Source organism: Haliotis asinina, chromosome 9, assembly GCF_037392515.1.
Source record: "Haliotis asinina isolate JCU_RB_2024 chromosome 9, JCU_Hal_asi_v2, whole genome shotgun sequence".
Taxonomy (NCBI): domain Eukaryota; kingdom Metazoa; phylum Mollusca; class Gastropoda; order Lepetellida; family Haliotidae; genus Haliotis; species Haliotis asinina.
The window spans coordinates 60,394,604-60,640,582 of record NC_090288.1 but is presented as its reverse complement, the minus strand read 5'-3'; the positions used below and the strand labels follow the sequence as shown (position 1 = coordinate 60,640,582).

Below are 245,979 nucleotides of genomic sequence, written 5' to 3'. Positions count from 1 at the left end.
TTAGTGTATTCAGTAATATCACTATTTCCTGGATGCACACATGCACTACAGCAATCAATGACGTAGGTTTCAAACCCGAGGGTAAATTATGTCCAGATCTGTGTTTCCAGAAATAATATAACGGAGTAAGTTCAAAATATAGTTGGGTTTTGTTTTTTTATTTAGCTTTTGGGAGGCTGTATTTTATTTTCTTGTGTTTGGTTTTTATTGGTTTTTTTGTTTTTGTTTTGTTGTATTTTGGGTTTTTGGTTTTTTTTATTTGTTTGTTTTGTTTTGTTGTTTGTTTTCCGCTGTTGTTATGTTTGTGTGAATGAGTTTGTGCAAATGTCGGGTTTCAGTGGGACAGTAATGCAGAGGAAGAGATTCATGGTATACTGAGGGAAACAAATAAGGGAACATAACTTCATGGCAGAGTTCCTCCCACAGAGCTATCCTGTGGTGATGAAAAAGGGGAAATATGAAAGAATGCTTGTATTTCCCTGTGCTCCTATATTTTCTTCTCACGGTATATATGGAACATACGATCTGTACAACATTCTACAAATCCACGTGTACCATTTTTTCACAAGATGATGTAATTGCCATCACGTGTCGGAATCAGTGCGCTGCACAACATGAGCAAGTGTGCACAGTTATTACTGAATTGTGTATGGTTACAATACATATTTTAGATGTATATAACGATGCACTAATAGACTGCTCATTACAATGAACTAGACAAATTCTTGGTATAAACTGAGTACACGAGAAAGAACCAAATAGTAATAATTGCAAGAACAGTTCACATAACAAATACCCAGGCGCCCTTTGTCAACCCTTGTCACATCAAATAATTCGTGTCAAGGTAGTATGTCATCTTCTTCATAGCCTTAATAGCAGTATACCCGGGCATAGATCTCAAGAAGGCCCACCCGCAGAAACATTGTAAATGCACAAACAGCTATTATGTTTTTCGTCGCCATTGTCCGTGGCTGTGTTAATGTCCTCTGTTAAAATTCAAACCAGCCATGAATTCCGTTCCACCGTAACGTTTTTTTCAAAAGGCATCATAAAAAGCTTCCTCCATCTTATAAAACATAAATGCTTTTCACCGACAGTATTTAGAGCATGACAGTCCTGAAGATTATATCACTAAACATAAAGTCACACAGATTGGCGCCGGTTATTATTCTGGAGACGACAATACTTGAGGCACTGAGATAAAAGTGTGTCCGTTACTACATCACAAGTTAAAGCAGTACAATCTTTTACAGATATAGTAAAAGTTTCACTTCTATTTAAACCAAAGACTTGTAAACTAGGGAGACAGTGGATAATATCAGGGGAGCTCAAGCTGGTTCAGACAAGGAACTAGACAAGCCATTATTTGTAAATGTTTCAAGAGCATTTGAGCATTTGATTCAACACAACGAAAAAACGTTGGCTTGGGTTTAACACCCACAGCTACAGTGGTAAAATATGAAGAAACCTTTATGCAATATGTATAATATATTAACAGCCATTCATTCTTTATAATAATTCATGCCAAAGTAAGTCAAATTCTATCATGTGGTGCTGAAATCTGGGGAATAGCAAAATTTGAAAAAGAAAATCAAAATAAAATTCTCTGAGTTAAAATTTACCCTATTAACCCGGTGATTTATGATCACTTAGATGTGTGTTCAATGCAAGCATTAAAATTATTTACTGACTAAAACTGTTGATTATGTCTTCAAATCGCCTACTCAAGAAGTGTATACTAAGCTGTTGTTAAATGATAAAAGTGGACAAACGGGGCAACTAACGTAAAAAACACTTTCTATATTCTATTAGTTTCGGAATTATATGGAATGCACAAAATGTCGAATCACCTACATTATTCATTCAATCCTTAACGACAAGAAGGTATGTACATTCAAACACGGTGTGAGAGGATATCCTTATCAAATAAAAGCACGCATTTTTCATTGTTTAGAAATGCCATAGTCATTTATTTATATCTATTCTTTGTTAATATACAAACAGTTTAGAACAGCATAGGCACGACGCCACTGTAATTCTCATGATTTCTTGATTGAAGCAGATATATGCATGTTAAAAGAGAAAATAGATTGTGTACATTTTGCAACTGACACCAAATAAACGATGAATTACTTTTCATCCTAACATGTCCGGTTGCGAAGCAAAGATATTGGAAGATATCACTATGTCCATCCTAACATGACCGGTTGCGAAGCAAAGATATTGGAAGATATCACTATGTCCATCCAAGTCTGGTCAAATGCTCCTCACTGTTAAGTAGTAAAACTCCAGTCGTTCTCCAAAACATGCCAAAGGTCATCGACTGTGCCATGATTACCCGACCTAAATACCTCTCAAATGTAGCACAACTTTATGTACTGTCGGCCTGTGTTCCCTTCACTGCTGACAAAAATGATTGTACTGTATATTTACATGGTTCAACGCACACAGTGATCTTATACTTATGGTTGTGAGGTTAATGACAACAGTTCTAAATTACCAGAATAGAATGTAAATCAAAGAGCAACAGAAAGCACGCACCTGGTTATTCTTTCCCCCAGATGATGTAAATATTTTTATAGGTGTTTAGATTTTGACCTAAAAGTCAAAAGCATGTCCTTATGTTTCCGTTAAACCTGCTATATAACTATGACATTCGCGTCATCAAAATTGTCAGTACAAACCATAAGCAGACGATACCTTATCAACGTGGTCGTTCGTTCCAGGTATTTTATGCACGATTCTGACAACATCGGTTCATACTCTTTTAAATATCTCAACATAAACTTTATGAAAGAAAGACATGTATGATGTTAATCAATAGATGAGACACATTCAACACACATACAAAAGCACAAGACATCTTTGTGATGACCCTTTGAACCTATCGGCAGCACAGGGTTAGCGCGATCCGTCGTCATACGTGGCTGAGCGATCTAATTGCTAATTTCATGATAGTAGAGCAACAGTTAACCATCGTTAAACATCATGATATATCTGTATGACAACACATCTCTAGTAGTTAAAAAGGTGTTTCAGTTCCTTTGAACTCGTCACAACGCATCCCTTGTGCACGTGAAGCATACAACCCACACCTTTCCCACAATTCAGTTTCTCTGACATGCCATTTATGGGTATGAAAGCAGATAAATTTGTAATTGTCTCCATTAATGAGTGATGAAATGGCGAGGAGAAGACTTTCTGAAACACAAAGGTGGCAAATTGTCGGTATGCATGCAACAGACATGTCCTTCAAAGCTACTGAACGACAACTGGACTACAGTCACTCGGTCATCAGCCGACTTGTCCGAAAACATCAGATGACATTAGATGCGAGGGATCGTCCAAAGCATGGACAACCCATGAAGACAACGCCCCGTGATGATCGCAGCCTAGCACGTCTGGTGAGGCGAGAACCCCCTACCATAAGTTCGGTTTTGGAACGCCTGTGGTTACCCTACAGACGTTTATCCGAACCGTCAGAAATCGCCTTAGGGCACTTGGTATGAGGTCCAGAAGAGTCATCAAACTTCCTGCGCTGTCTGATGTCCATAAGTGAGTCTGGAGTGGTGTATGATCCATCGGCAGTGGAACTTGAGGACATGGAGCAGGGTCCACTGATCAGATGAGAGCAGGTTCCTCCTCCACGTTACAGGTCGAATGAGAGTGCTTACATGCCCAGGAATATCCATCCTACTGTTTCTTATGGTGGAGGATCGGTTATGGTCTGGGGTTGTCTTTCACACGACTGTAAACTGCAGTTGGTGACTGTCCGAGGAAATCTTAATGGTCAGCGGCACATCCGGGATATTCTCCATCCAGTTGTCGTGCATCACTTTGGCAACCACCCGTTGGCTATTCACCCGATATTCATGGACAACAATCCCCTCTACAGAATCTTGCACAGCTGGAAGCTGCTTTGCATGAAGAATGGCGGCAATTGCCACTTGATCTTATCAGACCGTTTACCAGTAGCACGAGGAGGAGGATTCAAGCTGACATCCAAACATGTGAGGAATACACACGATGCTGATGCCAGACCCATCAGATGTTAACATGAGACATTCCTTGTGCATAATTTCTCGTAATAGTCAACCATTGACAATACTACGACCATGCTTGTTCAGTGACTATTTTCATCAAAAATCAATTGTGACCAAATCACACTGGGTACTCTATAAAAACAATACGAATTTCTCTTTCTGGCTTACTTTGGACACAAATTTCCTGGTTCTACAATCGAAAGCAGGAGACCAAATTGTGTATGCAGCCCATAAACGCTTCGTGTCATCGTGCGTCATCATGCATTCGGTTGCTACCACACTTGATAATAATTGAACCTGTCACATTCCATGTTGTTCATGGCGTGAATAGATCACCATACGCGGTTAAAATCTACTAAACACAAATGTCCCATGCTTCTTTGACACAAAAAATAATGCAGAGATGTTTTACTGTCGCCTCGCCGAACAGCACTCAGAGTAAAACTGAACATGTTTTATGGTTCAACTTCTTTATTACACAAGGTTACAACGTTTCGAGACAGTTCCTAGTCTCTTCTTCAGGTGAGGTGAGACTGAAGAAGAGACTAGGAACTGTCTCAAAACGTTGTGACCTTGTATAATAAAGAAGTTGAACCATAAAGCATTTTTAGCTTGACAACTGATAAAGCACAGAGTATTTTTAAAATGAAACATACAACTTTATGGATTACTTCTCGTTTATTTCGTTGAGCAGTGTATAGATTGTTACATCGTTTTCAAGTCGCTAAAGCTTGATAACGATGTAAGAATCTACACCAAAACGTAATAAACAAGAAGTTGTAATCCATAAAGCTGTACCTTTCATTTTTGACTCACCAACTTCTAGAATGTCCAAAGTACTATAATTACTTGTGACCGCCGACGAGATTTGATGAACTGCTTCATATAACTTGTGGCATGCTGTAATGTTGTCCACTGTAGTGTTGTCCACTGTGTGCCGGAAAGAAGGCTGCATAAAACATTTAATATTTCTCAGGCACATTTTTTTCCAAAAGTGACGAGCGCGGTAAGAAAAGTTGATAGAGAAGAAAGTGACGCGGGAGGAAAACATTTTTTTTACTCTCAGTAACACAGCTTGGGAAGTTTAGCAGGTGTTAATGAGTTATAGATTCAGTCACACTTGTTCTTACAGACACTCATTCATATAGTGACAAATTGAAGACTGGGAAGCGGCCATGTCAAAATTACTTTTCATTTTAATGGCAGTATTAAATGGTTACGCGCACAACATTTCACTTTTATTATTTAGCATAAGCTCAGCAGGCCATTAAACAGTCAGGAGGCCGGATGCCCATCACATGCCATTTGTTTAAAAATATCCATGGTATTCCTTGTCTGATCGTAACCATATATCCCAGCAGTGTAGTTCTTTTCGGATGCTTGGATGGTATACTTACTGATCCAATTTGATCCTATTTCTGTGTTTTTAACCTCGATATTTAATCATGTTACATGAAAATATGATGTCTACAGGCACGTAGCAAGCCATTTGTTTCAGTACGGAAGATTGCAAAGCTTTATATTTAGGTAGTTTTGAGTGTTGGTTGAGCTGTGATAGCAAATAGCATACGTAAATTTTGGTAGCTATGGTAGCTACAATGGTTTATTATTTATGATAATAAAACACACAGTTGATTTATTTGAATTCGTAAACAAAAAACCGATGACCTTGGCTTTGGTAGAGAAATCTGAATATTGTCTTACGTAAAAAAAAACTTATTTCACTTATTTACCAAAGTACACAGCAAATGCCTGTGTGTATTCCTTATGTAACGAAATTCCGTTGGTATCCTCAAAACAGTTTCGGCCCATAAGTGTTTTCAGGCTGCATGCGACACAGAGATTACATCCTCCTTGCTGTAACTCGCGTTTGATGGTGTAAACCTACACGTGTTATTTGTCATCATTCTCTTGATGGTCAATTCATGAATTTATAACAGGTATAATTAGTAGCAACACCACTTCGGTTACTCAACAAAGGTTCCCATTTGGCATTTCTCCTGTCTGGAGTAAATACTCAACATTATAAATTAAGGTCTGTAATGGCAAATTTATTGTATGTTATGTAATATGTGCATGTAAGTGATGCAAGAGGGTTTATCACCTGAGTTACAAAAACAAACATCGATCAAAGGATTAACCGATAACACACTGATTGATTAATTACTTTTGTTCTTCTAGAGGATTTGTCAAAAGGCAGTGTGTGTAGATAACTACACCCTGTCGTAAAGTGTGAGTGCAAAAAACAACATCCTCCCTTCAAAGAATTAACCACCCTTGCGTTGATTGATTGATTGCTCAATATTGGTCAACTAAATTACTTAGAATAGTGGACATCATACAATTAGTTGCCAGGTGTGCTATCTTGGGAGACCAATGAGAGGTTTATCTAGTTTTCACCAACGAAAGACGTGAAACGATGTGTTACTTTTTCGCAAATGAGACAGTTGTAAGACACGCGACACAGAGCAGGATTATTTACCAGCTGCAGATGAATGGAATACGATTTCTTTTACGTGGATATTGATGGATACATTCCTGAACAAGGTAGTAGCCTGACATCGTTGCTATAAAATTAGTCTGTTTTACGTTCATTATTTGCATTTTGTATTAATTTATTTGTTGTAGCATTCAGCAGAATCTGTATGACAGAAAACACACACTAGATCGCGTATGAGTGAGTGAGTGAGTGAGTGAGTTTAGTTTTACGTCGCACTTAGCAATATTCCAGCTATATGGCGACGGTCTGTAAATAATCGAGTCTGGACCAGACAATCCAGTGATCAACAACATGAGCATCGATCTGCGCAATGGGGAACCGATGACATGTGTCAACCAAGTCAGCTAGTCTGACCACCCGATCCCGTTAGTCGCCTCTTACGACAAGCATAGTCACCTTTTATGGCAAGCATGGGTTGCTGAAGGCCTATTCTACCCCGGGACCTTCACGGGTCAGATCGCGTATGTGTGTGAAATAGGATCCACATTGGCAATCTATACAATGTATAAATATTGCTGTTATGTTAGAAATTTACTATGAATATAAGCAAATCGTGTGTTCTTTTATTAATTTTCAGAATCATACAAATATGACAATAAACTAATTAGGGTTATGAGACAAAATATAGAGACGTACATTGGCTTCGTTATTTTTCCGTCCTAATAGTTTTTTACCATTTCTACCACTGGCAGATGATTAACCTTCAAAGTGTTTCATTTGTTTTCATAATACATTTGTAATGAAGTACAATTGACTTCACCTCAGTTGATCTGTCTATAATTAAACTATCAATTGCGCTTACGGACTGCGCAGCAGAGGTCACGAACCAGTCACGAATTCTGGGATATCATCCGGGTACTCACGGGAGAAAAACAATAACAATAGTTTACACCAGTCCACGGAAAATGCTCCGCATCAGTGCCCCTTTAATTACAGACAGATCAACTGAGTAATTAATCAATCAGTGTGTTATCGGTTAATCCTTTGATCGATGTTTGTTTTTGTAACTCAGGTGATAAACCCTCTTGCATCACTTACATGCACATATTACATAACATACAATACATTTGCCATTACAGACCTTAATTTATAATGTTGAGTATTTACTCCAGACAGGAGAAATGCCAAATGGGAACCTTTGTTGAGTAACCGAAGTGGTGTTGCTACTAATTATACCTGTTATAAATTCATGAATTGACCATCAAGAGAATGATGACAAATAACACGTGTAGGTTTACACCATCAAACGCGAGTTACAGCAAGGAGGATGTAATCTCTGTGTCGCATGCAGCCTGAAAACACTTATGGCCCGAAACTGTTTTGAGGATACCAACGGAATTTCGTTACATAAGGAATACACACAGGCATTTGCTGTGTACTTGGGTAAATAGGCGAAATAAGGGTTTTTTACGAAAGAAAATTTTCAGATTTCTCTACCAAAGGCAAAGTCATCGTTTTTTGTTTACGAATTCAAATAAATCAACTGTGTGTTTTTATTATCATAAATAATAAACCATTGTAGCTACCATAGCTACCAAAATTTTCGTAAGATATTTGCTATCACAGCTGAACCAACACTCAGAATTACCTAAATATAAAGCTTTGCAATCTTCCGTACTGAAACAAATGGCTACGTGCCTGTAGACATCATATTTTCATGTAACATGATTAAATATGAGGTTAAAAACACTGAAATAGGATCAAGTAAGTATACCATCCAAGCATCCGAAAAGAACTACACTGCTGGGATATTTGGTTACGATCAGACAAGGAATACCATGGATATTTTTAAACAAATGGCATATGATGGGCATCCGGCCTCCCGACTGTTTAGGTGAAGAAATTCTGCTAATATGGACAGGAGCCCAGTTCCTTTGTCCGTCACGGTCGAAGGAGCGGGCGCTGACCAATTTGCGGTTTGATTTCGTAATTAGACCGTTGACGAGAAACATTATTCGCTCCGCATCAGTGCCCCTTTAAACTATCAATTGCGCTTACGGACTGCGCAGCAGAGGTCACGAACCAGTCACGAATTGTGGGATATCATCCGGGTACTCACGGGAGAAAAACAATAACAATAGTTTACACCAGTCCACGGAAAATGCTCCGCATCAGTGCCCCTTTAAAGATGCTTTTGAGTAGTGCTAAAGATGTTCAACGAAAATGTTTTACAGTAACATATTTTTGTTTCTAGTTCTCTCAGCAAAATAGCCAAGCTGTCAAGTTTCACAAGCATGGTTGACTGAGACTGAGTCGTACATCACTAAGACTATTCGTCTCCTATCAAGCAGGAGAATCGTGTTGAATCAGCTTGCTTTCTCCTTCTGTCTTCTACTTCACTCTACTTCATGTCTTCTAAACAAAACACTCCACATCAAGGTTGGTATGGAAACCATTTATTCCAACAATATCTACAATACAAACAATATAATACTGTCTACATGCATGAACAACTCCAGATAATGCTGCTATCTATTTCCACTGAACAAATCCAGTTAATATAAAAATGTTGTGTACTAATTTACATTTGCTGCACCTGTAATACAGCTCCAGTGGTAACACTGTAACACTTACAGCGTATTACACAGTACATGACGACACTCTGGTGTATATGTAACTATAATGACTAGCACTGAATGCAGGTTAACGCTCATCTACTGCATGTATTTCCATACTGTTAGAACTAAACTGGTGCTAACAGACTTGGCTATAGCTGTAGCAGGACCATCATTTTTCAGAAATCTTATGCATAATAAGTTGACACCTAGGGACATAAAGAGTCCTACCTCATTTTTCCGGACAGCTACTGGGGAATAAGCCAGTATGGGCATTACCTGGTTTGACAGAACTTGAATTAAATATTGAAAATGAACAATTAAACAGCTGTTACTGTTACAAATAGGGACAGCTGTAGAAATCTCTTTTTGATATTCTGATGTACACCACTACTGAGTTCTCCATGGCTTTCAAAACTCATTATTTACTCACAACAGAGAATGAAAATCCATTCAGTGAAGTCATCCTTCAACAAAGTCATGTTAAAGCTGAGATTCCTGCAAACAATAACAGCAATGCTAAATACTGGATTAGAAGGGAGAGATTCTGCCACAAGTGTTTGTTGTAAAGAGCTTGTAAAATATTTAATGGGGTGTGTGTAATGTTTGTGGTGGGTGTGTGTGTCTGTGTGTGAGTGGGGGGTTGTGGAGGAGCAGCAGGGCTCGTGGGGTTGGTTCACGATGGATCATTCACATTGCACACGCCTCTGTACAAAAATCATCATCACTCCCACTGGGCATAAATTATGATGGTGCCTAAGCAGCATCTTGTTGAAACAATTAGCATTACAGCATGTCTTACAGTATTCAGATTCAGATCTGTCAATACATATCACACAGTGTAACCATGGCGACAGTGTCTATTGTTCTTTTTTGATAATGCCTGTCCACAGACAACATAAAACACACTTACAGAATTTTCGTACCTAACATCTGGGATGATGCCAGCCCGCCATTTCATGGCAGGGCCTAGATTTTCTAAGCCCTCTGAGCGCTAAGATAATCATAAGCTAAAGTTTATGTCCAATACATACAACTATCTTAGCGCTAAGAGAGCATAGAAAATCTGGCACATTTCTCTAATACTGCAAAATGTTGGCAATCAACATTGATCGTTTCCTGCCAATGAACCACTAGTGTCACTGCAGAATTTTGTAATCTTTGAGGTAGTAAATAGTGGTACCTCCCAGCAGGTATCAGGTAAACACTGCAAGGCCTCCAAACAGATATCAGGTAAACACCACTGGGCCTCCAAACAGATGTCAGGTAAACACCACCAGGCCTCCAAACAGATATCAGGTAAACACCAACACATATGAGGTAAACAGTGTTAGGCCTCCAAACAGATATCAAGTCACCACCATGTAAAAGTTACTGGAAGCACAATACAAGAGTGAGTGAGTTTAGTTTCACTCCAGCAAAATAATGGTGGGGAAATCAGGGATAGGCACATTACAGCGTGTCCTTCCCATCACATAAGAAACTTTACAGTAGCTAGCATTGCAGGGCACAACTTCCATATATGGGAAAGTGTTACTGGTTGTTGCCTAGCAGCAGTATGAACATGGCCACAACTAATTGAAACGCAAAGTTATTGTTCATACACATGGATATATAAAAAATATATAGATGTATATTGACATACAGGTAACTTGACAATATTTCAAAACACTCCAAAATATGAATATACCGTGTAATAGCAGCACTGTATTAGTAAACTAAAAGTGACTGGAAAATTTACATTATTAACATATACTGAACAGCAAAAATGGGTTTTTTTGCCGAGTTTTTAAATAGAAGATGTTTACTTTTATGAGATTTTATTTTTCGAAACGTGCATTTCTTTTGCTGTTCAGCATAGTAAGGGTAACAAAAGTCACAGTAATGCACTGGCCCTCTCAGTCTAATCATCAGTCCATTAAAACTGTAGTATAAATGTATCCAAACACCAGTGAAACTTATATAGCTAAGCCACATAAATATCGCTTATCTGTTCTCGTACCCATGCACTTCCACATTGAAATACAAGATCATGTAATATAATCCCACGAAATGAACATTGTAGGTCATGAAATGCTGCTTGATATACACTACAAACAATGACAATGAATATAGTTAGTGCACAGATATCTGCATACACATCCAGCATATTCTCTCTCAACACTTCACAGAACACAATTAAACCCATTCATGCTCCTATCATTTTGGAGAATCAGTGTATTCCAATCAAACTGTGCATCATAAAATTACATCAATATCCAAATTTGAACATGTCATCCGAGACCCATACAATTTTGAGTTGATCAATAATAATTATTAAAATATGTTTTTTTAATTAGTTAATACATGTAAATAAAAATATACACCTTCAGGGAGAGGTGCACTACTGTCATTTTGGAAGTAAACATTTCCATATATGGAAATTTAAGCATCAATGTTTCCAGACACTAGTGCTACTCACCTGAAGACATATCATAACAATAACACAACTATCAAGCAAAGTATCCAGCACTTGTATGATTTATCACATGTACATACCTTTTCTTCCACCCAATGAAGCATCCCCACATGCAGCTTGCACCCCAATTCCCATTAAAACCCCCAGGGTACTGCATATAGCATATTCACTGTTCATCACCTGTGTGATGTGAAAAATATCAATTATCTGAACACTGATTGACTAATTATTATTGGAATTATAGCATCGACCTAAAATAAAATAGCATCAAGATTATGATAGGCCGAGGCAGTCTCTCAATCAAAATGGGGCATTCATCAATTTCTGCCAATCAGCAGGCTGTACACACCTGTATTTCCTGGGCCAAACAATGCTTCCAAGGTGATATGCTTCGAATTATGCTATTCACACTGACTATATCTATTACATATTGCTGTGATTTGATGTGTACCTTTAACAAAATCATAACTGTGAAGACAAAAAATTTCAGGTGGGTCAAGGAATACATTAGGCCTCACGATCAGCTAAATGTCAGCACCATCCTTCATGAAACCTAGGTCTGCGCGAAGGTGAGAATTGCACGAATTTCCACACTTTCGCACATGTGCAAAATCTTTACCAATTAGATGACAACAAACAGCAGTTTAAGACACTGTTGTAGAAACGGGCAGATCTTATAAGTATAAAATTGATTTTCCTTAACATTCTTAGTCAATACTGGACACTCAGTCGGTATGCCATAAAGGTGAAATGAGACAGGCGAGAAAGATGTGACACAATGTAAACAAATCTGTGCCAGAGGCAATGTTGATGTATCTATTTTTGGATACTCAAACTATCTGCAACATTGACATATCAATTATAAGATTAAACACTTATTAATTGCACAATTTACTATGGAAATATATAAGGATCAACATATCAATTAAAGTAAAGCTTTAAGTTTGGCCCATCCTTAAATTTTTCCGAGTTGTAAATATTTCGAAGTAGGAAGGTTAGAGAATGTAATAACTTGGTCACACCAATCACACATGTCACTACACACTAATGGAAATATATTCTTTGATGGAAAAAAGGCACAAATCTAGGGTTTGTATTTCTATCTTTAGGAAGTATGATATTGTTATCAACTACATCAACAGAAAACTGCAGCCAGGTTAGAGCATGAGTTCCACAATCACCTCGTCATGTGACATGCCATTACAGCTTGTTCAGACCGACCTGATCAAGGGAATACTAATGCATTGCGTGATGTCACACCTGATTGTGTCTATCATTGTGAAGGGGTGCACCTTTGCCATTTGATTGTCCAAACAGCTGAGGCAAGGTCGCTGTTTGACATCTCAGTGTCAAGTATTGATCAGCAATGTCCTAACTTTCTTTAAACTAAGAGCTACAGATTGTCCAATGTTTCTGGTCTGAGCTTCTTGACAGCAAGCAGCAGCAGCAGCAGTGTTTCCAGTGATAAGTGAACTGGGTGTGATAGCGACAGTGAATTAGATTGGGAAAGTAACTAAGGTGTTTAAATTGTAAAGTTAGTAAACCCAAATAGTCAGCATATGACAGCATAAACAATTCCATTACAACACCAACTGCATGAATGCAACATTAATAACATTCTCTCCTCCCCTATTTAATGAAGTTAACTCGATGTGCCGTTTGTGCCAACTGACCTCCCACGTCATGCATATGTAGAGTAGCTCAGGTCAAGTTGAACAAGCTGTAACTTGTGAAGATACAGCATAAAAAATATATCCGATGTCTGCCTTGTACTTTCTCCACTAACCTCAGCATGACACTTCTACATTTGTCAGAATGTCTGATATGGGGTGTATCAAGTGTTTCTTCCTCCTGGCAGATACTGGTGTCCTTAATACATATTACAGTAGACTGATCTTCTCCGTGCATCGAATACCCTCTTGGTTCAGGCGTGACATAATGGGCTGGTAGACATTCCTCGACAATGGAATGACGATGCCCTTCTCCTGAATCTCACCTGGAAAATAGTGCAGGACTCATATATATATATGTTTCTTGTGTGGCACCATGTCAATCAGTTCTCCCATAACAGTGCAACCACCTCACTAGCTGTACAGCATTGGATTATCGTGGTGACAATGCTCTTTGATGTTGTTCCCACCTTGCCCTCCCTCATTTACTCATAATGCATGACTGCATGGTACTGCCTTTCCATGATCACTCGCTCACTCAAACAAGTTCTGTTCAATCTTCACTTTCCTGGGTCACTCAATCGACCAGTAACCCTCCCCTCACCCACCCACCAGCACACCAATCACGCACATACCCGCCACCTGATGCCTGACAGTAAAGCACTGACCATCCAGCATCACTCACTCACTCACTCGCTCGATGCCTGACAGTAAAGCAATGATCATACAGCATCAGTCACTCACTCACTCAATGCCTGACTGTATAGCACTGACCTTCCAGCATCACTCACTCGCCCCCCCTCTCTCTCTCTCTCTTTCTCTCTCTCTCTCACTCACTCAATGCCTGACAGTGTAGCACTGACCTTGCAGGATCACTCGCCTGCTCACGCATTCACTCACTCACTCGATGCCTGACAGTGTAGCACTGACCTTCCAGGATCATCTTGGCGGCAATGCCTGAGGGCAGCCCGACAGTCTTGGCCATAGCAGAGTACCCTTCTTGGTCTCCGTACACTACCAGGTTGAGCTGCCGCTGTTCCAGAGATCCGTCTGGCCATGAGATGCCAATATCATGACGCATCAGCAGCAGGTCACGCTCCATGGGGCCTGGTGGGCACAACGTCACAATGACATAAACAGCAGCATATTGTTGTCACGGGATGCTTAGGAATTTCCAACAAGGTATTTTGTGGGTTTAGAATGAATATTTCATACAAAATGTAAACATGAAAAGACATACATTAGACATGCAAAGTTCTGGTACAGAAAAATCTTCCCTAAGTTATATGTCGTTTACTACACATAAAATTCACATGCATTGTGTCCACTGTTTCCACTCTTACTCATGTACGTGCTGAAAGTTGGCAGCGTGAAATGACTACAACCCTCTTACTCATGTTCGTGCTGAAAGTTGGCAGGGTGAAATGACTACAACCCTCTTACTCATGTACGTGCTGAAAGTCGGCAGGGTGAAATGACTACAACCCTCTTACTCATGTACGTGCTGAAAGTTGGCAGGGTGAAATGACTACAACCCATCTTACCATATGCCAGCCTCCAGGCCAGGTAGGAAATAAAAGTGCTTGTGGGTTTTTCATGACTACAAACTATCTTACCGCAGACTAGCCTCAGGGCCAGGTAAGAGCTCAATGTGTCTGTGTTTGGGGCTTACCAAGACTACAACAAGTCTTACCATAGGCCAGCCTCCAGGCCAGGTTAGGTAGATTGTAACTGGTCACGATCTTACGATCCAATCCAAGCTTAGATCGAGACTCTTTTGTGCAAGAGATAGAGGCTCGATTTTTAGCAATAATAACACACAATCTTATTTGCTTATTTAAAAACACTCTAAAGAGTTTTACAGGTAAAATACTATATGGTCATTATAGAGGTGGTATACAATAGGTGATGCTAAAAGACAAAATATTAAAAGCATGGTACAACACGTAAAAGAAGGGGTAAAATTGTACACAGTGATAAAACCAATTATACATTATATGGAATAAGCAGCTTCAAAAAGAAGCGTCTTAAGAGCTTTCTTAAAATGTCCAGTGGGGATGAATTCCGTTGGCTGACTGGTAGACTGTTCCTGTGATTAGCTGAAATTCTGTCAGGACATCTGTTGCCTTATGTTACTGTAGGTGTCTTTGGTTGACAGAGACGAGATTCAAATTCTGATCTGAGTGACCTGACACTGTGATATGGCACAAGAGGTTTTGTCCCTTATCTCATGAATAGTCAAACAGTTAATGGAAGTAGTTTGGGAACCAAGAGTAAAGGTGAAAAAAAGCCTCAAGCAAAATATTAGGGGGGTGAGCACCTCCTTGTTCAGGGGCAGGGGCTGGGGCTAGGTATCAGGCATAATATGTATATCAGTTAGTGGTATTGAACCCTACCCCTCCACCCACCCCCACCAAATAAATGTTGTGGGCATTCCTTGACTACAACAAGTCTTACCATAGGCCAGCCTCCTCGCCAGGTAGGAGCTGAAAGTATCCATAGGGTTGCCCTTCTTCTCTATAGTCTCATCCCCAAGGAGGCCAAGTCTGAAACAGAAATGAAGACAACCTATCTGATGGTGTATCAAGTCTGTTTACACTGAATCACACTATTCATGCTCAAACACAAGCCAAAATTGATTCCACACACTGTGGTCTTTAATATTTGCTTTACTTGCATGGTCTGTAGTGTTTCAGCATTGCTGACAATTCCCATAGCACATTTTATGTGCCACAAGCATTAATCTGATAAACTCATTCCTTTTATCCTAGGTATGAAACTCCCCAAAATTTCAGCTTGACCACAAAGCTAGTTAGATGTAAAACTTGACAGCCTTGACTAAAACTTGCCTCCCCACAAAGTATCTTAACATACAACATGTCCAGATTTCAACGCAACCATCGGACAGGTGAATTTGAGAATCTGGCAGTCTGTGTTGAAAGAAACATGTCCCAGGCCAAAATATGTCCAACGCTGCTTTATCCAGACATGGCGAACATACACATTCAGGTATTGTTGAGGCCACCTTACCTGATGATAGTGTCCAGCATGTGATCATTACGCCCCAACTTCTCGTACACCAGGTCCTTCAAACTGTCCCCAAATATGTCATGTGACTTGCCGAACATGTTGCTGATGAATCCCTTCTGCAAAAACGCAAACATACATTTTGTAAAGTAAATCAAGAATATGCATGTCTCTGACAACAACCATAAGCTGTTGTCTGTTTACATCATGGACAGTTTCAAACATACGACCAATGCTTCATCAAAATTCTAGTTACAGTAATTATCTTAATGACCATTAGGCACGACCCATATGACCTACCTGAGATATTGTCACCCATAACTTTCTACTATCATAAAGTCGTTTATGACCTATCCCCGACCTACCCAATTACCCTGAAGTTATAGGACACCTATGAGCTATTCATGTGATATGACCCCGTATGACCTTATCATGTAGTATGCCCTGTGATACTCATGTGGTATGACCACCTTTATGACCTATTCATGTAATATGACTCTTTCTGACCTCTCCACATAACATGACCCTAATAACCAATCCAAATAACATTATCCTTTATGACCTATCCATTTAATATGATCCCCTATGACCTATCCATGTAAAACGACCCCTTATGACATCATGACATCATGCTCTGAGACTTATCTATCATATATGACCCCTATTATCCATCCCTGTATTATGATCTTACATGACCTACCCATGTGATATGACACCTTATGACATCATGTGACATCACCCCTATTACGATTCATGTGATATGAGCCCATATGATCTATCCATGAGACATGAGCCCGTATGACCTACCCAAGTGATATCTGGTCCACCTGGGTGAAGTGAAGGATGAGGCTCCAGGTCCATCAGCCCCAGCTGCATCAAGCCCTTTATGGCCGTGCTGTACCCCTGCAGTCAACAGAATCCAGAGTTGAATCCACTGTGTACACAGCTGACACAGGACATGCATATGCTACCTTATCATGTTCATCAGGGTCTGCCACCTGCATAGACAGGTCTTACATAAAACAATTTACATATTATCACTCGGCACAGTGCCTTCACCATGTATAAACCCTGTCATCATCATCCCACCATACTGAAACGATGTTATAGGCCATTTCCTCATATCATCAGATGGTGCTCCTGAGGACAAATGCATCAGTTTTGCTATTCTGATGGTAACCCCAAGATCATTTTGCCTCAGGCATGATGGTGCCCCTTAGCTGAATTAGCCTCATATTTACCTCATATCTGATGGTGCCTCTGAGCACAGTTTCTGCAGATTCAATGCCATATTTCTCAATGTAGGCAGTTGAGTCTCTGTTGGGAAACCCCTCCAAGTTGAAACCAGGCATGAATTTGAGAGGCTCTACAGCATCCAGTAAGCCCCCACCCGGGGTGACCTCCACCATCTGCATCAGACAACACATGGGTCATCTTCCCTCAGAAACAGCTACTTTACATTACATTAACTTCTAAATTTAAAATATAGTATTTCTAAATACACTATCTGATATGTCTGTACAAAAAGCTTTAATTCGTTTGTCAATTATTAAAAAACAGACTTTTACACATTGGTGAATCTTAATGGAATTATATTTTTTTTCAGGAAGACATTTTTACGTGTAATTTTCAAAAGGATTTCTGAAGGAGGAAGTGATCAGACCCCTTCAGTTTGATGTTTACTCAGACCAAGGCATAAATGTATTTACCTGTTTGTTTTTCAGGTATTTTGCACCTGCGAGACAGTTCATCAAAACACCTCGTGGGAACCAACTACAACAGTGAAGCAGTTTTCAATGAAGAGGGCTAATTGTTGCCTATAGTTAAGTTGAACTCATCAGTCAGGCATTCAAATTCGGTACTGGGAGCTAATACACCCAAGAAGGTCTGTGGCAAGTACTGACAGCTGTCAGTCTTATTGTGGAGGTGGTGACACTGGCTCGGGTGCCTGCTATAATGCAACAATCCAATAGAGCCACTGTGTCTGCAGCCCCACAGAGCCAATAGTGTCAGCAGCCCCATACGGCCAATAGTGTCAGCAGCCCCATACAGCCAGTAGTGTCTGTAGCCCCACAGAGCCAATAGTGTCAGCAGCCTCATACAGCCAATAGTGTCTGCAGCCCCATACAGCCAATATTGTCTGCAGCCCCATACAGCCAATAGTGTCTGCAGCTCCATACAGCCAATAGTGTCAGCAGTCTCATACAGTCAGTAGTGTCAGCAGTCCCATACAGCCAATAGTGTCAGCACCCTCATACAGCCAATAGTGTCTGCAGCCCCATACAGCAAATAGTATCAGCAGTCCCATACAGCCAATAGTGTCTGCAGCCCCATACAGCCAATAGTATCAGCAGTCCCATACAGCCAATAGTGTCTGCAGCCCCATACAGCCAATAGTATCAGCAGTCCCATACAGCCAATAGTGTCTGCAGCCCCATACAGCCAATAGTGTCTGCAGTCCCATACAGCCAATAGTGTCAGCAGTCCCATACAGCCAATAGTGTCTGCAGCCCCATACAGCAAATAGTATCAGCAGTCCCATACAGCCAATAGTGTCTGCAGCCCCATACAGCCAATAGTATCAGCAGTCCCATACAGCCAATAGTGTCTGCAGCCCCATACAGCAAATAGTGTCTGCAGTCCCATACAGCCAATAGTGTCAGCAGTCCCATACAGCCAATAGTGTCAGCAGTCCCATACAGCCAATAGTGTCAAGAGCCCTATACAGCCAATAGTGTCAGCAGTCCCATACCGCCAATAGTGTCAAGAGCCCCATACAGCCAATAGTGTCAGCAGTCCCATACAGCCAATAGTGTCAGCAGAACAAATATGCCATGGTCACATTGCATCAGCAGTCCCATGGAGGTCATAGTCAAATAGTTTCAAGTGGCTCATAGAGGCCATGGTCACATAGTGTCAACAGGCTCATAGAGGCCATGATCCCATTGTGTCAGTGGGCTAATAGAGCCATGGTCCATAGTGTCAGCGGGCCTATGGAGGCCATGGTCCCATAGTGTCAGCGGGCCTATAGAGGCCATGGTCCCATATTGTCAGCGGGCCTATAGAGGCCATAATCCTATAGTGTCAGCAGTCCCACAGAGGCCATGGTCCCATAGAGTCTGCAGTGCCATAGAGGCCATGGTCCCATAGTGTCAGCAGGCCCATTGAGGCCATGGTCCCATAGTGTCAGCAGGCCCATAGAGGCCATGGTCCCTTAGTGTCAGTGAGCCTATAGAGGCCATGGTCCCATATTGTCAGCAGTCCCATAAAGGACATAGTCCCATAGAGGCCATAATCACATAATGTCACCATGACTTGTTGAATGTTGAAAATGTTGAAATGCCAACATTCACACCCTTATGTACCATAAAAACAGTGAACAAATCATCAAAACTGAACATGTAGGCCAAAACAGAACAAAAATCAACAAAATAGGAAAACAACTTCCAAAATGGCAAAATATCATCTAAAACCGAAACAATGGGACCAAACATGGGCCCAAATAGTGCAGAATTGCGAGGCTGGCACTGTGAGGTATGAACATGGGTTTTAGAGATTACCACAGTAGGGGTTGATGTGCTACATCCACCATCAAGTTTTCAAGACTTATAGTGATGAAAAACATCTTTCCTTGTCACCATCTTTGATGACTTTTATGTTGTTTCGGGATTCTATTACTGCCGTTTTTGGATGCTATGATTGCCGCTTTGTATGCTCTGCAACTGTTCTCGTGCGCTGTTGTAGCTGATATGCAAGGTTTGTTTCCATTTCAGATGATTAGTTTTCCATTACCGAGCATCGGTTTTAGAGGATATTGCTGCTGTTTTATGTTTATTTTCCTATTTGGGGGATTTTTGTTCTGTTTTGATGCATATGAGTTTAGTTTTGATGATAAAATAAACACAACAAATATAATGCCTCTTGCCTTACCTTCTTGAAAAACTGGAGTCAGTTCACTAAATATACAGGTTATTTCAAATAGTTACCTTCACCTTCATAATTTGCATCAGTGTTCTCAAAATTGACTCAAATTATTTTCCTGGTGTTTCACTTATTTCTTCCAAAACATGCAAGACACTTGTGATGAAAAACAACACTTTCTATCTGATACTTACCTGAACTTGTAATGAAGGGGTGTGTCTGAATATTCAGGAGCAGGTAATCCCCCACACCAGGACACATAGGAAGTGACCTGTATAACAGTAATTAGTGATGCACTCAACACAACCATCTGATGCCAAACTCTAAGTCACATTTCAATAATTCACCCATAAAGCCAGTTGAAAGAGTTTCCATAATATTTGTTTTAAAACTGCAGTTAAATGTTGCATACAAAGTACATTCACACAGGGAAAGTGTCAGTCTAACACATGCTGAAACGTGAACTGTTTCATGTGGGGACAGTAGATCCCATGACACAGTCAAAAAGTTATGGTATTGCTTAAACTAGGAAATAACTTTCAAGGATGTCAGACTGACAGAAATATCACTAGTCCCATCTGCATGACTGTGACATCCTTATTATGACAGGCTCTAATCTGAAAGAAAATATACCACTATTCTTCATGTTATGTTCACCTCAGAGCCATCATACAATGCAACAGAGCTACCAAGAAAGCAACAGCTACCAAGAGAGCAGCCCAGTCAGCTGTTTGCTTTCTAAGAAGCTGATATTTCACAAAATGCCCACGATTAAAGAAGTCACCCTTAAAAGTTACATAATAATATTTCAATTTCTGAGAAAGTTTACAATTTCTTTTCAGAAATCAGTCATTTGTAACTTAAAGCTGACTTGGCACTACATTGCATTATCCATGTGGGATTTTTGCTTGGTAGATAATTTGTGCAGTGTTCGCATTCCACATTTCAGTTAAATCTCTTTGACCAGTATTTGTGGTCTGTATTTAAATACCTCAGCAATTTTGTACTCTATGACCAATATTTGTGGTCTGTATTTACTGTGAAATCACGAAACTTTGCAATCATGATCTTTGCAAAAATTGCAAATGATTTGAGCTCACAAAAATATGACACAATTTAATATTCACCAGTTCGTATAATCAACAAACATTCAAGACAGTACATCAATTAAACAATGATACCTTGATGGAACACTGATTACTAGTACTGACATGTCAAACACATGTTACTTGATCACAGGTTATTCAGTCAAGTGCATGTGACAGGTGCCAACCACACAACACACATTCTGTTTTATTAGAAACCGTTTAATAAGCCAACACCATCCAACAGTTGTGGATAGGCTGCATTGCACTTATGAGACCAACAGCAATTAAAATAATCCCTTTGAACTGTTTTAGGCTAATCTGGCCCATGCAGTGTGTGTTGTTTTTAGGAAAACACCCTTGGCTGCTTATGCACAGTCATACTCTACTGAGTACAAGATTAGCAATAACCTTTAATATGTGATTGGATTTACAGGAGGTAAATAAGGCAATCTATTTTTGAGAATTAGGCAAGTCACAAAAATATCATTATACAAAAACATGTGTTGGGTGGTAAAAATATTGTGATGCAAAAATTTCGTGAGTTACAGTATATATATTCTTGACAAATATTCATGGCATGGATATCTAGGACCAATATTTGCAGTCTGTATTTATATTCATTATTGACCAATATTCATGGTCAAAATATATCTCTAGGACCAATATTTGTAGTCCGTGTTTAGATTCATTACTTACCAATATTCATGGTGAAAAAATATATTTCCAGGACCAATATTTGTAGTCTGTATTCATATTCATTATTGATCAATATTCATGGTAAAAATATATCTCTAGGACCAATATTTGTGGTCTTTATTTTTATACCTATGAAACCATGATCCAGAGTAGAGAGGGTTCTGACAATGACGGAAAGAATGGTCAACGACAACCAACAATTTAATATTTTCACTGAATGGAGGGTGATGAGGGGCGTGTACCTGTACGAAAGAGAATGACTCAGCGAGGGACAGGTACACACTAAATGATAATCACGTCTAACAAGATTTGCAAAAAACATTAATATCTAGTGATGGTATGTCAATATAGACATAGCTATTTAACAGTATGCTACTGTAGCAGGGCGTGGAGTCATCCGACAGTTGATATCGATACCTTGGATATCGGACCTATATTTGAAGTCTGTATTCATATATATTTTTGACCAGTATTCCTGGTCTCTATTTATGTCTGTAGGAACAATACGTGTGGTCTGTATATATCTCTAGGATCAATATTGGTGGTCTATGTATCTCGAGGACCAATATTTATGTTTTGTATAAAACCAAAATGTCTACTTGGTCCTATTCAACATTATCCTCCATTCACAGTTAACTATTTAGAATGGTTTCCAATTTCATTTATAAGACACTGACCTTCACTTCCCCATATAAGGGGATGTCAATAAGTTTTGAGCCTTGCATAGAAAAACACAAAATATTGGTATGAACCACATTTATTTTTCAACATAGTCCCTTTGTGAGTCAAGACACTTGTTCCATCTTTTCTGCCAGACGCTGATGCCATCTCTGTAGAAGGCACCATTTTGGTCCTCAAACCAAGCCTCAGTAGCAGCAATAAGCTCATTATCATCCTGAAATCTACGACCAAGCAAGTGTTTCTTGAGATTTGGGAACAGATGGTAATCACTTGGTGCCAGGTCTGGAGAGTAGGGGGAATGCGGCAAGATTTCATACCTGCATTCCTGGACAGCAGCGGCTGCAACACGTGTGTGCTGGAACATTGGAGAATTGTCTTGATGTAGAAGAATACCACGTCTGATCTTGCCCCGGTGCTTCTCCTTGATTGACTGTCGCACTTGCTTTAACAAGTTAGCGTAATATTCCAATTCATTGTTCTTCCTTTTGGTAAGTAATCTATGTGGATGACGCCCTTGCTATCCCAGAAGACTGTCGCCATTACCTTCTGCACTGATCTGGAGGCTTTGAACTTTTTGGTCCTAGGAGAAGTGACATGTTTCCATTCCATGGATTCTTGTTTGCTCTCAAGATCAAAGTGATGGATCCAGGTTTCATCACAGGTTACTAGCCAAAAATGAAAATCTTCTGGTTTCTTGTTGTATCTGGTTAGCATGGAGTCATTTATGGTGACCCTTGTTTGCTTCATTTCATCTGTAAGCATTCTTGGCACCCATCTTGCGCACACCTTAGACATGACGAGATGCTCATGAAGAATTGTCTTGATGGATCCGTGTGAAATGCCTGTGGTCTCCTCTAACTCGTGGAGTGTGATTCGACGATTTTCCAGCACAAGTCTAAGCACTCTGTCAATGTTTTCCTCACTAGTGCTTGTTGTTGGGCGACCTGGACAGGGGTCATCTTCAAGACTCTCTCTACCATGCTTAAATTCATTGACCCATCGTTTGATGGTAGCAGATGAAGGGGAAGACTTCCCATAAACTGCTGAAAGCCTTTCTTCAATGTTCTTCGCCGAGTTTCCTTCAAGAACTAAAAACTTAATTACTGCTCTATACTCAATTTTATTCATTTTCACTGACGGGAGGGGGGGTCTCTTTCTGTCAATGTGTTCAAAAGCTGTTCAATAACTTCTGAGAGTAGGATACCAAAACTTATATATCACATCAGCAACACCCCAAGGTTCAATGTCGTACCATAGGCTGTGACACCTGGGTATGAAAAATGCTCAAAGCTCAAAACTTATTGACATCCCCTCATATATAGTTTTCCCCATTTCTATACCGGAATTAATTTAGTTCCTCACCTGATTCCAAGAGAAGGTATAGTTCCCCTTTATTGGTACATTTTCATTGGTATTCTTGGCCCCATTCATCAAAGCGATTATAGTGCCACCATGGTTGGAACTCCTATACTTTAACATTGACTTACAACAGTCATAGCGATGTGATTGCGTTCAGGAACAGGGCCTAGGAGCACAGAAACGGGTGACATCGAAATGACAGACATGCTATGAACTTATGTTAGTTTTCAGTCCTGCTGAGCTACAACTGGCACACTAAAGTGAGCTTCCACATGTCCTACCTTCCCGCCATCTTTCCGGACCTCATCGAAGCACTGCATGGCCATCATGTGATCAATGCCAGGGTCAACACCCACCTCGTTCATGATGGTCACTCCGGCATCCACAGCACTGAAACACGTGGGACTTGTGTGTCAGTACATGCTGCTGTAGCTGTCAATGAACAACCACATTCCAACTGTTGTAACCATCAACACCAAGTTATTCTCAATCTTGTGGCAAGGGGAATAAAGAGGACTCTTGACCTTCCAAGGTATCATTTCTCGGTCCCATTACATCAATACATATCCATGTTAGAACTACATGTACTGTTGATTGACATCCATCTGTTGAACATCTATCTCGTATTTCCCAACTACCTAGGTAATATTCTAAATAAACTATATAAAATGTATCAACATTCTTTGATCCATTATAAACAGGATTTAACATCACCATTTTTGATAATTTGTATTAGTCCCTCCGTCAACTTCTAACTTCCACCGAAATTATCTAAGATTCCACTCAGGAATAATACTGTGTTATTTTTGTGAGTGATGTACCTCTGGTGGAGCTGCTGCATGGCTGGAGAGACATAGCTGGCCGTCACCATGTTCCGTCGGTGGTCAATACACAGCCTGGCAATGTCTGGGTGGAGCTCATAGGGCAACAAGCTGAAATTGTCACTCAAATACTCAAATACGACCAAATTTTTATCCCAACCACATATAACTAAACATCTGGATCACAACACTGAACTGTGACACTGCACACGGAGCCATTTGATGAGAATCACACCTTGTTTCTCCATCCGAAGAGTACCATTCATGCTTAGTCCAACACTGAAGGACCTGTCACTCTCATGCCGATAGGCATGGTCAGAGACCATTTGATATTTTTTGTTTGTTTGTTTGTTCAACGCCACACTTAACATCATTAAAGATACATGGTGGCAGTCTGCAAATAATAAAAACTGTACCAGATAATCCAGTGATCAGCATGAGCATGAAGTTGGGATATGATGACATGTGTCAACCCTGTCAGTAAGACTGACCACCCAATCCCGTTAGTTGCTTCTACAACCAGCATGGGTTGCAGCACTTCTAACCCAGATACTTACTAGTCACATACTATCTGATTTCAACATGACCACATGACGTGAACAAACCAAACAAGCAATGCAGCTGATGGCAATACCATGTCCACATGTACATTTCTGCCCCTGATGACTCTACCACGTCTACATTTACGTTTCTACACCTGATGACTATACCACGTCTACATTTATATTTCTGCACCTGAGGACTATACCACATCTACCTATATATTTCTGCACCTGAGGACTATACCACGTCTACCTTTATGTTTCTGCCCCTGATGACGATACCATGTCCACATTTACATTTCTGCACCTGATGACTATGCCATGTCCACATTTACGTTTCTGCACCTGATGCTTTCATTGTGTTGACACACATGATGGCCCTGTATTTGCACCCGATGACACCACACTGTTTCTGTACCTGAAAACCATGTGACAGGTTTATGTTTACACACCTGACAATCACATCATGTTCGGGTATGAGGCGCTCCAGCTCCTCATGACTCCGCTGTACGTCCATCAACATACAATCTGCCACCGGACACTTCTGACTGATGATGTCGAGCTCCTCACTGAACTGGGATGCCACAGTGACATGTGTGGAGCTGTCACGTGACAGGTACTCTACAGCCGGACCAGCAACATATCCTGCACCAAGGACCAGTACCCGCTTCTCAATGCCATTGGAGGTTCGCTGGGCCTTGTGACCTGCCCTGGACACCACAGACAGCAATCAATAGAGCCTTAACAACTGAGACAGAACTACTAACATACAGTCAAACCAAATTCAGAAAAATTTAAATCCACATAGCACTTCAGTCTGTACACATTAAATTTATTCCTGCTCTAACTTCAGTAATGAGGGACTGCGCATTATTGAAAATCTGTCATAAATATGAACCCTTGTAAGCAGCAGGGCTTACAGCGGTAAGTGAATTTGAAATAGTCCTGTGTTTGGCTTATGCTTCCTTATTCACACAGCACATGTCTCCTTATTCCAATATTACATGTTTCAATATTCTTACATTACTATCATAAAGCTAAATAAAAAAAAGTGAAATGTTTCTTGGGCATCGGCATCACTTGTTTTTTGTGTGTGTAAAAATTTCTTATTGACATTTTAAAAAACTTTTTTGACTTGGCTGTGTCCTGAACATCCATTTGTCCACTATAAGAACAAGTGACTGTAAGAATGAGTGTGGTTGAATCTACAACTCATTAACACCTGCTAAACTTCCCCAGCTGTACTTCTGAGAGAAAAAGACAAAAATGTGTCCTCCCTCAGCAATATTTTTTCTATCAAAGATTAAAAACAAACTCCTACCGCCCTTATCACTTTTGAAAAAAATTGTGCCCGAGAAACATTCAATTTTTTTATGCAGCCTAACACACCAAAAGCAGATCATTGGTCACACAGAGCAACACAGCCATGACGCAGCCACGCTACGCCATATTGAATGAAGACAACATGATGCACACTTCACAGACACAAGCAGGTTTTACTGGATCATTTACTGCACATATTTACTCATAAAAATAACATCTGCTCATCAATCAGTCAGTGAAAAATTGTCTGATGTCACAGAAATATTTGACTTGTATAAAGAATATACTTGACTTAAAGTGAAGGGGCACCTGCTTCTTTCATGTTACTAGAGTTAATCTTTCATGGCATGACAGGTTAGGTATTTGCAATAAGAACTTCTTTCCTGCCCCTAGATCTACCCAGAGAGACAAATATGGGATACACTGAACATTTTCTGCCCCTAGATCTCCCACGGGAGAAAATCACGGGACAAAGGTATCTTTTCAGCATCAAGATGTATACAGGAAGACAAACCTAGGATGTAGGGGACATTTTCTGCCCCAAGATTTCCCTAGGGAGACAAACATAGGATATAGGGGACCTTTTCTGCATAACATCTCTACAGAGAGACAAACATGGGGTACTGAGGACCTCTTATTTCCCACAATGTCCCAAGGGAATCAACGAGGATATAGGGAACCTCTTGTGCCCCACGACCTCCCCAGGGAGACAGCATGGATATAGGGGACCTTTTGTGCCTCATGACCCCCTAGTAGTATAGGGAATAGGGGTTTTGGCTCACTTTCAAGAAATGTCTCTACAAAGCCTTATTTACTAAATAAGGCTTTGGTTGGGACCTTAGATCTTGCTACTATTACCCCTACTACAAAAAGGTTGGGTGTCTATGAAACAGTTTACCGTGTATTGGTTGGAGGTAACACTGTGCCATACGGTACGATCAATAATTCTTCTCTTACAAACCCCCTACCCGGCCCACCCCTCAAGTAGTACAAGTTAGGTTCGTCGGCTTTCATATCCACTTTATCTATGTTGTAAGTTTTGACTGACCATATAGGATCGGTGGCTCGCTTACGGCTATCACCCTCGTGTTCCCCCTACTACTTAACGTCTGTGCCTATGTCACGTTTATATCGATGAAACAGTTTAACGTGAACCGCCTACGATCTCTTTGGTGTTCATAATAAAGACTTGCTGGGCTTTTTGTATCCCCTGTTCTATGTACTTTTTTTTCTCGTCCTCGCTGATAGCAGACTTACGAGACTTGGACCGAATATCTTGTTTCATTCCGTTATATTTTTTGAGTTTAGATAGGATTGAACGAAACTCCTCTTCTGAGATCTTACTGTCAGAGAGTGCCGTGGAAATTCGCTCACTCACTGTGTTCAGCTTTGCTTCGGCCAGAACCCTGATCTCGTCGTGTTTCAATGCCTTACGATTAAGTCTGCGTGATACTAACTTAAGCGCCAACCCTGCCAACTCTGCCACCCCAGCTGTTATTTCAATACCTAGCACTATAGGTGCAGCCACGATGGTAGCTAACAACCCAACGCCTGCCGCCCCTAGTCCCATGCTGGTTGCCATAAGGGTAGTGTCAGCCCCGTCCACGATATTGAAAGCTCTATTGTACTTTTTACATAGTGCTTTCCGCGTGTCACGGTCTTGTTCTAGTTGACGTTTCACATCACATAACTGCCTCAAGCGGAACCCATCTACGGTTTCCAGCGTCTTCGCTACTTCCTCTACGACTGGGTACAGACCCATCCTATAATATATATTTTGAAAGATATTTTAATTGGGTTTCAGTTAATACTCTATTAATGTATTTGAAGTCTACAAGATCTAGACTACTACTCAGGGCAATAGGTGAGAGGTCAATAGACTTTCCTGTTGTAATAAAAACCCCACTGAGGCTTATTAAGCGGTTTATAGGACCCGTGGGGGTATCCTGTTGTATAACAATACGACAATATTGGTCTAGGTGTTCTTTATACCAGTGTATTGACACCCCGGGTAAAATTTGGTGTACTCTTGAGGTGTTTTCATTGTCTAAAACCCAAAAGAAGACTTCTATGATGAGTGTGAAAGGGGAGTATATATCAAGAGTTATGTTTAAAGAATACTTGATAAATACTAATTTATTTTTTACAACAGACCTTAACCTATTTTTTTCGGTATTAGTAGTTCCTATGAAAACCCCTTCCGGAATGAAATCCCCGACCCAGATACCGTTGTTCCTAATCTTAGAGACAAACATATTTTCGTCTATTATGATATAAGGTGAGGCGAGTGTTAAGTTGATCAGCCATTTGGGCTCTTTTAAATCTGATAACGACACCAGTCTGTACACGTTGTCTTTGAATTGCAGGATGTATAATTCATCTTCCTCACCAGGCTGATCGAATCCCTCCGTATCTCCTAGGTCGTTAAGCGTAGTGTTGGGACGATGATTGGCCATTATTATACTATTACGATATAATTTCCAACTGGTTTTTTGATAATAATTCAGGGGTTAACTTCATACCCATGAAGTGTATGTTGTCAGGCAGGAAGATCTTGGTTAGTGATATCTTGTTTTCCACGATCACGTTGACCCCCTCCATACTGGTGTCGGCTCCAACACCCACCCGCACGTAAACGTTGCAAACTTGATACTGGTGTCGTTTCACCCACCCGAGTTTGATCCCCTTCACGATCTCGACATCATTCACCGATGGTTCCCCTAGGTAGACATTGATGATCAGTGTTGCGTTTGCCGGTAGACTCTCTAGTATCTTGACCACGCCTTCGAATTCAGACACCAACTGCAATGTCACGTTTTGTATGGCCGGTTTACTCGATAGCATGTGGGCTGCCATAGTGTTGACTGGGCTGACGACTACGCTACGTCTCTGAGTTGGGACATAAGCCACGAGCAGGGTTCCATTGTTCACGACTTTGTTTAGGTGGTTGTCTTTGTTATCCGTAAACACGTAAGGGGAGACGAGTCTAATATTGAGAAACCAGTCGTCGTTATCGGGTAACAACACCCACTTGTCATCTTCGGTGAAGACGAGCATATATGGTTTGTTTTGGACGACGGTAGTGCTCTCAACATCGTCTAAGTCGAACAGTTTACCACCGAACGATGGGTATATTATCCAATTATTATCACCGGTGTTGACAAGGGCGTACTTAGTGTTGACTGTTGCTCTTGTGGTATCTATCATATCACTTAGGGTTCCACCGGAGGGGATTTCAACGCGTTTGTAAATGTTGTTTTTCAGTTGCAAGGCGTACGATTTACCATCTACTCCGGGAGCGTCGAAACCGCGCGTGTCTCCGAGGTCGGAGATCCCGATATTGACGCATTTTTTCACTCCGGGCCCTTGTGCGCTGGTCATTTTACATGAAGCGTTAAGCTGAGGTATCCTATATTTACAGGATTATGATTTATATCTAACACCGATATTGTCAGCTCAGGTATGTTGCCCTGGGTTAATCTCTTATACTGCCGTGGTGAAAACGACTCGGTTCTACCGTCGTTGTATTTCTCAGTTTTAACCGGCACTGCTCTCAGTATAGTGGAAGGGTGACCTCCTTGAATGTTGTACGTTGTGCTCACCTGACCGAGATGAATGTACAGCTCTCGGTACGGTACTAGGTCGGGTAACTTCGTACCTGTGACGGTTGTTGTTGGTTTTATCTCGTCAGGAGACATACCGAGTATCCTCGCTAATGGTCGGCCGAGCCTCAAGGAGGTTCTTCCGTTGTTGATTAACACCACTGTGCCGTTTGAGTCGTTCATCTTGAGTTCGGCTCCCAGGGGTTTGAAGACCTCGTCGTTTAGAGAGCACACGCTGTAGTAGCCGTCAGTTATCTGACTGCGAGTTCCACTGACGAACAGCTTATTGTTGCTGGCGTTGATGTTAGTCCATTGCGGTAGGTAGGTGATATCGCAGAGTGCGACTTCGAGTTGACCTGACGTGTTATCGATCGCGTGCGTCAGCTGAACGGCCTCACCGCTCGTTATTCCTGGAAGTGTTATGTACATATTATAATATATGAATTATATATTATAATATGAATTTAGCACACTTGAAAATCGTGGTGAATGCAGATGGTACGGGGTTTAAAACAACCTTTATTAATATCTTTGAAAACTATATCGTGTCCGTTAATAACGCGTAGGCGGTGGTAAACTGGAATCAAAACCCAATGCAGTTTTGGCAGAACCAACTCAACTTTGCTGTGTGGTGTGCGACGACAGGGTCGGGTGTGACACCAGACTACGGTATAGATGAACTGAGTAAGGCGGTTATTTTGTTTCATATTTATTATCAAACGAGACGAATATTGAAGGAAATAAGTGCTCCTCTTCCCCAAGATAAAGCGTGGAGTATGACGAATAACCCCTATGATAGACGCGCTTATGAACGTATTTGTGGGGAGTTTGAGATTCCAACGAATAAAGACTTTTGCCTTCCTGGTGTGAACCATGGTCTCGGTATAGTTCTCGTGTACTTCTACAGGTCCGGAACATATCAGGCCGGTTCTAAAGATGGTTCATACAACCCAAACCGTCATACATTTACAGGTCCCACAACGAATGAAAAGATCCATGTCAGCTGTATAAAACAAACCAATCCTGATGCAGCCACAGCCTGGACTAAAATGATTTCAAAAACATTGAAAGAATTCACTCGTGCTGGTACAATACGCTTGAACGACTCGATTCGAACGTACGTGTGGGCGCTGTTGGGTGCGCAGTCTATGACGCGTTCCAACATCCTCGGTAAGGGAACTGCTTACGACGCTCAGAAACAGTTCGTTTCCAACGTTGAGGATGCTATCAATTCTCCAGTTGATCTCCCGAGGGCCATCGACCGTTACCAAAACGTGTTAGAATACGCCAGATCGAAAGTCAATTACGTATTCGGCGTGGGGTTGTACATGGCTCCGAGTGATATGCAACTGAGAATAAAAAAAGTGGTGGGTTATAACAACAAAATAGTCATAGCCACGGCGGACCAAAAGTTGGGTATCAACCCCGATATTAACACCCCCTATATCCCACACATCCCACCACGTGAAAAGGGTATAGTGGCACCACCTCCGGAGCCTAAAATTCAACCAACACCACACCCCCATATTCATGTGGGGGTACCCCCCTATCAGCAGCATATTGATAATAAAACAGCCCTAGTGGTTGGTGGGGTAACTTTGGGACTTATTTGGTTAAAGATTTCTTAGCCGCTACGTACACCAGACCCGCCACGGCGACGATGGCTGCCCACAGGTTTTGACTGAGCCACATGGCAGTTTTAGACAGAGCGCTCAACAACCACGAGACGATGCTACCCAGGATGCCGGGAAGGGCTTCGGCGGCTTTACCAGCCAGTTTAGCTAGGCCTTCCCCGAGTTTTTTTATCCAGTCTTTAACACCACCGCCTGTGGGAGTGGGAGTTCCCCCGCCGGCAGGTGTGGGGGTTCCCCCTGTCAGTGACACCACCAGGGTTGATATGATGAAACCCAATGCAGTTAGAATGCTGACGATGGTGATCCCTTGCTCCCGGAACAATATCCGAATCCTGTTGGCTAAAGTTGTATCCTCATTCAGTATTCTATCGATTGTTTCCCGAATACGACTGATCTGGGATCGAAGCTGTTCACGATTCGAGGAAGCGGATTCCAATCGTGTACGTCTCTCGTCTTCTAAATCGCGTAGTCGTTCATTGATACGACGCTTCATATCATCGTTTTCAGTTTCGTTGAGTTTGGTTTTTTCCCTAGCGATGTGCTCGTCGATTTTGTTCAGTTTCCCCATGTTGTTCACGAGTTCTCCACGCACGCGTTTCACGGCTTCGTCTAAGCCGCGCAGTTCCCTTACCGGAAAGTCAAACCCCGGTAACGGTTTGTCCCAGTAGGTGCTCAACAGTTTTTCTATGCTGTCCGAGGCTTCTGTAGCACGCTGTGGTGTCATTTCATCTCTAATGGTGAGGTGGGATCTGGTAGCTTGTAGATCTTCTTTAACGGCCTTAGGTATTGCACCACCGTAATCATTCATGTTTAGATTTTTACGGATAAATTCGACACCATGGCGGCTGGCTAGAGTTGACAAGGCCAGTGGTTTTTTATTGCTCTTGTTAAAGAGGTCAACCCCTGGGTCAGACTTAAGGCGTAGAACACCCTTTGTATCAATAAAAAAATTCTTATGGTATCGACCCTGTGGTTCAACGTAGTTTTTATCTCTTCTTAAACTTTCGTAATAATCATTTACCGTTGTTTCCAAGAGTTCTTGGTTCAATGGTGAACTAGTAAATGAGGTCTCCTGCTCATCATCGAATGCCTGGGCACTAGCGCCCGGCATCTCCGTCATATCTATGTCTTCATCCATTAGTATTAAAAATATATTTCTTTTATATAACAATGTACGGCAGAAAATTAGATCCTTTCAGAAGATTGAGAGAGCCATTAGGGGCCAGAGCCGTGCGACAGTCGGTGACCATCACCAACAATCCCAGCAAGATAGACCAAAATCAAACTCTGCTGGTTAGATTTCCAAACCTTGGTGAGAATGACCTCATTGTACCAGGCACTGTTCGACTGGCGTTCAATATCACGTTGATCTCCGACAACGACAAACGCGAGCTAGTGCGTAACGTGGGTCGAGCTATCATCAAGAAAACGACCGTCAAGATCAGCGGTAACGAGGTGCTGAGCATCGACGACAGCGACGTGTTTCACTGCTACAAGGATCTCTGGAAAAGCGAGGGAGAACGAGTCAATGATGTGTACCAGGGTATCAGCAAATCAACCCGGGCGCGCATAGGGTATGTCTTCACGCAAGACCAGCAAGACAAGCTATCGGACGGTGAAAAGGCCATCGCTCGAGCATACGGGAATCGATTCTGCGTGCCGCTCGACTTCGAGTTGCTCACGGGACACGCGCCATTTTACCAGGCCGCGCTGGGTGATAGGCTCGAATACGAGCTCACGTTTAACGACTATAGCAAAGTAGTGCGTACGCCAAACGGTTATGAGGCCAGTTATGCCATAGACAACATCTCTCTGGAGTTCGACATGGTCACTAGCCCGGAGCTGGCCAGGCAGGTTCGAAGCCAGTACTCTGGGAAGATGGCTATCCTGTACGATCGCGTACTGAGGCATAGATCAGTCGTGCGAGATAAGAGCGACACTGTGTGGAATATCAACCTGAACGTGCCGGCGCGATCGATGAAAGGTATCCTGGTCGTCCCCGTGGAGGATTACGATCCATTCTGGAGGGACAGCGAGAAGTTTTTCAACCCCGAGATTGAAAAGGTGGAAGTGACCATCGAGGGCGTGCCCAACCAGCTGTTCAGTCATGGTATGAGACCACACCAGCAGTGGGATGAGATAAAAAAGCTACCAGTGGGGGACTACATAACAAAGGACCTGGACCTCGGCTCCGTGCAGATCGGTGAATACCTGACCACCAAGTACGCCCTATGGTTGGACATGCGATCCACGGATGATGATAAACTGCACGGTAGCGGGCGCCGTATAGATAACGGCAGCGAAGGGATAACCATCCAGATTACTAAGAAGGCTCAAACCGCTGGTAAGTTGAAATTATATCTGTACGTTATTATGGACGCGCAACTTAATATAGACAATGGGAGATTCGTGCAAGCCATCTACTGATGGGGGGTACCCCCACACCCCCCAGGGGTACCCACAACTGCCCACTGACCCACACTGCGCCATAGTGTGCGGGCAGACTGGCTGTGGGAAGACCGTTTTCGTGTTGGATATGTTGGAGGGTTACTACAAGGATGTGTTCGATAACATCGTTATCATGTGCCCTACTCTGAGCATGAATAAAACGTACGCGCGACCTTGGGTGATGACGGACCCGGACGTACACAAAATCGACCCTGGAACACGCCTGCAGGACTGGTTGAAAGCTCTTCACGAGAAATTTAAAGGGGAACCGACGCTGTTCATACTGGACGACTGCAGTGCTAATCGCGAGATAACAAAAAAGAGAGACATGCTATCGTACCTGGCCTTCTCCGGCAGGCATGCAAATCACAGCGTTCAACTCGGTGTTGAAAGACCTCAGGGAGCAGACGCGATGGGTGGCCTTATTTCACTGCAAGGACAGGGATTCGTTCGAGGAGTGTTTGAGAGAGAACGATGTGATGAGTAAATTAGAACGGGAACGGGTGAAGAAACAGCTCGCTGAAACTAAACACGCTAAGCTCGTTCTAAAAACTGACCAACCAGTAGCATATGTAGTATGCTAAAGCTAAGCAAAGCTAAGCAAAGCTAAGCAAAGCTAAGCAAAGCTAAGCATATAGCTATGATATTTGAAGTATTTGTTGTGTGCAACTTAACCTTCATTTCTCTGTGTTTTGTCTGCATCGGGTATTATATAGTTAAAACTAAATCTTACTTGTTATATTATAAGATGGAGTGTGAGGAATTGCTCGAACAGTTGGGGGTATCCCCCACACCGCCGGCAGGCCCCACTGATGACAAGCGAGAGAAACTGGTGGCGTTGGCTGTTGGCGGCAAAGCCAAACATTACTTTGGAGACTACACTCCGGATAAAATTCACAAAATGTCAGCCGAAGAAATCGATAAGCTGTACGCTAGATACGAGTCCCGGCTCGGAGCAGAAATGACAAAGACAATAGGATCGGCTATGACCCAGATATACACCGGTATTGTGTCACATTTCCTTCCCATTCCACCAGAGCGCCGACTTTACCTGTGGGAGGACCTCGAGAAAGACCCTTTTATCGAACACGCCGTGAGCTCTATCAGCTGCGGGATGTACCACAAATATGGTATGTTGTTGGCTCCAGTGACGGCGGCGATTATCACGGCAAAACATTGTCAATTTGAGAGAAAGAATAATAATAATAGTATAGATGGATGCTGCACAGGAAACCCCAGTGGAGGTACCCCCAACAGTGGAGGAGACCCCACCCCCAACAGTGATGGAGGAGACCCCTGCAGTGGGGGTACCCCCAACAGTAACCAGGCAGAAGAATCCTAAGAGAGTAGCTGCCGGTAAAAAACGGTGGTGTAACCAACATAAAGTGACCAACCCAACCCGACTGTTGTTGGCTGTAGGCGTAACTGCTGCCTTGGCTATCTCGTGGTTATATCGTGGGGGTGTGGGGGGTACCCCCACTGAGGGAAACCCTCACCATGAGGTGGTAACCCCCAACAGTGGGGGTGTGGGGGGTACCCCCACCGTCGACCCGCATATCATGTTATAATTTTAATATTTTATATCATATACATAATGTCTGAGGGGAAAACGTTCGTCAACGACGCATACCACGCCACAGTGGTCGCCAGTCTAGCCGTAGGGTACGCTCGGTTGACTAAAATGGTGCTTAAACAACCAACTATCAAGCTAGATTTCAACCTGCAGGATATGGGTATGCTCATAATGAACCTTGGTATGGCGATGGCCACAAAAGACATCCTAGTAAAACAAGGAATAATACCTGATAATATAATGAAATAAATATAGGGATGGCCACGATAGCTATGATGGTCGGTGGGGCGTTAGTGAATGCCCTGGCATTTTCCGGGAGTAATTTCCTCTTCTCGAAACTACGAGATGATCACGCGGCTGAAATACAGGAAGAAAGGAAGCGGCACGATCTCGCTACTGAGAAATTACAAAGAGCACAGGACGAGTACGTTAAAAAACGCCTCCAGAGGATCGATTTTATTAACGAACAACTCAAGCGTGAAAACCATGCCATTAAAACATTCTACAATGTCGATGAAGCAATGAAAGAATACTATCTACTAACTGGTAAACAATTGGAACCGCTCAATAAACCCACACTCGCTCAGTACTACACACCATCCAAGGGACAAATGAATCGTGAACTGGGCTTCATAGTGTTGGGTATAGCAGCTACTGCGTTGGTTGCGAAGCAATTAAATTAAAATACCTATATAAGTAAACATGAGACCCGCTCCATACCGATGCGAATACATACTTATGGGGAAGACCGAGGCCTGTGGTAGGAAATGCAGGAATCAGGGGTTCTGTTGTTTCCATATGGGAAGTCCTAACTACACGTGTTCTGTGTGTGGTATCGGGGTTAAAGGACACTACTGTCTATGTAAAGCTCACGGAGCGAACGTAGTCAGACATCAACTCATCTACGAGAATAAAAAAGGCTACATAAAAGAACGTAGGCGACTGCTCAAGATAGACTCCAGTGCTTGAAAGGGTTATCTCCCTTTACTGTGAAGCAATTAGACATTGGTTCTCTTAGGTGTAAACACAATGTCTACTGTACGCGGGCTAAAGCAGGTCGCAAAACAGAGAGGTGTGATCGGGTATTCTCGAATGCGGAAGTCAGCATTGTTGAGATTACTAGGTTTAGAAGCCCCTCCTACGGTAACACAATTAAAAGCTCAAGCAAAACAGCTTGGATACACGGGTTATTCAAACCTGGGGAGAGCCGGGTTAACCGCATTGTTATCACATGCCCCCGTAGCAAAACCTCCCACTGTAAAACAACTGAAAGCCGAGGCACACGATTTGGGTTTAGGCGGGTATTCCCGTATGAGAAAACCACAGCTTGTAGAATTATTACGACAGAATAGAGCTATTGACCTACAGTTCGTGCGCACTGAGCGCGCTGTAGGCAACTATTTGAGAGGTTGGCGCATGCATGTTGATAGAAACATAGACATTACAGATATCAAGCCTCTGATAGCTGATAAGGTCAACCAGGAACTAAATAACCTAGGAAGTATCAAGTTTCAGATCACCGTGAAAATGTCGCTCGATAAGCAGGTTGGGAGTACCACTGAATATGTTCAGCCTTACTTCCGAGGTCAACAAGAGGTCGCCACACATACAGAGACCATTGATACATCAATCGATACCAGTTTTCAGCAGATACGAGAATACCTAGAACGCTGCACACACTTGGGGTCCGGGTGGGTTGTAGATAAAATCGATAATGTCTATCTAGACATAGCTAACTACGTGCCGTTCAGAGGCGGATCATACCTAGCCTTGCCTCCCTACTATAGGAATAAACATGCCATAGTAAACGTTAAGAATAGAGGAAACGATTGCCTGAGGTTAGCTATCAGGTCAGCCTTATTTCCAGCTGGCGCTAATTCAGATAGGCTTTCTAGCTATCCCCAAGATGATGGGCTCAATTGGGATGGTATAGATGAACCCACCCCCATATCCCAGATCACTAAAGTAGAAAAACAGAATAATCTGGCTATAAATGTTTTTGGGCACGAAGGTAACACAACAATAGTACACAGGGTCAGCCCGGTGAAGGATCGCCAAGTTATCAATATATTCATGATCCAGCGAGGTGACAAGTATCACTACACATGGATAAAACACTTTAGCAGGCTGTTGTATGACCAATCAGCATACAAAGGAAAGACCCACTTCTGTGAACGATGTCTACATGGCTTCACCCGAGCTGATTTATTAGAATCCCACCGGGATGATTGTCAAGGTGTGGGGCAGACGGCCATACGAGTCGACATGCCTAAGGAAGGTGATAATATCCTAAAATTCTGTAACCACAAGAACCAAATGTCTGTGCCTTATATCATATACGCCGACTTCGAAGCCTTAGTTGTGGGTGGGGATTCCCCCAGTGGTGCCGCCGGCGAGGCTCCCATCACCCACAAGACACAAGAGCATAAAGCCTGTTCGTTTGGATACATTGTCGTCCGTTGTGACGGGGAAACGAAAGCTCCGGTAGTATATAGGGGGCCTGACGCGGCTGAAAGGTTTCTAAAGTGTTTGCAGGAGGAAGAAAAAATTATTAGGAATGCATTGTATAAAATCGCTCCCATGCGTCTGACCCGAGTCGACAGGCTAGCCCACGCTAGTAGCACTAACTGTCACGTGTGTGAATCACCACTTAACGGTGATTCGGTGAGAGATCACTGTCACATAACTGGTAAGTATAGAGGCGCCGCTCACAACGAGTGCAACCTCAAGCTTAAAATCAACCCTAAGACAATAAACATCCCCGTTGTCTTTCACAACTTGAGAGGGTACGACTCACACTTGATCATGCAGGCCATCGCGAAAATCGATGGTAATATAACGTGCATCCCCAACAACATGGAGAGATACATCTCCTTCAGCTTAAACGGACTTAGGTTCATTGACTCGTTTCAGTTCCTCCTGTCGTCACTCGACAGTCTGGTCAAGGCCAACAATACCTTCCCTATCACCGATCGATACACAGACGCCGAGACTAGACCCCTGCTTATGAGGAAGGGTGTGTACCCCTATGAGTACATGGATAGTTGGGCCAAGTTCACCGAGACCAGACTACCCCCTATTGACTGCTTTTATAGCAAGCTGAAAGAGGCGTCCGTCTCACGAGATGATTACTCGCACGCGACTAACGTATGGAATAAACTGGGTTGTAAGAACCTGGGTGATTATCACGACCTGTACTTGAGGACAGATGTACTGCTGTTAGCCGACGTGTTTGAGACGTTTAGGCGGACATGTTTCAAGCAGTATAAACTCGACCCCGCATGGTATTACACCAGCCCAGGTCTGTCGTGGGACGCCTTGCTTAAAAAGACCGGAGTTAATTTAGAATTGCTCACAGATTACGACATGCACCTATTCATTGAGAAAGGCTTGCGAGGTGGGATTTCCATGGCATCCAAACGATACGCGAAAGCAAATAATCAATACGTGAAAGGTTACGATCCTAACAAACCAACCAATCACATTCTCTACCTCGACGCAAACAACCTGTACGGCTGGGCCATGAGCCAGTATCTACCTACAGGGGGATTCGAATGGGTACCCCACGTTGATGTTATGGGGGTTGCACCAAATTCGAACAAAGGGTATATCCTCGAGGTTGACTTAGAGTATCCCAAGGAATTACACACATCACACAACAGCTACCCCCTGGCCCCCGAACGTATGAGGGTTAACCCAGACTGGATGTCTGAGTACCAACATAACTTGTCAGGTGGTCGTGTGACAGACGTTGAAAAACTCGTGCCTAACTTAATGAATAAGACCAAGTACATCGTTCACTATCGCAACCTACAGCTGTACCTGTCGTTGGGTATGAGGCTGACCAAAATACATAGGGTGCTCATGTTCGACCAGAGCCCATGGATGGAGCCCTACATCAGAATGAACACAGACCTACGAAAAAAAGCCACCAGTGATTTTGAGAAAAATCTCTACAAGCTCATGAACAACTCGGTGTTTGGTAAGACTATGGAGAACCTGAGGAAACGCGTGACCGTGAAGCTGGTTCGGTCGAGTGAGGAAGACAAGCTCAGGAGATTGATAGCCAGTCCGGCATTCAACCGTAGTAAGATATTCACAGACAACTTGGTTGCCCTACACATGAAGAAAAGCCACATAAAATTCAACCGGCCTGTTTACGTGGGGATGAGCATCCTCGATTTATCCAAACACCTGATGTACGACTTTTACTACAACGAGCTCAAGAAACAGTACGGTGACAGGTGTGAAGTGCTGTACACTGACACGGATTCCCTGCTGATGGAGATTCGAACCGAGGACGTGTACGAGGACATGAAAAAACACCTCGATTTATACGACACCAGCGACTACCCTAAGACCCATGCCATACACAGTACAGTAAATAAAAAGGTCCTAGGTAAGATGAAGGACGAGTGTGCTGGCACGCCCATAGCCGAGTACATAGGTTTGAGACCTAAGATGTACTCCATACTGAAAGCCGACAATAGTGAGATCCAGAAGGCTAAGGGGGTTAAGAAGTATGTGGTGAAACAACACATCAAACACGCCAGATTCAAGGAAGCCCTGTTCAAGACCCGTACCTTTAGGCATAAAATGAACACACTTAGAAGTGATGGACATAAGATATACGGACTGACTATAAACAAGACGTCCCTGTCGCCTATGGACACGAAACGTTGGATAGCTATTGATGGGATAAACACATACGCGTATGGACATGAAAAAATTTGAGGCTATTTACTACAGCCCGCGTGGGTACTGGAAAGGAGCTAGCGCAGTAGATAAGCTAGCTAAAATAGCGCGAGTACCCCCGGAGGAAGCCAAAGCGTGGCTTGAAAAACAAGCCCTGTGGCAGATCTATTTGCCGGCACCACGCTACGTGCCTAGAAGGAGGTTCGGTATTAACATACCTAATAGCGTTCACCAGGCAGACCTACTGTTCCTACCCCACGACAAGAGGTACAAGTATGCCTTAACCGTAGTGGACGTAGCCAGTCGTTACAAGGAAGCCGAACCCTTGACCACGAAAGATTCGGCCCAGGTAGCCAGAGGATTCGAACGCATATACAAACGCAGCCCGCTGACGTGGCCAACAGAGCTGCAAGTTGACCCCGGACGGGAGTTCATGGGTGCCGTGTCACAACTGCTAGCCAAACACGATACAAAGGTCAGGCGTGGCACGGCCGGAGCCCATCGCAGCCAAGCCATAGTTGAGAGATTTAATAGGACTTTGGCTGAGCGCTTGTTCGGCCATCAGTATGCTAGGGAGATGGTCACCCCTGGAAAACGATCGACTGAATGGGTCACGAGGTTACCCAAGGTGGTGTCGGCAATCAACCATGAAGTCACCCGTCTCACCGGTAAGAAACCGGCAGACGCTATCAAACTAAAATCAATAGTTGCAGAGTCGGCCGCTCCGCCGCGTGGGAAGGAGAAACAGATACCAGATAGGGCCCTAGTGAGGTATCTATACCAGCCGGGGGAACACGAGGGTGATAGCCGTAAGCGGGCCACCGATCCTATATGGTCAGTCAAAACTTACAACATAGATAAAGTGGATATGAAAGCCGACGAACCTAACTTATACTACTTGAGGGATGGGCCGGGTAGGGGATTTGTAAGAGAAGAATTATTGATCGTACCGTACGGCACAGTGTTACCTCCAACCAATACACGGTAAACTGTTTCATAGACACCCAACCTTTTTGTAGTAGGGGTAATAGTAGCAAGATCTAAGGTCCCAACCAAAGCCTTATTTAGTAAATAAGGCTTTGTAGAGACATTTCTTGAAAGTGAGCCAAAACCCCTATTCCCTATACTACTCCCCCTTAAGGAGGCAACATGGATACAGGGGACCTTTTGTGCCTCACGACGTCCCCAGGGAGACATGGATATAGGGGACCATTTGTGCCTTGTAACCTCCCCAGGGGAGACAACATGGATACAGGGGACCTTTTGTGCCTCACGACGTCCCCAGGGAGACATGGATATAGGGGACCATTTGTGCCTTGTAACCTCCCCAGGGGAGACAACATGGATACAGGGAGCCTTTTGGCTTTTTTCACCCCACAACCTCCAAAAGGACACGAACATGGATAGAGGAGACCTGTCCTGCCCACAAAGTACACAGAGAGACATAGAATATGGAGGAACTGACGCACAGTCTCTACCGGAAGACAAGAAAACAACTGTCATTTGAGAGACCATTTAAGTATTCACCATTTTTGAGTGGGTGAGTTTAATTTCATGCCACACTCAGCAATATTCCAGCTATATGGCAGCAGTCTGTAAATATTCAAGTCTGGACCAGACATTCCAGTGATCAACAGCATGAGCATCGATCTGCACAACTGGGAACCAATGGCACGTGTAAACCAAGTCAGCGAGCCTGACCACCCGATCCTGCTAGTCGCCTCTCACAACAAGAGTCACCTTTTATGGCAAGAATGGGTTGCTGAAGGTCTATTGTACCCCGGATCTTCACGTGCGTGTCAAGAGGCCTGATAGGGTAGAGATGTTTAGCTATAGACATAGACCTGTTCTACCCTAGATCTTCACAGGCTTCCACCATGTTTGATGAAGACACTGTCTACACCAGCAAAACAATACTTGTATCAAATGTGTCTGAGTTAAGAAATGAAATACATATCACATACATCTTAGGTTTTTAAAAGGAAAAACTGTGTCAGCTTTAGTAGAATACATACAGGCACTGTAAATGGCACGTTAGCACTCGTTCAAATAATGAGACAGTAGTTACTAGTGTAGTAGAACTGAATGGCAACATAACCAAATGAAACAAGTAACAGATCTAGATATAAGGCGTAGGAAATATTACAGCCAGAACAAACTACATACAGGCAATAGTATAACTACTTGGTCAGCCAATCTAAATCTGGACCAGTCATGATTAAGGAGAATTGAAGAACCTTGTTTTCTCTGTCTATAGTCTGTTAAAAATCCAACTTAAACAGAGTAAAAAAATTGGAAATTTTAACTATCAATTGTATATTTATATACTTATCCTATCTCACCTTATGCATCTCTCTTCCTCACTTGACCATGTGTGGAAACGTGCTGTCAGCTAAGTTGAATCAAATCTTCCTGGCCTCTGCCCCCGCCATAAATACCTGTCAATCATCTTGCTCGTGCAGCTGATCACATGATGTTTTGGACTTGTTATATTCATCTTGGAGCTACCCATAATCTGTGAAGTGTGACAGGTTGGGTGGGCATCCATCGCGTGAGATAGTATAAGTATATTAATATACAATTTATAGCTAAAATTTCCAAATTTTTAAATTTATCCTATCTCACGTAATGCATTATCCCACAGTTGGCAGGAGGGCCGCAGATTACCTTCTGACACACTCCACACGCAAGGATGCATTCCACAAGGAGGCCAGGAGAAGCACTAACTCCCAATATGCTTCTCCATACTTGTGATGGGTTGCTTCAATAAACTCCTTGGCTTACACGGCACAAAGGCTCTAGGGAGTGGGCGGCCCGAATTAATGTGGTTTTCTGCTGCTTTTGTTAGAGCAAAAAGGATGCAGTTCGGCAAGTAGGCCTCGATCACGATTTATTAGGTGATCCCAGTGATCTGGCATGTCACTGCTTCAGTACTACCCCTCCAGACACCCGTCTGAAGGGCCGTGAAAGAAGGAGTAGCCCGGTTGCTCAACTATTTTAACGTTCGGTACCAATCTCCCCAACTTACCAAAGGTGAGAAAGGACTTAGGAGCGGAACGCTTTGAAAACTGTTGGGTAATCGGAAATTTAATGCTTTACTGACGTAATTGCTCAGAGATTAAAGGTCAGTAAGCGGAGTGACAATCATCTCTGCCTGCAATCAAAAGACTGGCCGTTCAGTCTATCTAACCATAAATATGACAGTACAATAAGCCCTTGTTCCCTAGGTGAGAATGATCTCGCCCTTATGAAAAAATACATACAATATGGATAACATCGATATCTTTGTTATGTACATAGCAAACCCAAACACGAGGAATTGCTTCATCTGCGTAGACGGGTCAACGACACCTGCTGCGCCAAGACCAAAGGACCAAACTGATGGAGACCCTCCACATCCGTGACTGATGTATCCCGAAGGTAGTGAACTGCAAACACGGTATCAGTCTTCCAGCTTGAAGCTAACAATTCTTGTGGAGCACCATGGTGGAAGTGAGCGCCCGCGTCTCATGAGGCCTTGCCGATAACAGTGGGGGAAGATTCACAAAGCTATAAGCCTGTAGTATCATGGACCTCAACCAAAAGGCTACGGTTGTACGAGACACTTCTGCAAACCAAGGAACACTCTAGCATGTCGAGACCTCTCAAAGCGTACCCACCAGGTCGAAGAATTGTTGCGGTCACCGTAGAAGTTGAGGCGACCCTGTTGATCCCATCCGATTGATGTGCCACATGACCGGTCCGTTGTTCCGTGGTTGTTCCTGCCAATGACTGATGGGCAAGATTACTACCCTGAGCTCTAATACATTGATGTGACAGGTGCGGTCTGCGAGAGACCACTGTCCTGCCACTTGCTGATCAAGAAGGTGAGCTCCCTACCCATGTAGAGGCGAATCCACGTACAGGTGGTGCGACGGAACAAACAGCTCTAATCAAAACTGCACTACAAACATTCAACTCTTGCATCCACCACAGTAGATGAGAGTGAAGCTCCATGGGTAGCATGATCAATGCAGACAGAATGCCCCTCCTGATATGTGGAGCTAGAAACACTTGCAAGTTGAAGCTGACCTCTGAGGGTTAAAGCCTGAGCTGACCACAGCAGACCCAAGAGTTCCTGCCACTGGTAGAGCGTCCTGGGTTGAGCTAACGAAAAGGGAATGAAGCGTTGCATTTTACCGAATTGCTCCCTCGGAACAGTTTGTTGACCTCTGTGTCAAACACTGCCCCGATGAACTGAAGGCATCGAGTAGGAATCAGTTCCGACTCCTGCCCATTCACTAACCAGCCTAACTGGTGAAGTAGCTGCATTGTGAACTCCATGTGATGCAGGAGAAGAGCAGAATTGGCCTGAGCTTGATGTACGTCGATTTACGCTTCGAACACTATCCCCTTGCAATGCAGAAAGCTGGTGATTGGCTTCGTGACCCGTGTTAATAGCCATGGGGCCGAAGAAATTCCAAACGGGAGCATCCGCGACTGATAGTGGGCGCCCTCAAAAACAAACTGAAGAAACTTGTGATGAGCTGGGAAGATCGGGATGTGCAGATACGCATCCTGCAGATCGAGACTGATCATGTAATCCCACGGTTTGATGATTCGCATCGTGGAATTGAGTGTTAGACCAAATCGCACTATAGAGTTTGTGAGTCAATGGACACAGTGGACGCAGTGAAGGTTGTGGTTGTGATAAAACCACCATACGTGGTGGCGACGAGGATTCGTCCATGTCCCGGGAGGACTCCAATTTATTAGGACAAAACAAGCTCCATCTGCTAATTTCAAAGATGACCGTCTAGCAACTAATTTGTGTTGTTCTTTCCTCGGCTTTGTAGGAGCAGATTGCCCATCTTCTGCTCGCCAACGATCTCTATCAGACAACTGACTACTAGGTACCTGCCGATACAAAGAAAAACAATACAAGTCGTCACATGATCAGCTGAGATGGCTGCCCGAGCAAGATGATTGACAGGCAGAGGTCGGGTGGTCAGAGGCCAGGAAGATTTGATTCAACTTAGCTGACAGCACGTTTCCACACATGGTCGAAGTGAGGAAGAGAGATGCGTAACGTGAGATTGGATAAGTTTCAAAAATACCATTTCTCAATCTCATTTGTATATTTCTCCCAACCAACAGCATTCTTGAGATTTTACCATAGTGAAAAAAATCCTAAAGTTTCTTGTCATATTTTGATTATATTTTGCATATGATGAATAAGCCAAGAAACAAAAAGGCACAAGAACACAAAACAAACTATAAGGCTATAAGGGCATAAAAAAGTTATATATGACAAAGCTGGAGAATTTTGTTAACATTTAATAGCTTATTGTATAGATGTTTACACTCTGGAATTAGCCATGTCTGACCTAGGTCTGACTGTAATATGCTTTCTATGTAGATTTGTATCATTCTAAGTGTCTTATGTACATATGTCACATGTATCATTTACTTTATGATGCCCTTTAAATAACAGTGAACGTGTCTTACCTCCTCTGGTCTCTAAAAACAACATGAAAACTAAGTGGTCAGACACACAGAACCTTGATGAACATGTGAACAAGAGACGAGTGAGGGAGTGAGTGAGTGAGTGATTGAGTCAGTGAGTCAGTGAGTCAGTGAGTCAGTGAGTGCTCTCAGCAATACTCCCCAGGCTTTACACACTGTACCCATGTGGGGAATCAAACCCAATGTAACAGGTTTGAGCATACTCCTTCGGCATGACAAGTGAGAGCTTTAACCACTAGGCTACCCTACTGCCCCAAACAGGAGAGGAGAAAGAGAAAGTGAGTGAGTGAGTGAGTGAGTGAGTGAGTGAGTGAGTGAGTGAGTGAGTGAGTGAGTGAGTGTGAGAGTGAGTTATAGGTAGGATACAGGTAATGGTAAGGGCAGACACTGGTGCGGCGGAATGGGATAATTAAAGATAACAGTCTGTAACCAAAGTCTTGAGTCATAGGGAACTATCGGTTCTGAGGTTGCATGAGCTCCTAGAGGTGTATTTGGAGGAGAAGGATAATTAGGTACATCAACGTCATATATTAGAATCTATACTCCCAGAACATGAACACTGCAAAAACAAACAAACAGAAGTCTGTAGAAGGGGGATCGCCTTATCTTTGAGATACAATTACACGAAAATATTTTTCAGGTCATGAGTGCCCTGTCAGGACAAGCTTACACGCTGGCAGTACACCAGCCTGGTGGTTTACGATGACTACAGCTACTTACTATAAAAGATCAATAACATATATATACAGTTATCAATATTTCAAAATATTTTGCTCCTAGTCATTAAGTACCTACCTATTTACACGCAATAAATCGACAAAGAAAGACCATAACTGCAAGATGTCTGGTGTGAGTTGGCCACAACCCATCGTAGGGGGGGAATTGGGGATGGTGGTGTGCTTATTTACAAAACATACCATTTTGACACTGATCTTAAGGGTCAAGCGGGCTGGATTATCTACATTAATATATGGTAAGAAAATGCCACCCACCTCACCAGATTCTCAAGTGATTCCTCATGAACCAACGTGTCATATTCAAGCAATGACTTCTATTTGCGTTCATTTCATTTCTTGACTCCCTACATCTTCTATCAGGACATACAAGAACCAGATGAATACATAAACAAAACAATAAACAATCCAACATAGCTCTGATATGAAACATGATCAACCTGCAGATACAACTGTTGGTGTGAAAGTGGTATGTGAGGCACATGTGACAATTTTCATGACCACTTACTTAGCCTGTTTTCGGAGGACATCTATGTACTCATAATTTGGTGCAAGAGATCCATTGGAAGCTATCACTGCCTGAAAAAAACACAAGACAGCACAAGACATGCATTCTGATTATTTTGTGACAAATAAAACAAATGTTTTAAACACTACTGAATCAGAAGTCATTTTGACACACTGATAATTTACTCAGTTGAACATCATCATGACTGACCTCTGTGCTTAACAGAGGACACAAGGAATGTGAGTCACATATCGGGCAATGTGGGAATCAAACACAAGTCTTTAGAGATAACACTACAACCACTGTACTGCCAAAAGGTGAAAATAACAGGAATGATAAGAATGTTCCACTTGACTTTCAGGCTGCTTTCAGCAATAATCCAGCAATGTCACAGCAGGACACTCAAGAAATGGGCTGGGGAATCAAACCCCAGCCTTCAGTGTCACAAGAAAAACCTGTAACAACTCGTCTTTCCCAACATCCCTTCCATATTACCTTCCTATGCCATATTTCAGCTACATCACATTAGCCTTTAAACATCCTGGTCTTGTCAACCATAGATTACAGTAAGAAGACATCCGATGTTACACAGGTCTTAAGTTTAACCCCCAACCTTATACAACTACTGTATACAGTGAATAATGCATCCCATAAGTTTGCAACAGTTTTGTTGTATCCTGTAATCAAATCCTTTCACCAAACTTACATTTTTAACCACTGGAGAACAGTCATATTCATGGAAGGAATGTTTGGCATCAGACTTCAGCTGCAAAATGAAACATTAAAAGAAAGGTCAAAGGTTTATGCACCTCAGAATCACAAGCAAACCAGTAGAAAGCCAAATACAACATTACGAAATATGCGTGAAGAATAGATTTTCAAAATATACTCTAACTTCCAGAGTTCAGCCCCCATACAGCCACGTTGTTTACACCTTTCACCAGTCAAGCAATTCACATCTGTGGATGAGGCCACATTGTATGTGCCTGATTAAGTGGAACTCTTTCATGTTTGAGAAATGCTGTGTTTTCACTTAACATGTCCACCATTGTCAGATGACCTTGGGTTAGAACTGTATTGTGTAGGCAGCCAGACAGGCAGGCATGCACACATGTTACTTTTGTAGTTAATGACACTTACTAAACATAACTATGCATAAAGTCCTTGACATCAACACCTATTTGTCTAATCAATGTGGTTGAATCTACGCCAGTGAGAAGCTCACCATATCTTTAACATACGGCAGTAACAAGCTCCCAAAGAAGTCTGTGGCCTCGCGTGGAATCTGGGCAGGCATGTTGTCAATTGAGCAGATCAGGACACCATCACCAGCAAAACTAGAATACCAGACCATTTATATACACTCCATTACTGATGATTCAGAACTAAAGTCAGCAAACACTGAATTCAATCAAAAGGTCTTTTGACAAGAAAGGTGTAAAGAACTACAGCTATTCAGCTTCAGAGGCATGGTAACTGATGACATCATAATGATCAAGAGTGGTAACTGATGACGTCACAATGGTCAAGAATGGTAACCGATGACATCACAATGGTCAAGAATGGCAACTAATGACATCACAATGGTCAAGAATGTTGTCCATTGTTGCACACGTTATGCCACATGAGTTTAGGTGGTAACTTTAGGTGGTAAGGTTTATACAATGCCACTAGATTCTCATCATATAACCCCAGTACAACATATCTACCTCTCTGTCTCCATGTTCTGTTCAGCATCGTACAAACAGAACGGAGAATCGATGGTTGTGCACTCCTTCATGAACTCGATAGAGCCGCCAGGGTCAGCAGAGATATCACAGATGGCCACAAGCCGATGGGGGAGCTGAGGACATCCTGCACTGGACGCAATCCAAGGAGATTCCTGAGGTCGTAGAAGCACCTTGGCATCTGGGATGGACAGTAGACGAGGAGCATTCGGTGCCCAGTAGATGCCATTGATGATACAGGAAGCATATGGTGCCACCTAGTGGGGACAGGGGTGGGTGAGTTTCATGTTTTTTAGACGATGTTAACTTGGTGCATTGAAACCGAACCCTTTCATAACCTTTTTTCAAGTTCTATGATAGTTGGAAGTCAAAGCTAAAGATTCTTGCAGAATAATAACATAAATCAAATTAAAAAAATAAATACAATTTATTAGTTAATAAAAATAAACTGAACCAAATTTAACAGAATAAATGCAAGACTCCCTCTCACACCTAGTAATCTATTTAATCTAAAAGAAGAACCCTAACTATAATTATTCCTACAAACTAAAACCTACTATAATCCTACCATTTCCCCCAACCCTCAAATCAATCTCCTTACCTTTAAGGAAGGGAGGAAGACCACGACTTGCTATATGGTCAGGATATATTGAAGCAAGTCACTTCTTAGAGTGTTACAGACTATACCCTTGGCCCTAATTCTTGAGACATTCTTACCCCTAAGAATTCTTAACTTTGATTGTAGTCAATGAGTTAAGAATGGGCTTAAGAAGTTTGTAGGGCTACGAACGTTTTGAGAATAGCTAGCCTGTGCACTAACCTATAGCCTTGGTCAAATAGCTACCTTAACAACCCACTGGCCCGCAATGAAAGATCAACCAAACTGTTCATACCTTATGACTGAAGGCTGAAGCATATCTTTCAGGGTGCTCCTCAAATTCATCCGCACTGAACGCTCCCCCATCCTTTCGGACGTAATGATCATCTCGGCTCACAACACATGCGTACACCTTGTTGGTGGCTGGAACAACAGTGAGTTAGTGAGTGAGTGAGTGAGTGAGTGAGTGAGTGAGTGAGTGTGAGTGAGTGAGTGAGTGAGTGAGTGAGTGAGTGAGTGAGTGAGTGAGTGAGTGAGTGAGTGAGTGAGTGAGTGAAACAAATACAAATTTCAAATTGTTCAATGCAAAAGGTATTAATATATAAATCAACAGCTGATGATTGTTCTTCTTCAGACATTAAGAGATTTGAGCATATTGGTGTATAGTGGCTATTTGTCTACAACCAGTATGACCTAGCAGCTTGTGATTCATTGGTTTCATTTACTATCATTATTAAAGTTCTGCATTCACAATATGATGCTAACATTGTGCCTGCATCTGTATTTATATGGTAGTATGTTAGAGATCTGTAAATATTAGACAAGAATGCCTTCTATCATATATTTGTTAACTGCAGTCTGGATGATTTTATTTGGCTGAATTTTGAGGGGTGTTCTTGCAATAATATACACACATTGGTTTGCCATGTTGCTTCCTCTGTGCAAGAAAGTAAGAAACTTGAAAATGGAATGTGCATGTGTTCATTCACAGTACCAACATTGTGCCTACATATTTGTACCTTGTATCAATATGTGAGAGATGCAGATGTTACACAAGAATGCCTTTCCTCCTGTTTACTCATAACGGCAGACCTTTGTTACTGCGCTTGTTGAGGATAGTTTCTTGAAACCATGAATCTAACTTCCAGGTCTCCTTTGTGATATGACAATGTTTTCAGCCACTGTATATACAGAATCTAACCCAAGTGTCCACTGATATCAAATATATCAACACGAGTTGATGAAGTAACAAATAGACGAGGCTTATCAAGGATACTTTTACCTTTATCAATGAGTGTTGATAGAACTAATATCAGTAGACACAAGGTTGAGATTCTATTTATCATCCAAAATCATTCTTCATTAGTTTTCAATGAAAAATGCACATCTCTGAAGACAGTACTACCATTATACTTACAGTGCAGCAATGTCATAGCACTGTATAGCACTGTCAAGTCATTGTACAAAATCTACTGTCAAAATTATCTCCAAGGAGATATTATCTGACCTTGCACATCCTATATCTCCTGTGGAACACAGTTTTGGATGATAAATACAGCATGTACACATGACCAGTGTGCTAGCATTTTGTATAAAGGGCCTTTGGCCTAGAACTGCTGAAAATATATCAGTCTGTATCTGACTGAATGCATGCACACACATCCATGTGCGCCATCAGGTCACAGCATCATCAGCCTGATCTCTGTGTATGGAAGAGAGACAGACAGTTCTCATGAAGAACATGGGATTCTGGGATATGTAGAATTTTCTGACACCCCATATCTGTGCTCACTGTATGAATTCCCTATACTGACCTCCATGCCTGGCCACCTTGGGAAGATACTGTGGTTCAATGTATTCGTGTGGGAGCTCCTGAAACACTTCCTGAGCACCCTGAAACAGCACAGACTCTTCCTACAACTCTGATGCTTGAATAAGTATTGGTTTGTGCCAGTTTCAGCACTTGTTAGTCTGTGTTTGTTGAGCAAATATTTACTGTTTCTGCTAAACAATATTCCAGCATTTATAAGGCAATCTGATAAAATGTACACCAGCATATTTTGCTGGATACCTGTTCTAACCCTGAATGCCCAGAGCGAGACCAGCATGTTTTCCTGGGACCTATGCCAGCTATGAATGCCATCAAATTCCAGTTAACAATGGCAGTATATACCATTAATGCGTTTGACAGATGATACCTATATGGACAATAAAACCCAGGCCTTCGGTGTGACTAGTGAACACTAGGCTAACGCCTACCTGTAAATACCTTTGGTACTACTACTACTAAGTGTTGATGGTAAACAAACCATCTTCATTAACAATAGCAAAATTATCCCTATCTCTACCACAAGATTAAAGCGTTACCTTAGAGACATTCCCGGAACCTGTAAACACAAATGTGAGTGTACCAAGAGACTTGGGCAGTCTGTCAAGTGCAATCTCGTAGCCCGCATCTCGCACAGCCTGACGGGCCATCTCAGTGTTCCTGTAGTTGTGGCTGGGCCCAATGTGCTACACAGACAAAATACACTTGAAAAAAATGTCATGTGGGTTAGATGGGTGTTTAAATGGCCTTTTTTTATATTCTTTAAAACAGGAATCCCATTGTCTTGCTACTAACATTGTCATGAATGGATTGTGACATGTCCCAGAGCAATGTTGCCAACTGGAATCCCACCTACCATGAATGGAGTGTGATGTCCCAGAGCCAGTAGCCGTAACCCCATCCCGTGCAGTACATTGATCATGCCTGCCACGCCTGCATACTTCCCAAAGGCCACCACACGTTGACCATTCTCATCCACCATCTTCTCATAGTCGATCAGGCGAATATTCTGCAATCACAGTTAACAGGGTTCATTACAAGTTAAACCAACAGCATCACCATACAAACCAATACATATTGGGACAGGGTAACAACTCAGAAGAAATCATGTGATCCACATACTCTAGAACTAAGTCCTGCAAGTTGATGACATCTCCTCCGAAAAATCTCTCATGTGTTATGTATCATGAGCACCTACCTTCTCCAGAATGGCATCAAGCAGTGACATGTTTGCCTCCTGGGCTTTGATGGTGTGGGAGAAAAAGGCGTATGTCTTCTCTGGCATGAGGAGGTCAATGGGAACCTGCTTCACGCCAATGACCAGGGATGCCTCACTCAGGTCTTCTTGGATGACGGCACCCCTGTTAGCATACTCCTGTCAACACACACCATGTCAACCAATGTATATACACTGACTCTAAAGTGAAAGGAGAATATATTGGGCTGATCAAAGAAGCAGTAGAAAGAATCTCAACATGGGTGGCCCAGTCATAGCTCAGGCACTGAGTTGTGCAGTGCAGAGTTGTGGTTCTTGGGCACAGAAAACTCATGACTATAGGCTCGCCCTAATTTCGTTCCATGGTATGACAGCACCACAGCTCATGGACTCCATCAAAGTGGCAAAGGTCTGGGACTTGCATCACATCAGGAATTCCTCCCATATGAAAATGGCACACCATAATATGACTTGATTACTACTCAAAGCTTCTTTAAGCACACATCACTGACCAAAGTTTATCAAAAGAAAATGTGTGAGTCTGGGATGACTAAACCTGATTAATAATTCAACACATTCTCAATACTGCAAAGGCATGTTAATTTAAATCAGCACTATACGATTCCAAAACCTATACATAAGCAATCCTAATGCAGTTTCCACTGACCGTTTGAGGTCAGAGCAAGCACTTCTTTTCCATGTTCTCAAGGATTAAGAACATTATGAGCTGGGATTCCCTGGGGAGTCAGTATACTTGGTCTAAAACAGCTTTGAATGGTATTCAGGCAATACACAGGTGATGTGGGTCCTGTATGTTTACCACTCAAAGTGAATCCGACAAGTACTGACTGGGCTTCTGGAGCCTGCTGTGAAAATTGGACAGTCGGGTTCAAATCCAAGATCCCTCCTTGCATTTCAGTGAGCGGTGACTATCATTCACCAAGATATCACATGACCTCCTTACCTGCATGCTGTATGCTCTTCTGTTTGATGGCTGAACGATGACTTTGATCCCATCCTTGACAAGTTTGGCCACATGGCTAGGTGACAACGGTGCTCTTCTCTCCCAAACATTTATGGTCTCACGTCGAATGGCTACAACCCTCCGTTCATCTCCCATGTGTCTCCTACTGGAGTACACACATCCACCTACACGCTTGAACATATGGCGACATGCCTGGTGGCGGTAGCACACATGGTGCAGCATGGTCAATTCCGACCTTGAATGTCACGTGACTGATCTCCAAACGTTTGTGTGAAGCTGTCTTGGTGCAAGTTGTCTCTCCCCTGAGGATGACCAAGGTGCCGAAAGTTCAGTTAAGTTTGTCCACAGAAGTTTTTTTAGCTCTCACTTGTTGTGAATATGATTATAACGTATAATGGACACAACAATGCTTGTGTTCTGAAAATAAGATACATCTTTTAAGTATGTGAAACATACTATTTCTGAAGTTACACTAAAATTAATCGCAAAAAGATATCTTCTGAGAACAAGCATTATATTCTGTTTCCTGCTTACAACTACAGTCAGCAATTTTCCAGCTATAAAACAGTGGCATCAGCGAAAAATCTACACCTGGGTGATATTATATAATATGAATCACAAATTGGAACAATTACATGACACAAACCAGTCACTAATCTTAACATCTGCGATGTCTTGCTAGGGGCAGTAATTGAAGCATTTGTTCATCATGCCCAAGACTAAGGTTTGATTCCCCTCATGGGTACAATGTGTGAAGACCATTTCTGGTGTCCCCCTTCGTGATATTGCTTGAACGTTGCTAAAAGCAGGTTAAAACTAAACTCACTCTAGGGTGAGTATGGTTTTGGGGCTTCCCGAAATATCACCAAGGTGGACACATCGTTATAACGTCAGCAATATCACCTAGGTGGACAACTGAATGAAACTGCAGCAACATCACCAAAGTGGACATCTGGTCATTATGCCAGCAATATCACTGAGGTGGATATGTGGTTATAACACCAGCCATATCACCAAGGTGGACACATGAATATAACACCAGCATTGTCACAGAGAACACCTGAATAAAACACCAGCAACATCACTGAGGTAGACACCTGGCTATAATGCCAGCAATATCACCAAGGTGGACACCTGGATAAAACACCAGCAATATCACAGAGATGGACACCTGGTTATGACACCAGCCATATCACAAAGGAGGACACCTGGTTATAACACCATCCACATCACCAAGGTGAACACCTGTATAACACCAGGAATATCACCAAGGTGGACACTTGGTTATAATACCATCCGCATCAGCAAGGTGAACACCTGAATATAACACCAGCAATATCACCAAGGTGGACACCTGATTAAAACACCAGCAATATCCCTAGATGGACACCCAGTTATTATGCCAGCAATATCACCAAGGTGGACACCTGAATAAAACACCATCTCTATCACCAAGGTGGACACCTGAATAAAACACCAGGCACATCGCCAAGGTGAACACATGGTTATAACACCAGCCATATCACCAAGCTGTACATCTGGTTATAACACCAGCTATATCACTGAGGTGAACAGCTGAATATAACACCAGCAATATCCCTGATGTGGACACATGAATGAAACACCATCTCTAACACCAAGGTGGACACCTGAATAAAACCCAAGCAAATCTCTGAGGTGGACACCTGAATATGACACCATCAAATCTCTGAGGTGGACACCTGAATGAAACATCAGCAATATCACTGAGGTGAACACCTGAATATAACCCCATCAAAATCTCTGAGGTGGACACCTGAATGAAACACCAGCAATGTCACCGAGGTGGACACCTGTATATAACCCTAGCAATATCTCTGAGGTGGACACCTGAATGAAACATCAGCAATATCACTGAGGTTGACACCTGAATATCACCCCATCAAAATCTCTGAGGTGGACATTTGAATAAAACACCAGCAATGTCACCGAGGTGGACACCTTGATACACCCTCAGCAATATCTCTGAGGTTGACACATGAATAAAATACCAGCAATATCACCATGGTGGACACCTGAATATAACATTATTTGAGGTGGACACCTGGTTATAACACAAGCAAAATCTCTGAGGTGGACACCTGAATGAAACACTAGCAATATCACTGAGGTGGACACCTGAATGAAACACCAGCAATATCACTGAGGTGGACACCTGAATGAAACACCAGCAATATCACTGAGGTGGACACCTGAATGAAACACCAGCAATATCACTGAGGTGGACACCTGAATGAAACACTAGCAATATCACTGAGGTGGACACCTGAATGAAACACTAGCAAAATCTCTGAGGTGGACACCTGAATGAAACACTAGCAATATCACTGAGGTGGACACCTGAATGAAACACCAGCAATATCACTGAGGTGGACACCTGAATGAAACACCATCAAATCTCTGAGGTGGACACCTGAATATAACACCAACTCAGTCATTGGAATCATTGACATATAGTATACCCTGGTTCCCATGCCACTGTTTGTCTAGGTGAAAACCAGGGAGGCGCTATAACCAGGTGTCCACCTCGGTGATACTGCTGGCATTACAACCAGGTGTCCAAGGACTGCCCCAGGGTAAACTTTTCAGTGCATGAACAATTATGTTGTTATGCATGAATTTGTGAGGAAGCCTTGCCTTGATGAACATAATGAAGTGCATGAGAAATTTACTGCTACAGTGGTTGAAATTACACAAAGCAGCTAGATAAGTAATAGAGGCTGACTATTTGTGAACAGACTTGTAGCTTGGCTTTAATATTACCACAGTGTTCTCATTACTTAACACAGCTATCATACCATGTGCTTCCATATTGAGAAAAAGTATTTTCTTGCTCAATGAATATAGAACCCATACTAACATCACATTTTGTATACTGACCTTATGTAAATAATCTCAGTTCCTAGGTGCTGATACATCATTAATTAATCATTACATAAATATACATACATCACTATATCATGACAGTGTGTGATCTAAAACAAAGATCGACAAATCAACAACCTTCATTTGACCCCCCAAGTTGAAAATTTGGAAAGGTTGTAAAGTATCTAAGAGTTAAATAATGGAATTTTTAGTTTCTATCAAAATTGTATGCCTTCACAGACAAGGGAGTTAGTCTATACATGATCATGTTACTATATTATCGTTAGCAACATACGAATTGAATCATTAATTACATAAATACTCAATTAAAGTAATCTGTGCTAAATGCATACATCATTTGTCTGCCATGTGAAAAAACAGTTAGACCATGAGGAATATCACGTGATTCACGACTGCGTTTTTCTGCACTAAGGCGAGGTAGGGGTGGGGGAGGTCTTTAGTGCGAGTGGCGGTGATAGCGAAAGAGAGATTATCAACTGACATGAGATGCTGCAGGTAGACAAATCGTTGTCACGGGGGAGATAATGTGTTTTATTCTCGCTGACATCAATTCATCATTTCGCAAAGAAATAGATAACAACCATATTTGTTGGAACCACGTATCCAAGTGTCAAGGTCGTTGGAAATATTCGCGTGAGGTTATTTACTGAATAAAAGCTCAGACATGCTTCTAATTGTAAATGCAACAGGTAACATATAAACTATGTCATATACTTTATGTAACACTATTTACGTGCAACTACAAACCTTTCCTGTCAAATGCGAGAAAACATGAGGCGACGTAAGTCGGTCAAAGTGGCAAACAAACTTCCACGAGGCAACATGAGTTTGTTGTGTCTTGTCACGTGACCATGTTTTTCAGCCAATCAGGTGGCTTGAAACGACACACACCTCTTCGCTGAGGCGCGGTTGTTTTCCGAGCCGTCAAACTGACCAAAAGCAGATAATTATCCCCTTTTAAGTACTATTTTTCACAATTTACGCATGAATAAATTTCAGTAAATTATAGAGAGCTTCCAGTTTTCATATTTCATAATATTTAGATACAAATATTGCAAGGGAAACTTAGCTCGATTTACATGGGCGGATCCTTGAATTTCTAAAGGGAGGAGGGCAGATGGAGGGTGGTGGGTGGGGGTCGAACCCTCTGACCCCCTCCCACCCCCAACACACACCACCACCACCACCACCCATTGGATCCACTCATGGCTTACCTGAAAATGCAGGTGTACCATACAAATGAAATATCAAAACGAAACTGAAGTTTTATGTCTTGCGTAGTGAAGGCTGCATCCATATGAATATTGCAAACTGTTGCCATGTAACAGTCGAATGGAAATTTACATGAAAACCACAGCTTTCAAACTCAAAGACATACAGTCAGTTTGAACCATAGGCGGCTGTGACTCTGAGAAGTGATTTTGAAAAAGGTAGGCAATTAATGTGTGCTGTATTTTCATTTCGAAATACAATGTACTCTCTCTCTCTTTCCTTGATATGGTTTACGTGATCCTTACGGTGGTTCCACCCTCACTTGTGACTGAACCACCAACGAATTGTTTAATAACCCGTTTAACAACTCGTGAAATGAACTTGACGCCTGAAACGAATCGCTCTGCATTGCACTGAATTGATCCTTGGCAGGTTTAAGGTAGTGGATCGTGGTCATTTGGTTTCCTCTTTTTCCAATTTCCCAAAACATATAAAGTGGAAAAAATATCTGTTAGACTTTGTCCGTTTTCTCCATGTCAACGGTAGTAACTCTACAGAGGGGCCATGCTAGCTCTTACTGTGTATTTTGTGCTTTGTTTACAACAGAATTTTAATATGATCACTAAACTAGAAAGGTCTGCTAACAATTACACCAGTAAGCCAGGAACGGTGTGTCGTATTTATTATATAGCCATGACAGTAGTACAGGGACATTGTTTCCATGACATCTCCTCGTTCAACACAAAAACATCCAAATACACTACTGACGTTTGTAGAGCCGTACTGACGTTTGTAGAGCCGTACTGACGTTTGTAGAGCCGTACTGACGTTTGTAGAGCCGTACTGACGTTTGTAGAGCCGTACTGACGTCCGTTACGCACATCACGTATACACAGGTCAAAATGGCTTACATGATAGACGTGAAGGGACATATTTCGAAAGTTGTTGATTAACCTGAGGTGACTATAAGTATTAGTCATCATTATTCAGATAGGTGTAACAAAACGATATATATAAACGGGAAATCTGGGTATAATTCGATATATAAGTCCATGATTTAATGGGAACTGCTTCTTACCTGAACAGTTCAAGATTTCAATTGTGTGGGCTTACAATAAACTTATATCTACATGCATATACTATTGCATGACTTAACAAAGGCAATGGTCCAATCCGATAGCACACTGGCTCACCTTGTTTTAATTTCTTGCCACCATTGTCTGAAAGAAAAGTCAGTGAGCAGTGTTTTACACTGCTTTTAGCAAAAATCCAGCAACATCATGGCGGGACACTGGATATACGCCCGTGGAAACGCTGTCCACACGAAATGTGGAATTCAGTGCCCCAGAGGTACGTGGCACAACCTTAAGGGTAAGCTGTTCCTAACGTTTTCATTATTTTGCCAGAATATCAGGTTTTGCCATTTGACAGACGGGTCTAGAAATTTACAGATCTTTCTGCCATAGCTTAATTGACGCCCTGTACATTTATTGCCACTGTGCGTTTTGCGAGGGCACCCTCCTGAGTGTCCAAACAAGATCGCGGAAAATGATCATTTGAACACGAAATATGACATCTTGATCAGTAGTTTCAGTTGTCAGTTCTTAGATATATTTTAGATGTTCATTCGCAGGGAAAGCTTTATTGCGTCAGTAGTTCTTCAATTATCGTCGAAAAATCAAACTCATAAACTGTACATTTTATATGGAGTTGGTCACATTGAGCAAATTAACGTTGTGATGTTAGTGTCCAGGGAGTTGACAGTGTGTAGTTTTAACCACACCACACCGCACCGCAGAAGTAAGATGCAATTACCATAGAAATAGGCAGCAGTATGTAAAACATATTTCATGAAGACTTTCACGTGAAATAAAAACAAGTGATAATAATTGATCGGAATACTATGGGTTTTTTTTGTATAAACTAATGATAAACTTGATCATGTGCAATCGGTTCATTTAGACATATTTATTGGGATTTGAGTCAGTATAAATAATACAACTAAAAGGTGAATGTGTATATTTATAACAGATAAGATGGAAACAGTACCGTAACATCAGTACCATCCAGTTGGCGTTGCATGAAAATTATACCTTTGTTTGACTAGTTCAGCCTGTCTTTACCAGAAACTGTTATTCAAACTACGTAGACGCCTGTCGTGGTGGTTTTTATGTGCCATTATGGTGTGCGTGTGCGTGTGCGTGTGCATGTGCGTGTGCGTATGCGTGTGCGTGTGCATGTGCGTGTGCATGTGCATGTGCGAGCGCGCGTCCTAGCTCTACATAAAAATTATAATGAACGAATCACACCGTGGAAGTAAGACCAAATGCATCAAACATGTCTCCGAGACTGCTCCAGGGACCAGTTGCAACCCAAACACAAGAGACTAAGATCTTGTCTGCCATATGTTGGTTTGTTGGTTAATGTTGTGATGGCATGCACTGAGTATGATTCCAACTATATGGTCTGTAAATAATATAGTCTGCACCGGAGACTCCAGTGATGAACAGCATGAGCATCGATCTGTGCAGTTGGGATGACATATGTCAACCGAGTCAGTGAGATTGACTGTCCATAATCACCTCTTACAACAAGCATGGGTTGCTGAAGATCAAATTCTAATCCGGATTTTCACGGGACCCCATTGTGCACTGCTAGTATCCCTGCCTTATTTATGTATAAGTTTCACATTTGCATTTCATTGTATATATTCCTGATTATAATTGGCCTCATGAAATAAAATCCATTCTACTGAAACATGTCATGGAACGTCGAACAAAAGTAGATGAACCATTTGAAACGAATTATCTGTTTTAACTTACACGGCGCATACCAACATAGAAGAAGAACACAGCAAATGTAAAATACTTACATGTTTCCAACAAATTGGATGAATGAAGATGAATACATCACAGAAAACACCTGAAGACACATAATCGCTGGTTTTCGCGTAGGAGGCATCAAAATATGGCTAGTCATTTCAAGACCTATATGAAGACGGTACCGATATCATCTGTATGAATTGAACTGAAGATATCTTGAAATTAAGAAAACGCATAAAGAATTATAAAATATAATCCATGATATTACGTGATGAGCGAGTGCTTTCAGTTTAACGCCGCTTTTAGCAATGTATCATCAGTATCACGGTGGGGGACACTGTATGTGTACTCACGTGGGGAATCGAACCCGAACTTTGGCGTGACGAGAAACCGATTTAACCATTAGGAAACCTCATCGCCCCATTATGAAATGAATCAAGTGCTAATTAATAAAATATGTTTTATCAACGACTTAATAAAGCATATCTTGAATGGAATTGTTGATATGTTTTCAGATTAAATACATCAGGATATGATTTAACGATATAAACAAATTCCTGATTTCAATTATATCAGTAATGCAATGCATACAGCGTTATTTATATTTTGAATGGGTGATAGCATTGCAAAGGACAACTCTTCAGTTGAATTTCTCGTTATGTGCATGGTTTCCGAATCAGTATGTGCTACAACAACCCGTAGAACGTTCTGCGGAGTGCCATCCCTTCTTCACACAGCTGTACACCCGGTCTACACGCTCATGTCAACGGAAAGATGGTGCCACTAGTGTTCTTTCTTCTGCCGGACAAGACAAGACAACCTGAAATATTTTATAAACACATATGTATGGATAAAATGAACATGAAAATCTTAAGGTTGTCGCCTTCCTCTAGGAGTAGGGTTCTTGTATTGACTCTCGAACCCATTGTTGCAATTGTCCACCCTTTCGCACGATGTCGAAAAAGAAAAACGGCTCATGTTTATGCATGCCCCTAAAAGTCGCCTACCCAACACCAACAACCTTGCCATTCTCAAGCACCCGTTACTCTGAAAGTGGTACATATGTCGTTAAACCAGTTAAAGATGTCAGTAATATCTAGGTAATCGTGAGAATGGCTTGTCATTAACATAGTCCACATCTAAAGTTAAAAAATACTATCCCTGACAACCAACTATTGCTGTGCTGTAGTATTATAATCTTGCATTACAACAATGTAAGTAGCGATGTCGAAAGAGTTATACTGCAATAAGGCTGTCCTACATAAAGTACCTGAATATGTCTTCATTGTAAACCACCAAATGTCATTCAAACAGAGCATTCGATTTTGTTTGTGTAATAAATTATCATAATCATGCTTCCCTTTTGGATATATTGCTTTTAATTATTTTTCTTCAAGATATAAACTAGTAGCTGATTGAGTGAGTGAGTTTAGTTTTACGCCGCACTCGGCAATATTCCAGCCATATGGCGGCGGTCTGGAAATAATCGAGTCTGGACCAGACAATCCAGTGACCAACAACATGAGCATGGATCTGCGCAGTTGGGAACCGATGACATGTGTCAACCAACTCAGCAAGCCTGACCACTCGATCCCGTTAGTCGCCTCTTCCGACAAGCATAGTCGCCTCTTATGACATCAAAATATAAACTGAACATTTGTATATGGTATATTATTCACTAGGGGAATGTATAACAGGATATCGTATCCATAGTTTCTCAACACACCACAAACATGTACATTGTACAACATTCCATATACTCGTATGTATGAAAATTTGTGAATTGTAAATGGTGTTGCCTTTAAGTAAAACATTACAATCCAGGTGAAATGACCTCTTATCTATTTTATCATAGTTCGACAGTTAAATCTACTCTCTCCAAATCCAACAATGATAGATCGTCTCTATAACGGACATAAAAATAATAATGAAATAAAATTATGTCCAATAACTTGACATTATTCACTAGGAGGATGTATAGCAGGATGTCGTCTCCATGCCACTATTTTCTCTACACACATGTACAAACATGTACATTGTACAACAGTTGTCCTTGCAGGAGTGGCATCAGTTCCCTCCACGAATAATGTCTGTCCCTGGCAATAACATTGAAAATCTTTCATGATCACATGTAACCTGCGAAACGAGGTAGACCCCATGACCCGCGGGCCAAGACCCATTTGCGATGGACCAGTCACCGGGAACCACAGGATGTCGAGTCATTGCGAGGATTCAAGATTTTTCTGTGTGTAAAATATAGAAAACTTGAGATGACCCCCACCGACTTCACAGCACAATACATCTAGACAAGGCCGGACGCTTCCCACCTTCCTGCTTACTGTACCATCGCATGCAATCAATTAAAACTTCATCTAAACATAATCGACGCCTACCATCTCTTTACTGTTATTTCTGAAAGTCGATTGGAAGCCGATTTTGACTCTCAAGTAAACAATCTTGATACAAACGGCGGACGATAGCAAGCGTCGACCAATAAGAGGGCTTGCTTTTACCACACCCACTTTGTGTGGCCTTATCGTCCTTGCTATTAGCGGTACGTAGATTTAGAACTTGCACGCGTGGCCTCCCTTAGTAAACACCGATAACAATGACGTAGAACTCATGCACATGTATTGAGTTGGATTCATTGCACAGCTCAAGAAGAATGCCTCCTACTTCAACCAAAAAGCCATTTGCTCAACCAATACCTGATCCCGTAATCGAGGTAACTATTCCACTCTGTAAAGTTGTGAGTTCTTTTAATCTGACAAAGAACACGTAACAAACTTGATCATTCGGCAAATCATTTTTTATGTTTACAAAAGCACCAAAGACGAATTACCGTTCTTTCATGTGCGTTTTAGGGCCTGTACAGAAGATACAAAGCATGACAGGTGCATGATGTAACAGCAAACATATACGAGAAATATGAACTATGGAATATCCATGTGATTGTTAATAACTGGGTGTTGTTTTGACCTTAGCCGATTCAGCCAGCTACAGTGGTGATTATTCACCCTGGCTCCTACAACCTGCGACTCGGCCGTGCGTCGGACCCATACCCAATTACAATTCCCCACTGCGTTGCTCGCAGGAAGAAGGTACAGAGCCCAAGAGTTCCAGAGTCTTGGCTGATGCGCCCAGAATGTAACGTAAGGAAAACAAGTCTTTATTACAGGGTTCATTTGATTGTTAAACACTGTGTTGACTATATTGCCGTTCATAGTATTTGGTCAGTAACTTTTCAGTCAGAAATGATTGCATTACTTTCCATGTTTTTTGCACACATGAAGTCTGTTTTTGTTTCATTACCAAGATTATCTTAATCAGAGGAAATGTACAAACAACAAATCAAACGAGTTAAGTAACCAAGCATATATTTGTCATGTTGCTTGTTATCAGTGTTAAAGGTTTTTAAGCTTCTGATAAATGTTTGATGCAGTTTGTCAGTTCACATTGTACAGGTGGAGGTTCATATATGATATGTGATGCATGTAATCAATTGCTGTTGTTCAGCATCCAGAAGCAAACCATCTCATGAAAACTGGTTTGAAAAATGCAGAGGAGGCTCTTCTTACCAAACCGAACTCAATGGGCGGCTACAGACAAACTACTTCAAACAAACAGGTATATGACTCATTCTGCAGTATTTTGTGAGAGACAGTTCTTTCATAATTTAAATGATACAATGCATATTTGTTAATTGTATTTTTATAGTAAAGGGAAATGTAAAAGAACAATCACCAATTAATACACTCAAGTTGGTATCTTAAGTTAAAGTATACACAGTCAATGACTCGACATGCATTCAAGACAGTCTACCTTTAACTCCTTAAGCCCGAGAGCCACTTCACTGCTCAACACCTGGAATGCCATGCTGATTGCCTGGCTTTCTGTGGCAAGACTAATTAGGGCTCTATTCAGGCCTGATATCCCTGGCAGGTTTAAGAGAATATAGGAAACTGTCTCGTCACACGAGCAATTCCTGATTGTGTAATTGTTTAATTGTGTTGTAAAGATATATGTTGAAAGAAAGCAGGTGAGAATACATATCATATGTGTAATGTTTCATGAAATTTTATTGCACTTTCTCTTGTAGACCTTTGGTGGCGTGTACATATATATTTTCTTGACATATGTATGTATTCTTTATATGTAAGACATGAGACATACTTAAACAAACTCTCATATTGTGTGAGGTTAAATTGTACAAAACATCTATGTTAAGAATGTACTTACATGCTTAATATTCTTCTATGAAAGAAGCATTTTCTCTGATACATTGCTAGTATACTGAATATTTTAGGGAAAGGAGTAATACACTAATCTGTGACTTACATGAAGCAGATTCACAGTTTGTCACTTTGGTTCATCTAGATTTAACGCAGAAAACATACATTATCATACGAACATGCATGTATACACATTGTATAATACTATTCCTTGCTATAATACTATATATATAAGACAAAGGGTCATAGCATGGGGCGTCATCAAAGTTACCAAATAAAACGTTTTGCATCTCATCTTTTCAATATAGTGGCTGATTTGTTATCTATAACCAATCATATCATGAGATACCTGTCACAGAGGAAATGACAGGTGATGGGGCGTGGGCGTGGGCGTGGAGCACATTTGGTCACTAAACAGCTTGGATACAGATTGATTATTTGCTAGATCGTTGACCAATTGATATGCTGGATTTCAGCTTTATCAACTCTATCTGTCATGAAAAAGTTTGTGTATTGTGAACATACATAATTGCGAGGATGCATGATATTTACACACAGGACTAACAAGCTCTTTGGCGAGTTTATTTTTCCTTAAAGCGCTCAAATCGCTACAATCCGATTATTATTACCGGGGATAGCCCAATCCAACGATTGAGTAGATATAGTATTTAGTGCACACTAGTAGTAGTACATCAAACATAATGGCTTGCTGAACATTTAAATATAATCTGCACATTGGTACGAATGAATATCCTAATTGAAATATGTGTATTATAGAATTCAAAAAGTGACACGATACTGATTTATTATATTGTATACACTTGCAGTTGAATCCCCCAAATATTTATGAAGATGGGCATGCTTACATTTATTTTGAATGCAAACGAGGCCCAGAAGATTGATAATGGTTGTGACTCTTTAAAACAGGTTGTCCAATGATATAACAGCATATTAGTTTGTTTTTCTCTTGTCACGGGACAAACCTTTCAACAAGGGTGAAACTGGACATGCATTCTGCCACAGGCTGTTCAAATATCTCATTCCTGTTGTCTGATTGATTATACGCATGAGTATCAATTCCGTAATTGATGTATTATCCTGCTTTTATTGACGATGCATCAGCAGAGACTTGATACACATGATAATTACACTGGATCAGATAATTACAGAGATCAAATACAAACACAATGCTTATGTAAACTGCATTGAAAGATCACAATTCATATCAACATGAAACTTTTAACAGCTTGAACAAAATTTGTATGGTTTATGTGTAATTTATATATTATGAGTTGATACAAGAGTTATCACTTCATATCCAATTATGTAACACCATCAACTTTAGAATTATGAAAAATCAATAGTCGCAACTGAATTAAGTCTAAATTAGTAACTTGGTTTATTTCAAATCTATACGAACATGGGTGTAATACAGTATTGCTATTTACGTCTATGATTCATTATATAAGCTATTACAACGTAAAATTCAAAGTATTCTACTCTGAATGCTTTGTATGTCCTCGTCATTTTGCATCTTGTTTTATATTTATTAGGTATTATTTGCATTTAGAAGCAGGTGGTGTAACCTTGTCAATCAATGTGCACAAATAGTATTTTAGTATTTACTTCCAGTGACGAGTAACAAATGCTTACCTCCTGTAACAACATCTCATATCCCCTTTCTCGCAGACATGTGTTCATTTACCTGTACAAGCGTATGACATTTCTAGCAATTGTTATCAAAACACTTCAATACTTCTTCTGATTAACACAAAAGGTAACCTCTCTCGTAAGGAAAGCTAATCTTTGATCACTACTACTAAATTGATAGAAATAATTGGTACAGTACAAATTTAACACGTAAAACACACATGTGAGTCTCTCGCTGAATGAGAGGTACTTTCTGCTGACATACATGTGAGAAGTTGATTAATTTGCTGCACATATGTGTCTCTCAGCCTTAATGAGTTAATTCAATCACTGTGCCAAGTCAAGTCAGATGCAGACCCAACAAGTGAGAATCAAGCATCCCAATAACTTATCACGTCTGTTATTTTCCTTCCTTATGTGCCAAAACGGTTATTTTACTGAAGTATTTTTTGCCTTTTTCAGCATTTTGCTTACAACCAGTCATCAAAAGGAGAGAGGACTGATGTTATTTGCCCTCTAAAATGGACACAGACTGATAAGAAACCTGCCTGTATAATTGGAGAAGAGGTTTGTAGCCTTTTCATCCGGAGAGGGTTTAGTGTTCTAGCATTGTCTCAGCAGGCACACATTATAGGAGGAAAGTGGAACCTGTTTCTTATAGTGACACATGTCAGTAACTTACCTCAGACCTTCAGAAACATACAGAGCCTGAAACTGAGTTTGAATTATCCGAGCTATCTTGTGTCTATACACTAGCAGTTGTTAATATAATTATAAACATGGCCATATTTAAAATTTCAATTGTGCCATCAGTTTTAGGTATATCATTATAAATTTGATGGACGGCAATCTTGTCATATGAGTTATTTCATGTAATGCTTTCTTTATGTTTCTAATTATTATGCCATCTTTGATCTCTAGATGTAGTGCTTTTATTGAACACATGCATTTATTACATCTCAGATACTACTGGCTGAATGGAGCTGAAATTCTGTTTGAATGATCCTGAGCCTGGTGTCTGTAAACAACGATCAGAGAATTCTAATACATTTTAGAGCATAACCATGATTACTACCATTGCTTTTGCCGCCAAAAGGCATGTTACAGAGTCTTATGGATGCAGCAGCAATTGTTATGCCCATGCTTAGTGATAGTGTTCAACAAGAATGTTCAATATGGCCTTTCTTGTAGGCATTGTATGTGCACCCATCAGACAACTACACCCTACACTGGCCGATGCGGCGTGGACGTCTAAACCTCCATGGGGGACCATGTGGATCTCTCTCATCAGTCATGGCTGACCTAGAGGTCATCTGGAGCAAGGCTTTGGAAACATATCTCAGCATACCAATTAAGGATCTTAAGGTATGTGATATCCTTAGGCAGTACAAGTTTAATACATCTGGTGTATTTGGGGTGTATACGTTATGAGTGAAGGTGCAAATAATTCCCCCCACAATATCTATCATCATATGTTATGCATGTGGTTCAAGCAGGCTTAAGCCAAATTATTTGATGACTACTATTAAATCCTGTGTTCGAGACAAATGTTTCTACAGTCAGGCGGCGTTAGTCTGGACCCGACAATCCGATTCCCGCGATATCCGAACAGTAGCTGGCTGTAACCAATCTTGTTTACTATATAAACTCATTACCTGTTGATTCATTAATCCGATGCTTCAGTCTCCGTATCCGAACGTTAATTAGCGGTGACAGATTGGCAAATTACACATGGTTTTGCTTCATTAATCCGGCGGTACATCAAAAAGGTTCGGATAATAGTCTTACCTCGTGCGCGCCTGTGATTAGCGCTGGTCTTCATCGGCTGACTTCAGTTGTAATTGTTAACTGAGGTGACACTTCTGAGTTGAGCATGTCATTAGTTTGTGATTTTAATCAGTTAATAGGTTTCACTTTTGTTTAGTTTGAGTAGTACCTGTCATGTTCTCTTGCTGTATAAAATACTGATCGAGTCAGAATGAGATCAGCTGCACTTGACACCTGTCAGTCACAATGGCAAGTCCCGCCCCTAAGCATAAACGATGTGAAATTACTGCCGCACAAAAAAGAGAAATATCTTTGTAGATACAAAGAGAAAAATCCTAAAGCCAGTTTTGATCTGATTAGTAAGCATTTTGGCCAAGAATTCGGACACTTAATCGGCAAGAGCACAATTTCGGACATTTGGCGTAATAAGGAGAAGTGGCTAAACATTGGGGAAGATTCGGCTTCTTTGATTAGGGCAAGAAATGCGAAACATAAAAAGTTAGAGGAGGCTCTTTTTGTTTGGACCAATGAAATGACCAGTAAGACCGCCTCGGTCAGTGATGATATTCTGTTAGAAAAGGCTAAGGATTTTGGAAACAAAATGGACATTCATGATTTTGGCTATTCATGCGGATGGCTTTACCGCTTCAAATCATGTTACTCAATTTCGAAACAAGTTTATCAAGGGGAAGCAGACTGTTATTGAAGATTTCTTTCAACACAAGTGAGTGATTGGTATGTGTAATACTATAAATAATCTATTCAGACATTGCATTGATTGATTGTTATGTTAATATTCAAGTTGTTATGTCTACAAACTGTAATAAAGTCATTTGATACATGTATACGTTCGTATGTTCTTGTCTCAGTATGACAAAGGGAAGTAACTCTCCTGAAGAGGTGTTTGCTTCAGTAGTCCGTACTTTTCACTATCGGAACGTTTTTGATGAAAAACAGAAGTTTTCGGATTAACGTGGTTTGACTGTATTCTCCTTATCCATGTTGACGTGCTCAGTATCAAGTGGGAAATCATTGTTATTGGAGGTGGAATAAAGTGCTAGTTACCTGAGGACTATTTGTATTGTTGCAGCACTACAAGGCCATAATGCTGATCCCAGATGTATACATACACAAACATGTCAAGGCCCTCATGAACCTGCTCCTAGACACCCTCGGCTTCGGTGCAGCCTTCATTCATCAGGTCAGCACAGCTTCAGATTGATGACTTAGGTCACAGATCATAAAGCGTATTTAATACCTGTGATAATGGGGGTGGGCAGGAATTTATTAATGGATCAGCATTGCTCAGAACACCTTACAGTGGACAGTAATGTTGGTTCCCATGTGTTTTGTTTGTGTCAGGCAACAGTCTACCAAAACGAACCTCCAAAATCAGTTACATTTGGAGTTGAATTTGGAACAAAATAATTTAATATGAATTTTTATCTCCTTGTTTGTGAAATACTTTCTAAATTTTCCTGTAATTGAATTCATGTCAAGTTAATTTAGCTTTTGAGGCTAAAATATATATGAATTTGGCTGTTTAATAATGCTCAGATGAACCGATGATCCTTTTAAATATTGTGTTCATATTGACCAGGAAACCATGATGTAGACGGTGCCTTACTAACTTTTGTATTTCAAAGTGATAACTGATTCTTGGTGTAACTGCCTCATCAAAGCAGTGGATCCATGGTGTAGTGTTACTGTGTTTTCAGGAGTCGGTGTGTGCAACGTATGGGACGGGTGTGCCGTGTGCGTGTGTTGTTGATGTTGGGGATCAGAAGACCAGCATATCATGCGTGGAAGATGGCATATCACACAAACCTAGCAGGTACACACACTTGAAGGATGTCTTGATTTATAGTCAGTATTCAATGTTCCAGTGGAAAGGTTCAACAAAATGCTGGGTATGTTGTATCCCATGGTCCAAGGGAGATAACTCAAGATATCATTTCACATAACCCACACAACCGATATCCTGTTCATGTGGAGCGATGTATCTGTCTTCAGACTAACAATGGAGTATGGGGGTTCAGATGTGACGCGGTGTTTTCGCTGGATGCTGCGGAAGAGTGGTGTGCCTCTGCCGGAGATTGATCTGTCCTTACCGACTGATATCCTCCTCATGCAGGAGCTGAAGGAATCGTTCTGTCACATGGATGTGGTGAGTTCTGCAGACCAACTTTCAAAATGTTTTAGTGTATTACAGGTATAGCAGTACAGCCTCCACCAATACAGTACATTGATCTATTTATTCATTTACATTACCTGGCAATTGGTGGTTACAACATCCTGGACTTGCCTCATGACTCAGAGAGTGGTTATCAGGATAGGTGCGTATATGACTGGCTTGTCAATCCAACACTCAGTTGATTACATGCATCAGTGGTTAAAAAGCAACAGTCACTGAAAATACCTCACTTACTCACAATACCTCACCTACTCACTCACTATACCTCACCCACTTACTCACAATACCTCACCTACTCACTCAAAATACCTCACCCACTCACTCACAATACCTCACTTTCTCACAATACCTCACCCACTTGTACACTCTCTTAGTTATTTACTCCACTGTTCTTCCATGTTATATTCAGTATTATTAACCAGTTTCCACCCAGACCCACCCATATTCAGAATTATTAACCAGTCTCCACCCAGACCCACCCATATTCAGTATTATGAACCAGTCTCCACCCTGACCCACCCACTCACTCAGTCGCTTTCTCCAGGACAGATCTGGCATCGTGAACCAGTTCCTACAGATCCGGCAGCCCCAGAAGCCAATAATCAAGTACAATCTGCGTCTGGCTGACGAGTTGCTCCTGTCCCCACTTGGAATGCTCTACCCCGACATGTTTGCTGTGCAGGGGCAACAGCTGGTCCGGGTTCAGACCCGGTTCGATGGTGACCCAGTTGACCCACATGATGAGAGCTACCTACGACAAACACAGCGAGCCCAGCGTGACCTGGTAAGCCCTAAACATTTTCCAAGGTGAAGGGTGAAAGGTGGTATTGGAATCCCAAGTGGAAACTAAACAGCAGTCTGTACCTGCAGTTTCGTACCTTGATCTGGGCTTGAGCTTTGCTGGAATGGTAAATCTATCATAATCCACAATCTTGTAACAAATTTGGCATCCAGTACATGAGCAACATGGCAGCTGATGTGAAGATGTTAGTTAACTGCAGAGTATGTCAACATGGCAGCTGATGTGAAGGTGTTAGTTAACTGCAGAGTATGTCAACATGGCATAAATATGTTCTTGTTTCCCATTCTTGACAGTTTGAAAGACTGACATTGTTGACGAGAGTTGATTCAGTTTGCAAGGACTGCTAACAGCTACTATCATGGTGGGAATATTAGAGCCTGCAGCATAAGAATCGTTCATTTATCATCCAAATTGGCTTCATTGGAAGATATTGCTTAGCTTAGATGACATGTAATACCACCAATGAATTGCTTGAGACCATTGTGATATCATCAGTGACATCACAATCACATGACTTATATGATGTACTGAACTACAAGACCATCCTGTAGGCCAAGATGGGTTCAAAGAAGGAGAACCAGGAGTCTCGTGATGTGACGGAGAGCAATCAAATGGAGGACACCCAGCTCAGTCACTCTCAGATGGACGATGACTCCAACGACGCTCCAGAGACATTGGCACTGACCGAAACAAAGGCTGGACGTCGCCAGGATTTGGAAGAGGAGGAGGAGGAGGACACTGAACCTGTGGCTCAGCTGATGGGGGTTGACGAGGCTATACTTCACTGCATAGAGCAATGTGGTGAGACTGGTGTTGCATCCTTTCTAATTTATGCTTGGATTTTATCCTGTCTTTCATCTGTCCATTGTGTTTCTCGTAATACAATTGAAATCGGTAAATCTTCCCCTTTGTGTGTATCACTTCAGAGATTTTATCAGATTAACTTTTGTCCTATGAAAGCATCAGGTGTTCTTTCATTTCTTTTGAGAAGTGCATGTTCACAGTCAGCAGTAGTTTCCTGGCTCACCATGATTTGTCACTGATACATTCCCAGCCTGAAATATGCCGTGATAAAATATATGCTCCCTTACAGGAAGTGAGGATCTGAAGCGCAAGATGTACAGCTGTATTGTTGTTGTTGGTGGAGGACTGGCATTGTTTGAAGGGGCACAGTCATGGCTTCAGCACCGTGTGTGGCTGCAGATGCCCAACCATCAACGTCTCATGATGGAGAATATGGATGTTCTCACAAGACCAAAGGTAGGCATCTCACCTGTTCTTAAGTGCATCCTACATAGATCCAGCTAAAATACAAATGTGGGAATTAATATGATATATTGTTTGTATAATTAAATATGCCTAAAAATCATGGGGTAGTGTATGATTTGAATTCATGCACCTAGTTTGTCTCGTGTAAAAACCCAATCCTCTAATATTTAGCATCAGCAGTGAATGTAAATAGATAGTTTAATAGTGCTCGATAAATGCATTTCATGTGACTTGCTACCAGGACAACGACCCCCGTGTGACATGCTGGAAGGGGGCGGCAGTCATGGCATGTCTGGACACAACGCAGGAACTGTGGATTCGTCCCAAGGAATGGCAGCAGTACAGCTGCAGACTGCTTCGAGAACGGGCTCCGTTCATCTGGTGATCACAACCTGCTGGTTCAGTGTTCCAAGAACGTACGTTTGTCGACAATGAAAAAATGGACAGTCATGTTCCAAGGTCTCTTCTCCAGTTATTGTTTGTCATCAGTGGGAGTGGTTATGATGAGTGACAGTCAGGTGTCTTACTCAGAAAGTATGCAGCCACACATTGGATGAACGACTGGTGACATGAGCCAACATATTTTCTGCACCAGCAACAAGCAGACTTGAGAGAAAACAGGGAATATTTGTTTGTTTTTCTCTACGTTGTTAAATTTTTCATTCATTGCATATTGATTCATGTCATTTACAAATAAATGTGATGTATTTTGCACTAGATTCGGTCTGTGTGTTGTTCTGGAAACCACATGGGGATTGAGGGTAAGACTAAGCCCTGTCAACTCATGCTGGTTTGGGATTGGGTGTTTATACTGGTGCTTGCTGGCTTTTCGTTCTCAAATTCCATCTCAGGATTGTTCCAGTCTAAGTAAACTTAGTCTCAGTACTTTTCATTACTCCACTACTGAGTGTAACAAAAGCTAGTAGAAGGTTGCATCAGGTATCCTTTTAGACTGACCAATCAGAACACAGCTTACCAAATCATGAAACATTCGCACATATTTTTTGAACTTTTACCTAGGAAAGGTTTGTGCCCAATGATTCCGAATAGGATCGCTACTGGGTGATGCACATGGATCACGCTACAATACTGTCAACAGTGAGTAAACAATTGCTGTAAATAGCATTTTTGTCAATATTCAAGGATGTCAGCTTGCAGGATATATTAGCTAATGGTAAACACATGTCATCAGAAAGCCCTAAGCATATGTACTACAGGTCAAATACCTGGGTTTTGTGTGGATTTTCCTTTATGGTCCCTGACTAGCAAGGATATAGTCGACACCTTGTCTGTCTGTCCGTCCATAATCATTTTGTTTCTGGAGCATAACTCAGAAACCATTGAATATTTTTAGACCAAACTTGATAGATATAGTAATCTCAGCCTATGGTTGTGCCTTTTGCTGTTTACAGATTTTTGGCATTTATATTTTTTGTGTGTTTTTCTATGGAACATTTTGGTGTTAGTCTTATGGTGGGGTGGGCTTCGTTTCCAGAGCAGAACTCAAAAACCGTTCAATATTTTTCTGCAAAACTTGGTAGATATATCAGTCAGAAGCTGAAGTGGTGCCTTTTGGTATTTACAGGATTTTGTGATTTATTATCTTCTTGGTTTCCATGGAAATGTTTCAGACATAGTCTCAAAAGTGAGAGGTGTGTTTGGTGTCTGGAGCAGATCTCAAAAACTGTTCAATATTTTTCTGCAAAACTTGGTAGATATGTCAATGTGAACCTATAGTGGTGCCTTTTGGTATTTACAGGATTTTTGTGATTTATTATTTCCTCAGTTTCCATGGAAATGTTTCAGACATAAGTCTGAAAAGTGAGAGGTGTGTTTTGTTTCCAGAGCATAACTCAAAAACTTCTTAATATCTGTCCGTAAAATTTTCTGGATATGTGTGGCAGACCCCAAAGTGGCGCCTTTTGGTTTTTAAAGGTTTTTGTGAAGTACCATTTTCTTGGTTTCCATGGAAACGTTTCATACTTAGTCTCAAAATGGAAGGGTGGGCTTTGTTCCCAGAGCACAACTCGAAAACCATTTCACATCTTTCATCAGATCTTGGCAGATATATGAAATTTGTGACTTTGCTGGTTACAGATATATGGCATATTCCATGGAAGCAATTCAAACAGTCTAAAAAAAGCAATGAGTAACTCTTAGATTATTTGTCCTTTCAAATATGTGGGGGCCGGGGGGATATGTCATCTTCTGATGACTCTTGTTTATATCCCGCCAAACCCTAAGCAGTAACTGTTGTCTGATTGGTTAAATCCGTTCAGCCTTCTCGCGTTTGACTGGACTATAATAGGTCACTCTATGGTTACATGATGCAACCTCCTACTAGGTTTTGTTAGACTCAGTAATGGAGTGTAACGAAAAGTACTGAGACCAAGTTTGCTAAGACTGAGGATTGCCCAATCGTACCAACCTTCAGGAGGGTTCGATACCAATTCATGCTTCAGGTAAGAGCTAACACTTGGATGGGGTGGCAGCAAGGCTTTTGGGCAGTGATGCAGTTCACTGCACCATGACAGCCTTAAAACCCTATTCTCACAATTGACAGGTCTAGATTTGGTCATGTACAGGCTTTTCAGATATAGGTAGAAAACTATTGACAGCTCTGTAAACAACCAAAGGTGTAACCCTGATCGGGACCTTCTCAAACACCCATGGATTTTCCACAGACTGCAATGATTTGATGCCCAGCCAGAGGTAACATAACAAACTCATTCAGATTTACTTGAGGTGATTAAGTGAGGCTTAGTACCGCTTCTATCAATATCACTGCAGGGTGGCGGGTATTTAATTTGATTTGATTAAAAATCTAGTGCTTCTTCAGCACACTCTAACACAAAGAAGCTATACTAGTTCATTACTTTTCTTAAATCAACCCCTAAAACAATGTTTCAACTACATGTAAAACCATATCGACCACAGTTTCCACCAATCAACTTGACAGAAGAAAGTGCTTTATCACTCACACATATACATGGACACAGTGTAATGAAGGTACACAAGCATTTATTTACAATATTTACATGGTTCACAACATCAAGTTTATTTCTTCACTCCTTTCTTCTTTTTCTTGCTGACCTGTTTCTTTTTAAGCCGCTTGATAGCACGCTGATTCATCCAGGCAGGGTAGCTGCCATGTTCATCCTTCAAAGTTGTTGGGTTGAACTTTCTCTGTGGTTTGTCTACATCCATTTCATCATCACCTGTAACAAGGGACTATAGGTCTTATTTATCATCAAAATATGAAATAATCATCAGCATCAAAGGAAATACTGGGGAATATTTAACAAACAACAAAAAAAATCATTAACATCATACATATAAAAACTACATACCATCAGATTTAGACTTGCCTTTCATGATGTCACCAGCCTTTTTAACTGTGAAATAAAAATAGAACTGATTATCTTTTCTTATTATTATTGGATATTTATATAGCGCATAAATCATGCAACTAGAACTAGAATTTTTCCCTTGATCAATGGGTTTCAGCATCAACTCCCAGGGGCATATAACTCTTGCTGCCACTTGGCGCACCAAGTTTATTGAGGCTCTCTCATCCTAACGAGGTACCCATTCAGGGCTGGATGGACAAGGACACATAGTCACAGTGCTTTGTCCAAGTTTACTGCATGTTGCTGTACCCGCAACTAGGTGTTTGCACATATTCATGTGGCCACTATCTGGACATATATCAACAAATTTGTGGGTTCTTTTAAGTGCACAGGGTTGTGTACTGTCTACTAGGGGTCTGTGAAAATGCTGAAAGAGTCTGCATACAAAGTTCACTCCAAAGCTTTTACATCTGATTAAAGGTGGGCTAAATCCCAACGCCTCAATCTCAGTGGATCACTACTAGTCTGGTGTTTTATCCAGCATGCCGGCAACATCATGCTCCCATACTTTGCAGACAAAGATGTTAAATTAATTTTTCTCTATTTCCTTCTTGTTGCAGCATGCAGTACATAATACGTGTTCTGGATTAGGCCTCTAGAGGAGACTTCATTCCCGGTATCCTATGCTTGTCATTCTAGTTACATGGTCTAACACCAACAGGGGAAGATAATTCATGTGTGCTAATTGTTTGTGAAATATGACACAATTCAGGAGTGGGGAGGGAACAGAATGTGGTGTCAATGGCAGTGTGTGACAATGAGTGAGTATGTTCTCATGCCATTTTTAGCAATATTCCCACAATACCATGACAGGGGACACTAGAAATGGGATTTACACACTTTACTGACGTCGGAATCACACCCAGGCATTCAGCTTTACATACAAATGATCGTTCAAACCACTAGGCTACCCCACCACCCCATGTGACAATAAAATGCATCACATTATGTCAAGGGAAATACTGAGTTTTATTAGTCTCAAGTAGAGACGTGATGAGATAATGCATTTTTCTAGCTGGATGTTTTTGATAAATCAAAAGAAAACCATATGCATTGACACCAGCTTATAGACTGACCTCAATGGATTTATCATAACTTATGGCTACAGGGGTTATGGTGATTTTTATTTTGAGAAGTATGTACAATATGAATTACTCCCACTCCATTGCGCAAGTGCATGTACAAAGTTAAGTGCATAGCGAATTTATCTCTCGCTCTCTCTCTCTCACACACACACACACATACACACACTAATCAAACCTAATTAACACACAGTGAGTCTGCTTATCACAATCAACATGTTTCTTTTGCAACAAGTAGATTATTTACTTGTTTGTGTACACAAACAAGATTAGACTACTGCTTATGGCCTCATACTCCAGGCAGGCATACTGTTTCAAGCTCTGCAAACCTATTCGCAGCATAGCTGTTGAAACCACTTTTTCCCCAAATGCTGGGGGAAAATTGGTGAATCGTTTGAACACTGATTTCATGGGCGTTTTTCCCACTGCATTCTTTTTTCAACTTTATAGGTTGCACTGGCATTTTGGGTGATTTGTTTTGGCAAGTGCATACCAAAAGGTATCAGAATCTGCATAGTTGTGTTTTACAATGCATGTGACATTTAAGCAAAGTCAAGGGGTTGGCATAACCCTAATGAAATACAGTTAAATGTTTCAGATGTTCCTTGACTCAAATAGGGACAAATCAATCCAAATTTGCAACATACCAACCACGTATTACTAACCTTCATACAGTTCTTTAAGTTCATCAGTCTGCTGTTTGGCAAGGTTAGAGATCCGTTTGAGACGATCAGTCTCCTTCACTGCATACTTCTCTCGCTTGATGTTGCGCATCTTGCGCTTCCATTTGCTACGTAAACTCTTCGCCATCTAAAATCAGTAGACATTACAGCTGGAGAATGGAACAATCACATGAATTTATGCTTATAGTGAGCAGCCCAGTGGATTTCAGTGTAAGAATTAGTTAAAAAGAAGACTAATTGAAAAACCAATATTGCCAACAATTAGAGACTGATTATCAGCGAGTGATTTCACTTTTACGGCGCTTTCAGCAATACTCCAGTGATGACACCAGAAACAGGCTTCACACACTATGCCCTTGTACATTACAACTGCCCAGAAATGTGCACTACATATACCATAACGTGCCAGGTGATATTTCCTCATATATCACAAAAATAATATAATATGGTATAATATAAGATGGCATATTTTTAGTAACAGTTATCATTGAGAAAACAACCTATGTTTTTTAAGCGTCTGAAAATGCATTACTGAACACTTGTGATGTGACTTGATTGCAAACAAATGAAAACTGGATCTAAACAAAACACTGCACCACATTTGTGTGTGGACGGAATCATCATTTCACAGAACTTTCAAGTTCTGGATTCAATCAAAGTTATCCTTAATAACCCACGTTCACATTACAAATACTTCATTTGTATTATCTTAAAATGATGCATACGACAGTCTGTAACACAGTGTTCGATACTGTGCGCAATGCTAGATGATGTCGAGGGGGATATGTTGACACACCAATGATAATGTTTAGGCGATAGTGATCGAAATGTGAACCATCGCTGACAAAATATTACAGGAATTAATAATTATACATCATGTACACATAAAAAGTGGATGTTTGGTTATAACGTCGCTGCTACAATCAAAACTTTCAGTCGGAAATACTACAATACGTACGTTCTCAAAACCTGGAGAAAAAACGTTTCAACACCACTTGCAAAACCACACGTGTTGAGTCTGCCGAACTAAGGTCCCAGAATGTACACAATCAATGATGACGTCACAGCAACATCTGAAACTGGGCTCCGTCTTTATTAATGCGGCAAAGAGGAACAGATAGGGAGTGAGTGAGTTTAGTTTTACGCCGCACTCAGCAATATTCCAGCTATATGGCGGTGGTCTGTAAATAATCGAGTCTGGACCAGACAATCCAGTGATCAACAACATGCAAAATTGAGAACCAATGACATGTGTCAACCAAGTCAGCAAGCCTGACCACCCGATCCCGTCAGTCGCCTCTTACGACAAGCTTAATCACCATTTTATGGCAAGCATGGGTTACTGAAGGCATATTCTAGCCCGGGACCTTCACAGGTCGAAGAGCAGATAAATAGGTGGAAGTCTGAACAGCAAAATCGAAACGCGTTTACAAGAACAGTTGCACCGAAGGACGTATTCGATTTTTTTATTAGTGGCGATTATTGGACCAGTGTTAACCGATGTACTTGTTAAAATGCATAATCTCTCGAAACCGTTACCCTGGGAATGGATTTAGGCGTACAGTTTAATAGCACATGCAAGGCTAAAATTTGACTTCCGAGATTTAAAAAAGCAAAACAATTTTCGTCTTACGCACGTAGCTTAATTTCTTTTAAATATGCTGAAATCGAGCAGTTGGAAACTGTTCAGATAATTTAGGAACATCACCATGATCATTGTCTGTTGTGTACATCAATATATCTGTATATTATTCCCAAACTATGTGTTGACAAATGTTTACGCCCAAAGTGCACATTGATGAACCTGCTTTTTGTTATGACTCTTAGTGAGTAGTAAAAGGTTATGCACTCGGACCAGCGGACTGACCTTACCTAATGAGCAACATCAGGGTCATTTTATAAAATCGCTTGGCGATTTATGTGTGTGTGTCTGTCTGTCTGTCTGTGTGTCTGTCTGTGCGTGCGTGTTGTTTTCGTTCATTCCTAAATGACCCATTCTACCAAGTATCCACCATAAGTGTTTTTTTAATTACTCCTTGTTATAGAGCGTTATCGCCTGGGTTTAGCGTGTTCATGATCAGTGCCGCATGTATCAACAGAATCGATCTCGAGTCTTTTCCGTTTCTGGGGTCGCCGCGACTTCTGGGAACCCTTGGCAGAGTGCCAACCAGGTGTGTGACATAAGAGCGGAACGTCAACATGGCGCAGGAGGTATGTTTTCATAAAATTCTACTGAACTTGCCCCATGAATCTCATTTTACTGTACACCACTGCACAACTAGGATGTCAAATGTGTGATATAACCATGCAGCGGTCATCAGGTGTGTTAGGTTGGGCATATGATGTCTAGTATGAAACTTTGTAAAACGAAAGTAGCCAGGAATACCCACACTCCTGTTGGTTTTATTGTATAGTCTTCGTTTATTTACAGAAATAACACCCTCATGCACTTAGTGCTTACAAAATATGCATACTTTAGATCGTGCTGCTCTAAGCGGGGATTTCTGGTGTTTCCCGCCGTAATGCTAACAGCGGCGTCAAACCATACTCACTCACTCGTCTATGTCGGTGTGAGACAGCAGTGGGTGAATGGGGAACCAGTTTATGTTTATTGCGTAAACATGTTTTGTATTTATATAATATACTTCATTTATAATAATAGTGATAGCACACGCCATCCATTTTCGATACAGTTTTAACGGCACAAGCATCCTTTCCTATCGTGCACGCGCAAGCAAGCACACACATTTGTGTTACACGATCAGTTCAAGCCGGAATTAACATCCAACTGTAAGTCGAGAATGTCAAGACTGGCGGAATATTTTTTCTGACAGTACAAAACCTGTCTCTTTTGTTCGTGAATATGAAGGTACTTAATAACACTTCTGCTATTCCGTTTATTGTAAACATGACATTGAAACTGCTCTATTTTATCAGAAGGCGTTTACTTTGTTCGCAGACGCCGAGATTTCCGAAGATGAGTTTGCGAAAATGGCACAAGGATCAGCCCGACTACGGTGAGCTTCTTTGACAGTCTAACGTCACCGTCAATAAGTGTTGAACGTGATCATGATGTTGATTAAAATATTTTAGCAACATTTTCACACTTCGTTTTAAAGGATGTACGTTAGATCAGTCATCCCTAATTAAAGATCTTGGACATGAAGCTATTTTACAGGGCTGTTGACATCAGCCAGTGTTTTATATACATGTATCTTCCTTTCCTGCATGAACTGGTTTCCTTCCAATATGTGCTGGTGCATTGCAGCATAAATCTTGATGATTACGTAATGCCATTTAGAAACCGGCCAAATGTAACGTGTTATTTATCGGATTACGATTTCCGATGAAAGTACAAATTCTAGTACTTTTTCAATTGAGTCCCACCCGGGATTCGAACTCACACCCTCAGAGTCAGGCAGCTAATCGCTGGCTTAGAACGTCAACACAAGGTACCTAACTTAAATCGACCTCACTGAGTCGGGCTATATTTTATGTATCCTTCTCTTTTGTGATAGTTTACTGCATTAAACTTTTAATATATTTCTTTTATATACAACATGTGCTATATATATTTAGTGTGTCATAGGACAGTGTTGGTCGGACATTTTTATGAAGTGTGTGACACTATAATAAGATATCTTTCTTCTTCTTCTTTTGGAAATATGGTAGTGTTGTTTTTAATCAACTAACCTTGAGTCATTAAGGCAGCATGGTCGATTCTTTGTAGGTTACAGTACTGTCATGAGGTATAGCGTAAACCCAAACATGAGTTTACTTCACAGGTAACCACTCACACAGAGAATCTCCTAAAGGTCCCACCTACCAGGATATCAAGGTGAGATAGGGTAATCCTTCAACTAAACCAAAGGTAGCAGACTATATTTGCTTTTTCCTAAGTAAATAATTGGATGACTTATATCGTTATATTTGACATGCAGATGCAGAATATGCCCCGGGATGCACACGCACGCACACACACACACATGGCAACAGCAGTCCCTTTCTGATATCAAGGAAACACGTGTTTGATGTATTTTGTCTTATGTTGGTTTTACTACTGTGACAGGAGAAGTTACAGGGTCGAATAAAGTATCACAAGGAGAGAGCAAAAGAATGGAAGGAGGAACATGATTGCCTGGAGAAGGAACGCAACAGACAGAGAAGAAAATTACGTTCAAACCTTACACCCAGGGTATCGGAAACGCCCCGGGGGAAACACTCGTCTATCGAACAAAGAAATATCAGAGTATGTAAAATGTTCTTACTGGTCATCACCATCTTTCAGTACATCAATATCTCTATAGGGCAGGCAGGGTAGCCTCCTGGTTAAAGTGTTCGCCCGTCACGCCGAAGAACTGGGTTCGAATCCCCAGATGGTAACAATATCTGACGCCCATTTCCAGTGTTCCACGCCGCAATATAGCTGGAATATTGCTAAAAGCGACAAAAATAAATCAGGCTCAATCACTTTATTACTTTAGCTGAAACACAGCGTAATCGTTATGAGGTTATCTTCAGTACATTGTTATCGTAGAAAACGTCATTATCATCATCGTTCCATTGTTTGGATCTAATATTCACAATGCCAGAATACAATCATAATCACCATGGAGCATTCTTTGTTGCTGCATCACCATTGTTATCATTGTTACATCATTATCGCCTGACTATTCTTATTATCACTACAACGTTCACCATCCTCATCAGTATTGCTGCATCAGCAATGATGTGAGAAAATGACCGCTACAATCATCCTCGTCATTTCTGTCTCATAATCGTAAGAGACGACTAACGGGATCGGGTGGTCATGTTCGCTGACTTGGTTGACATATTCTCATCGGTTCCCAGTTGCGCAGATCGATGCTCATGTTGTTGATCACTGGACTGTCTGGTCCAGACTCGATTATTTACAGACCGCTGCCATATAGCTGGAATATTGCTGAGTGCGGCGTAAAACTGAACTCAATCACTCTGTCTCATAATGAATATTACATTTACTCCATTTCAGAACGAAGTTCTCACTTTTAACATTCCAGTTCATTGGTATAACGACTGTAGCGTTTTATTGAAGGTACACAAGCCCTCCAGGAACGTCCTTTGTCCTCCGTTTTACGATGACTACAAAGTCACTGGAGACGGTGTGCCGGGAACCAGGTGGACCTTGGTCAGATATTACGAAAGTCGGCGGTAGTCAGGCGCAACAAACATTACCTGTGCGTCTACCGAGGGAATATTACATGAGTATTGCAAACTGTAAACCAAAAGTCACTGTGTTCTGTAATCTGGTTGGTTGAAAAACATGATCAAATGGTATTAGATTCCCGTGAACTGCAAGACTATTCACTGCGTATTGACACGTAGAAACCTCGCAAACAATTGACGCCGTCGGTTCCAAATGCATTCCCGGGCTTCAAATACTCAATAACACTCGGAAATTGGCCAAAACATAATGCTTATCTCCTAACTATCACCAGGAAACGAAGCTACATTTTCGTAACAACGGTCACGGCCGGGGAAAGGGAAGTCTGGGTCACACCTCAATTTAGGTGTCGCTTTCGCCGGAACGGTCAACCTGCAGTGAAGGCTGAATTTAACCATCCCGGGACTTACAATACATAAGAAAAACAATGAAATGTGACCCGTCATCTGATGTTTTCATAGCAATTTCTTTGCGGGGCACTTTTGAGCACTTTTGGTTTGGATTGTGGAGAACAAATCCTGAAACGAGGCCTTATCTTCATAGACGCATATTTATGTGCAGCTATTAAATTTCCGAGACGTTTGATGGGATTCGAACCACATACCTTCTCATCTAAAGTCGAATGCCTTGTCCGCAAGACCACCGATCTTATCCATGTCAGCAACCTGACACGCAAAGGATATCATCTGTAGGATGACTCACTCCCCGCTGCATTTGTGATGTCGGCTTTCTTCAGAATATAGCCATTGTCTTGAAACAGTTAAATGTTTAAGTTTAGATGCATCAAAAGAAATAAAATAAACCGAATTAGACTGAGAAATAATCATTTACTCATGACACAGAGAGAGAGTGTTGTATAAAAATAACAACGTTTACTGGTTCATTCACACATTCACAGGTACATGTCGCGCAATAACAGAAAGAGAGAAATGTCAGATGTGAAGAAAGACCCGGAACGGGAGGTGTGGAGTGGTGGTAGAAACATGTCCATGTGACATCCATGGATGTTTACAGTGGAGACATTTCAAACAGCCTGTTTCCTACACTCCAGCAAGTTGATCTTTACACATTACACTTTGAAACACTTAGAGGTAAACGATTTTGTCGACGGTTATAGACTTTTCATCATGAATTACTTTTTTACGCAGTCCCAAATCTGATAATAGAGGATTCGTTACCAAGGGGATTTGTACCCACAAAAATAGCCGACTCGTACCTAAATTATAGGTGAGATGTAGCGGAAAAGGGGTTGAATGCACTTGCGTGTATGTTGTGTGTACTAGTCGGATCTATATAAATTAATGCTAACAGTGTTAGGAAACAGAGATACACAACAGTGGGTAGGACAAAATCCACACGGGCAAAGTATCATACGGCTAAATAATTACACACCGCTGACAAAATCCCAATTCCAGTTTGAAAAATGATATACAATTTACTTTGACATACGTGTTTAAATTTCTGTCATATACATGTATAAAAAAGCGGTGTTGATGAAAAGCACTAAAACATGATTCCGTCTCATTACACTATACATCGTGAGTACACAGTGTCATCTAGAAAATAGTCAAGTGTAACATATGTTATATTTGAGATTACACTTTCTCAGTATTGTACAAATTCTAGTTTTCTTATTCTGAGTTGAGTCTCATCCAGCATCATGCATCATCTTGTATATTTTCTTGGTATATGCTAGAACACCATCTTCTTTCGCACAGCTTAATTGATGCATGACCGTACGACCATGGGATCCAATGACAACAATATGTCCGTGGACTTACGTCATTCTAATGCATTTTTTCTTGAAATTCCCATCTAATACTGCTCTTATTCCTAATCATCTCAGTGAAAAATATTCATCCAAAGCCGTTTTAACTCCTCCCTAGTTGCCCTTCAGTACTTTCATTTTGGAATCCACATAAAAATATTACCGTGTATCAATGCACGAAGACTTTTAGATTATCCCTGATCAATGCAGCCACAAGCCTCACAAAAACATGCTAATCGACTTAACTCGATGGACACGCTAAATATATAAAAGTGGTGAAAAAGCAGTAACATAAAAATGAAATTTCTCCCATGTTGGTCATTTTGGTGTGGGAAGAAATTTTGTCATGGGATTTTCTCCGGATGCCATCTTGACCGTCCCCCGTACAACACAGGTACCCGACTCAGAGACAAGTATACTAAACTCGAGGACCACCACACTCTTGTCTCCCTTTGCCGAGCAATATGCATTGTAATTAGCATCTTACATGTGTCTTGAAGTCACGTGATTGAGGATGACCCACGGGCCAGCTGTCCGGTCCAACGCAGTATCCAGGTGTATCTGTGTCTCTGTCTCTATCTGTATCTGTATCTGTATCAGTGGCGTTCTCACAAGAATGGAATGATTAAGCACTCATACATGCCTGTGTCGGAAATATGTTTTCCTTATAGTCTGTGTACTCGCAGAATTAGGACGGCAACGTGTCCCTTTTGTGACCAAGTGGGATGGTTCTCTCTTTCTCTCTCTCAGCGCTCACACCCACACTCTTTGTCTCAAATTCTCACGCCAACAAGTCTTTATAGTTTTATCCCCAAACACTAGCCCGTGTGTCTAAAATGAATCTCCCCATTACTGTAAGTATTTAGGGAAAGATCACCCTGTCACACTTTTAGAAGAAAAAGAATCTAGCAATATATTTCAATAATAACTTTTCAGGTTGAAATGGTCAGTTTAAGAGTGAAATATTTTTAGCATTAGTCACAACCAAAGGCCACAACTAAAACACGTCTGCAGTTTCAGTTATTCAAGTGAGAGTTCAATAATCGTGAATTTACATAGCACGTAGAAGCTTAAAACACATGAATATATAATATATTGTTTGAAAGGGTGTCGTCTGGAGCTAACAAATATTTTTATTAGCGTGATCTCAAACACGAAATATATGAGAGTAACCTCCCTTTGGCACAATTTTTTACCGAACTGTTGTCCTTCCCGACAGTGTAAACAAACCCGTCCTGAAAGCACCATATCTTGTGTTATAGTTCACAAAGCGAAATAGTAACCTCCGTCAGTTCATCAAAATGTCAACAAAAGATTCATGGAAGGTTGTCAATAGTTGTCATTCATTTATGTTTGGTTTTGCTGCCGTTTGTGAGCTACATTATCGTTATTCAATTGTATAGCAGTTTGTACAATATTAGCTGCAGCTATTTTCAATTCATGCCTCGTGTAATGTTGTACTTCAAGTGTGTGTGTAACCTTATAAATACAGTAGTATTCATATGATAATGAATAGATGCATTTAGAAGTCTGCCGCGAGACGAAGTCATGAATAATTCATACAAATATTAAATCTCTCTACAATGTTAATCTGTTATGCAGGAAGAAAAGTTTAAATATTTTTTGTTTCAATTGTTATGGTAAACTGATTTTATTTTTTTTAGGCTTTGACTAAAATTATTTGCAGAACACTTTTGTATTTGTATTGTGGTTCTAATTACTTCCTGAATCATGGTTGCATGAAAATATACCTATGTTTTGAGCTTTGAGCCATGTTTTCAAGGAGATCAGATCCCAGCTTCTGTAGTTCGATATATACAGGTTTTGTGTGTTTGTTGTGTTGTGTATAGCTTTACATCTGACAACCAAAGAGGGTGTCAAATAAAGTGTATGTACACTGCTCAACCACTGCTTGGAACATCAGCAAAACTTTATGTGATAAAAATATTTTTAATAGTTGTTGTCACACATTGATAAATGATAAAAATGAGATCACAAATCTTGTTCCTTTACTTTGTCCTTCATGGATATCCATTTTTTAGGGTTGTTTTTTCAAATGTTTTGTCTTCACATCCTCTGGGTTAATGAAGATAAATATTGAGATACTGAAATTAAATATACACAAGTGAAATGACAACTTGATCTGATACTCTTCTGTGTTTCACCGTGTATGTGGATATGACACATTTTGACCATAAACTCCATGCAGGGTCTTTGAAGAGATTCTATACTGTGTTAGAGTTTACCCACTATTATTTGTTCCTCCTCATCACATGCACATATCACACTGACAGCTCATGTCCCAAGCAGTGTTTGGGTAGTGAACATTTTGTCAGATGTATCAATAGCTATGTGTTATATAGCATAGTTTTGATTTTTCAGACTTTTCAAGATCAATTCCAGAAACTCTCTGAAACAAATAAATCTATTCAAAATAGCTTGAAAAGACTTGGGTCTTCCAAGAAAGAGAAAGATTCTGCCCAGGTGAAGGAAAATCTTTCAAAACAGCTGGAAGAAGCCACCAAGCTACTGGAGAATGTGAGTTAGGCAGACTGAGTGTGTCAGTTAGGCAACAGAATCACTTCAGTGTTATCAACATTCCGTTGTATAGAATATTGAAGGAATAAGTCACATTTATACTCACAGTGAGTCAGCTTTTAATATTTATGTTTTGTGTTGTATGTTATCATCATCATTCATAACTTTTCAGTGGCTTGAGCTAAATATATTGGATAATATTCTTGTTGCAGGAGGGATTTTGTTAATCTATTTCATAGAGAGTGCATTGTTTACATGAGATATGTTGCTATTCTTGTCACAACTTCAGGAAAGAGTGTATGAATAACAGTAACATTGTTGTCACAGCTCCAGGAAAAGGTGGGACAGACACACCGAGACCTGACCTCACCCAGTACAAATGTCACAGAAGAAAAGACCCCAAGAGAAAAGGTGGGACAGACACACAAAGACCTGACCTCACCCAGTACAAATGTCAATAAAGAAAAGACCCCAAGACAAAAGTAAGATTGATAAATTTATTTGGTTACTAAAATTAGTTCCAGCAGATTGTTATAATAAAAACCGAACCTAAGTCTGACCAGATATGCAACATACCAACTAGGAAACTGTTCCATTAGCTGGACATTATCAAGAGACCATTCACCTAGCAGATAATATTTGTGATGACCACAGAGGCAGGCTGAACCCAGAAGAGTCGGAAATGGCATATGAGTTAAAAGCACAGATGATGAAGAATATTGAGGCTGAGAACTCCAAGCTGCGAGCAGAGATCACTTTACATGAAAAGATTGTAGAGGTGAAGCATCTACACAACCAGAACCAGAAGCTACAGGAAGAGTCCAACCTCTCCCACACCAACATGGTTAAGCTCCTGCACAGGTTCCAGAAGAAGGCTAAGGAAAGTAAGTGCCAAGTGTCATTAGTCACATTGACGATGTGAGTCTGTATACTCCTCTTGTATGGGTAGATGTTCATGATGCTGGGTACTAGCTCTTCTGTATACCCCTCTTGTCTGGGTAGATGTTCATGATGCTGGGTACTAGTTCTTCTGTATACTCCTCTTGTATGGGCAGATGTTCATGATGCTGGGTACTAGCTCTTCTGTATACCCCTCTTGTATGGGCAGATGTTCATGATGCTGGGTACTAGCTCTTCTGTATACCCCTCTTGTATGGACAGATGTTCATGATGCTGGCTACTAGCTCTTCTGTATACCCTTCTTGTATGGGCAGATGTTCATGATGCTGGGTACTAGTTCTTCTGTATACCCCTCTTGTATGGACAGATGTTCATGATGCTGGGTACTAGCTCTTCTGTATACCCCTCTTGTATGGGTAGATGTTCATGATGCTGGGTACTAGCTCTTCTGTATACCCCTCTTGTATGGGCAGATGTTCATGATGCTGGGTACTAGCTCTTCTGTATACCCCTCTTGTATGGACAGATGTTCATGATGCTGGGTACTAGCTCTTCTGTATACCCCTCTTGTATGGGTAGATGTTCATGATACTGGGTACTAGCTCTTCTGTATACCCCTCTTGTATGGGTAGATGTTCATGATGCTGGGTACTAGCTCTTCTGTATACCCCTCTTGTATGGGTAGATGTTCATGATGCTGGGTACTAGCTCTTCTGTATACCCCTCTTGTATGGGTAGATGTTCATGATACTGGGTACTAGCTCTTCTGTATACCCCTCTTGTATGGGTAGATGTTCATGATGCTGGGTACTAGCTCTTCTGTATACCCCTCTTGTATGGGTAGATGTTCATGATGCTGGGTACTAGCTCTTCTGTATACCCCTCTTGTATGGGTAGATGTTCATGATGCTGGGTACTAGCTCTTCTGTATACCCCTCTTGTATGGGCAGATGTTCATGATGCTGGGTACCAGCTCTTCTGTATACCCCTCTTGTATGGGTAGATGTTCATGATGCTGGGTACCAGCTCTTCTGTATACCCCTCTTGTATGGGCAGATGTTCATGATGCTGGGTACTAGCTCTTCTGTATACCCCTCTTGTATGGGCAGATGTTAATCATGTTGGGTACTAGCTCTTCTGTATACCCCTCTTGTATGGGCAGATGTTAATCATGTTGGGTACTAGCTCTTCTGTATACCCCTCTTGTATGGGCAGATGTTAATCATGTTGGGTACTAGTTCTTCTGTATACCCCTCTTGTATGGGCAGATGTTCATGATGCTGGCTACTAGCTCTTCTGTATACCCCTCTTGTATGGACAGATGTTGATGATGCTGGGTACTAGCTCTTCTGTATACCCCTCTTGTATGGGCAGATGTTAATCATGTTGGGTACTAGCTCTTCTGTATACCCCTCTTGTATGGACAGATGTTCATGATGCTGGGTACTAGCTCTTCTGTATACCCCTCTTGTATGGACAGATGTTGATGATGCTGGGTACTAGCTCTTCTGTATACCCCTCTTGTATGGACAGATGTTCATGATGCTGGGTACTAGCTCTTCTGTATACCCCTCTTGTATGGGCAGATGTTCATGATGCTGGGTACTAGCTCTTCTGTATACCCCTCTTGTATGGGCAGATGTTAATCATGTTGGGTACTAGCTCTTCTGTATACCCCTCTTGTATGGGCAGATGTTAATCATGCTGGGTACTAGCTCTTCTGTATACCCCTCTTGTATGGGCAGATGTTAATCATGTTGGGTACTAGTTCTTCTGTATACCCCTCTTGTATGGGCAGATGTTCATGATGCTGGCTACTAGCTCTTCTGTATACCCCTCTTGTATGGACAGATGTTAATCATGTTGGGTACTAGTTCTTCTGTATACCCCTCTTGTATGGGCAGATGTTCATGATGCTGGCTACTAGCTCTTCTGTATACCCCTCTTGTATGGACAGATGTTGATGATGCTGGCTACTAGCTCTTCTGTATACCCCTCTTGTATGGACAGATGTTGATGATGCTGGGTACTAGCTCTTCTGTATACCCCTCTTGTATGGGCAGATGTTCATGATGCTGGCTACTAGCTCTTCTGTATACCCCTCTTGTATGGACAGATGTTCATGATGCTGGCTACTAGCTCTTCTGTATACCCCTCTTGTATGGACAGATGTTGATGATGCTGGGTACTAGTTCTTCTGTATACTCCTCTTGTATGGACAGATGTTCATGATGCTGGGTACTAGCTCTTCTGTATACCCCTCTTGTATGGGCAGATGTTCATGATGCTGGGTACTAGCTCTTCTGTATACCCCTCTTGTATGGGCAGATGTTCATGATGCTGGGTACTAGCTCTTCTGTATACCCCTCTTGTATGGGCAGATGTTCATGATGCTGGCTACTAGCTCTTCTGTATACTCCTCTTGTATGGACAGATGTTCATGATGCTGGGTACTAGCTCTTCTGTATACCCCTCTTGTATGGGTAGATGTTCATGATGCTGGGTACTAGCTCTTCTGTATACCCCTCTTGTATGGACAGATGTTCATGATGCTGGGTACTAACTCTTCTGTATACCCCTCTTGTATGGGCAGATGTTCATGATGCTGGGTACTAGCTCTTCTGTATACCCCTCTTGTATGGGCAGATGTTCATGATGCTGGGTACTAGCTCTTCCGTATACTCCTCTTGTATGGGTAGATGTTCATGATGCTGGGTACTAGCTCTTCCGTATACTCCTCTTGTATGGGTAGATGTTCATGATGCTGGGTACTAGCTCTTCTGTATACTCCTCTTGTATGGGTAGATGTTCATGATGCTGGGTACTAGCTCTTCTGTATACCCCTCTTGTATGGGCAGATGTTCATGATGCTGGGTACTAGCTCTTCTGTATACCCCTCTTGTATGGGCAGATGTTCATGATGCTGGGTACTAGCTCTTCTGTATACCCCTCTTGTATGGGCAGATGTTCATGATGCTGGGTACTAGTTCTTCTGTATACTCCTCTTGTATGGACAGATGTTCATGATGCTGGGTACTAGTTCTTCTGTATACTCCTCTTGTATGGGCAGATGTTCATGATGCTGGGTACTAGCTCTTCCGTATACTCCTCTTGTATGGGCAGATGTTCATGATGCTGGGTACTAGCTCTTCTGTATACTCCTCTTGTATGGGCAGATGTTCATGATGCTGGGTACTAGCTCTTCTGTATACTCCTCTTGTATGGGCAGATGTTCATGATGCTGGGTACTAGCTCTTCTGTATACCCCTCTTGTATGGACAGATGTTCATGATGCTGGGTACTAACTCTTCTGTATACTCCTCTTGTATGGGCAGATGTTCATGATGCTGGGTACTAGTTCTTCTGTATACTCCTCTTGTATGGGCAGATGTTCATGATGCTGGGTACTAGCTCTTCTGTATACCCCTCTTGTATGGACAGATGTTGATGATGCTGGGTACTAGCTCTTCTGTATACCCCTCTTGTATGGACAGATGTTCATGATGCTGGGTACTAGTTCTTCTGTATACTCCTCTTGTATGGACAGATGTTCATGATGCTGGGTACTAACTCTTCTGTATACTCCTCTTGTATGGACAGATGTTCATGATGCTGGGTACTAGTTCTTCTGTATACTCCTCTTGTATGGGCAGATGTTCATGATGCTGGGTACTAGCTCTTCTGTATACCCCTCTTGTATGGACAGATGTTGATGATGCTGGGTACTAGCTCTTCTGTATACGCCTCTTGTATGGACAGATGTTCATGATGCTGGGTACTAGTTCTTCTGTATACCCCTCTTGTATGGACAGATGTTCATGATGCTGGGTACTAACTCTTCTGTATACCCCTCTTGTATGGACAGATGTTCATGATGCTGGGTACTAACTCTTCTGTATACTCCTCTTGTATGGACAGATGTTCATGATGCTGGGTACTAACTCTTCTGTATACTCCTCTTGTATGGACAGATGTTCATGATGCTGGGTACTAGCTCTTCTGTATACCCCTCTTGTATGGACAGATGTTCATGATGCTGGGTACTAACTCTTCTGTATACCCCTCTTGTATGGACAGATGTTCATGATGCTGGGTACTAACTCTTCTGTATACTCCTCTTGTATGGACAGATGTTCATGATGCTGGGTACTAGTTCTTCTGTATACTCCTCTTGTATGGGCAGATGTTCATGATGCTGGGTACTAGCTCTTCTGTATACCCCTCTTGTATGGGCAGATGTTGATGATGCTGGGTACTAGCTCTTCTGTATACCCCTCTTGTATGGGTAGATGTTCATGATGCTGGGTACTAGCTCTTCTGTATACTCCTCTTGTATGGACAGGTGTTCATGATGTTGGGTACTAGCTCTTCTGTATACCCTTCTTGTATGGACAGATGTTCATGATGCTGGGTACTAGCTCTTCTGTATACCCCTCTTGTATGGGCAGATGTTCATGATGCTGGGTACTAGCTCTTCTGTATACCCCTCTTGTATGGGCAGATGTTCATGATGCTGGGTACTAGCTCTTCTGTATACTCCTCTTGTATGGACAGATGTTCATGATGCTGGGTACTAGCTCTTCTGTATACTCCTCTTGTATGGACAGATGTTCATGATGCTGGGTACTAGTTCTTCTGTATACTCCTCTTGTATGGGCAGATGTTCATGATGCTGGGTACTAGCTCTTCTGTATACCCCTCTTGTATGGGCAGATGTTCATGATGCTGGGTACTAGCTCTTCTGTATACTCCTCTTGTATGGACAGATGTTCATGATGCTGGGTACTAGTTCTTCTGTATACTCCTCTTGTATGGGCAGATGTTCATGATGCTGGGTACTAGCTCTTCTGTATACCCCTCTTGTATGGGTAGATGTTCAAGATGCTGGGTACTAGCTCTTCTGTATACCCCTCTTGTATGGACAGATGTTCATGATGCTGGGTACTAGCTCTTCTGTATACTCCTCTTGTATGGACAGATGTTGATGATGCTGGGTACTAGCTCTTCTGTATACCCCTCTTGTATGGGCAGATGTTCATGATGCTGGGTACTAGCTCTTCTGTATACCCCTCTTGTATGGACAGATGTTCATGATGCTGGGTACTAGCTCTTCTGTATACTCCTCTTGTATGGACAGATGTTCATGATGCTGGGTACTAGCTCTTCTGTATACCCCTCTTGTATGGGCAGATGTTAATCATGTTGGGTACTAGCTCTTCTGTATACCCCTCTTGTATGGGCAGATGTTAATCATGTTGGGTACTAGCTCTTCTGTATACCCCTCTTGTATGGGCAGATGTTAATCATGTTGGGTACTAGTTCTTCTGTATACCCCTCTTGTATGGGCAGATGTTCATGATGCTGGGTACTAGCTCTTCTGTATACTCCTCTTGTATGGACAGATGTTCATGATGCTGGGTACTAGTTCTTCTGTATACCCCTCTTGTATGGGCAGATGTTCATGATGCTGGGTACTAGCTCTTCTGTATACTCCTCTTGTATGGACAGATGTTCATGATGCTGGGTACTAGTTCTTCTGTATACTCCTCTTGTATGGGCAGATGTTCATGATGCTGGGTACTAGCTCTTCTGTATACCCCTCTTGTATGGGCAGATGTTCATGATGCTGGGTACTAGCTCTTCTGTATACTCCTCTTGTATGGACAGATGTTCATGATGCTGGGTACTAGTTCTTCTGTATACTCCTCTTGTATGGGCAGATGTTCATGATGCTGGGTACTAGCTCTTCTGTATACCCCTCTTGTATGGGTAGATGTTCAAGATGCTGGGTACTAGCTCTTCTGTATACCCCTCTTGTATGGACAGATGTTCATGATGCTGGGTACTAGCTCTTCTGTATACTCCTCTTGTATGGACAGATGTTGATGATGCTGGGTACTAGCTCTTCTGTATACCCCTCTTGTATGGACAGATGTTGATGATGCTGGGTACTAGCTCTTCTGTATACCCCTCTTGTATGGACAGATGTTCATGATGCTGGGTACTAGCTCTTCTGTATACCCCTCTTGTATGGGCAGATGTTCATGATGCTGGCTACTAGCTCTTCTGTATACTCCTCTTGTATGGACAGATGTTCATGATGCTGGGTACTAGCTCTTCTGTATACCCCTCTTGTATGGGTAGATGTTCATGATGCTGGGTACTAGCTCTTCTGTATACCCCTCTTGTATGGACAGATGTTCATGATGCTGGGTACTAACTCTTCTGTATACCCCTCTTGTATGGACAGATGTTCATGATGCTGGGTACTAGCTCTTCTGTATACCCCTCTTGTATGGGCAGATGTTAATCATGTTGGGTACTAGCTCTTCTGTATACCCCTCTTGTATGGGCAGATGTTAATCATGCTGGGTACTAGCTCTTCTGTATACCCCTCTTGTATGGGCAGATGTTAATCATGTTGGGTACTAGTTCTTCTGTATACCCCTCTTGTATGGGCAGATGTTCATGATGCTGGGTACTAGCTCTTCTGTATACCCCTCTTGTATGGGTAGATGTTCATGATGCTGGGTACTAGCTCTTCTGTATACCCCTCTTGTATGGGCAGATGTTCATGATGCTGGCTACTAGCTCTTCTGTATACTCCTCTTGTATGGACAGATGTTCATGATGCTGGGTACTAGCTCTTCTGTATACCCCTCTTGTATGGGTAGATGTTCATGATGCTGGGTACTAGCTCTTCTGTATACCCCTCTTGTATGGACAGATGTTCATGATGCTGGGTACTAGCTCTTCTGTATACCCCTCTTGTATGGGCAGATGTTCATGATGCTGGGTACTAGCTCTTCTGTATACCCCTCTTGTATGGGCAGATGTTCATGATGCTGGGTACTAACTCTTCTGTATACCCCTCTTGTATGGGCAGATGTTCATGATGCTGGGTACTAACTCTTCTGTATACCCCTCTTGTATGGGTAGATGTTCATGATGCTGGGTACTAGCTCTTCTGTATACCCCTCTTGTATGGGCAGATGTTCAAGATGCTGGGTACTAGCTCTTCTGTATACCCCTCTTGTATGGACAGGTGTTCATGATGCTGGGTACTAGTTCTTCTGTATACCCCTCTTGTATGGGCAGATGTTCATGATGCTGGGTACTAGCTCTTCTGTATACCCCTCTTGTATGGGCAGATGTTCATGATGCTGGGTACTAGCTCTTCTGTATACTCCTCTTGTATGGACAGGTGTTCATGATGCTGGGTACTAGCTCTTCTGTATACCCCTCTTGTATGGGTAGATGTTCATGATGCTGGGTACTAGCTCTTCTGTATACCCCTCTTGTATGGACAGATGTTCATGATGCTGGGTACTAGCTCTTCTGTATACCCCTCTTGTATGGACAGGTGTTCATGATGCTGGGTACTAGCTCTTCTGTATACCCCTCTTGTATGGACAGGTGTTCATGATGCTGGGTACTAGCTCTTCTGTATACCCCTCTTGTATGGACAGGTGTTCATGATGCTGGGTACTAGTTCTTCTGTATACCCCTCTTGTATGGGTAGATGTTCATGATGCTGGGTACTAGCCCTTCTGTTGTATCAGTAGATGTTTATTAGGTGTATGTGTAACATTTTAGCTGACCAGAAGATGAAGGTGTTTGAGGAAGAGCTGGCCAAGGCCAACAGACTGGCATTCCGTTACAAGGACCTGTATGACCAAGAGCGGCAGAGGAGAGGAGGGAAGGGACTATCCCCACGACCAGATGACCATGACGAGGACACAGACAGAATCACCATGCCAGCTATATCTGGACGCATTAAGTTATCCAACTCTTCCACTCTGCTGGGGAACAATATGAGAGTCAATGATGTCATCCGGAAAAATGAGGTTGTCTCAGTTTTTATTTTTTATTTTATTTGCAACAGTAAAAGAAACCTATTGTTTCCTTTCTCTGAAAGAAGGGACAGTAAGGGGAGCCTTTTGGTGAAAGCATTTGTCATGCCGAATGTTATTCCTGTGAAAGAGCTGTATCCTGATAACATTTTACTGTCACTGTCTCTGCATTTAAGGCTTATACCAGTTCTCCCAACAAATAGGATTGAGACTGACTTACTTGGTACACCTTACCCTAATTGCATGGATCTGTGCTCATTATTGTCACTGGATTGTCTGGTTCAGCATTGATTATCTACTTAAGTTTTACTTGAAATATCCTGAAAAAATATTCAGTTTGATAATCTTTTTCAGTGTTTGGTGGATGAAAATGAATCTCTAAAGAAGGAAATTGTCAAGCTTCGGCAAGACAATGCTATTCTCTTGAAGAAAACCAAACATGCAATGGCTGACAGAGACAGTATACTAGTAAGTGAATTCACGGTTTCACTGATAAAAATACTGACTGCATAATGATGGTTTCATTGATGAATAACCAGTTGCATAATGCTGGTTTCATTGATGAATTACTGACTGCATAATGCTGGTTTCATTGATGAATTACTGACTGCATAATGCTGGTTTCATTGATGAATGACTGACTGCATTATGCTGGTTTCATTGATGAATGACTGACTGTATGATGCTGGTTTCATTGATGAATAACCAGTTGCATAATGCTGGTTTCATTGATGAATGACTGACTGTATAATGCTGGTTTCATTGATGAATGACTGACTGCATGATGATGGTTTCACTGATGAGAGACTGACTGCATGATGATGGTTTCACTGATGAGAGACTGACTGCATGATGATGGTTTCACTGATGAGAGACTGACTGCATGATGATGGTTTCACTGATGAGAGACTGACTGTATGATGATGGTTTCACTGATGAGAGACTGACTGCATGATGCTGGTTCTATGTCCCCTTTGGACACCCCAGGCCCACAATAGCCCATGCCTGTCAGAACAGAAGACTTAGTGGCGCAAATGGACAGTGTTACTTAGTTTAGTGTCCCCAGATGATGTAGATTGTGTATATAATCTGGATCAAACTTCATCATTTGATTGTTACTGCTGGGAGCTGTATCACTGCTGTGTGCAGCTTGGAACCAATGGAAACACAAGTATGAGTCCAGATCATCTGTTTGTTGCAGCATGAGCTGGAAACATGTCGCATGTCACGAGAAGATGTCATCAAACGGCTCCAGAAAGAAAAGTCTCAGGTAATATGCAGTCTTCTAAGGGTGAGACTTGGGTAACACTGCTGTCATTGAAGGGATGAGACTTGGGTAATACTGCAGTCATTGAAGGGGTGAGACTCCCGTAAAGCTGCTGTCATTGAAGGGGTGAGACTTGGGTAATACTGCTGTCATTGAAGGGGTGACACTCGCGTAAAGCTGCTGTCATTGAAGGGGTGAGACTTGGGTAATACTGCTGTCATTGAAGGGGTGAGACTCGCGTAAAGCTGCTGTCATTGAAGGGGTGAGACTTGGGTAATACTGCTGTCATTGAAGGGGTGAGACTTGGGTAATACTGCTGTCATTGAAGGGGTGAGACTCGCGTAAAGCTGCTGTCATTGAAGGGGTGAGACTCTGGTAATACTGCTGTCATTGAAGGGATGAGAGTCAGGTAATACTGCTGTCACTGAAGGGTGAGACTCTGGTAATACTTCTGTCATTGAAGGGGTGAGACCTTGGTAATACTGCTGTCATTGAAGGGGGTGAGACTCGGGTAATACTGCTGTCACTGTAGGGGTGAGACTTGGGTAATACTGCTGTCATTGAAGGTTGAGACTTTGGTAATACTGATATCATTGGAGGGGTGAAACTCGGGTAATACTGTTGTCATTGAAGGGTGAGACTCAGGTAATACTGCTGTGATTGAAAGGGTGAGACTTAGGTAATACTTAGGTAATATCATTGAACAGTGATCGTAGTAGGTTTTGCAAGGGTGTGTGCAGAAATAATGTTATAAATTTATAGTCCAAATCTTTTGCACATGAAAGTTTCAGTACAATCCTGAATCGTGTAAAAATGTTTTGTTTGTTGATATGTTGTGGTTTTAAGGTACTTCTTAAAATAATGTAGATCAGAATCTATGCATCCAAATCACATGTGCAAAATATTTTTTGCGTGGTTTCATTATTTTTTGTGTGAAAAATGCATGTTCCAGCATTAAAGCAAATACTGATGAGGGTGAAGTCTCAAGTAATACTCTCCAGTGTTATGGGAAAGCACATCCCCAAACACTGCCTAGAATGTTTAGAAATCGATAATCAGTAAATATTGTAGAAATAACTTTGAGCAACAATGGAAAAATGTACTCTCAAAACCCAAGATTTTAACTGACATGTGAGTGGTGACATACCTGTTTTTATTCATGAATTACTAACAAAAACAGCATTCTTAACATATTTTAGAAGCAACTCATGAATAAAGACATGTAATATTCAGATGTCATTATACCCCCGCTATGAAGTAACAGGGGTATATGGCGTTCATTCCTTCCGTTGTCCATCCTTCCATCCTGAAACTTTGTCCAGATATCTCATGACGTTTACATGCTATGTTCACCAAACTTCACACACGTTATTCATTACCCATAGATGTGCCTTTAGCTGTTTTAAAGTTTTTCAGAATTTTGTCTGTCACTGTTTCCATGGAAACACAACTTAGTGCCAAATGTGTTTGTCCGTTTTGTTCAGAGCATATCTCTTAAAGTTTATATCGCTAGGTTGATGTGCCTTTTGCTGTTGCGAGTTTCTTTTTTCAGAATTTGTATTGTTGTTATTTCCATGGAAACATGACATGGTGCAAAACGTGTTTGACGGTTACCTGGCTACAGCATATCACTGACACTATACATGCTTGGTTCAACAAACTTAATTCACAATTAAATCATGACCCACAGAAATGGCATGTGCTACTTATTTGCAAAATGCGTGATCATTCAAAGTTTTTATGATCTTTCCCTAAGTCATATGTACCAGTATGTGGTTTATACTCTGTATCTGAATTAGTTCTTTCCTCGATGTTATCAACATGTGATTTATTTTCTTTGTCTTCATGGGTTATGGCTTTGTTCATGTCATAATAAAGTACAAATATAGTTCTAAGTATTCTAAGTGGGTAATGACTTTGTTTCATATATGCAAACAAAGGTGTACATGGCAAAACTATTTCCATGTCCCAAAGTGGGAAGAAGGGTTATGTTTGCTTATAATGCTTACTTCTACACCTGTATTGATAATCGTTAATATTTCTTCCCATCAATAATATTTCCAAATGTCAGTATTTTAACCAGCCCTGATAGTCAAGCACTCACTCACACCATTACTGTTTTCCTCTTCAGAATCAGGTCCTAGCACGGGCTGCAGCTCGGAGAGCCCAGGAATTTGTGTTTGAGAAACGCCAGCAACACGACCTTGAGGAGAGCTTACGTTGGAGAGTGGTATACAATGATAGGGTAGCCATGTTTGGATGGATTAAAGCTTTGCTGTGCCCTCATAGTCAGACAGACCAAACAGACTTAATATTTATGTGATATGAAATATATAACTTAATATGAAATGTCCACAATATGCTGCATGCATGTTATGATGGTTTGAGGATTTTTTTCAGTAGACACATCACACAAGTATTACATCTGGAAAATAGTACACAGGAAAATAGTAGGTCAGCAGTGTGGTTTGACTCCATTTTTTAAATATGAATCAGCTTACCAGATATGATTTTATATGTGTGCTGGGTGTCATGTTTATAAACCCCCTCAGTAGACCCTGATTCTCATTCCTGAAGGGGAGATGATAGTCTCCTGAAATGGAAGGAACAGAAGCCAAGTGGAGCTCTATGTGCCCTTCACCAAATGTTTTTAAGTAGAGCCCAGTCCATCTTATTGCATAAGCTCAACTAACAATACTGAAATAATTCACAGTGTTATCTGTTGGACTGAAGTTAATCTACACTACTCAAATCATGGGGCAGTAATATTTTGGAGCTATGTCTTCAAATATTTATACTTTAATTAGCATCTATGCAATGTAGCTGTGTGTTGTGGCCATTTCTCCCATTTGATATAAATCTGCTTAGTAGGCCTAATAGTAGAGCTTCCTAGATACCTCATGACGAGCTAGCGTAGTTATTACACTGATTACATCATCTCTGCTTGATGTATGAATGACACAGTTTTGAATCAGTTGAAGGATTTGCATGAATGAAGTGCTGACTCCTCTCCGAACACTGGCATATTGCCTGTTACCTCAGACTGGAAGCATGAATATAGCAAATATGTCAGATCTTCTTTCTTTAAAACTTTCATCTGTTCATGAACTTGGCCTGAGTACTCCACTTACTAGAAGCTACACACCTGTAAACTTTTATCTATGGATGAGTCCCAAGTACATCAAATGTATCAGATACTACCTCCCTTGCAACTTTGTACAAATGAGCAATCCCATGTGTGTCTCTCAGTATAACCATGGCTCTACTATAAACTATAGCCGTCAAATTCTCTTGATACTTTAATGTCTTGACTATATCATGTACTTCAGATAATGCTTTCCATGAAACCTTCATTCATCCTTGATCAAGACCTTGACTACATGTGTTTTTCAGTTTGTGTTAAAACTTTCATCCATCCATGATACTCCTTCCTCATTTGTTTGTACTGTGACCTAATAAGTCTTTGACTGAGACTGTGACGTCTCTGAAATGCGTTCATGTCTTTTCTCCATGTTCTGAGAATGTTCTCAGAATCAAATGTTATATTTTTGAAGCCATAATTTGAGTAGTAAGTGTGTATTTTTTCATAAAACATTTTAAATTGATTTGGAATTGCTTAGACTTCAATAGTTTTGTAAAAATGGACTTTCGAATTTCAAAATTTGTAAACATATTGTATTCTATTTGTACTTTTGATCATCTGTTTCATGACGAGAATAGGATGTTAGTAGTGACAGAAAGATTGTCATGTTTTTGTGCAATTGATATAACTGATATTAACTTTTATCAACTGCAGTCTGGACCTATCAGTGCCTATGCTGCAGTACCCAGGACGTACTCACATGCTGTGCCGAAAAATGTGGACCAACCACGAGGAATGCTACCTGTTCAAGACTATGCAACAGCTAATCAAAATTCAGCTTACTGATGGACACCATGCAGACATTATCAACCAGTTGATTAGAAACATATCACATGATTAGTTTGACATATTCATCGAACAATAATTGACAGTTTGTCAGTCTTAATTTTCTTTTCAGATTTGCTTTTCTAAGTTAAATGGGTTTATATCTGACTACTGTTTTTGGATGGACAACTGTGTTATAAATTTTGGCCTAAACCTTTATGTGTCGTGTTAATTGCTGTGTATTAGGTGACTTTTATGTGTTGTGATTCATATGTAGGAAAACTGCATTTGATGAAACATTTCAAATTATGTTCTTTTAAGTAAAATCATTACCATTTTATGAACATTTCCTGATTATTTACCAGTATTAATCACATATGATTACAGTCAGTATTAATTAAAGACAATGATCATAAATGAATTTAATTAAAGTGTTTAAGATCAAACATGTTGAATAATTTTATTCATTATTTAAGCATTTACAATTGAGGTGAACTGATCTGGTCAAATGATGCGTCTACAAATGAAAACAAATTTTCTCGCCCTTGACCACTCCTCATGCTAGTGTCACAGAACGGAGTTATTCGTCCCGCCCAGTTTCAGCATCAACCTTACAGAGTAGGAGAGGGTGTCACAAGACATATTGTGTGTTTTGATTGGAGTGTTGTGTGGATGTGATGAGAATTAAAGTATATTTATTAAAGCTAGAACAAATTTAACATCCAATATATGTAGTCTCTTGTTAATTATGTCCAATAGTGACCACCGAAGTGAAATTGTCTCTAGTGCCTGTCTACTCGTTTAATAAACACAGATCCAGTCAAACTGGAGACAGCAACTGTGTCGGAATAGGTTGGGACCATTAACAGGCTGCAGAGAGCATAGTCCTTCTACAGTGTTGTTTTACAGATATACTGAAAGGGAACTGAACTGGGACCTCTGACTTGCTGTGGCAGCAGGTTTGTGGCTAGGGTGACAAGTATGTTGCATACAATTTATGATACTTCAGATAGATGAATTAAAGTACACGTACTTCGGCATACACTGAGTGATGAATAGTGCAAAGTTTTTTGTGTGCAAACAATCAACTGTAGTTATTAGTATGACATACTAATATCTTGTTATCAGGAGGCCTTTCAGTTACACTCAATCATGTCCTCCTCACATAGTGAGTGACAGTGAAACTTGGTTTATTAGACCTCTCATCATATTTCTCAAGGTTGTTCTAATCATTCTTATTTGATACTTATGAAAAAAAAACAATCATAATTAATGATTAATTATATTTAATATTTACATATTTATATGGAAAAAATCCAGCGCATTAAGCATTTACAAGCTGCATGGATATGTGTGCTATATTAATATCCAGATATAATTCGCAGGGACAGTTGAAGACAACATAAAAACAGATAAAGAAAAATTGGATCCTGGTTAACGTGTATAAACAATATAATTATGTACACAAACATATTTGCTCTGTCAACTGTAACACAATCTGTACTAGACAAAATGAAAAAAAATATCCAGAAATAATAAAAGTAAAATTATTGTACTAGATGCCTGTATTCTGTTACGAACAGAAATATAAAGGCAATCCTCAAAATATGAATGCCTGTGGTGTGTATTTGATAAAGGGCAGCATGTGATACTGGACATACCACAGTTTACTATCATGATCATTTTGTTGAATCTCAGTTACATACACTACTCAAAATAAGTTAAAGATTTTTTGTGCATTTAACTATAATCAATAGTCAGTGTGGCATGGCTTAACTGGTTTGCTATTGTTAGAACAAGTCCGATTTACTAAACTCATGACAAGACATATTTTTTTAAAATTTAGAGGGTGGTGGTTCAGAGTCATATTTGGTATATGGCAAGTACATATCATCACCAGGACAGTCATCTCATATTTGATATATGACAAGTATATGTCATTACCAGGACAGTCATCTCATATTTGATATATGACAAGTATATATCATCACCAGGACAGTTATCTCATATTTGATATATGGCAAGTATATATCATCACCAGGACAGTTATCTCATATTTGATATATGGCAAGTATATATCATCACCAGGACAGTTATCTCATATTTGATATATGGCAAGTACATATCATCACCAGGACAGTCATCTCATATTGTTTATGGAGTTGTTTTATTAGGTTTGGCTTTAACTAGGGCTTTTGCTATTACTGCTGTGTAAGATATCAGTGGCATATAAGTGGAATCCTTACTACAAGATGTTATTTATTTGCCAGTTGTTTTATGTTTGTGTATCTTAGACAATATTTATGTTATCAGTATTAAATAACAGAAGAATTTACTGTCTCAGTCAGACTTGTGCAGAATGTCCGGTCTTTTGCTGGATGATGTTGGCTATTGTTTGTATTTTGTGGCAGAAGTAATTGTTGATCTTTTCCCAAAGATTACCGCCATCTTCCGAAATACAACATGCTCGTCTCCCCTTGGATTCTGCAGCAAACAAGCAGGTTTTGTGTGTATAAATTTTTCTTCCACATTTTTCTCATGGTCTTTCATGAAAATTTTATCTGTTTATTTGGGATGTGTCATATATCTCAAGTATATAGACATTATACCAGTACTTGTTTTGTGAAGCCAAAGATAGTTATGAGTGGACACATTCCTATAATCATCTAGTCTGTGTATTTTAGAAACTACATCAGCAGTGTCGTTTTACAAAAGTAGCATCTGATACCACCATCACTGTTAAATTCATTAAGCTGTTTGGATTTATTTTACGACTGTATCACAATTTGATGATACCCCAACTTTACCATCATTATTTTATAGAACATGCTTCCTAATTGTTTTTTAAATTTGTTCATGACCACTTCCTGTCTTTTCCTATAAATGGCCAGTCCCTAATTTTATATATATTTTTCTATATTATATTACTAAACAGGACTCTGATTTAGTCATGAAAAGAGGTTTGTGTTCTGCATGAAGCCTTTTGCATGCTGTGGTATGTGCTAATCTGTTTGACAAGTTCTTTGTTTGAACTTCATGAACAGAGCTTCATGTAAAATCCAACGATAGTTTTGTTCAACATTTCAAACAACACTGTCAAGTGGTGGTTTTACCAGTGATGGAGGGTGGTTGTGCAAGACTGTGAAGTATTAACAGTCATAAATACCATATACTCAGAATGAATACTGGTAGCACATTTAACACCACAACATATTTCCTAGTCTTTTTGTTGTTTACCTGTATATTAACTTTGTTTACATAGAGAATCATTTACAGCAAGCTGTGATCGGCATTTCAAGTGATTTGAGCAATTTATCATAGAAATGCCTTCATTTCAACTATCTCAAAGCCAACATTACTTCATTACAGCCCTCTAAAGGCTAACAGTGGACTGCTGCTATCTATTGTTATGTGATTTCATGTTATAAACTTGTGATCCCTGTCTCATGTTTGCTATTTTTAAATGAATTACCTTTTTAATGAATTACCTTGATTCACTTCTGCTGTGTCCTGTTGTGTTCTTTAGCTTTAAATTTCCAGCCATTGTGGCCTGACAAATGTTATCTTTATATTTCACATTATATATCATGAGCCTAGCAAGATTGTATACGTTGACAGACAGTAGTTGTAGTACAAGTGCTGTGTTGCACAAGTGTATGTTTTCAAACACAGGTCTACCCCATCCTTGATAATCTCCACCATACCCTGGCTTCATCTATGGCTTGGCCTGAAAAGTTTATAACCTCCCTTTACTGGCTCAGCATTCTCATAGCAGTCAGTGAGCTTAGCTGCTGTCACAACCGAGCTTGCCAGAGTCAACAAAGATTGCAGGCTGAGAAGGTTTGTTTGCAATGCGACTCAGATTTGGGGGAAATCATCATCCATACAAATTGTCAATTCCAAACCTTAAAAAAAAAATATATGAGGAACTCCTTCCACATTTTCAGAGTTCCCCTGCATGATTTGTGTTGCCATAAGAGCAGCCATAGATGTGTCCAGGGTAAAGTGGAGATTTATGAGAATGTAGACCCTGGAGATCTCGAGGATGAGTCTAACCCTACTTGATCTTTATCAGTTGAAGCAAACCTCATAATTGACAAAATACATTATTGTCATCATTGATCCTTGATCAGGATTAGCAGACTGAGCAGTTTTGTTGAGTATCTTTGGCATATGTTTTTGTTGATACTGCTGTTTTAACTACAATTGTTTGTGTGTAATATGGACAACACTTAGACGTATGCCAGTGACCTTTGTTCCAGGAAATTACCTATTGCAGAATAACATATGTTTATAATGTTTCTTTCAACGATTAGTTTTTGTTTTTCTGAGTGCATATTGCACTGTTTGTATGACTTGCCAAATTTTATAGACATTTATTTATTAAATCACAGAAGTACAAAATATTGTATTGTATTTTGTGTTGTTTTAAGTTCCATGTGGTGTACCATTGCAAAGTGGCCAGACAAATAATTGTTATTGAATACGGAAGACTATTACCATGGTATCAAATTTTGTCAACCATAGCCCGAAGTTTAAGTTGTTGCTTTGATAATCAGACATAGATTTTATTAAATCCATGCAAAATCTCACAGTGCGCATACCCATGGTACAGAAAACACACACACACCGATATAAGTATAGGCCAACTATGTTTGGGGACATGAAAGATTGAATCAGGTGATCAGCTGAGGTGACCTTAAATCAGTTTGTAATGGAATTCTGTAATAACAGAGTGATGGAGTGAATGAGTGAGTTTGGTTTTTCACCGTTATATCAATATTCCAGCAATATTACTGCAGGGGACACCAGACATGGGCTTCATATATTGTACCCATGTCAGGAAACAAACCCAGTTCCACAGAGTGGCAAGCAAATGTTTTAACCACTAGTCTAACCATTTCTTATTAGAAATGAAATTGGTGATGCAAGAAATGCTGTTCATAATGAATATCTTGAGAGCATGAAACAGAACATGTGAAATCTTGCCGAGAAAAGGAGAGGTGAGTTTGGTTTAATGCTACATTGAGCAGTATTTCAGTATGAAATCAATACAGACTGAAGCAGTTTTTCTTTTGGTAACATGAAACCAAAATCAAGCAGATAGTTCACAGGTAATGGGTGAATAACTCAAAAGCATGTGATCAGATCTGGTGCTTCCTGTATTTTGCACTGCACATTTATCAAGGGAAGTCAATTACTCAACTATCAATAGTCACGTATACTATCAAGTCATGCATCGATAGTGTTTGGTTTCAACCATTGATTAACTGCTATCAGAGACTCAACAACTGCAATCCAATGATAGTTTGAAGCATCTTTACAGGCCTAGTAGTTTGGTTGTGGTTAATGTGAGAAGAAAACCTGCGAGTGATGCAGGGCTCAGTGTGGTGTAAGGGAGACAACTCTGGACTCAGAACACAGGAACATGCAGTGTGATCAGAGAGGGATGGGCCTCAGTCTAGGGATCGTGATTTACAAAGGTTTCTCCACAGTGGAGGCCATTCTTAGTAGAGAGGCAGCAGTTGTCTCAGAACTAGGAACAAGACAAAACAGTTTAAATAGTTTAATATTAAACATTCTGCCAGCCACTTTCACACAATGAGGTAAACATCCATACACAACAAACTGTCATGATATCAGAGTTTGATATGCTTCCTATATACATATACTGTCAGCATATCAAACAACTGATATCAGTATATACAATATATAAATACCTTGTACAGACCTCTTTCATGAATCGTTGCTATAACATCATCATCAAACATCTATACCTAATGAACATAGCATTTAACAAATCTAAAACACCGGAAAACAAATAGTTTTGAAAAATCAAATATGCATATTTATCTAAAAGTTGACTGCTAAACAGAATTTAACAAACTTACATGGCATTCTCTGTCTGATACTTTCACTAAATGGTAAAGAAAGAATTTTTATTCCAATTTCTTTGACAGTAACCACAATAAAGTAAATAGATAGGTTTTCCTGCCATTTCTAAAACCCAACGACATACAAAGTAACTTCACTTTAATTTTGTATCACTGCAGAGTGCCACTCTCCTCTAGCCTTTACACACATATACATGGTGTCTTGAGTCCTTACAGCTACACCAATTTATTTTCCATGTGTTACATTGCTTCTTATTGGTCTAATACAACAATAAGGCAGTGAGTGAAGCAGTACACCAGCTGACCTTCATGTCACATTGTTAGATCATGTCCATACAACAATATTTAGGAAGCTTCATGTATGTTTACTTATGCAACAAAGGCACTTTAAGTGAAAAATTCACAATATACATCAAACTCAAGTTTGAAAGTGTGAACATTCCAACAAATCACCACCAACACTAATTTCAGTTGTCAAACTGTTGTCGAGAAATAGGGTCGGTCTCTATTCTCACCAACTTTCCCATAATAACGTTTGGTGTTGTCAAATTTGTGTTGTTCAGAAACAACCAATCGCAGTCAACAAAATTGTCGTGACCACACTGATTGGTTTGACAACATATGCTTGACGTGTGAAAACGCAATTATGACAACTTTTAAAATTTTCACATGTTGTCAAAGTTTGTCGTGTGAAGGTCACTTTATATTACACAAAGCATTATGTGCTGCAAAAACTTTCTCTTTCTAAATACAGCTATGAGTCATTTGCTATGATAATTGGTGTTTGTGATAATAATCACTTAATTTATAATGTGAATCATACCAGTAACGAAAAATGATGATGCCAAAGTTGTTATCACAATTGTTTGACTATAATATGATACACCATAGAATCAAGTAAGCCATGTCATCTATCAAGATTATCGTGCCAGATTTTACAGGAATTGATCTGATACAGTATTATTTTCCATCTGTCTGTTGCCATGGCAATGATAGTTTGTTTCAGTCAGAGTCGGAGGCATGGCCTTTACTCTTGTCAAAGTCATCAAGATCTTGCATCAATTTGCCTACATCCTCTTCCTGTTCTTCATCATCACTCATCTTGAACACTGTCTGTTCTCGTCTCCGCGACTGAGATGATACATGGTTCCGAGAGATTTCCTCTTTCTGAAAGTATGTTGAGAAATGTTTTTCAGTAACATCCATTCATTACTTTTGTTCAAAGCTGGGTTTGGTCACATATGGGATAAAATAATAAACAATGTCTTTATTTTCTAAACATATTTCTGAAAGTCAAATACAGTTTAATTGGCATACAAACTAAAATAGCAATCAGTAGTCACTAATAGGTCAAAGGTTTTCTTTTCAAATCATTTTTCCATTGATTAAGTACCATGGCAGTTGGCCTGCTTGAGTATGAAACAAAGACTTATATTTTCATCTAAGGATGAAATTACATGTACAGACATACAACATATAACAATACTAAGACCTTTTAGCATTTATGATAATTGATATCAACAATTCAGTGTTAAATGTACAATCAGTTATCCACAAGACCTCCCTTTCGGTCTCTGCTTTGTAAAACAGATAAAAGTTTGGTCATAAACACAACAATCATGGACTCCAAGCACACTGACATTTCCATTTGGGAAAAGTCAAAGTTGTAAGTATGCCACAACTCATAAATTAGAATCTCTTAATGCTGTCCAATCAGCAGTCACATAAGCCCTGGGCTGTTGACTGTCAGACAATACACAATCTGAGGACCCATTTGCAACAGATGGGCACTGCTGCAGATCACATTTTCTGATAAAATGATGCAGCATTTCGCTTTTCGTCACCTGTATTGTTCCCTGGATGTTAGGAGAAGGATATGTGTCTGTTTTCTATAGAATGCACACTACTTCCATTGTGAGATTCAGTTTAACATCTGCCAAGTTATTTGGTTTAGCAATTTTTCACCTTCATCCTCTCTTTCCGCCTGCGACTGAGTGTCTCACGGTCTTCATCACGTGCTGAAGCCAGACGCCTTAAACGCTCATACTCCTCAATGTTCTCCATGGTTCGTGCTTGGTTGAGAAAGTCTTGTACAACTGTTCAAGAAATATACATGTTTGTCAGTTTCTTTAAACGGATAAGTGTTGCTAAGTAAAACAAATACTAACATTCTTTCCTGTCTAATTCCATTCATTCAAACACTGCTGCAATCACTTATGTAGAGATTAATGCTTGAACAAGTAAATGCACCATTCCATTCATCTTCACCTCAGACTTTTAATCTCTCATTACCATGGTACCTGGTTACATAGCATAACATGCAAAATAAAGCTTAGGGATATCTATACCAGTGAAAACTGAAATGGGGTAACCAAGTATTATGCACAATGTACATATATGTATATACATGTATGTGCCATATACGTATATGCATACAGAGATCCTGTTCTAGCACTGAGGTATCAACATTTCATTGTGTTCTTTTGTTATAAATATTAAATCATAAATTTAAATCAAACACACATTTGAGGCTGCTAAACAATTGCAATTTTTGGGAGGTCCACGTACAAGCTATTTCTCATTCTATACTAATATATACAGATACAACTCTCAGACTGCACATGCATGGCTGGTATAAAATGTCTGCAATAAGATTTCCACACTGTCTCCGACTTAATCCTACGCTTGCATAACACAGAATCACTGCACATTATCAAACTTCCAACCACAGATCATGTCAGAAGGTGATATTTGAAGATGAAACAAGAAACTCACCTAATGGTTGCATGTGTGCCCTGTGTCCTCGGTTTACTCCTACAACAAAATCACATACATGTGAAACAGGAGTCAACAGAATAGCGATGAAGCAATACTTGATCTTATCTGTCATTGTAGAACCAGATAATGAGGGTATGTTTACCCACAGGATATTTGTTACGTATTGTTTGTTACAGACATGAAAGAATGATGTACTCTTTAAATCTGATAAAATATGTGAAACTAAGGACAACCAGTTTCAGTAGTCTACATTGTTTCAAATATCTTGACAAATGTAGAGTTTTTCAAATCTTACAAATCTAGTACTGTCCTTGTATTTACACAAACTGATCGGAAACTGGTTGGATTTCTAAGAGGTAGGAAATTAGGTTTCTTTTGGTACATTGATTATTTTTTGGATTTCTTAAATTTCCCGTTTCAACTGGTAACGATGGCCAAATGGGTCCGAGAAATGGTTATCAATCAGCCAATGGCTGATTAATTGCCAGCATACAAGTCATTGTCACGAAACATCAAAAAATAATATCTTGCCTTGATACGCTGACGGTGCCTTCTTCAAGCGTTGTTTGATGTCACTTGACACTAATCGGGACTCCATAGGCGGTAACAATTGCAGAGACTGCCAAAATGTTTTAGCATATGCTATATCTTCTGGCAATGAATTAGAAAAAGTCACTCTTTCCTCGCCTTTCGTACAGTCGACAAGTTTCAACGCCATGTTTGTTGTCATAAACAACCAGTTAAGGGAGGTAACTTGGTTGTATGGCATGATTTCACGTAACTTGCACGCCACTAAAAAAAACGTAAAAGCACACTACCCTGCTTATATTATGTACATGTATATCTATTTCATACTATGATCAATCCATAGAGGTAAAAATGTCTAAGTTATTCAAAATTAAATGTCACATTTCACTTATCAGTTTTAATGACTGACATCTATAAGTATAAATGTTAGCATATGAACAGTATTTTGACAACAGTAGTTCTTTTTCCAGTTCCATCAAACAACATAAGTTTCCAGTTAATTTTATTTTTGTTGACTTCCGCAATTTGTATTATGCCAGGTAAAATGTTGTAGCATTATGAACAATCCATGTAAAATACGATTTTTGCGACTCTTTATTGCATAAGTGTTACAAAATGTACTGTGCAGTGAAGGACCTCTTTGATGTGCTGAGATAAGTGTACGTTTGACTGAGGTTGGAAAAAACACCTGAAATGAGCTCCACATATTGTACCCATGTTAGATAAATAATTGTTTTGTCATAAAAAATCTGTTCCTTTTCACTTGTGGATATACACAGAATGTGGCCCTCAAATGTTTGTACATAAACTGTTTTCTTGGATAATTCTCTTAACTTCACCAATAGCACCATCTTTATTTACTATTCATTACATCTGTATGACCTCCCATATACAAAGTTAAGCATCATGCATGTGCAAATCAGTCTACACAGTAGCTCCACACTTTTGACAGAAACAAACTGTCAGTGACATTTTGAATATATTTCATCAATGTTAACATGTGTTTATACATCCAATAGGTACCAACATTAATCACTTTTAGCAGTATCATCACATAACAGATCAGTGAATACAAAATACTCTTTGCTGGTTCAGCTTAATCTAATGCACTTTAGAATTATTGGGCATCTGGAAAACTTTGTTGTTTGGGCTTTGACTGATCGTGCATGATGCTGACTTCAAGTGAGTGTGTTTAGTATTTCGCTACTTTTAGCAATCATCACGCAAAGTTGGGGATACTCAGTGGGGATACTCACTGATTTTGACCCATGTGCAGTTTCTTGTGGGATGGAATATGGCAGAAGTACACTTCTAGTATGACAAATAGTAAACAAATTACAATTATACATATATGTTATAACATTTTATTCTGACAAACACACTTGCTCACAGATAATGTTAATAATGTTCACAAGACTCAGCATTCAGGAAACAGAAGATTAAACCCGAGTCATCATGGAGCTTTTCATTGGCTGCAATGTCTTCACTTTGCAAGCACAAAAACCAACAGGGTCAGATGCTGATGCCATGTTTTGTATGTTATTCTATGTATACAGACATAAGAGTCTTAGTGTCTACGGTTACAAGGGCCACTGCCACTGATTCTTTGGTGCTTCCCCAACCAAAGGCTCCCATGCTTTCCACTGTAGCATCTTTCTTGATAACATGAGTTCTCTCTCTGCCTGAAAACAGACACAAAACACATAAACAATGATATCCTTGCACCTTGAACACCAAAGCTGTTTGTCATTTCGTATATTCAGAAAGTAACCAATTGAAATAAATACAATATACCATGATATTATGTTCTGGTCACCTTCATATAGCAGATGTAGGTAGAATATATTAGAATTGCCTTCATCCCAATACTTCACAGTCTCCAGCTAACAAATCCAGATCACATTCTATATTCTCTAATGTATAATGCACTGTTGCTTGTAACAATCCAATAATCCAAACTTTTGCAGAATGTCCTGTGCAAGCCCAGAGATATCATGCTAGTTTGACAAGAATGCTCCACTTAAATACAGTATATGACCACAGATTCAACAGTGCTTGTATTATCCTTTTAGAGCCAGGTTCAAGTTAGGGCAATCATAATTACAATATGTTAATGTCCTTCAGTATGATGTGGTTTGATATTGAAACACCACAATTCTGCTCTCTGTGCAGACACAAATCTGCTGATAATTAACTTCCAGTTGCATTAGATAACTGCACATCTTACAAATTTGCCATGGAGTGATGCACACCCCTTTAGCAACCACTAGTATTCATGTAGAGTGAGATCCATCACCTTGGCTATATATATATAATATACAACATTACTCTGCAAGAACCAATACCTGTAAAATAAGCTCTTCTACTTGTCCACCATTTATCTTTTGCTCCAGCTTGGCAACATCAGTCTCCTGCAATGAATGTTTCATCAATATCAACAAAGTGCAGTCAACAAACACTCACCAAAGTGATCTTTAGACCTCATCAACATAACCAAATTGCAGTTGAGAAACTCTCATAAATAAAATTTAAGACCTAACTAGACAATAACTTCAGCTTGTTGTTTAACACCAAGCAGAACAAACGTCCAGCCAAATAATGATGGCCTGTAAATGATCCCTGAACATGAGTAACATGTCACCCTCCATGTAGGTGCCTAGTTTACAAGACATGCCATTTGACTATGGCAAATGTCACCCTCCATGTAAGTGCCTAGTTTACATATCATGCCACTGGAATATGGCAAATGTCACCCTCCTCGTAGGTGCCTAGTTTACATGACATGCCACTGGAGTATGACAAATGTCACCCTTCATGTAGGTGTCTGTTCACATGACATGCATAGGATATTGGAGACCTATTCTAAACTGGAATTCCCACACTACTGGAGCCACTGAGTATGATCAACATGGGTCAGAGGCTTATTTATTTGACTTTCATACTAAGAAAATTATTGCACAAAATCATATGAATGTCCCATCTCCACATAATATCCAAAACATATCTGGCAAATCACGTATCATTACTTACAGTCTGCACAATATGCATCCTGTCGTTGACAATCTGTTCTGTATATTTACGGTAGCCAGCATTTGGGGGCATCTTCTGTAAAGTCCTCAGTGTCTTTTCATACAACACTTTCAATGACTGCAACAAAGTTCATCACATCTTACTTTTCCAAATCCTTGCTTGCATCTTATCTTCATTTCACTGATACGTACCCTTCACTGCTTGCTACCAAACATTTAAATTCAGTTTAAAACGACATGATACTAAATACATTAACAATGAATTCAAAATTTCATGTTTCATGGGGTAACAACTTCTCACAACTCTGTAACTACGCAGTGAACGTTAGTATTGTTATACTCAAAACTAAACTCCCACCTTAATAAAACTAAGAAAATATCTGTTTCAGCTAGACACTCAGTCCAGTTAAGTAAAATAGATTATCTAAAATACAATGCAGTCTAAGTAAACTTAGTATTTCGTTACGCTCCACCACTGAGTCTAACAAAACCTAGTAGAAGGTCGCGTCAGGTAACTTTTGAGCGACTTATAACTATCCAATCAAACACGAGACGGTTAAATAGATTTAACCAGTCAAACAATGGCTACTATTTAGGGATCAGAGGGACTTTCAAAATATTCAGGTTACCGACACAGATCTCTCCACAATAAAAAAAACGTATATAACACAATTATTCACTTATTTGGCCAGCAGTATATACAATTCGGGGTTTCTGTTGACATGGTTACCATTAGCCAGTATTTCCGCAAGATGACAACCTTGAATGTTGTCAAAAACACTATTTTCAGCGACTGTTTACTCACCATTGTCATGGTTGTAATGCGCACTGTGTGCATCACCTGGAAGCGAGTGTATGCTAAATAGCATTCGGAATCGTTCGGGTACGAACCTTTTCGAGATAAAAAGTTCAAAAGGTATGTGTGAATGTCCACTTTCGCGATTTGGTAAGCTGTGTTCTAATTGGTCAATCTCAAAGGTTACCTGACACAACCTCCCATAAGGTTTCGTTAGACTCAGTAGTGGAGTGTAACGAAAAGCACTGAGGATCAGTCTGCTTAGACTGAAATACAATGTATACTGAAGGGCAACTGGTCAACAAGGATGAATGCAAACCTATCCTGTAGTTAATGAAGTCTCTATAAATGGTTCAACTTCAAGCTCACAAGCAACAGAAATTCAGTACCAGGTTAGAGATTAACAAGATGGAGTGCAATGAAACTTTGGTGGCATGTTGCCTACAGGATGTGCATAGTATAAAATGGAGCTACAACCATGATAACAATGTAAAAAAATCTTGCCTGACTTACAACATGACGATGCATTTTTCATAAACATGCCAGACTGCCAAAGTCTCCAGTTTACTGAACTGCTTATAAAGCTGTTACCTAGTTACACTAACGAGAGTACATATTTTCTCTTAATTGTTTGGTAGGTTTGTGTACACATTAACATGTTTCTGACCAATTATAAACAAATAACCTTGGACTTTCACACGTCAGTCTACGTTTACGATGCAAATTCAATAAAAAGTCCATCAGGTAATATATCTTTGTAACTCACCTGGTGTGGATGTCTGGCTACTGCCAGGCCTGTCAGTCCGGTCGTCTGCAACATAAAATAATTACGTAAAACTAACTGAAATATTATTGATGATAGTTGTTAGATTGGACAGATCAGCTAGGCTGAATACTGACTGATCATAAAGTTGCTTTTGCAAATTCTGGATATATGATTGAAAAGGCTGTGAAGTACAGTTACTTTATGTAAGAAATTCATAGACAGGTGACAAAACAGGTCTCTGGGCATAACATATCATCCATCTTGTAAAACAGACTGTTGGAATGTCACTTCATATTCTACTACAAGTTAAAGGGGCACTGATGCAGAGCAGTTTCCGTGGACTGGTGTAAACTTTTGTTATTGTTTTTCTCCCGTGAGTACCTGGATGATATCCCAGAATTCGTGACTGGTTCGTGACCTCTGCTGCGCAGTCCGTAAGCGCAATTGATAGTTTCATTATAGACAGATCAACTTAGGTGAAGTCATTTTTACTTCATTACAAATGTATTATGAAAACAAATGAAACACTTTGAAGGTTAATCATCTGCCAATGGTAGAAATGGTAAAAAACTATTAGGACGGAAAAATAACGAAGCCAATGTACGTCTCTATATTTTGTCTCATAACCCTAATTAGTTTATTGTCATATTTGTATGATTTTGAAAATTAATAAAAGAACACGCAATCTGCTTATATTCATAGTAAATTTCTAACATAACAGCAACATTTATACATTGTATAGATTGCCAATGTGGATCCTATTTCACACACATAATTGTATGATGTCCAATATTCTAAGTAAGTTAGTTAACCAATAATGAGCAATCAATCAATCAACGCAAGGGTGGTTAATTCTTTGAAGGGAGGATGTTGTTTTTGCACTCACACTTTACGGCAGGGTGTAGTCATCTACACACACTGCCTTTTGACAAATCCGCTAGAAGATAAAAGTAATTAATCAATCAGTGTGTTATCAGTTAATCCTTTGATCGATGTTTGTTTTTGTAACTCAGCTGATAAACCCTCATGCATCACTTACATGCACATATTACATAACATACAATACATTTGCCATTACAGACCTTAATTTATAATGTTGAGTATTTACTCCAGACAGGAGAAATGCCAAATGGGAACCTTTGTTGAGTAACCGAAGTGGTGTTACTACTAATTATACCTGTTATAAATTCATTAATTGACCATCCAGAGAATGATGACAAATAACACGTGTAGGTTTACACCATCAAACGCGAGTTACAGCAAGGAAGATGTAATCTCTGTGTCGCATGCAGCCTGAAAACACTTATGGCCCGAAACTGTTTTGAGGATACCAACGGAATTTCGTTACATAAGGAATACACACAGGCATTTGCTGTGTACTTGGGTAAATAGGTGAAATAAGGGGTTTTTTACGTAAGAAAATTTTCAGATTTCTCTACCAAAGGCAGAGTCATCGTTTTTTGTTTACGAATTCAAATAAATCAACTGTCGGTTTTAATATCATAAATAATAAACCATTGTAGCTACCATAGCTACCAAAATTTACGTATGATATTTGCTATCACAGCTGAACCAACACTCAAAACTACCTAAATATAAAGCTTTGCAATCTTCCGTACTGAAACAAATGGCTTGCTACGTGCCTGTAGACATCATATTTTCATGTAACATGATTAAATATCAAGGTTAAAAACACAGAAATAGGATCAAATTGGATCAGTAACTATACCATCCAAGCATCTGAAAAGAACTACACTGCTGGGATATTTGGTTACGATCAGACAAGGAATACCATGGATATTTTTAAACAAATGGCATATGATGGGCATCCGGCCTCCTGACTGTTTAGGTGAAGACATTCTGCTAATATGGACAGGAGCCCAGTTCCTTTGTCCGTCACGGTCGAAGGAGCGGGCGCTGACCAATTTGCGGTTTGGTTTCGTAATTAGACCGTTGGCGAGAAACATTATTCGCTCCGCATCAGTGCCCCTTTAAAGAGCACAAGATGGTGCTTGTTATAGACGACTGACGTACATAATGTGAACAAGAGAGAAACTATGTTTTATGTAAGTAGTCATGCTGTATGAATACTGGCATATACGGACATGTTCAAAATCAATGTTAGAAAAACTCCATGTGCATGTGAGTGTGTTGTGCAAAAGATGCCTGCTACTGTTCTGGTGGAAGATATTGCCAAATACACTTAGCTCACAATCTGATCTAGAAGTTTTATATTTAGAGCATGGGTTTATGTGCGCCATGTCACTGAACCAATATCATTCCTTACCGATTCTGTCTAGACTAGATCAAAACCTAACATGACTGCTAAATGATAATTTTGCCACTGAATTTAGCCTTCTGTTCACTCATCGAGTCTAAGGCAGTCATTACTGACACCGTCAAGGACATTTCGTACCCCTCAGTTATCTCGCTGAATGCTAATCAGTTCAGCAGGTAAACCTAGGCTAGACACCCTCCAATAAGTTAGCAAAACATTTTGACACAGCGTGTTGTATTTGTTGAGTAGTGTGCAGTAGTCTGGGGATTGTTTCCTCACCAGCTTCGTAACTCCAGCCATGTCGGAAGTGTATGTCTGCGATGACTGATTCGGTCTGAAGTCAGCGCGTAATCTGATTGGACCAAATGTCTTTTTTGACTAGTTCTACTTTTTGAATACATTGCGCGTAGAGAAGCACTCGTCGTAAAAAACACACAAAATGGTTCATTTTGAAGAAGTTTCTAAACCGGCATACCACTCTGTCCAAACAAAATTCTACACTTTAAACTCTATTCAACTATACACAACACAAAATAATTCTTACCGCAGATACCCAAATTACACTACCAGAGTTGCCATAAATCCGCGGGCTATTATAAGACTTTTTAACATATCTGTACTCAGGCATTTTCATTTCTTTTAACCAACATTTTACTATTCTTTTTGTATATCGCCACCAGAAGAAGTCAGAAGTAGAAGTAAAGCCTAATGCTATTTTGACGGAGGGTTTAACCGTTTCTTTTATTATATCAGGATAAGAATGTCATGATCATCAGCAATGCCTAATGGATAAAATTTTATGATATCGGGGAACACCTGATCACTGAAACAATCTGATGATTCAATATTTTTTGCTAATTGATCAATATATAACGAGAATATAATAAAAAACTAATACTTCCTTGTGTCAGACCACTTTAACAACCCAACGATTCTGAGTGGTTGCCATTACTTCTAACTTAATATGCTGCTAGATAATGTAAGCAACATCTGGGAAAGTATTTCTAGACCAGGAAGGAAGAATTCTGGTAATAGATGATGCTTGTCCTTTTCGACAGGAATGTAGAAAAGAAAGTTACTAGATAAACAGTCACGGGAAATAGTCACGGAAAAAAGTCACAACAATAATTCAGGGCTCCAGATAAGACGCGTATTTACTTATTTTACTCAATAACAATCACATTTACTAAATTAATTAGAAATCTGGGGGTACAAAAAAGCACAAGAAACACTAAAAACACAATAGGTCTACAATATCTTGCGTACATTACTCAATTACCTGAATTGGTTTGCATATGATTCGTCATGAAGCCCAAACTCACAACAGCATTAGCTAATGGTAGGCGATGCCTATACATACATGTACTATTGTAGTCGTAGCCACTGTCCAGGAAGTCACATGACTTCCATGTTGAGTATTTAGAAATGGCTGTCAAATGTTTGGCAATGCGACAATTACTAAAAACGTTTTGTCTGTTGAGATGCATTTATATTTATAGATTTAGAAGAGTTAGGTACCCAATAAGGATAAGAAATTCTGTGTAAAAGTACACAATTCTCTTAAATGGTGGGAGTATACAAAATTAATAAGAGTTACTCCTCAAAAAATGCAATTACTCATACATAAACGGAAATGGGAGTAAATACCCAACTGCTTGAAAAAGTATCTGGAACTCTGAATAAAAGTTGTAAAATTACCAACAATGTTGTTTAACTCTTTCTGAATTATATCAGTTACTTATTATATTACCTTGATTATGCTTTGTGAATATGGTAGTTTCTGGGTATCTTCTGAAACAGAATCAGAAGACATGAGACTTGGCTTCTGATCCAGAGGGAATTTTAGAGCAAAGATATTTTGTCAATAGAGTGATCTTTCAAATATCTTCAAATAAGACCACAATTGGTTTTCTATGCTGGATGTTATTACGAGCAACAAACATGTTTGGAAATATATTGAACCACAAAAGAAACGTCGCTTTTCACAACCAAATGCAAACTTTAGTTCTTACAAAATGGTGTTATTAAGCTTGTATGGTTTTGTCAATCCAGATTGATAATTATAAGCAAAATCAGTGTATTCTGTGATGAAAAAGCGTATGAACCAAACTCACCTTAAAAGGCAGATGTGGTAATGAAAGGTTCCGTATGACATTCGTGAAAATAAGAATGCACGTGCATGTAGTGACAACCCTACCAATAAAAGCGAGTCCCAAACTCGCCTAAAATCTCTTTTCTTTTGACACAATTGGTATAGCACGAATTACGAGAGACCAGAGGAACCAAGTTCTTGGGCGATTGTAAGTTGGCCAGGCTTCCAATCATTATAATGTTCATGTTGGGACAATCTACCGACTGCAGGAGGGGTATCAGGTCACTTACAGAATTCAAAACTGCCCAAGCAGTGGGCGACAATGTCAAGACCGACAGATTGTGCGTTACCATCTGCAGGGTCTTTTCCCTCGAACGACGGAAAGAGCACGTCAGACCGCTGGGAATCACAACAGACCCATCAGTACGGTTACAGTATGTCGACGTTTGCGCGGAAGACGCGGAAGACGCGGAAGACGTTGCGCTGTTGCCACAGACCATATCGCAGTCCTATCCTCACCGCTCATCACCGCTCATCACCGCCCAAACAGGTTGCAACGGGCAAATCAGCACCGAAATGGAGAACTGTGCTTTTGTCACATGAAAGACGATGTCGTGATTCGACAGTCGATGGCAGAGTGAGAGAATGGTGAAGGCATGGGAACTGTTTTCCAATGATTGTACTGCTGAAAGAAACTCGCTGGGTGATCCAAGCATCATGGTGTGTGGTACAAACGGTCTGAAGCAGATAGCAGGCACCGTGGTGTTCCAGAATCTCTGTCTTGGATGAGGACACGACTTGAGAGCTGCTCGTTATAGTGAGCAAGTCATAAACCAAGCGATGTACCACATTTTGGACGTTAGAGAAATCACACCTTCCAGCCAGACATCACTCGTGTCCACAGTCAGAGTAACATCGGACTCCCTAATACATCGTGGCATCCAAACCCTGCAATAGCCTGAACTCAGTCTTGATTTGAGTCCAGTAGATCACATTTGGGACGAGATTCAAAACAGACTGAATGACCTCCACCCAAGGTCGACCACTGCTGATCAGGCATTTCACAAAGTATAGACTCAACTGCCTGTGAGCTTCATCAACCGGCTATTTCATTCCATTCCGGACGATACAACGCTTTCATCGATGCCCATAGAGACCACACACTATTAATACCGATTTTGAGATATCTTAATGGCACCACTTTTGGTGATTCTGGTTGTGTGAACTTTAAATGTGATCCCCGAAAATGTGTTAAGTATAATTGTCAAGTTTGAACTCAATCCTCCGTTTTGAGTGTTAATTAGAGTGAATTAAAGTGTGTGTTTCAAGAAAGCGCAATTGTTTCGAGATTTCTTTTGTGGTTCATATGTCATGAATTTAATAAAATCGGTTATTGTGATTGTTGTTTCTGTGACGTTTTTTTTTCAGCAATAATTGTGACTTTCTTTAAGAGCACCTTCGCCAACGCCTGGTGTCATTAACGATATCCAATAATCATGTTGAATCTTTCCCCTTAAGTTTACATAATGCAATGAAGTACGTTTTCAGTATTGAGTCACTGAACATACATGCTTACCCAAAAAAAAAAACCTCTTCAGTGCTTAGCAGAGATCATAAGAAAAACATTCCGGACAAATACACATTCGTAAACAGCAGTTCTTAAGTAGAAGTCTAAGCATGCGAGGCGTCATTTTCAGATAAATTACAACTGTGTGAGAGATGGTTTATTGTGGGTGGAGAACGTTGTATAGTTAACCATTCCACCCGTAAATCACACTGTAAAGTTAAGATGGCAGGTGTTATCTGGTCAGGTGGTGTGGGAGAGGATGCCAATAAAAGGGACAGGTGACATCCTTCGTTTATGATTATATTAGGTGGACGTTCACTTCCACAGTCACACTGATTCTCTTTACGAATTGTGACATTTTTCGAAATTCCAAAATATATCTGATATTGCTAATGTCAAAATAAGAAAAATGTCAAAGAACAAAGTGGCTGACTCGTGGTACGGAAATCAGGTTGGGGTGTTTCAGCGGGAGTTGGACAAACGTTGCAGACATGGTGCGCAGCTCCTGACGCTGCCCCAGGTGTGTGAAGTCCTGGAGGCGGGAGGTTTCAGGGGATCTGAGCAGGACCTATTGGTAAGCTGGTATTCAGATTTTAAAAAATTATGACTGTTATATCTCGCCTTTTGTAGGAGGGAAGTAGTCTTAAAAGTTAGTTTTTATAGTGAAACTAGTGTGGACATCTTGTTATAAGACCCAGAATCAGAGGATCATGGCAGCAAAAAGGGACACCACTCTGTGAGAAGGGTTTCGTAAGGCCGTGAGTAAGGAATGGATGGATCAGGTGTGTGGTTCCAGAGTTATACGATTTACTTACTCTGTTGGGTTGAGTGGTTGAATGGGTGAGCAATTTTAGTTTTACGCCGCTTTTGGCAATTGTCCAGCAACATCACAGCGGGGGACACTCGAAATGAGCTTCACACATTGTACCCATGTGGGTGAATCTTCTGCGTGACGAGCGAAGGCTTTTACCATTAGGCTACCCAACCTCCAATACTGCGTAGGGAATAGAGGAGACCTCTGGGAAGACATTGAAGCAATGGAACTCTGGACCTGTACATTGTATGGAGATTTTCAATGTCGGAACCACTGGTATGACTAAGGGCTAGTTTCAGTTTAAGAGTAATTACCGACCTTGTTCACGACCCTCTCTCAATTTGCCTAATCATGAATGCTAAATACACACTGCACAGAAAGGCGTCATAGTTCACTTATTTCCAAGGAAGTCTTCAGATGGTCGTCTCGTCTTACCGGTAATACGGTAATACGACCACGAAAGGGAGTTTAGACGTTTTATGATGGAAACACGACCTTCACCAATACTAAGTCAGCTTGTAAAACCCTTGACCAAGCACACTAGACAATCCAGTGATCAACAGTATGAGCATTGAACTGCGCAACTGGGAACCGATGACGTGTCAATCAAGTCTGCGAGCCTTACCACCGTTTGTCGCCTCTTACGACAATCATAAGTTATTCTGAAGACTGGAGAATTACTGAAGACCTGGACCTTTACGGGTAGGAAAAAACCCGAATTGATGCAGGTTATATTATTGACATTTATCTTTAGACACTTAGAACCATAGTCAAGGCAACAGATTCGGCAACAGTTCGAACCTCACAGGTTTCTAGTCAGCCTGCACAGCAAATTACTGTGCCCTAGACGGCTGAAACAAGAGAATGAGTGCTTCAAAACAATTTATTGTCGGTGTATAATGTTCGTTACTATGTTCAATAGCATAGTTTACAACCTAAACATCCCAACCCTGGTCACAGTCATCACGTGATACAGGATTTAGTAAACCTATACAATATGTATGCTATGTTTCAGGTTAGATATTGTCATTATCAGATCGTCTAGATGAATATTTTTTAAAAAATTGAAATATTATTGATTAAAACAAACATTGATGAAATAAAGGATCTGTTGCTACATTGTCAAAACTCTTAACACAGGCGATACCATCTTTGTTAATCAAGGCTACAGCCTACTAATCACGGATGCAATCAACAATAGCAAGCGTTGTTTTTGCGGGTCTGCGGGAAAGGATACATATGCTGGTGTCAGCAGACTGGAGCTCAGCCAGTAACATGGAGTCGCTCCAGAGGGCAATGGACATACCTATATAGTGTGGACAGCGGAGGAGTTAAAGTACAAACTGAAAATATGGGGGAAAAACAAACAAAATATAGATGAGTCAAGAAGAAAGGAAAGACAGAGATAGGGAGAAAGGAAAGGAAAGAAAGAAAGACAGGGAGACTGACACAAGTGATGACCATGCTGAAGCAGTACATAACTGCATCATGGATGATAGACGGCCTTCCACATCCTGGATAACTATTACAGTACCTCTCGTGAATGGAATCAAAATATTCAGGATTCAGCAGGACACGGTAGGAAGCTGGGTCATAGTTGTGTCATCTCTAATATGTATGTTGTTCAGTGTGTTGAAACAGCCTTGAGTCCTCGTCCTAACACTAGAGAGTCTGCACCGCGGTCTCAAGTGGCGAACTTCTTTGTGCAGGGTGTTGGTCCTCAGATGCATGTGGAACCCCTTCTCTGGTTCAATCCCAGTATTATCCTGATCATGATTCGTGGTTTACAGGCACCATAACCACGTCCGAAGGTTTACCGGAAGTGACGAAAGATTACAGGCAACACAACCTTGCTCATTTAACTAATACAAAACGCGCTGATTCGAGCGAAAAGTTGTTCTAAACCGTGTTAAATGAAAAAAAACGCCAACAACAAAGAATACCTGTATTCCTTTGGAGGAGAGTGAAAAAACAGAGGTGAAAATTGGGTAAACAGATGACTGAGAATCTGTGACGACACCAGGTGTTCGCGAAGTGTCAGCTGGACTATTGCCGTTGCACACCGTAACTGTGCTGTATTATTCAAGCAGAACCTTGACGGATAATTGACTTGACTCATAACACCTCTCCACTGGAACTTCTCTGGGAAGCTGATTGCTTGTACAAACGTGGATTCCTGCTGTAGAAGAGAATTCTGTGATATAGTGCAATTTGCCTGATGTAACCCTAACCAAACTTGTATTAAGCAGTCGTCAAATATGAAGTTCCCACATCTGCGCCAGTTTTCTAATCCATGATTCAGACATGTTGTCTATGTCCAAAACGACCCGCTATATAGCTGAAACAAACACGTAAATGCGGTATTCAGCGTATACCCATTTGATAAATTAAAAGACATTGTGCTTTTGTGATTCATGTAACGCTATGAGTGACTGTTTGTAATTGAATAGGATGTCCTGGGAGACATCGAGGTTGACAGAGATGGACTTGTGTCTCGTGACACTCTACTGGCGTCCATCTGGAGCATCCCGTCCATCATCATGCAGTAAGTACTCACACAGTTTGTGAAATAGCCACTGGACCGCTAACCCGTGACTAGTAAAATTCCAGTCGGGCAAGTAAATCTCTACAGTCACTGGCCCGACTGGCTAGTGAATTTTCATTGAGTCATTTTGTAAATATATCACCCTCTCCGCTTGTTAAGTGAGAATACACTTTTGAATCATCCAAGGCTATGGTCTAATGAAAGTGTTCACCATATTAGCAGCTTGGTGATGAAACCTGATATACATTCAAATGTCAGAATAGTGAATTGTTCTGATGCTAACTTTTAGACATAACTATATCCCGACTGAAGTATCTACCAACCATCATACAGGGAGTACACACGCAGTGAAGTTTGCAACGAAAACGAAACAGACGCAACAGTCCCTTGTTCCATTTCCATTATGTATGCATATAAATATAACCGATGATGTAGAAAACGTAGTGAAAGATACCTTATCTTGCACATACCCAGGACTCTGTAATACTCTATACTCCATCTCCACAGACATGGAATGTTGTTCATGGTATTAGTCACGGGTTTGTGGGGTCCAGACTCAATTATTTACAGTCTTGTAGCTTGAATGTTGTGGCGTAACAAACAGATATGGATACAAACAAACCGAGGGTCACGATGTCGATTTGACAGTCAAAAAGTGCGTGTGACTCGTTGATTGCAGACAAATGGCGCTGCGACGTGACTTCTGGGCGCTGGACAGCAACCACAATGGCCGCGTATCGCGTGAGGAGATAATGAACGCCACCAAGCCTGCCTGCTCGGTGGACCTGACCGCCGGAAGTATCTCCTCCCTACTGATCGCCTGCGCCAGGGCCAACAAGAGAGAACTGGACTATGAGGAGTTCCTTTCAACGTTCGACATCAAGTTGACGTCACAGGTCAGTATTGCTCTGTGTTTAACGGACTAGATTAACCAAGGGCATTCACCTTCAATAATAACGAAGTCCTTAAGTTGACGATGGCAGCAAAATGCTAATTAGTTACTTTGTTGTACGTTTATCGTCAACATACCCGAGTTTGACCCCAAAACGTAAACCACGAGACATTACATGTGAATATGTGGCTGTAATAAATGTGACCTAAAACATGAACTCATTCACCCACCCCAAGAAGACATTAAAATGTGATGTTGTTGGCCCTCCATATTAAGTGGATAAAACAAAAAGTGGTCTACTGTACACACAGTACTCTATACGAGTAGAGTTTTCGTGTGTTGCCTCTGTGGGCGAACATAAGGACACTGAATTTAGCCCGGATTAGCATCACCAGCCACCTACACGTGCATGCAAGTTAAGGTCAAGACGTGTTCTTAAACGCTGTGATGTGTCAGTACTACCTTGTCATCAGAAGAGTGACTGAGTGAGTTTGGTTTTACACTGCACTCAGCAATATTCCAGAGGTCTGGAAATAATCGAGTCTGGACCACACAATCCAGTGATCAACAGCGTTAGCATCGATCTGCACAACTGGGAACCGATGACATGTGTCAACCAAGTCTGCGATCCTGACCTCCCGATCCCGTTAGTCGCTTCTTACGACAAGCATGTTGCCTTTTATTGCAAGCATGGATGGCTGAAGTGTGATCACAAGAAGTGATCAAAATATGCATACTTTTATCACTGATGTACTTTGAGTCGGTACCATGAAGATCGGATAGACTTTGTCTTCGGCAAGCCACGAATGCTTTTCCTGATTGCCGACTAATGGGATCGGGTGGTCAGACTCGTTGACTTAGTCATCTTATCCCAGTTGCCTCAGATTGATGCTCTTGCACTAACTGGATTGCCTGTCCAGACTCGATTATCTACCGTCATACAGCTGAAACATTGTTGAGCGTGACGTCAACCAGTGCTAACACTAAACAAAGAGAATTGTACTGAATGAAAGTCGGTATGGTTAATGCTAATCCTCATGTAAACAACACCGTATGCAAATAACGACACTCACTACTTTTGGTTTCAAGCACTTCTGGATTCATGTGACCAAAGGTACCTTCGGAGATTTGTGTAATCGGTTTTTGTAACAAAATCTTATTGCCCACTGCCGTGATTGTGCTTGAAGTTTGATGAAATGCCTCGTCCTCAGGCGTTGGAGAGAGTCTTCCTGCAACTGGACGCAGATGGGAGTGGGTATCTGACCAGGGACGAAATCTTCACAGCCATGAGGAAGCACCGGGAATTACGCCTGAAGCTAGGCAGACTGGTGGAGCTCCTGATCGCTTGCTACCAGGACGACATGGAGAGGGTTAACTACAGAGACTTTATAAGAGCTTATACCTACAGGAAGTAGTTCTTGTGCGGCAGAGAGGGGATAAATGCTATGACGTTATCAAGACTTATACCGCTAGGGAGAAACTTCTGGGAGGACAGGAAGAGTTTGCTACATGGACTTTTCAAGGCTTATGCCTAAAGGAAGAGGTTTCTAAAAACTGTGGGTAAACGTTAGGTACGATATCAAGACTGAAGAGGTACTCATATCCATAACAGTAGCTTGGAATGTGTTGTGAGTATTGCAGTACAGTGTAGGCATACAATGTTTATAAGATGTTCACGTACAGAATTTTTTAATGATCATTTAATTGACCATTTGGGAAAGATGTGTTAGAAAAGTTATACATTATAATGAGTGGGGTTATTAAATTTCTTGTCAGTGAAGCAGTTTTTGTTTGCTCGTATATGCCATCTAACAAACACACATATATGTGAACACACACAGCAGCGCATGTCCATGAGCTGATTCCTCTAGGATCAGGACAAGTGGACATCAGTTACTGACTGCAAAACTAACTCTGAACAGAACCTCGTCGGGAATTTCTTTGGGTGTCTTGTCAGTTTTCATGTCAGAAAAAATAATACATGACACTCTTCAAAATGTCCATTTGCAAATATCGATGAAGGCTAAATTAAATAATTAAGTTATCTTGCGCGCCTGAGTCTTAGATCGGCTTGATTCACTCTCTAAGGTAGCAGCCAGTGGTGATATGGATTGCAGTTAACATGGTCTATCTGCCTGACAATATGGAACACAATTCCCTCAGTCCATCTGCCAAATGATATGGATTAGAATTCCCTCAGTCCATCTTCCAGATGATATGGATTAGAATTCCCTCAGCCCATCTGTCAAATGATATGGATTAGAATTCCCTCGGTACATCCGCCAGATATGAATTAGAATTGCCTCAGTCCATCTGTTACATGTGGATCATAATTCCCTTAGTCCATCTGCCAGATGATATAGATTAGAATTCCCTTAGTCAATCTGCTAGATGTGGATCATAATTCCCTTAGTCCATCTGCCAGATGATATTGATTAGAATCCCCTCAGTCCATCTGCTAGATGTGGATCACAATTCCCATAGTCCATCTGCCAGATGATATGGATTAGAATTCCCTCAGACCATCTGTTTGATGTGGATCAGAATTCCCTTAGTCCATCTGCCAAATGATATTGATTAGAATTCCCTCAGACCATCTGCTAGATGTGGATCAGAATTCTCTAAGTCGATCTGCCAGATGTGGATCATAATTCCCTTAGTCCATCTGCCAAATGATAATGATTAGAATCCCCTCAGTCCATCAGCTTGGTCAAACCTGTAACATGCATTTTGTTATCACTCTGGGCCCTAATTCTCAAATCTCACAGTCCTACGAATCCTAACCTTTGATTGTAACCAGTGTGTTAAGAACAGGCTTAAAAGTTTGTAGGGCTACAAATTTTTTGAAAATAGCTAGCCAGGTGTGTTTGGGGATATTTACTACAAGCACACGTGTGATATCCTTGTTAATCAAATATTTCAGTATCTGAGAGTTCAAGTCCGTTTCCAGAAAATATTAGCTTAGCACTTGTCCATCTTTGCAATGACTGAGCTGCCAACTCACAGTGGCAACACCATGTTTGTTTGTAACCTACCTCCGTGAACTTTCATATTTGCATTTGTATCCATATATGATATTTTTTTATACTGTTTTCACCAGTCAACCACATAGTACCTAGAAATCAAGGGGATATAAGTTGAATTCAAAGGATGTCACCAAATGATCCACAGAGCAGAAACTATCCACTGAAAAGAAAACAAAATGCTGGGTTTTTTTTCTAAGATCCCATTTTTTTTATTTTCTGGGTTCCGACCTGAGGTACATTAATGATGACAATGATACAATGACTCTGATTCACGGAGACGTCACACTTCTGTGATGCAAAACAAAAATTATTGGTCCATTTCTAGTCTGGATGAGTTGACATGAGTAGTATGAGCACAAACAGAAGCAGACAATGAGCGCAGGAACTCAAGCACAAATCAAACACAATGATAATGAGAAATTATGCTTAATGGCACGTGACAATAAGTTAGCCTATGTGACGACAAGCTAATAACCTCAATTTCATATAATATCCATGGTGAGGGGCCAGACAGTGAGAGCCAGTCTGTCCAAACTCTGGATAGCCATAATGAAATCTCGGTGTGGCTGAAGGTGCTGACTAGACATATTATGGGATGCGTGATCATTCATACTACAAATAAACATTTTGGCACCAACATGGCATCAATTTAGTGAGATTATTGGAGGTCTGCATATGAGAATATGAAATTATATAAACTTTCATTCAAAATAACAAAAAGTGTGGCATTTCGCCTTTTTAAATCAAAGGAAAGATGGATAGGAAGCTTAACAAATCACAACCTGGTTCTTCACTTTCACTATGGGCCTATCACATTCAAAACACTGTACCCCTGAGAAGTCCAAAAAGTCTGATTGTCTTCCAAAACATCTAACATTCACTTATTCCTCTAGCCAATGACATGTCAACGGCGTTTGGTCTCTGATAAACTCAGGATGTAAAAGAAATGATTTCTCAAGCTATGAAGAAATATAGTAATGAGACATAAGAAAACATAACTATAGAATGGTAATTTACAAAAACAACCAAAATATTTTTGAACTTTGCAGAACCTCACAAATGAAACAATCAGTTTTGTTTCACCATGCGGTGCCAAAATAGTCCTAGCTAACATGTATTTATGCAAATGAGGTATATTAGGATGGAATCCCTTGACAAACCACTCTTATTTCATACATCTATGACGCTTCAATCTAACCCTTCACCTGCTCTTAGTTGTGTATCAAGTAATTGAACATACAATCATACATTAAAGCCATTTCAATTCATTTGGATACTACATCGTAACAAGTCTGTAAAAGTATAAATAACATGGAAAATTTCTCCTAGACAAGCCAACCCAAGCTCTTAACGTCAGGGGAGTAATAGAGAATAAATGGCAATATTAACATACAAAAAATGCTGTTATTAACATATATTCTTCAGAGTACAAGAGCAGGGGGAAATAGTTCATGTTAATGTTATTGGTTGTTATTATCATTGGCCAAGGCCTCATAACAGGACATTTTGGCTAAAAATATAAAATATAAAAAAACTTGTCATAGATTATGGCACATTTTAGACATCTTGTAATGATTGCCTTGAAAAATACATTACTATTTTTGCAATGAATGATATTTGGCACATACTGAACAGTAAATGTATTTACAACAGTATGACATGGTATTTTTCATGGACTACAAGGTACACTGTACTGAAAGGGGCAGTCACCGACAAATTTAAGGTACTTCAGCTTAAAGGCATAAGGTAAACCCTTCATATAAAGTGTAAGAAATAGCACATACAGCATTAATACGGAGTAATAAGGGTAGATCAAATGGATGTGGTTGTGTTTATACCATTCCTAAACATTCTTTTGTAGGTGATGGGGATGAAGTCCTTAACAAAAGTAGGAAAACCATGTAATTCATGGTCATAAACCAATAATGCCCCAAAATGCACCACTTCTGTTCCAAAATTCATCTGTTGACTACTGTGTTTGGGATATAACTGCAATATTGTATATCTGGGTATAAGATCTCCTAGTGCTGCTATGTTTGTTAATGAATGCCCCTTCCAGCTGGCATTGTGTTAAAGTGGATGTCACTGAGGTAGAAACAGGACATGTGTACAAAGTGATAAAATAAATTATTCTGAAATGCCCTTAATGAAACTGCTAACATGGCTTACAGATCAGCTGTAGAAATTCTCATAGAGACAAACTCTCCCTTAAGTTACACAAACCTGGGGTCACACTGCTCTTACCTATATTGCAGCATTATCATACGGGAAGGGAAAAGGGGAACAGGATATTACTTCATATATCATATACTTGACGGGAATTAAGTGTTGTTCATACCAGTTGGATTTTCCTAGAACAATACACTGATATTTCAGAGGAACTAGGGAAATTACTTGATACACAAGTTCTATTTCGGTACTTGCATGCTCTCTTATCGTATAGTATTCAGTGATCAGACAAACATGCACCAGAAAAATATGAAACAGATCTATTTTCCATAAGTACTTTCTTTAAATATGTTTTGTACAGGTATTCCTAATATGTAAAGATTTATGTTTTCACACGATCTTAGTGACTCTTTATTTAACACAAATGCAGGCACATTCATCTGATCAGTGAATGTTTGGAAGCTGCAAAGTCTGAAATGACATAAAAACTGAAAACAATTTTTTTCACAAAACACTCTACAAGTTACTCAATTAGAACTGAACAAAACATGTATTTTAACATTTCTTATTTCTACCCCATCAATTTAAGCAATCTTGCTGTTTAAGGATTGAGGGAGTAATAATTCTCAATTTTGTTTTCTATGCTGCATATTGTCCTATATAAAAAAAGGTGTATCTTGCAGTATAAGGTTTTTCCTCATAGTTTTGACCCTGACATTTTGAACAGCCTCCTTGATTATTCAAAGTAACAACATACCAAGAACTGTGGTAGTGATTGCAACAAGTCATCACAAGATATAAAAACTATTACTCCAAACAGAATACCTGAAACTTTTTGACACACTGTACTGAATTCATGTACCTCTGTTTGATGTAACCTGTGTATCTATCAAGAATATACTGATATTTTTTACCCTATATTATAAAGAATGAACTGATATTAACACTATATCATCAAGAATATACTAATACTAACCCCATGTCATTCCTTGCCTGTGTTATAAGATGACAGCAGGATTCTGTTGAGAACTACTTTTATCCCATAAAAACACAAAATCACATATCAATTCCATCAACAATTATGCAGTATTCACCCACATTATTATGATCAACTGGAGAAAAACACAATCCATACAGAGCAAACCATTAAAAAAAGAATTTATAGCCAAAGTATGAACAAAATCACCAAACTGTTTATGAAGTGTTTCACTTTTCAGATATCTACTTTGCAGCAACCATTATAAATGAATATGAACACATAACAAGCCATTGTAAAATGTTAGACCCCGGGACTACTTTCAACATGGCTGACAAACAGCTCCAGAATGCACTGAGGCAGGAAGTGAGACAAACAAATTAGACATAAATGAAGCAATGGTATTAGCACTATACACTGACTGTGGTTGGGCTAGGCAACACGTGTAATGGTGGCTGATATGTACATCTCTACAAATGCACCATCTCTCATGGTCACAAAGGTACAACATGATCTTGGTTCAAAAATATCTCTACACAGATACACATGTACACTCTAAAGTAAGTTACATATTACCCTCATGCTGATAGGTCCAAACTGATAACATCCCTAAAAAGTCAACAATTTCAGAATGCACATCAGAGGTGCGATAATTTGTGTATCACATGCCCATATGAGACATGGACATCACATTGGTAACAATGTGTAACAGTGGAATAGGCAATATGTAACTAACTGTGACCTTCTGTACAGTAATATTACCACTGTACGGCACTTAAAACATCTATACAACTTAGTTTCTTTTTGGTCCAGCATGACGAATAAACCTAAACAACGGCATTGGAATTGTGAAACAGGAAACCCTCAGTAGATGTCAAACAAACATAATCAAACCAAACAAAAACATGCCTAAAGTGGCTTATTGTTTATATTGTGAAGTAAACACAAAATGATATACATTATAACACCGGCACTTGACTGAACCCATGAGATTCTGGGATAAAAGAAACTGTTAATGGGACAATATGCACTCAAAATGTACACAAACAGTTCAACATAAGTGGGCAAAAGATTTGATGGAAGCAGATCCACGTTAGTAGGTAAAACAAACAAAATCCAGGCAAAACACGTCCCTGTAGCAGCGACAGTAATCGTAAAAAACACACTTGTTTCATAATCTACAAAAAGATTTTAATCTTACAAGAGATGAAACACAGTTAAATATTTACTACACAGGAATTATTTTCTGTTATGATGTTACTAAGGTGCTAGTATGTTTCCACTGACTTTTGGCACAAAATGTCCTCTATGAGAACAAAATAAGTCCAAAATATTTGTAATATTTTTCGGCACGTCACAATTCAACTTTGTATTCAAATGATGTGACCTAGAACCAAAGTGTTGTTACCATGACAACTCTAAAGCAACTCCTAAAAGCACTGACAAAAACGGTACGATAAGTTGACACATAAAAACATAGTACCCCAAAGCTCCTTGTGTTTCTAGACTAAACAAAATAATCAACATTAATTACAAAAAACTACACTTAGGATTATGCACTTTTGATTCCTGATAAGAGTGAATTACCACAACGCTTGGAACATGTCAACAAATTCAGGAAGACATCTTTGATTTACGAATGTATTGTCCTATAAAAGTCTGGTTGAGTTATGACAAAACAACCATCAACATTGCTTTTCTCAGTAACATGAACTAGGCTAATTTATATAATAAATCTTTCACAGTTGTCATTCGTCATCAAGAACAATTTTAACCAACAATTCTGAAACCAAAATAAATCTGAAAAATTTCAAAGTTTCCAGTGTTACATGAACAGAAATTCATGACAAAACAGAATAACTTGTGATTTATCTCTGGAATGATCTCAATTAAAACAAGTGAATTATAGATAGTACACAGTAACTCCCTTTTCAACACAAACTCAACAAGCAATGATTTACACCAAAATTTGTTACAGGAAAACAGTTTAAGGGTAGACCTTTTGAAATAAATAAGAATGAAAAGAAATAGTTTTTGATGACGACAAAAAGACAACTTGTAGCATATGCATGACACCCATTGAAACCCCATTAGGGTTTCCACAATACCTAAATGCAAGGCCCTGGAGAACACAAGCTGACGTAACTATCAGTTCAGGACAAAATCATTGCTATCCTCTTTCGTACTCAATATTATACACATCAATTTACTCAAATCGAACACTTAATTACTTACAGCAATGTACTCTATCACTTCAAAGGACTCACATCAATCATGCCTATATTAGGAATTCTAATTCAGGCAAGTTTTCCATTCAGTGGGTTGTCCTTCGAATATTACAAACTTTGTACATCTCACAGACTATTGAGTAAAAACTATTCACCACAGAACAATGTCTGATTTTGATTCTCACTGTGGTATCTCATGCCATCTGTCTATTGTGCCATTCTACAGCTAAGCATCTTAACTGCTGATATTATGTACATACATCAAGCAAAGTATGGCTCCCACAAAAATCAGCAGAGTCATTGTTTATGCAAGGTCAAGATACTAGATACCACTTAATATGCAACAAACATGCTAGAAATATCATGTTTCTAGCTTCTAAAAGTATTTAGTATGTTCACAGTTAACTGACAGACATTTCTATAGCCATCAGCTTTAACATCTACCTTGATTGTGGACATATACGGTGTAGATTACTATAATCAACACATTGTGTATCTAGTAGAGGCTTGCTATTACACAGAAACTTCGTACTGCCAGCATAATTCGCAATCGTTTGGGGGACATGATACAAATGTTCTTACTTCAAACAACGAATCCCAAGAGCACTTGGACAGTTTGACCTTTCTCAACATAACATACTACGATTCATTTAAATATCCTTTGAAATGACCTAATCATGACATGCCATTACAAAACTCTAAATACTCATATGATTATCCATTATGTGATATTCATGTTATCACCTTCTATGTAATATGATACTATTTCATATCTGTAGATGCAATGTTATTAAAGTTATGAACATGCAGCATTCACCTAATCATATACAAAGTAATATTCATATTACTTCTGACTGTGACATTTCTCTGATTTTCCCCTGAACTTATACCCAGTTTGCATGATGCTTTGTCAAACTAGTTATAATCATCTCATGTTATGACCTTTCATGTTCCTATTCTGTGTGATAACAAGCATCTCTAGCCTACCCCTGAGCTGCCAAGATGTGATACGGACAGCGCCGCACTAGCAGAAGGAGTGCAGTGCCAACCAATAGTATATCACTGTTAAAGGTACATGTCCATTTTTTTCACACATTGTCATGGATCTTCACTACATAAATGATATAAGTGAACTGTTTTCAGACTCCTATCAAACTGTATCAAGTAATCTACAAGGACGTCATATCAAATCAATAAATATCAGAATGCTCAAAATTCTGCCATGTTGCTCAGGTACCATATTGCCCTGACACACTATTGCCATGGTGACGAGGGTAACTGTATAAACACCATTTACTTCAGTCTTTCAGAAACCTGGGACATGTACCTTAAACACTGCTCATCAATAGGTATACTAAATCAAATATCAAAACCAATAGGGAAAGGTGTTATATCATACTCTATCAAAATACATTATCAACAATCTATAGATCTGAGATCAAAAATATTGTGCCCAATTGTTGAACTTATTATTTATTGCACACTTTTCACAGCAATATGCACTACTTGGAGAAAAAAAAAAAACATTCCCAGAGGTATAGATTTTGACAACAAACTCTGGTATCAGCAATACATATACAATTCTGGTATTGAAAATCTCTCAAAATCAAACCTTCAAAACTTTGCACCAATTTAAGTTCACTACAAAAAGATTTTGATTATTTTTCTCACAAGACAACACATACTCATGACTATCAGCCTGGTGTATTACATACACTAAATTCTTATTCTATCATCACGAGTATCCATGGCAACCGTCCTCTATAGCTATATACACAGTAACACTGAGACAACTGGACATCGGCTGAGATCATAATGGCCGATGAAGACCTCGCTAAACACTGCCACTGTAAGTAAGCTGGAAGTACAGTACAGACAGACACACACAGACGGACACTCCTACTGGATAGCTAGGCTACCATGCCACCTGCAACAAGTGAGCGAGAAGCCATCATGAACTGTCACAAACTGTCTACAGGACAAGATATTGACACTTTCTGTCAACCATTTTCAGTCAGGACGTCCTACTTGCAGATCAATTGTCTCATTCAATCCTTAATCTTTATGCATCAGAGCTAATGCATTAACTTGAAGAATAAATACACACATATATACCATCTGTTTTGAACAAGTGATTTGTTTGTTAGTACTTCCTGAAGGCAACCGTCTATCTGATGTATCTGGAATATCATTTGCAGTCACTGTGGGACATTATTACAGCTTATAATATGCCCATTTCACCAATGATATACCAGTACATACAATTTTATAAATATGCAAAATGTTTTGTAGATTGTTCTCTACCCTGAACTCTATTCATGTTTATTGATTCCATGTTTGTGATGAGGCACCCCTGGACAGGACCCCCAGTTCAGCTGTGCTGTGTTTGAGATTCAATCTGTGGAATGTGTGTTGGCAGCAGCAACCATCTTGCTAGCTTCCTGTTGCATGCGTCGGAGAGCAAGCATCTCCAGGTCCTCATCCAAATCAGCATCTGCCTCACTGGCATCTGCTCCGTTTGCCAAAGCAGCACCTTCAGCTTCGGTATCAACGACCATGCTTGTTCCAAGAGCCTCATGCTGGTCCTCCATGCTCATGTCCTCTGGGGCGGCCTGGTCATCCTCAACGTCAGCCATGACAAGAGCCTGAGATGGCTCCTCTCCAGCCTGCTGCTCCTCCATGTCCTCGGCTCCTGGAGCACTCTCAGTGGGCAGGAAGTCCCCAGATGCTTCCTCCTCCAGACCTGGTTGGTTTCGTTTCAGGGCAGCCTCCTCTTCCTCTTCAGCTGATGGCTCCTGCTTGATCATCATCATTATCTCCTCTTCCCTGAGGAATGAAGCAAAGGGAGATAACAACAGGGTGAGATTACCGGCTGACGTAATGCAGTATGCATAACCTAGTATGCATGAGCCATTAGGATATGAAACATATCAACATATCAATCACACATATTCATATCAGTTTTGATGGCCTCTTACCAGATTCACCAAAAATTTGACCATAGAACGCTACTGTCTATCACTCAATTTTAATGAAAGAGGAATAACCCTAGCAGCATAATAAAAATGCCTAAAAATCAGCATGATCGTCACAAACTGCTGGTCTGGGGCCCATTTCAGTAAGTGACTGTAGCACTGTGACTGTTCTAAAGTGTGGGAGTTACGATCACCTTAGCACCACAATTGCTTTGTGAAATGGGGTACAGAACTGAGAACACATATCCCAGCATTCTTTGGGACCACTCACCGAGAGGACGGGGAGCAGCCATCTTGACTGTTACCGAGACTCTTCATGGACAGGTCCTCTGCGCTCTCTTGCCCTGTCATCTGATTATGAGCAGCTGTCAACATTGCCATGCTGGCCTCGCCTAGAGCCGCCTGACAAACCAAGCAGAATTTCTTGATTAAAGGATATGAATGAAAAGCGTTTTCAAGAACTCCAAAGCTTGCCAACTCATGGTTGTTCATAGCCCCCAATTACCCGTCAAGTCTGTGTGAGGTGTAATGTCCCATACTACTGGTACATGACTTGAGTGTTTACATAAGCTAACACTCACTGGTTACATGTCTTCCATCATAATGTAAAACCTACCCGTAGGCTTGCATTCAGTGTCTCGTTATACGATGAGGGGTCTGACAAAGATGGACTTTTCAAGCTCCTGGAAAGGAAAAACAACTCTTAACATCTTTGCACATTTGACAATGTTAGTTTCAATACATTTAACATCACATAGAACTTCACAGAAAGAGTCAAAGCTGAAAATGAATCTTGGTCAAACAAACATATATGCTTGATAAAATCCTAGTTTTATAGCATGTAAAGCTGTAGCATTCTGAGACGGAGAGTGATACCAAGGGCACACTCACAATGCACAGTGTCTAGACGTCCTAGGCAAATTATGGAACTTACAGTTGCTAGGACAACATTTCACCTGAAATTGTGGGCATTTTTCATGAGAATTATTTCTATGTTGTTTCAGTGTATCATAATATTTCTCACATCAAAGAATAATTTCAACCTTAATATGAAGAGATGTCAAGGGTCATGTTTCAGTGATAAACGTTGTCCTTGTTTGTTGATCCACTTAAAAAAATTGTTAAAAAGAAACATCATTTTAGTACTGTATTCAGCGAAAGATGATGGTTTTACTACTTAATTTCTGTTATGTTGTAAATGTTTAGAATATGTGAAATTTGCTGTGTTTTCACATCCCAGGAGCTACAACATTACATATCTAAGTGATTACAGATGGAAAATCTCCATGTTGACAAAGTACTGCAGCTCACCTTGGACATTTTCCATTAGGATGAAAGTAACATGCACTGATATTTACAGCTATTCAGTTACAAGAATGTAGCAGTCTTACACTGGTCACATTTCTCATGGTGTAAGTATGTTACAAGGGACCATCCTGGCATCACAAGACAATTTAATGTCAAGGAAAAAAACATGCACCATAAAATTCGCAATTGATAAAGAAGGAAGTCAACCATATACGTCCTCCTTGTAATAGTCACGATCATATTAATTTGAAACAACATTAATTTTGATTTCAGTTCTTCTGTGTACAGGAACTATTCATTAAATGTCATCATTACACACTGCTGAAGAATTTTATACCTGTATATGTTGCAGTTCATTGAACTTTGTTTCAGTAGAGAGGACTGATTAACATTCATATGATAGATTCCACATCAAAGCTTTTCTCAAAAGGCAAGGCATGTTTTGCAAACATGAACTGGTCTATGGCTACCGAAAGTTGATGATTCTAACATATCAAATCTTAGTGCAATCAACATGACACACCACAAGCTCACTGGGATCTATGGGTCCTGTGAGCTAAAGTATACGAATGAGTGTTTGTAATCACATCCTCGTCAGTCTTTGACTATATTAGCATTATTATATACATGCATCTACATTCTGACTCCTAAGAACACAAACTTGTATACACAACATTACAATAATATCAGCAATGTGCAACAAACCGAATTATTCACTCTTCACCAGAGGCATATACAAGTTATCACATATTAAAAAAATCTTTCTTCCTACAACATATTGTGTTGGTACTGTTGATAGTGCCTGGTGGTTAACTCCAACAGTGACAAGTCAGAAATTCACAAATGCTATGAACTACTTCTTGTATTGTTTTCTCTTACAATGTAAACAATATAAAAATTGCATATTTTCTCCTTATTTGACTGAACCATTCACTGAATCTTATTTGAGCTCTTTCACCTTCACACTTTTCACAATACCTCCTCAATGTATGCTACTTAAAAATATATAAGAACACGTAACTGTTTCATCAACTATAGGTACTAAGGTAATCTTTCAATGTAATGACACATAAACAACAGCACCATGAAGAATTTAGTGTTACATATCTCACCTGCAAGAAATTAGACAATGTGAAACACTTTTCTGCTACTTTTCACACTATCAAACCTTTAGATGGCATATCACACACAAATTGAGACAATTGGTTAGGTCAAATATGGAGGTGTATGATATAAAATGTACCAGCCTCTCACACAAGCGGTCAATATGATGAGTATCACACCCTGATTCGTATCCAACACACGACAACTTACCAGATGTCTGCCAGTAAGGCTGCTACATGCACCACTTCACTATTCTAGGTTGTCTTACAATCGCATCTCTATCAGAAATTTGTTTGCTTTCACAACCATGTTTAGAGAGAAAATAACATTGGGAAAGCTATTTCTTACAAACACTGTTGTAGTGAAGCTGATGGAACCAACAAATAATATTTCAAATTTTCTGAGGTTCCACAACACTGCAATCACACTGGCGAAGTTTGAGGCTAAAATTTATAGTGATTACGATAAAATTTTACAGGTTGGCATCTCTGCTTTTACTGCAAGACAACTGTAGTTCAACACCAACTTCGTTTGACAGTTTTTAGAGTAATAAAACCAAAGATTCCTTTTACATGTGGCATCTAGCCCTGGAACAGTATTATTTATTTCAGTTTTTTTTCTGTTGAGATCACACACTGACTACTTCTCAGAGAGACACAGACTAAATATTACCCATGATGACACATCTGGATATTTTGGACCACTGCTCTCATCTGACACACATATGTAGTAAAGCAAACAAATTTTCTCTTCTTCTGATGTTGAACAATATCCACTCTAACATGCAGTTTTTTTGAATGACATTTAAGAACACTCAAGTCAAATTTTGAACAATCTCTGAAAGATTTCTTCACTTATTATTTATTCATCCACAATTCATACGAAAAGTGGGCAAACTCTCCTTCAATATATACACTCATGTTGAAACAATTCTATAACATGGCTCCTGGAAATGCAGCTACCTAAATACACACACTGTCAGCGATTGCCTGGCTGCTAGACTGGAACAAGCAGACAGTTGGACTGCCATAATACCTAGTCTAGATAGAAAATACATGCAGCCTGGTATCAGCCTACGAACCAGGACATATTCTGTCTATGAAAGAAACAAGATGACGCAAGCTAGGGCTCAAGCAGGGGAAGCAGAAAGAAGGTAGCTGGTCTAAAGGTCTATCTACTGCATCATACGTCTGGCCTCGGTTGACACAGAGTGCTCTTTCTACACTGGCGCCATCTAGAGGCCGGTCAGGTCCACGCATGTACGTACAGACGGACGGACAGGTTGCAGACACAAGAAAGGTGCTTACTGTGCAGATGATTCATTTTCGTGATACTTTCGGGGCCTTCCTCGTGTCAAATGCCGCCTTCTTATAAACTCAAAGTCATCCACCATCCAAAAAGATCCAAAATCATCCTCATATCTTACAAAGCATTTATGCAGGGACAAGTTGGTGCGAATAGCATTCTGTGCAACAAACAGAGGAGGAGAGAAAGGTAGTCCAAGTTTGAAAATGTTAGCGCAAAAAGGAAAGATTGGCCTTGATTGACAAGAAGATTTCTCGGTGACAGGGCTGCCCGCTCATGCCATCACACAGTGAAAACTATCACTGATTCAACAAACCCTCACAACATGATATGAACTAGTTTTCAGTGAACAGAAAATATAGTTCACGTCTCATCAGCAGCAGAATGGCAACCTGTCAAGCAAGAACTCTTCAGTTTAGGAGAATAAAAGCATAAAAAACAAAGGTAGCATTTTGCAACCTACCCGCTCAATTTTTGAGGTCTCCGTTTGTAGAATTCTACCTCGTCCACTGTCCAAACAGCGCCTTTAACATTCTCAACTCTCATAAAACATTTGTGAAGACTAAGGTTGTGGCGCACAGCATTCTACACAGAAACATAAAGAAATCCTTTTACTACATGTAGGTCAACTACAACCAAAGGTGGGATGCTCCGATACCCTACACATGCTTCATTCTTCTAGCGGCATGTCAAAAATCATATACACATCTTAATTTTTCTGTTAATGTATCAAGTAAGTCTCTGGGTTTTTGGAATTTTCCTTTCATTTTGTATAGATATTCCTCCAATTTGTCATGAAACCAGTATTGTATAAAAACTCTGCAAAAATGAGATTCAGGGTTTTAAATATATGTTTTTGATAAGAAGACTGCAAATGGAATGCACTCAAAATGAACATATTTCTGTTGAAAAATAGTCCAAATTCTTAACATTCCAAGGCATCCTCCTTTATTAAGCTCTTACAAATCTAAAGAAATCATAACTGGATATGACTGTGTACATAATAGAGAGGTAATACAAGTTGGGAGTACTCTCGCCTAACTAAAGCAGGTGTAGGGCTGGAAATCACATGCACATCAATATTGGTGACTTTCAGTCAGAAACAAATAGATAGATTAAAAAATAATAATAATAATAATAATAAAATGATGACTGATACATAATAGTGTTGAAATAATCTGGTCCTAACAAGAACTGGATTCTTATTTCAGATTTCATGAGGTCTTGGTTCTACTACCTTTCAGTGAAAGAGGATCTTAATAATCTGTTCATTCCAACAGCATATATACGTAGAATGGAATGATTAAATGATTTATTATGAATTTCTATTTCAAATTTTCTCAAGTAAAAGCATTATTTCACCAGGTTTTGTGATGCTATGCAGGGGTTCAAAATATTTTTCATAAGCCACAGGGCAAGTGACTTCAAGAAAGTAAATTGTCCTGACCAATTTTCCACTTCCACATTATTTTATGACATAATGATGATGATGAAATTATGAAGGAACAGATCAACATGGTACTTGATGTTAATGTGTACTGGACCACTGATCGAAAAGTGATAAGTAGCCAAGAAAGATAACTCTACTTTATTATTAAATTTAATGACTGCAGCATGAGCTGATACAAAATGAAATCCAAGTTTATTTGCAGTTTGAAACTATCTGTGGAAATTACCCAGCAGCCCACGCACAAGTAAGATACCATGATCTGATTGCCCGAAATGAAAACTGACTTGACCCAGGACATCGGGTGATGGGATTTTTTAAACCAGGATATTTTTCATTCAGTTATTTCCGTTTTGAAAGGAAACCTCTTTCAGAGAAATCAAACTGACATAAAGAACTGGGGTGTATGGGAGATCTGCCCACGGGCTCCATGCTCGGCCTAACAAGATAACGGAATGGCACAGTGCTCCACTAATTAGACACATGGTAAGAATAGATTTTGTATACATTACACTAATTCTAACCATCAATCCCGTATTTCCAATTCATACAGTTCCAATAGTAAATCTGGTTGTAAGTATTCTAATAATGATGATTACAAATGATACATTTTGCCAAAGTTCATTGCAGTTCCAATGAGAAACATTTGAACCTTTTCAACAAACTCTTCAGAAAATATAACATTTTGAGAACGAAACTGAGGTTATGTTTTTACCGAAAGTTATTTCCCTTACATTTCTTTTTGTAGAATCACATATTAATGTGTCAGAAACTGCTCAAAAGAATGCAAAAAAAATTAAACAACAATTCATTATGAACTGTGTGACAAGTGAGTAATACAAGCAGTGTTGAAATTCCAATCAATATCTGGTTATTTTCACCATAAACTATCCAAACAGCTGCAATCATCAGGTGTGGATATTCATAAGATCTTTGACATCAGTTACCATGTGATAATCAACCTATATCACATACATAATATAAACTGTAATACATAGCCTCACATTCTTTTGAGCAGTATATAGTTCTGAGTTGACATGTTTCTATGGATACAGGATGATATACATCTAGTCTAGGAGCACTGCAACTAAAGGACACAGCTTTCTATACTTAGTGGGTTCTAAAACTAAACAATAGTATATAGAACTAAAAATGAAAATAAAAAAAATGCTGTATCTACTAGCTTCACATTTTTTACCCAGAAGTTGAGATAATATTCAATGTAGGACTTGTAATTTGTTTGTGATTTGAATAAAAATAACTGTTTTCTTCAGTAGACACAACAAGAGAGGATATTTGTTCTGTCAAAGTATTGCTAAAAAATCTCTTTAAGAAATAAAAGTGAATATTTTTAAAAAAAATCTGCTGAACAATATCAACAGAAAATGCATGTATGGATGCATATTTGTACATAAATCAACACTACCACCAAAATAATAAAACAGATAAAATTTAAGGTAAAATTCTTTCCTTCCATTTAATTCTTTTAAAAATGCTGTAACCATTGTAAAATGCAGGAAAGATTTTAATCCCAAAGACAAAATTTTGAAATGCAATAATGGATATTTTAAATAATGATAATAAAATTTCGCCTTAAAGGCATTATGATGTTACATTCAAAGAAAGTACAACATCTGCTTAAGGCAATTGTGTGCATCATTCATGGGGGTTGACAAAGAACAATTTGTGTCAGCTGATGTTTGATGTCCAAATTCCTGGAAGATTGTTTTCTGAAGAGGGCCAGTGCCTACCTTCCAAGTGGCCTCATTACGTCGGAAGTATGCAAATGTGTTCTGAAACCACTGGTAGATCTCATTCAGTGTCAGCTGACGATGTGGAGACTCAATGATAGCCTGAAAGTGAAACAAGTCCAAGTGAAACAAATACTAATTTTCTCCCAGATCCTTCTACGAAAAGAAGCAGAAAAAAACTATAAAACATGCATAAAATTTACTTCATAATGCGATAATTTGTTTTCTGACAATCAAACTTTTTCGAACTTTATTTCACTGTATAAACACATAAACTGTTTTGTAATTTGTAAGAGAGTTACTTCCCTTAGATCATTATTTCCTGTGAAGAAGGCCTGTACACAAGAATCACTTGATTATTTCAGGGATTATATCTGTGAAGATGATCTGGTCAGTCTTACCTGTCTGATCAGTGATGCGTAAGTAAATGGAGGCCTTACATCTGTGTTCTTGTAGAAGTCTCGATTTCTTTGGATTTCTGAAAACAAATTTGTCACCAAATTGACAAGTCTAAAATCACATGACGACCAGGCCAATTCTAAATTAATATTGAGTAAGTTGGCTTTTATACAGCATTATTTTAGCTATTTCAAAACCTGGATACTAGAAATGGCTTCACCGAACACAGGGAACTGAACAATGGCCTTTGGCATGTTGAGTACTTAGTTAACCACAAAGCCAAATGCGCCTTATCAAAAAAAAAAACCCCGAATCAACTATTGTTAAATAATATAATACACGAGGTCGGGTATTAAGTTTGGGGATAATTTTTCAAAGTTCTTTATTTGTGTGTGTATGTGAGCGCGCAAGCGCATTATTTGGAAGAATGCAAAGATGGAACATCTTCTGTACCTGCTGATATGGGAAGATTGCACTTGTCTGAAACTCTTCGCCTAATTGTCCCTGCACCGGTAGGTGTCGACTGCGGCGTAGCAGGTGCTTGCGACACAGTAGGAAGCTGAGAGCTTGGAGTCAATGTTGGTGTCATGGCAACCACTGGTGATGTTACTACAGTTACGGCTGGGTGAGGTGGTGCCGTTGTCAGAGGAATTGAAGCGAGTTTGGGCATGATGGTGGGTGTCTGGAAAGTGCACAAGATAGTTATTTTATCTAAAAACATTAATTTTCATGCAGTTTCAGAGATGTAGAAGATACTTACAGAGCTAAAATGTAACTTGAACAAAGAAGAAAGAAAATCACTCAACCATATTCATTCTGGGACCAAAATAAATTTTACTTAATTCACTGGCCAGAAGTTAAAACTTCACAGTAAACACATCACAGCCAAAAGTACAATATCATTGTTGGCCAATTGTTCCCATAAAACACAAATTTCCTCAATTATCCTGCCACTGACATCAAGCCAAATACCAGTCATAGTGACACCAGAACTCTGATCTTTGCTAGTGTTCAAGTACAGTTAGTGAGGAAATATTCTGACAGAAGAGATAAAACAAGCATCAAACTGTAGCTTACCATACCATTGCCATAAAGTCATTACAGAGGAGAAACATTAATACCACCACAATGACATATCATGATATAAATCATATTGCCCTGTCTGAAAGTGTTTCTATGGAGACATGCTTTGTTCAGCACCAAGTAAATAACACTTTGTGACAAGTAGTTGTACTGCCTGATTATGAAGAAACAATGAGAAGCACTAAGTATTGTTCATGCTTTACATTGAGAGTGATAGGCTCAGGCTTCACTTCCTGTGGTATCAGCTGTGGTTGCGATGGTTGTGGAGGGGGCTGAGGTGAATGCTGACGCTGCTGGGGAGGCTTCATGTGGAGATGCTGCATCATTGCCTGTAACATCTCCTTCTCTCGGGACAACTGCAACAAAGCAACACTGAACTTAAACGTTTGAGTGTTAATATATAAAATAAAGCTAAGTGCTAAGACTACCATCATTCTTTGTTAAAAAGAATGTTACGTACACCTAGCACTAAAATGGCTTTGTACAGCATCACCTAGAAGTATGTCTAACACCATATGTAGCCAAAATGTAGCATTACTCTTAATAAAAGTAGAGATTCCTCATAGGAGATTCGAGGTGCAGAACTCAAACTTCTTCTGCGCTGACAGTGTTGTTTTGAAAAACCACTTATTTAGAAGTTTGGGTATTTTAATAAACAAAATCTAACGAAGCTGCACCTGCTGCTATTCACTCATGAACACAGTAAAATGTAATACTGCTGAAAAGTTCATGATAATGTCAACATCTGGCATTAAATCTTTCAGTAATTAATAGGAAATAAAACAGTTATACTATGGTTGCAATAACTACATACACAAGCTTGTTATCATGAAGTTAAATAAAGGCATCCCATTGGTTGAACCCGCTTTGAATATTCAAATGATTGCAAGTGAACTCTAGACAAGCCTGACAAGAGGCAACATTAAGTCTTCCTGTTCATCAACCATGTCTCTAGTTTAATCCACACATAAAACAATATTCTCATCAGATGCAGAAAAATATTCTAATAATATTGCTTGCTAAGAACAATAAAGACACTTGTTCAGCATAAAACCGGGCTCAGACTGTCTGCGTGTAAGGTCAAGACCAATGCCAACAAAGTTTACAATATGCAAACTAGACATGCCAGGCCTTGTTTGACACACAGCATTTTCATTACCAATTTCATGTTTATCTACAAAAATAGACATACCAAAAACTGTCACTTTCAAATATTTCAGATACACAGCATACAAATTCATAATATCTTTTCGTGTCATGGGAACATTGGCATGTGACAGCCAAAATACTTATATCTAAACTTCAAAATGTCAACATATCTGTGGTTTTGACACACCAACTAAAGTGGCAGAAAACTGTCGACACATTTATGCTTTGCATGTGCCTACCATACAGTCCATAACATATTTTTGTTGCAGTTGTGATAATGTATCATTCGAGGGAAACTAACTTTAGTGATTAGTACGAGAAAAAAAAATCATGGTGCTACAGACATATTATTTCTAAAAATATAATCAAATATTCTGTCTGTACTCAATTTAGTCAGGAAAAGAATAAAAGACACACACACTACACAAAATAAATCAGGTAAGTAGAAAAAATATAAACTTCAAATAGTCATGATAAAAAGGTTTCCACATGAATACAAGAGATTTCCAACCAACACATTTAATAGCACATAAGTTGGCATAAACCTGTCTTATATTGAGACTGATATTATGTACCTTCAAACCTAGGACTTCACATACAAGTTAATTTATTATTACTTGCATAATACACAACAATGAGCGACAAATTCAGGGAGAGGGTAGCAATGGTATGTCATAATATTCTCCTCAGGCCATAATCACTGTCAGACCTAACAGCCATCTATTTGCTTAAGAAATGCAAAATCAAGCTTTTATTCTTTAACTAAAATGAAGGAAGTCAAGAGACAAAATAAACCTGTGACATTTGTACATCAAATTTCTTTTGTTCAATTATGTATTCCACTACAAAGTGAAACAAGGCAGAAGGAATGACAGTGATAGAAGTTTTATATCCCCTCTGAACATCATTTAGTGCTGTATATATCCCTGTATAGTTCCCCTCCATCAACATCAAGCCCCATTGGCCAATGAACGTCACTGCACCAGCACACCATGTAACATGAGTGGGGCGGTCACATTAAGGTAGTAAATGTTCACTTGATTAATCCTTTTAGCCTTACATAGTTGACTCGTACTTGCTGGTTAAGACAGTGAATACCAGCTCTGGAGCGCTAGGCAAGGACAGCTACTGACAGCTTTATTTGCATATAATGCATGTTTTTCAAGTGCTATTTCTCCGTGTACAACTTGTTACCTTGGTGTCAGTGTCAGCTCCTTGTAAATACAGAGCCAGTGATTGCCACTTTGTCTCTTCTTCCAATAAATTTTTGGCTGATATTCCAAGATATTACAGGACAGATCACTGTAGGTATTAACATGTTACAATTCAACTCAATGACGATAAGTATTTGCACAATCCTTACTGTTTTCAATATTCAATGTGCTTGAAGATCAAATCATATGAGAGAGAAAGAAAGAAAGAAAGGGGAAGGAAGGTATGCGTGTTTGCTGTGTGTGTTGACGATTGCATGTTTTATTTATTACATAGCAACATGATATCAGAGGTCTTGAATGAGGTGCTGGACATGAGTCCCTGCTTGATACTGTACATAAGGGCACCTACCTGTATTTCCAGCTGACTGACGACTTGCATCTGCACTCTCGCCTGTGCAGTACTTCTATCGTCCAACACATGCTCACTGTTCAAGTGTCTGCCGTAAACAAAATACAATTCATACAATATGGTGTCAACTCGGAGAAAATCAATACCATAGCATCAACAATGGAACCTAGTGTCCGGATTTCAACTTAAGTAGATCCAGACATGATCAAGGTAAGTAACTCTGCACAGCAAATTCGCACAAGTGTACTTTAATGTAGGATGAAATTACGTACTTTTAAGAACCAATGTTGTTTCTTGGGAATGTATTCTTTACAACAATTCGCTGCCAAAATGGTGAGAGAGGTGTATTTGCTTCAAATTGAAAAGGACCCGTGAATGTTCCGGGGTAGAATAGGCCTTCAGCAACCCATGCTTGCTATTAAAGGCGACTCAGCTTGTCGTAAGAGGCGACTAACGGGATCGGGTGGTCAGGCTAGCTGACTTGGTTGACACACGTCATCGGTTCCCAAGAACGCAGATTGATGCTCATGTTGTTGATCACTGGATTGTCTGGTCCAGCCTGGATTATTTACAGACCGCCGCCATATAGCTGGAATATTGCTGAGTGCGGCGTAAAGCTAAAACTCACTCACTCACTCAAATTGAAAAGAAAATCTGACCATTTCCAAAGTTATACACGTAAGGGATCTCTAGGGTCAAGCAGTAAACCTGGAGTGAGTGAGTGAGTGAGTGAAGGAAAGAAGACTTCATGACTTGATTTTTGTATATCTTGAGTCAATTATGCCCAATGAATGTTCATTGTTTCTTGGTTAAGAACTTAAAGAGGTTTGCCATCACTGGAAATAACGCTATATGTCTTTTCAAAGGGAACAGTCAATAATGCAGTTGAAAAACACAAGCTCAATGTGTGAAAAATGTTGCAAATAAATATGACCGCCAAACAGGCTTCAAACACCAGCTGTGATAGTGGTAGCATGCAGAACATGATCTACTTCTTGTCTGCAGGTGAAAAATGGCTGCTAAGTAACCTTGGCTGGTACATTTTTAAACATCGCTTTTATTGCAAGCATGGGTTCTTCAAGACCTATTCTATCCTGGAGTTTCACAGGCCAATGGTTGTCCAAAGGGAGGTGGTAGGATCAGCTGATTGCTCATTCTAGGCTGCTTTGTTGATCTCTTGCAGGTGAAATTATGAGATATTCTTACTGTCTAAATCACATTTGTGCAAGATTCATATTTCAGCTGCAGACAGCAATCTTAAATAATGAGTGCAATGGCACTGGTTTTCAATATCAAAGCAAAACAGTTCCTATTAGCCTCTAATGTTGCAAAATAATGTTCTTGGGACTTTACTGACACTTATAAGTATCACTGATAAAGTACCAACACACTATATACAACAGTATTCTTCTGATACTGTTGCAAAACCATGTTCTACTCAATGAGTACACATGACAACAAACTAGCCTGATGCCTGTCATATAACATCATAAGGAATCATGCGACTGCAAGTTTTATGACTGCAGTATGACAATACTGCCATAACCTGATTATTGTATAACAAAACTATGCTACAAGTCTATCTTGTACACTAATGGTACAAGTTTATATTGTACAATGTTGTATAACAAAAGTACAGTGGAAGCTGTCAAAACCGGCATCTGTCCAATCCTGCAAGTTGTCAACACCAGCATGAAATCTCAGTCCCGTCCATGGCATGTGCATTTATCATCAGCTCTGCAATTCAGCATGTTGTCTTAACCGGATTATTTCTTCAATCCCAATGAGTGCCGATTTAGACAGCTTCCACTGTATGTTCAAAGTTATCTTGTATAACGATGTTCCACTCACTTGGTAAATGCATGGTAGTCATCACAAGGTGTGTCACAACCTGGCCACTTGCACACACTGTGTCGGAAGAGAGGGTTGCTGGGTGGGGCAGACCCGTTGATGGCCTCACTGCCAATTTGAGCCTTGGCACTGTCGTTATGGCGGATGCTGATTGGTGCAGTCTGGTTGAGGGGAGCAATACCTGCAACATACAGCACTCACGTAAGTCATCAGTCCACATTCAAACTTGTTTTTCACCAGTTGCTGAAGTGAATACACTGATTTTTCAAATCTTTTTAAAATACTGCACCACCCAATGCATGAGAATTGTACATATATACCTATCAAGAGGTTGGTCTTACTCAAAACACTCACAATATGTTATGTAGATATGCATGGTTACATCGAAGATGAATTTCTCCACTAACTTGGGGGAATCAACCACAAACTTTATGTTGATGAAATACATGAAGATCATGCATAAATTGCTGCAAAGCATGTGCAAATATGGTGCACGCGAACAGCTGAATTGGAGGATTCGCCAATTTTCACTGACTTTCATCATTTATTGAACTCATGACAAGAATCTTTTTGATGTTACAGATTTGTTTGACAATACCTCAGTGCATGTGTAAACAGTACATTTAAACAGTATGGACAATTTTATAACATCAAATTCATTCTGTTACCGGCTCTTGATCCAGAGAAGTGGCATGTGACCACAACAAACAGTTACAGTGGACAGATATTGTTAATTGTTACCTACAATTAATAAAAATTAATATCATAACATAAACAAAGTTCCAAATATGTATCTTAGTTTTTGCTTTTTATTGTGTAATCTCAGTTTTTTTCGCCAACACTTTCTCATATCCATGATCACCTATGCTCAAAACTATAGTAGAACAGCCAGTACATGTTCCGATCTCAAAGTGTGAACTAATTATATGATGTTTAGACATATTCCTCCAATTCCCGAATATGACATACATCTTTTTCAAAAAGGTTTGAATATGTGCAACACAAAAGTGACCTGCACATATTTTGTAAACAAAACAAATGTACGAATCTTTAAATCGTCATAGCAATACTTAAAACACTTACAAATAAGAACATGAATTGGAATACACATATCAATCATTACAATGAAGGTCAATCAATTATTTTTTTCACTATGATGCTATTCCTACATGTTGTACAACAGTCAACAAGGTGTGCATTACACATAATGAACATGCACATTAATTTTGGATGAAAAGGAAAGTGATCTATTTACTTTGACAGGTATTTGTTTATGGTGGCACGAAACATCAGCTTGTATTCGGCTATCATGTGAAATTTAATTGTCTCTTTATGGGTATGCAAGACGAAAATATGCATTATTCATACCATCCATGATCCTCAGACTATAATTTATGAAGGACATATTTCTATCTCGCAAACATAACCCAAACATGATTGTTATCACAGTACATAAAATCAATAGTGAATTCAATACTACACGAAAGAATATTCAATATAAAAGTCTGAAAGAAACAAACTAAATACCAAACAGTCCCAGCTAGTGTTACACTGTTGTCATTAAACTTATTAAATATTTACACTGTTCTCAAATCAATGGAACATATTTCAATGAGCTAAGAAATATCACCATTATTTATCCAAATATCAACAATGTTTATAGCCTCATATCATACAAGCACACAAGATTTGTTTACCATTGCCATGGAAACTACCAATTGTTTCATATGTATTTAGTTCAGCAATAGCCAGTGAATACACAAGACATATCATGTTTTGGTAACAACGAGATACATGTGTGTGACACTGCACTATCAATTACTGATCAATGGGGTAACTATTCTGCTATAAGTGATTCACTTAAAACAAAGGGACATTTGTATAGGCAATACTGGGAACAATCGTACAGCAAGAACAATATATTTATTTCATAACACCATTCACACAAGGTGTCAAAAAAACCCATTATTCTGAAGTTTCTTTCAAGACCTATAATCATAACTGAAAAAGGATGCCATCGCCACTATTTAAAAACGATGTAAAATCATATCTGTCTACAAGTCGTACCATAGGGTTATAAAATGTACAGCTTGTTGTTCAAGTGGGATAAAAAGTCATACCACGGTAAGTCTGCTAAATGTGGGAGTAAAGCCCAAAGTGACATATGCAGGGGCAATGTTTACCACTTAACCATGAATGGAATTATGGTGCAGAGAATTGGGGTGAATCTGTTTCAAAAATGTCGGCAAGCACATAGTTTTCAACAGAAGTTAGAAGAAAGGATACTATTGGTTGAGCTTTCTGGACAAATCAAAATTTGAATTGTTCTTCTGACAAATGGCCAAGTCTCAGGTTTGGGGTGTTCATTGGATTTGAACTCATTTACTGGAAGCTGACAGAGAGGTAGAAGCTGAAGCTTGAATGTCTCTAAATTTTTCACCAGAATGAGCTGATAAAACAGATTAAAGGACGATAAAGTGAACACTTGTAGGATATATCACATTTGGTTGATAATTCCTGCCCAATATTATCAGGTGTATAGATGACAATCTCATACCACTACTCTGTGCACCGTTTACGAACTGCACACATCAATCCTACATGTTACGTTTACTGCAAAACATAACAAAATAACATATTGTTATTTAAACATCCACTTGACACCCACTTTTAGTGGTTCACCTCTTGTATTTTCACACATGCATGCACACACAAAATGGATCTTTGTAACATTTTGATATCTTTCTGGTGCTGCTAGTTGGGTTAATACTGCTTTCCAAAGATCTAAACACACAATGAGAACTGTCATGCTATTCACATTTACATAATGTGATTCTCATAGCCAACCCCAACTAGCGAGGGTAGTAGGTAGGCAAAACAAAATATTGTAAAACTGAGATTAGTATACTAAGTCTTGAAATCATTTTATGATTTTATCAATTCATGACCGAGTCGCTTTGCTTCAGAAACAATTTTATAATAATGTATATGAGGAATGATCAGGATAACCTGATTTGTAGGAGTGTGCAGGGTCCAGATTATTTTCATCTCATAGGGACATAGACTTCCTAAGCAGTGGGGAAAACTGAGATAATTTCATTATTTCCCACTGGTGTGTGGGTGACGGGACACAAAGATAAAAATATGGACAGCCTTTTTTCTTAACCTTCACCTTGTTCAGCTTCTCCTTGGTAAAAGCAAACTATGCCTTTCCAGTTCTGTAAGTGACATTCAGACACTATCATAAGCACAAATCACAGTCAGTTGATTAAAAATATTTCCCTAAACTTCAAGGAAAGTTAAATCAATGAAAGACCACAAATGCTTGTCTAAAACTCAAACTTCTCTCTTGACCATGGTTACAGTCTGCCTTAGAACAGGTTCTGACAGACAAGGGGCAGCAGATTCACAGCTCAATCAAGTTTTCATTTACTCACTCTACAACATGCAGATGTCGCAATCCATCATAAAATATGAAATATGATCTTCTCAAAGCAACAAAAAATATCCCACCCTATGAAATTTACTGTGTCAAGTGTATCACTCTAACTCATGACACAAATAACAATAAGTTATGCCTTTGCACTCACATGACTCGCAAAGAAACATGCGACAGGTTCATAAACCATGAACTATATGACGGCTGGAATACAGAGGGCCTGTCACTCTGGAGCCCTGTAGCTCAGTGTTCAAAGAAACATGAACATTTTAGCATGCACTCAATGACCTCCCTTGCTAATCCATGTGGCGAGATGAATAAATTCAAACGATTTTATTTGCATTTTTTTTTCACAGGTAAACAGGGGTTGTTAAGGAGTCTTATTCCACCATACATTAAAAAGTTACAGACACTGAGACAATATTTTAACTAAAAGTTTGTCACAAAATGTTTATATGAACTGTCAGGGATTTATCTAGGATGTCATTCAAGTGCCTTTTGGAGGTATATTAGCAAAACATGTTATCTTGTTCAAAATTAGATTTTTTTAATGTTTTTCACTATGTAAATTCTTAGGTACTGGGACTAGGAATAATCAAATTGGGACTTCTTCCCAGCATTTACAGCACACTTAAACCTATGTTGTTCCCTGAGCCTTAATGGTTCTTAGTTAGGAATCTTACCTTGATATTTCACTCAGGTGAGTACAATGACTGGTCGTTATCCCAGATGAGACTATTTCTGATTTGTAAAAAGTACGGTCCACAGGTTGAAAAAAATTTAGGTCATCCTGGATTTTCACAAAAACAAAGAGTTTCATATTTTAATTCGTAAAATAATAATCTTGGTCTGTTTTACAAAAGAAAATGTAAAGCTAAAATTTCACCTGTGTGATGACTAACTTCACTCAGGTGAGTACACTAACTGCTTTTCACTCCAGAGAAGACTATTTCTGATTGTGAAATGTATGGTCCACAGGTAGAAAAAAATTAATCATATTGGATTTTCATAAAACAACAAGTTTCATATTTTAACTCATAAAATAATAATCTTGGTCTGGTTAATAAAAATAAGTCTAAAGCTATAATTTCACCTGCAATGATGACTAATTATGAGAAAAAAATCTGTTCACATTAAATAAGATTCCACTGGATTATTGTTATTGCACAAATCTTAGTGAGCATAAAGCTCAACCTTGGCTACATACAACAATCATGCAGGGATGATGAATGAATTTCCTTACTATTGTAAACTAGGAGTGATTATGAGGTTTCCAGTGCTTTTGCTAAGGGAGATAACACCTGCGGATAGCGCTTGAAGGATCTTGAGGAAGAGAGTGAAAAAAAACATGTACTTTTGATATTGTTCAAGATACAACTTGCGAATGGTGAATCATGTTTCAAGAAAAACACACAGAAGTGTTTACAGGGAGGTATTCATAAAGATTTTGTTGATTCAAAGTCCTACAGAGCTCCAGATAAGATTTAACTTGTGTGGGTAGTGAACCCACAAAACTAACTTAAATACATGTATGAAGGAAATGATTTCATAAAAAAAACCCACTAGTCCTACAATAACAGTACAACATGATAGTAATCATTGTCCTTTTCAACACACAAGTGATTGCTATGAATTTATTCCTTACACATGTTTTAAACTGTTCGTGTATCTAACATTTTTAATGGTATGCAACATATATTTTTCAAAGTGTAATTGGAAATTTTCTAAGTGTATTTTACCCAGATGTGCAGCTTATCTGGGCCTCTGAGTTATAAGACATAGATATTCAGAGTTGAAAGTTGCTCTCTCAGAAGTGATGAAACAGTAAGCCAACAGGCGCTAACAGGACCACGAGGATCGACTTTTATGTTTGAATTACTTTACAAGTTCAACATTTCATTGAAATGTGTGTCGATTTAACATGAAAATGTGATTCATTTGCAAATATATATGGACACAAAGGATGATGTAAGGTTTATCTATAAGGCCCAACAACTGATAATTATCTCACTAATTGATGAACATTCTTCACGTGAACAAAGATTGTTATACAAAAAGAGCGACAATGTTCAGTTATCCATACGGAGAAGAAAGCATCAGTAACCTATCATCCATGCTGTAACATCTGACACTGGTATATATTTTTTTCATATCAGTCATTTGTAACTACATACAATGACCAGCAGCAAAACTCACATTTGGGGAAAATCGTTGATGTGAATATCATACACAATTGTATTTTTTTCTGAAGAGTGAGTGATTTTAACCCTCTCATAACAATATTCCTGCAACTTCACATCAGGGGACACCAGAAACAGGCTTCACACACAGTACCCATGAGGGAAATCAAACCCAAAACTTCAGCGTGATAAGACCATAACCATTAAGCCACCCCACCTCCCATCCTCATTTTCTTAAATAGTACTTTTTTCATGCATGACACAAGTGTTCTGCCACATGCACAGATCATGTTAGACAAATTAACTGAAAACTATCATCAATGTAGAAGTAAGGGACTACTGCCTGACAGATTTAAAGTGGTTGTTTCTTCACATCCAGATGGAACGAGTGTTGGCCGTGTGTGTCCAAGACATCAGATCATCAACTAATGTCTGCACAACAGGCTGTTACTTTTGTCCTATCTGGTTAACTTCAGGCGTTGGCTTATTCCACATCTGTCACAAAACATTTCATTGGACTTTGACGATGACAGCATCATCAGCTGCATGATGGTAACAGCTTGATTATCAAACAGTGAAAAGTAAATACGGCCCGTAACATCACCTTCCATGTAAATCCTGGTGTAGTGAATTGAATTGGCTGGCAATCATACGACCAAGGTTTTCTAGGTGATGTTTTCAACAATATGTAAGTTGAGTGATGACTGGCCTTATTGTGCTGACAATCAACTTTTACTGGAAATCACTATTTATTATGATCGAGTAGGTTTTGCAGAACGCCACTTCTAGCAATATTCCAGCAATATCACAGCAGGGCACACGAGAAATAGGCTTCACACTATATACTCATATGGGGAATCAAACCCCAGTCTTCAGTGTGACGAGCAAGCACCTTAACCACTAGCTGTTGAAAGTATTAGAGCTGTGGCAATATTTTGCAGCATCAAAAATTGTGATAACTCATCTGACAATAAATATGTAGATGCTTTTTTTGCATCATGATATGTATCGCTGATCTTAAAATTGTTAATTTTCACTTGAAAATGATGGTTATGTAAAGATTTACCCTGTTTTTTGCAATAAAAAGATCATGATATGCACAAAATCAAATCGTTCGAAGATATCACAATACATATCGCATCATAAAATTTCTGCATCGTCACACGTCTATAAAGTATTGGTGTCTGTTTTCAAAAATGAAATATATTTTCAGGAAGCTTCAAGCCTTTACAATGATGTTTACGACCTATTATTTTATGCAAAAAAATGCTGCAAAAGACATATAGAATATTTATTTACTTTTCAATCAGCAATATGAGCTATTGAACATTTTCCCCTAAACCTGTAATGTTTTATCAATCCAGCTTGTTTCCAATTGCAATATTACTGTCATGTATTAAACTTCCTCTTTTATACGCAATATTACACGTATACAATGGTTGCAAGGGCAAGAAAACAACTGAGTATTAGAATAGTCATCTTGACATGATGTGATGACTTACAAGTACTAAAACTGCCTTTAACTTCAGGTTTGAAAAATATATTCTGGAATTCTAACTCTCCAAATAGCCTTATTACACTTAATAGTGACCTTTTCATATTCTACAGCCATTGTCATTGCTTGATCCCCAGTTGATATACACTGAGATTTACTAAGCTCCTCCCACACAGTATAAGTAATGCTCACTTGACACATATTTCACAACAGTAATGACAAAATATCAAATGTTTAGATAAACACAATATGCTACTTCTGTAAGACACATGCATGAACCTTCTAGCATGCTTTTGAAGAAATATTTTCATAAAACACTAAACACAACATCGAACATGTTCCACATAATTCAGCTGGTACTATATAAAAAGTTTCCAAACAACATGTGCCAGTGTAATGTTATTTCAGCTCACACGTGTAGACAAAAATCAATAAAGACAATCAATTTATTTTATTTTTCACTATTCACAGGTCAAAGAATATCATAGTTGACTCTAGAAAAGTAGCTCAAAACAAGAAACAGATTATAGAAATGGGAAGTCAGGAAACTTCTCCAGTCTTGATTTTCCTTCTGATGATGCTTTGAACAAACAAATAACCATGAGCAGTTCTTGGGGGAATATTATTAAGTGCATGGGTCACAAGAAAGGTGTTTATTCCGTGAGTTTAGGTTACCAACAGTAAACAAAACGCCCTGGCAACAGTAAACATCCAACCCTTTCTAAACATCCTGTCTGGTTGAGCACTTGATGTAAGACAAGCAGGAGAGGGCTGACTCATTCTCCTCTTGTTTATTTATTTTATGGCTGAATCAAATTGTGTTTCTTCAGACTGCATTGCATGGTGGGATATGAGAAGGAAGTCGGCAGTGACACTATTCACATACACATGTGCACATTTACTTTCAGGCATACAAACTACGTAGGAGTTCAATCCAGTCCACAGAATATATACTGGCATCAATGATGTCTTATTGTTATATATACATTTGTCATGTAAAAGTATCATAATCAGAAATTAGATAAATAATAAACAGAATCTGATTAACACCTGAAAGTCTCCACGTATGAGAAGTTCTCTTTCAGACATGTACAAGTATACTTTTAAACAACCTCTTCTTACGCATCAAAGTAGTTTTAACAAAAACGTTTTTAACAGTGCTAAATATGTTAAAAAATACAGACATTCACTGACAAAATCATTAGCATTATGGCTGGTATTAAAAGTTAGTTAGTTGAAACTCTGAAAATAAATTTCTTGAAACAAGAATTGGGAAGAAATATTGGAAAGTATTATCAAGAAAATGGGCACAATGAGTCATCATTAATGACCTGTAGTTACATGTATCAGCTTTCATGTTTGTAACTCTGAAAAAGTATTAAAAATTGCATACCACAGGATTTTGTTGTTGAACCCTGCTGCACAATGTAAGTGCACCTATGAAGATCTGAAGTCAGTGATTACAGACACTTGACACAATAGTCAAAGAACTTTGACCACTGTAAGTTAGAGGTGTGTAGTTGATACAATAGAATTGGAACTTCGACTATCACAAGTCAGTTGGAACAAATTACAGTGGTGTATAGTTGATCTAACAGTCACAGAGCCACAAGTATCAAACTCAGTGTATGAGTGATCCAATTAGTCAGAGAACAGCTTACCATAGTCGCATAACTACAGCTACTTTCAGTCAGTGTATGGCTGATACAACAGCAACAGACCTTAGACTATCATAAATAAGAGGTGTATAGTTGATCCAATAGTCACAGACCTTTGACTATCGTAAGTCAGTGAATGGCTTACGATACTCATAGAGCTACACTATCGTAAGTAAGTACATTGCTAATACAATAGTCACAGAGTTACAACTATCGTAATTCAGAGGTGTATAGTTGATCCAATAGTCACAGAGTTACAACTATGGTAAGTCATACAAAGGAAAATAGTTGACACAATATGGTAGTTGGAGCTACAAATATTGGAAACAAGTGGAAGCACATATATCAGACAAAGTAACAAGCACCGACCAAGACTTTCAATAATATCCACACATTTGATTGTAGGTAGAACTTGTTTGGCCATTGGTTCATTATCAGTCACGTGTGAAGGGCTAAGAATGGTGGATGAGTGATACTGCATGACAAAGAGTGATACGTAACGCCATCGGCAAAAAAATAGATTGTTAGTGCAAGTACCAGTCAACATGTGAAACGTTCAATGTAGCTGTTGATATATCAAATTTCATAAGTAACAGAAAACAACAGGTAATAACAACATTTAGCCAAGTGTCCTTACCTGGTAATAAGAATCCATCAACTGGAATTCCACCATTAGTCATATATGAGGGAGCTTGTATCACAGTTGTCTGGGGAGGAACAGTCACGCTCGGTGCGCTCGTTACACTTGGAATTGTGGGTATTGTCAAGCCATTTTTTGGCGTTTCTTCAAGTCCTGACTGTGCTGCCACTTCCTTCCACAACTGCTGAATTTCGGCAGGAGACATCATTCCTGAAGTAGAAGGTAACATGGAGTGCAGATATGAGTTATATAGCACTTCTTGGGTATAACCATACCCACCCCCGACATGGGAAATAAAACCCAGACTGGGGGGAACTGACAGTAATGAACACATATTCTTGGGATAGTCAACAGTTTTCTGAAAGTGGCTGCTGTAGTCTCTCTTCATCATCACACTGTAATTCATAAATCTGACACAGGATTGAACCTCAACACTGTATTTAAGATAAGTGCGTGAAGACACTTTCTACACACCATTAAGAAGTGAGGGTTGTTTGTTCACCAACATCAAACCCGTTGAGAAAATGTCAGCAATGTTTCATTCACAAACACATACAGAAAACATGTTTTTGTCAGATTATCCTTCCAACACAGCACAAAGCGGCTCTGAAATAAATCCTTCACAACAGTCTCTCTCCAACTGTTCTGTGTTAAAATTACTGCTTCCTTTGTGAGGACTGAAAATTACTAAACATCGATCTATCTTTCCATCTTAGCCTGTCTCTAGTTGGACAATTTTATAATGGGCAGGCGGGATAAACAAACTGGCTGTTTGCCAAAGGCAACTGTGTAAACAACCCAAGCCCTGACACTGGTGTAAACAAATCAATTATAAATAGTCTCGTAGTCTGGAGTTTGCTACAGATATAAACAAGACCCAGAAAGCTTTTATCTTGCCTGCCTAACAATTCTCCAACACAAACAAGCAACTGCAGTGCTTTTAATAGACTAATTCAGTTGGACCATACACTCCAGTACGAAACATATCTGGGCTATATTCCCTGTCCATGTTCTATTGAACATATTCAATGGCAGGGATTATATGATGGAGTGTGCGTATAACACTAAACAATCCCTCCTGTATCTCCCAGCCTGCCTAATGACTACTTTCTATGTTGTTTGCAACATGACAGCACAATAGTGGCACAACATAAAGGTTTAAATGAAAACCAACAAGGAGTGGATTTTTCGCCTCAGCTTTTTGTTAAATAATGAATGCTACCCAAACACTGCAAGAGCGTTGCCATGGTTTCGGTGGAAGGTATAAAAATGATAAACAATTGACAACAAACAGTAATAGGAGACTGTTTTCATAGTTATTCATCGTGATATATTCAAGCGTGGAGTATAATCATTTCACATTCATCAAGTTGATAGGAAAGCCAAGATGATAATAACCAAGGATGGAGATAATGTTTATCTAACATCAGCCATGTTGTATATCCCCTCAACAGATTAAATTGCTATTGGGAAACATCTTCAGGGGCACCCATTTATGGGATATTGGCTATAGATTGATGCACATAAAGTTCATCATGTTACACCATCGGAACACAAGCTCATGAACATCAACTTTCTCCTGTGTAGTTACAACAAAAATAGATATGGATTGGCTTTATGTACGATTTGTAGCAGGCTGAAAGAAATAATACTGTTTGCCCAGTAATACATTTACTGTTTGCTATGTAGAAAAAGCAATAAAAAAAATAAAAATAACTGCTCATGAATTAGATATTTTAGAAGGAAAAAACACCACATGACAGTAAAAATACAGTTATTTGCCCAAATAAATACAGAGCCAAACTAATGTAACTGTCTCTTTGACAGAGTTCTGGGGTCAGATTTATGTTTAAGAAAAACAAATATTTTATGAGGTATTTAAATATCTTGGCATTACATTGTCTTGATAATCTCCAACACATTTTGTAGAATTTGTATTTGTGCAAAGTGCCTGGGTCTGTAACGATGTACAATCACAGTTACAAGGCAACAAAGTAACAAAACATGATCAGGAGTGCGATACAACACATTCACAATACACTGAATCATTATACAATACCTAGAATACAGTAAATCTACAATACCAGAATGGATGTAAGGTGTGATACAACACATTCACATTACACTAGATCATTATACAATACATAGAATACAGAAAATCTACAATGCTACCATGGATGTAAGGTGTGATACAACACATTCACACTACACTGGATCATTATACAATACATAGAATACGGTAAATCTACAATGCCACCACAGATGTAGGGTGTAATACAACACATTCATAATACACTAGATCATTATACAAGAGTAAATCTACTACGGTAAATCTACAATGCCACCATGGACTGCATTTCCTCCAAAACACGCTTGATCTCGGATGCCAAGCCATTTGTTCTGTCCAAAACATAGATGCCAGGTCCATCAAAAGTAATGATCCCTTTCACATTCCCTGATGGCGTGAAATGATTTCTCCTTTCATTTAATAATGACCATATCCAATAAATATCTCACTTGAATGACTGGCACACTTGAGTTATGGTGAGCTAGTCAGTTTCCATACAGCCAACTGAACAAGATGCTGATCATCAGCAGACTCCAGGTGAATGGTCCGTGCAAAACTCATACACATCCCAACATCTATAAGAGGAATTACGGTAAGCTTCTCTATCCAACCATAACAATGTGTTGTGATCAAACTGAAGCATGATGATGAAGATTCACCATCATTTCAATCAAACCTGAATAATAGTAACTCAAACACGCCCTTGGCACTCTCCAAGAGTTACAATATCATGAGACAGTACAGAACCATTCTTGAGAGGAAGTACTGTCTATGTGAAAGGCCCAGCAGTTCTTACGCTGCATTTAGAAATAGAAATATTCACTTTGGTTTTGCCAAGTTACTCGCCTTTTCGTGATTTATTGTCATCTTGTCCATCATTTTTCTTGTGATAATTGTCATGATTACTTTTCTTTATCATCATGTTGACATTAATTATTTGTTCCGACAAGATAAACGGAAAATAATTTCTGACTCTCTTTTGGACCTCCTGTTGATTTGCTATCGCAATATTTCTTTCATCGATCTTGAAAAGAAAAATATGTTTGCCATCTACTCAACAGGAAGTGATGACATGACTGTTTGAATGAGTCTTGCAGATCTGTTCACACAATAGTCATTAACAATATCAGAACACGAGAGGGCACAACATATCTATTCACTACCAAAACACTAAGGTTGCCCGACAGTAAAGATCTTGTCGTTGCACAGAGACTATCAAGCCCCTTTGTAAAAATAAATAATTATTAGTATTCGTATTAGTTTCTTTTAAATACCAGTGACTGGAAAGTATTTAAATAGAAATATAAGCACATCTCTCACAATGAAATCCAAACTGAGCCTTCACCAAAGAGACAGAAAAAGGCACATATCTAAAAGCCTGTTATTCTTGATGATGTCCTCAATATTAGACAAGGTCACTGGGCTAGCAGTTTTGCACCAATTTGTATTGTGTAAAGACATCATCCATTGCTATTCAACAACAGCAATCTTGTTACAATGACTATGTATGTCACTGTAGAATATACACCTTATGATATTTTTAAGGCAAAGACAGCCTCAAGCAATGGGCTGTAATGAGAAGCTCGTATCAGCATTACAGTTTGAACATATTACCTAATGTTTCTGCTATGTGGCAATTAATAACATCTGGAGACATACTTCTAACAAATTCTTTAAAGGTCACATGCAAACAAAAAATCAAACATAATTAAAACACAATTATCATTTATTCATGACATATGATATACATTGTTGCTTATAAAAAACAAATAAACAAAATTATAAGCGTACAATCACGATTCAAAAGTGCAATATTTTGTACTTGGGCTTACTTCCCTCAAAACAAAGCCCTCAGGAGACCGATCCCAGTCATAGAGGGTGGATGTGCACTTAAGTGCAACAACGGCTTCCAATTGGCTGTTTCATTTGCTGATACGCCGAGGGCTAATAGTGTGTTCAGAAAGATGATCTGTTTGATGAGCATTTTAGAAGTATGGCAAGTCACAAAAAAGTAAGATTCTTTATGGATAACAACTTCTTTTATTGTACTTGATGCGTCGTTTCAGTATGGATTCATATACTGTTGTTCAAAACAATCATACACTAGAAGAAGTTGTTATCCATAAAGAATGTATATGTTATCCATAAAGAATGTTTTGTAAATACATGTTTTTCTGAATTTCTGTTCGATCCATTCAAAAATCATCTCAGCAGAGATGGTGAACTACTGGAAACTGTCATTCATCCAAGTACAAAGCAGGATGTGAAACTGACAAGTGTTTGCACCAGTTTCCATCAGATCCAGTCATCCGAGAAAAATGGATGTAGTTTGTTTGCAAGTTTGTTTACGAGTCATAAATCAACATATTTTGTTTATGGCGTATAGCCTAAAAGGTGTTAAGTTTAAACTGCATGTGGTCAATGATTGAAACAGTGTATTGCATACTGTCATTAGCGGACACGCAGGCAGACTTATAGGTATCAATAAACCAGACACTGAGCTTTCTCTGTGACAGAGGCTGCTTCCCACAATCAACAAGTTTTTTATGTAACAAGTAGATTGTTTACTTGTTTGTGTACACAAACAAGATTAGTCTACTGCTCATGACCTCATACTCCGGGCATGCATACTGTTTCAAGCTCAGCGAACCTATTCACTGCACATGCGTTGTGCACACAGCGTAGCACTGCTGTTGAAACACTTTTTCCCCCCCAGTGCTGGCTTTGTCTTCATCGCGTTATTTTCAACTTTATAGGTTGAATTGCCTTTTTTGATGATATATTTCAATAACTGCATTCCGAAAGCTGTCAGAATCTGCAAAGTTGTGTTTTACGTTGCATGTGACCTTTAACTCTGGCTATAGTCTAGAGACATACTTTGAACATTCTCTTTAACTCTGGCCATAATCTAGAGACATACTACAAACACTCTCTTCAACTCTGGCTATAGTCAAGAGATATACTACAAATTCTTAAACTCTTGGGCTATGGTCTAGAGACATACTTCCAATATCCTCTTCAACTCTGGCTATGGTCTCGAGACATACTAGCAAAACTCTTCTGTAGACATTGTCTGGAATCTGTGGTAGACACGGTCTGGAATCTGCGGAAGACATTGTCTGGAACCTGCTGTATACAATCTGCTATAGACACAGTCTGGAATCTGCAGTAGACACTGTCTGGAATCTGTGGAAGACGTCTAGAATCTGCTGTATACAATCTGCTGTAGACACTGCCTGGAATCTGCAGTAAGCAGAGACTGCTTATTACAGTTACCGTTTGGTCACTTTTCGACCTCAATTTGGGCACCAGTAACAATCAGGACAGAGCAGTTCCTCATCCCCATACATCGTTATAGCATGCATTCATTGGTCTGAAATCAGCCAACAAGATGGCTATGACCAGAAGAGTCCAACCCTGCATGAAATAACCAAGAATAATGGGAATATCCCTATCAAATGTAGAGTAGGATTAGATACAAAGCTAAAGTGTATTCATTCAGAAAGAACACTGCAGGGCAAACGCTATGAGGCTTGATTCTGCTGTATGGCAGAACAACAAAATGGCAGCTACTTGACAAACATTGTCGAGGCAGAATTTCTGTTTAGACTGTTACTACAAAGGAACGTAAGAAAGACATCCTGTTTGCCTCAACAATGTTCACAGGCTAGAAAGTTGAACAGAATAAACTTTTCAGTCTAGTTGTCTGACATTGTACGTGTGCCTTGAAACAATACCAAACTGCCTTACAATGCGTATGTCCCAAACAAGCTGTCTAGTTGCCGTGTCTACACTTCTCCACATTCAAGCACATCTAAACTGACAAGTAGTATTTCATCAACATTTATTAACATTTCTTCTAATTCATTATGGTGCCACAAACCAAGCCTTGCCCCAATGAATCTTATCTTCCATTTCCAAACCACGATGCAAATGTAAAACAGAAATATTTGTTAGATTTAAACTCACAGTTAATAAAATTTGAAACAGTGAAAAACATGTAATAGGGAGACGAGACACAAACAATCTTTAGAAATGGCGTGATGGAATTTGGATAATGTTTGTCCTGGAAATATGTACAGAGCCCATCAATTTCCCCCGGCTTTCAGAATTGGGGAGAGTTTAGGTGAGAAAATATTGGCAGTATTTTATTACCATTTATTCTGGGAATATATCTAATTTTCCATCCTTTTTGAAGAATGGTGGATTGCTTTTGAAATCACCATGAAGAAAATCAAGCGAGATGAAGCGAGGCACTATGCCAACACGAGGCTGCCATATTTGATTTGTAGGTCGTGGAAGGTCCAGTGGTGTACAAAGGAATTTTGGTGGGTAGCATCATCTTGTGTTTGTTTAGCATCAAAATCAAACAGTCCCTCGCAGAATTTGATTGGATTTGTCTCTCCCCAAGCCGGTTCTGTTTGACTCGCGTTGAGTAATTCTAAATATTGGTATTTTCCCCAAACTAAAACATATTTCCCTTGTCAATACGGCTGCGGCTCATATTTATCGCGAGTTAATTTCAGCAGCCAGCACCGAAATGATTTTTACTGATGGTAAACAAAGCCTTGAGACTAGTAAAGGCAGTTGACATTTCTCTCAATAAACCCTAAATAAACTCTGGCTGCGACTCCATTCCACTTTAATTCCTTCACTTTCATTCAGCCACTGGCGTGGGTAAGCAACAGAAAATAGCATGGCGGTGACAGTATTACTAGTAAATTAACTTTTGCTTTTGATCCTGCCTTATTTATTTTGTGGTCAATGTTTACCACCATGCCAGGCATGAAGATCATCTAATTCTGGGGTCGATCGTAGGAATTATTCACAGAATTTAGGAAAAGCTATCCTGGGTTTGTCATGAAAGGCGCTAGCTTTTCACACTACGTCGGAAGTCATTCGAAGGAGAGCAAACTCCCTGTGCAAGACGAGCTTTCTTACAATTAACACCTTCCGTAGAGGCAAACAAAGCAACTGTCCCACGAATGCCACTGGTCCAACACCGGCATGTAGTTCATTACGTCCGATGTTTGTTCTCTGTACCCCACATTTTCCTCCTTGTGTTTTGCTCTGGTCTTGGCAATTGTTTCAATAGTGACCCAGACAGGTCCATTTTGAAACAACCTGTAGGGTCTCCCACACCAAAGGGACAGACCTGGTATACGTTTGGTTCAGGTACATTTGAAAAAACATCTCCTGATTGGGGTGAAACAGATTCTTTATTACAATTCCTTAATTATTCTATGTCAATGTCTAAAGAAACATTTACTGCGTCGTTTTGAATCTAATTATGTTAATAGTAGTGATAACTTTGTACTTAATGACAGCAGTAAGAAAACAAATGTAACATCTTAGCATCTCATTATTTCAAAAATTGTGCCTAAACATGCTGAAGCTTTCACCTGATATTGAGATGCATCTATACAGCTATCACCAAAGTTAATCAATGCATGAACAGTCAATACTGGAGTATTAACATTAATTTGAATGAAAAGATGTAACTCTCTTAGGTCAAAATGACATTTAGATTTGGTGAACATTCAATTAAGATTAATATACTATTTTACAGTGGGAAATTAGCTCAGATTTAATCCTTATTTGACATATATCCTGACTGACTATAAACTTTTAAATTGTGCCACACATTTCTGAGTCTTTCATAGATGTCCTGCAACAAGCTCAACCAAGTGTGCAATCCCAGTGTAAAGCCTACAGTGCCACACTATTGCCAGGATCTCGTTAATCAAAGCAATCCTAGCATTACGACTGTCGCAAGTCTACGTTAAAGTACGGAAGCTATGATCATTACAGCACTACGACTGCCGCAAGTCTACGTTAAAGTATGGAAGCTATGATCATTACAGCACTACGACTGTCGTAAGTCTACGTTAAAGTACGGAAGCTATGATCATTACAGCACTACAACTGTCACAAGTCTACGTTAAAGTACGGAAGCTATGATCATTACAGCACTATGACTGACGCAAGTCTAAATTAAAGTACGGAGGCTATGATCATTACAGCACTACGACTGTCGCAAGTCTAAATTAAAGTACGGAAGCTATGATCATTACAGCACTACGACTGTCGCAAGTCTAAATTAAAGTACGGAAGCTATGATCATTACAGCTCGACGACTGATGCAAGTCTAAATTAAAGTACAGAAGCTATGATCATTACAGCACTACATCTGTCGCAAGTCTACGTTAAAGTACGGAAGCTATGATCATTACAGCACTACGACTGTCGCAAGTCTAAATTAAAGTACGGAAGCTATGATCATTACAGCACTACGACTGTCGCAAGTCTAAATTAAAGTATGGAAGCTATGATCATTACAGCTCGACGACTGATGCAATTCTAAATTAAAGTACAGAAGCTATGATCATTACAGCACTACATCTGTCGCAAGTCTACGTTAAAGTACGGAAGCTATGATCATTACAGCATTACGACTGTCGCAAGCCTACGTTTAAGTATGGAAGCGTTGAGGAAGGGGGCCCAGAACTGACAAAGTTATGACTGCCTGTTCGATGTACATGGCCAGAACATGTTTCCTAAAGATCACATATACCCTTGGGGGGGTACAAATATGTAAATCATTTATTGACATCATTATAAATGAAACCCCATCATTAAAACTACCCCTTTTTTAGATTTAATTGTCTTTAACAAGCTTTTTGACAACTGTGCACACTTGTGTCCCACGAACAAAGTTTAAACCAATAAGAGGGGCATGGCTCCGTGATGTGAGGCATACTCATGTGGGTTGCTGTAGTATTCATGTACATTTCCAGCGGTAGACGATCTTGTTTAGAGGTTTGTCTAAACCTGCAATAGTTACAATTGTTTTGAAAATTAAACCTTCGTTTTCACAATCTACTGCCATTTAGTTTTACCATGTGCTTTGTTTATTTTCGGAGACACAACTTGTTTTCATAAACGATTCTGTCAAAATCGCTTGTTGTCATAATGGTTATTTATAGTTCTGTCTGAGAATAAATGCTATGAAGGATTGTTTTCACTGAGTTACAAAATCTAAAATACTTTAAATTGGTAGTAAAGTGTGTATTTGATTGATAGACAACAGGATTTTGCATGACAATTTCACTGATGGAAGTGAGGTGAGTGTGAATATAATACTATTTACAGCACAACTGTCACCTTGACCACAACCTTGATCGCTTCCAAGGAAGAAATCCTTATATTACAAGTTGTGTCCTGCAAAATCCTTTTGGTTATCAATCATTTATTACAACTAGTAAGTAGTTTTGATTTTTAACTCAATGAAAACAAATCTAAATAGCAGCTTCTATCTTGGAATTGATGTGTCTGTCGAAGCACCCGATTTAATATGCACAGGCTTCCACAACGCTCGCTTCACACTCACAAACAACATATATCGCAAGAACTGAGGGTTCCTGTGCAAATCTGTGCATGGTGACACCATCATCCAACACCTGAGAGCATTTGACACCAACCTTATGATTCGGCATGTTTTTGCGTCGAGAAATCAGCAAATTGACAAGTTTGTAAAACAAGCTTGTATATATAATAAACAGAAAATGCTTATTCCACTGACATCACTGCAGTGCTCAGGCGACAGAGTATATAGCTTCTCTGTGGTTTTGTTGGTGGGCGAAGCTGACAACTTTTGGGCAACTTTAAAGCACTCGGTATGAAGAATGACTTTGGTGTTCCGCTTGAAAACTAACCACAAGTTTTTCATATGTAATGGTTAAAAGAGTACAAAAAATGTGAATTTATTCGTTCTTTAAAATACTTTTATTTTAGATACAAAATTCTAATTTGATAATTTTACTTTTTTTAGCTCACTTTCTAATGTTACCACTTTTCACTGTTACCTTATCAGTCTTGCTATACTGCTCAGGTCTTCATTTTAAAGATTTAAACTGCCTGTATTAAAACTACCCAAATGCAAAAACCTGAGACAGAAAGGGCTGGCTATAAGATCAAGGGAGTGGGTGAGTTTTGTTTTAAGCTGCTTTTAGCATTATTCAGGGGGACACCAGAAATAGGATTCACACACTGTTTCCATGTGGAGAATCCAATCATCGTCTTCAGTCTGACGAGCAAATGACTTAACCACTGGGCCATGCCACCACCCTTGAAAGATCGGAAACCAAAGAAATCATTGATAAGAAACAATGATAAATGAAATGAACATTGTGTCGTTGATAATACTGTACATAAACACTTGTGATAAAGTTCAGCTCTAATTCCCTCATGCAATACCACATAGTTTTTTATTCATGGGTCTAAATAAGTTCTGGATACTGTTCTTTTAGAAGTCCATGCAAACTTGTCACCACTTACCGATGAGGAGAAATATAGGCATTTATTTCTAATGTTTTAGGCTTTTTTGCTGAAAGTTACATCTCTGATTTTTATCGATAATCAATTGACATTTTGTTAACGATCATCGATCCTTATGACCTATATCGATGGGCAGCCCTTGTGACAGACATGCCTTGAGCTAGCTCAAAGCCAACACTGGACCTGTATGCTGATAACACATTGGTCAACATCACATTCAGAAAGTATTTACACTTCACACAAGACACACTTCAAAGTTACCCCATAACAGGCCACTGACGATTCTTAATAAACAGACAAATTACTAATAATATCTAGAACCCAACATTATTCTCTATTCTCATGGTTTGCCACAGATGACACTGTACCTGGCTGTGTAGGGTACTTTGTAAACTAGGTGAATATTGCTGGTTTTGGCTTGGGGCATAACATTGTATCATGCTTTGTGTGGTTTAAGTCCTGCCCAACTTTCAAACACTGTTCAGTGTTGTAGGAGCCACAAGTAAACAATCACACACTACGTTTTCTAGGCTTTAGAATTCATAGGGTCCAAGGGGGCGAGCATTCAAATAACAGCACGACTGTTTACTGGTATGTTCTAGCTCCCGAGTCTCTCGTATCAGACACCGTCTAGTGCATAACAGCTCTGAAGTCTCTCGTATCAGACACTGTCTAGTGCTGAACAGCTCAGGAGTCTCTTGAATCAAACACTGTCTAGTGTTGAATAGCTCCGGAGACTCTTGTGTCACACACTGTCTAGTGCTGAATAGCCCCAGAGTCTCTTGTATCAGATACTGTCTAGTGCTGAATAGCTCCGGAGTCTCTTTTATCACACACTGTCTAGTGCTGAATAGATCCTTAACATTTGGAATGGGGATTAGAAGGAGACCCCAGAAAAGGGCTTCACACATTGAATTGACTTCTGTCTGCATAATCCCCTAATGTAGGCTGTCACCAAATTTGAAGACATTAGGTACAACAGTTCATCAGATATCACGTTAAGAAGAAACGGGTTAGACGGACAGACAGACGGACAGATGCTGCTGAGTACATAGTCCTCCACTTGGTGTTGCAGCAAGGGATAATGAAGACCGTCAACAAGGCAGAACAAAGAAAATACCACATAAAATTTCAAAAGTTTTTTGAAAATTTCTGAATAATTTACAGGAATGTGTACATATTCCAAGTCAAATATTTGCACTTGACAAAAGTATATATTTAAGCTGGTATCTTAACACTACAAGCTACTTTGAAATATTCATCTGTCATGTACAATGAACTCATTGTGAAGGCTCCTCTTCCACAGGAACAAGATATATTCTTATTGCTGGGGCCCATAAAAGGCAATCAATGAGCCCTAACAAACCACTAACCCATCAAGAGAAAACCTTTTTAATTAGTAACAATCACCTCTGTATTAGATCTATGAACACAACACAATTCTGCCACTTAGGGAATTCAGGATTTGTAGACAACTAATCAACATCATTGTCCTGAACAATATGTTAATTATAAATGTATTTAGTTAGAGGAGCACAATTACATGACATTCTCAGATCTTAACCTGATAACCCTTGGGACACTGAACGATGTCTTTAGCATGTAGGTACACAAGACACCTAATACATGTACATATGTATCAGATAAGCAAGCTCTGAGTGTAGGAATCCACAAAAAGCCCACGAAGATCCTAGTTAACCAAACTTTAAGTGAGTGAATGACAATATTTGATGCAGCTGAGTGAGCAATGTTGAATCAGGGAGTTTGGTTTAATGCTGCTTTCAGCAATAGTCCAGTAATATCATAGCTGGGGACATTAGAAATGGGTTTCATACACTGTACCCATGTCAGGGATTGAACCCTGGTCTATGACATGACGAACAAACACCTTAACCACAAGACTACCTCATCACTCTGTATGTATGAAGGAAACACTGAATTATTTCTAATCTCAAACCATCATTAAACATGGAAGAATACATTGGAAACAAATTAATACGATTTTTATAAAAAACCTTTGATTTGTAATAGTGACATTCTAATGTAGTTCATCATGTAACTTTCTTCGAAGCCTTGTTATTCCACCTTTGCTACAGCCATCTCATCATCATGCCTACATGTATCTTGCATATAAGCTGGTGTAACCCATCATCCCCCCATATGCTTGAAAACACTGAAATGTCACTACTGTGAAAATAAAGAAGTTGATCATCAATAAAGTTTGGTCACCTCTATAAAAAAAAAAAAAAGCACAATGAGTTCTAGACGTATGTGCTTTTCATGTTTACTGAAAACAGTCCAAAATACAGAATCTAAACACTATGGTGGATTTCTTAACCTCAGATACTGTAAGATTTCAGGGGAATTCAGCAACAAACTACAAATCATTCACTAACTTTACAAAAATACTTCAACACTGCATCACTTGCAATAAAATAATCACTGTTGTAATATTAAGATTTCATAAACCTGAACACTTGAGTCAACTAAGGCTCAGAGAACATTATCAGACACAATAAAACTAATACACTGCAGAAGAGTGTGTACCAACTTGATCAAGATAACATTATCCAAATTCAACATGCAGATCATTATTGCAGTAAACAAACTAAACCGAGCATGAACATGAAATGAATGAGGTCTATGTCAGCTCATTCTTTACTATCTTGATCACAAAACAAGGTGAGGTACTGCCTCTTAGTAATGTGAATAAATGTTTTTTGCAAGATCGCCTTACTTCCTTGCTCTAGTTACGACAGTTTTATTGTTGATGTTTTGTTAGACTAGCCTTTCCATGAATAACTGCCACAATTGGGTCTATCTCTGCCTACAGGTGACCGTTACGCTTCAGGGGGAATGATCCTGGCGTCATTGTGACTGCTCACTTGGCAAATCATTAAAGCATTAAGAACAGCCAATAGTGTTAAATATATATGCTGCTTTTTTAAATACTCTGAACGAGAGAGCAAGCTATCGAACAAGAATTCTAAACCATGGATGGAGTTTGAGGATTAAAATTCAGCACCCTGTTCCACAAAGTGATTGGGGTGAAAAACAAAGACAAACTCCAATACTGACAAACTCCAATACTTTAACATACATTATTACGAAACTGTAGTGCTGCAATGTTGTTTGTGAACACCCAGTGACATCAGTCATTTTCAATGGTAAATTCATATAACTTACAGAGCCATTTTGTATTTTACACCAAACCATTGTTTGGGGGATAACTGTGACTTGTTTTTCTATTGCACTGATGAATTACATGTATCCTTATTTGAGTACAACTTAGCTTCTGCCTTAGAATATGGACAATTCATAAATCATGATTTCTTACAAAACAATCCATCCTCTTCATATGAAAATACACGGTACAGTGATACTAAACATCTTTCAAGCTGTCAGTGAGTGAGTTTAGTTTTACACCGTACTCAGCAATATTCCAGCTAAATGGCGGCGATCTGTAAATAATACAGTCTGAACCAGACAATCCAGTGAGCAACACACTGAGCATCAATCAGCCCAAATGGGATACAATGACATGTGTCAACAAATCTCATTTGTCACCCCTAACAACAAACATGGGTTAGTGTGGATCAATTCCAACCCAGATATCTACTGGTCCTTTTTAAGTTGTGATATAGCATTATTTGTAAACATTTTAGAACAGTGTTGCAACTGTAGTGAATTGTTACTGTTAAGCATTATAAATGAATCGCACATCACAAGAAGACAAGCAGTTGTGTGGGAATCACTCTTCACCCTGGACCCTCATCCTCAGCCTATTTAGGAGCCTGGCAACTGATGCATCTGGGTGAATGTGACCGTCAGTGGCCTTACAGCTATAAACACTGCTTATATATTGTCGTAGAATTTGCACTGACATTTTATTTCCTTTGCATTGTCTGTTTGAGACAAAACGATGCTGATGAATTGCAATTTAACACAAAGGAGGATAGACATAAATGAATCAAACCAATGTGGAGTGCAATAAAAACAACAGACCAACTCCAGCAAAAATTTGCATAATGTTTCTCACATTTGTCTCCTATTAGTGATGCCAGAGACAAGTGATTTATGATGACTGACAAAGTGAGACAAAATGAAAGTTGCTCCCAATGTATGTACTTAGATGTCAGATCCCAATGTATGTACTTAGATGTCAGATCCCAATGTATGTACTTCGATGTCAGATCCCAATGTATGTACTTCGATGTCAGATCCCAATGTATGTACTTAGATGTCAGACCCCAATGTATGTACTTCGATGTCAGATCCCAATGTATGTACTTCGATGCCAGATCCCAATGTATGTACTTCGATGTCAGATCCCAATGTATGTACTTAGATGTCAGACCCCAATGTATGTACTTCGATGTCAGATCCCAATGTATGTACTTCGATGTCAGATCCCAATGTATGTACCTAGATGTCAGATCCCAATGTATGTACTTAGATGTCAGATCCCAATGTATGTACTTAGATGTCAGATCCCAATGTATGTACTTAGATGTCAGATCCCAATGTATGTACCTCGATGTCAGATCCCAATGTATGTACTTAGATGTCAGATCCCAATGTATGTACTTAGATGTCAGATCCCAATGTATGTACTTAGATGTCAGATCCCAATGTATGTACTTAGATGCCAGATCCCAATGTATGTACTTAGATGTCAGATCCCAATGTATGTACTTCGATGTCAGATCCCAATGTATGTACTTCGATGTCAGATCCCAATGTATGTACTTAGATGCCAGATCCCAATGTATGTACTTCGATGTCAGATCCCAATGTATGTACTTAGATGCCAGATCCCAATGTATGTACTTAGATGTCAGATCCCAATGTATGTACTTCGATGTCAGATCCCAATGTATGTACTTAGATGTCAGATCCCAATGTATGTACTTCGATGTCAGATCCCAATGTATGTACTTAGATGTCAGATCCCAATGTATGTACTTCGATGTCAGATCCCAATGTATGTACTTAGATGTCAGATCCCAATGTATGTACCTAGATGTCAGATCCCAATGTATGTACTTAGATGTCAGATCCCAATGTATGTACTTCGATGTCAGATCCCAATGTATGTACTTAGATGTCAGATCCCAATGTATGTACTTAGATGTCAGATCCCAATGTATGTACTTAGATGTCAGATCCCAATGTATGTACTTAGATGTCAGATCCCAATGTATGTACTTAGATGTCAGATCCCAATGTATGTACTTAGATGTCAGATCCCAATGTATGTACTTAGATGTCAGATCCCAATGTATGTACTTCGATGTCAGATCCCAATGTATGTACTTAGATGTCAGATCCCAATGTATGTACTTAGATGTCAGATCCCAATGTATGTACTTAGATGTCAGATCCCAATGTATGTACTTAGATGTCAGATCCCAATGTATGTACTTAGATGTCAGATCCCAATGTATGTACTTAGATGTCAGATCCCAATGTATGTACTTAGATGTCAGATCCCAATGTATGTACTTCGATGTCAGATCCCAATGTATGTACTTCGATGTCAGATCCCAATGTATGTACTTAGATGTCAGATCCCAATGTATGTACCTCGATGTCAGATCCCAATGTATGTACTTAGATGTCAGATCCCAATGTATGTACTTAGATGTCAGATCCCAATGTATGTACTTAGATGTCAGATCCCAATGTATGTACTTAGATGTCAGATCCCAATGTATGTACTTAGATGTCAGATCCCAATGTATGTACCTAGATGTCAGATCCCAATGTATGTACTTCGATGTCAGATCCCAATGTATGTACTTAGATGTCAGATCCCAATGTATGTACTTAGATGTCAGATCCCAATGTATGTACTTAGATGTCAGATCCCAATGTATGTACTTAGATGTCAGATCCCAATGTATGTACTTAGATGTCAGATCCCAATGTATGTACTTAGATGTCAGATCCCAATGTATGTACTTAGATGTCAGATCCCAATGTATGTACTTCGATGTCAGATCCCAATGTATGTACCTAGATGTCAGATCCCAATGTATGTACTTCGATGTCAGATCCCAATGTATGTACCTAGATGTCAGATCCCAATGTATGTACTTAGATGTCAGATCCCAATGTATGTACTTAGATGTCAGATCCCAATGTATGTACTTCGATGTCAGATCCCAATGTATGTACTTAGATGTCAGATCCCAATGTATGTACCTAGATGTCAGATCCCAATGTATGTACTTAGATGTCAGATCCCAATGTATGTACCTCGATGTCAGATCCCAATGTATGTACCTAGATGTCAGATCCCAATGTATGTACTTAGATGTCAGATCCCAATGTATGTACTTAGATGTCAGATCCCAATGTATGTACTTAGATGTCAGATCCCAATGTATGTACTTAGATGTCAGATCCCAATGTATGTACCTAGATGTCAGATCCCAATGTATGTACCTAGATGTCAGATCCCAATGTATGTACTTAGATGTCAGATCCCAATGTATGTACTTAGATGTCAGATCCCAATGTATGTACCTAGATGTCAGATCCCAATGTATGTACTTCGATGTCAGATCCCAATGTATGTACTTAGATGCCAGATCCCAATGTATGTACTTAGATGTCAGATCCCAATGTATGTACTTAGATGTCAGATCCCAATGTATGTACTTAGATGTCAGATCCCAATGTATGTACCTAGATGTCAGATCCCAATGTATGTACTTAGATGTCAGATCCCAATGTATGTACTTCGATGTCAGATCCCAATGTATGTACTTAGATGTCAGATCCCAATGTATGTACTTAGATGTCAGATCCCAATGTATGTACTTCGATGTCAGATCCCAATGTATGTACTTAGATGTCAGATCCCAATGTATGTACCTAGATGTCAGATCCCAATGTATGTACTTAGATGTCAGATCCCAATGTATGTACTTAGATGTCAGATCCCAATGTATGTACTTAGATGTCAGATCCCAATGTATGTACTTAGATGTCAGATCCCAATGTATGTACCTAGATGTCAGATCCCAATGTATGTACTTCGATGTCAGATCCCAATGTATGTACTTAGATGTCAGATCCCAATGTATGTACCTAGATGTCAGATCCCAATGTATGTACTTAGATGTCAGATCCCAATGTATGTACTTAGATGTGTCTGACATCACTAGTGCACATGCACCTTGCTTCAGCAGTAATCACATGTGTCTGACATCACTAACGCACATGCATCTTGCTTTTCATGATCTTTCTTTACTTGCCAACAAAGAAGTTGAAAGAAACTGGAAAAACACACAATAAATGATGGCACTTCCTTAATCAACTTTTTAAATCTTTGTGACAAAAACAATGTCGGTTTTTCTAGTGCTGGTCTGTTGTTTTAATTGCACTCTGGTTCGATTCTTTTATGTCTGTATGTTTTTGTGTTAGATTGCAATTCATTGGTATCAATTTGTTTCAAACGGAGTGTAGTGATTGGAAACTTAGTAAACTTTCAAATACAATTGTTGACTAAATCACATTTCTTTGTCATTTGTGTTTTCACACCAATTTCTTCAAAATACACAAAAACATTTCAAGTTAACTTTTTGTTTTTACTTGGGAATTTACCTGTAACAAGGTGTATTTAAAAGCAAACAAATCTTTCCAACAGTTTTTCTCCTTGTTTCCCTAGCTGAACACATTGAAGGATTCTTGCAATGTTATTTCAAGGAGTAATGATATGATCTCAAATCAACCATAATATAATAATTCAGTTTGCTTTTCTTTTCATTGTCTTAGAATTCTGTTCAGGCAAATCCACAATCAATACAAAAACAGTTGTATTTTATTGAAACATTTTGTGTCTATCTCTTACATTAAATATCTGTTAGCTGCTGTCTTCATTGCAAAGTATCTGTGATAAACAAGCGCAACAGCTAGAAACAACTGATTTAGTCCTCAAAATGGAATAAAATATTCATATTCTTCGGCGATAACTGGGATCTTTTGGTACCATTGGTGAAAAGAGCATAGTTATGATTGTGTTGTGTTTTGTTTTATGAAGTCAAAAGAAAGGTCTTTCCATGTCTGTGTGACCAACAGAAAATATTTTATGAAATTAGGCTTAGGAGTTATTGTCTCTTCAAATACCTTGAGGCAGTTTTCTTCAAATACAACAAATATCAAAAACAATCTCGTAGGAATGAATCTACTTAAAACTTCATAGTGAGTTTAGTTTTACAACGCACTCAGCAATATTTCAGCTACAGTCAAGTCTCGTTAATCCAACCTCTGTCTATCCCACAATTGGCTTTATTTGACACTTCTGTTGGTAACAAACTGAATAAAGGTTATTTTGTCTCATCTGATAATCCAACATCCTCATTAATCTGACAGTTTGCTGTGCAACAATGTGGGATTAACATGACTTGACTCTATATGGTGGTGGTCTGTAAATAATCAAGCCTGGACAGGACAATCCAGTGATCAACAGCAGAAGCATCAATCTGTGCAACTGGGAACCAATAACAGGTGTAAAGTAAGTCAGCGAGCCTGACCACCTTTCTTGTTAGTGACCTCTTTCGACAAGCATGGGTTACTGAAGGCCAATATTCTAACCCGGACCATCACAAGTATTTAAAACTAAAACATTTAAGTAATCAAATGTCATGTTTTCAATCCATCATGCTTATGTTTCTACTACAACATATTTCTTTGGCTTAACTCCAGAGCAAGATCTGAATACCATGTGATAGGTGCACATGGGCATTAATGTGGTTTACAAGGGAAGAATCAACACACACTATTTGTACAGCTATGGTATTGAACAATGATGCAAATGATCTCTCTTGCTAATGTAAATCTGACAAACATGTTCAACACCATTCCCAACATAGCTTGATTATATCCTTCTTATAATCTTGGACTTGGTAAAATGATCGCCAGGCATCAGGAAAAGATTGACAGTGTACATTTTAATGTGCACTTGAAAAACATGAGTCAAAGAATGATCATACAAACTGACAAAAGGAAAGATATTGGAGAGAATGGGCAAGATAACAAACATAGGTGTGGACCTCCCTTGTGGCATTTTACTGATGGGCTGGACAAGCTGGTGAGGTCAGGGGAAACAGTTCATGAACCTACCTCGTGGCATTACAATGAAGGGCTGTATCAGAAGAAGAAGAAATTGGGTGAGACAGGTTGTGGACCTACCTTGTTGCATTTCACAGAAGGGCAGGATAAAATGAGTGAGTTAAGGTGAGATAGGTTGTGACCCTACCCATTGAAAGGATGAATGAACTAAAGAAGAGATTGATTGTGGCAGGCTATGAACCTACCTTGTGCCATCCCACTGAAGGGCCGGATGAGAAGGGACAAGAAACAGGGTGAGACAGGTTGTATATGAACCTACCTTGTGGCATCCCGCTGAAGGGTTGAACGAGACAGGCCAGGAGGTACTGCCGTTGTTGGAGCTGGATCTGTTGGATTTGCTGAATCAGCTGTTGCTGCTGGATGGCCAGTTGCTGCAACTGCTGCTGTGCATGCTTCCCACTCTTCTGCTTATCTTGCTGCTGCTGCTGCTGCTGGATCAGCTGAGATTGCTGGAGGACATTCAGCTGTAGTTGCTCGTTGAGCTGATGGAGCACCTGCTCGTGAAGCTTCTGCTGCTGCTGCTGGGATGTAAAGGAACGTCCATCAAGCCAAGGTCACCGGTCAACGTTCATATAGTACAGACCCATTCCAGTTATGTAAGGACACGTGATGTAATTTCCGTAGACATCCATGTTAATTCAGTGTAGCATAAATATTTTTCATGAATGTATTTTTTTAAGATTCAAGTCAAATTGTGCACATTTGTGAAGAATCATCTTACCTACAATCACATAATGTCTGTCTAATTTTGCAGTGATAATAAAGTAGAACTGTCTTCCTTTGCTACTGATCACTTCTCAATAACTGAACACTTACATCAAATACCATGTTGATTTATTCTTTCATAATTACATCTTCATGCTTAAGTCATTAAAATCAGGGCAAATGGGTAATTAGCCTGAACAAGTTACTTTCTTAAAGTCGCTTGACTTTGGCGGGTGACTTTTGAAAAAAAAAATTGAACCCCTGCAGAGATGATTTCACATTTGGCTGTCAAAGATCCACCGTAAACTCGCTTCAAGAAAATTATTTATGCCATACTAAATTAACTCTAAGTCTGTGAGAAATATCTAAAGTGTCCAAGCATAACTGGCACACGTCTGTAGTTAGGTTTGGACTAAAATTTCCTCCAAACAGGGGTGAGAACTGACTTGAGTTAGCAGGGTCAGTGAGGGAATCATACATGGGCATGCTGGAATATTTGGGTCAGTTACACACACTTGCACAGGTTCAAGAGGATTACACATTAAGCATCATAAGGTTTGTTATTTTGTCGCAGTAATATTAGCGCCATCTGACTAGGGCCTGTAAATTATCATAGTTGGATTGGACAATCCAGTGACTGAAGTAAGTTACAACCAACACTGACAGGGTATATGACATCACATGTATTCCTGCCAACATGCTTAATAAAGGTGATTGCCATAGCAACTGAGTTTCACTGTACCTGATGTTGTAGCATCAATGTCTGCTGTTGTTGCATCATCTGTTGCAGCTGTTGCGGGGAAACTCCTTGCTGTTGCAGTAGCTGCTGCACCTGTTGCGGGGAGAGGCCGTGTTGTGCAGCCATCATCAGCAAGGGCTGCTGGGATAGGTTGGTCAGCAGCGGAGAAGAGTCCGATGCAGACTTCAACTTCCGTTTAGCAGCTCCCACTAGGCTGGAGGAGTTCTTCCCAGGATGAACACCCTGAGGAGATTCTGAGATCTGAAAAGGGAGAGCGCTCTGTGTAATACTGTAAAACATGTTGGTTTGAGGAAAATTGACTCATAATTGAAACAGATGACATAAAAGTGTGCAAACTGTGTAAATCTGCACAGTGATCAGATTTAGGCAGACTTCAGAACTAACAAGAGTCATCAGAAGATGACATATCCCTACATGTTTGAAAGGACAAATCATCTGACAGTTACTTATTGTGTTTTTAGACAAGTTTGAATTGTTTCCATGGAAGTCATGAAAAATATAAACGCTATATATCTGTAATCAGAAAAAGTCACCATTTCAAGATCTGTCTCATATATCTGTCAAGATCCTTTGAAAGATATGAAATGGTTTTCGAGTTGTTATCCAGAAACGAAGTGCGAAACGTGTCCAAGGAACCCGAGATAATAAAAAACACACAAAAACCTGTAAATATCAAAAGGCATCACTTTGGGGTCTGCCACATATATCTACCAAGTTTTACTGACAGGTATTAAAATGTTTTGAGTTCTGCTCCGGAAACGAAACAAATCCCTCACTCTTGAGACTAAGTTTGAAACGTTTCCATGGAAACGCAGAAAATAGAAAAACACAAAAACCTGTAAATACCAAAAGAGACCACTTTGGGGTCTGCACACATACCTGCCAAGCTTTGCAGAAAAATATTCAACGGTTTTTGAGTTCTGCTCTAGAAATGAACCCATCCCACCATTAGACTAACACCAAAATGTTCCATGGAAAAACAAAAACCAGACCAAAATAACAAAAGAGCATGTCTAGACTGCTCTGTTCCAACAAAAGACGGTACTCTGTGGACAGAATTAAGTGGTGCGGGGTTCTTGCTTGTTGTACCTCAGCAACAAATCTCACTGATTATATAATGAAACAAAATAGGATGAAATGTGCCTTGCCATACACACATACTGCGTTTTTAATTCTATTTCCTCTGTAAATGTGTGACTGAAAATTAAAACTGGGCAATTGTCTTCTTTGTGTAGTGTTGGGTACTCTGTGAGGATATCTCAAACAAAGAAAACCTACCTGAAGCTGTTACAAATTCTTCAAACCAGAAACCAAGGTGGGGAGACAATTCAGTGCCTTTCAAATAAGTGATTCTGTCATTATCATGAAAATGCAAAGCCTAATATGTTAAGAACCTAAGGGAAAATGGAATATTTTGTTGAAGTCAATAAATCTCAAACTACCACTTTTATCTAAATTTACTTCTGTTTTCAAGGTATGATACTAACATGTTCCACATGCAACCTTCAACAAACCCTGTAAACTGTGGCAATCACACCAATAACACAGTTCCGCACTTGGTTCACTCCTTCCATACAAGTCATTAGGTTTGCTCCCAACTAAATATTCTGGCCCCACCAAACCCATACATCAGAACCAGCGGACGAACAGATTCTTTCTTTCAGCAAAAGTTCTGATAATGATTCCGAACAATAGTTCCTGGAACCACAAAACATACTCTTCCATCCCAATCCTGAATCTAAGTATGTAAGTTCTGAAAACTGAGAATACTGAAGTACTCTGAAAATAATTCCTGACAATACCCAGCCCCTTGGTATCTCTCTTCCTGGAGGGTTTGTCGGCAAGACTACTTCCCTAGAGAAGAGTTCTGACAGCTGTTCCCACAAATAATAATTGGAGCAAACCCTATCAAATTTGGAACACGTCCTCAGACCCTCCACCCAATGAAGTTTTGACAATAGATTCTGACAATGATTACTGACAATAGCTACTGAAAATGGTTCCTGACAATGGTTCCTGACAATAGCTCCTGAAAATGGTTCCTGACAATGGTTCCTGCAGTTCTCAATGAACGACAGCACCTGTTACCAGATCACTTCCCGGGAGCCCTGTTGCCAGACTGTACTCCTACGAAGAACAACATCTGATTATATTGAATAGATATCTACAAATTGTTAAGTCTCTAGGTAAACACGTCACGTAAATGCGCTTGTTTAGCTGTTTAGGAAAGCTATTTAGAACCCATAAACAAAAGCCAGCGTGTTTACAGGTTTGAAATCACCTGACAAATTCCCGTCTAGATTGCCTCATATATTCACAGGATGTTTACGTTTCACAACCACACAACTTATCAACAAACCAAACTTCTGGACAGACATACTTGAAGATTAAATCACATTTACATTATCTTTGAATTCTTAACAATATTAACAAAAAAAACAAAAAAAAACATTTCTACACACGAGCACATCGCTCATGTTTCCTTCCTTCAAGGTATCACAAAAAACAGTTTTCATATTACATACAAAACTAAATCATAAATATTGATATTTTCACATACCCTATAAAAATTGTTCAAAAACAATAAAATGTGACATTTAAATATCTTTATGTTCCCTCCCTATGAGTGTAACTGATGTACATAGATTTCTTTCATTCTGTTTTATAGCAAACATATAATTGACCCTCAATAGTGTACATGCTGTATTTACCAGCTGTGAAATAAATCCTCTTCACTGAAATTCCACTTGTCATATTTTCAGAGAAAAGTGTTAATGCCTACCTTAGCAATATCCAATAACACCAACACTGTGAACACCAGTTTTGCTTCACAAAATGCACTAATCCCCGGAAGCAAACCTCAGTACTAGTTTGTACTCAGCAACACCACAGATCAACAATGAAAGCAAAAAACAATTTTCTACGATTGAATTGATAATGGAGTCTATTGATTCAAATTAAAAAAAGTAGCCCTGACACTGATAAGCTTAAGAAATGACAAAATGTTGATTTTTTCCCCCGTTTTGTGTATTTAACTGAAATGCTAAATTAATGCTATTAATAAGAATGCTGTTGACTGGTTGATAATAATCAACAATTTTTCCCAACCTCAACACTACTATGTACAAAACAGAAAAAGGTGAATTAGGTGTTTGGTGAATTATCATGGAATGGACACAAATATTACACTATGGGGAAATAAAACAGTATTTTTTTAACACAAAATATCCTACTTCACTATATTTTATACTGGATATTTACACAAAGAAAACAAAAAATGAATACTTTAATGCAGGTAGCTAATGAAAGCAGGAAACTAGCAAAGCAAAGTAAGGCAACAGTTACGTTTCAAGCATAGCCTTCACACAAATGGGGCCTTCTGCGTTCATAACATAGTAACATTATCATATGACCTCATTATCTTGGATCACATGGTCAAGGGAGACCAGAAGTACATTCTTTACCATCAATACAAATCAATAGAACAACATGATACCACATTCCTGGTGATTATCTGCTTGTATCCACTGACAGGAGAATCACAAATTCCTACCCGCTGAGGAAGAGACGACAGCACCAACACAAAGACAATGTCCAGATGAGGAAAATATCACCACATTTCTAAAAGTCAGCATCTTCGATTATCAACAAATATAAAAATCGTCCAAGTTGCAGAATGGACATCTTTTGACGAAGGCTGAGTCAGAAGAAAGTACGTTTACACAGTGTTCCTTAGTAAATAGCCAGGAGTTGACTTTGTCCCCCTGATTTGGTTTTACAGCTCCACAGCCTGCTGGAGGTGGCTACAGTTGCCCACTGCGTGAATGTAACTACCACCACCTCACTGGACCTAGCATGTTACTTTCTCTAGTTTGTGTATTGAGATGTTCCGAGTTCGCTGGGTCTTGCCGCTCTGATCTTGTGTAAACATGTGCCAAGCCACTGATAATGAGAACTCAAAGAACAAACATACACTGCTTTGGCAAAAAGGGAAACAAAATTTTGCCACGAGCCCTCGAAGCATTCGATCGATCACAAGGCAGACCGCTAGGACATGATGAAACAAACACTTTGTCCATCCACAAGTAAAAAAACACCCTTTGCAACCCCCAATCATGCAATATTCACACAAAATGCCTGTATCTAAAATACCATAAGGTTGAAACTTCCTGAATAATTGTGTTTAATATCGGTCCTGATGGCAATTAATGACTTAAAGAAGTGCACAAATACCCCAGATTTTCAGTTTTTCTTTGATAGCACGTTTAAACAAAAACAGATTGGAAAATGTTTGAACGGGTAAAGTGACACCTAAAAGCGTTGTGTACTAATAGCTGTTAATGGGTGACTGAGCTTAGTTTTACACCACACTCACCAATAGTCCAGCTCTAAAGCTGCGGTCTCTAAACAATTGAGACTGTAACAGACAATCCTGTGATCAACACAATGAGCAATGACCTATGCAACTGGGATACGATGACATGTGTCAATCCAGTCAGCAAGCCAAACTACCCTTTGAGTCGCCTCTTATGACAAGCCTGGGTTCCTGAAGACCAATTCTAATGCGGATCTTCACTGATTTTGGACAGTCAGCTTGAAGAGCATTGGCAAAGTCTGTTAATAAGAAATATCCACACTGAGGCTGATTGTCAAACACTTTAATAATTAACTAGATTTGTTTGTCTCTTGCAACACTGAAGGCAGCAGCACTCTACCTGTTCAGAGGCATTCTGGAAACAGTCATCTGTAAACAGTCTAATATGGGCATACCACTGGTCGACAGCATGATCAACAACCCTGGTTGCTAGGGAAGAGTGACACACAATCAGACACAACCGTGACCAACAAGCACTAGTGGGGACTGACCGCAGGTGGTAACCCTAACAAATACTGTTTGTGCATAAAGGACAGATACACACACTGAACCTCCCTATACACACACTGACCCACTCACACATACGTATGCACAGACCCTTATAACCAGAACACACACTGACCCTTATTACACACAAATACACCATTCCTACACACACTCCCCTTCTAACACACATTCACCCTCATCACAGATATACACACTGACCGCTATAACCCTCACATTACACATATACACACTAACCCTCACAACTAACACATCCACACAGACCCTCACACACACTGACCTTTCCAACACACATTGACCATCATAAAAACACACACACGCACCCCCTTCCAACACACACACTCGCAACACATACACTCTCACAACAAACAAACACTCACTACACATATACACATTGACCCTGACAACAGTCACACACACTCACTCACAACACACACACAACACTGACCCTCTCAACACACATACACCATACACACTGACCCTGACAACACACACACATCTTCACAACACACACACAACACTGACCCTTCCAACACGCATACACACTGACCATTTTAACACTAACAAACAACAAACACACATTGACCCTCACAACACACACACACACACTCTCTCTCTCTCCCCCTCTCTCTCTGACCCTTCCAACACACACTGACCCTTATAACACTAACCCACATAAAACACAAACACACACAAACACACACACACACAAAGCACACAAGCATTACAACATGTACACACACACACACACACACACACACACACACACACACACACACACACACACACACACACACACACACACACACACACACACAACACACACTGACCCTTAAAACACACACATACACTGACCCTCTCAACAAACACACTCACAACACACACTCACAACACATATACACACTGACCCTCACAACTGACACACACGCTCACAACACATACACTCACACATTGACCCTCTTAACACACATGCCCCATACACACTGACCCTCACAACAAACACACATCCTCACAACACACACAACACTGACCCTTCCAACACGCATACACACTGACCCTCATAACACACACACTCGCTGAATCTCATAACACACTCTCTCTCACCCTTACAACATACATACTTACGCTTATATCTCTTTCTCTCTCTCACTAACTCACTCACTCACACTATAAAGCTTGATGCAACTGTTACCTGACGTGATTCGTGATGCAGGTCGCCATTTCTTGAGTCTCCATTCAGAAGTGCTGCCCCAACAGCAGCAGCGTCTCTAGCAGCGTCTCTGGCAGCGTCTCTGACGGTGTCTCGTCCAGTAGACAGGTTGATGGCTGTGTCCTGGTGCCCCTCTTCTTCCATCATGCCATGTTCCTGGAAGCAATCAAATAATATATATTGTATTTTGTAACACATCTCCAGAAATACCATTATCCTTCACACACAATACCAAACCCTGGTCATCTAATCCTTCCAAGATACACATTCAGTTTAAAATCTTCTCCATTTCATTTTTCTGTAAGAATAAGCATGACTTCTGTTTTCAGTCATATGTACCAAAGACTGAATTAGAAAGTAATATATTTTAGGAATTAACTTCTTTTCACAGTTCAACATCCAAACTGTAAGACCTATTCATCCAAGCAACATTTGCTTTTTATCTCAAAAGCAACCATATTAAGTTCTACCTGCCTAAAAATGTGAGCAATTAATTTTTCATACCTAAGAATGTTTCTGAGCTCTAAACAATAGGGACTTATCTGTCATCTCCTTTTGTACATGTGTGAAATATTAAAACCTTGCATTCTTCATTTCTTTATGTTCAGTTCCAACAAAGAAGTGGACCAAAAGAACATGACAGAAGGCATATGTGGTTAAACATGTAGACAACATGTCAGAAAACAATGTATCAGACTACATGAAAAACATTTGAATTAAATACCTAAGAGAAAAAAAAGTGATACCTGTTTTGTAGATAATTTAATGACGGAATCAAGAAGCTAATGGAATTAATCATTAACTCATAAAATGGTAAAAGCAATTTGGGAGTGTTGGGTGGGCTTCACTGATAATATGTCTTAACTCCCACTCCTTCCTAATGTGTCCTTTACAGTGCTGGTGTTACATACTTTCACTTATGGCTACCTCTACAGCAGTTTTTATACAAAAATGCCACTCATTTCAATAAACAGGATACTATAGAACCACTTACAAATAAATTGTTTGATCAGCATTGTAAGTAGTTAGTGACTCAAAAATGAAACATACAACTTCATAGAGGACAAACTCTTCTTTATTGCACAGAACAACATTTCAATGTAGGTTCTTACTTCAAGCTAAATGTGAACAGAACCAGATTGTATTAACTTTTAGCTTGATACTGATCTAAGAACTTACATTGACACATAACTCTGTGTAATAAATAAGAAGTTGCCATCCATAAAGTTGTATGTATCACTTCCAAATAAACACAAGCTTGTCTTAAATAATCGGTCCAACTGAACATGTATGGAATAACATGATATTCAGAGGGGCTCATGTTCCTTTTATACATGTGAGTGAGTGGGTGAGTGAGTGAGTGAGTGAGTGAGTTTAATTTTACACCGCATTTAGCAATATCCCAGCTATATGGCAGTGGTCTGTAAATAATCAAGTCTGGACCAGACAATCCTGTGATCAATAGAATGAGCATTGATCTGCTCAATTGAGAACTGATGACCTGTGTCAGACAAGTCCGCAAGTCTGACCACCCGTTCCCATTGGTTGCCTCTTACGAAAAAGCATAGTCGCCTTTTATGGCAGGCATGGGTTGCTGAAAGCCTATTCTACCCCTGGACCTTCACGGGTCTCATACATCTGAGGGGCCCTGAGATCCCAAATATTGTCAATAAATTTCTCCCAATTCAAAGACCTGACCATGCTTATGTTCCTACATGATGTCCATCATTGATTATTCTGGCCTCAGACCAGCTATCTAACATGGAGTTAATGGGTCAAGGTAGACTTTGTAGCTCATGTGAAACTTCATGGATCGTTTTCTGAATGAACTGAATTGGAATTCAAAACAGTCAACAACTTTCAATGTGGATGGTTGAAAAATGACTTTTTCAACATTTCAACATCTTGTGACTACTTCTAATATGGACAACAAATCTGAAGACACTTCAAACTTCAGTTCAATTGGGTTTGAGAAAGGGGGTGAAAGCATTGATGGCGCAAGACAGGTAGTATTTTTAGTATTATTAACAACAACTATCATTTCTATCATTCTTACTGAAGCTCAATAGGAACAAGAGCATCATTGCCAGAGTAACCTAAGGGAATAGGTAGCTTCTGACTTGATAGAAGTATGGATGCATTAAAATGAATCCTTGAAAATTCATATGCATAAACACAATTGATGACTGTACCAACACACACTCCAAATATCAATAAACATACACAATCTACCCATCAGCTGGAAGAACTATCATCGTGGGTCTTTTGATGCCATTACACGTAAATCATACTTCCAGATATCTCCAATTCAATACATCAACTTGCTTTCAGACAATGACACATAAGCATATTTTGAATTGACTTTTGGTCCACCTACTATGACAGTATTTATGGAAATCTGTTTGCAGGTAACCTATGCTTGAGTTAAGAAGGTCAAGTCAAAGGTGTTCCTATCTTTGAGGCTGTAGAATCCAGATCTCACCAGGTGTCACTCTTAAAAATATTTAAGACAACCACTTGTCCCATAATCATTGAGAAACCATGGGACGTAAGAAGTGATCCCTTCCAAGTTCAGCTTAACATCATTTAAATACAAGCTGGTAAACATGTTGTGCTAGACAATATGACAACCGGATAAAAATTGTTCTGTCAAAAAAGTCATTGCAATACTGTTGAGGCCAAAACTTATACTTTACAGCCAAACCAAGACACAAGTATAGGCTGTTAGAAGTGAGCTTGTCTGAATCTTTCAAGCAACAGCAGACTGCCTCTTAGTAAAGTCTTTGTCTGAGAAAATCTTTTAAGTGATAAACAGTTTCTTTTTGCCCCCTTCTGAGGCTTTGAGACAGCACCTTAAGATGTGGATTGGATGCAGTGAATGATAGTGATACTAATGCTGGAATCATATATCGCTTGTGACCAAGTGGTACAAGACATAAGGATTGATTCTTGGTGACAAACTTCAGTAGCAATGTAACAATGGTGCTCCAGTCAATGGCACGTCTCAGCACTGAAAAATCTATAGCCTTAATCTAGGGCATTCCATGTCTCATGGTTGTGGAAGGAAAACCCGGTTTCACTTGCAGTGTGGATTAAGCTTCTAAAGATTTGTTAATAATTTTGAATGAAACTAAGAAAGAATCAATTTCTGGAAGATTTGACATCTTAAATAAGGAAGGGATTCCAATGAAAGTAGGTTGATCACTACTAGATAATTTTATTGTTGTAAAGGAGAGACAGTGATGATCTAAAAGTTTTTTCCACAGCAGGAAACACAAGATTTAAGCAAACCTTCTTGTTGAAAGGTGGCAGAGCTTTTTAGCATAGTTGCCAATGGATGGAGCACAAGAAGATTGAAGAGTACGATGATCAGCTGTTCCACGAGTAACGACAGCATTCTTGTGAATCAAGCTTTGCTAGTAAGATTGCAGAGTAAGATGGTCTGCTGTTCCACGAGTAATGACAGCATTCTTGTGAATCTAGCTTTGCTAGTAAGATTGAAGGGTAAGATGGTCTGCTGTTCCATGAGTAATGATGATAGATGTTTTGCTTGGCCACAAAATGGGTTATGCATCATCTTTGCTTTCCTGAAATCCTCTTCTGAAAGATACCTTGGGGGGAATGTATACACAGAGAGTGTCTAGCAGCAGAGCCTGATAGTTGTTCAGACGACTTGCAGAGAAGCGGATGCAGGGTATCCACTGTTATATTTGAATTGTGTTAGACGAAGGGAACTTTCTGTGTCACTATCTTTCCCTGGTGAGAGGTGCTTTCCAATGGGATTTAGATGGGAACTGATGGAATATGCAATGGTAAATAGCTGCAAAATGTCCATTGTCAATGCACTGGATCTGGTTCCTCCTTGATTCTAAATGTATGCAACAGCTGCAGTGATGTCTGGGGCTGTGCGGTGTGAGCTTGTAGATTCCTCCAGTTCTTGAGAGCAAGCTTAATTCGCTTCATTTTTGAGCAGAACATGTGAAAGTTATGACATCTTCCAGTAACGCAGAATCTTCAGATAGTCTTCATGGACTGAAAAGTTGAATTATAGAAGGAATGTTGCTCATCATGTGATCACTATGGTACCACCAACGAAGATTCTGCAGGTATTTGGATGAGAGAGCCTCACAAGAGATGAGACAGAAGAGTACTGATCCAAGTTTAAAGAGGTTTCACTATCCATTTCTCTTTAAGTGTAAGGTGTGATGTGCGTAAAGATGATGATGGTGAGAGAATTGCCCTCCATCTGAATCCTTGCCAGTTGGCAATGGTAGCTGCTCTGGAATGGTGACGGAGTGTTTGTGGATCTGTTCATATGTTGGAAACAGTTTGGGCTGTGTATGTGGCGACAATGACAGTTTTGGATTTCTTGTGTTCTAAAGGAAAAGGTATGCTGACCATGATGAACCTCTGCTACTGGACGGTTTGTATGTCTGCTCTGTTCTGGGTTTCCCACAGTTGGCTGGACTTATTACCATAGTTTCCATACAGTACAATGGTTCATAGTTTCGATGCAGTACCTTGGTTCTTGATTCTATGCTGGGTATTGCTAGCTGTAGGAGACAAGGAGAAAAACATGCGAGATCGTACTTGGGGTGAAGCTCTTGACAGGCGTTGTCCACCTTTTTCTTGTGCTCAGTGTGGCTGGAGAATTGATCTTGGCATGTTTCAGCAATCCACTTCCGCAGCTGTTCATTAGGACCAAACAGAATGCCAGTCTTACATTAACTATCAACTGTTCAGGGATCTGTATATGGATGCTCGGCATTGTCATGGGAGGTGGAGTCATCTTTGTACCTTTGAAGAAGCTCTGCTGGTGTAGCTGTGGAAGGAGACTAATTTACCAGTAACCCTTTCCTCAGACGTCTCATTCCTCTTGATCTGCTTGAATATGTCATATAGTTTGAAGGTACACTTGGAGACAGAAGAAAAAGACTCACTGGAAGCTTCTTCAGAGCAATGGATCTCTTTACACCTCAAAATGCTGAGTGGGGGTACCTCTTTATAAACAATTTGCAACATGGCTCAAGTAGAGATTGTGCAGTCCTCAACATGACATCCACAATCTTGCAATAGTTCTGTGCATATCATCAGTCAGTACATCTCAGCAGACTTTCGGTGATGAGTTTACTATAACTTCAGCCAAATACAGGACTTACAGCAACGATGAAATAGAGAAAGCAGATATGAAACAGCTATGGGCTTCTGGTGTGCCCAAGTAAAGGCTGTATAGTGAATGTTCTACGCTACTGCCACCATGTTGAGAACATGGAAATAGACCCTCGACAGTAACACCAGGAACATTAGAAAAAGGAAAGCATAAGGCTTCTGACATATGCAGATTCTTGAACAACATTAATGTCAGATCAGCAACTCTCAATATTCACCTCCCAAAAGCATTTCAGTCTGCATCAACATAAATATGTTTTTTAACAAACATGTCCGGGTTTAATAATACATTCATAGGCCTCGGGGTGAAATGTATAAGATCCCTTTTATGTGCTTACAGAATGTTACATGGATGACAATGAACATATCATTCGGGGCAATGTCCATTGTGTCACATCCTTCAGTAATATACACTCTCGAGTTTCCACTTTTAGTAAAATTTAGTGTTATTCTGCAAACTATTATTAGCTGAGTTTCGTAAATCAAATATTCAGTTTGGGACAACAGCTGAGAATGTAATAAGACTTTTACCCTTTAGCTCATGTGATAACTTTAATGAAGAACATTAGGGTATATCATCACGTCCAATTTGTTGTTTAATTGTCAAGTGTTCATGCTACTATCTTCAAGAGTCAAGCTATTTAATGGCAATCTGTAAAAAGTCTGGATGAAACTATGACTGGGGCTATGAGCAACAGTCTGTGCAATATATGACAAGAAGCATCAAGTAAATCGGTGTGTCTCAATACTAGACTCCTGACAAGTTGGTGAATTCCATCGAAATGATTATTCCAATTTTCATAAAAACTAAGTGAATTAATTTTCACAGATGAGATGCAGGAGATATGTCCATCAAAACTTGTGTCAAACTGAAGCAGTCATTATGAACTCTGGTGTTCCTTTCAAAGCCTGTATAAGACAATAATCTCAACAGGGGGTTTAAATAAATTGGACTAAACTCACTGAACTTTCCCTGATTTTTCTCTTGTCATTCTATTTAACCATGTGACAACTGGTATGCACTGGGTGATGTGAACCAGAGAACTGCTATCCCTTTTGATGTTCCGGCACCACAACATTTCTGTGTATCTTCTCCTTGACAGAAGCTTACCTGTATGACAGCTTTACAAATTATGATGGTGACAGTTCCACAAATACACAATGTATGACAAATAACACTGCCATGTCAACAACCTAACATCTTCAGGCCTCACATGACACATGATCCTGTCAACTCTAAACTCCCTATAGTTGACAACGATTGATGAATCATTTAGCTACATGTTACCTCCATAAAGTTCTTAATTGAACTCTGGTGCATCACCTTTCATGATGCAATATTTGCAACCTATCAAGCACTGTTCAAGTAATTAGTCAATTAGTGGTAAAACTTAAAGGTTACATGCAACAAACATAATAAAAACACTGTTATCTCTTATTCATGATATATAAAATGCATTGCTGATTAAGATAACAAATAAACAAAATTACAAGTGAATAATCACATATCAAAAGTGCAATATTTTGTCCTTGGGTTCACCTCCCTCGAAACGAAGCAGCCACAGTCCGCTGGGGGAAAATTAGTGAATCATGTGAACTCCGATTTTGCAGGCTTTTCTTCATCGCATTTTTCTTCAACTTTACTGGCTGAATTCACATTTCTGATGATTTGGTAACTGCATACCTAAAGATGTAAGAATCTGCAAGATGTGTTTTAGGTTGCATGTTACCTTTAAATTCAGGAAATATGAAGGGAAACTATTCAGTTATCCCCAAAGAGCGTGATATGACCATTCTTTCAACTCTTCTTCGTGACAGCTCCATATGTATGGTGTTCTGTGCTTGACGTTCTGTTTGTGTAATGACCACAGGTTGGACGAACAGAGTTTGACAAGATGGAAACAACCCTGATTGTGTTACATGTTGAAAGTTCATATAAAACTTGAGGAAGGAGTGAACAGGATATAATATTTTGATATCATAATTAATCATTTTCAACTAACCATTTCAGTATTTTGTACAACAATAAGGAGAAATGGTAACATTTTATGAATGCTTTCAACAGCTAATTTTCATCTCCCGTTTCACACAGAAGTAGTTAATGTATGTCCGCAGCAAACAATCTACCCTTCCCTGAAACCAAACAATTCTGACCAGGAGTCCCTGAACCAACTAAAAACTGCTAACAAGCACCAAAGATCAGAAAAATTTACAGCAACCACTAATTTTGGTATTCCGTATACGTAATTGTATATGCCGGTTCGGCGAAGGTTTTCCCCCTGCATTAATACATACTACTTCAGTATTGAACTATTTACACGATCTCTCCTGACTTAAAAAATCAACAAAATACAATGACAATCTCTTGTCATATGAGAAAATGCATAAGAGAAACTAGCTTTCATCAGAACAGATATCCAAAATAGTAATGGAGGGAATCAAAAACAGTTCTTTATTCTCATTTTTATTTTTCATAAATTAGTGAATGGAAAAGAAGATGCATATTAAGATATAACATTTAGGCGTCAAAATACACATAAATGATTCTTTCTAGAATATGAATAGTTTACTGCAGTCTGAAAGCCACAATGACAATACCCTCTTGAGATTATTTTGATATTTGTTGGAAGAAGTTTTCCCCAAATGAACTCTGCAAGCAAATAAAGGCATACAGTATATGTCAGATCATGTGATTAATTTATGCCAAGAGTTTTATGTCTACCTCCAGGCATAATGTGACAGTAATGGTGGCCGCAAGTGCAACATGCTTTGTAAATGTCTTGTCTATCCATGTGACTTCCTCTTTGACATTTGATTCATTGCTGCAACACCTCCCTTTGACAACAATACAGAAAACACAGAGACTGATTGACGCGATGATCCGGACACATGCTCTGGAATATGCAGTTCTCCTTCAAAACTGATTGTCAAATCCCCAGTCCTACCTCCCAATATGAACCTTAGGTCTGTATCTAATCGGAGCCCTGTCTAAACCCTGCTTTTTCAAAGGGCCAAAATACTGGATCTTCGTCAAGCCTGTATCCTGCATCTTCCTCTAGTCTGTACCCTAAAAGAACCTTGGTCTTTCTCTAGTGAGAAACAGACAACAGACTGAACCCTGAATCTGTCCCTATTAACCCTTGGACTTTATGTCTTCATCCTGGGTCTCAAATGGTCAGCAGTATGTATTTTAATCACACCTATCCTGAACCCTGAGTCTAAGTCCCGTTTAAAACATTAACCTCAGCAGTCTGTATTCAGAATTCACCTCTAGCCTGAACGGGCAGTCTTCGACCAGCCTCAGCCTTTAGTCTGAACCTGGGGTTTTCTGGTGTCTGAACCCTATATCTACCAGTAATATGTATTCTAAATGTTGTTTTGGCTGTTTACATGTCACAGAAAACACTTTTCCGCAGCTTTGGTCTTTTTTCCTTCAGTGTTTACATGTATGATTAAAACTAGTATTGGTGTGAGTGAGTGAGTGAGTGAGTGAGTGAGTGAGTGAGTGAGTGAGTGAGTGAGTGAGTGAGCGAGCGAGCGAGTTTTGTTTCAGGCTGTTTAAGCAGTATTCCAGCAATATCACAGCCAGGGACACCAGAAATTGTACCCATGTGGTGAATCAAACTTGGGTCTTCAGTGTGACAAGCGAACAATATTAGGAGGTTATCCCACAGCCCCTCCTATTATACATAAACCCTGGGTCTAACTTAAGTCACAATCCCCAGTGTCTCAAACACATAGTATTCAAGAAGGAAAAACATCATAATGTTCCATGCAACAACGATAACCCATGTGCTGTGAGCATACACCCTGATTCACAATTTGTCAATACTACAATTTTTTTACAAGACTGGAGACTTCATTATTTGAAAGCTATACATTTTGAAAAACACAAGTTATCAAACATGTTGCATTGGATGCCCAACGTTTTTATGATGCTTTTGAAAATGATCCAGCAATATCATGGGGAAACAGGAAAAGCTGTGGGTCGAATCAGGGTCATAGGCAAGACACACAAACACCTTACTCACTGGACTACCCCACTGACTACTTGATGCTTTTAAAAGCAGGGCGATAACAATGTATTAACACCTTGTAATTTTGGTCCTAGATGAATAACATTGACTAGTGTTAAATACAAATTTGATCATTTCCTGCATGAAGCACAGCAATGAGGGCTGAGGACAAACAAATCAAATATTTCGTGTATCACATACAGAAGTGTCTCAATTAATGGATTTCCTGCTGCATAGTACTTGAATCTACAGACACCAGAATCTTCTATTATAAGGATCCCTTAACTTTTTACGCTTAATTTGATCACTGTTCTGGACTACACAGGGGCATGATATTGGACCAAACACATTGAGACTTATACACTACTGAATTTATCACATGTCTATGGTGATTTCATAAGGGCGCTTATTTTCTCAAATTGACTCCTTATGTGGTTTTTTTGGGGCAAATATGTTGCACTTTCCTTGTGTTTGATAAAACTTCACATTACAAAGGGCAGATTTCAGGCAACTGACTTACATAAATACTGTGATGTATAGTATTTATCTTACATACACATCACATTTAACCTCCACTTCATATGCCTAACATGAATGGTTTTCATTCATTAATCAGTTTTCTGGAGCAAATCAAAATTACAAATAGACAACATTAGTTTGGATAGAAATATATCTGCATATATATTCATTTATAATGCTACATTATATAAACAATATATTCACCTGCCTGAGTGGAATTATAACACTGTATTCCCCATGTATGTGAGGCACTGCTAGCACACAGTAACATATCCATCATGGAGTTTTTACATCAGGGCTTAAATGTACAATTTGATATCATATTCTTTTAAGTTATAAACCTTAAATATTGTGACCTGGGTTTTATGCTTATGCTTCTGTCAACCATATAACAGTTAAATGACTGGCCAGTCATCACCACATGGTTCTAAAAACCTGAGCTTAGTGACTCCACTCGGCAACATAAAATAGCACAAAAGTAAACTGTCATGGCAATACACTTCATCTAATAAATGTGATAATCTGACTACAGTCAGTTAAGCAAAACAAATTAACTTTTTTTTTTGATAAAGAAAAGAGACGATTCACCCACCTGTGAAGAGTTGGAACGACACCATGTGTTACTGTGACTTATGCGGTTACACTTTTCACGAAAGAACAGGTGCTCCTCTGATACTGAATGCCTTGCTGAACTTGCAAAAGCAGTCACTTTACTGTCATTGTTTTTCAACATCCCGGCTGAAGCCTCACTTTGGTTACAGTGATACAGTGGAATCATCAGGCCTGGTTCCCGACAACAGCCCTGCGACAGGTAGCTACCCCCTGGGGCATTTAGGCGGGGTTGCTTTGTAGGGGGTGGGGAGAGCACCGGGGGTGAGAACAGTTCAAGAGATGAAGCATGTAATAATGGAGGTGGCGTAACACCAGTTGGAAAGTGGGCCGGTTTCAAGAAATTGTTGTCGCGGTAACCAAGCTCCACACGCATCTCAAGCATGTTGGCCGTGATACTCTAATACCAGCAAGATTGAGATTGTAAAGTTCGAGAAAGTCTTATTAACTGAAACTGAAGCAAAAAAAAAATCAACCTTTGAAAAGGTTGAAAATTTTAAATAAATTTTCCTATGAGTATATGTAGCAAAATACCTTTTAGGAACAACACTAGCTTAAGTAGAAACACTGCTTAAACAAATATGCAGATAATAAATCAGAAAGCAAAAACATCAGATATCCAAACAAGTGTGGTCTGAACAAGACTAGCGGACTAAAACCAGTTAGCAATACTGATAGTCTCGCAATCATTAATACACAGTGAGATTTCTTCCACAATCATATTGGAGAAAATCTCATGCAACAAACTGGTTTCAAACACTGACCAAGGAAAGAAACCTCCACATACCCTGGCTCACTGACAGACTTTAGAAGGTGTCATAACAGCTGACAGTTGTTACCACATAAGCAAAAACAATAAGCCAATCACATGTCAGCATACAGCAATCCCTGTGATAAACACGAAAAAACAAAAATGCAGATTTTCAAGTTTTCATACGTTTCAAGACACAGCAATAAATGTATCCTAGTTTTCAATGAGGATTACCTTCATGACAAGCAACAAATATAAATTAAATCATTTTTAAATACAAAAAATCATGCTAAATAGTTCAACAATTCAAATCCAAGCAACTACCTTACTGAGACCTGAACATCTTCAACCTAGAGTGTTAATCAAGTATTCCCTTGAAATCAGATATCCATTTCATGAGTGCCTTTAAATAAAAAAAACAAGTGACATAAGTTAGAACACTCCAATTACAGGCCTTCAACAACACAGTGGAAACTCTCTCATCTCACAAGCTGAACTCCAGCAAAGGACGAGTATCCCTGGACATTATGAGGCTTATCGTCATACCATGTGATATCAGTCATAGCCACATGTAAGAACTCATTATGCGAGCATAGCAAATGGTCGTAGTGGGTCAAGTTTGTGTGAGTGCCAGCCCGCTGACTGCTTGCCTGCACACTAGTTGACTGGAGGATTGCTCTGCACGACCTGAGCATGATCTGTAATCATATGGCGATATAGATTTCATTACGGCCACACGGGCAAGGGGGTTCGTTTGTTTACTTCATTTACTCCTATTGATTATTGGGTTCCACCTTCACTGGTTTTAGCATTTCTATACAGATACAATATTGCCAGGGTTGATGTTGCATAGAACAGCTTCACATCTCAGTTTTAAGTACACACAATCATGAGCGAACAAAAGTTACTGTTTCAAGACCATTTTTTTTATTTCATTGAATTCTGTAAAATATATAACTTGGAACTTAAGATACTGGTTGCACAGACTGACAAAATAGGTTCATTATTTAGGCTACATATATATATTTGTTCCAGAAAATAAAAACTTCTCCGAAACAAAGAATGAATATCATTATACAATATACACATGTGGATTTCAACCAACTGTTATGATTTATGATAGAAATGAAGAACACAGTTTACTCAAGAAACCCATTTACAGGGCACATGGGTCACTGAATGCGCAAGGCACCTACCTAAGTCCACTAATAAACTCACAAGGACCGTTCACTAAGCTTGGATTCACACCACCACTAAACTTTCGTAACTTTCTGTTCATAGATGGCAAGATTCATGACTGATTTAAATTGCTGTTCAAATTCTGACAACCTATTTCTAAGAATTGACTTGAAATATGCATGAACCAGTCTCCTCATTGATGGGCCATCCCAAATGGAAGCAATGATTCTATTAAGACAGTAAAGCATAACTTGTCTGGAAAGAGGATGCACACAATGTTTGCAGTTGAAATTATTGACCAGAAAAACAATTAGACTGGATTAAAATAATAATTGTACAAACCATTTTTTAATTTGTGTTTCAATGAGGCAGTTAAAGACATGACAAACATGAGAAGGCCACTGCCCAGTGACTGAAGACTTCCTGCAGCATTCAACAAGCTCAGATCTAGTATGTATTTCCCTTTGACTAAATCACCATGTGACACTAACTCGGGAGATTTAATCAATGCAAGTCATAGTCTTCTAGCCACTGAATCAAACAGCTGTCACCTGTCACCTGCTATAACATTTTTGAAAGATTTGTTTAAAAACATTTCTGCACACAATGCAGAATAAATAGAGCTCAGCTACTGAAGCTCACCCTTTCTTTGTAGTCAGCAGTTTAACAACCAGTAGAAGACAGAATTGAAATTCTGATATTTTCTGTGCGAGTACAAAACTTTAGAAACGGTCAGTGAGAGTTTAGATTTACAATGCTTTCAGCAATATTGCAGCAATGTCATGATAGGAGGCACCAGAAATGAGCTTCACATAGTACCTATGAGAAGAATCAAACCCAGTTCTATCACATGACAAGCAAATGCCTTAAAGGTCACATGCAACGTAAAACACAACTTGGCAGATTCTGGTACCTTTTGGCATGCACTTACCGAAACAAATCATAAAAAATGCCAATTCAACCTATAAAGTTGAAAAAAAAACGCGATGAAAAAAAAGCCCGTGAAATCGGAGTTCAAACGTTTCACTAAATTCTCCCCAGCGCTGGGGGGAAAACTGGTTTCAACAGCTGTGCTGCACTGCATCCATAACGCATACGCAGTGAATAGGTTCGCGGAGATTGAAACAGTATGCATGCCCAGCGTCTGAGGTCGTGAGCAGTAGTCTAATCTTGGTTGTGTACACAAACAAGTAAATAATCTACTAGTTACGTAAAACAACTTGTTGTTTGTGGTAAGCAGTCTGTCACAGAGAAAGCTCAGTGTCTGACTTATTCACACCTATATGTCTGCCTGCCTGTCTGCTAAAGACAACATGCAATACACAGTTTCAATCATTGACCACGTGCAATTTGAACTTAACACCTATCAGACAATACGACATAAAGAAAATATGTTGATTTATGACTCGTAAACCCAAGTCCCGTGTCTGCCACATTATGTAATTAGGTACGTGTGATACACATGACATGTTTTTATGTCTGTGGGTTGCAAACAAACTACATTCATTTTTTTTGGATGACTGGATCTGACAGAAACTGGTGCAAACTCTTGTCAGTTTCAAGTCCTGCTTTGTACTTGGACCAATGACAGATTCCAGCCACGCAGTAGTTTAGCATCTCTACTGACATGATTTTTGATTGGATCAAGCGCAAATTCAGAGAACATGTATTTTCCAAATCCAACATCTCTATATACAGTATGGTTCAAAATTATTGAGAATAGCTGAAGCATTTCATATTATTAAACGAGAACAAATCAGATAAAATTTAATGTATTGTGAAAGTGAACTGACCTTTTCATGTTGTGTAGGTAACAATTTAATATTTTATCAAGTCTCCTTGAGCTTCACGGCACAGTCTAAGACGGGTAGGCATACTTCCTATCAGAGAGGTTAGTGTTTCGTGAGTTATGCTGTCCCAGAATCGGACCACTTCTCTCTTCATGTCTTCAATTTTTGTCAACCCCTTTTGATTCACACATTCCTTCATCATCCCCCAAATGTTCTCAATGGGATTTAAGCCAGGACTATATGCAGGAAATGGTAATGCAGTCACATTTTTCTCCTGAAACCACTGCTTGGCATGTTTTGCGGTGTGTTTAGGAACATTATCTTGCTGCAAAATCCAGTCATTTCCATAAAACACATGTGCACTTGGAAGGAGAAAATTATCTAATATGTTAGTGTAGCGTTGACTTGTCAGATTTCCCTCAAACACACACAGCGGGGTCGTTCCTAATAAGGATATCCCTCCCCATACATGAAACTTTGGGCTGTATTTAGGTCGTCGATACAACGGTGCTGACGCAGACTTTGTCCATATTTTCACATTATTGGGATATACCCATATTGAGCTTTCATCAGTAAAAATCACATTTTCCCAGTCAAAGTTTTCATGTGCCAAACACCACTCAACACGCCTGTCTTTATGTTCTTGTTTCATGAGAGGAGAAGGAATTCCAGTCTTTTTCTCCCATCCAAGATCAATCAAATTTCTTCTAACTGTAGATTTTGATACAACTGTTGATCCCCTTTCTATCATTTCATACCTGATGTTGGAGATGCTTGCCCTTTGCTTTTTAGACGCTAAAATTCCCAGCCGGACGCGATCTGAGAAGTCCAATTTTCTGGGTCTCCCTGCTCCTTTCTGGTGCCCAAAATCCTTTCCCTCTTTAAAATTCTTCCTAATCCTATACACAGTAGAAAGAGGAGTTCCTGTTCTCTCTGCCAATGTATTTACATCATCAATTCCTTGATTACACAACTCAAAAATCAACCTTCTTTTATCTTCAGCAGACATTGTTGACAGTGCTGAGGAAAATGACGTCTGCTACAAATTCAGGGGAGGTAACTCTAATTGTACTATACTCAGTAGGCCAAGATGAGTTACCTTCCTTATACCATTACTTAGTTTTAAGTATCAGTGAATCAGTTGAGGTGTTAGGATAGCTCAAAGTAAGAAGAAAAATTCTCAATAATTATGAACCAGACTATACATTCTTCATGGATAATGACTTCTTTTAGTGTATATGATTTTGTTTGACAACAGTACATGAATCCATACTGAAACGACGCATCAAGTACACAAAAAGAAGTTGTTATCCATAAAGAATCTTACTTTCTTGTGACTGGCTATACTTCTAAGCAGATGATCTTTCTGTCCACACAATGAACCCTCAGCATATCAGCAAATGAAACAGCCAATCGGAAGCCGTCGTTACACTTGAGTGCTTATCCACCCGCTATGACTGGGTTCGGTCTCCCAAGGGCTTCGTTTCGGGGGGAAGTAAGCCCAAGTACAAAATATTGCACTTTTGAATCACGATTGTACGCTTATAATTTTGTTTATTTGTTTTTTTCAAAGCAGCAATGCATATTATATGTCATGCATAAGTGATAAATGTGATTTAATTATGTTTGAGTTTATGGTTGCAAGTGACCTTTAACCAGTAAGCTACCACACTGTCCAGAAATGATGAGAAAAAACATGTTAACTTCATACTGGGGTAAGCTGAACATAAGCTGAAGTTCAGCTCCTGTAAGCAAAGGATCTTTGATTGTAATTTGTCATGTAGTTCCATATCTAAAACATATCTGACCAATGTGATTGACTGTATGCATAATACTGAATAGAACATCAGGGATTGTGAAAGGCGAGGGCCATGTGCCATTTTGCACACTTGAATAAAAAATGCCCCATTAGAATTTTGAAGTTTAGTACTTATACAATTCAGTGGCCCATCCTTAATTCAGAAAATGGCTAGTAATCCTGAAAATAACCCACTGTCAAAGTTCTATCCAGATCCCTACCATACATTTAAAATGTTTGAACATCACACTGTTGAAAATGTTATTTCTGATCAAATATTAGTTTTAGAAACTATCATTTTACATCCAAAGTGACTGATGTTTTCACACTGGGTAAACACTCTAGCCGAAAGTGGGGTGGATGTGAGATGTCCAAGCTCATTGCTACTTCTGACTTTGTATATGATGAAATAGACATAATCTCTGTACATAATACCATGAAAAATGAACAGGAGATATACTTATATTGGAAATCAGTTTTATCAGTTATGGATCAGGGAGTCATTGTTCAAAACAACCTTTGCGCAAATCCTACCTTAAGTCTATGTTAAGGTCATCTTAGCACTAAGGCTACTGTAAGTCTATGTTAAGGTATGGGAGTTACCGTCACCTTAGCACTAAGGCTACCTTCAGTCTACGTTAAAGTATGGGAGCTAAGGTCACCTTAGCGCTGAGGCTACCTTCAGTCTATGTTAAGGTATGGGAGTTAAGGTCACCTTAGCACTAAGGCTACTGTAAGTCTATGTTAAGGTGTGGGAGTTAAGGTCAACTTAGCGCTTAGATTGCTTTATACAACAGCTCCCTGTTATAGTCTGTGGAGTATACATGAAAATAATGTTTCTTTAAAATGCTGAACCCCTCTGATGTTGTAAAATGGAACCTTGATGTTGTGTCCAATTGATAACTAACACAACAGTAACAAAATGAAGCATGGTACCTTAGGAAATGAGTCAGAAAACATAGCAGATATGCCCACTGAGAAGCATGATCTTAGAATCATATACGGGTGTATTTATCTGAAAAAGTATTGTTTTATTGTTTACTGACTTGTTTACACAAGTGCATCCTCGATATCTCCATATCGATATGATTGGTTCGCTCAAATTCCCAGCGTAGGCACCTGATTGGATAAAAAGCCAGCCAAGGGAGGTAATAAATTATATCGGGCTGAGCCGTAGATGCATCCAGGGTATAGTGAAGACTTTTCGGAACGTATACCCTGGAGATATCGAGGATGACACAAGTTTAGCTATGATGTGAATCGATCAGCATGCTTTAAGTAAAATGTGAGCAATATGAGGTTGATACTTATGTTGATGACTGATACCAATGAGAGATGACAGAGAGCATTCAATGACATATGGTTACATGATCCCTTACACCAGATGAGCTAGAATTAACAAATCTCAAATCACAGTTATTGTGCATTTGTCAAATGCAATGATACCCGGACACAAAAAGGACATTACAAATGTTAACTGATGTTAGCATAACGTAACACATATCAAGGATATGACACATAGTAGTGCATTCAAATAATGTAAGAAGGTCCCTAAATTCAAATAAAACAGAAACTACAAACATCCAGATTTTTGACACGTGAGTGCTGGCTGTAGATTCTCCAACATACATATTTCATTAAATGACCCAAGCATTGTTTGGCACAGCAGACCTCATTAAAGATTTAGACAGATACAAAATGGATGTCAATTAAGCGAACACAAATTGTAATCCTGTCATCATCAACATTTTTGCGTACCAGCATTCATAACCTGACATGCACTTGTTTTTGGACCCTAGACAAATATATCAAACTATTTATCATTTCTTATTTGTGCATCCATAACCACAAAACAATGTCCCTGCAAAATCAGGATGTTAATTGTTGAACGTTAATTGTTGAACATCTGATCTGAAATATTGAGGGCAGTGAAATGATTGTGCTAAATCTACCCATTACCAGACCAATTTTATTTCTTGTTTTATGGATTTTCTGTAAAGGCAGGAGGAAAAATGAAAATAAAATCGCCTGTCAAAGTAATATTCTTTTTAAATAAGTATTTTACTTTTGGAAATTTAAGAATTTACCAAATCATAGAATCCTGAACTCTTTTTGACAAGAATCACGTTTTCCAAAAATTGCCTCTTCCTGTTACTCTGTTACGGCAAACAATTCCTGATGGGAAGTGTAATATTTATTTCAAAGTGTACATTGCCCTGTAGCAATCTTCCACACATGCAAAATGACTTGAAGACACAGGTTTCTCAACTCAATCATTCAAATGTGGTAAGCTTATGTTTCTTCAGTAGCATTTCAGTGATATGTTTGCATGATTTTCAAAACTGCTCATTATATCTGATTTTCATCATCAGTTATCGTAATCAAGGGTTGAGTTGAAAGTACAACAGTTATGTTACTCTTGGATACAACATACAACAGACATACTTGCAACCATTATCATTGTACACGAGACATAAAGCTTATTAGATCAGATGCAAGTTTATTTCAGGAATCGGCCAATAGAGCGACAGGCCCTCATATAATTAGTGGGAATTGAACTTCCAGCCAGAGTGCATAATCAGCTCTCAAGTCAACCAACTGTGCTAACCAGTGGTTTCATACAAGGCAAAGAGCTTTTTCATTGGTTTACCAACTTTTCTTTTGTTCTTACAATGACTATAACTGTAAAAAACTCTCTAAACTTTCTGTCATTTTTCAGAAGTTAAACCCCTGATCATATTCGTCTACATCACTTCAAACTTTACGATAAACAACTCATTGTGCATTTTTGTACTTTGCATTTAATCTTCTCTTCCACCGTTTATTTGACTTACAATACATGTTAACTCACTTTCACTCTAGCTTCTTCAAAGTGTGTGGCTTTGAAAAAAACATCCTTTATATCATGACAGTAATTTTTCAATACAGACAGTTATACCATTGTCAAGAAGTGATTCCAGTACAATTTGGGCCAATGTTATGTGGTTATTCATATAGGAACAATATTGCACATCCTAAATTCTAAAATGCCACTAAACGAAGATATATGTAATTTTCAGAGGCTAAGCATAAGGTACATGTATCAAACTAAATTGTAACAACAAATCTTCAATCAGATATTTTCTCATACAGTGTTTGAAATTCATTCAATTCACTTTCAGGGTCTTTACTTCCCTCATGTCTTCGCTGAAGATTCATGGGCTGTGACAAGAATAACATAATAGTAGGACGCTCAACACCCCTCTTTCAGTAACACTAAAATAAAATAACAATCACATCATACACTTCCTTCTTTTCTGAAATTGTTGAGACAAACTTTCAAGAACTGGCTGGCAAGTAACAATTCATTCCTGACTATATTATTAAATGAAATGAAAATATAAATTATACAATTCACTTCAGATACAGCCTCCTCTCCCAATGCAAACATTCATGATGCATTTTCATGCACATGCTATTCCCGTCCTACAAAGACATTCCAAAAACATTTCCATACAGATATTAAAACATCATCTGAAGTGTACCAAACTCATTCAAACTAAAACTCAATCATTCACAGAATCTGATAATGCATAATGACCGTGAAACAAGGATTAAATCATGTGGATTCGACCTGTGACGGGCAGTTATTGTGCTTAGTACAGTTAAGAGTATGACAAAGAGAAACCATTGATGTGCTGTCTCGAATGCATTGCAATAACCTTACGATGCGCCAGTCATAAAGACAAAAAGTCAGTACTATCTTGTATCATTATCAGTAACAGCAGCAGTGACAAAGCATTCAGGTCTGCTTAATTGCCTGTTCTTACGATCTGAAAGAATACTTCACAAAACAAATACAATTTCATAAAAAATACAATCATAAAAAGACACAATAACACCTATCAAGGATGATTAATAATGGTTCAAAAAGAAACTATAAACCCAAACAAAACTATCGCAGGATTTTACATGAATTTTACATGATTTTGGAAGATGAAAAGATCTAGAGACATTTCATGTTTTTTCTTCACTCTAAGATTTGACATAGTTGAAATTCATTAAGTACAAAATATTTTACCAAAACATGTGTCATAGAAGATGAAAATTTAACATGTTAAATGTAGTTGTGATGAGATAATAGAAAATAATCCAAAATCGATCGAAATAAGGATTAAAAATGATATACTGTAAAAAACATATTTTCGATCTATCAGAATATTTAGTGTAACACACTTGAACGAAGTAAATTAACCATTAAATCTTACGAATATTCACAAACATGCTCTCGAAAACATAAAGCTTTGTGCACTGAATAATTTTAACCACTTTATTGTTTAATTTTAATACCAGTGTCTTTCTTGCATACATGCATTTCATTGTGTAACAGTAACAGCTACGAAAAGCACTAATTAGAAAAAATCTGGTGAAAGCACTTAAATTGGTGACTACTAATAAAATATACATATTTTCATTACAATCACCATATTATTCACCCAAATATTACCCTGTATTCACAGTGTACACAGTTAGCATCAGGTCATATTTACTAGGGGCGTCTACTAAAGGGGAAACAACATTTGTTTGGCCTATTGCAACCAACTGTTGTGATAACAATAGTCCATTTGCAACCAACTAATTTCTTCTTGAATTGTTCTATTTAAAGTCATTTGCCAAATGAATAGATATTTTACATGAAATAGTTGAATAGTTTCGGTCATTTTTAATAACTGACAAGAAACTTGAAATCCAGATCAGGTAAACAGCTAAAACAATAAAATCAATAGATGCATGGATAGTTTTTAGTTCCGACAGTTAATAATTGCTACTGGAAACGCAACAGTTGCAACCCATTGATATTTCAATGCACCATTACAGCCTTAATATTTACACTGACCTCCAGATAATTTATTAAGCAGTTGGGCATTTACTCCCATGTCTGTTTATGTATGAGTAATTACTTTTTTGCAAAGTAACGAGCATTTTGTATACTCACACTAGTTTAAAGAACTGAGTACTTTTACAAAGACCTTCTTATCCTTACTGGGTAATAAACACTTCTAAATATATAAATACAAATGCTTCTCATTGTAATCTCAATAAATCTAAGTTTTAGTACATTTCATATTGTCAAATAGTTGGTGACCATTTTTAAACATTCAACATGGAAGTCACGTGACTATGGAAAACTCCAGACAGGGTCTATAGCTATAACAGTATATGTATACCTATGCATGACATGTTTGCAAACACTGTGGTAGAGATCGGGCACCGTGATGAATTATCATGGTATTATAGACCTGTTAGGTTTTTAGTGATTATTATGCAAATTTTGTACTCACAGATCTGGAATTCATTGAGTAAATGTGATTTTTATTGAGTAAAATACACAAATACACACCTTATCTGGTGATCTGATTACACAAGTGAAAATTATGTTGATAACTGATTAGGTATCAAAATGTATTAAAGGTATAATGAAATAACAGCTTCACATTCCTGAGCCCATATTTAACTATGAAAATTGTAGGCATGTATTAGTCAATCTAAAGCTGACATACATTAATTGTAAGGAATGTTTTTAAAAGTTACGTCATGCTCAAGCTAAACAAAATGTGAACATCTCCATAGCTACTTCCTTGAATATTTGTCATTCAACTGTCACATGGTTTGTCAAACACTTTGAAATTTTAATCAGTTCTCATTCTCAGAACTGGTGCATTCTCACACTGGAAGCACACAGTGTACCACATGAAACACCAATACCCAAATCACTGAAAGTATGCACATGGGCAAAAGTGTTGCAACACCTATGTGTTTTAACAATTATTTTCAAATCATAAATATGTTTCTGTGTATGATTATTTTGGCCCTTGGGCACACTGTCCATTGATTTGCAATCAATGCAAACATCCAACAATTCAAACCGATCATGAAGCACACTATGTTTATTCACCATTTAAGCAAATGTCAAGTTTCAGTTAACTTTTTTTTACTGGTTGCAACTAAGAAATCAACTGATTTTGATGTCAATAACCAGACACACAGCTTTCTCAGCTAAAAACTGTTGAAAGATGGCAAGGTACTGGAATGATGTAATGTGGAAGGCTGTTGCAGGTTGTGTTGCTTTTCGGCTGTTGACATCAGTTGACAAAATCTGAATGGTCAATGGTAGATCAGTGACATAACACCACATGCCTTTGACTTTCTGACCTTCCTTCACCGATGATAATGCTAGACCACATCATTTGTGTACGTACGTATCCCTGACCACAGATCTCAATCCCGTACATAGCTTGTTTGGTTGACATTAGTGTCACAGAATATGCAGGACAATACTTCCTACATGTCTTGATGCACTGGAACAAACCCTCAATCAAAACTGGAATGCAATATATTTAAATCAAATTCTTTGTTGGACACAGTCATTGAGGAAGAGAGTCAAGGATGTTATTGCAGTTGGTGGACATGACATTAGATACTGAAATTGTGCTTTTTTTCACACTTAAGAGATTTCTTGAGGACCGTACGAGAATACCTTGAAAATGATCACCCTTGGTGGCCATAGTTATCAGCGTTACAAAATTAAGATATTTTCTGAAGTGTTTGCTTCTGTGGAAGGCATCTACACTGGTACCAAAATGTCCGGAAGTATTTCATGACTCAGCTCTGTCTAATCATACAGACTTCTTTCATTTCTTGCTAGTGAAGCCCTTGCTACCCTAAGATATTAACATTTACCACATTCAGAAAATACAAACATAAATCACCAAGATGCTATTTATTATTAAATTAAATATATGCCATTAAGTCAGTAGATACTTTATAAAGGTGTTCTATCAGGGGTTCAAATATCCCAACGCCCGGGACAGGTCAGATAATGGAATCTTACTTGCCCGTAGGCTACTAGATAATTTCCACTTACAGTTTAACACTGCAAATAAACTTGGATTTCATTTCATACCTGCTTAAAATTTAGTCATTAAATTTTCAAACGATAGTAAAGTAGGATTATCTTTCATGGTTATTTATCGCTTTTCGATAGTCCAGTAAACATTAACACCAAATACCACTTTGATTTATTCTTTCATAACGTCATCATCATGATTACTACATAAAAATCAGGGCAAGTGGACAATTAGTCAGGACAAGTTACTTTCTTCAAGTCACTTACCCTGTGGCAAGTGGCTTTGAAAAAAACAATTTGAACCCAAGTCTATATTCATTCAATATCCCCAAGAGATATCGCCTTACACTTGTACCACAGTGATGTTAATACAACTGTGTGCTCATTATAAATATCTTCAAGAATATTTATAAATCATCATAAATTATTTTCTAGGCTTCATATATTGTAACCTGTGAAGATTCAGGTAAGAAATGGTGTTTAACAATCCTTGCTTTTCCATAAGGTGGTCAGACTCACTGGCTTGGTTGACACATGTCATCGTATCCCAACTGCTTAGGCAGATCAATTATTTACACACTGCTAGAATATTTCTGAGTGCAGTGTTACACAAAAAAACAAGGTAAGAAAATCATATAATGTACAAATTTAATACAGTCGTACCCCGATTACTCGGACCCCACATATCCGAAGACCCTGCCTTCCGGACGATTTTTATGTGAAACGAAACTTACGTTCATTAATTGTACTCGCTTAACTGGACCCCGCGCTTCTGGACCCGGACAGCGAATTTTCAAACCATTCCTATACATTTCCACTGAAAAATGATCCAATTATCCAGATGGAAAGAACTGTGCAATATGCATGTGTATGTGTCACATCAATACCTTTTACCGCACGACTATGTGATTTCATTCTTAATCTATCAGGAGGCATTTGGTGTGAATTGATTAATTAGCCATTGAAACACTGGTGACGCGTGTCACTCATTAGGATTTGGCGCGAGTGAGAACATCTCATCAGTAACGAAAACACACGTTAAGAAGGATTAAGGTAAACTACACTGTAATTGTACTGTATATAACACTTATAAATCGACCCCTACTATCTGTTGTGGTGCAAATTAAAAATAGCCTCCCGCATGATCTAAGTCATGTCATCCTGTCCGGAAGTTTGCTTTATGTAGACAGCATAAGTTCGACACGATGTCATATGTTTTTGGGGCATTTAAAATTAAAACAAAACGCTACATGATTATATCCCAGACAACCTGGCAAATGGTAACCTGTGTTCCGCCTTACACGTGTTATCGGTACACTTATATGTAATGATGATTCACTGTTATTACTATTGACTGTTGATTAATTGATATACGTACATGACAATTTTTTTGCTTTCACTTAATTTTCACGTTTTGCTTGTTTGATCCAGTTAACCGGACACCACGCTATCCAGACGATTTTCGACTGAAACCAAACGTCCGGATAAACAGGGTTCAAACTGTAAATAAAGCCTGTTAATTGATATGATTACCAACACCTTAAACAGGCTGACTTATCCACCAACAATTTTAACAAATGCTGATTGTTAGCCAAAAAAGCAAATCTACCCCCTTCGTATGATTCTTCATCTATCTTAAGAACAACACCAATATCACAAATTTTAGCATGAGTGTCATTTCTTTTAGAGCTTGTAAAATGCGCAAGAGAGTGGGAACTGCTACTTTTAGGAATGAAAGAAGAGGACAGCTCATTAAGCTCTCGGTCAGTGGGCCATAGAACAATCTTCACCATGGTGCATATTAGATGAAGCTGTCCCAAAATGACCCTACCAGACAAGGTCTAAGTGACATGGCTGGAGACAGTTATGCCGCTACTGTATACTGACACAAGTTGTCCTGAAGTGACCCAAATGTGAAAAACCTGAGATAAGAGACAACTAAAGGATAATGGTCTTGGAATTTATAGTCCATCCAAGACACTGCTGCCATCATTACACAAACAGAGGACAAAGATCCACCTCTCAGTATTTCTTTCCATGCACCAGAACACCCTGACCTGTAATGGCCTTACTGGACATAGATTTAGGAGAGATAGCCTGGGGCTGCTCTGGTCATGCTGTCTTGATTATGGCCATCATTGTATCAGGTATGTTTATGCCATGTGCCCTACAGCACTGTGTTTCCTGCCCTCAGAAGGGTGTCATAATTATCCAGTTCCCGAAAATGAGGTGTCTCCCTTGACATGCAGTAGGTGTGTGAACCTTGCTGGCATCCAGGCAGGTTTATGGCTAATGGACTGACTTAACACTAATAACAGGGGAGTAGGTGTTCAACACAGGAAGACAGTATATATGCTTACATCCACAGTAAGACTATGTCTCTTATACTGCCAAACACTGAATAAATATTGAAAACTAAATAAATGTTTTTGTGAGATAAAATAAACATTTTTATCATTAATTTGGTGAAAAACCTAATGACAATCATAAAAAGGCACAAAATATTTTACTTGTCCATTATAACACAAAAGCTAACATCTCTGTCTTGAACATGAGCTTCAAACTGGTGTTTTTCCAAACTTTTGTGAGGCAAACACCGATAAGAAACTGTCAACATTTCACAAAGTTTGGTAGTCTGTCATACAGACCCTGAAGTAAATATATTTAAGAAAGCCCTAGCAAGTCTAGAAAATGTGGCAAGTCTAGATTTCCTTAGCTTCAGGAAGAAAGTCTCAGGGCTCTATTTCATTATATTATTTTTGGGTCACTAGGAACGTTTTCTTCAGTAAAATAGGTTCATTTCAGGGACTAGTTGTTAGTCTAAAACTTTGGATATTATAGTGCTATACTCATTTCTAGGGTTAAACAACTCGTTTGGATATTAAGGATTATGATTATGCAAATATCTGAAATCCTCCTTTTCTTATTTTAAGTTTTAATTAACACAATGCATGTTTCTTATCATAACTGTCAAGCTGCTTGAAGGAAAGAAAGAATATATTAATAAGTGGTTCAAATTCCCACATTGTTGCACTATCCCAGTCATTAAGCCCCTACTTCAAGTAGCACCCTGGACCTGACTGGACTGGACCGGATCAGACTGAACAGTAGACCCATCTGTAAGTAGTGTTTGTGAGAGTTTTCTGGTGATATTATTATCATTATTTTTACAGCAACACAGATGGGGTATATTATTCCCTGAACTATTAATGAAATGTATCTTTCATTTATATTTTAACTAAATTTGTTCCTCTGAAAATAACATCAGTCTCAGTGTATGGTTTAAATAGGAACCCATCTGCCAGTTTCTATGCACCTTGGGTGCTTGTAATGGCAAACAGATTATGGAGGGCTACCTACATAGATGTGTTCTAATAGATTATGTCAGGGACTGCTTAGCACAGATGAAACAGAAAAACATTAGCCATATTGTCAATTTAAGTTGATCAACAACTTATAGACTTGACAGCCAATAATGGCAAATGAGTGAATGCTGCATTTGATATATATATTGCTGAGTCATGCAATACTACCTGGACTTCATGTATTTAGACCTTTGCAAAATTTAGCCTATGATATAAAATATGGGATTTCTTTTGGTATTTAAGCTTAAATTTGGAGTTAACTCTTGGTGGTTTAGAGTAACGTCCCTTTCCAGTGCAGAGCCCTTGATGCTCTAAATACTTTCTATAGATAGAAGTCATTTTCTTAGTTTTAGATGTCAGTCAGTCCTCTCATAATAGTTTGTGTTTTGTACTAAATAGACTGTTAACCTTATCAATCACATTCATACTTACTCACTTAAATAAACATTTTCATACCTTTCAGTTTTGAATTCATAGACTAGTATATGATTACAGAGTATAAAATATCCTTATTCTTTTCACTTTACCAACATATTGTGCATTTTCTAATTTTGGGCTTAAATATGGTTATAAAATATTTTATCACTCGAACAGTGATGTTCCAGGAATTCCTGGTACATGTGTAATCACAAATAACAACATTAACTTTATTATCAATATGTAATGATAATAATAATAATATACATGGGAAGTTGGTTTAAAATTATTTGTTATAAACGCATGAGAGATCAGTTTCAGATTTGCCACATGCTCAGAGAGGTATTTTCATGAGACAGGATCGTACACCTACAACTTTGTACAAGATCACCATGTAACCTATATATGTATGTCCCACTGCAAGTAGCATCCTGCCGGAATACTAAGTATAGCGAAATAAGAGCCATGCTTCCTGACGTGGGCCATTGTTACATGCCCCCTCAATGCACTACCACTCCTCACCCACTAAATTAGCTTGTTATTATCTCCCCTTACAAACTATAATGACCTACAACCGCTCAACACACAGAAGACACAAATCTTATAACCCATCTATTCCTTGTTGCAACTAACACCTCTCAACATATATGCATTCAAATTATGGCAAAATCCTTCTTTCCACCTGGTCAACTTTATAAGACATTATTTTAACTTATGAAAGACAACCTCTCAATACAAACAGCAGCATACGCACGGATATTTCTCAAATGTGTAGCAAAAGAACATTAATGAGTTGGGTTGCTGTCTCAATAGGTGTTCAAGCATAAGGTGAGATGATACCAAATCACCTACATGACTTAAATCAAAATTTGAAAAGATACTTGAGAAAGGAATACCTTTGCACAATTTTTCAGTGAGCAACAGGTGCTTTGATCACAAGAACCAAGTCTTCCGACAAAAACTATGTGCGCTTCAACTTATGGCTGACCCTTGCATTGAGCTGTTGAATCTATATGAAACATTTTCATATTTGCACAGATAGTACCATCATTAAGTTATTGTCCCTGTTTCATAGCACTGGTTAACTCACTCTACTTCACAAAACAGAAACAGAGAAGGCCCTAAGACTGACTGTAAACATACCTGTCATTTGAAAGGAACTTTTATTGACTGACTGCACATTGGGAATCAAAACCAGGTCATGGCAAAGAGGGTGCATTAACAACTCAACTACCCTAAAACAGCCACTGAAAGTGTGGAGACTGAGCTGAGTCCTGCAACATTGCTCTTTGTTCCTGAGAAAGTAAGTACAAAACCCAACTCAGTGATGAACTTTCCAGATTACGTCTTGGAAGAAGCATCTAAAATATTCTTTACAAAAACCCTGAGTATATAATTAACGTTCAGTCACAAGTTCTTTCCTTGTCAGATAAATTGTTTTTGTTTTCAGACAGAGAGCAATACAAGTGAGAAAAGCTTAAAGCTTTGTTTGGTCACAGCAAAATGCACAATATAAACTTTGGCACAAACTTGATTTTATCATTAAGCCCAAACTCGCACTTGGTGAGCTCAACTTATAATAAAAGGTTGTCAACAGAGGTATTTACGATATCGCCAGAATAAATAGAAAATGGCATTATCTCAAGAATCATGTTTTCCTGAGGACTAACAAACAGGTTGCCTTGTTGTTTACTTATGTCTGCTGTATAAGCCTCCCCAGGAATACAGAGACGCCAAACAATATATGATATCCTGTAAACCCATGTCAAAACCAGCTAACCTCCACATACACACCACATTTATAAACCATGGACCAGGCAAGGGATGACATTGCAGGCAATGTTTAGGTTATAGCTGGCAGGTTTGTTTGTAACTGGCTTCAGAAATTACCAATCTTCCCATGTGAAAGTTTGGTGTGCTGAAACCGATGAACCCCTCCCCATGTCTTTATAGACAGATGGCGATCTTGTTTGGAAGACAGGAGGCAACATTCTGTTATTACATTGTCCATTTTCATAAACATATATCTGTACTTGACAATTCCAAGAAGTTATCAACAACACATATATTTTTGGCTGGAAATGTTTATTTTTTTATCAGATACTTGGACAATACTAGTCACCAATGGTAATGTCTCTCCTGAGATCAGGCAGATGGGGAGATCCATGTTACTCATGCTTTTAACCACAGGAACTACTTGACTAGACTATGATTAAAAGTGGGTTTCAAAAACATTTACAAAACAGAAACTGCCAGTTTCATTAAACAAATTAACAAATGACAATTGCATCAAAGTTGCATGAGTTGACTTCTTTAACTTTAAGTAACAGTATATTAACAGTTATATTAATAAGTTGAAAAAGAAACAACACATTTTAAAATCTATCCATTAAGATATTGGCATATGTATTAGAAGACAAAACAAACCGTTGTATTTCATTTGAGACCAATGAATTGCTTACTAACAACAAATCTAATTACTACAACAAAAACAAATTGACTGGTCAGACTCTGATGATTTGTCTCATAATTTTTGACACCCAAACAGAAAAGTTGCTTAGCAAACAATCATTATTTTGTAGTCACTTTTCACTATATTTTATGAGGAGGGAAGGGATGTCCCAAATTATGAGACAATCATCAGACTTGGTCTGCAGATTTTTGCTGCATTTTTTTTATTTTGTGTCAGTGATCAATTCATGGGTCACAACAGTAAACATTCCACAGTGGACCACATATACCCATGATTGATTGACCCACATTATCTGCATATACTGAAAAATACCTTACAAGACTCCAAACGTGCCAAATGCAAAGAACAAAATACTTTCTGTAGAAAGGGGTCCACTCGTCAAATGTTCTTCCAGCTAGTACCACATGATGTAATTCAATGCAGATTTCTTGAATTCCGATGACTAATCACAACGAGAATATGTACAAAGGATGTACCACACATATCACTTTCATACTGGGCAAGTTAGGGCTTCGAACTAACAATGACATTGGCTAATCTACTGTCATCATACACACTAACCAAAGAAAGAAGAATAAAAGTTGAGTGATAACTGTGCATATATGAGAAATACTTTTGACGTATATTTACTTTTTCTCATAAAGTCACTATGTGGCAGAAAGAATATTATTGCATAATCAATTCTGATCTTAAGGAGAATAAAAAGCATGGTCGGTTTACACAATATGCCTCCTGATACAGACATAAATCATCTAATAGGCACATGTGGCATAATTCACAACATAAACAGGTAATCAAAGATTTCACCCAAAGGACTTCTCCCTCACACAATGATTTATGACAACACAATGCATATCACGTTAAATTTCTCATTGTATTTCATTCATTTCAAGTTTTATGCTAGAGTCATGATGTTTTATAATTGTGCGACCTGCAAAACATTCTATTTCGGGTTTGATGAGTAAATTTATATGGGCTCACCACAATGTAACTTTCAAGTAAACAAAAATCTGTGACATCTTAAGTATTCTATTATTTTGGTATTCTTTCAGTTTCATTGCTTGTTATTTAGTTTGCACTGTATTATAATGAATGATTCTTCATATTGTCTTTCAACATGTTCAGTAGTCTTGAAAACCTACAGCCAATAGTTATCACGAAAGAAGGCCCTAAATAAACACCAATTACAGGCCCAGTCCCATGACGAACCTGGGTATATTTGGTGATATTTACAAATAGCCAGCAAATATGAAAAGGCTTTATGAAGACTGGTAGAGCCACAAAGACCCTGTGCTGAAACGAGATGCTGGTTTCATTAGATAAAGTCTCCCAATAAAAGCGCCCACATCTGGCATTTGCAATCGCGCCATTGGTAAACAAAAATAACAATCAGCAAATACATGTGCCAATCATATAAATGGAAATCTTAATACAAATTTCCTCAAAGTAAACACGCCACAGCCCAACAAAGCTGGGACACTGCAATGCCTAGCAGCCCTTTCAAACCAACCCTCACGACAGCTAGTGAGTACACAGAGCGAAATTTAGTCATTGCAATGTAGCTAAGTCGAGCCCTGGTCCAACCCAATGGGTTTCCTGCTAAATAAATAAACAAAAGCTGGTCACGAATTCCATCTGCCACTTGCTTCAGGCTTCACTCACTTCATTCCTCAATATTCCATTCATAAAAATACATTGTTTCACATGTTTCAGGCATTTTTTTTATCTTTGAAGGGCATATAAATTCGTTTCATTGACTTACATTGATGGATAAATACGGACACACGATTTATTTCGCCTAGGATTGTCAATACAATTCCCTCCCAGTTAAATAAATAATTCCGTTCTAAATATCTATTTCATTCAGATGAGAAAGTCATATTCAACCCATATGAAATATGATATACACATATTTCTTCAATAAAATGATATATTACAACATTAACCTTGGACAATCCTTGGCTAGTCCATGTTTACAGGAACCGACAGTCCCCTTCAACTGTGCGAGACTAAGCTGTCAAGTAAAATGTTTATTCCTATCTACCAAATGTCTTACAATGTTGTTGTCCTGTTATCAGTCGTGTGCCGTTCCTTATCATGCGTTCGAATGGAAAATCTGGTTGAGAAAAAAACGCTGCCCTTCCACCATTTGATCGATAGCATTGGAATCGGGACATTTTGTTTATTATAAAACTGTAATGGCTGCCAAGACAAAATCAACAATCTTGGCCGGTTGCCTTTGTCCCGCTTTCGCCAGTTTTATTCCTTCAATGTCATTCATTCAAGCGACAAACCACCGGTAGTAACCATTCACTTTTCAAACACACTTCCTATCAAATTTCCGCGTATACTTTACGTAATCGGGGAAAAGTTCAGAGAGGACGGCTCATTTGCTATGCAAATTGTTTATCACCAGATGAAACCACGACTCGGCTAACAACAAGGCTACATTCTCCAAAAGTCGCCAATGTCATTCCATAAAAGTGATATAGAATAAAAAGGAATTTTGCAATTTTCATTTTAATAAGAAAAGTGAATTTTCTCACCTTTTATCTGCAATGCCACGCTCAAAACCCAGCAGTTATAGTCTAATTTTCTCTCTGTAAGACAACACAGAGCGGACACATCGCCGCCGTAAATAAAAATATATCAATCCGCGAACGCTGAAGCGGAGTAAAAACAGCGAGTATTGTCTGTTGGAATAGACAACTATCATTTTGATAAATTTATAAGACTCTTTCTAGTTACAAGTGTCCAATACATACAGCTTTTCGATGGTTTAATTGTTTTCGACTGGACCTATTTTCTAACCGCGAACCGACATATTGTTGTTCTAAGACGTTAGAGGGCGCCCTAGTGACGTCACAAGCACCTGCTGTGTAAACAGAAAATAACAAACAATGAGATAGTATGGAAATGGGCTACGTCTCTCACACACTAATCGATCGAGAATCATGTTATTGAGAGATTTCTGTGGATATTATAATTTTAGCTAAACTGTAATAATAAATAGTAACAGGAAATGTATTCACAGACCGTGAATTTATCTGAACTTAAACTATGAATGATTTTCATATTCAGGGCAAGATAAAAATGTGACTATTGCAGATAAGTGCAACGTTATCAAAGTTATATTTATTTAAAGACTGTAAACTTTAACGCACAATTTGACTGCTATTCTTTGAATTTCCATTCCATTTGAAATGATAAAAGATTAAAAATCAAATAATTTTGAATCACTATACAGGGAGCTAAACACTTATGTGTATAGACATACAGCACATTGCAAGTTAATGCAAAGTGCATTCTCTAGTGAAACAGTGGCATTTAAACATCATTTCATATTTAAATGGCTGAGTCGAGCAGACGACATTTTTAAAGGGACGAGTAGTTTCATATTGTACCGCAAGGTGGCGTTGAGGTGGTCTGTGTGTACTTCCTCTTCTCAGCTGATCGCACATTCCGGTTTGACAATTTCGTTCACCAATGCAAAATGATATCATTATAATTTATGTACAGTGTAAAATAACCGATGGCAGCCACTAATCCAGCTGCAGAAAAAGATGACAAAGAAGAACATAAACGATTAGCACGATTTGTGAAAGGCGTTCATGCCGATCTCAGAAAAAAGTTCAAAGCAAGTGAGTTGACAATAATAAATATAAAATGCTGAATAAGGTATTTAGTTACTAAACCAAACAAGTGTTTGAAACAAAATGTTTGCACGTGTTATTAAACACAGTTAGAACGAGTAATGAACATTGTTGTTAAATACATGACACATTTAGTGATGGTTATATTTCAAATTTTTGTACATTCTTCCAGTTGCACGACCCCTTCCAGTTCGTTGTTAATGTCTGGACATAATAATGACACTTCATCTCACTTTACATGTTTGTGCTATATGAAGGTCTTACAGTTTTTTCTATATATTATATTTTGAAGACAACACACTTACATATTGCAGTGTCAGGGTCTCACAATTTCATGGATGCTTTCATAACATTTATATTGAAAACAAGGTCTTTCATAGAATCTCAGTCGGAAATCTATAGTCTTATTTATCCAGACCTCATTTGCACTGAATGACAGGGCAAGTCTTTAGTTATTATTCACTGTTACATTCGCATGTAATTTTATTTTACAGATTCTGAGTATGATTTACGTCATTTCTTATAAAGTTGTTGAATAGGTTATTTCAGCTAATTGTAATTACTAGTTTGTTGTGTCTGGGTTTACATCATGATATAGAAACACTACCATAGCATGTGGACACAAACATGCTTTATTGGGGAAGCATTCTTTGAAGACCTGATAATCCCCACCTTTCCTTACAATGAGAAAACAGCTGAATACAAACTTTTAAGGATGCAAGCACTTAAGACAAACAGCATTATAGCTACCTAGTGTGATTTACATTCTATGTGCAATTGTTCTGTTGTACGATACAGCCATAGCACCTTGACTACTGTAATTCTGGTCAATTTATCAAACACATTTTACTCATCAAGATTAGCAAAGCAGTAAACCATATTATTGTCTATTTGCTCCAAAATCATACCAACGAATTCCTAATTATAAGTAAAATTCGCGAACAGTTTTCTTGTCTTTCTTATTTGTTTTCCTTTGCCACCTGATGATGTTAATTTGGCAAATTTTTATGAACATCTGATATTTTGTTTTGGTCACCTTTTACAATACCCAATACCCAAAATCATCTCAATGGGATTCAAGTCACAATGGTAAAGGGGTTTGTGTGTATGCAATATTTTGTCAACTTTGTACACAGGTTTGGTCTTATTTAGCTTGATGACGTCAAAGAGTACAGACTTTGTTGCCTTTGTTTGAAAGGATCATTGTTTGTCTACAATCAAGTTGTCATTTCTCCTATCTGTGAGTTTGACATTGGCATCTTTGTATCTACATCCTGCACACTGTAGCTTTGTTCATAATGATGAGGGATTTGTTTGGCAGAGCCAGAAGCAGTTGTTTCTCATCATCTCTGTTCCATTCATCTCCGTATGTTAATCCCTTTTGTCCTTGTATTTCAAGCAGAAGACCAATTCACATTCTGCCAAAAATCCTTCACTTTCACACTCAGCATGTAAAATGATTCATCTCACTCCTTTGCCAAAAGGGAGTTAGCATGATGTCTTGGCATCTATATTTCAATATGGTAGATAATCTCATTCCATCCTTTCTCTTCTTCTTTATAGTACAAAGGTAATTGTTTCTCAAAGAGTCGACATCTTTTATCTCACTCAAAACGTGTCTTGTCTTTCCATCTTGTAGCAGTATCCAAAAGAATGCAAAAACTTTAAAGTCAATGTTTGGACACAATCAATGCATGGTCTTATTCATGTGTGATTTCAATAATTTTAACGAAATGGAATTGTTTTCTGCAAACATCATTTTGTTGTATTTCTTACAATTTCATTTTGAAAACTGTCAGGTTTATTTACTGAAACTGTCTGTGAGACGACCCTATTGCTTGTCTTGTCTGTCTCATCTTGCATCTGCAAAATGTATGCCTTTTTTTGTCAATAATACCAAAAGCTTTGGTGCATCTCTTCCGATATTTAGAAAGGGACAATATTGGTCTCCCTCTCTCTCCTTCATTCTAAAACCTACCATAAATTTGAAAGACAAGCTTCTCCATATCATCACTGAAGTTTACAATGTACCATATGTAATTGCAAAATTGTATATTATATGTGTTGGATATGTGATGTGATGTGTATTATGTATACATGGATTTCATTTAAGTTGAATGTTCATATTATCACGTATATGTGTGAACTATCTATGGACTTTTTCAAAAATGAATTATGTGAAATCAAAATATATTTAATATCTAACACTAACAATTGATGTTCCCTTTAACGTGTGTGCTTGAATGCTATCACATATGGTAAATTCCTTGCGTGAATGTTCACATTGACATATATTTCATGTGCAGCCATCCTCTACTGTATGAAAACAATGTACGATAATTTGTTAAACAACATTTGTATTATTCTATATCAATGTGCCAAATTTACATCATGAGTTGGTACAGGAAAACAAATAAGTGAGATGTGACAATTGGTGACAAATTTTACTTCTAACGCCTTATTATTAGGAATTGGTTGCTATGATTTTGGAGCAAGTAGACAATGATAATGAACATTTTGATAGATTGCAGTTAGTATGCTGTATGTGGAATGGCATGCAATGCTCACATTATCAAACAGTTGTATTTATTATTCTGGTGAAACCTCTTTGACCTTCTCATGTATATTGAAATGTACCTAGTTTTACTCAGTCCTTTGGATCTCATTTGTTACCTTTGGGTTCCTGAAGCTACAGTTCTGTGTTTGTGATTACCTGAAATGATGTCGCTAAAGTTGTTCATTGAATTCTCACCGTTCAAAACCTGGCTGTCACATTGGAAATGTTATGTTTACATGCCATTCATTATTTCTGCATATTGTTAAATTGGATGCAATCATTGAGTGGATTCTAAACTAACCACCTCTAGAAAGCATTTTGGGGATAATTTCGTTATTTGGTTTAAATTCATTGCTAAAGTTTGTATTAGGAGACTGCATTCAGTGCAGTAATGCAAAACACAACATTATCCTACTTGTTACCTACCTACCTACCCACCCACCCAAGCACACACCCACCAAGTTAGTTATTTATTTATTTAGTTAGTTAGTTAGTTATTAGTTGAGAATCAAATTGAAAAACATAGGTTTGCAGCTGACTTGTAGATACTTCCTGCTACAGTACAACCGTACATGCTGCCAGTGGTACCACTATGGTCTGTTGTACTAGTCCTGTGGCTGCCTATACTGTGACGATGGGCCTTTTGTCTGCCACTATTGCCACAACAGTCTTGTGGCTGCCTGCACTACCACAGTAGTCCTGTGGCTTCCTATGCTGCCACAGTGGTCCTGTGGCTGCCAGTAGTACTACAATAGTCCTGTGGCTGCCTATAGTGCCACAATGGTCCTGTGGCTGCCTATAGTGCCACAATAGTCCTGTGGCTGCCAGTAGTGCCACAATGTTCCTGTGGCAGTCACTAGTGCCCCCTGTGGCAGTCACTAGTGCCCCCTGTGGCAGTCTCTAGTGCCTCCTGTGGCAGTCTATAGTGCCACAATAGTCCTGTCGCTGCCTATTGTGCCAGAATAATCTGTGGCTGCCAGCAGTGCCAAAATATTCCTGTGGCTGCCTTTTCTGCTACAATAATCCTGTGCCTGCCTATAGTGCCACAATATTCCTGTGGTTGCCTATAGTGCCACAATATTCCTGTGGCTGCCTATTCTGCCACAATAATCATGAGGCTGCCTGCCAATAGTGCCAAGCATAAAATGATGTATTTGAAAGCATGTCATGGAAATTGTAATCTTGTAGGCAGTGAGGGTAGCCTAGTTGTTAGAGCATTTGCTCATCATGCCAAAGGCTCAAGTTCGTCACATATGCATAATGTGTGAAGCCCATATCTGGTGTCCTGCATCATGACATTGCTTGACTATTGCTAAAAGCAGTGTATGACCCATCTAACTAACTCTCGCTGTCGCTCACTTTAGACAAATTTTATGACTCAACTTTAAAGTTGTATAAGAAATTGAATATGTACCACTCAGTCCAATACCTGCGATAAGAGTGTTTATCAGTGAAGTGGATACACAACAAATGTTGATCATATCTGTTTTTAATGTCAACCCCCAAATTAAGGTTCCAACAGAGTACTGCCAGTCCTACCGTTTCGGGAGCCTCTTATATCTGTAACATAACAGGCAATGATACAACATGCAGTGGACACTGGGGCGTAATGACAGTAAAGAACCATAACTGTATTGATTCATCTGTGAAATCACAGGTTCACTGTGTTTCCAGCGCAAAGGTTCAAAATTACAACTGCAACAGCTGACATGAAAACAACAATTTGGTTACAAATTTGAAAATGTATTTCTTTCAATCAATAAATGTTAATTCAGTAGTTTATTGCAAATAGGTTATATGCTTGTGTTTTAGCATACAATTTCATCAGTAAAACATAAGAAATCATGTGTATTTGGGGTTTTAGTAACAACTCACATAGCAGCTAAAGGTGAAATTCATTTTCGTAGTGAACTAAACAAATTTGTTTGTGAAGCATGAATAAAGTATGAACACTGTACTTATGTTGGCAGAAACACAAGAGAGTTTGTAATATATTATATAACTCAGTGTTTGATACCATCAATCAGATATGACATTTCGTTTAAATGCAAATAGAATGGAAAGATGAGTAATATTCCTATAGGAGGTGAAGTAGTGTGGTATTAGTAATCTTCAAGTATTTATGGGTGTTTCTAACTATGCAAATGATGGGGATCCACAAGACACTGCCTAGGAATGGTGAATATAACCCAAACCTTTAATGAAATATTACTTCATTTCTGATTATATAATGAAAATGTGCCCAGCATCCTGTGCTCTTTGTGAAAGATGAGCAAAGTGAGGATCGTTATTGTGTGCCATCATACACAAATTACTACTTGCATAGATCAGTACTCATGCTTTTGATCATTGGATTGACTGGCCACTCAAGTATTACAGATCTTTGTCATAGAGTTCGAATATTGTCCATTACGGCATTTAAAAAAAAGTACTGCTTGACCAAAACATCTGTTAGTCGCTGGCAACTGTGAAAATAACGTTCATATTTGTCGTTAGGTTGCTGTGATGGTCTAGTTTAGAACTGGTCTTCAGCAATGCATGCCTATCCTACATAGGTAGTAACAGGATTTTATTGTCTGGCTTGTTGTCCTAGTTGATGCATGTCATTGTGTCTCAAATTCATGGTTCAGTGCTCATGTTGTCCATCCTTGGATTGTCTGCTTCAAAATCAGATATTTACACACGTCCGTCACACCGCTGGAACAATGCTTGGGTAATATCAGCAACAAACTGACAGGGTACAGTTCAACCATGTCTGTTTCCCCAGTGGCAGATTCTGGGTAAGAAAAGGTCCTAAGTTTTAAGAAGTGACCAAAAGAACTAGGAATGACTATTAATGACTCGGTGTATGGCAGTACTGAGCTGTGTCAAACCTCAACAGTGTGGAACAGTCACTTGCAGTATTGATCTGTGTCATACCTCGACAGTGTGGAACAGTCACTTGCAGTACTGATCTGTGTCATACCTCGACAGTGTGGAACAGTCACTTGTAGTGCTGATGTGTGTCATACCTCGACAATGTGGAACAGTCACTTGCATTGCCAATCTGTGTCATACCTCGACAGTGTGGAACAGTCACTTGCAGTACTGATCTGTGTCATACCTCGACAATGCGGAACAGTCACTTGCAGTACTGATCTGTGTCATTTCCTTCAGTCTCTCCTTTTTCCTTCAGTCTATCCTTACACATAAAGCTGACATACTGCCATGCAACTAGGCATGTCTACTCACATTAGCATTAAACCAAACTCACTCACTCACTCACTCTTGGCTGGTTTTATGCATCATCCCAGATTGTAGTGTGATCATATTTTAGAGAATTGTATTGCAATGAAATCTATCACTACAACTGTGCAGTCAGTTGCTAGTGAACTATGACCACATATGTAGATTAGCATAGGTGGATGCTTCCTCCCATTCTCATCCTACAGAGGTTACTCAAGTCATATGTTCCCACATAACCTCTGTTGTGAAATGGTCAAGTTTCCTAGTTCTCATACAATCCCCTACAAGCTAAAAATCGCATCATAAATTATCTCTCTTCTTTCCATCCAATCAGAACACATGTTACCTCGACTTCCATCCAATATGGCGGTGGCCATGGGTAGCTTGTGCATTTTCAAGCAAGGTGTTGGAGACGTCAATGATACGCCACTACATAACTGAGTTTTGTTTAGATGTTTAGACTTTCGTGCATCGCATAGTTAAGAGGTTCTAGTTTTCACGAAGCATACAGAAATACAATGGCTTTGCAAATGATCACTTTTACAACATTGTTCCTGAATGCACAACTAAATCTGATTGCACCCAATCACGAATCCTGAATTAGAACAGAGGTTGCGTGGTAGGATATGACTTGAGTAACCTCAGTGGGAAGAAGAATGACTTGCACCACGAGCAGAGGGAATGTTTGATCATGAGAACTTTAATTTGTGGATATTAGATACTGTACAGTTTCAGAAGGGACTGTGATACATACCACCATTCCATATGTTATGTTCCACATAAATGTTTGTCACTGTATTTATGCCATATATGCCATACATGCAGATATCATCTTCATCCGCTGCATATTGATGAAGTACAAAGTTTAGAGAGCATGATCTGTTTTATTCATGAAGCTTTATCAGTCTACAAGATGCTGAATCAAAGATAACTTTATGCTAAAATGTTTGAAATGTCATTTGCTTCCTATTGTTTCAGTGCTTTATGAACAGATCAACAAGTCTGATTTCATGGTGAAACCAATAGCTAAATTTTTGTTTCAAATACAGTATCTTATGTTGTGTTGCATTTAAAACATGAATCATGGAAAATCTCATAAAATACTCTGGATTCCTGTTTCCTGTAAATTCCAGATCAGTTTGATATGAGGGTTGCTGGAAAGTTTAGGGCTCACATTAGTTAATATTTATGATGTCAGGACATTGTATTGAAATTCTGAATATTTTATTTGTGCTGTTACATTCCCCTGCTTTTATTCAGGAGAAGAGGAGTGTTGGAAATCAGAACCATAGTAGATAGTCTGATTCTGTAAACAGAAGCTCTATACTCAGTGCTTTAAGAGAGTTAGGGTTACCTAATAGTTAAATGAGAATATTAGAGAATTGCAATGATTTACTGGGTGAAAGATAAAATCATCAAAAACATATGCCCAAAGTTTCATTTACAAATTATGCATATTTATGTCTTAATTGCGAAAACAGTTTCTGTTTTCTGAGATTCGGCCATTATGCATGTTCTGCTGGAAGTCACGTGACCTTTCTGCTTGTAACATCAAATGTGGCTTGAGTCCAAAGACCAAGCGCTACAGTAATACAAGTGATGTTGTTTCTGTCGCTTTTGTAAATGATACGATGGTTTATTCTGATGCATCTTGCATCAACAATGGTTTATTCTGGTGGGGATGCACAGAATCATCAAACAATGAAAATAGCCACCATTTCATCTGTTTTCCAAGTAAAAAGACAGAGTAATGCAAGAGAAATGTTCTGATCATTCCGAATCAGAGAAATTGGCCTGTGATTTGTCAATAATCTGGTTTTGGAAAGTCAGAGCTATTATAAATGGGATGGTTATATACTGTAGTCGGTTTGTGTAGTGATAACAGCATGACAATAAAAGAAAGTAACAGTATCCATTAATTTATAACCAGAACTTTAAAAGATTTGTACTTTTTTACCAGTGTACCATTATGTGACAGTAACAGTCTTATTAGTCATCTATGAGAAGCAAAGTGTTCATTTTCTTTAGTGTGATTTTCCTCAAGTTGACTGTTGTTTAGTCATGGGGATTTAAATCCCAGTTCTTAGGTTCCAAGGCATGACAGTGGGTTCCAATCACGTACTATGGCGACAAATTTAGATTAATAGTTTGGAGGTTTATTCATTCATTCATTCATTCATTCCTTGGAATTTTCCTATTTGATATGAAGCATAGTGATTGAAATCTGACGTGGACTTACAATATATAAGCCGTACTGTTGTATATCCATAGTCCAGAGAGCACATAGTAGGTGCACTCACTGTCATTGAATGCCCATTATTTTGCATCATGGTCAGTGTTCAATATTAAATTGAGCATTAAATTCAAGAGGAGGTGGGGTGTTATTGCCCCCCATGTTACGAGCTGAAGCTTGTAGGGTCTCAAACACAGATTCTGTTGGTCACAAGGACCCATGTTCATTTAATAGTTTGAACTCTTTTGTTTAAACTCTGCATTGTTATCGGCAATGCAGCGAGGCTGGCTGTGTTTTGACAAGACAGGCTTCACAGATGGGACTTAAGTTCCCCCTCCCCTTTGTGTCAGCATTGTTGAACCGGTGTTTCTGCAAAGTAGTGAATTTTGGCTGCAAATTTGAGTTGATTTAAATGATTCTCTGGAAAAGATTTTATATAGTTTAATACAAAGTTGTTATGGTAAACAATTTCCATAAATTAAATAATTTTTAAATTATGATCATTGTCAGTTGTAAACTAAATCATGCATTCATGTTTTCTACAGATAATGGTGACTACGCTAAGATCTGGGATGACCATTGCCAGAACAAAGAGGTCTTAGCCCAGTATGCCGATGCCATGCACCATCTGGCACTGGACCATTGGTCCAAGAAGCCAGAGTCACGCATAGACTGGTGCAGAGACACTGCCCTGGAGTTCTTCCACCATGGAGGGCTCAAGCAAGCTCTTGAGAAGGATGTCAGGAAGTACAAATATCGGTGCAAGGAAGAGAAAGCTGATGAGGGAACACAGATACAGCTGGGTGTAAAGGAGGAAGAACAGGAACAAACACAGCCGAGGACAAAGACACAAGATGACCCAAGGAATTTCAGCTACAATCAGATGTAATTATTGTTGTACACTAAGTTTCCTTATTGGCTCCTCTTAGTCATACAAGAGGTGCATAAACCCATTTTGTGTTCATGGGTCTCACTGAAGTTTAGACATGAGGGTGGTCTACCTGTACAGATTCTGTCACAGGCTAGGCCCCCAGTATCAGATGGTGGTCTACCTGTACAGATTCTGTGACAGGCTACTGGTAAACACATATAAGATGATCCACGACCTGACAAATGACCCCAATTTGCATACTTGGGAACGTCCCACAGAACGATCCACTTGAAACAAGAGGGAAACAGGTTATCTGATAAATATCAAGAAGTTAATCACGCATGAATTGTTATAGCACACTCGATTTGGGAACAGGTACAATCCCAAAGAATTGAATCAACACAATATACTGAGCAAATATGTTGAACCACCAATCCATTTCACGAAGCAAATGACATTTTCCTGGGGTTTGTTTAACAAAATTGTTGAATATCTAAAATGGTTGTCAATGCCCCAATCATCTATTTGTCTTCGTCGTAACTAAAGGCTAGCATGGAATATCAGTATCTTATGCCTGAAATTGCAGTCTTATCATTCGAAGGAATATGCAGTGTTGATTTCATGTCACGGTTAGCATGTATTGCACGTGCATAATTGTCAAGCTACCTGTAGCAGCCAAGTGTACTCGCCCAATTCGTTGTACCGCCTCTCTTGTCACAAATGCGTTTAGTGCGCAGGATCATCTAATATGTGTCTAGCAGTAGGCCCCCAGTATCAGATGGTGGTCTACCTGTACAGATTCTGTGACAGGCTAGGCCCCCTGCGTCAGATGGTGGTCTACCTGTGCAGATTCTGTGACAGGCTAGGCCCGCAGTATCAGATGGTGGTCTACCTGTACAGATTCTGTAACAGGCTGGGCCCCCAGTATCAGATGGTGGTCTACCTGTACAGATTCCGTGACAGGCTAGGCCCCCTGTGTCAGATGGTGGTCTACCTGTGCAGATTCTGTGACAGGCTAGGCCCCCAGTATCAAAAGGTGGTCTACCTGTACAGATTCTGTAGCAGGCTAGGCCCCCAGTATCAGATGGTGGTCTACTTGTACAGATTCCGTGACAGGCTAGGCCCCCAGTTTCAAAAGGTGGTCTACCTGTACAGATTCTGTAACAGGCTGGGCCCCCAGTATCAGATGGTGGTCTACTTGTACAGATTCCGTGACAGGCTAGGCCCCCAGTATCAAAAGGTGGTCTACCTGTACAGATTCTGTGACAGGCTAGGCCCGCAGTATCAGATGGTGGTCTACCTGTACAGATTCTGTAACAGGCTGGGCCCCCAGTATCAGATGGTGGTCTACCTGGACAGATTCTGTGACAGGCTAGGCCCGCAGTATCAGATGGTGGTCTACCTGTACAGATTCTGTGCAGTAGCTCTCCAGTACCAGGTTAATCAGTTCACCTGATGCCCAGTGTTGTCAGTTTTCAGATGAATGAGATACAAAGAACAATTTATCTATTTACACCATGTGTTTTCAATGCATTATCTCAATATGTTTTCAACATATGCAGAAATGTTCTGAAACACAGTGTTCTTAGCTGAGCCCCAAATAGTTTATTCCTATGGTAATAAGAGTTTTTCAACCTCCATGTTAGAATGTGTCCCAGTGTCTTATACTTTGTCAGACCAGGAGTACCAGAGCAACCACTAAAATATTAGTTTTCAAAATGTGCTAAGAACGATTGGTCTTGGTTTGTGAGACACTGATAAAATTTTAAGATTCTACAGAGACCTCCATCACACAGCTGCAGCAAAGACACCAGTGACTTGTCCATCATTACCCTCCTATCAACACATGATCATCTCCGCGGTGTAGTGGTGAGAGTATCTGCCCAGAGAGCAGAAGGTCACGGGTTCGATCCCTGGATGGGTCATACCACAGATGTTAAAATATGGTACATGTCATCAAACCAGTGAAATATTCTAAACCCCATTGAGCCTCACCTCACTTTGCTTCACAAATCTTAATGAATGATGTCTTATAATGGCATTCAACAGTTAGATCTTGAAGGGCATCATGCTCATCATAACTGAACATCCCTGTTGTGTAAGTAATGATAGGGATGGATCCACAAGTTGATTTGTAAACTAAGATTCCCAGTCGACCACTGGGATAATGTATTTATATTTAGTTAAGATTGCTATGATAATCATCAATTTTAATCACAACTGGTAGTTCAACCAGGTCTGAAAGTAGTTCTGGTATGGACAGTCAGACGTGAGACGAGGTTGGCAAAGACTGGACAATTAGCACATCATCAACAAACATCAATTATCCATTTACACTGACAGGCTAGGGTTTCTTTAATCTGAGACTGATGCCCACAGCAAATAAGGACAACACCATAATCCCTGCATCATTCTTGGGGTCTGTTGTTTAGTCAGCTCTAATGATTTACACTCAGGGTGTGTGGCTTGTGGACCCAGGGAAAATAACTAATAGTGAGCAAACATCATCACCTGGGCTCAAATAGGCAAATAAGCAACACTGTAATGCTGTGAAACATCAGTTTTTATGTGTCATATGTCCAGCGTAATTATTCCCACTTGACAACAACTCCTCATTGTCCTAAATGTCATCCTTCATTTCCTATTGTTAACAAATGTTTGTCAAGACCAGGACATTGCTTTCAGGACTGCCTTTTATTCACCACCTCTGGTACTATTTCTTTAAAGACCATCTCCGTTGTATTTGGGTCAGTCTGTGTAGTTCTCCAGTGTTAACACAACCTGTAGCAGTACTGTAGCAACCAAATTGTCACCACCATAGTTCACACGATTGTCACAACCCATGTTGCCACCCCTTGTCACCATGCCTTGTCACCATTCCTTGTCACCACCCCTTGTCACCAGTCCAAGGGGCCAGTCCTAGTCACCACCCTTGTCACCATGCCTTGTCACCAGTCCAAGGGGCCAGTCCTAGTCACCACCCCATGTCACGAATCCGTGTCACCACCCCATGTCACGAATCCTTGTCACCACCCTATGTCACAAATCCTTGTCACCTTAAATTGTCACTACCCCTTATCACTACTCTTTGCCACCCCTTGTCACCAACTCTGTCCCGACTACTTGTAAGTCTTAGCTCTCAAGGTTATCTCCAGTCCACATTCCATGTTATTGTATAATTATGAAAGAACATCTGTTTAACAGTCTATTCCTGTCACCATATTGGCTTATCATGAGTACTATCTGCCCCAGTAGTCCATTAACCTAGTCTCACTGAAGACACTGCTGTCACAGATGGACTTGTCAGGAGCATGTCTTCATGTGACAGAAACAGGACTGCGGAATAGGTATCTGTTATAACATGTTTCATCTACAATGGAAATGCAGTGAATATGGCTCCCACTATCCCATCCTGTTGTCCCTGTGGAGATTCCAGATCGGAATAGGTGCCCAATACCCAATGTTTGTCTCCTTGTGGAGATTCCAAATCAGGGGAGGCCCACAGTACCTAATGTTTGTCTCCCTAAGGTGAATCCAGGTCAGGATAGGCCCACAGTACCCTATGTTTGTCTCCCTGTAGAGAGTCCTAGTCAGGATAGGTCCCCACTACCCCTTGCTTGCCTCTCTGTAGAGATTCCAGGTCAGGATAGGTATCTAGTACCCTATGCTTGTCTCCCTGCAGAGATTCCAGGACAAGATAGGCATCTAGCACCCCCATGCTTGTCTCCCTGCAGAGATTCCAGGTCAGGATAGGTATCTAGTACCCCATGCTTATCTCCCTGTTGATAATCCAGAAGAGAGTAGGCCCATTGAACCCTATCCTTGTCTCCCTGTGGATAATCCAGGTCAGGATAGGTCCCCAGTACCCCATACTTGTCTCCTTGAGGTGAATCCAGGTAGGAAGAGGCCCCCAGTAATACATACTTGTGTTTTCTGTTGTTTACTAGTTATAGAGAAAATGAGAGCTGATGCTCCACAAATGCACAAGTAGTTTAGTTAGGCAGTAACTGCTTACTCTGTGTACTAATTACCAGATGTTATGTTTGAGTATTCCACTGTTTACCTGCCAAACAGAATGCAGTTGTTGGCGTATCATTAAGCAGGATGTCACACTAGACAGAACACTGCCATCAACACCCACTGTATCCTATTTACCCATCCTGTATGTACATTTGTCCATACGGGCAAGATATTAGTGTTTCAAAGCAAAACACTTGGATTAGCAAACACAGAATCTTTCACTTTGTGTCCACCACTAATTGTATGCAAGCAAGAGGCTTTGAACAACAACCAACTAGGTTTGTTAAGCAAATGAAATTTGTCAATATTTAAGCGTGAAATAAAATGACAGATTGTTGGAAACATAAACCGACATTCATCATTGAAATCTTCTTGGAGAAATGAAACATGTTTGCAAAGAAGCTATCTAGACCCAGAACACCTCTTAGTAATGTCCCTATGGACTTGCAGAATGGGCCCAGAATTCCCCTTAGCTTTGTCCCCGCGGACATGTAAACTGGGCCAAGAACACCTCTTGATAATACCCCTGTGGACTTGCTGAATACCCCTTTGTTATGTCTCTATGGACTTGCAGACTGGGCCCAGAGTACCCCCAAGTTTTGTCCCTGTGGACTTGCAGATTGGGCCCAGAACACCTCTTGGTAATGACCTATGGACTGGGTTCAGAATACCACTTAGTAATGTTCCTGTTTACTGTAGGAAGGACCCAGAATACCCCTTAAGTTTTGTCCCTGGACTTGCAGGCTGGACCCAGAATACCCCTTGGTATGTCCCAAGTGGACTTGCAGACGGGACCCATAACACCTCTTACTAATAATCCTGTAGACTTGCAGACTGGATCCAGGACACCCCTTAGTTTTGTCCCTGTGCACTGCAGACTGGACTCCAAATACCCTTTGGTGGTTCTCCAGTGGACTACATGGTGGAAAAGACCTTTGATGTCACATCCTTGTCTTCTGAGTGAGTGAGTGAGTGAGTGAGTGAGTGAGTGAGTGAGTGAGTGAGTGAGTGAGTGAGTGAGATTTCATACATTGGAACCATGTGGGAAATTGAACTCATGTCTTCCGTGTGATGACTCAATGATGATTAGGAGTAAGTTAGTGGTTAAAGCATTCATTCATCTCACTGAAGACATGCATTCAATTATCCACATGGTTACAATATATGAATCTGTCTGTCTGTCTGTCTGTCTGTCTGTCTGTCTGTCTGTCTGTCTGTCTGTCTCACTCACTCACTCACTCACTCACTCACTCACTCACTCACCCAATCCAATCAACAAAGAAGACACCAATAATTGTTAGAAGAAAAAAATATTTGATCTGCTTGTCATACCGAGTGTGGTGTTAAGCAATAAACAAACAGAGTATTTTAGGCATAGCATGTATGTGTTATCAAGCATGTGTTGTTTATTTTGACTGCTGGTATATGATTATTCTGGTTACAAACAACCCTGTTTTGAAGTTTCACAACACAATTAACTGTAAGTATTGTAAGTATTTCTGCCACCTGTTGTGTTCATGAAATTCGTTTTATTGATCAAGCAATCCTAAATGATGAAACTTGCAAATATGACATGACCTCCACAGCAAGCATTGCGCAGAAGGCAACGTAATCTCAAAACATTTTGAAGAACAGGGATAATGAAATAAGAAAGTCATTTATGTTTGTATTCTTTTCCTTGAAATATCTGTAAACCAAAACACAAAAAACAGAACCTATTATTCATTCAAATGCCACTCATTTTCAGATTGTTCCCTTCATACTTTACATAATATATATAATTGGCTATTGTCTGTCTCTCAGTCCCTAAACCATGACATTTGTTCTTTCCTATCAACCCTTTCAGTAATGCTAAGACCTTAAATGAATTAAGGAAAAAATGAATTTGTCGGAAGTGATAATTTCACAATTCATTTCTCAGCACCTGTGTTGTCAGTGTTGATTTATTCCCTTTGCAGAACTGCATCTTTTGGTCATACCAGAAACATATGGGAGTGATATGGTACATGTTTAAACTTCCTGCCATGCCATGTCAGAACTGGATACTACACGAAACAGTGTTAAACCCAACTAACTAACTAACTCACTCACTCACTCACTCACTCACTCACTCACTCACTCACTCACTCACTCACTCACTCACTCACTCACTCACTCACTCACTCACTCACTCACTCACTCACTCACTCACTCACTCACTCACTCACTCACTCACTCACTCACTCACTCACTCACTCCCAAGTCCTACCTGTTAAATTCCCAAGTCCTACCTGTTAAATTCCCTGTCACTGTTCAGGTAGTAAGTGCAAATAATGTCCTGTTTTACTTATTCTATTTTACTCCATTCTCATGGAACAGCTTGTAGTAACTACGTGTATAAGCATCCAAAATTTCTCTAGTTGCTGCGATTGATCTAATATATCTGATCAATCAGACAGGTAGAAACATTAAGACAAGAGTTCAGTCCCTTTGTAAATATGGAGGCACCGGTCGTAGGTTTGCAACAGTATCCAGTGCCTAGCCCAAACAGATTTGTGTTTTCTTATTTTTCTCTTTTTCGTTTAACTTACCATAAGTATGGCAATTATTGGCATTATCTCCCTGCTGCCTGATGACTCCATTTGGCTTGAAAATGACAAGATTATCACAAGAGATTCCAAATCTTATCAACTGATGTATGAATTTTTAAATCTGTGTGATGTAGATACTACAGGTTGCATCATGAAAACAAACCTTTATGCATGGGAAGGCAGGCTCGGTAATGTGGCTGATAGTGAGTCATCATACACATTACTATCTGTTCTTTAGAAAGTCTTTAGTCCCTTAAACAGTAATGCTGTTCCAACACCTGAACAGTTCAAACACTGATACCCCAGTCATGGAGTACATGCTTCAGGCTTCATTGTTGAGTTTATACGACGGCTGATGTGATACGACTTGTAAATCCCCGCTGGGGTTACATATTCATTCACTAACTGAAGATCACTAGTTGGATTACAGTGTCATGTAAAATATGGCACTTGTTGTTACCCTGCATTCAGGGGGTAATAAAGGACTGCTTAGCTGTTTATTTATTTATGCTCAGTGTGGAAGGAGCATGAAAGATTCATTCATTCAGTTGGTCGTTCATTTGTTTGTTTGTTTGTTTGTTCATTTGTTCACTCATTCATTCATTTGCTTGATAAAAGTAATCTCAAGTATTTAAGCAGAACATTTTAACAAACTCTTTTCTTTTGGACCATGAATGGAACATGGACAGTTGTTATGTTCTGTACATTTGTAACCTTCCAGCAGCCTGCCTTTTGCTGGGAAGGTCCGCCTGTTGGACGTAGGGAGCTGCTACAACCCCTTCGAGCAGTTTGATGAGTTCCTTGCAATAGGCATCGACATAAGCCCAGCTAAACCTGTGAGTTATTTTAGTAACCCTTGAAAAATATTTTGGCTTTCATAAACAATTTAGATTACCTCACTGAAACCTAATTGAGTCAATCTAGCTTTTCAGTCAGGTCTGTTGTTAACATTTGCATGTTGGACACATTTTCTGATATAATAAATGCATACAAATTTGTAAACTTTGCATGAATGTTACCAGCTATGTAGAATTCAGATGCAATTATTGGCATGCCCTCCACAGCAGCAGTGAATGTCATTTTTTATCAGTGTTCTTCTTGCGTGCGTGCGTGCGTGCGTGCGTGTTTTGCAGATTAACATACTTTCTCAGTGTTGTTCATTTTGGGTTGGTTCAGCTGATTAGCACTGTGCTTCATTCAGAATTGAGCTACCTGAATGTATGTCATCCTTGACAGTTTAGATCACAGTACTGATCACTTGGCTATCTGGTCCAGATTTGATTCTTTACAGACCTCCTCAATTTGGCTGGAATATTGCAAAGAGGGGCATTTCACACCTGATGTATATGTTTGATGAGCTACAGAGTCTAATGACTCCATTGTTTTGTGACTAGTCACAAGGCTCAGTATGGTCCATGGTGTTGATATTACAGGTACAAGATTGATAATACAAGGTGTTGTGGGACAGGGTTTCTTTAAACTTGTTCAGAGAAACTTTTAGAATTGTTTTAAAGTACTGTAAATCATGAAATTAATGCGATCATTTTATTAATGCAAAAAATGCGTCTGTACATGTGTTGCATTATTAAAATGATGCATTTCAGTCTGGGGGTGTACTTCTGAATAAATGTAAGAAAATGTAAATCTCTTCTTGTCTTTATTTTCTTCAAAACAATCAGTACAAAATAAAACAACAATTTAGACATCTTGTATAACATTAATTGACAATCGAGCACTTGTTTCATTGACACTACTTAATACCCATTGAAGTTATTCATCGGCAAATTTTGTCACTAAGCAGAAGTGTTGACACTACACACCACACCAGTCAAAACAGGTCACTTCCTCATTACAGGTATGTATGTTAACATGTGTCACCTCAATGTAATTTGAGCAAATCCTTTCAACAGAAGTCTTTCAAGTCGGATTACATTTATAATTGTTGTCATAAGACAAGTAGTAGCAAGCAATCATGTGATCAAACATGGCAGCATAATCAAAACATCGTCAGCTCCATTCCATTCAATGCTTAACAAGCTCAATTCAGGTCACTAGTGTGTGGTAATAAGAAATGAAAACAACATGAACATCAAATAATCAGGGTGTCGCATTTTCTGAACAACACAGCTTCCTGAGCTCGCATTAATTTCATGACGCATTTTAGACAAGACCTTTGCACTCGCATTAAGTTCATGACGCATTAATTTCATGATTTACAGTAATTCATTCAGAGTTAGTAGTTTGTGAAATCATGAGGCTTTAAAGACTGACACTGTGCCGTACAAAGTGCAGTAAAAGTGCTCTTCTTTTTGTAGTCTTACTTGGTGAAAGTATTTCACTTTTGTGATTCTGAGTGTGTGAGCTGCGTTTTGTGCCACTTTTAGCAATAATCCAGCAATATCACGGCAAGGGACACCAGAAATGGGCCTCACACATTGTAGGGAATCAAACCCAGGCTTTAGGCAAGATGAGTGAACGCTTATCCACAAGGCTATCCCACTGACCCTGTGACAAACTGAAGAAAAGAGAAAACAATGTGAGGTTTCTTCTTTACTGTTAATGTAATTTGGTTTGAAGTCATGTACTACTAAAACTTGTACAGATCAGTGGATTCTTCAGTATTACTACAGTATTCTGTCATGCCATCACAGCTATGTTTTAGTTGTGTACCTAAAAATGTTTTTCAGAGTGTCTACCACTGTGATTTCCTTCATCTGGAGACGACAGACCCATTGCAGGTTGCCATGGATACATTGGACACATATGTCAGCAACTTGCGGGACCCGATTGAGCGACTTCCTCGTCAGATATTCCATGTTGTAGTGTTTTCACTTCTTCTAGAGTACCTACCGTCCGCCTACCAGCGCTGGCTGTGCTGCCAGAAAGCACACAGTCTGCTCATGCTGAACGGCCTCCTCCTGATCGTGACGCCTGACTCACATCAGCAGCACCGAAATGCTGCCATGATGAAAAGTTGGCGAGTGGCAATAGAATCCATGGGCTTTCAGAGGTGGCGTTACATCAAACTTGACCACATACACTGCATGGCTTTCCGCAAGGTGGAGAAGCCAGACACTGGACACTGTTTAGTGGAGGGTGTGTCTCCTGACATGCTGCACATTCCTCAAGACTACAACAATGCTGGACTGGAGACAAGTCTCTTCAGTCATTCAGTGCCATTCACAACAGAAGATGAAGACTTTTTCAGACAGTCTCTCCAAGAGTTGCCGCATATTGCTTCAGATGATGAAGATTTTCTCTGAGTATATTTTATCAAATTCAATTGACCTAACATAGATGTGTTATTGTCCTGATGAACAAGCTTTTAGACGGGTCAGTTGGTATGCAAACATTTTTATTTATCAACAATTACTTGGAAGTGGTAGACGTGTTAGCAGAGTACAGAAACTTTGGTGAGGTGGAAAGAAGGACATCGATATTTTTACCTATGTCTTTTAACTATGGTGCCTAGTCTGAGTCAAGTTTTGCATAAATATTATTGAAGAAATTCAATCTTTCAATCCTATTTCACTTTATATATCTTGAATATTTTTATACATCTAGTCATGACTATGAGTTAGTTAAGCACTACTTCGTACCATTATACCTAAATCAATGCTGTTAAGGACCTTATGTATTGTCTGTGCTTCTGCACCAAGTATATGGTACCCTGATGAGCTCTGCCTGGTGCCCTTCTTGTGATGGAAGTATGTATTGCCTTCCCCAAACTGCTGTCCTGTTCATACCATTCAAAAAGGTAGGGGATATTGGATTGACAATATTGATAAGATGGAAACGATGAAGCCAGGGAGGAAACAGATGAGGAGGAGAAATTAAGGGAAAATATGACAATTAATTCCATAGTGGTATGCTCACAAAATGGAATAACCCCTTCTTATTTTTAATGGTACATTTACAGTGTTAGTGTCAGATCATTTTGATTTACCACTGTGACAACACAACACAGATGTTACAAAAGGGCAAATAAAAATAAGCAGAAATAAATAACAGAAATATTTGTTGCTATCATGGGTTCAGATGAAAAGAATCAGTGTTAAGAAAAACTATATTTACTAAATATATGTTAAAGGTGTAAAGTATACTTCAGAAGTTACAATGTGAAGGACTTAGTCAGAACATACAGTCATATATTTCCTCTTTGAACAATTTGTCATTGAAATTTGACAGATGTGTGTGGGATGTATATTTTGTCATCACATGATGCCCGACTGACTGTCTCATTTAATGAGAGACCCATGCTTGTCATAAGAGGCGACTAATGGGATTGCTTGGTCGGGCTCACAGTCATCCACGTCATTGGATCCCAACTGCATAGATAAATGCTCATGCTGTTGATCATTGGATTGTCTGGTCCATACTTAATTACAGACTGCCACCAGATAGCTGGATTATTGCCGAGTGTGGTGTAAAACTAAACTCACTCACTCACACACATTTATGAAAAGTGCTTACATTCTGAACAAATGAAATTATAACTACAGATTCCTTTTTTATATTTTACTGCCTTTTTTTTTCATTTGTTCAACATCTATAAATTAATTATATCATGTATATATATTTTATCAAAGCAACCACAGATAACAAAGTTTTAATTTGAAAATTGCTGGTAATGTCAGTATCAGTGATATTTGATTCCATATTAGAATGACATACATTCCATGTAATGATCACCATCCACCCTCAGCCTGTAGTTAAGCGTTCAGATGTTGTAGTTATATGGTGTCATGTGGTACTGTACATTGTGCTCAGATGACAAATCAGTTGAAGTTAAATGTCACATGCAACGTGAAACACAACTTTGCAGATTTTGATACTTTTCGGTATACACTTACCTAAACAAATCATCAAAAATGCCTAATCAACCTATAAAGCTGGAAAAAAACATGTAAAAACCCTGCAAAATCTGAGTTCAAACGGTTCACTAATTTTCCCCCAGCATTGGGGAAAAAGTGGTTTCAACAGCTATGCTGCGCTGCGCTCATAACACATACATAGTGAACAGGTTCACAGAGTTTGACACAGTATGCTTGCCCAGAGTATGAGGTCATGAGCAGTAGTCTAATCTTGGTTGTGTACAAAAACAAATAAATATTCAACTCATTACAAAAAAAAAACATGTTCATTGTGAACAAGTAGACTCTGTCTCAGAGAAAACTCAATGTCTGGTTTATTGACATCTATATGTCTGCCAGCCTGTCTGCTATTGTCAATGTGCAATGCACAACTTCAATCATTGATCACATGCAATTTGAAATTAACACCTACCGGGCTTGTAAGCCATAAAAAAAGAGCCGGGTAAGCATTTCGGCAAGTGAACCAGTGGCTAATTGTTCACACACCAGAAAATGGGTACCCAGTGGGATAAGTCATGTGACTATAACGTTCTAGCACCTCACAGACAGCTTGGGTTATCTGAGGGTGGTAATGAACTTTCTGTTCGTATGCACTTCAAGCATGCACTTGGTGTATGGAATTAACACAAAAGAGGTACACATTATTGTCAAGAACAGACCAACAGAAAGTCATGTCTACAGGTCAACTGTCTACAGACACCTATGAGAGCATGTCGATTATGTTAAACCTCAAATATCTCATCTGGGGCATCATTCATGTGTGTCAAATAGTGTGTAACTAAATGTTCAGAGAATGTTAAAAAAATAAATGGCTACAAGATGAAATGATTTCGTTACCACCTGGAAGGCACGGCCACCTTTGCTATGTCTTCTTCTTTGAAAATTTACAGTCGACCAATCCATTTATTTCAGAATTAATATCAGTAGTTTTTTGTCAGTTAGAATTACAACAACTGAATTAGAGTTGATAGGCTTATATATACTTACATGGGGAGATTTTATTTGGATGGGTGCTGGAAGGGTGAGGTGTGTTGCAGTAAGAGATGATATACAGAGTGCAAAACAAACATTGACAGTTTTTTTAAAATCAGTTATTTCTGCTCTTTAGCTGGTAGGCTCGTGCACACATACATACAAGGTGTTCTTGTATGCACTGCCAGAAATGGTCAGAAAAGCATTCAAATGTTCAGACTTCATATATACCATTAAATAAAGTAGGGGATATTGGATTTACAGGATTCATAAAATGCAAATGATGGAGCCAAGGAGGAAACAGATGATGAAGAGAAATGAAGGGAAATGTGACAATTTATTCCATTCCTTTGTATCTGTATATATCTCTACAGATATGTATTACCTTTTCTCTTGACGTGTGACATATCCCTTGCGTTTTTTTGATAGTACACTAGTCCACATATGACAGATCTGAATAAGCACCTGTGACAGGACTAGACACCCTAAAGATGCTCCTGTCACAGCACTTGGTTTTCACGTATGTCATGTATTTGTTTCATTTAGTTGAACCTGACGTTCTCTAGAGATATAGCTTAAGTTGTCTCTAAACTCTATTTACTTTTCTGTATGCTATAAACAGTATTAAAATGTGATAAGAATTTTGTATGGAGTGAGTGACTGCTAGTCCATAGTATTGGTAATCTCAAGCTCATCACATCTAAAACTTCATTTGATATTCTACCCTATCTCCATTTAATTTCATTTCTGAATAATTAAACTGGTCATTATAATCAAATCATGTTTTATGTGTTACAGTAACTCTCTCACCACCCTGGATTATTTATACTCCAGGAATGATCCCGCCTCTCACGATGGCATGTCATAACAATCCATCGATGACTTGACGACCACAAGCAGCATGGTTATGCTTCATAATTGTACATACATGTACACTTAGCACTACAAAATTAATGTCCAATGAGATTCTCAGAATAATGATAATACTGAATTAAGGTCATATAAATTGAAATTGTTATTGGAAATTGAGTGGAAAGTAGGTTTTTAGTAGCTGTTAGTAGCTTGAGTAGAATCTTGATTGTGCTTGTGGATATCTGAAGATTCATGGACTGCTTTTATGTGCTCCAGGAAGAGACGTGAAAGGATGGTCACGAGCATGCTTGTTTTAATTTCATCCACATTCTTGTAAAAACTTGACCATGCATATCTCAGTGCTGGTCATTTAGGTTTGTCATCATCAAAGTTGTGGACATTTCTGTGAATAAGTTATTTCTGTTTTTTATTTCTGTACGATTTTAATTGAGATGGTTTTCTTGCTATGTGCTTCCATATTTTTGTGAATATTTTGAGAGTGTTGAGACAATATCCTTGACCTTTCATGGCATCCCAGATGTGACATGCTGAAGAGATGGGTGACAAGCTGCAAGAACAATGTTAGCTATGCAGCTGTATTGAATTATCACTGTCCCTGTTTTCCAATGAGGTGTGATATAATACCAAAGATATGAGCAGTTGGACTAAAGACAAATATATTGGCTAGCTATTCTCAAAACGTTCGTAGCCCTACAAATTTCTTTAGCCCATTCTTAACACATTGGCTACGATCAGAGTTAAGAATTCTTAGGGCTATGAACGTTTCGAGAATAAGGGCTCTGGTTCTGAAACACCACTGCTGAAACAACTTCTCTGCTTGAGGGAAATGCTAACATACAAATCAACCAGCAAGGGTTGACTGATTCAACCCCACATGACTGAAATAATGCAATGATTAATAAAGTGTTGAAGGAAATTGTCTATGCTACTATAGTGCTTGAGTATTGTTGAAACCATTCTCATTGACTCTATGCTTGTATACAGCAACAGTTTATTTTGTTTTGTTTTGTTTTTTGTCAGAAACAAGGTGTTCAAGAACACCTCTCTGAGTTTGAACATTGATGAGGTCAGATGTTTTAGACCAGAGGAAACAAGATTCGTCTAGGTGCTCCAACTTTCAAAATAAGCCTTTTAGCTTCCATTTTCATATTTTGGACCAAAGATTCGGCACTCTTTTGTGCTGAATATCAGCCTTTCTTGTCTCCATGTCTTCTAACTTCAGGATAGATTGCATCATGATCTATGTTTCCATGGTTATGTTTGTATCGGGTCTTAGTTAATTTAATGAGTTGATTTTAAGAATACATCTTTGGGGCATTGGGGGAGCCTTGTGGTTAAACCATTGGCTTATCTCACCCAAGACCTGTGTTCGATTCTCCACATGGGTAGAATGTGTGCAGCCCATTGCTGGAATATTTCTGAAGGCAGTGTTAAACTAAACTAAGGATATATTTATTCTTTAGTATAGCATTATTACATGCTGCTAATATTTTGAGGTCTGATGGGTGTCTTTTTCTGGTGTCTGTCCACCTTATGTCTCATGCTGTTACAATGATTACAGAAATGACGTCTCAATAAATGAGCAGAGAAATAATGAAGTGTAATTCAAGTCTATCATATTCACATCACCCATTCACATTGCTCTGTGACAGGCAGTGAATCAGAGATTGGAGAAAACGTGCTGGAGAGATGCACCCTTTAGGAAACATGCCATGATTATGGGTTCAAATCCCATCACTCTGACTATGTTACCACGTTTAACTGCCCATACCCACGATCCTGCGCATCAAGAACATGATGAACATAAGACAAGAATCTCTTTGGTCTGACTTGAAATACACTGGCCTCACTCACTCACTCAATCAATCAATCAATCACTGCATTCTTGTGTTTAGCTGTTTGTGAGTGATCAGCCCATCATTTGACTGAATGTGTGCTCATTCTCCATGTTAAAGTCAATGCCTTTGATTTTTTATCAGTTGCTGATATAAATGTTCAACACCGTCAAGGTCACTGAAACATGCTTGTAATATTTTCCCTCAGACTACTTTCAGTGAAAATATAGTGTATTGTTTGATCGACATTCTAGAAGGCGATCAGTCAAGAATTAAGCATACAGCTTTATGGATGCCAAGTTCAAGTTCTTAAGTATGTTTCAAAATAGTATATATTATTACTCTTTCAGATATTTATTGGCAGACTGGCATTTTATTCAATGATTTCAGTTTGGAAAAGAGCTTGTTCATCTGTAATCAAAAGATGATAATATGATCTTTGCTGTAATTCTTCAAAACCATAGCATTAATTGTTTGATGATTTGAGGAAGATATTTAGAGTTTTTGTTATATCTAAGAAAACTTCAAAATGTCCTCCATGAGAGTGATTAGAAACATGTTATTATATGTGACATCTGGAGATACTGCTAATACCTAGTGAAATCAGTTCCAATCTACTAGTAATTCATCTTAAGTGGGTTTTTTAATTTATTTATTCAGGATTGCCTCCATTAGTGCATGCTTAGATGTCTCATTACTTCTTTTCACCAAAATAATGGAATCATTGGAATTTGGGTTAATAAATAATAAGTGTGATGTAATTAAGTGAGTGTCATATGTGTTTGATATCCATATGTTATGCTAGATAACATTCTGGGGCACTAAATATGGTCATTTGTTTCAATTTAAGAGATATCTTCAGACAGTCTCAGAGGAACAGATTATTAGCAATAGTTTTCATGTGATTCCTTTATTCAAAATACAGGACATGGAATTGCAATTAAGAATGTAACATATGGGCAGACATATTATTAGGTTATAATAATTGATAACTATGTCTTCAGATTTGCTATTTTATTCTCTCTAATTATATCATTAACAGATGTGACCAGTGTCTTTGTTTGGAGACATTTTATTAGTTGATTTCCTGCAAATCTGGCCTAAAAGTTCATTTCTTTACGTTTCAATTTCCAGATTAGTGTTGCTTGTAAGGAATGAAATAGAAACTTGTATGGCTTACCTTTACACTGGTACAACAGCACTGGAAAATATTTACATCTAATTGATTTTAGTTGTTTTTGAGAAAATTGATTTTCAGTCATATGATTCATCATTTTTAACAATCTTCTGTTGTAAAATCTTTTATGTTTTATTCAGTTCACCTAATTTTGAAACAGTCATGCAAAGATAAATCTAAATTTATGTGTTTTTCGTTTGGTTTTGTTAAGCAAGATAAATATATACCACTTTATGATGATGTGTAAATTCTACATATAAAGACCACAAGTAACATGGATGCAGAATACAGGTAAAATACCTTGCATTCAGGTTGGCTACAGGTAGCACATGGGGACAGCAAGGTGTGATACAGGTCACATGGTACACTATGTGGTAACAACAAGGTAACACAATATCACAACATGCTGCAAGACACACTTGAGGAACAAGAATTTGTTGTACAGGTTGGTCTCTCGGGTGTGTCAGAAATTAGTTATCGTGAATATCAAATCACTGCCACTTAGTCACTGACAGCATGACTTTTTAGGAACAGTGGATTTTGACGAAATGGGTTATATAATGATGGAACTGTGCATCAGCTGCTCGTGATGAGGGTATTTTGAGAACAGTCTTTTCCTAACATACATTGTAGACATTTAGCTACTGTAAATGTAAGTTCAAGCACATCATCAATAAGAACTGCTTCAGACCAAATGAACAATTTCAGTGTATTGCGATAGACCATGGATGTATAAACAATCATCTTCTTGCCAGTGGATCAAAGAATTACTGCAGCTATGCACAACATGACCTTCCCAGAAAAATTGAAGTGAAGTTTGTTTTGTAACAATAAATAATAGGCCACATAACATAATGAGATTACTTCATCATATATGAAAATACATTGTTTGTAATAAATGCAAGGAGTGAAAGAAGTAAACAAGCTTGTAACACTCTTTAGTTGCAAAAAGTTTGACTCCCCTTCCAATCACAACTTTTCCCACTTGTATTGGGATTTGTTTACTTGTTTGGATTAAACTGATTATTTTGTATTGAAATGGAATCCATGATAGGTGAGCTTCAGTAACACCTGACCATTTCATTTATATGTAATATGTTTTATGAGCCATGACACATAACAATTAATTTCTAAATTGAAACCACCACTTTGTATTTTTTGTACTGCATTTGTAATATTACATGTTTTTCTATATTTTGTATTCCAAGCCTCAAGGTAGTGATATGAGGTTGTGTGTCACTGTGTGATAAAGTAATATTTGCTATATGTGTATTGATACTAAAATGGGGGCAGTGGGTGGCTTAGTGTTTAAAGCATTCGTTCATCATGCTGAAGACCAGTGTTCGATTCTCCATGTGGGAGAACTACTGCTACTACTACAACTACTACAGCTACTACTACTGCTGCTGCTGCTGCTGCTCCTGTTGTTACGGATAGATACAAAGGCAATATGACATATTCTGACTACGTTGTCTATGGTTTAATGATATTTCTTTTCTAATTAAGGTTAATGATATATGTTGCATCTTAAACAATGACTGGTACTGATATGCATTGTGTCTTACTCTGTTAATGGAATGGCTATACACATCTAAGTGTGAATTCTGCATTAAACAATGTACTTTAAATGGCATTGACACACATTGTATCACAGACAATGATTTGTATTCATCTACAATGTATCTTATTATATCATGAGTGTTGATATACTTTACATATCTGAAATATTTTTGTATCTTATTTTGTTGAAGGTATTGATGTACATTGTATCATACACCATTAATAGTACTGATACATGTCATATCCAATTGTATTTGGACAGATAGAGCTGGTTCAAGTACAGGGCATGGTACATAGCCACTGACAGGGTGATGTTGTATCTTGCATTGGTACTGGTATTCATTCTGTCTTACACTATGCTCATGCTGTTTATTACTGGATTGTCTAGTCAAGAATCGATTTCTTACACACCGTCTCCATATAGCTGGAATGTGGTTGTGTGCAACATTAAACAACAAAGAAACAAAATCTTACACTATGGAAGGTAGTCATGTACAGTGTACTTAGCACTATTATAAGTATTCCTGTATATTGAATATTG

General features: G+C 39.1%; 10 protein-coding genes across 15 annotated transcripts; 5 read left to right on the top strand and 5 right to left on the bottom strand.

Moving 5' to 3' along the window:
- Positions 1–8,923: 8,923 nt before the first annotated feature.
- LOC137295597 (alpha-aminoadipic semialdehyde synthase, mitochondrial-like) lies at positions 8,924–57,509 on the bottom strand. Its single transcript, XM_067827027.1, has 22 exons — positions 57,410–57,509; positions 53,717–54,154; positions 52,735–52,911; positions 52,393–52,545; positions 52,076–52,222; positions 51,523–51,601; positions 50,004–50,131; positions 49,093–49,367; positions 48,609–48,720; positions 48,090–48,149; positions 47,384–47,454; positions 25,814–26,071; positions 24,820–24,930; positions 24,280–24,388; positions 20,369–20,445; positions 17,963–18,026; positions 17,495–17,662; positions 17,061–17,156; positions 16,257–16,372; positions 15,684–15,772; positions 14,157–14,333; positions 8,924–13,552 (listed from the first exon to the last, which is right to left on the bottom strand). Exons 2-22 carry the CDS (start codon positions 53,957–53,959, stop codon positions 13,437–13,439), a joined length of 2,826 nt encoding a protein of 941 aa, XP_067683128.1. The 5' UTR covers positions 53,960–54,154; positions 57,410–57,509; the 3' UTR covers positions 8,924–13,436.
- Positions 57,510–63,241: 5,732 nt separating this feature from the next.
- Positions 63,242–73,330, top strand: LOC137295598 (actin-related protein 8-like). Its single transcript, XM_067827028.1, has 12 exons — positions 63,242–63,421; positions 63,681–63,848; positions 64,213–64,323; positions 67,041–67,145; positions 67,770–67,943; positions 69,436–69,546; positions 70,064–70,179; positions 70,359–70,512; positions 71,084–71,323; positions 71,893–72,142; positions 72,435–72,601; positions 72,852–73,330. The coding sequence occupies exons 1-12, from the start codon at positions 63,362–63,364 to the stop codon at positions 72,993–72,995; spliced, it is 1,800 nt and encodes a 599-aa protein (XP_067683129.1). The 5' UTR covers positions 63,242–63,361; the 3' UTR covers positions 72,996–73,330.
- A 2,284-nt stretch (positions 73,331–75,614) lies between these two features.
- LOC137296261 (protein LLP-like) lies at positions 75,615–78,826 on the bottom strand. Its single transcript, XM_067828011.1, has 4 exons — positions 78,744–78,826; positions 77,768–77,912; positions 75,961–76,005; positions 75,615–75,828 (listed from the first exon to the last, which is right to left on the bottom strand). The coding sequence occupies exons 2-4, from the start codon at positions 77,910–77,912 to the stop codon at positions 75,668–75,670; spliced, it is 351 nt and encodes a 116-aa protein (XP_067684112.1). The 5' UTR covers positions 78,744–78,826; the 3' UTR covers positions 75,615–75,667.
- Positions 78,827–79,923: 1,097 nt separating this feature from the next.
- On the top strand, positions 79,924–84,984 carry LOC137295809 (thioredoxin domain-containing protein 2-like). Of its 2 annotated transcripts, none has more exons than XM_067827363.1 (5): positions 79,924–79,996; positions 80,745–80,802; positions 81,571–81,623; positions 81,855–82,034; positions 82,860–84,984. In XM_067827363.1, the coding sequence occupies exons 1-5, from the start codon at positions 79,985–79,987 to the stop codon at positions 82,977–82,979; spliced, it is 423 nt and encodes a 140-aa protein (XP_067683464.1). In that variant the 5' UTR covers positions 79,924–79,984; the 3' UTR covers positions 82,980–84,984. The 2 variants fall into 2 exon arrangements, with proteins under 2 accessions (XP_067683464.1, XP_067683465.1); XM_067827364.1 differs by lacking the exon at positions 79,924–79,996 and adding an exon at positions 80,495–80,575 and having other exon boundaries at positions 82,860–83,800.
- A 989-nt stretch (positions 84,985–85,973) lies between these two features.
- On the top strand, positions 85,974–102,744 carry LOC137296381 (paramyosin-like). Of its 2 annotated transcripts, none has more exons than XM_067828165.1 (9): positions 85,974–86,081; positions 87,139–87,294; positions 87,622–87,776; positions 87,949–88,178; positions 95,791–96,041; positions 96,402–96,515; positions 97,249–97,317; positions 99,446–99,544; positions 101,111–102,744. In XM_067828165.1, exons 1-9 carry the CDS (start codon positions 86,058–86,060, stop codon positions 101,240–101,242), a joined length of 1,230 nt encoding a protein of 409 aa, XP_067684266.1. In that variant the 5' UTR covers positions 85,974–86,057; the 3' UTR covers positions 101,243–102,744. The 2 variants fall into 2 exon arrangements, with proteins under 2 accessions (XP_067684266.1, XP_067684265.1); XM_067828164.1 differs by having other exon boundaries at positions 99,446–99,559.
- A 4,030-nt stretch (positions 102,745–106,774) lies between these two features.
- LOC137295524 (cilia- and flagella-associated protein HOATZ-like) lies at positions 106,775–110,664 on the bottom strand. Its single transcript, XM_067826897.1, has 4 exons — positions 110,425–110,664; positions 109,891–109,929; positions 109,081–109,211; positions 106,775–108,282 (listed from the first exon to the last, which is right to left on the bottom strand). The coding sequence occupies exons 1-4, from the start codon at positions 110,660–110,662 to the stop codon at positions 108,118–108,120; spliced, it is 573 nt and encodes a 190-aa protein (XP_067682998.1). The 5' UTR covers positions 110,663–110,664; the 3' UTR covers positions 106,775–108,117.
- A 1,107-nt stretch (positions 110,665–111,771) lies between these two features.
- Positions 111,772–117,620, bottom strand: LOC137295525 (NADH dehydrogenase [ubiquinone] 1 alpha subcomplex subunit 5-like). Its single transcript, XM_067826899.1, has 5 exons — positions 117,570–117,620; positions 115,013–115,057; positions 113,452–113,568; positions 112,767–112,832; positions 111,772–112,103 (listed from the first exon to the last, which is right to left on the bottom strand). The coding sequence occupies exons 1-5, from the start codon at positions 117,588–117,590 to the stop codon at positions 112,002–112,004; spliced, it is 351 nt and encodes a 116-aa protein (XP_067683000.1). The 5' UTR covers positions 117,591–117,620; the 3' UTR covers positions 111,772–112,001.
- A 3,738-nt stretch (positions 117,621–121,358) lies between these two features.
- On the top strand, positions 121,359–126,615 carry LOC137295725 (uncharacterized). Its single transcript, XM_067827242.1, has 4 exons — positions 121,359–121,523; positions 124,214–124,308; positions 124,988–125,204; positions 126,412–126,615. Exons 1-4 carry the CDS (start codon positions 121,359–121,361, stop codon positions 126,613–126,615), a joined length of 681 nt encoding a protein of 226 aa, XP_067683343.1.
- A 9,278-nt stretch (positions 126,616–135,893) lies between these two features.
- On the bottom strand, positions 135,894–217,648 carry LOC137295521 (forkhead box protein P1-like). 3 transcript variants are annotated; one of them, XM_067826894.1, is made up of 15 exons: positions 217,565–217,648; positions 186,029–186,202; positions 179,940–180,197; positions 178,752–179,013; positions 158,944–159,156; positions 149,535–149,715; positions 147,684–147,771; positions 145,175–145,327; positions 144,342–144,570; positions 143,891–143,967; positions 143,490–143,591; positions 140,755–140,876; positions 137,191–137,257; positions 136,846–136,976; positions 135,894–136,425 (listed from the first exon to the last, which is right to left on the bottom strand). In XM_067826894.1, exons 2-15 carry the CDS (start codon positions 186,191–186,193, stop codon positions 135,993–135,995), a joined length of 2,481 nt encoding a protein of 826 aa, XP_067682995.1. In that variant the 5' UTR covers positions 186,194–186,202; positions 217,565–217,648; the 3' UTR covers positions 135,894–135,992. The 3 variants fall into 3 exon arrangements, with proteins under 3 accessions (XP_067682995.1, XP_067682993.1, XP_067682994.1); XM_067826892.1 differs by lacking the exon at positions 217,565–217,648 and adding an exon at positions 196,343–196,792; XM_067826893.1 differs by lacking the exon at positions 217,565–217,648 and adding an exon at positions 196,343–196,792 and having other exon boundaries at positions 178,752–179,010.
- Positions 217,649–218,446: 798 nt separating this feature from the next.
- LOC137295952 (S-adenosylmethionine sensor upstream of mTORC1-like) lies at positions 218,447–240,634 on the top strand. Of its 2 annotated transcripts, none has more exons than XM_067827547.1 (4): positions 218,447–218,659; positions 227,232–227,571; positions 234,869–234,983; positions 236,835–240,634. In XM_067827547.1, the coding sequence occupies exons 1-4, from the start codon at positions 218,551–218,553 to the stop codon at positions 237,408–237,410; spliced, it is 1,140 nt and encodes a 379-aa protein (XP_067683648.1). In that variant the 5' UTR covers positions 218,447–218,550; the 3' UTR covers positions 237,411–240,634. The 2 variants fall into 2 exon arrangements, with proteins under 2 accessions (XP_067683648.1, XP_067683649.1); XM_067827548.1 differs by having other exon boundaries at positions 218,471–218,659; positions 234,872–234,983; positions 236,835–239,352.
- The last annotated feature ends 5,345 nt before the right edge of the window (positions 240,635–245,979 follow it).

Bases quoted from the DNA above. Each gene is read 5' to 3' on its own strand.
- LOC137295598 (XM_067827028.1), top strand. From the start codon at position 63,362: ATGCCTCCTACTTCAACCAAAAAGCCATTTGCTCAACCAATACCTGAT. The intron at 70,513-71,083 runs GTGAGTTCTGCA...CGCTTTCTCCAG, and splicing joins CGTTCTGTCACATGGATGTG to GACAGATCTGGCATCGTGAA. The intron at 72,602-72,851 runs GTAGGCATCTCA...ACTTGCTACCAG, and splicing joins ATGTTCTCACAAGACCAAAG to GACAACGACCCCCGTGTGAC.
- LOC137295521 (XM_067826892.1), bottom strand. From the start codon at position 196,744: ATGCTTGAGATGCGTGTGGAGCTTGGTTACCGCGACAACAATTTCTTG. The intron at 143,968-144,341 runs GTACAGAAGATG...ATTTGTTTTCAG, and splicing joins CAATCTTCCCATATCAGCAG to AAATCCAAAGAAATCGAGAC. The intron at 140,877-143,489 runs GTAGGCACTGGC...GTTTCTGTGTAG, and splicing joins GTAATGAGGCCACTTGGAAG to AATGCTGTGCGCCACAACCT.
- LOC137295524 (XM_067826897.1), bottom strand. From the start codon at position 110,662: ATGCCATACAACCAAGTTACCTCCCTTAACTGGTTGTTTATGACAACA. The intron at 109,930-110,424 runs GCAAGATATTAT...ATTTTGTTGTAG, and splicing joins GGCACCGTCAGCGTATCAAG to GAGTAAACCGAGGACACAGG. The intron at 108,283-109,080 runs GTGAAAAATTGC...ACATACTTTCAG, and splicing joins GGCGGAAAGAGAGGATGAAG to AAAGAGGAAATCTCTCGGAA.
- LOC137295725 (XM_067827242.1), top strand. From the start codon at position 121,359: ATGTCAAAGAACAAAGTGGCTGACTCGTGGTACGGAAATCAGGTTGGG. The intron at 124,309-124,987 runs GTAAGTACTCAC...CGTTGATTGCAG, and splicing joins ATCCCGTCCATCATCATGCA to ACAAATGGCGCTGCGACGTG. The intron at 125,205-126,411 runs GTCAGTATTGCT...CCTCGTCCTCAG, and splicing joins ACATCAAGTTGACGTCACAG to GCGTTGGAGAGAGTCTTCCT.
- LOC137295809 (XM_067827363.1), top strand. The intron at 80,803-81,570 runs GTGAGCTTCTTT...TTTACTTCACAG, and splicing joins CAAGGATCAGCCCGACTACG to GTAACCACTCACACAGAGAA. The intron at 81,624-81,854 runs GTGAGATAGGGT...CTACTGTGACAG, and splicing joins CCACCTACCAGGATATCAAG to GAGAAGTTACAGGGTCGAAT.
- LOC137295525 (XM_067826899.1), bottom strand. From the start codon at position 117,590: ATGGCTGGAGTTACGAAGCTG. The intron at 112,833-113,451 runs GTAAGTAATGAT...CATTCATTGCAG, and splicing joins GGATGCATATTGTGCAGACT to GAGACTGATGTTGCCAAGCT. The intron at 112,104-112,766 runs GTATTGGTTCTT...GTCTGTTTTCAG, and splicing joins TAGAAGAGCTTATTTTACAG to GCAGAGAGAGAACTCATGTT.
- LOC137296261 (XM_067828011.1), bottom strand. From the start codon at position 77,912: ATGGCGAAGAGTTTACGTAGCAAATGGAAGCGCAAGATGCGCAACATC. The intron at 76,006-77,767 runs GTTAGTAATACG...TTTATTTCACAG, and splicing joins ACTTAAAGAACTGTATGAAG to TTAAAAAGGCTGGTGACATC. The intron at 75,829-75,960 runs GTATGTAGTTTT...CCCTTGTTACAG, and splicing joins AGGCAAGTCTAAATCTGATG to GTGATGATGAAATGGATGTA.
- LOC137295597 (XM_067827027.1), bottom strand. From the start codon at position 53,959: ATGCTGCACCATGTGTGCTACCGCCACCAGGCATGTCGCCATATGTTC. The intron at 24,389-24,819 runs GTACATCACTCA...CACGTGTTTCAG, and splicing joins ATGCAGCAGCTCCACCAGAG to TGCTGTGGATGCCGGAGTGA. The intron at 20,446-24,279 runs GTAGGACATGTG...ACTGTTATACAG, and splicing joins TCCGGAAAGATGGCGGGAAG to GTCACTTCCTATGTGTCCTG.
- LOC137295952 (XM_067827547.1), top strand. From the start codon at position 218,551: ATGGCAGCCACTAATCCAGCTGCAGAAAAAGATGACAAAGAAGAACAT. The intron at 218,660-227,231 runs GTGAGTTGACAA...TGTTTTCTACAG, and splicing joins CAGAAAAAAGTTCAAAGCAA to ATAATGGTGACTACGCTAAG. The intron at 227,572-234,868 runs GTAATTATTGTT...GTAACCTTCCAG, and splicing joins AATTTCAGCTACAATCAGAT to CAGCCTGCCTTTTGCTGGGA.
- LOC137296381 (XM_067828164.1), top strand. From the start codon at position 86,058: ATGTCAACAAAAGATTCATGGAAG. The intron at 87,295-87,621 runs GTGAGTTAGGCA...TTGTTGTCACAG, and splicing joins CCACCAAGCTACTGGAGAAT to CTCCAGGAAAAGGTGGGACA. The intron at 96,042-96,401 runs GTTGTCTCAGTT...AATCTTTTTCAG, and splicing joins ATGTCATCCGGAAAAATGAG to TGTTTGGTGGATGAAAATGA.